Source organism: Panthera onca, chromosome B1 (assembly GCF_046562875.1).
Source record: "Panthera onca isolate mPanOnc1 chromosome B1, mPanOnc1 haplotype 2, whole genome shotgun sequence".
NCBI classification, from domain to species: Eukaryota; Metazoa; Chordata; class Mammalia; order Carnivora; family Felidae; genus Panthera; species Panthera onca.
The window spans coordinates 101,884,863-102,164,562 of NC_138342.1; the positions used below are offsets into that span (position 1 = coordinate 101,884,863).

Here is a 279,700-nt window from a genome sequence, read left to right on the forward strand (position 1 = left end):
CAAATTCTATATAATAAGATATATGTATAAGGAAACCGCCAAGCAAGGTTGTTGTGGTGTAGTATAGGACACCATTAAAATGGAAACATTCCACCCAGTAAGAGGAATTTAGCAATACTTTGTGAATTATTTCTCGTCTGTCTCTAGCTCTCCGTATTTATCTGTGTCAAAGATAATTTGTTTACAAATGTCCAGGCCAAGCTTTAAGTGTATTTTAACTTTTCCCCATTTTTATCCATCTACTCTTACTGTATTTTATTCTGATGAAATTCTGGTTCACTAACTAATAAGCAGCAGAGCTCACTACCACACAAGTGGAAGGAGAAAGATGCATGAATTTGGAGCCAGATGTATCCACTTTGTATTCACTTTGTGACCTTGAGCACATTATGTAATTCCTTTGTTCTTTGGGTTACTTGTCTGTTCAGTGAGACTACAATAGTGTCTTCATCTCAGAGTTGTTAGGATTACATAACTGTATTTCATATGCCTGGCACTCGGCATGTGCTTAAAGGTTGTTAGTTTCCCCGCTTTTCCAAAAGGAATCTTAGAGATCATCACTTCTCATTTTACAAATGAGAAAGTTCCAGTCCGCAGAAGTTAAAAAAAAAAAAAATCTGCACACCCGAAGTCCCATTTCTAATGCACTCTTTCCACTGCGGTCCTTTCCCCTAGAGCTTTGTTTAACTTCAACAGAGAAGAGAAAACTCGGTGGAATCAAAAAGTATTCTTTTCCTCTTTTTAATATAGGTAAGTCACCAAGAGATTTTAAAAGTGGGAGTGAGTTTTATGAAAGGTAATAAGTAGTCTAAGAACTGTCTTAAATCCTCAGAAACATTAAAAACAGAAGTTCTGTTCTTCCAAGATTTCCATAGCAGAGCATAAGTATTCTGTATGCTTTGGCTCCAAAAACTCCAGAACTTAGTATTTATCTGCACATTTCAACTCAGGCCTCCCGGAATGCTTGCCCGTGCAATTGGCAAAGGAGCTGGCTTTCAGAATGTGGAGCAGTCAAGTTTGCTCAGCACACAGCTGTATTTGAAGCACAGTGCTCTGCCATCAGTCCACGGAACTTGCACAAAACACAAGCAATTTAAATGTAAATGCTGTGCTCTTACCCTGCTTTCGATATCTTTGTCATCTATTCCCATACCTGAAGATCACCATGGATAACTCAGGGGAGGCCGTTATCATGTACATGATGAAAACAGGCAAAAATTCAGCAACCTGTAATTTAGATCTTGGACTCTTTGAGAAAGAATGGCAAGCTTTATTCAGCAGGAGGGAGATATTCAACACTGCCATTTAAAAATAGCCAGCCAGAGTCTGTTGTTTCTTTAAAAGCTGTTCTTAAGATGGCATTTTACCATAATAAAACTAATTGAATTTTACTTGGTTATTTATAAACAAATATATGTATACTTGTGCCTCTCACTTGTCTCCCTTGCCTCTTGTCTCAGGTAAAGTTCTTACTCCATCCAGAAAGAGCAGGACACAGTAAATGTGTCTAAGGCTAGTTGTGGCTGCTGTGATACACGGACACTCAGTCTTTGGAAATGGGCCGTATTTGTGACGACACCAGCTGCTCTTAGAAATTGCTCATGTAGCAAACTCTATCTGTTGTTGTTACTATTACATGGTTAAGCCAAAATCTAGTTACTTTGCCATATGGATCTGCAGATGAGCATGAAATGGGTCAGACAAACACAGAAGCCTATGCAATATTTCTGTGGCTCTTGAGGGTAAAGCTGCTTCTAAAAACTGCTGTTGTTCTGGTGGTGTGGAAAATTTTCCAGCCTGAATGGGAAAAGCAGCTATCACATTAATCTTATTTAATACCTCTCCGTTCATTTTATAGGAAGAGATGAGACTGAACAGCCTAACCTCTAATGCTGCTGTGTATTAATGTACTTTATTCTATTTATCATAAACAATTTTTCTCAGAAGGAAAACCCTTTCAGGGTTATGATTTAGGATGGACATTTGGGGTTTTGTCAAACATATCATAAAACAACTGCTTATATTATTCTGTGCTGCCTTACTTACACAAGTTAGAAGGATTATACCAAGAGCAAACTACAGACAAGAAATACATTTGCTTATTTCCAAATTATGGCAACATTAATATTGCCAAGTATTTATACAAGAAGAGAGAGACCCAAAACATTGTGAAATTGCTGCTTAAAACTCAGTTTCTGATGATAGTATCGGACTCAAAAACAAAGCAACACACTCATCACATCTCTTGCTGTAGGATGGCTCTTTTTTCCCAGACTGTTCTGTCTGGATCTCATCACCCACAATGAAAATTGGTCTGCTCTGACTTCTCTTTATTACACCTTTGTCTCAACTCAAATATTGTTTCAAATTCTGAAGTCTTAGGACACATCCACATCCTGGGAGGGTGCTTGATGTGTCCTTGGCTCAAAGTCTTTAAATCTACCTTTCTGACAAGTTTCAGGAAAACCTGACGCTTTGCTGAAAGTTCTCTGTAGCATAATGGGATGGTGAATTACATTCCTCCTTATTTCTGTTTCTTAATGAGTCTTTTACTAGGACTCAGTGTCCCTCCTTGTACTACTTTCCTCCCCCTCTAACACTTGTGGGGTACCTGATGTCACCATATCTTTATTAGTATCTGAATAATGACAAAATGCCAATGTAACTATGCCTAAGGCCATGCACCCCTCAATCTCAGAGCCAATTATTTTTCTGTGATGGCAATCAATAGACTTCAATTTATTTTACACTTTGAAAAAATATTTTAAAAAATCTTTGAGGGGCACTTGGGTGGCTCAGTCTGTTAAGCATCCCACTCTTGGTTTCGGCTCAGGTCATGATCTCACGGTTCATGGGTTTGAGCTCCAACTCAGACTCTGCACTGACGGCATGGAGCCTGCTTGAGATTCTTTCTCCCTCTCTCTGCCCCTACCCTGCTTGCTCTTCCTCTCTCTGCTCCTCTCTCTCTTAAAAATAAACAAATAAACTTTTAAAAAGTATCTTCGAAAGAGGTGTGAGGGTAGATATGAAAAGCCATTCTAAGCAACGTTATCTCTGAACTCTGATTACTAAATTTCTCAAAGGCTGAGAAGGAGGAATGTGAATAAACAGAAGCGAAAATCTTATCCAAATAACATGATCGACCATTCCTAGGAAGTGAGAATATCAATCAGTGGATAAAATGTTAATAGAGTGGATGGTGATCTAGATCAAATTTTCCAATACAATATTTCACATCAAACAGAATCCAAAACCTTAATAAGGTTAAGCTATAGCAGATATCTCACTGCCCTTATTCTCTCAGGCCTCTTAAGAAAGAAATTAGCTAAAACTATACTTTTCTCCACACTCCATTTTATCTCCCTGCCCTCCTCTCTCTCACTTTCCACCTTTCAAGCAACAGACAAGGCTCAAATCCCAAACCACTGCATATTTATCTGGCCAAAATTCTCTGGGGGAAAACACAACAATGAGTGTGCCCTGATGCCTCCCAGGTCCTGTGGACAACCAAGAGCAGAGGACAGCTGAAGTCTGGCAGTGGTCACTTCTCTTGGTGCTGGTGACAACCCAAAGTCATGTTCCCAGACGATTTTGTCTCCATCACACCATATCAAAGTGGGGAAGGAAATGGTTGGAGATGCTCCAAATGACCTTGTTTTTCAAGTTAGATGCTAGTTCTTGTTTTGTTTTGCTTTGAAACCAGCCAAGGAAGAGAGACAAAGAAATATACTCTGGATGAGCCGCTGCATGCTTTCTGGAGTAAAGAAATGCTTACAATGAAATCCTAGAGTGAACATTTACTGGGAGGGCAGGAATCTGGGTTCTCATCTTAGTTGGGCTTCAATTTCCTCATCTATAAAATGAGTTAGTAGAAATACATGATCTCTAAAAGGGGTTGGTAAAGTATTGGAAGAGATCCTGATTGGTTTGGGGTCCATCAAATCCACTGAGTTGTATATAAAACTGAGGGTGTATGTGTGTGTGTGTGTGTGTGTGTGTGTGTGTGTTTTCATTGAATACATCTAGACCTCTAATCTATTAAGAATCATTAAACTGATTTCAAACTGGAGAGTTCACCTAAGTGATTTTTTTTAATTGAATTCATTTCATTTGGCTTTTCAAGACACCAAAATCATGATCTTTTCAAATGTACTCTGAGTAATGAAAATAAGGAATGAATATATCCTTTCCAGCACATACCTTTTAATGCTTCACACTTAAAGATTTAAGCTAGACATTGATTACAAAATAATTTAACCAAGAAAATCATCTCCTATAATTTTTTTATAGATTCTGAATAGTTTTCGATTCAAAAAATACAGGGCTTATCATTACAATAGTTGATTAATGATCTTATAGCCTCAAGTTTGTATGTGCATGAAAACCTAAAATACTTCATGTCTCTGAAAATAACTAATTTTTTTTCTTACAAGTTTGAAGTCAGTCATAGGTTACACACATTCTTAAGAAAATCTGAAATGGCCTTTAAGAATAAGTTCCTTTGAAGTAATAAATAAGACAAAAAAATTATTTACTTTTGGAAAATGATCCACAAGTCACATTTCCCCCTCAAGAATTAGTGATTTACATTCCGGTAAATATTTTGGAATCTGGGCAATTCCACTCTCTGTTTCGACCATGAGAATTTTATTTTTATTTCTCTGGTCTTTAATTTCTTCTGCACCTGAAAAATAAAGAGAGTGACCTTGAAGTAAGTGTCCTCAAAGATTCTTCCCTCCTCATTGATACTATGGCTATCCTTGGTATTCTAAAAGCCCTGTTCTCAAAACAGCTATCCTGGAGTTTAAAGAAGATAAGGTGGTGCTTTTGTATTAGCTACTTTCTAGTTCTTTGTTAATTAAGAACAATTTTGTTTCTTGTCTCCAGCTCACCTGAGTGCTGCTAAAATTCTAACACATTCGTAAATGAGATCTTTATTTTTAATAGGTTTTACCCTTTCTTTGTGACTGATAAAAGTTTCACAATGTGTATTTAATTTCCCTACAAGTTCTAAAAGGCAAATTTCACTGGGGCCATGAAAGAATTCTCAAATTTATCCAAACTATGTAGTAACCAGCATCACAGCTGGCTGAAAAGCAAAAACTTGGTTAAATTGAGTTGGCCCTGTTCCCAGGGGTTCCCAGGCATTAAGCAATATCTGAGAGTTAAGTCCATTGCCTTCAGAAGCTGCAATAACTCTTTGATCCACTGTGGCTCCATTTAGCACTTTGGTCTGTAATAACATATTAGTGAGTAATACGAGAAAGTTGGTTCTCCCTCCAAATGCACCACGTTTATAGCTTAGGATGTTAACATCTCTGGGATATTGTCAATTTTAAAGTTCTCCTTCCAGTCTGATAGGCTACCTGGCTTCGGTACGTGTTCTTTTTTTCTTTTTAAAAATTCTTTCAGGTGTCATTACTGTTTTATCTAGATGTGATCAATTTCCTTTTAATATCATAACCTAGAGGAGTGGGAGGATAGATTTTTAGTGGAAATATTTTATCCTAAGGTGATCAGAGCACCTTTCCTATTGGCCACCACTTATCTTAGCCAAAGCAATTCTGTGCTCCATAGGAATGCTACGGATGCATGCCTGCTGTATGAAAGGTGGTGCCTGCATGTAGGGGACAGTGTAGAAGTTAAGAGATTATATCTATCCCCACTTGTATTTACAGGAGCACCTTGTAATTTAAGACTCACAGAATTCTACAAAAGACAATGTCTTATAAAGAAGGTATCTTATAATGTCTCCTTATCTGAATCTGTCACCACCTACTTTATAAATGGAAAAGGGGGGCAACGGGAGTTACTAGATTTTCTTAAGGTTATGTGGCTTTGGTGATGACAGACTTTACACTCGCTGAATCCTGAGCTAATGTTCTCATGACATCTCATGTATAGAACTGTGGAGAATGAAACCATCTAAAGCAGCTCTTTGTGCAGTCTTTGCTAAACGGTTTCTGTTATTATTTGCCTATATTTTATCTTACACCTAAATTACTTTGTAAAAATTCATGACAAATCAAAGTATCAGACTGTTAATGTTACAAAACAGTAGCTTCTGTCGTTTCCTCATTTCTAGCTCGAGTCCTAACTGGTGGTTGCTAGATTGCTTCGGGTCGAAATTAAAATAATTATTTTGCTAATATTCAAGAAGATGGAAAATACTTGCAATGTCCCAATTTTGTATTTAAAACAGATGCTTATTTTTAAAATAAATGAAATACATTTTAGGTCATTAAGAACGATGTGTTGAACACTTACCAAGCTACAGTGTTTGGCTTATCCTATTCTTTTAAAACAAATCTATTAGAGCTCCCTCAACCCTGCTGATACCTGGCTCTGGCTCCAATTCAGTGTCAAAATACAAATTGTAGCAACTCTCTCTAATGCCACAGAAACTTTAGAGAGATGCAACATGCTTTCTTAACTGTTAAAAAAGGGTCAATTCTGGTGCCAAATTCTATAAAGACGCAGTTTTGTGAGCAGAATAGAAATTGAATACACCGTGGTAGCTGCTTGGGAAAATGAACAGTATATAATCTAATATCTTTAATTTTATGTACATGAATATAATGTATGTCAACTTTGTACATGAGATACATATAGTATTTAAACATTTTACTCAACAGATAAGAATTTACAATAGCAATATAACTGACTAGAGGGCTGTCCACTTAATATACTTAGATTAGATCTGTACTTTAACAGGAAAAGAATTTAATAGTTTACAATCATAGAAACACTGACATTTAAAACGACTTTATAAAATAATTTATATATATCCTAGCATCTATAGAGAGGAATGATTTGCATTTTGTGGATGTGTGCAATGAATGGCATTATCTTAGATTTTTAGGTAATAAAATAATTTAGAAGCAGTTCATGCAGTGGTCAAAGCAAGAGATGGCAGTTCCTTCAAGATGTCCTCTATCTTTGACATCCACGGGCAGCAGACACACACTAGGTGCCATCGGGGCACACTAGAACAAGGCTCCTCAACAGTTACTCATATAAACATCCATGTACACAAGTTGATATCCTTCCTTCCCCAGTACCAGCACCAGTCACAACTTCTCTCAGCTGTGGGAGTAGTCAGTTTATACTGAAAGTGATTTCGTGTCTCTCCTGCAGTTCTATGTAATAGTATCTCTCTCTGTGAGGTAACTAACAGAACTTCCTGGTTTTCACGACTTTACTCTGATACTTCACCGAGTGCCCCCCATGTCCTATGACATAAACATCCAGCAGGTAAGATTTTCCAGGCAGAAGTCCTTTAATTGTTTCTGTGGTCACTGCTTTCTGTAGGTTTTGACTGTGGAAATATTTACAGAGGACCTTTTCCGATTTCTTCCTTGTATCTGGTCCAAGGCATTGGTTTTGCTCTCTTTTCTTCTGGTCTTCATTGTAGTTATCATCCACTTCCTTTTTGTAGATGCAGAACTTGTTCCTCTCCTGAGTGCCCAGCCAAGCCACCGTGGCCGAAGAACAGGTGCGGAGCTTGTCGAAGGCTTTGATTCTTGTGTCTTCTGGAAGAGAGGGAAATGGCTGCTTACTCGGCCTTGTGGTCGCTAGTATTTTCAACATAGATGCTCCTTTCTTGTGTCCTTTCAGGCGAATGAGATACTTGGCTTTAGGTTTTCCTCTGAGCTGAAACTGCCGAATGCCTTCCACATTCTGCGACAGAAGAAGCTTCCCATCCCTTCTCACTTGGATCTGGATAGCGTCCAGACAAGAGTGAATGAAGAAAGTGACTTTTTGGTGTGAAGAGACCGGGGCAAACCGCAAAAACTTGGCTCCCTTCCGTTTGACAAATACGTCTGTCACTTTTCCATCTTTGAGCTCGACCGTCTTCTGTTTTGCCTCTTCCTTGGTCCTGGCGAAGGTGCCCACGTAAGCCGTACTCATGTTGCTGTTGCTGTTGGCCACAAAGACGTCAAAGTAATACTGCGTGTCGGGTTTCAGGTCTGAGACGGTGAAGATGTTCTTATTTCCTATGCAGATTTTCTGAATGTCAACCTTGGGCCTCGAGTAGACATGCCGCCCCAGTTTGGGGGAAGGCTTGGTTAGGAAGCTGCGTTCTTTACCCAAATTATCTGAAGGAAATCCAAAGTGGGCAAAGTCAAAGGGGCTGAAGTCCAGCCCGGGTTTTGGAGCCATCATAAAAGCATCATCTGCACTCAGTTTTGCTTCAACAGCACAGAGACTTTTGAAATTGTGCTCTTTGTTGATGACCACACAGTACTGAATGGGTTGTTTCAGCTGAGACGCTGTAGGGCTCGGTTTCCAGGCCAAGGTGACTGTGGTGCGTCCCAGGGACGTGACATCTACTCTTGGGTCGTAAGGTAATTCGGGGTAGGGCTGATCAGACTCTGGGGTTGTGGTGGCATAGACTTTGAAATGTGTGTCTTTCTCTGTTGAAAGAAGCTCCAACTGATACAAACCAGACGGAGAACTAGAAGATATAAAATACTCCACATCATTGCCTTTGTAGGAGAATAATTCTGTGCCTTCCTCATTAATGATCTGCTGCCTCTGTTCCTCCAGAGGCTCTGGGTCACCTAGAAGACATGAGAGAAATACAAGCTACATGTCAGGGTGTGTACTGTGGCTTGCTGACCTTAAATTGTGTTTTTAGACTCTTCTTTTTTCTCTGTTATAAAACTAATAATGTTCCCAGTAGATAATTGGGAAATAGAGAAAAAGAATAAGATAAAAAAATCATTAACTTTTGATCCTGAGACAGTCCTTTATTAATATTTTTTGATCCTGAGACAGTCTTTTACTAATATTTTCATTCATTTCCATCTATGCAATTGATTTATTTCATCTTTCTCTATAACCTAATAACATTTATTCTCATCCATATATGTTCCCAGGCAAACCTTCATTTTTGAATCCAGTCTTTCTCAATGTTATTATTATATTAATATTATATCATAAAAATAATGTTGTTGGTCAATTTTTGATCATTTAAAATAGTGCTCTTATATATATGTTAAGCTTTTCTGAATTTAAATTTAGGCTTGAGGATAGACTCCAATTGGTGGAATTTTTAGGTCAAAGACTGTAAACATTTTAGAGACTAATCCCTACTGTCAATCTCCTTATCAAAAGGATTCAACCTGATTGCATTTTGATGGCCAGCCATTTCACAGATTTTGCTCTTGTATCTAGGACTGGACAATCTCTCATTAAAATATAGAATATAAAGGTCCAGTAGGAGTACCTAATTTTCAGTGTAGAGAACACATGCACAGAAATAATAGGAGGAAAATATTGAAACTAAACTAATTTTTTCTTTTCATTGTTAACCTCAGATATCACACGAATGCCAGATAAGCTGACAGGAATTGATGAAGGACTGGGTTGCCAGGGTGGGAATGAACCTTGTTCAGCTTATTACTGCAGCTTGAGTGAGGTATGTAGACTTTCATATTCCCAAACCATGAGATTAACACAATCTCATGTGGCTCTTTATTCTCTATCTCCTCTGCTGTACTTCCCATATTTTCCTAGTTACAACGTCCTCTTATCACTGTGAGTGGAGCAGCCTGCTGGCATCCTTCGCCTGGCACCAGTCACCAAGGCTTCATCTTTAAGCTGTGATGCCTTCACCCCTTAAAAGGAGATCACACCAGATTCATATATGGACTCTTCTCATTTCCGTGTGTCTCGGTATTTGCTTTCCACCAGCTGCATTTTCTTTAAATGCCTCACGCACACCTCACGCACACCATGACTGTCTTGTCATCCTGGACTTGCACTGGTGCTAAATGCCTTCTTGTTCCTCTTTTTGGTGCCATTCTTTATTCCCCAGAGATCTTGGCTGCATATTGGAATCACAGAGGGGGGAAATTTAAACAGTCCCAATATCCAGTCCACACTCCAGGACAATTAAATCAGGACCTTTAAGGGTGGGATCCAGGCATCAATAGTTTTTAAAGCCCCCGGTACTGATTCCAATGTTTGGTAAGATTGCAAACCACAGCTAGAGAGCCTAGTCCAAACCTCTCCATTTTTCCTCACGCGTTCAGTCTCCACATCTGTCTCCCTTAGCCATTTAACTAAGATCACCATCATTTGATGCCACCTTCCATTTCCCTCATCTCCACTGCAAAGTCTCCAGCTTCTTCACATATGCATTCATGCTGTTTTTTCTTTCTTCTTACTAACAGAAGGATGTATATTTCATAAGCCTTTTAGCTATCCATTCAGAGGTCTGGGGCCAGATTCATTCTGCTGCTTACCTGAGCCTTCCCCGCTTGCCTCTTCTGGCAGCTCTTGGAGACTCAGCTTCCACTCTAAAGGTGCATCGCAGGGAGTCACTGTGACTGATAGTGGAGTATTGTCTTCTTCAACCACAAAGAAATACCTATGGGGAAGTGGACCAGTTCAGACTGAGATCATTCATTCTAAGACTTACAATCAAGAGTCACTGGAAAAATCACTGGCTGCTTTAGTTTTCATTCGTTTAACAGATCTACCCTGACCCCTTATGTAAAATATCACCTTCCTTCCTGAGAAGCTTTCTTTCACACTTCTTCATTTGCCTTCAAAGCAGCTATCACTACCTGACATATTATATTTCTTTGTTTACTTCTTTATTTTTCTATCTCCCCCAACTAGAATGAAAGCTACAAGAGGGCAAGGTTCATTGATGAAGACTGAGAGACTAAAATAATTCTTAATCAGTATTTGTTGAATGAATTGATGAATAAGCTTAGACTTTAGGCTTTTGGGGAAAAGTCCTTAATTGTTTGCAGAGTCTAAAACTTCCTCAGTGGGGGTGGGTGGGGGGGTCTGCCTGCCTCATTGGCTTCTCGTCTTCTATGCTCAAACCACGTGGGATCCCCTAGTTTTCCAGGATCCACCCTATCTTAGAACTTCTGGGATGTTTCTCATATGCCTGAAATACACCCCTTTGCCCTTACACATAAGTGTCACAATATGCCTTTTCTGACTCCTCGTTCTGGATCAGGTTCTCTTATATACTCTCAGAGTGTCCTCCTGTACTTTTCAGTTGGGGCACTTATTGAAATTTGTGACTGTATATTTGTATTATTTGATTGTCAATTTCCCCACACAGGCCCATTTAAGGTTCATTTGCCATGCCATTGTATTCCCAGAATTTAGCACTGATGGCTACACGTAGTAGGTACCTGTTAAATATTTTTGAATGAATGAATTACTAAATTGATGAACAGAACCCAAGAAACCTAGCACTAACCCTATTGTTCCAGACCCAGGATACTTACACCTAGAGTCTATTCTGTCGAAAGATACAGAATCTGAATGGCATTAGAAGTACTTCGTCCCCCCTCAAATATGAATTAAAAGAAGGAAGGTGGGGGTAGGGCAGTGGGAGGACAAATAAAGTGAAGACTCTATAAAAGCAAAAACAACCTATTCACGAAATAGTAAAGCCAGATGTCATCCTGAAAAAACAACCAGATGACTGAAGTATTTACTGTGTGGAAAGTTATATGTACCATAAGCATCCTTCAAGACATATGTCAGGTGGCTGAGTTTTCAATTCAGTCTACTTTTTGGAGAGTAGAATTTTCTTCCTTTGGCCAGGTTGCATGGCATGTGTTAACACTATACACACAACTGAACTCATCTATATTACAAAGAAATAGATAAAACAAAACAATTTGGCATCACGTAAGTGAAAAAATGTTCAAAACGACTACATTTTGATTTTTGTGAGGGTAGCAGCACTAGCTGTGGAAGCAGAAATCAATGTCAGTTCATCCGCTACCTTCTGTTCTCACTTCAAACAAGAAAGTAGCTTATTTCCCAAAGAAACTGTCTTAGTAACTTAAATACGGGCCATAGGCAACCAATGACAAATAAAACAATTCTTGCATTCCACAAGGTACTCATTATACATATAAAACAGCAGGGAGTCCCTCTAACTCAACATTTTCATATGGAAGTACTTATGATTTGGGATAAAAGATAATCTGAATAAACTTTAACAATTTGAGAAACATTTGTTGGCTACCATGCGCAGAGCACTTGTGGAAGAGAACAGCAATCAGGGAAAACAGGGCATGATCTATGTGCTCCAACTATTTACTGGCTGGTGAGGGAGACAGAAATGTAATGAATAACTAAGAAAACATGGTCCCAAATTATAATGCCAAAACTGAGGGATAAACACTCCATGAACCATTTAGCCTTTGGAATTTATGTGTAAACCTAAGAATAATTAATGAAAAAAGCTATCCACTGCTGCTAAATTATATCTGGAATTTCATCTTTAGTTGTAATATCAACAATGTCTATGAATGCCTCCCATTGCATATTTGACACCTAGAAATGATGTTTCTATTGTTTCTGCACCTCTCCACTTAGTGTAAGATAACATTTCATCCAAATATCAAAGCCCCCAATCTTTATTTGTGGGGGGTGGAAGGGGAAAGACAAGAAATAATAAACAAATATATATTGGAGAGTAGAATTTTCTTCCTCTGGCCAGGCTGCATGGCATGTGTTAACAATATACACTATATATATCTATATCTATATCTATATCTATATATATATAGATATATATAGTCATTTTTAAAGTTAAAATATTTATAACCATTGTATGAACCCAATCTGTTGATGGAGTAAAGGTAAATGAACAGTGATAGTTTTTACTATAGTTTGGTTTAATATTTTAAGAATGTAATCATATTGTTCAAAGAAATATTATCCTTATAATAATATCCTTATATTTATTGAGATATAATTAAAATGCAATATATTAATTTTGGATGTACATAATAATGATTTGATACATGTATGTATTGTGAAATGACCATCACAGTAAGTCTACTTTATCCCTTTAACCATGTGAAGTTACATAACATGCAATACAATATTATTGACTGTAGTCACTATGCTGTACATTACAACCCTTTGGGTTTTTTGGCTACATACCTAGAAGTAGAATTGCTGGATGATATGATAGTTCTATTTACAGATTTTTGAGGAACCTATATACTATTTTCCATAGTGGCTGCACCAATTTATAGTCCCACCAAAAGTGCACAAGGATTCCCTTTTCTCCACATCCATGCCAGTATTTGTTATTTCTTGTCTTTTTGACAATAGTCATTCTGAGAGGTGTAAGGAGATATCTCATTATGGTTTTGACTTGCATTTCCCTGATGATGAATGATGTTGAGCATCTTTCCCTGTACCTGTTGGCCATATGTATGCCTTCTTTGGAAAATGTCTATTCATATCCTTTGCCCATATTTTAATTAGGTTGGTTGTGTTTTTGTTGTTAAGTTGTATACACTCTTTATATATTTTGGATTTTAACCCCTTATTAGATACATGATTTGCAAATATCTTCTCCCATTCAGTAGGTTGCCTTTTTATTTTGTTAATGATTTCCTTCACTGTGCAGAAGCTTTTTAGTGTGATATAGTCTCACTTGCTTATTTTTGCTTTTGTTGCCCTAGCAGATCCAGGGGGAGGGGAGGAAACATTGCTACGACTAATATCAAGGAGCTTACTCTTACTACCTATGTTTTCTTTCAGGAGTTTAGTAATCCAATTTCACTCTTTAGCATGTGGCTGTCCAGTTTTCCCAACAACATTTACTAAACAACTGTCCTTTTTCCATTGTATATTCTTTTGTATATTCTTGGAAAATTGTATATTATTGGTAAATTAATTGACCATAAGTTCATGCTTTATTTCTGGGCCATCTATTCTGTTCTATCGATCTATGTATCAGTTTTTATGCCAATACCATACCGTCTTGATTACTATACCTTGGAGTATAGTAATATAGTTTGAAATCAGGAAACATAATACCTCCAGCTTTGTTCTTCTTTCTCAAGATTGGTTTGGTTTTCAGGATCTTTTTGGTTCCATACAAATTTTAGAATTATTTGTTCTACTTTTGTTAAAAATGCCATTGGAGTTTTGATAGGGATTGCATTGAATCTATAAATTGCCTTGGGTAGCATGGACATTTTGACAATATTAATTCTTCGAATTCATGAAAACAGAGTATCTTCCTATTTATGTCTTCTTCAATTTCTTTCATCAATGTCAGTTTTCAGTGTACAGGTCTTTTACTTTCTTGGTTAAATTTTTTCCTAGGCATTTTAACCTTTTTGATGCAATTGTAAATGGGATTATTTTATTATTTTCTCTTTCTGGTAGTTCATTTTCAGTGTATAAAAACAGAACAGATTTTTGTATATTGATTTTGTATCCTGAAACCTTAATGAATTTATTTATTAGTTTCAACAGTTTTTTTGGTGGAATCTTCAGGGTTTTCTATATATAAAAAATCGTACCTGCAAACAGTGACAGTTTTATTTCTTCCTTTCCAATTTGGACACCTTTTATATTGTTTTCTTCTTAATTGCTTGGGCTAGAACTCCCAATACTGTGTTACACATAAGTGGCAAAAGTTGGCATCCTTGTCTTGTCTTTGATCTTAGAGGACAAACTTTCATCTTTTTACCATTGAGTATGATGTTAGCTATGGGCTTGTTATATGTGGCTTTTATTATGTTGAGGTACATTCCCTCTATACCTGTTTTGTGGAGAGTTTTTATCATAAATAGATGTTGAATTTTATCAAATGCTTTTTCTGCATCTATTGAGATGATTTTTATCCTTCATTTGGTTAATGTGGTGTCACACTGATTGATTCATAGATGTTGAATCATCCTTGCATCCCTGGAATAAATCCCACTTGATCATGGTGTATGATATGTTTAATGTATTGTTAAATTTTGTTTCTTAATATTTTGTTGAGGGTTTTTGCATTTGTTTATTAGGGATATTGGCCTATAATTTTCTTTTATGTGTGTGTTGTCTTTATCTGGTTTCAGTATCATAGTAGTGTTGGACTCATAAAATGAATTTGGAACTGTTCCATCCTCTTCAATTTTTGAAATATTTTGAAAAGGATAAGTATTAGATCTTCTTTGAATGTTTGGTAGAATTCACCAATGAAGCTCTCTGGTCCTGGACTTCTATTTGTTGAGATGCTTTTGACTACTGATTCAATCTCCTTGTTAGTAATTCATCTATTCAGATTTTCTATTTCCTTATGATTCAGTCTTAAAGATTGTATGTTTTGGGGGATTTATCCAATTTTCCTAGATTGTCCAAATTATTGGCATATAATTGTTCACAGTAGTCTCATAGTAGGTCCTTTGTATTTCTTTGTTATCAAGTGTAACTTACTCCTTTTCATTTCTGATTTTATTTATTTGAGTCCACTCATTTTATCTTAGTGAGTGAAACTAAATAAAGGTTTATCAATTTTGTTTATCTTTTCAAAGAATAACTCTTAGTTTCCTTGGTCTTTTCTATTGTCTCTTTAGTCTCTATTTCATTTGTTTCCACTCTGGTGTTTATTATTTTCTTCCTTCTTCTAACTTTGGGCTTCATTTGTTCCTATTTTTCTAGTTTCTTTAGGTGTAAAATTAGACTATTTGAGATTTTTCTGATTTCTTGAGGTAGGCTGTATTGCTATGAACTTCCCTCTTATAACTGCTTTTGCTGCATCCCGTAAATTTTGGTATGTTACACTTCCATTTTCATTTGTCACAAGGTATTTTTTGTTTTTTTTTCTGTTGACCTATTGGTTGTTCAGTCACATGTTTTGAAATCTCCACGTATTTGTGATTTTTTCCAGTTTTCTTTTTGTGGATTGATTTCTGGTTTCATACAATTATAGTGTAAAAATATGTTTGATATAATTTCAATCTTCTTAAATTTACTGAGACTTTTTTTGTGGCCTAACATATAATGTATCCTGTGTACTTGAGAAGAATATGTATTCTGCTGCTTATAGATGGAATGTTTTATATATACCCAGTATATCTATCTGGTCTATTGTGTCATTTATGGCCAATGTTTCCATATTGATTTTCTGTCTGGATGATGCATCCATTGATTAATATAGGGTACTAACTTTCCCTACTATAATTGTATTGTTGTCAGTTTCTCCCTTTGGTCTGTTATTTGTTTATATGTTTAGGTACTCCTATCTCTATTGATGGTATAAATATTTACAAATGCTAAATCTTTATGCTGGATTGAACCCTGTATGTAATGCCCATCTTTGTCTTTCATTACAGTTTTTTTGTTTTAAAGTTTATTTTGTCTGATATAAGCAATATCTACCCCAGCTTTCTTTTGGTTTATATTTGTATGGAATTTCTTTTTCCATGCCTTTATTTTCACTCTGTGTGTGTCCTCATATCTAAAATGAATCTCCTGTAAGGAGCATACAATATTTTAAAAAATCCATTCAGGCACTCTATTGTCTTTTGATTAGAGAACTTAGTCCATTTATGTTTAAATTTAGTCCTTGTATGTTTAAAGTAATTATAAGTAGGTGTGTATTTACTGCCACTTTGTTAATTGTTTTCTGGCTGTTTTGCTCCTTTTGTCCTTTCTCCCTCCCTTGCTTTCTTCTCTTGTGGTTTGATGACTTGCTTTAGTGTTTAGATTCAATTTTCGTTATCTTTTTTGTAATCTTGTTTTTTCTTTTGTGGTCATCATAAGATTTACAAATACCTATGTATATATATACACCAGTCTATTTTAAGTTGATAACAAGTTAAGTATGAATACATTCTGAGACTACATTTTTTACTCCCCAGTCCCCCAATTTATGCTTTTAATGTCACATTTTACATCATTTTATTGTGTGTGTACCTTAAGTAATTGCTGTAGTTTTAGCTATTTTTTACTTCTTTTGTCTTTTAGTCTTCATGTGAGGTTTCTAAGTGATTACTTCACTATATTTACCTTCACTAGGGAGACTTTTACTTTCATATGTTTTCTTAATACTAGTTAGTGCCTTTTCTTTCCATCTTAAAGAAGTCCCTTGAACATTTCTTATAAGGCTGGTTGAGTGGTAGTGAACTCCTTTAGTTTTTGCTTGTCTGGAAAACTCTTTATCTCTCTTCTTTTCTGAATGATAATCTTCCTGGTCTTGGAAGTTTTTGGCTTTCAGCACTTTGAATATATCATGCGCTCCCTTCTGGCCTGCAATGTTTCTACTAAAAAAATCTGCCATTATCTTATGGGTATTCCCCTATTTGCAACAAGTTTTTCTCTTGATTTTAACATTGTCTATTTGTCTTTGACTTTTGACATTTTAAGGTAACATATCTTGGTGTGGATCTCTTCAGGTCCATCTTATTTTGAACTCTCTGGATTTTCTGGACATGGATGTGTGTTTTTCTTCTAGGTTAGGGTAGTTTATAGCCATTATTTTTTCAAATAAGTTTTATGTTCCTTTCTCTCTTCTCTTTCTGGGACCTCTATTATGCAAATGTTGTTCTACTTAATGTCCTACAGGTTCCTTAAACTGTCTTTACTTTTTAAAATTCTTTTTTCTTTTTACTGCTCTTTTGGGTGAGTTCCACTGCCCTATCTTCTGGGTTACTGATTCTTTCTTCTGCTTTATGTAGTCTGTTACTGACCCCTCTAGTGTGTTTTTCAGTTAGGTTATTGAGTTTTTAAGATCTAGGACTTGTGTTTGGTACTTTCTTATATTTTCTATCTCTTTGTTGAAATTTTCTGTGTTCACCTATTCTATTCCCAAGATTGGTGAGTGTCTTTATGACCACTACTTTGAACCCTTTTTCAGGTAAATAACTTATCTCTGTTTCATTAAGATTCCCCCCACCCTGCAGTTTCATCTTGTTCTTTCATTTGCAACATATTCCTCTGTTCCCCCCCCCCCTCCCCATTTGCTCGACTGTGTTGGTTTCTATGCATTAGGTGAAAGAGCTGTCTCTCTCAGTTTTGAAGGATTGGTCACAGGGAGACTGGGGGTGTGTCAGTCTTAGTCTATGCAGTGCCCTGGTGGTGGTAACCTGCTAATGACAGTCTCTCTGATTGTTTCAGTCCCATGGCGCTCAGAAATGTAACCATCCTGGTCAGGAATTCAAGGGGCCATCCCCTTTGTGGCCCGTGCACACCTGCTGGCTTTAGTCAGGGTGTGGTGCAGTGCCAGGCTGGGGCATGCCTGCCTGCCAGGTTTAGCAGGATGGAGCCATGGGAGGGCACAAATGTGGGCTAAGTGGTACTAGCAAGGTAGAAGGAGAGTGCAAAAATAGTACCTGCCAGCACCTCCATGCCTGGAAAGAGTTCTAAGAGACCCCTTTCCCTCTAGAAGACTTTGAGATTAGCTAATGAATCTCCTTTGCACGTGGTCCAGGAACTTTTCAACTTACTGTGCTTTCACTGTGTCTTAGGGTGAGTAAATTTGTGCATATGCCCTTTAAGAGTGGAGTCTTAGTTTCTTATAGCCTTTTGGGTCTCCTAGAAATAAGCCCTCTTGGTTTTCAAAGCCAGGTGTTTTGGCTTGTCTCTCTGGTGCATGCAGATCCCAAGGTTGGGGTGCCTGATATGGGGCTCAAACCCCTTGCTCCTCAGGAATATGCTATATATTTGTCAGAGCCTTCCTCTTTGTGAGTTACCACACTAGGGGTGGGGTTTTTGGCAAGACCATTTCTCTGCTTCTCTTACCCATCTCTAAGCGGCCTTTTTATCCTTTGTGTGAAGGAACTCTTCAGCTAGTTTTCAGGTCTTCTTCAGAGAGAACTGTTCTACATGCAGCTATAGATTTGTTGTGTTAAAAGGAGAAAGTGAGTTCAGGGTCTTCCTATGCCCCTTTTCTGAACCTTATTTTAGATAATTTCATCATAATCCTACAGAGTCCTTCTTAAAATTTTCCTGCTATCCTAAAGATAAGAAAATAATCATTCCAAAATGTAAGAACTACAAAGATTGTCCTCTCTATCCCCAGAGAGATCACAATCAGTAAGGATCAAACAGACTCTACTTAATGATTAGAAGTTGCACTGTCATTTTCTTTTCTTAGAGAAAATAGGCAATGTTATTCAGAGGTTGATTGCAAGTTATCTAATCTAAGTCTAAAAAGTTACTTTCTTTTTTAGTATCATTTATGAGCTTATTGATAAAGAGAGTACTGCAGGGAGAATACCTTTTAGGTGTGTCTCTAAAGAGATAACTGCTAATTTCAGCTCCATCTGGAATTACTGATGAATCATGAAAAAATGCTTTGTCCCGGATCTGCATCTGAAAAAGTTCCTCATCTCGAGTGGGTAACTTCTGAGTCCTTGAGCTGAGTGGTAGTAGCAACCACAGCAGACACCAATGGAGAGGCACCATCCTGGGGCAAAAGAAATGATTGCTTACATTAGTTCTGTGGATAGACACTTGGGCACATTGCAAATGTTCTAAAGGGTTAAGAATATTTTAGTTTTGACAGACAGAGCTATATTATGCATTTCGGATATAACTTTCCTGTTGTTGTTTTTTTCCCCCATACTATTTAATAGAGTTGATAACAAATTCACTAGGATTTATAAAGATTTTGAAATAAAAGGACTCTTGATGCATTAACTTCCCTGGGTATTCAGAGAGAAAATCCCCACTTCAATATGGGCAGAAAAGCCAACGTGGTTATTGCAGAAATGTGTATACAAATGTCTCAATGACTGAACTATAACATAAATCATAGAGACTCACTGAGAGCCAGAAAATTACCATTGCACAATTATTTTTATTCTTTCTTGAAATTTGACTAAGATTATACATGTATAGTATTATTCTGATTCCCAAGATCAGATTTTCATAAATCAGAGATTTTTAGAGATGATAAAGTTTAATTTTCTCATAGGTTAAGCAATTTGTCCAAAATAAAGGTTGTTATTTGCTGATGTCTAACTATCATTCATTACTAGACTCTTCAACAAAACATTAAAAAAAAAACAAAACAAACAAACAAAAGAAACTTTTACTGTAATAGAAATGGGCTTGGATTACCACTCTCAGGTTAAATGAGACCACTGAAAAGTTGTATCGTTGGTCATTTGTCTTAACCTCCCATAGAGTTATGTATTTACTACTCCAACAGAATATTTTCATGGAGTTACATTTTGGCATTCAAACTGTCTTTTATCAAAGATCCTCTAGGTAATTATGGATCACTCTCTACTGCACATTGCTATAGGAACATTGTCAAGGACACTATCTTCTACACGTCTCAGTGTCCCTAACAGGAAGTCTAAGGTAGGCAAGTTCTTTTCATGTCAAGTGCTGGTGAAAGCTTTGCTTCTGCTGAGGATTTGGTGCCTTTCTCTCTCACAGAAAGAACTCTGTAAGGAGTTGTTCTCCTTTATCTCTTTGACAACATACATCAGGGAATTCAAGCATTAGGGAAAGACAGTGTTTTTACACATAAGTGCTTCAAATAGTGAGAAAGTCGAATGGAAATATTTGCAATAATTTGAAATGAAATGAACACCAGTTTTATTATAAAGAGTCATTCCTATAGCTACGAGATCACCTCTACTTAAACCATCCTTTGACTTTAACTTTATCTTCCTTGGAGTGCTATCAAAAATAGATTCATACAACCAAAAATTTTTTTTTGAAGGGAATAAACTTTTCTTTTCTATGAGAATGTGAGAAGAAACTTTTTCACAGTGAGCTTACCCAAAAAGCAAATTTAATAACTTCCTTTTTCTTTTTCTTTTTTTTTAATATTTATTTATTTTTGAGACAGGGAGAGACAGAGCATGAACAGGGGAGGGTCAGAGAGAGGGAGACAGAATCTGAAGCAGGCTCCAGGCTCTGAGCTGTCAGCACAGAGCCCGATGTGGGACTAGAACTCACGGACCGCGAGATCATGACCTGAGCTGAAGTCGGCCGCTTAACCGACTGAGCCACCCAGGCGCTCCTTAACTTCCTTTTTCAAAAACATTTTTTTTTTTTGCCATTTGTTCTGCAGTTTTCCATATAAGACAGCTGCAGTAATTGAGAATTACTATGTGCAAAAAAAGGCGCCAAATTCGCTAACTGCATTATTGCATTTAGCCCTCGCAATAATCTGTGAAGTAGGTACTATTCTTATATAATAATAAATCTCCTTTTACATAATCAGAGAAGGGATAGAAATCCAGGTGGAGATGACTGTAGAGCCCAAAGGTTTCTCCTCTGTAATATTTTCAACAAAGGCATAACAGTTTCTTACAAGGGCTCTTATTTTTCATCCTTATTTCTCGATTGTTTTGTAATTGAATGAAAACTTGACTGAGAGCTAAGAAATTTGACTTTTTGGTTTCAGCACTAATTAGATGTGTAATCTAAGGCAATTCACTTAAGCACTCCAGATGGACCTCAATTTTCTGAAGGGTTTGGATGATGATCTCTAAACTTTGAAAACGAATGGTGATTCTGAGACTGAATACTCAACTCCTCTTCCCAACTAGATAGCAGTTTAGAAGTAAGGCCAGGCCTTCTTAAGTTTTATTAAGTAATCTGAACCTCAGATATCCGAATGATTGTCAGGATGAGATCCAAGGGCAGTTGGGGATGTGAAGCAGGAGCTCACATTAGTTACTAATAGCAGATGAAGCTTATAACTACAAAAGATGGCTAGATATATCAAAATCAAAACTCAGTGAACCTATTTGAAACAAGCATGGACATAGTTGGCTAACCTAAATGGGACCTCTACTCACAACCTTTAATTCCTCCCCTCTGATGCCCTTCCTCCTGTGGCTAAAAGAAATGCAAAATCTGATATGCTAGAATTTGCTTTGCTGCCCCTGTTAAGAAATAATTATTATTTCAGCACAATATGTCCTGTTTACTCTGTAGCAGTGTCCCTGAAACTTTGCCCCCTGAGAGCAGAAGCAGCTAGATAATAAGATTTGTCTCTTTAGAAATGGTTAGAATTTGGCTTTCTATACTTATTAGGAACTTAGAGCCAACATGCCATGGCAGCACTTGAACATGAGATACTCAGGTGTGTTTGCTCTAGACCCACTCTAATGCACAGCTTTACCTCATTAGGCTCTATGTTTGCCCATGAAGTTGTCAATTGCACAGTACCACCATAACCGAGCAGAAGAGGCTGCCCAGTGCCCCAGGATATTTGGGATATTTAAGTCAGCTCCAGAGTCAGACAAGTCACTAATTATCACTGGTGGGAATTTTTCCAGTATCCTCAGCCATCCATTGGCAGAACTTTCTCTTTATTGAATCAGCTAATGATAAGAAATGAATTTTGAGTTAAAAATAACAATATTAACAAAGTTTGTTTTGAACATGCTGTACTCTTCTAAATGCTATATATATATATATATATATATATATATATATAATCTCATGTAATGCTACATCAACCCTATGACACAGGCACTATTATTTCTCTCATTTCAAAAATGATCTAACTGAAGCTTGGACCGGTAAGATCACATAGTGATACAATATGATGTAAAAAATACAAACTATTTACCATATGTAAGTTTAAAAATATGAAAAGTAGGATTATTGTATATTCTCCACATCAGCTACTTTTTAATTTATAAATAAACAAATAACAGTGAACAACTTAAGATGACAGGATTCTACAAAGTAAGTGGTGAGAGATGATTCTCCATGGGTCTCTGTGATTGGTTTTGCATGTCTTGGAAGCAGAAGAATTGACTGCTTTTGTGCCAGATTATCTTTTCAAGGATGTTTGTGTAATGAAAAGCCTTGGAAGATAAAGCTTCTGGAGCAGGCATGATCACTATATCAGGGAAGATCTGAGTTCCCCAAGCTCAGGGCTTCTCTCTTGTAAAAAAAAAAAAAAACCCTATTTGGGGGCTAGTGCTATCTGGCCCTCTTTTCATCCTGTGGAAATTGGAAGTCAGTGAGCCAGGGGGAGAAAATGATAATACTGTGGATTCTGCTATTGCTCTGAGTTGCTCTGAGTATTGCTTTTGTCTCCAACCCAGTAGTCTGATGCCATCTAGTATCAATGAAACTATGTATAACAGGTTAACTTGTTAACTTACAAGTAGAGTAAAATCTTAGATTCTTCATTCATATTTTTGACACTACATTTTTCTTACTGAATTATTTTAGTGGATCACTACTAGCTCAGGTAGATGTTTTTATTTGGATTACCACCAACAGAGAGTAGACTCAACTCTCTCTCTCTCTCTCTCTCTCTCTATATATATATATATATATATATATATATAAAATTATTTCCCCAGCTAAAATTCTATGAGGCCAATGTTTTGTTTCTGAAACAACTCTAACCATATTAATTGCTATATGTTATAGACAAGACAGACAATTTTTGGAAAGGTGTTTAAAATTTTTATGATCCCTGTTTTCTTTTCTTCTTTTTTTTTCATTGTATACATATAAGAAGATAGATGCTAGCTAAGCCTATGGTGGTAATCATTTTATAATATATATAGATCAAACTATTATGCTATGCATCTTATATTTTTATAGTGATGTGTGACAACTATTTGTCAATAAAACTGGAAAAAAATAGTGTGATCCAAAAGCACAGATCTTTATATTTTACAGGATTATCTTTTTCAAATGTTATCTAATAACACTCATCTACTGTTGGGAAAAAGCTTACTCTGTTATTAGGGAAAGTTAATCATTTGACCAATTTCATCAGGTTACAGGCAGAATTACTTTAAATAAACTCCACATAAAGGAAGCATTGACTATAGCTGGTCAAAAAACTATTGCGCAGACATGTTGTGTATATTTTTACAATTTCTATTCACCAATTCAACTTTAAAGCTTTACTTAGATATTGTTTAAAGGATTGTTTTAATATTATATAGATTTTTCCCCTACCAATAAAATGTTCTCTCTCAGACACTCAGCTTAAGAATTAGTCACTTTAAATAAACAACTAAAAAAATACATTCCTCTCATGAGTAAGACTTGGGTAAGCTAGTCTATAAGAACTGACTTTTCTTCTAAGATTACAAAAGTGCCCTCTAATGGCATAACTTTTCCTCTCATTTATTTTTGTTACTTCTAGGTATCCAGAGCTTATCTAGATTTAGAGTTTAAGTTAAATAACATTCCTTAGAATTTCTCTTTCAGCATTATTTCTTTTGTCATGGGCATCTGGTAGTAATCTAGGCAACCTATCTATAGCAAGAAACCATGCTATCTTTTTATAATCAAGGGTCTAGTTCCAATAGAAGTAGGAAGTTGCTAGGATGATTCCAAATATTTTTATTTTTCTAGGCACAGCAGTCAACTCGGTTCCACAATTATTCACAGCCTAGGAAAACTAGATGGTGTTATCCTATTGAGAAGAGTGACTTTGTTTCAATTAAAATTCTGATGAATTACATATATAAATGCTATACTTGATTTTAGATGCGAATTTAAAACTCTGACGCTGTTCATGTCATCAGAAGCATCTGCATATCTGGCACACACTTTCAGATCCTGCCAAGACTGAAGTGAGAAAAGAAAAATGACCTAATGGTTTGATATACCTTTAGTCTAGATTATGGATAATCTAGATTATTGGATAGTTTTATTCTTTGGAAAACCCGTGTGTCCTAGATTAAAAGAAATTGTTTTTGAAATATAATTGTCCAAAGATTAACCATGCATTCTATCCTTACAAAGATTGAGAGAGGTGTGGGTACTGTAAAGTAAATAATTTTAAATATAATTCATTTTTATGGCACGTGCGCACACACACTTAAGGTCAAACTATTTGGAAACATTATATGAGTCCAGTTAGTTCATATTAGAATAAAGGCAAACGAGCAGTGGTTCTAAAAGAAGAATCTTTTACATATAAAAATTTACTTTTATATTTGCTGCCCCCTCTCTGGAGAGTGGGTAAAAGCTACAGATCAGGAAGAGCGGAGAGCGGTTTTCTTGGGGATGTTTTAGGAATGACGACCAGGGTCACTTCTCCCATTCCTCTCCGCCATCTTCTCTGCCGGGCTCTCTGTTCTCCCATCCCATAGAGGGAAAGGGGACACTAGGAAGCACAGGGGATGAAATGGAGATCAGTTTTAAAGAAAATGCCAATGAAGAGATACGAAGCATTTGTGTTGTTTCCTAAAGGGTAGAGAGTAGAGCATATGATGGATAACTGCAAACATACAACTCATTCGAAGATTTTATTTTCGGTATTAACTTAAACATTTTATTCTGTAGAGCCTTTAGTGTAGTTAAAATAAATAGTCAAACTGACCTGGCATACGCTTTTACCACAAACCTGCAGAAATGTTTGAGGATTGTAAAACAGTCTAATGGCAAGCAAGGAAAAAGGGAAGTTTAAATAATTTACCAATGTATCAACTAAACACCCAGGCCAACCTCTATTACCACAAAAGCAGAGTATAGTAAAAGCAATAAAACTTGCCCTATGGTGTCTGTTACAACTTCACTAGTGTCATTTCGCAAAATTTATCTTTAATTACATATGACCGGCTAGTCAATTTATCATCTTGGTTAATCCACTGGCTCACTTGGTGAAAATAAAAATTTATTTTTGGAAATTGTGTAAACAATGATTATAAGTAAATAAATTTGGTTACTTTCTTACTTCTTTTAAAAAATATATTAGATGTACTTGACCACAATCCCAATTGATAATCTTGTCTTAAGAGTAGGGAAATATTCCAAGCCACTAAAAAGCTTGCCTTTAGATTTATAGACTATGGTTTAGCTATATTATCCCATTAATGTAAGGGATTTGCAAATCTGGTAAATAAAACGCTGTTTCAGGTTTTCATGAACTAAGACTCTCTGAAATAGAAGCTGTCCTGTATATTAAAGACATTGTGACCTTTATCAGTGCTGTAGTTTCCTCAGAAACAGCAGCCAACAGTTCAGTCTACCTGTGAGTGAGATGATCAAATCAAATTTCTCCATTCCTCCACAACCAGCCACCAAGGGCTTGCAAGTTCCTTACAAAAACATGTGAATGTATTTGCAAAATATATCATTCAGCTCTTACAGATATTACATGTTGTAAACTCAGTAAGATCAGATTCATCTGTATCAATAGGCCACACCAAGCAAATAATGGAAAAAAAAAATGTCATTAAGATTCACTTAAAAACTCTTCAATGAACCCAATCACATGTAGGCTAAAACCATGAAATAAATTTACAATCCCCAAAAAGAAGGACGGGCATTCTGAATTTACTTGAGGCAAATGCATCTGGAATAAATGAAATCTAATGTTTAATTACAGAGAGTGGAAAGTGCATGATTATAATTTAGTGAGGATAATTTCAAGGAACGGTCTGCCGCAGAGATTTCTGTTATTTTCTTTTCCTTTTTAAGTGCAAATATTTAGTCTCTCCACTTCTATTTTTAAACTCAAGGGCATTTGTTTTGTTTGAATCATCCATGCCACATCTGATAATAAATCTGAAGCATTTAACCTAGCTGTAAAGAAAAAAAAAAATGTAGCCTTTGTTGGGGGAACGGCCCCCGCGTCTGCCACAGCCTGCTCTGTGAGCAAAGGGGGTCTATCTGCACACTTTAATAGCAGAATGCCCAGCGTGGGCATGCACATTCCCTCAAGGCTGAAATTTAGTGGTAAAAAAAGCTGGATTCCCCAAAATCGTTCTGTTCTGTTGTCTTTTGCAAACAACGAAAATGTTAACTGAAATTAGTTGGTCGTTCTCATACATACAGAAGTATCCTCTGCTATGGCTGAAAATTTGAGGAATACAGAGCATATTGTGGTTTGGTGTGTTTCCATATTTGCAAAGGGTGAAATGAAGCAGGTGGAAGTGGAAGGCCCCGGGTTGGCCCTAAGGAGCGGTCTGTGGCACGTGCCACGTGAGCTCTCGTTCCGCAGTATCTATACAGCACAGCTGCAGTAAGCCTCCCTCAACAAGGCAGAACCAGAGTCAGGCACAGAACCCACAGGTGAAAGCTCTCCAAATGCGGGCTGTCATTACAGAGGGGAAAGATTATTAACAGTTTTAGAGTTCATTATGTCAATGATCTATGGATTAGGGACCTTCACATGCATTTCAGCTGCAGTGATTCCAACCTCCTCTACCGCTTCTCTACATGATTGCCAACTTTCATTCTGGAAGGAAATTAAATTAGCATGGAAAAGCAATGTGAAATTAAAACATGCCAAGGATCTGAATACAGTTTCCATTCTGTCATCTCCTCCCCTCTGATCCTCATGGTGTGTAGTTCATAGTGGGGCCAAGACTAGGGCACTCTAATTTTAAAAGATGGTCATGCCTACAGAATAAGCTTGAAAGAGGATCAGATTTTAAAGTAAGTTACCCTGTATTCCCACCATCACTACTGCCAATAATAAGAATACTGAACCATAGAAATGGCCAACAATGTGTACTACAGATAAGAGTAGTCTTTGATTCAGGAAGCCAGGCCCATTTTACTAAAGGAAGGAGTGGATCTCCTAAAATGCATCTGATAGGTGATTAGAAGATATGATAAATTCAAAAGCAATACAGAAGACAATGCAAAGTAAAACTGGAACAAAACAGTTAACATCTTCCTCCTATCAAAATTTCCTCTGCATGTGCAACTGAGATAGCTGGGATAATTTCCACGATCTTAGGCGCAGCTAATGATTCCTAGAATAATGAAAGCCCCTAAGGGAGAAATAATATGCTTGGTTGCTTTTCTTACTTTAGTTTGGCAACTAAGCCTTGTTTCCTGTTGGTCTGCAACAAAATGAAAATGACTTCCTGTGCAATGTTCCCCAAAGCAGTTAACAAACTGTATACCCCATCCTCTACTGAAATTTAGCTAAGATGTAATATGGCAACATGCCAGGAGCATCTAGCAACAGCACATATCAGCCTAGAAGATAAGACATGAATTGTCATGGTCAACAAATACTGAGTCCCTGTTGTGTGTAACACACCAAAAGTACACTGAAAGTACAAAGATGTTTAATGTAGATTCAGACTGTTCTGCTGCTTACAATCGAGTTGAGTGGCAATTAATTATGGGTAAAAGTAACCTGCAATGTAAGATAGCACAATGCTAAGAGGAAACGGGGGGCTCATATGATAAATGCCTTCAGAGTTGGAGCGAAAACTCACCAAGAGTTGGTGAAGACAGAACAAGACTCAGAGAGAAAGTAGGTAAGGGGAGAAGAGCCAGATGCTGGGAAGGGAGATAGAGGTGTGAAGTGCAGGGCTGAGGCACAGACGTAGAACTGCAGCAGTAAAAGTTAACAAACAAATGTTAACTGAGCTCTTCCTTTGTGCCAAACACTGAACAAGGTGCCAGGTACATAAGACATCCTTTCTTCTTGAGTTATTTATGGTCTGGAAAGAAGTGAGGAAGAAAATATTTTTATACAGAGAGATCAGTAAGGAAGTAATTGTGAAGGTTCATAAAAGCAAAATATCCCATTATAGAGAAAACTTAGGAAAGCTAAAAGATAAGTATCTCATGGTTTACAACCTATGCTTCTTATCAACTGCTGGAATTCCTGGGAAGAATTCTGAAGAGGGCCCTACAGCCCCACATCGTGTCCTAGGACCACAGGGAAAGACTACGGAGGCAAGAACAAGTACTTCCTCAGGACAGGCTACTTTTTCAAAGAGCCCTATTTGCAAAACTTCTCTTTTCCACACAGAGTTTCCCTCTCCTACACCCCCAAGGTTAGGAGGCACGGTTCAGTGGAAAAATCACAGTTTGAGTCAGGACACTTTCACCACAGGCAGGAGAACTATCCACGTTGAAGGTTTGTTGGCCCAGATGGTCTCCTCCGTGCCCTACACTTGTGAACCCCTTCCAGTCCAGGTGAGTGCATCAGACCTCACAGGAAAGATGGCAACATAAGAAAGAAACTGAGTTTTACAAAGTTTACAAAGATGCAAACTACTACTGAGATTCCACTCAGGTCATGATCTCACAGTTCATGTGTTTGAGCCCTGCATTGGGCTTTGTGCTGACAGCATGGAGCCTGCTTGAGATTCCCTCTCTCCTCCCCTCCTTTCTCTCTCTCAAAATAAACAAACTTAATAAAAAAAAAAAAAGTTCTGATAACGGGTTGTTCATGCTCAGTGAGCAGGAAACTAAGAGAGACAGAAGTTATGAAGGGAGTGCATGGGTGGCTCAGTTGGTTGGGTGTCCGGCTTGGGTCATGAAATTGCTGTTTGTTGGTTTGAGCCTCGCATAGGGCTCTGTGCTGACAGCTCAGAGCCTGGAGCCTGTTTCAGATTCTGGGTCTCCCCCTCTCTCTGCCCTTCCCCTGCTCATCTCTGTCTCTCAAAAATAAATAAACATTAAAACATTAAAAAAAGAAAAAGAAGTTATGAAGAAAATTTGACAAGAAAACCCTGCAGTCTGGCATGTGACCAGACTTCTTCATAAGCTGTGTCTAAATGGATAGGCTAAAATACAACTTACAAACCTTCCTATAAGCCCACATCTGCCAAATATCATCTAACTGATGCTCCTGGGCACTTTTCTGCAGAGTGCCACCATTCGCGGAGGAATCCTAAGGCAGCAGGCTTGATATGAGAATGAAGGCAAGGGCACAGGCATGTGCAAGGATGAGGCAGGTAGTAAGCTCAGTGACAGGCAGGGAAAAGCAGGCTAGAGAGAGCAAAGAGATCGCTGGCAGGGTCATTAGAGCAGACACCAAAGAGTGTAGAATACTCTAAAGGAGAAAGATCAGCAATCTTGTCAGATATTTTGTCATATATATAGCAAGGATTTACTAAATACCGATTGACTGGTGGACCAAACTGAGTAATCGCCATGTCTTCTGAACGGAGATCATTACTAATTTTGTTTGTTAGTGATAGCAAGGATAAAATAAAATACTGTAGAAGGAACGAAAGATTCTAAAAATAATCAGTCTCTTCACCCACCCATCAGCAACAACCTTACCTTCTTTACATATTTTCCATCTATCTCAGGTAATATATACTACCTTCTCAAAGGAACTTCAAAATTTTAAAGGCCTTTTTAGTTCGACTTACCATACTAAAAAAACCAGGTACTTAAATTATTCTGGTTCAAAGATATTCCCGTTCTTATAACAAACCTGGTTTCAAAAATTGCTTTGGTAATTCTGCCAGCTATGTCTGCTGAACACATGGGCTGAATCTTCCATAAAGTTTTGATCAAAGAAATCTTTATAACCCAGATTCTAGTGATGTAATAAAAAGCGATACTCATCAACAAGGCAGTGACAACAGGAACTTTTTCTAAAAGAGCAAGCATGATGGGATTGCAGAGTTCATTGGCTGATTCAACAAATGTTTACTGGGCACTTACTCTGTGCCGGGCCCTGGGAACACAGCAGTGAACAAGATGTGTGATGTTCTTGTGTTTGCAGGGCTTGTACTTCGGTAGGTAAAGGAGATGATGACCAAGTCAACAACTACACATAACCGTTCCAGACAGCGTATCATTGTGAAGAAAGTGAAACAGGCAAAGAGGTTGGAGGGGAGAAGAGGGAGTAGGTTGGGGGGAAGGAGCCCTCCTAGGCTGAGTGGTCATGGATGGCCTCTCTGAGGAAGTGACATTTTAGCAGGGGATTGAATGGAGAGGAGTAGTAAGCCATGGAGACTGAGGGGAAGGAACTATTTGGTCTACTGGATTTTATGTCCAGGAATCTGCCTCATCTGTGCCTTAACTGTCACCCTCAGCCACTAAGAGGGACGCGATCACAATCCACAGGGACCAGAAGACAGCACTGACTCAGTGAGGCGGCCACAGTCACATGAGGCGAGGAAGGACTGGCAGTGTTAAATCCAGGCATGCTGGGATGGGCGGTGACACCAGATGTTTTAAGGTCTGTTATCAGATGAAAGAGGGATTAGAAGCACTCTGGCTGGCCCAGCTAGTACCAGCTGCCCACATGGCACTATAGGGACGGAGATTGGGGCTCAATAAAATAAAGACTTATCTGACAAAGCTCTTAAACTGAACAGAGCGGTTTAAAGAGTAGGTGTTCTGACAGAGGAAGGATGCTTCCTGATTTTCTGGACTGAGACACTGAAAACAAAACAAAACAAAACAAAAAAAGCAAAAGAAAAAAAGAAAAAAAAAGGGCTATAAAACCTGCAGGAAGATTCTTAATAGGATTGTAGGGGCATAGTGTTTACTTAGATGGTTTGTTATCGGAGCTCTCCCTGTAAACTGTCAGTGAGTGAACTAGTGTTTATTAAGTGCCTGTTGCAAGATCCCTGGAGACATAAGAGGAGGATAAGGCAGAATTAAGGTCTTCCAGTGAAGCCAGAGACTTTGATTCTTATGGCACTTTCTTATCTTACTTGAATTATAGCTATTTTAATATTTTTTTCCTGTCCTGAAAAAAAAAAAAAAAAAAAAAAAAAAGCTCTCCATGAAGCAACATGAGTTTACTCAAGTACGTGTCCCCTGGAAACTATTACTTTTTACTCATCCTTGTATCTCCTATATAGACTTTTTCAGTTCTTATACAAAGTAGGCACTAAATAAGTATTTGCTTAATTATACTGATTTCAAGGAGTTTATTGCAAAGAGGAGGGTAATCTGAAATCTCTCCCATCAGATTCTGGACTACGCAAGGAAGTTGGGGGTGGTTGTTTGCCAAGGCCTCGAGGCTGATTCTTAGCTCCAGGCTGTTTTCCTTCTGATGCCCAGGATCTAACATTCAAAGGTGTGAAGTGGCTCAGCACTGGCCTCACCAAGCCAGACTCAGGCTGGTGACGAGTTTGAATTTGGGCTCTATTCCTTCTTCTGCCAAGCACTTCTGTACCACTGAGTCCATGGGCAGATTAAGTCCCCACAACTTCTTGATTCACCCTGGTTTCCGTGTTGACTCAAATGGAATAGTGTTCCTGACCAGGCTGCTCAAGAGTTACCTGAGATGCTGCATGAAAACAAGTACACGCTGGTGTTAATTAGCTCAGCAGCACAGTCCTGCCACGTACCAAATGAAGAACCTCAACATTATCCACTTTTTTGGATCTCCATCCGCTGTTCACCAACAAGTCCTGCCAATCTACCTGCTGCATATTCTCTCAAATTTGTTCTCTCTTCTCTATCCAAACTGCCAATGCCTCAGATTATCCACTTATTGCTTCTCACACCCATATCCCACAGCTTTCCTTGACCATTTTGCACAGTACTGACACCATTATCTTTATGAACAAGAATTGTTTCATTCTTCTGCTAACCAAAATAAGTCAGATGTTTCCCCCAAACTGGAGGATGAAGTCTGTGCACATGAGGTCCTTTACCTCACTGCTCACTCTGCCAGACTTATTCCCGACTACTGTCCGTACTTGGCTTGTCATTCCCGTGTGTTCTTCAGGACTCAGTGGCCTCCTTCACCTAGGACACCTTTGCTGCTTCTCTCGGTGGCCAACTCCTACTCATTCTTCACAACTCAAACATTTATGACCACAGGGAATTTAGTTGTGTGCTTTTCTATGTGCATACTGCTACTGCACACCGTTTTAATTTGTTTGTGCATATTCTTGACATGCCCAGGGTCTGTAGAAAGGAAATGCTATGTTTATGACAGTTATAATGGTGGTCATAGAACAACACCAAGCACATCTACATGACATTTTGTGTGTAACAAATAAATGAAATTGAAAGTAATAAAATTAACTATTATTGCTGATTTATGGGATTTGTTTCATAAGAGATATAATAAGCTAAATAGGAAACAAGTTATGGATGCTTTTGACAATTTTATGGGTATAAAATAGGTTGTTTTGTAAAACTTAAAGACTTGGGAAGTATTTCTTTAATCTTTTGAGGTGGGCCTCATGGAAACTTGTTGGCTGGCTGCCATAGAGGGGTGGTATGTGCCGGATGGTCCAGAGGCCTGGTATAGGGAAGCATTTTTTTTCTGTTGTTACCAGGACATGTAAGAATAACACAGTGCATTACTCAAGAGAACCTTTTTCCTTGAAAATAGGTGAAATATGGCTTGGTTGGGATACTTTCTGATCAGAGAATAGGAATGCTATAGACCAGTGCTTCTCAAATCTTAATGTGGATTCACATCACTCAACTTTCCTGTGAAGATGCAGATTCTAATTCAAAAAGTCTGCCTGTCACTCATCCTTTCTAACAAGCTCCCCAGAGATACGATGCTGATGGTTCATGGGCTGCACTTCGAGTAGATCTGTGTCTTTCAATTCCATGACCGATTATCTGGTTATGGTGGCACGATGATTTTCTTCTCCAGTATTTTCATTGCTTGAAATTTTTTTTTAATATTTTAAGTAATCTCTACACCCAATGTTGGGTTTGAACTTACAACCCCGAGATCAAGAGTCGCACATTCTACCAACTGACCAAGCCATGTGCCCCTCATTGTGCCCCCCTCACTTTCTGATTTCTAATTTTCACTCATTCCAAATGTTAATGTTTTAAACATATATTTACTTGGACGACATGGAGATTATACATATCCTTTCTTCCTTTTACTTTGAGAACTATTATTACATCCACACAATTTCACAGCTTTCTCTTTTCTTTACCTTCTTTAGATTAAAAAACAAGAAGACATGCAGGCTTATTCTCTCTGGGGAATACATCTGTGTTTAACTTAAAGCCCAGTAACTAGTGGAATTTTTTAGGAGATTGTGACAAGATCCTAATTTATTCATATACCTAATGAAGTTGGCAAATATACTACTAAGAAATAAGATGCTATCAAGAAGAAATAATTATTACCATAGAATAGTAAATACCATAGCTAAGAATTGGCATTTGATTCCATGGACCTAATCCCATATTCTCCCAAATACCTGATGGTCCTGAAGCTTTGTTTCTTTCCTCCCCACTGGCAGTTATTTTGATATGACAGCATTAAAGCCTGTCTGCTATCAAAGAGTTTTGGAAGTAGCCTCAAGTGCCAAAGCAAGGACAAAATCAAAGTAGTCATTAAACATACTGTAATCAAGATAATATACTTCAAATATAGAAGAGTGAGACAGATGTACCAGGAACCTTAAATAGTTCAAATGATTAAACCCTAAGTTATTATTTCCAGATTAAAAAAAAAAAAAAAGGAAAAAAAAAGCAAGGGGCACACAAGTATGTAGTTGTTGTGTTCTTGTAAAAAGAAATAAGTTCAAGTAACAGTTTTAAAATATGGATTTCTTCGGCGATCCCTCTTATAAAATCCAAGGCCAAAAACAAATGTAGAGCCCTGTCTTTGGAGAGATGAGATAATATTCTCCAAGGACACTGGTTCGTGACAATCTCACAGTTGAGAGAACCTCAAAGAGAGGATAGTTAATGCATCACCTCTCTTTTCTTTCTGTATCTCACTCTCTGGTCTCATGTCTCCAAGCCTGGGGACGGTTAAAAGGCTGCCAAAGTAAAATAGAAAATGATCGCTAGACTTTGAGTAAGAAGATCTGAGTTGAAGGAGTTCTGACCAAACCATTATTGGCTTTTGTACTTTTAGCAAATCTCTTAATACTCTTTGAGTTTCCTCATCCATAAATGGAAAACATTTATTCTCAGGGTTGTTAATGAGGTTTAAAATGGTGGGTGTGAATGCTTTTTTACAATGAAAAAAGGTCCTATTTATCTATAAATAGTATAAAACAGCTTCTCAAACTAGTTGCAAAATTTTATTCAACAACAAAAGATACATCTTTTGACTTGCTCTTCAAACAGGTATCAGAAAGAGTTTCAGCATCAGGTTATTCTATTTGAATTTACCTAATCTATCAGGTAACAGATTAGGTTCCTATTTAAAGACTGACTAGAAACACAGAGGAAAGGCCAAGATGTTGGGTTTTAAAAAATAATCACATAAACAGGAGGAAATTCTTAATATTCTTTTTGTTAGCCTTGATAGACCATATCTGAGGGCATCAATATTGTTTAATAAACAAAGATGGATTAAGCGGATTCAAAGGTGAGTGTTCTCAGGCTTTTTAGGCACTAGATCTAGCAAGGGATTTCAGATGCACGTGTCGAGATTAGAGAGCTGAGGATCAGGCTCAGTTCCTGGGATGTTCTGCATTATTATTTCTGGATTAAGAGATGATTAAAGAACAGGGCACTCAAAAGGCAGATAGTGCGGGCAGACCCCAAGGTCACTTTTAATGAAGAGTTTATAGTAAATTATGATGAAATAACACAAGCTCGTAAGTCTACAACAGAGAGATGACAAACCAAAAGACACTGACCACAATTATTTCATCCCTCCCCTCCTCCAAAAGTAAGATCTACCGTTAGGTGTGGTTTTCCTTTAAAAAAAAATTTTTTTTTAAGCATTGGGGAAAGGCTGCTGCTGGTGAGTGTCAAGGGTCAACAATGTTCATTGGTCGTTACACAAGATAGAGCCTGCCGAGAGAAAAAAAATGTTTCAAAACTGCCTCTTTGTTGTCATTGCTTTGTAAATGTGAATAAAACTTTAAATATAGAGATTGTTTTCAATTACAGATTGACCTTGCTGGCTGAAATGTTAATATGAGTGTGTGTATAAATATCTTCACTGTTTGAACTTACTTATTCCTCATTATGTTTTAAAGGGCTTTAAATGTTTAGAATATTTGGAATATCCTATCATATGTGTCTACAATAACTTTCATTCCACTGAAATGTGTAATTTCATCCAACTTGGGAGGGGGAGGAATCATTTATTTAAATAATTTTAAAAGAGACGTAACTTCAAATCTTATCTCTCAAAAGTGCCATATTATTAGTGGAATAATGGAATGACTCTAGAGGTGAATTATTATTATGAAATACCACTATTTTAAAAAGGGATTCTGCAGATTATTAATTTTTCAGTGTTGTACCTTAACACATACTGATTAAAAGTCGAAAATTGTAATCATTTTTCTGTAAAAACTTCTCTAGTAAGTTAGTTACCAAAACCAGCAAACAAACATCTCGCACATAAACTGTCTGCGATTAAGGTCTTATCAATTTAGACTAAATTAATGATCTTTTTAAATCATTAAATTGTAAATGAAAAATTTTCCAAGCAAATGCATCCTTGCAAATTAATTTGGCAATTAATCTCAATTAAAATTTTTTAGACATTTCCACCCATTCTGCTTATGAAACCAAGAGTCCCTACTTTATTTTAGAAGTGTGTGAATGAGTGTAGGGAAGTCTCTTAACTGAGTCTCAGATTTCTCAGAGGAGGAGGGTTACTATCTTCCTCACTGGGTTCCTGTGAAGATTAAGGTAAATGATGAATGTGGAAGTACCTTGTAAACAATCAATGGGTTTTACAAAGTTATAATATTGTTAATAAGTAGAATAATTTCCATTCACTGTTGTGAAATTCAAAACACAGAAGCAACTTTAACATAAGTTAGTAACTAGCAACTTTACAATAAACAATAAAATTTCAAATAAAAATTTCCAAATGTAGCACTTTACATATTTTTACTAGAGCAGATTAGACAACTTTTTTTTTTAACTCTTAGAATACTGAAAATTTTCAGAACATAATGGAATGTATTATCTATTTACTTGTAACAGAGGAATTATCAAATGCATATACATATAACTAAGAATACTTTTGAAGACAGTGGTAACTAATTTATTTGAGGGCTCTTTCAGCTTTCTGTTTAAGACCTCTGGCTCTCTAATGTGTTGTTCCCAAATCTTTTGGAATTGTAATTAAAAAATATATACCTGTATTTCATATATATAAAATAACAAGGCATTCTATGCCACAGTGAGTATCCTAGTTGATTATATTGGATGTAATCCTATACTTCATGTCATTTTTTCAGGTAGGGCTGACTTCTTGTCAGAGAATTGGAGATTGGAATGCCACTATTTTCACCTGACATTATTTTTACTTCATAGAAGATGTGACCTCTGCCATTATTTCTTTTTCATTGACCATCTGATACACTGAATAAGAGTGCTTTTGACATTAGATCTATTACATAATGTTAACAGAACTTCTTTTCCCTCTTTATACATAAAAGTCAGTATAGATAGGGTTTCTGATATTTTCTCATTTCATCATAATGAGGCATCTTGTGAGGGAAAGAGGACACCCTTTTCTAGAGACCTTTGCTTTACAAGATCAACACTAGATATCTGTTCAGTGCCTCAATTATTTAAAAGAGTATCCTGTTTCCTTCACTTTACTGAAAAGATATGTTTTTAAATACAAATACTCAGTAGACCTAACCTTGCAAAGATAATCTCAAGTGTCCTCACCGATTCCTCAACATCAAGATTCCATATCTTAAATTTACATCAAGGAAGAAAGAAGGTGAATTCCATATTTTGTGGGCCCAGTGTAAAATGGAAAGTGCAAGACCTCTTGTTCAAAAAGTAAGAATTTCAAGATGGTGACAGAAGAGCATTCGACTAAGCACAAGAGACCTTTCAAGTGTGGCCCCTGAGGCTGGCCCCGGGGATAAGTTACACTAGAGTATAAGAAACTGAGAGTCAATTACCGGTGGGAAGGGAAGGGAAGAGGAAAGGAAAAAAGCAGATACACACTAAGGGTAGGCTGTCCAAAGGAGAGGCTAAGAGATCCAAAGATAAGTGTCTCCCTTCTCTAAAATTCTTTCCAATCTGGCTTTATCTAGCTATTAACATCTCTGTAAGATGTTAGCAATGACCTTCCCCTGTTTTCCTTCCCAGGGGTATTTTCATATTTATAGGGGACACTGACAAATAAAATTACTTTAAAAAGGAAAAAAAAAAAATCATCTTTCGAAGGTAGCATTTTAGTACCATGAGAGGCCTTGGTAACATTTGGGGGCAGGACGGCTTCCCCAGTACCTCAGGGGACCTGCCCTTTTGTCCATCTACTAATATGGTTGTATTTGCTACTGTGACCGTTGGAGTATCAAATCCTTGTCTTCTATTTGAGAGGCAGTTTCATTTTCCATAAAAAAAAAAAAGTCCTATGTGTTCATAGCACACTTTAGCAAACTTCGACAGATCACCCCTCGAACTGAAATATTTGAGACTTGGGAAGGCCAAAAGATAAATGATTGCTGTCTTTTCTCAGTTTGCCAGGTGTTTTAGCTACCAGTGCTGTTTCTGATCTCTGTCACCACTGTTGGCAACAAATATCTCTTCAGCTATAGGATCCAGTTACTTCTGAAACAATCCCAACTTGAAGCTTTGGATGGTATCAGTGAATTTTAGTGAATGCTGTGACTTAATATGAATTACAACATTTATTGAGTGCTATCAACATATGAATAATATTTAGATTTAAATCATGACATATATACTAGTGTATTCTTATGGGTAACATGTATTTATTACCTGTCTTTAAATGTATTTTAAACAAGATAACTAAAAAGGATCAAGTATGTGTATTTTTATGTGAGATTATTTTGGTATGACTCTGATAATTTAATTAGAGACATATTTTATTACAGAAATAAAATGCATAATGTGACATTTGGCAATGCCCATGAGCTTAGAGTACACATGGCCTGAACAAAAGGGAGTAATCAAAGCCATTTCTTAGGTTCACATGGATTGCTGAGGTTTAACTTTTCACTACCAAGTGCTATAAATTGTAACCACCTATACTCCACGATGCACCTAAGTTGGAGAAACTAACCCTAAATAAATCAAGCCCTTTACACAAGCTTTTCTCTTGTAAACATAATATTTTCAAGTATCACAATGTCACCCCTCATTCTGTTTGTCAACTATCCAGATATGGTATTCTCTATCTTTGCAAATAAACACTTGCTCATAGTTTCTGTATTAAACAACAGTCATGGTGATTTCAAAAACAAGATATCGCCCTTCACAAATCTTTCTAATGATCAGTTCAGGTTTTACTCTTTCTTTTAGAAAATGATAAATTTCAGGGGTTCCTGGGGTGGCTCAGTCGGTTAAGCATCTGACTTCAGCTCAGGTCATGATCTCATGGTTCCTAGGTTTGAGCCCCGCCTCTGGCTCTGAGCCTGGAGCCTGCTTCAGATTCTGTGTCTCCCTCTGGCTCCCTGCCCCTTCCCCACTTGTGTGCTTGTGCACTCTCTCTCTCTCGAAAATAATAAATAAATCAACATTTTTTAAAAATGATAAATTTCAGTCTCATTTTGTCTAGATCTGTGTACACAAGGACAATTGCCTCAGAGAACAAGATGTAGTTATGATGACTTTTAGTTATGGATAAAATGCCCATATGAATAGAGTCCATATTTTTCGGCTATGTCTTTAGATTGTGGAGTACACGTCCTCTGAGCACACAGCTGGAATACGAGAGTGTTTGCCTTGCTTTCATGTTAGGGAGAAGACAGAAACTTGTACGGTCACTGTAGACTACAGTCAGGACCACTATTTGTGATACTGGCTGTAAGCATTCCAATTAGAAAACAGACATGAGTGCATGTTGCTAACTCGATTTTTGTTATTTGGTTATTAAATGTAAAATGTCCACACTGTGTCCAAGAGTTTCCTTCATTTGAGCTGATTTCTCTTCATGTGTAATCACGTTTTTATTGAGTTCTTTCCAAACTTTATATAACCTGTTGTTTCTTTCTTTTTTATTTTTTTTAATGTTTATTTACTTCTGAGAGAGAGAGAAAGACAGAGTGTGAACAGGGGCCAGGAGGGGTAGAGAGAGAGAGGGAGACACAGAACTTGCAGCAGGCTCCAGGCTCTGTGCACAAGCCTGACACGGGCCTTGAATTCACCAACTGTGAGATCAAGACCTGAGCAGAAGTCGGAGGCTTAACAGACTGAGCCACCCAGGTGCCCCTATTTCCTGTTGTTTCTAAAAAAGTTTTTTTTTTTTCTTTTCTAATAACTATATAGAAGGCAGCAAATTCTTTCAAAAGAACAATTAAAAGAGCCATTGGAAAAGTTAACTATATACATTCTGTCATATTTTTCTTTTTTAAAGATCCAGAGTTTTCACAAGTGAAACTAAAAATAAATATTTCAGAGAAATATATAAGATATTAAATGTATGTCCTTTTCAAATTTGATACAGGAAAAATTAACAAATCAAAACCCCAAACTATCCACCAACTTACTAAAATATATCAGTTTCCAAGGGATATGGATAATTGCAGAAGGAATAATGAGATATAATCTTGGATGTTTCTATATTTAAAGACTTGAGGTCTGTGGACTTTAAAGTTTAAGTCAATTTTAGCTTAGTGAGTGCTTAAAAAAAATTGACATTGTAACAGGACCCAATATCCAGCTGTTCTGTGGTCAAGTCTGTCTCTTCATCCCAAAGGGAAGATCTGCAGAAACAGATCGCTAGTTCACTTTTGTTCCATTACTGATCAACTACCTTACCCTTAATTTTTAAAATGCAAAACTAACGATACCTTTTTATTTGAGGTGAATTAATATTATATAGTTTATAATTTCCAAATATTTCAGAATACTAAAATACACAGATTAGGTGGCTTGCAGTTGTAGTAAGATACCAAAAGAAAGGGGGAAGGTGTGAATATAGCATCTTCGGGTTCAGGGAATGTGTTTCGGAAGTAAGCAGCTGAGAACACACCTGCTTTTGTCACTGGTTTGGGCACCGGTGGGCTACAGAAATCAAATGTCAGGTGTCATCTGAAGAGTGGCAAGAGATCTCCATGCACAGGTCCAAACACAGACTAATCATAACATGCTTTGTTTTTTCCCAGAAATACAACTGAATTTAGGATCAGCATACCACTATACAATGCGATAAAGTATTAGTTTTGTTTTTCTATGTCATACTATGTGATTCTTTTTTTTCTCCTTTTTAACAACAGTGGCACAGTATTTACTTTTCTTCCTAGGTGAAAAATAACATGCAGAAGCATGATTATGTGTGTCGTAGCTGTCAATGTGCACTGTAATATAACGGGAAACAAGGCAAAATTTATCCTAACTTTGGGGTTTAAGAGGGCAGGCATTTTTACATGGAATATTTAAATGTTTGAGGACTTTAATTTTGAAATCAGTTTGAAAGCAAAGATTTGGTGCTATTTACTATTTACTACTCAACTACATAACTTGTTTAATTGGTGCTTCTATGAATGACTGAGCCAACTAGAAAAGAAAAAAAATTATATTCTTCAGAATAATTGTTCCAAAATAAACATTTACAGGTTCTAGACATTCTTTCAAGGTCAAGTGAATAATCTGAATTAGTTTTGTAGATTACACTTGCCTTTGACCCAGTATAGATGACTATGGGATATGCTTTCTTCCTGGTGCCTAAGCTGATGGGAACTGACCCTGGCAAGTTCCATTTATTACTTGGATGGTACTATGGGTGCAGGGCTCCCCAAAGCAAGACCTGACAAGAAAAGAGGGAGCAAAACAGGGTGAGAACACTGCTTGGTCACTAGACTCAACTACTTTATCACTGGAATAACTAAGGAAAAAAAGACTAAAATAATTTTAATCCATGCACATTATGTGGAATTCTTACTATTTCTTGCTATTTGTTAACTCAGGCATAGTCGTCACAATTCCAATATATACTCATTCATCGCTGCAAAATGAAAAATAAGTTCTGTCCTAACAATGACAACAAAAACACAATTAGTTTTAAAATAAAAGTTCTGACCTCTTCATAGACTGACTAGAAATACTACAGAAATGAACATGGGAAGATAACAATGGACAGATACATTTTATTTCTACCTTTCCCTCCCTCCTTCCAAATAATTATAGTTTAACAACACAAAATTTCCCGTATTATACACGGAGAGTATGGTCAATAAATCCAAGTGAGAAAACTAAAATCTGAATCACCAGGTTCATGAAGCTGATTGAAACATTCGCTACATTAAGTTATCCAAAGACTGATCCACTGTGGCTACATTGAATGTAAGCATTCCCTCAGCATGGTGTTGCCAAGGTTATGACATCACTCTTTGCTTTTTTACCATTCATATGTTGCCACATGAATGCTCAATAGACCCAGGACAAATAAATGGAGGGTGAGAGCTTCCCTCATTCTTAGAAGGGTATTTTTCAATTATATATTTTGTTACATCTTAGGAGATAAAAGCTGTGTCTGCAAGTGATTAAAAGATGTTTTATATTCATGGTTTCATTTCTGCTGAAATAAATGCGTAATTTAAACCACACATAATTCCTAGCAATTTAGGCCCATTACAGAGTTCTAGCTTCTTTTTTATGATAGTTACTAATTAAAACGGAGTGTTACTGCCACGTGGAGCCTGTGACTTCCACATACAGGTTTAATGAATCAAACGCCCTGACATAAAAATGAAAACAATACAGACAAAGCTGCAAGCTGTTATGTTTCTAGTGTGTGGTAAGGATTAAGGATATTCACTGAAGTTAAGAATTATGCAGAGAAAACACTTGTAATTTCTTTCTTTAAAGGGAGAATTAAAGGGTTTTTTAGTGAAATCTGAAATAGTCACCAATTTTTCTAACTTCTGGACCCCTCATTCCCAGCGGACTCCCCCTCCTGAAGAATTCAAACTCATCAGAGTCACTTTTAAAGGATACATGATGGGATATTTTAATGTAATCCTGCATATAGGTTTAGATTGAAAATGGGAATTGGGACTATAATTAATTATGTTGCCATGTTTTTTGAACTTTAAGGAGACAGACTGAGGCAAGGAGGGCATTTCATAAGACTGCAACCTTCTAAAAGTTCATAGGTCAAGACTTTGGTAAAATGACAGTATCTTTTTGACATTTAATTAATTCCACATGCAGAATGAGTGTGAGAAATTAATACCCCTTTGGTGTACTCACTTTCTGAAACCACTGTAATAAGAGACTGACACAAAATCAAAACCAAATATAAACACGGTCTTCAGCTAGGGTATGGCCTTACGATCACTGTTACTAAACAATAATTAATAATAATAACTACTGATCGCTCTCGGTACGCGTATTTGCTCTCGCGTCCATCCATCACATCTTTCAGGATAATAAAACAGTTCAATCCCATCAAATCCTCCAAAGCGCTCCCTCTGGAGGGATGTTTTATCTCTACTTCTGTGAGCCCAGGGAGGATTCTACTTGTTTGAAGGGGGCGGAGAATGGAGCTGGGTCCTATTTATTTCCATTGACGACTCCCCGGGTTCTCACAGGCGCTCAGAGCCCGGGTGGGAGGAAAAGGGGAGGAGGTGCGGAGATTCCCTCCTTCAGAAAAGAAAAAGGGTTCAGGAAGCGAGGCGAAAGAAGGGGTGGGTGAGGGAGTGGGGGAAAGAGGGTAGTGTGGTTGGAGAGGTCAGGGACTAAATGAAGAAATAAATTCTTCTTTGATGTAGTAGGATCGAATGATGCGAAGTGGACGAATTTACCAGTCCAACTAAGTTGCTAAAAGGAACTATGTGAAAAAAAAAAAAAAGAAAAGAAAAAGAAAAAGAAAAAGAAAAAAGAAAACAACAACAACAACAACCCAAAAAACAAACCCAGAGACATTTTCTCAGGTTCATTTCTCGCTCAAGGTCTTGGTTTCACTGAGCTACTTGTACCCTGAGCAGGAGATGGACAGCGCCCCGAAGGGGGCCGGGAGCACAACCGCGACCTGCCCGAAGGTCAGCTCAGCGCCCTTTGCAGAGGTGCCCGCGGCAAACTCCGAGGGCCTCCGCGACCCACGCGGACCCGGTGCGGAGGGCCAAGGGGAATTCTCCAGCTTCGGGCGGGGGCACGGGGGGGGGGGGGAGGGGGCAGGAAGGGGGCAAAATGAAACGAAAACCACACCCTAAATTTTGCAGTTTGCTAAGTGTCCCAGGGGAACAGCGGGGACCTGGAACCACTCGTTCATTCCTGAGTGTCAGGGCCGCCCCAAGTCTCACCTCACTACTGAAGGTAGGGCGGACTAGAGCGAGCACCCACTGGTGCACACACTGGGCTAGGGCACTACGTACGCCCTATCGCTCAGTCTGGGGCGAGAAGGAGCGTCCCCTCGGTGGCTGCTCTGGTACCCCGGCAAAAGCAAGATCAGGTCCCAGGCCTCCCTGCTCAGCTCGAGGAAGTTTCTCTAACGATGCTCGCCTCCGAGGCAGAGCGCGAACGAGGTGCCAAAGCGGAGAGGTTCGGCTGGCCGAAGCGGACCGAGATCCCCGAGCCCCTGGCTGCGGCTGGGGGCCGCCCACCAGGACCCCGCGCCTGCTCTGCCCGAGCGCGAGCCGGGTGCGCAGTCCGGACTCCTCGCGTTTCGTCCCACACTCACGCGCCGGCAAGACCCCAGTCTCACAGACTTTCTGTAGCCAAGGCTACAGGAGGTGAACCGGAGGGGGAGGCAGCAACCCTCCCGGCAGGCGGGCAAAGTAAGTGTCCAGGCCAAGTCGGGGATAAAGGCTCTGCGGCTCCCGGGACTCCGCCGCACCCTGGGCACCTGGAACCCCGTGTCCCCGGCCCGTGCACGGTCTCTCTACCTCCTAACACCGCTGGGGCCGCCCAGCCACGAAGCCAGTGTGGAAAACCGAGGGAGATCTGCTCCACGCCCCTTAAGCCCTCAGCTCCTCGGGATCTGGCGCCCTCGTCCAGCGGCGACGGACAACCTCGCTGGGCCCCTCTGAGTTAGGGGACGCGCGCCTCCACCCCCAACCCCAGAGGAGCCCTCGGGTGTGAACACTCCTTGTACCAGGTCTTGGGGTGGCGGTCTAAGGCGTCGGGACGTCACGAGTTGCTTTCTTCTCGTTACTTACCTTAAAAAAAAATCGGTTTGCTTTTCCTGGGAGGGGGAGAGGAAAAATCCCTCCACGAGGTGTGGTGTGCGAAACAGTCCACGTCCCCGGCACCGGCCAAGATGCTAAGCACCAGTACTCAGGAACCGAAGGGGCTGGGAGGCGGAGGAGGAGGCCGATAAAAGAGAAAAATTAAATCGGCCGAAGTGTCCCAACTTTGCGGTGGGCGCTGCAAACTTCAAAGGCGGGCGAGGGCTGGCGGCGCGCGGCAGCCGAAGTTGCTTCGAAGTGGAGCGGGGAGCAGCGCGGGGCTGGGGGATCCCTGGGCAGAGTGGGGAAGTGGCGGGAGGTCCTTTTAAAAGGCCGCGAACGTGCGGGGGCTGGGCGCCGCGAGGATGCTGCCAGCCCCGCGGGGGCTGTCGCGGGCTCCGCGGGCGGCCGCTCGGGGCACCGGCGCCTGGCTGGAGTGCGGCGCAAGGAGAGCGGGGCGCGCGGGGCGACGGCGGCGGCGGGTGTGCGGCTCGGTTCGCTCCGCTCTCTCGCGGCTCCGAGCCGGGAGTGTGTGTTCGCTCCCGAGTGTCACTGCTGAAGCCCAGAGCCGCTCCCCCTCCCGCCCCACCGCTGCCCGCCCGCCCCCTCCCTCCTCTGCCCGCTGCCTCCCCCCTCAGTTTCTCCCTCCCTCCCGCTGCGCGCCACCGCGCGCGCGCGCGCGCACTTACACACACACACACACACACACACACACACACACACACACACACATACACACACACACATACGGAGACCCAGCGCTCCCCAAACGGGGACCTTCGCGGGCGGCATCTCAGGGGACGCACCGCCGTCCTTACCTCCCCGCCAGTCGTGGGGAAGAAGAGAGAGGCCCACCGAGACCCCCTCAAAGCCGCAAAACCTAGGGAGAAGCGTACGCTGGGCCATCGCACCGTCAGGGAGCCCCGGGTGCACAATAAGGGGGAACTCTGGGGTTGATTGGGGGCCGGGGGTGGAGAGACGAGCTAAATCCAGAAGGTTGGAGGCGGAAAGCAGAGTGCGCAAACTGTGCATTCATGTCCCACTTTTCACCCCACCGCCTGCCTACCACCGCCTTCACTCAGGGAGCGCTTCCCCCTCGGCGCACACCGAGCCTCCTCCGGTTTGAAACTCAGCAGCTGTTTTAACAATTGAAAAGCGGCCCTACAGGACCAGTGAGAGACGGAGCAGAGTGTGTGAAGCCATTAAGGCTGACTAGGTAATTATGATAAGAAGTTACCTAATTAGCAACCTGGCCAGGGCACAGAAAAAAAGGCGGGGGGCGAGGGGAGTAGTGAGTGATTTAGTGATCTCATTTTCCCAAATGCGAACCTAGTTTCCAGCAAACCTGGTTTTTAGACTCTCAAATTTTATGTTCTCAGAAAATAGTTTATTAAGATACAGTGTCAGTATTGAAAGCATGAAGGATACTTGCCCTCTTCTTGCCACAGAGAAATGAAGATAAGATGAAAATCAGCCTTACCGAGCTCATATGAACAACTATGGTCTTTTTGTTAAATACCTGGTCACAGAGGGCAGTCCAGTGAGGCTCCCAAAGTTTTGTGGCTCTTAGGTGAGAATACTGCCATAGATGGATTTATGGAACAGTTTATACTCCACAAAGTAGTTTTGCAAAAGCCATAGAATGTTTAAACGGCTAAAAGGGTTGTTGACATCACTGTGCAAGATTTTTTTTTTTTTTTTGCATATGGGACAATAAGGTGGGAAAAAGAGATCTCTTGGTGTCTGTTCAGAAGATCTGGAGAAGTGACTCCAGCACTTAACAGATATGACCCAGAACAGGTCATTGGGCATTCATTAACAAACATTTATTAAGTGCCTACTGTATACTATGTAGATATTGGTGCTGTGATTTCAAGGTAAGTCATAGTGCTTGCTGATTTTGAGGAGCTCACAGCCTGGTGGGGAGACTGAGGCATAAATGGAAATGGGATTATCACTATAATAAATATGCGTACCTGTTCCTGTAGGAACACTGGAAAGGAAACAGCTAATTCTTCTTTAGAAGGTACTCTTGATAGAGATTTTAGTGGAGAGTTCTGAAGGATGAGGAAGAGAACGCCAGGCAAATAAGGATAGAGAAGGAAGGGTATTCCACAAACCGAGAAAAGCAAGTGCAGAGGTTAGGAAATTGTCAAATTACACGGTGTGTCCTGGGAGCTGGGAGAAGTTAGGTGTGGCTGGATTGCAGGTGGAAGTAAGCATGGCCAGGCCATACCAGGATCTGTGGGCCCAAGGAGCCAAAACTCTCCTGAAGGGGGTGCATAGTTGAGAAACTAGTAAGGGCTTTAAGCAAGGACAGATTTTATGGTTTCTAACTGTCATCAGATAAAAGTTTTAAAAAGTTTTGTCTGCTGTTGTTGTGGAAGACAAATAGGAGAGAGATGGCAGTGAGGAGGTTATTTCCAGAGAAATTTAGGTCAGAACTAAGGCAATGGCAGTGCCCATTGAGAGGTTGGGACAGCTCTAGAGATATTTAGGAAAGAGAACAGACAGGACCTAGTGGTTGATTGAATTTGGAGGGTAATGGAGAATAGGAGTAGTTTAGACTGAGTTGGAGATTTCTGGGTGGGGCAAGAAGGCAAATGATGGTGCTGTTTGCCAAGAGGAACAACATATAGAGAGGGGCAGTTTGGGGAAGAATGTAATGCATTCTATTTTGTTCTATTTTAAACTTGTTGAGTTGGGGGAGATTGTGGAATATCTGAGTGCAGCACTATGTAGTCCACTGGAAGGAGTGTGTCTTCTCTCTGTTCCTAAAAGAGAAGACCCAAGCTGGAGGATCATCAGGAATCATCAGCATTCGGGTGTTTCTTGAAGCCAGGGAGAAGAAGACAACCAAGAAGAGACTTAGGATGGAACATGGCAGAACACCAATGTTCTGTTCCTGCAGGGGTTGATGGGAGAAGAGGAGCCTGCCAAAAAAAGAGATGCAGACCAGAGAGGGAGGAGAAAACTAGGCACAACTGGGTTGATGAAGCCAAGGGAGGAAGGGACCGTTGCCCAGTGCAGAATGTGGCAGAATCACGACAGCCAGCCTGAGAAGCAACTGCTACTCTTTACCAATGTCTCTGTGATCTTCACCTAAGCAATTGTAGTTTATGGTCTACAGATGTGAAGGATCCAGATAAGAGCGGGTAGAGAAGGTGGGATCATGGGGAAGAAGCTCATTTACTTAGCAGTTTGGACTTGAGGGAAAGGACAGAGAGTTATAAGAAAAGCATTTGTGTGGAGGTTGTATGTTTGTTTGCTTTTCTTATGTGAGATACTTGGTCTTAATTGCATGAAGTTGAGGGGAAAGCAGGTGGAAAGGGAAAGGCTGAGAAGTTCCATGAAGTTCTCTGAGCATTGGTTCTCTCCTCAACATGGACAGGGCACCCTCACTAGTCTATGAATCTCACAGGGTTGGTGGGGAGTTTGAATAAACCAGAGGTGGAAATAGTGCTTTAAAATTGCCACTGAGAAGAAACCGAGTCTAAAAGATGTTAAAGTGACTTATCATTAATGCAGACGATTCGTGACAGGCCAAATCCACGTGTCAAGTTCTATAAGAACTCTATGAAGAATATTTTTATGAAAGTTCCTAAAGATATTTTTGTTTTGAACAGAACATCATGATTTGCATGTATCAATATGTCTATCTTCTCAAAATGTATGTGGGGTGTGTGTGTGTGTGTGTGTGTGTGTGTGTATAGATATCTTCAGACTTGGGTGATATGACATATTAGATAGAACATGCGTTAGTCAGACAGACTTACATTTAATTCTAGACTCCGATAATTATTTGCTTGGAGTAAATAGGTTAGCCTCACTGAGCTTCAATGTTTTCATTTTTTCAAGTATAAAAAAGGAACGAATTATAGTTGACTTACAGATGTTTTGTGAGGATTAAGTAGTATACCCTATTCAAGTGTTTGGCAGAGATTTGATTATTTATATCTGAAATTACTTTTAAACTATGATTTTATGATTATTCAATTAGGGGGGGAAAGCTCAAAATGATTATAAAATTAAGAATATCATTCAAGGCTATTTAAGAGAACTCCTAGTTCAAGCCTACATCCCTTAGGGGTTCATGAGACCCTTTCAGGGAGGTCTGCAAGGCCAAAGCTATTGTTACATTAATTCTAAGATTGTATTATTGTATTATTACATCAATTGCTTGTTTTACTGTGTTGATCTTTGCACTCACAGCACAGAAGCAATGGCGGGTAAAACTGCTAGCAACTGAGGATGGCCCAGGGCAGTGCAGCCAAACCATGCTAGGAGTTGTAGTGCCCACTGCCACAAATGTCACTTTCACTCAAGAATGTCTTTGATGAAGCAGAAGGATTTTTTATTTTATTAAATTTAAACTCTTGACTCTGTCCTCTTAGTATTCTGTGTGGTAAAATGGAAAGTACACAGAAAATTCTTCTGCGGCATACCAAAGCACAGTGTTGGTCTTGAATTGAAACACTTGTGTAATTAGGTTGTGAGCTAAACTAGCTGTTTTTTATTTCTTTTTAATTTTTTTAATGTTTATTTATTTTTGAGAGAAAGACAGAGCATGAGCGGGAGAGGGGCAGAGAGAGAGGGAGACACAGAATCCGAAATAGGCTGCAGGCTCTGAGCTGTCAGCACAGAGCCCCGTGCAGGGCTGGAAACCAGGAACAAGGAGGTCATGACCTGAGCTGAAGTCGAACGTTTAACTGACTGAGCCACCCAGGCGCCCCTAAACTAGTTGCTTTTTAAAATTTTACTTATTTATTTTTTAGAGATGGAAAGAGAGAGAGAGAGAGGGAGAAAAAGAGAGAGAGGGAGAGAGGGAGATAGAGAGCGAGGATGTTAAGCAGGCTCTACATTCAGTGGGAAGCCCAGAGTGGGGTTCAATTCCAGGACTCTGGGATCATGACCTGAGCCGGCTGAACCACCCAGGTGCCCCAAGCTGTTTTTTTTTTACTTGAAAGAACAACTGACAAACTATAGGTATTCACACTTGGATATTTTGCAAACATTTTTTTTCAAAACAAGTTAAGTGAGCCTTGTCACTTCAAGGTAAACAACTGGAAGTATTTATTTTCAATGAAAAATATGAGCTTTCAAGTAAAAAATAGAGAATTTAGAAAATTTGTTTCTGCCATTATGAGCTTGGTGGCTTTCCCATATTTAAAATCTTTTGTAATTAGATTGTGATCATTTTAATTAATGTGTTTTTTGATATTGTGTAATGAAATATGTTGACATTTTGAAGATCTGCATAACTCATTGAACCAATATTTTCCAAACGGCCAATTACAAATGATGTTATAAAATCATTCACGAGTTAAATGTCCAAAGTACAAGATAGATCAAAAAATGTTAATATAATGGAGTATGAAATATTAACCAATTTGGTTTCATAGTCCACACTGCAGTTACAAAGTTTAAGAAACTTTGTAGCATCAAAGAAGAATATCCAGAATTATTAAGAATCTTATTAAAATGCTGCTGTTTTCCAACCACATATCTGTGTGAAATGGGATATTCTTCATCTATTTCAAACAAAACAACATATTGCAATACAGAGTAAATACAGAAGTGATATGAGAATTCAGCTGTCTTCTACTTCTACTAAGCCAGACATTAAAGAGACTTGCAAAAATGTAAACAATGACACTTTTCTTACTAACTTATTTTCTTTGGATAATATAGTCATTTTCAGAAAAAAATGTTATGTTAACATGTAGCAGATATACCACAGTTATTTTGAAATAAATTCATAAATATTTTTAAAAATTTATCTTTTAATATATGATATAATGAACACTGATAGCAATAACCCACATAAATCAAAGTTCCTTGTGATCCTCAATAATTTTAAGACTATGAAGTGTTCCTGAGGACCACCGTTATACGGAATAGGTTCAATCATGAAAATAGATAGAAATATTATCAATAGATGGAAAATAATTGTTTAAAAATGGAATACACTGAAGATCATCAATACTATGATAGTATTCTGCCTATAGATTGGCCACCACCTCAATTATACTTGTCCAATATATGTCTCATTTTATACATATAGTTTCTATACATGTACTTAACTCCATAGACTATTGTGGTTGGCATCACTACTCTGGGGACCCGGACAAAAGAACTGGAAGAAACCATTGTACAAATCCTGAAGCTTGTATAAACCAGTGTCATAGTTCTGGCCATACCACTGAATCAGTACTGGGCATTCTTTTGTTTGTTGACTCACTTTCAATCCCTTCCCCATCCCACCCTCTCCATGGCAAAGATGCTTACACAGTTCTTGAAGTAGTTCTCAAAAATTCTTTTGAAACTAGTGATTACCTCTGATTTGATGGCTCTTACACACTGAACTAATGTAAAGTTGAAACGTTAAGCCTGAGCCACCTTTCATTCTTCCTGAGGGCAATCATTCTCATAATAAATATTTGTTAAGCTCATACTATATGCCATGCATTATTCTAGGTGCTGGAATAAAAGAATAAGCAGAGCTCTTGTTCCCCAAAGGCTGCAGTCTAGTGGAAAATTAGGTAATTACCATGTGATATAATAAGGAGGTGGGCTTGCTGTTCAAGTCCACGAGGAGGGTGGGAGTGGGACATTGGGGAAAAATTCTTGAAAAAAGTAACACCCAGAAACCTAAAAAATGGATCAGTCATCTTGGGTCAAAGGATAGACATGTGGAGTCAATGGGGTTTGAAGGAAGTAAAAACAGATATAGGGAATGTTACCTATTAGGGACATATGTTACATTAGGGAGTAACATATTTAGGGAATGTAACAAAGAGACCATTACTATAGAAAATTGCCTTAATTAAATCGCCTTAATTATAAAGGTGTAGATAAGATCAACATATTTTCCTTGAGTTTTAGTTTGTTTAAGAAGATGAATGATATATTTAAAAATTGCTATATTACATTTAAATACAATATAACTTACATCAGAATTACCATTATCTTACAAAATATCCCTGGGTTAAAAAAATATCTAAAATTGTATTAAAAACCTCAAGCATAATTTTGCATGAATTTTCAAAGATTAAGTTAGTACATGGCAAAGAAAAATTATTCTTACTTTAAATAAATTCATGCTTTAAAATAAATTCATAAATTTGTTTCATGAAATTTGTTTATGTAGCTTTGTTCAAGGCATTGTACTCACTGCTGAAAGACATACTGAAAAATACACAGAATAGTAATTGTCCAGGACGACATTGCAAGAAGAGTTCAGACATTTTTTCTTTCCTTTCTTGAGACATTCAATAAATATTTATCTGCCAGATCCTGAGGATGTATTATTAGAAAGACAGATGTTGCCCCTGCCCTCAGAGTGCTTACAGCACAAGAGTGCCAAATTAGTTGGCTTTCAAATATCAGTCACAGCATCAGACACCAAGGGATAATTGCCAAGGGAGTAATAAAAATTATAAAATAGAATTTATTCACTTTAGGAAAGGTTTGAATTGACGGCAAAGAGGGTGAGAACATCAAAGCCACAGAAATGTTTTTGGGGAAGGTTCAGAGGAAGGAAATACCAAGATGCATTAAGAGGCAGTGAAAAGTATAGTTTGGCTAGGATCGATTTTGTTAATGGAATTAATATAGAAAAAAAAATTGGATACATAGGTTGGGCAGATTGTAGTGACCATGTTAGAGGAGGTTTGGACTTGATCCTCTTGGCAATGGGTAAAACTTAAAACATTTAAAGCAAGCACCATTTGCCATAGTCAAGAAGGACACTTCTGGTTTGCACAGTTTAAATGTTTATTTTTTTAAGATTTTAAGTAATCTCCACACCCAACTTGCAGCCCAAACTCACAACCCCAAGATCAAGAGCTGCCTGCTCTACCCAGTGAGCCAGGCAGGTGCCCTGAGGACACTCTTGATTTGTAAAAGAGAGATTCTTTTGATTGTAGTAAATGGGTTCCTCTTACAAAAAAAAAAAAAAAAAAAAAAAAAAAAAAATCCCCTATCTGTTTTACTTTAAACTATATATTTGTTCATTCATTGCATTTCAATATATCTGTGCATTTCAATATATACATTAATATAGCAATTAGTAAAAGCAGCATTTTTGATATATTACACTCTATCAGTTATGTGCTGGAAAAACTAAAATATTTTTTAATGTAAATCCAGAAAACATTTCCTCCTATGTTCTAGAGGAAGAAATCTATTGATGACCTTGAGTCTCAGCCTTTGGTATTCCGTCACTATTCTTTGGTCCAGGTTGTTGACCAAATCAGCATGGATTGCTGTTTTCACTATCCTGCACTGGATGTATTATAAAGCAATGAAGAACAATGCAAGCCTAAGCTAGCAGCAATATTGTAAGGGTGCAAAAGATACATGCACACAAAAATAGAGAGATAAGAAAAGTCTGGAGTATAAAAAGGGCCGAAAGAAACAGGGGTGAGGATGCATTCTGAGCTGTAACAGGGAGTCCAGGGGCTTGCTATTAATACGTTCCTATAATTTGGGATCATTTAAGAATTGCTGTGTTTAGGCACAGCTAAAAAGAAAACTCTTTCATGTGAGTAATTTGGCCCAAGTGCCTGACAGTTCCATGCTGGTGATATCATACTGCCTTAAGGCCACACAGACACAAAGCCTGGTTAGTTTTTAAATGTTGTGAAGCCGAATGGCATGAGATATACTGGAAAATACACAGGCTTCTGAGTCAGAGGTCTTGGGTATGATTTCCTACATTGCTCTTAACTCTGTCACTGTGTGAACTCGGAAAATTGTTTAATTCCTCTGAGGCTCTGTTTTCTTATCTGTAAAATGGGGATAATAAAATTTCCCTGATGGGGTTATTGTCAGAATTAGACTTTCAAATATGTAAATCGCCTGCTACAAAAATAGGCACTAAATAATTGGCAGTTCTTAATCCCTGAATTTAATTTGCCTTAAAATGCATAAATCATTTGCCCCTACCTAATCAGAAAACCATTTTTAAGCGAAAAAATAACGTGAATGGAACACTCAGGACTTGCTCATTAGGATGACCAAAATAAGTGATTTCATGTTTGACAAAATGTATTATATCTAGTACTTTCTCTTTATAGATTTATCTAGCTTATTACTTAAAATATCCAGTGTAAAGGACATAACTTTCCACATTTCTCAGATGAGAAAACAGATTTAGAGACACGAGTGGCCAGGCGGGGGTCTGATCCAAAGCCTCTGCAGGCTGTCCTGATATATTACTTGGAGCCTTTCTAGTAACTATTTTCACAGATTCATTTTTGTCCTTTTGGTGCTGTCATGTTAATGGGCAATTTTTAAGAGAGGATTTTACCACAGAATTTGATTTGGTGGCTCCTTGTTGGTGCTCCACAAGAGCAAATGTGACCACAGGTACCACCTTCACAAAAGTGTGCCGGTTTATCAGCTCTAGCCACAAACCTCTCAGGTCCCAAGTTGGGAAAAGTAAACCAGAGGGAGGTGGAGTAGTCCAGACTGATTTAGCTGCCTGAGTCTTTTACTAGACAACCATATTTTTTTTAATTTTTTTTAACGTTTATTTATTTTTGAGACAGAGAGAGACAGAGCATGAATGGGGGAGGGTCAGAGAGAGGGAGACACAGAATCTGAAACAGGCTCCAGGCTCTGAGCTGTCAGCACAGAGCCCGACGCGGGGCTTGAACTCACGGACCGCGAGATCATGACCTGAGCCGAAGTCGGATGCTCAACCGACTGAGCCACCCAGGCGCCCCCCCTTTTTTTTTTTTTACTAGACAACCATTTAAACTCTCTCCTAATGACACAGTATGGGTCCTTCCCTAAAGGTACTTAACAAATTAGCTTGTCTATGAAAAACGGTATGGATAGGAGGGTGCACATAATTTTTGCAGTCTTATCATGTGCAGCTCATAAAAAGTAGACATATAGAGTGTATGTACCTTTGACTCAACCAGTTTCCATTACTAGTAATTTGTTAACCCTAGAGATCAATTATTTAAAAAAAAAAAGTCATCCACATTAACCTTTTGACTGTCTAATCCTTATATTCCTTGAGTGGTTTCTATGTGCCTGCTACTGTTACTATTCAGTAGTCCCCACAAGAACCATTATCCAGAGGTATTATTATGATCCCCATTTTAGAGATGAAGCTACTAAGGCTGTCAGAATTTGTCATATTTCTTGCCAAGAAGAAATTTGAACCCAGGCAATACTTTTTTCTATGACACTCTCTTCTCCCCTTTTGGAATAGATTCAAGGTGTTCCCTCACAAATGTGGGGGAATGAACTAAATAATTAAAGAATGGGTCAACTCCAGTCATATCAACATCCATTTTTAGCTATTTCTTATAAACATTTTCCCTTTCAAAAAATAAAACTGTTCTTGAATAGAATAGCATTATGGAAAAATTCCATTCAGCTTCTTTGTGTGTGCTATCAGACTGAAATATAGTAAATTCCTTATTGGATTAGAGCAGTTAACACTGGATTTTGTCACATTTCTACTTTTAAATACCACGTCTAGGAAAGAAATGTCTTAATATTTACTTCATTGTGCCAAATCAGATCCTATTGTAAAACTAGATCAAATATGAATCACTACTCTGTAAAACTCAAAATCTGTATGTTCAAGATAATGAGAAACAGAGGTGGTTCTCATTTTCCGAGCATAACTTCTCAACTCTCATTATGCTCTATTGAAGAAAAAAATTGCATTATTTCAGGTCCTATAAAAGGAGTAAAGCCATTTTTTTTCTTGGGCAATAAATTGTAATTTAATCACTGAAATTATTTTGGGAAAACAGCTTTCATTCCAACAGAGTCTAATGTGACTCTGAAAACTCCTGGTGTTCTAAAGGAAAATTCTGATTTTTGCTAATGTAAGCTTAGATGATATAACCTAAATCATCATTCTTCAGGTTAATCCTTATATGACATTTTCTCTCTATAAAATGTAATCAATATGGAACCTTGTTTTTTTTTTTTTTTTTGTCTTCCTAGCATTTTGTCAGTAGCTCTCTTTCTAAGTACATACATTTGTATTAACATGATAAACAGTGGTGGTGTATCAGTTCCAGTCCCCAAACCAACTGCACAGTCAAAATCTGAGGGAATTTCTGGTGTGATGAAACTGCAAGCCTAGGGGTTGGACATTTTTCTGAAATTTGAGGAAAATAACATCGTGAACAAATAGGTTGGAAACTCAGAGGTCATTTGAAATACCAACCTTCGAAGAACTCATTTGTGCATCTGTCAAAACATAGGAAAATCATTCTGATTTTGAAAGAACTTTTCAATGACCTTATCTATGGAGGAAATTTCACATTGACTTATGAGGAATATGTAATTTGTGTTAAACACCAAATCTCATTCAAAAACTAAAGGTAATCTTATATCCAATCAATTCTAGACCAGAATTTTTGTAACTTGACAGAGAAAGTTCTTAAGGGAATAAGTGATACAAATCCAGGAGGATCCAAGTGCACAAAGACCTTCAAAAGTGCTAAAATGTTTGACTCTATCTTTGCATGAGCAAACACATTTACAAACCTCCTGCTCGCTCTTCCTCTATATTTTGAGGCAAGTCCAGTAAGACACATGTAGGAGAAGAAACACAATAAGACGAAGAATAAAGGCAATGGGAAATAGGGAGATAGAGGACAGGAGAGGGAAGAGAAGAAGAGATAGTGGTTAAGAGTTTAAAATAGAGAGCCAGGAGAAAGTAAAGACTGGTAGTAAACTGGTTAAGGTGAACGACAGTGGTAAAGACATGGAGGCAGAAGATTTAAGAAGTGAAGAAGGCAGGAAAATAAAGAGCAAATGCATCAGAGAGGTGGAGAAATCCAAGAAAAAAAAAGGGGTGATATATGACTTAGCACCAAATCTAGAGGTACATCATAAAGCCGATGATTATACAATGGAAAACAAAATGGAGTAGGGACAATGCCATTTACAGGTTGGGGGGGGGGGGGTAGGGCAGCATGTTTTAAGAATTTCCATCTCACTATCAGTTGGGAAAGCTTCAAAGAAGAGCTTGATTTTCATCTGAGTGAAAGGAAAAATGATAGAAAGCTGGAGCAGGGAGGATCTTGAAGATAGAGGAGTCCTCTTGGTAAAAGGAGAGAAAGTAAATTGGATTGTATATTTGCACCAAGTGGGATTTGAGCCAATATGCCTTAGAGCAGAACTTCCCAAAAGTTTTCCATATTTAAACATAGCTTCTACTATTACTTGATTTGTTTAAAAATTTTTAAACGTTTTTATTTATTTTTGAGACAGAGAGAGACAGAGCATGAGCGGGGGAGGGGCAGAGAGAGAGGGAGACACGGAATCCAAAGCAGGCTCCGGGCTCTAAGCTGTCAGCACAGAGCCTGACACAGGGCTCAAACTCATGGAGTGTGAGATCATGACCTGAGCTGAAGTCGGATGCTTAACTGACTGAGCCACCCAGGCACCCCTTACTTGATTTGTTTAAACTGTAGACCTTCTGTTTTACTAAATAGCTTATTTAAAAGGGAAATTAACAACCTAACAAGTAATATCTGTTTCATATACTGGTTATGTTCTTCTTTTCTCATACACATTAAATAAATAAAATATTTGCTATGGAACCAATCTAAAGTGATATCTCATGCCATTGCTGTTTTGCATGCAAGGGAAGTGAGATAGCCCGAGGTTGAGAAGAAGCCAGAAGGGATCTCCTCTAATCCACAGTATTGGGAAGCTCCTGAAAGATCTAAGAAGACAGGAAATACAAGAGAGCAATGGGTAGTTCACCCTAATGCTTGGAAGAAAGAGTGCAGAGATGAGGAAATGACCCCTTGACATCTGGTATTGAGGTCATTTCTGTCTCATTCTACTGATCAAAGCAATTCAGATTCAAGAGGTGAGGAAGCAGACTCCACTCCTTGATGGGATGAACTGTAAAGAATTTGTGGCACCTCAACTCATATACTCACAAGTTCAAAAACTCAACAGAGTCATCAATAATTCAAAAGAGGTGATGTTAGTTTGGAAAGTCATTTTCATGTTCTTTTGACAACATAATATGTTTGGGGCTGACTTTTACAGAACTAGGTCAGGTAGAAGAGGACTGTATCGACCGTTTTATTCTAACTCTTATTTTGGGATGCCAATTCTCGTAGATCCTATTTGACATAAGTACACACATTTTACAGACACACACACGCCTCTAGTCTATTGTAGGCTTCTTGAACTATCTTTGTTCCAGTGAACCAGAAAATCTTTTTTATTATATGAGAGGGAAGAACCAAATTAAAGGCCAACTTCATTTATGTTAACCTAAACGCAAAATATCTTCTTTCTACATGACATCTTTCTGTGGGTGAAACACCTAATTCAAGCATCTAAAGAAACAAATATTCATTTAAGAAGGAAAAGTAGTTCTACTTTAGAGTGGAGATGGAGAAAGGATTTATATTCCACTAATTCTTAACTAAAGGTAATACCGTAGTGTTTTATTGAACACTTCCAGAATATTATTGTTACCTCAAAAGTATAGAAGAGATTCATTTATACACTCTATTGACCAATGTTTAAGAGGCAGTGGAAAGTTCACAAGTCTTCCTAAAACAATGAAAGAAGTTTCATTTATTACCTCATTGCTAGGGCTTGGAAATGATGCTTTTCCTGAAGTCTAAACATATGTGAGGCTCCCTTTTGAATACAAAAATGTGCATGTTACATATCTATATATCTATATCTATATCTATATCTATATCTATATCTATATCTATATCTATATCATCTATCTATATAATTTTGTGCCTGGTGTTTAGTTCTTTTCACTCCATTTTGTACCCACCTTCCTCTCCCTCCCCTGCTTTGTGGTGTTGAGGCTGGGACCCTGAATAACCCATTTCTGATTCCCCAGCTACCCCTGGTCAGGTTCTGCTGTTGGGGGGCTGGGGGGAGAAAGGGAGGAGAGTGCAAGGCTGAAGTGAAGGGGGGGCAGAGCACATTCCTTCTGTGCTTCCTGTCTCAGCTATTTTCCTTCCTGTGCCTCCCTGCCTCACCCAGCGCCGCTTCTAGCCTTGGCAGTGGAGGTATTTTGCAGTAGCAACAGTTGGTCCCAGTTCACAGTGTTCCTGGCCTGTAGAGCAGTCTGGTACACTCCCTCAGGGACACCAGGCCACCAGTCTTCAAGTGGTTTGGGTCGTGGGCGAGGGGGGCTCTCTCCCACATCTCAGAGACAGTGGTCTGAGCCTGACTGTAACTGCCCCTCAGAGCAGGCATCTCAGCTGCATCAAACCCCTCCATGCTTCTTCTACTCCAGGTTCTTGGCTTCAATTCCCCCTCTTCTCTTTGTGCCCAAGCACTGATTTCTCACTTGCTACCTCTGTGAGACCTCAGTGTCCCTTTTACATCCTTTTGCCCAGTGTGCCCTTTCTGGTTCTTTAATACCTGTTTATATTAAATTCTGTCTTTTAAAAACATATCTGATTTGTGTTTTCTGATGGACCCTGACTGGTACACATTATTTCTTGGATGGAAAGAAATTTGAATTTTTACATTGGCTCCATTCTTTTTAAAGTTTATTTATTTTTGAGAGAAAGAGTGAGAGAGTGTGAGCTGAGGAGGGGCAGAGAGAGAGGGAGACACAGAATCCGAACCAGGCTCCAGGCTCTGAGCTGTCAGCACAGAGCCTAATGCAGGGCTCAAACTCATGAACTGGGACATCATGACCTGAGCCACCCAGGCGCTCTCATCGGCTCCATTCTTATTGAAGAAACTTTGTTAGTAAAGTGACTGAAGGGAAGCATAAATAAAATAACGACATAACGTGAATCTTGATCATTTCAGGCACGATTTCTGAAATTCAGGATGTCCCTCCTAGAAGGCTTTAAAGAAAGAACACAGTTTTCAAGAAGTTTCAAGGTTTACCACATTCACTTGGAGTGTAAGATTAGGGAGACTCCCTGATACGAAAACTACGTACTTGACATAATGCAGACCTCTCGCCTAAAGATTTGGAAGAGCTTTGTAATGTGGATACTTAAATTAATCTGCACAATAATCTCGTGCATATGGCAGGATGTAAATATCACATATGTGTCAGCCAAAGATGAAGATTGTTTCAGGGACTCCTGGGTGGCTCAGTCTGTTAAGAGGCTGATCACTCAGGTCATGATCTTGAGGTTCAGGAATTGGAGCCCCGCGAATTCCAGCCCCACATCGGGCTCTATGCTGACACCTCAGAGCCTGGAGCCTGTTTCAGATTCTGTGTCTCCCTTTCCTTCTGCTTCTCCCCTACTCATGCTCTGTCTCTCTCTCTCAAAAATAAATAAACATTAAAAATTAAAAAAAAAAAAAAAAAAACAGGAAAAAGAAGATTAAGATTGTTCCAGGTATACTTGTTTCAAGCAAATGTAAGGGAAAATTCAGATATATCATTTTGTATACATCCAAGTTAAGCAAGGGCATGCAGAAGAAAAAAAAATAAAACAATTGATTTCCAATGGATTGCAGCTGCAGTTAGAATGTGTGAGGATAGAGACCATTTAGTTGTTATGGTTCTGAGCAGAAGATGTAGCAACTTCGGGCTTCGCTGGGCCCTGTGCTCCCTGTGGGGATCGTGTGCCGGGAATGAGGGCCTTTTCAGACTTGTGACAGAATTGTTCTCAGTGACTAAGAGACTCTTAGTAGTAAATACAGTTAACAGTGTGAGTAGGCCAACTGTGGGTGTCAGCCCTGGGTGTTGCTGGTGTCAGCGGTGTTAAGTGAACCTTGGGCTGGAGGAAGGTGTGGGGGGAAGTTGAAGAGTTTATTAATAGGTACATAATAAATTTCATATAAATATAATATCTATGGAAGTATGAATTTAAAACATGATGACATCTGTTGTCCTAAATGAGAGATCTGAGTGCCTGCAAACAAGACTGGGAGAGGACTTACCTTTTACTGTGCATTTGTAGTTTTTGAATTTTATGCATAGTTTATTTATTAATTAATTTTATTTTTTTTAATGTTTATTTATTTTTGAGAGAGAGAGAGAGACAGAGTGCAAGTGGGGGAGGGGCAGAGAGAGAGAGGAAGACACAGAATCTGAGGCAGGCTCCAGGCTCTGAGCTGTCAGCACAGAGCCGGACGCGGGGCTCGAACTCATGAACTGCGAGATCATGCATGACCTGAGCCAAAGTCAGATGCTTAACTGACTGAGCCACCCAGGTGCCCGTATGCAAAGTTTATATATTGCCTAGTCAATATGAAAGAACCACCACCAAATGTTTAATTCATACTTGTATTGCTCTCTTCAGTTTCCAAATGGCTCCAACTTACATAATTCTCTCTGCTCCTTTTAAAAAGTCTGTGAGGAAAACATCACAGGATTTCTCATTTTCAGCATGTAATAACTGACAGTGCAAATGTCTGACTTCTTTCAGTATCATGCAGTCAGTTAAAGTGTAGGCTAAAAAAAGGTTTTCTTGCTCCAAATTGTTCTTTCCATTATCTTGCACTCCCTTAGGTGTGCTGAGGATTATAAAACAGATTGGGTAGAAAAAAAAAATTCTGTCTTTACAAAACAGAGTTTACAGGCCAGTGTCTGGGCCATGTATCCCTGGATGCCTGGTGGAAACACAGTTACTGAAGCCAGAGTGACCTTCAGATCAGAAAACCATGCTATGTGAATTAAACTAATAATGTATTAAGTAATCATATCCGTCCTTTACTGGTCCAAGGCTGAGGACCTTATATACATTATTTGCAGTCTTAACCAATGTATTACAAATAGCTCTTCTCCCCATTTTGCAGTTGGGGAAATTGAGATACAGAGAAGTTACATCACCAACACATTAAGGTAAAGAAAAATTGTAAGGCTAGGATTTGTCTTCAGTTTGTCTTTCCCAAAGCCCATTCTTATTTTTCAAAGTGCTGGGCTGGTTGCTCTGGTGGATTCACAGGTAAGTAACAGAACAACTGCCTTAAAGATAGAAGTGTACACTATAGAGAGGAGTGGATGACAGAGCAGAGAGAAGACAAGTACTGCAAAAACTGTATGATGAACCCGAATATAATAAAAGGAGTCTGAGCAAATGCCATAAGGGTTTAAGGGAAGAAACAATCTCAGCCTCCTTTAGATGAGCTGGACCTGGCTTCAAGAGAGAGCTAGGAGGGGCACCTGGGTGGCTGAGTCGGTTAAGCTTCTGACTTCTGCTCAGGTTATGATCTCATGGTTCATGAGTTTGAGCCCTGCATCGGGCTCTGTGCTGACAGCTCATAGCCTGGAGCCTGCTTCACATTCTGTGTCTCCCTCTCTCTCTGCCCCTCCCCTGCTCACTCTCTCTCTCTCTCAATAATAAAAAATTAAAAAAAAATTAAAAGAAAGAGCTAGGATGTGAAATAAACATTGAAGAACTACTGAGAAATTGAAATATGGAGTAGACCTGGAGTCATGAATAAGAGGAAAGTGACACATTGCAGATGAAATGTGTGGATGCTTTTATGGCTGGCCAGTGCCTGAAACATAAACTATGCTAATAAAAATAAAATTTTGTCTGTTGGCCCCCACGGTCAGGCCTCTAAGCTGTGGGAGTAAGAGCTGAGATGCTGGTGAACAAAGACCCAAATAGTACAAAAATCAATCAATAAATAATAAAAAAGATGTTGAATGAACGCATGTAAGGTGACAAAGAAGGAAGAAAGCATGAAAGCCCCTCTCCCCCAATTTTTATCATTTTGTCTTGGATGAACTCTGAGTTACATTAGTATTTTATTGTGGTAATTATTTAGTGCTTGATTATGATAAAAACAAAACAAAACAAACCTTAACACGATGAAGGCACATGAGCGTGCCAAAGTCATGCTTTGTTATGTTGGCCAGCTCTCTTCAAGCTCAAGGAGAATGGCAGAATCCAGAACTCCTGTTGCCAAAGTTCCACTTCCCTCAGGCTAGAGTAGTATTCCAGCTCTGCTCTCTAGATATATGGGACCTTTGAAAAGACTTTGGGGATTCCACAATGAAGAGTTAAATTGCCTGGAAAACTCATCCATTGATTGTATCTGTTTTTTGTTTGCATGTTTGTTTTGTTTTGTTTTGCTTACCGTGGTTCCCGATAAGATTTTATTCTTTTTTTTTTTATTTGAGACAGAGAGACAGACAGACAGAATGGGGGGGGGGGGGGAAGGGCAGAGAGAGAGGCAGACAAAGAATCAGAAGCAGGCTCCAGGTTCTGAGCTGTCAGCACAGAGCCCTTTGCGGGGCTTGAACTCACGAACCGTGAGATCATGACATGAGCTGAAGTCAGATGCTCAATCGACTGAGCCACCCAGGAACCCCAAGGTCTTATTCTTAGTAGTAGTGGTATTTCTTTACAAACCTAGCTAGACAAAATATGTCTGTCATTGAAATATATTCTCAATGTTGCAAGACTTAGAAATTCTGAGCCAGGTGGAGGGCATTCACACAAGGTGCAAATGATGGGAAATGAGGGTGGTAAACTACAACACAATGTAATGTAAAGCGTCCTGGGTAGGAAGGTATGGCAGTGGTTTCCACTATGATCCCACTAACGAGATGGGAGATTTGCTTCTATGTGGTAGGGTGACCTGAACAATGAAATCTGACCTCTTAGGACTCCTTTTTCCTCATCTGTACAATGAAAACTTGAGAAAGTTGACCCTCTTTTGTCCAGCTATTGGCAATTAGGTACTGAACACTTTCTAGGATTAAAGCATACTGCTACTAATTTATTTCTTTTATGCAGTTAGCTATTTTAGGTACTTAAAAATGTTACATTTGATGTGAAGCTATAAACTGAGTTGAAGAACTCACTTTAATTTGTGAATGACTAGAATTGTACACAACAAAGTAAAGTGATTTCTCTAGTAATTCTCTAGTAATTCTCTAGTAATTCTCTAGTAATTCTCTAGTAATTCAGTATACCTTATGATAAATTGCTTCTTCAATATAAATGTTACAATGTGTAAACACATACACAGTCTGGGTTTAAATTTATTGCATGTACAGACTGTCCCCCAGCCAGTTCATTTATTCTGATCCTCTTAAAGGTGTGTTGACTACCGTAGGCTGACCCAAATGTTATGATGTGGCAACCTGTGCAGACTTGCCTATCTGTGTATTTGTGAAAATATAGTTTGATAGAATTGCCCTACTATTCCATGATATGGCTTATGTGTATGACCATGTAATTGACTTCTTAGATGAAATCACTTCTATTGTCTTCTAGTCACATTGCAAAACAAAACAAAACAAAACAAAAAACCATGAACCAAGCACAGATGGCCTTTTTCTCCAGTGTGGTAGGTTTTATTACTTTTCAAAATTCACCATATATTACATGTATATATATATGTATACACACACACACACACACACACACACGCACATGTATATAATCTCTGCGATACATATTGTTCACTGCTATGTGCCAGGCACTGAATTTGGTACTGTGGTTATGGCTGTGCAAAAAACAGACACAGTCCCTGTATACCAATTCCTGGGCCTACTGGTGTTTGTAAATAGGCAAGAACAATTCAGTATGATCTATAAAGTGTAAGATGCCATTGGAGATACGTGGGGGGATAATCGGATCTGTATTTGTCAAGTTTACTCAACCTTCAGTGTGGAAAATGCATTGCCAGAAACCAAGACTAGAGGTGGAGTATCTAGAAGTGGAGTTAGCAGACATGGCAGAAATATAGGTGAGAAATTATGGTGGGCCTACCCAAGACAATGGGAAAGAGATTAGAAAAAAGGGGGCATATTTAAAAGCTTTGTAGTTGGTAGAATTGAATTTTGGAATGAAAGAGAAGAACAATCCAGGGAAAATACTCTGGTTTCTGGCCTGGGAAGCTTGATGACTGCTACTGCCTTTCAGTGTGATGAGGAACTGAAAAATAAGCAACAGGAGGGTGAAAATGAGTTTGTCTTGGAACATGTTGCACTTTGGGTTCTGGTGGGCCATTCAAGCAGAAAAGTCTAGTAAGCTTTATGTGGGTATAAAGCACAGAAGCAAAGTCTAGGATGGAGATCAGACAAAGATATACAAGTCCCCAATCTAGTAACATCTGCAGTTGTAGATAAGACGACCATTCAGGGAAAGTGTGTAGGCTTAGAACAGAAGGCCAATACCAGAACACTGATTGAAGTCCACATTTTAACAGACAGGTTAAGACACAAGAGGAAATCCAGAAACATAAAAATGTCACAGAATTTCAAAGTAAGAGGGCACTTGAAAGAGGAAAAAATGGCCAAGTGTCAGTTGGTATAGAGAGGCCAAATAAGGAAAGGTTTAAGAAGTAACCACTGGATTCAGCAACCAGAAAGTCATTGGTGTCTTCTGTGGGAACAGTTTCACTTGAGTGATGAGGATAGAAGCCAGATCACATAGGCTTCAGAACTATGTGAAGGCCGTAGACATAGTGACAACATGTGTAAAAAAACCCTCTCGAGAAGTTCAATTGCTAAAGAAAGAAAAGAGATAGAGTGCTAAAGTGTGTATCAGATTGAAAAGAAGGCCTTAGGAGAGACTTAAGCATCATTATATGCCCATTTGAAGAAGCCAATAAGGAAGGAGAAGAAAACAGCCAGTGGCAGGGGATCCCTAAGAGGATCGAGGGTATGAGATATTGGTAGAAGCATTAGCCTTTACCAGGAAGCAACAATCCCTCCAAGTAACAGGAGGAAGGAGTGATGAAGGTTCAGATGGTTGGGTAAACAGGAGTTAGTGTGATAAGAGCTTTCAACACACAAATATGAATATGCCAGGATTCTAGTCCTCTCTTGGTTTGGAGGAGGGAGATAGAATATATGCATATAAATCTGTTATTAAGTGGAAAGTGAGACATGACACAAATGACTTAGAAATGAAAGGCAATGCATGTCAGCCTAGAGAATGAAAAGGTTGTTTCTGAATTGGGATGGAGTGGAATCTCATAGAGGAGGTAAAATCTAAGACGTCTTGAAGTACGCAAGAAACTCAGAGGTGTAGACAATTATATAGCAAGAGGACAGTTTAAGCAAAGGGAAAATATCAATAAAATGAAGGTGGTGTTTAGAGAACAGTGAGTATATAATATTTGAGTGAAATATAAGATACACGGAATAGGTGATAAGTCTCAAAATGTAAATGGGAGTTATGTTGAAGAAACCCCCTCACGTCAGACCAAAGAGTTTGGAGTTGGACTTGTTTCAGTGACAGGTGGGAAGCTGTAGAAGAATTTTTTTTAATGTTTAGAAAGTTAAATATTTGGGAATCATATTAGAAAGGTATGACAGCATATTAAAAACAAAGACATGGAAAACATGGAATACAAAAATAGGTATATTAGGAATTTGATAAATATTGATTGATGAGTGAAGGGGTAATTGGATGGATAAAAAAATAAAGAAACACAATTATTTTAACACTGGAATCAAGGGCTTGTGCTGTTTTGCATTTACTACTAGAATCATGTGAGGGGGCTGACGTCTGTTCTACATCTACCATATACACCAAACACCAACAGTGTGCGGTCATTTCTGTAGCCAACTGTAACAACTGGCCCACAATCCCCTCGTAGGCTAATTTAGTTGTCTACCCTTAGGAAAATAAGCTTCTAGATGTTTCAAAGTAAAATTTACAAAGTATGAACTGCTTTTGTATTTGTACATATAATATAGTAAGTCAAAAACTAATATTTCAAACTTCATTTTGACAAATGATTTAAATGAAGAGTATAAAAATACTATGTTAGTTTTTGAAGACCTTAATATATTTGCTAAATTTTACTGTTAGGTAAATTATGCAAGGAAGAATATTTACTCTTAAAATTTTTTAAATATTTTTTCAGTGGTGAAGGTTTTGAAAAACACTTTAAGAAAGCATTATAACTATTTCAACTTAATTAAAAAAATTTTTGCTCAGCTTCTATAAAGAAAAAAAAAACCCACAGTATGTTTAATGACATCATGGTGACTCAGATTGCTTTATGAAATACCTACTCTTTGATATTTCCTATTATAAAGAGTTTGCCAAGGGGCTGATTGATTTCTCTTTATCAATGATCAAAACTATTACACTTGTGGGATGACATGTAGAGGAAGCTTGTCATTAAGTTGGAGGTTTGAGGGCGCCTGGGTAGCTCAGTCGGTTAAGTGTCCGACTCTTGGTTTCGGCTCAGGTCATGATCTTGCGGTTTTGTGAGTTCCAGCCCTGCATCAGACTCTGCATTGACAGTGTGGAACCTGCATGGTATTCTCTCTCTTTCCCTCTCTCTGCCCCTCCCCTATTTACGCTTTCTGTGTATAAAATAAACTTAAAAAAAAAAGTTGGAGTTTTGAAGCCTTCAAGTAAAATGCTTTTATACTGCATCATAACTTGGTTTCCTCAGAATTGTACTTCTTAAAGATAAGTTAGTAATTAATTCTAAAGCTATGTTTAATTATAAAACATAAGATATTAAGTATATGCTTGAAAAATATTAGTCATAAGTATTATAGTATGAAAACAAAAAAAATGCTTTAGAAGCTGCCTTAAGTTTACTAAACTAAGGGCAAACCACGACAAATTTCAGTTAATAAAGAGAATTTTTATATTCATGTCAGCCACTGCAAACAGGAGCAGAATGTGATTTGCAACTCCACTGTGCCATTTGCATTAGCCAGTAGTCAAATAGGCCCTTTAAATACAGTTGTGCTGGGGCACCTGGGTGGCTCAGTGGGTTAAGGATCTGATTTCGGCTTAGGTCAGGATCTCATGGTTTGTGGGTTTGAGCCCCACATTGGGCTCTGTGCTGACAGCCTGGAGCCTGCTTCAGATTCTGTGTCTCCCTCTCTCTTTACCCCCCACCTCCACCCCAGCTCACATTCTGTCTCTCTCTCTCAAAAGAAAATAAACATTAAAAACATTTTTTAAATAAAAACACAAAAATAAATAAATACAGTTGAGTTCACTGAATAAGAATATGTGAGTGGACAACAATACTGTGTTTTTGAGGATTTAACAGATATACCTAATAGACACTCATATTTAGTCTCTATGTGTGTGTTTCCACACTTGAGAGTTTTTATTTTTTATTTTATTTTGTTTTTGTTTTTGTTTTTGCTAAGCCTTTCAGCTTTAAGATTTTTGTTTAAGCTCTATGAATTATTTTTGACTCATTAAACAAATTCCTAGGATTCTTATTTTAAAGCAGATTTTATAGGTAAGATATTTTCCTTTGTTTTCATTAAGCCTGTGAAGTATACAGGAAAAAAAAAATTAAAATAGAACTCAGCATGGAGGCATCTTAGCTAAAAAAGTCAGAGATGCAAAAGTTTTCAGAAGGTAAGCTGTCAAATGGCATTCGTTTTTAAGTGTTAATGTCATTTTTATAAAAAAGTTAGTTAAAAAAAGAAAAGAAAAGGTATTATCTATCAGTTTTTATGGTGTAACTTCCAGTGGGAAAGTTTTAGAAATGAGCTCTTTCCAAGGCATCACTCTCATTCTTTTGAGACAATAGTTCCATCTAGTGGACATTTTACTTAGAAACAAACCTTTGATTTCAAATTTTTCTTTTTCTTTTAACTAAGTCAACATTAGAAGAAACTAACTGGAATAATAGCAGAGATAATTTGTTGAACAAGAAACTAAATGATTAAGTTGGTAAACAAACAAAAATACCTACTTTTACATAAAACCCTTTCCTAAAAAAATTGGCTAATTTAATCAATGTAGAGACCCAATCTAGATAGTGCTGGGGTGACTGAGGTGAGAAATAATTACAACTTCATTAAAAAAAAAAAAAAAAAGTCTGGTACAAGTGTTAACAAAAATACAAAGCAATAGAGATCTTTTATTTATTTATTCATTCAGCAAATAGCATTTTATTGGATGCCCACTTCAACTACATGCTCGTCACTTTCTAGCAAGTGGGATACTGACAGACAGTTGCTTTAGTCATATGGCAGGGGAGGGGCCACCTACTAATATCCCTGGCAGTCCAAAGTGAACCACTGGGCATTTCAAAACTTCACCTCTCATTAATGGCTTAATTTGCAACACAATAGCAAAATAGCCAACCTATTTAGATGGTTCATTCAAATATTAATCATCTGGACATATTCTAAAATATTACCATGGTTGGATTTTTAAAATTGATTTGGCAAAGTGTTGCTTCTAATTACATTATCTTTAAAAGCAGATTGAAGGCCTACAAAGTAAATGTCTGAACATTCGGAATAAAAAGTAAGCCTGAAGTCATAGCTCTTGTTATGGTTATCATCATGAACTTAGATGATTCTTTCTATGAATGGCTCTCTGTTAAGCAGATCTATCACTAGTTTCATTTCAAAAGACCCAAATGGTTGACTGAATCTTTATTTACTTTTAATTTGGTTTAAAATTAAAATGATTAAAGTTTGAATAAATCTTTCAAAATACACAGATAGTGTTTTGGGTGCAAGGGTGTTTGGATCTTAAGGCAGGGCATTTCTGGCTTTCTTTTATCCCTTTTATAACTTGACTATGACTGGCAAAACCCAGAGCAGGCAAACTAACTACCAGGGGTAGTCTTAGGATAAGTAGCATTTCTGTACCTCTTTTGCATACATTGGGACCAATTCTAGAGCCTCCCCATGCTGATCTTCCATTTAGATATATCTGATATCCCTCCTGGGATTCTCATATATTTGTATGGTGACAAAAATGCCACTTTGCAATTGCAAGACAGTGGCTCAGTGATAACGGGCCTTAGAAGTCTTCTATCTAGGTGCCAAAAGTTAACTATCCTCACCCTTTCACCAGGACAGGAGGAGTCTTACCAACTGTCTTTGATGCCATTTAAGTACTGGAAAGTACATTACGATGTCAAAGTAATTCAGACAGATGTGGATAGGATAGTCTTGAATCTCTAAAAATGTCTTCTCTAGTGATCTTTCTCTGTAGTAGAAGTTATAGCCTAGACCTGAAGGTAAACTTGCTGAATAGAGCTTTTAATAAAGTGTCAAACAGGTTAGAAACTTAAGCAGTGTTATTGTGATCTATGCAAGCGATTAAAATCAAACTCTTATGAGCCACAAGAGGAAACAGTGAGAACAAAGCCCAGACCTGTGACAATGGGGGTGAAGGAGGCAGCGTGGTTGAATTAAAAGTGTAGGGGCTGGAGTATGTGGCCATTTGAAGATAATACTAATGGCTGTCAGTCACTAGCATCTTACTTGGCCCCAAAGATTTGACTAGGTGCTTTCGGATGTTGTCTTATTCGTTCTCACAAAATTTTGTGCAACAGATATTATTACATTGATCCATTTAACAGATAAAAAACTTGAGGGCTATAGAAATTAAATTACTTGCACAAGTTCACACAGAAAATAGGAGGCAAAAATGACATTTGCTGTCTGACTCCAAATCCTTAGTTTGTTCTGCTCTACCAGTGAAACTATTATTTTCAACCTCAAATTAATATATATATATATATATATATATATATATATATATATATAATGGAACTTTATGGAAAGTAGTTGAAACCACTGCAGTATTCTATGCAGAAAAAGCTTTACTACTCACAACAGCATTATTCACAACAGCCAAAAGATGGAAACAATCCAAGTGTCCATAGGTGAATAGGTGAATGGATACACAAATGTGGTACGTACATACAATGGAATCTGGTTCAGCCTTTAAAAGGAATGAGGCTTTTGTTGTTGTTGTTAAGGTGTGAAGTTCTGGCACATGCTACAACAGGGATGAACCTTGAAAACATGATGTGAAATAAGCCAGACACAATAGGATAAATACTTTGTGATTCTACTTACATGAGAATAGGCAAGTTGACAAATACTGAAAATAGAATAGAGGTCAGCAGAGGCTGGGAGATGGGGAGAGATAGGAAGCTATTGTTTAATGAGTACAGCATGGGATGATAAAAATAATTCTGGAAATGGATAGTGATGATGATTATGGAACATTGTGAATGTACTTAATGATACTGAACTGAACACTTAAAAATGGTTAAAATGGTAATTTTATGTTGTATGTATTTTACCACAATTAAAAACAAAAAGAAAAAAGAACGCTTTGTTGAGGATGAAAGAGATTTGAGGAATGTTGAAAGATAAAATCAGGAGCAGTGGAGGGGAGTAAACTGCACTTGTACATCCAGAAAAGTCAGAGGATAGAACTTGGAAGTTTCTGGTACGGAGTTGGGATCCACAAATTCAGCCAAGTCTGAGTACAGATAATCAAAGGGAAAAGGATAGACAAACAGGCATCAACCTACCTAAGAAAGTGCATTGACTGGCCTATTAAGATGCAAATTAATAGCTGAACCTGCTCCCAACTCAGTCCAGGAAGAGGAGACACGTTACTTTGTTTTGCCTACGTTATGGCCTCAGTTATGTCTCCCCTCCCATTCACATGGGGGGCCCTGACCTCCAGTACCTCAGAATATGACTGTATTTGGAGATCCTTTTTTAAAATTTAAAAAGAATGTTTACTTATTTGTTTTGAGAGAGAGAGAGAGAGAGGGAGTGCATGAGCGGTGAGGAGGAGAGAGAGGGAGGGAAAGAGAGAAAGAGATAGAATCCCAAGCAGGCTCTGCACTTTCAGCACAGAGCTTGACACAGGGGTCAAACTCAATCTGTGAGATCATGACCTGAGCCGAAATCAAGAGTCAGATGCTTTACTAACTAAACCATCCAGGCACCCTGAAGATAAGATCTTTAAAGACGTGGTTAATTTAAAATGAGGCCCTTGTAATGGGCCCTAATCCAATCTGGTATCATTATAAGAAGAGAAAATTTGGAACAAAAGAGACACCAGGGATGCTCACATGCCACAGGAAAGACCATGTGAGGCCACAGGGAGAAGGTGGATTTCTGCAAGTCAAGAAGAAACCAAACCTACTGACACATTGATCTTGGACTTCCAGCCTCCAGAACTATGAGAAAATAGAATTTCTAATGTTTAAGTCAACCAGTCTGTGGTGTTTTGCTGTGATAGCCCAGCATATTAAAACACTAAAGCAAGTATAAAACCTGTTTCTTGAGGTATTCTTGGTCTATGGTAGAGTAGTTTCATTGATGTAGGAGCTAATCCTTCATAATGCTATGCTGAAGAGAGACATCAGAAAGGAAAGGAAAGGTATAACTCTAATAAAAATGGCCTTTGGGTAACTTAAAAAGCAGTTGTCTAGACAGGAAGGTGCTGGGACCATTTTCTACAGTTGACACACATTCTCTCCCCTGGAGTTTGACCCATATAAGGTGAACTTCCCGGCATCCTTAGACTCTTGCGGCTGACTGGATCAGCATCTCAAGGATCCAGGCATGTTCATTCCCTTACCCCGTTCCTATGTAGACCTAGAAGTGGAAACAAATGCCACCCTTGACAAATCACAAGTGGCTTGAATATTTTAATCAACAAATATTTAAACAAATTTGTTTAATAAACAAATAGTTATTATTTAAGTAGGAATAAGCAAAACAGTTGAATGAGAGAAAATGGCACATTACTTCAAGCACAATAAGAAAATATGTTTTTGAACATGAGTTTTTGAACTGATTAGAATTTTATACAAAGAAAACTGCTAGCCCAGGACCCTTTGGGGAAGGACCAATTCCTGCCTGGTGACTACCTTATTCTTTGCCTGGTTACTTGCTTGTGTCTTCCTTTGCTTCCTTCCATGAGAACTGAGTTCCTATTGTGGACTAAACACTGTGCTGAGGAGTACAGAAATGAAGTCTAGAAGCACAGTTCCTATCCTCAAGGAGTGCCAGTTGAAGTCATGGGAAGAGCCAAGTAAGCCAGTGATTTCTTGCAGGGCATTGCATCCCATCACACAGTGATACAGAGTCTTGTGAGAACACAGAGGGGGCACAGCCAGATAAGATGGACACTGGGGGAGGCTATTCTTAAGGCAGGGAGGGGGGATGCTTGAGCTTAATTTTCATGGAGAAATTCATTTAGTCATCCAACCCACAAACATTTACCAAATACCTATCATATACCAGGCATCTTCTAGTGTTTCCGAACTTGGGAGAGCATCAGAATCATCTGGAAGGGTTGCTTGGGAAGGAAGTAACACAGATTGCTGCTTGCTGAGGCAGAAGATCTGCAGCCAGGTTTGATAATTTGCATTCCTAACACATTTCTAGGTGATAGTGCCACTGGTACAAATATTAGACTTTGGGAACCACTGCTTTAGACAGAGCAGTAAGTAATGGGGGAAAAGAAAAGCAGCACCATGGGTAGGGTTGTGAAGTTTCAAGCAAGAAACAAAGCTTCAGGATGGGCTTTGGTGGCAATGAGCCTTGAAAGCCCCTAATGCACTTGTTAAGTACTAAAAGCTACCTCAACCTGAGGGAAGAAACACTTGTTCATTTAGTCCATTCAGCAGGGGCCCTTTGCAAAATATCTATCCTGTATGTGAGTTTTAATCGTTGGTCTGCTAAAGGGACCACTTCTTTTGTAACTGGCACAAAGGCTTGGGGTATGCCAAGGCTGGAAACGATGTGCAAAGCAGGGCACGGGCGATGGAATTAGAGATCCGAGATCCTTCAGAATGTTCAGAGCACATAAACAATGGTGAAGCTAGGGCTCCACACTGGCCAATCTGACTTCCATCTGTTGTCTATTACACTTAGCAACCTGGATCCCCTTCCACACACAGATGTTGTGTTAAAATGTTTCACACACACATGGGAACTGCCTCATCTCATCCTGCTTGGATCCATCCTGTCACTGTGGACAGTTCTTCAGCTTACCTATTTACAGGCCATGTGATGCTGCTAGATATTAAATAGATGTTAGAAAAAGGCAAAGGTATGGGACCCAAAGGACCAATTGAAGGACACTAATAAAATAATGGCTTAGGTGGAAGATAGTCAATAAACAACGAAGACCACACAGGACCAAAATGCCTGAAGAGGACCGCAAGGACATGTGGGCTCAAGGTCTGAACTTGGGAATTTGTGTGAAAAGATTAAGGGGAATGACTGGCACGTCAAATCAATAAACAACAACAGAACAGGTGATTAGAGTGGCTGTATTTAGAGTTGACCTGAGAGGATTAAAGAAACTTTGCTTGAGAAGAAAGCCTATTAGGAGAAGACTGGAGTCCTTGGGCAAAAACCATTCTGAATAAGAGATTTAGCTTCAGTAACGAAGAGAGAAAAAATCCTGCACATGGAGATTTGTAGGTTTAAAATATTTAAAAGAGGCACACAGCCTGCGGGTCATTTTGTGGGAACCATACTTGCTGTTCATCTCTCTGGTGTTGCCACTGCCTACAATTGTTCACCCCCATATTTTCAACAGGACTTGCAATGTCAAAGAATATGATTGTTAAAATGGATTTGGGTGAAAACAAGAAAATATTGAAATTTCAACATTTCTGTAGTGAAGGCAAAAGGCTTAAAAAAGATCATTTAACGTCTTCTCATTTAAGTCTTTATTAAGACTTCCAGCAACGCAAGACTGTTTGTGTTAATGTGCAGGTAAAATCTGCTGTCTGCTAAGTATATCACACGTGAGAGCTCAGCCTGCATCAGCTCCCTGGGGGATTGTTCAAACAGATCAGTAGACTCCCACTCCTGGAATTTCTGATTCAACTTCTGGGGTGTGACCTGAGAATTTGTGTTTCTAACAAACAAGCTCCCAGCAGATGCTGATGCAGCTGGCCTGGGGACGACACTTTGAGAACCATTGTTTGTAAACACTAATAATGTCATTTCTTACAATGAGAAAATCAGTGTTTAAATGGCAAAAGTCACAGCTTGTGGACAGTTTGTGAAGCATTGAGGTAAAGCCACTGAGTTCAGACAATGTTTGAGCAAATGTGAGCACCTCTCACCCTGCAGGGAAGAGATCTTGCCAATTTTGCCCAGCCTGCTTACCAAAGATTTCATGCACAAGACGACAGGTGCAATATGGAAGCGTTTCATAAATTGTACCTCAGTGGAAGAGAGTTGATTACAATCTTAGGCAAGGCTGATTGGGTCATGCCAAGTAAATGGAAGACGTGAAAAATATAAGCATTTGTTGTGAATTTTCTATTAAATGGTAAAAAAGATTCCTTACAGGTAAATTTGAGAGCATATATTTGCTCCAATCACCAATCAGAGCAAACTTTGTACTACATATATCTTTGAACATGCAACTCTTTGAAGAACGCTGTCAGTTGGAAACAAGCACAAAGAGACTAGCACAGAATAGACTTCCTGGTGATGTCCACAAGCAGGTCTGGGAACCCATACAGATCTTAAATCAAAAGAGCCACCACTGAGATTCAGCAAGCTAGGCCTCACCCGTGCATTACTTAAGCATTCCTAGATTAAGTGGCTTATTTGGCCCTAAAGAAATCACTGAAATAATTGGAAACTGAAATAGCTGTTACACACTGTCCTTCTGTCTCTGACTGCTGAACGCATCTCCTCGGTATCAGGTTTAACCCGATGAAATGGTAAGTAGATCAGAACTACTATGGAATAAGCTCAAACTGGTGAACGGGTTTCTAATATTCATCTGTGAGTGAGTGACCAACCTTTCCTTAGTACATATCAGTTAGATAAACTGGTCTATTAATAGGTCACTTTCAATCTACAAGCTCATTTGGGAAAGCAGTAGGTAATGGAGGCCTCATTCAAATGGGAGAAGCGTAACATAACACTTACTCTGAAAAATAGCACTGTTGGTTCTGAAAAAGAAAATGTGTAGGCACTGAATAAGTATCATAGGAAACATGACACAGTCTTATTAGGAATGCCGTTGGAAGTAGCTGTGGTGGAGGGTGGGGCTCAGTCCCTTTAAGAGGAAGGTTGGGACTATTGAGTTCCAGCGGCTCCTCTCATTAAAAGGGACTTAAGTGAGGACTCCTGACTGCGAAGGGGAGGACAGCCAGGCTGGGTGAAGGAGGAGGCTTCTGCTAACAAGCCTGGTATGGGGCCTTACACAGAAAAACCACACAATTGACTTCCTTTGTTGTTTCTACATGGACTGATGTATGGGAGAGAAGGCCCTGATGGGTTAGTTAGGGATATCCCTTTTGAGGAGCCCTAGAAAAGGAGCCAGATGGTAAAATAAAGCCTAGCCGAGATCAATGTGACACAGCTTCCCCAGCACCCTTTAGTTGTGGCTCTTTCGTTCTGGAAAAAAACGTGTTTGTTCCCCTTCGAGCCACATACTCTGCGTGTGTGGTGTGAGTGTCTTGAATGTGCCCATATAAATGCAAAATGCTAAGACCAATGTAGAGCGCTATTTAACTGTACACACAAAGGCACCTCGATTAGCCCTCTTCCCATGACGTATTTTCAAGGTTGCCATTCCTCACTCTGCATATGGGCTAGAGCCAGGTAGCCACAAATCTCAGATGGACTGATCAGGAAAGACTCACTCCGAGCCCGCTTCAGTCAAGCAGCTTGTGTTCTGTTAAGCTTACGGTGTGCTCAGCACCCGTATGTTGTCAGCTCGTGTGCGTATTTGGGCTTCTCCACCATGGAGGATGATCTGGTCCTTACAGTTTAGTCCCTTCTGCTTTGCTTTCAGAAGATGTGCTCATCCTAAGTGAGTCCAAGGAAAAGAACAGATTCAAAACTGGATAGTCATTATTGCAGTATTATTTTCATCAGGAAAGTCTGAAGATGTCATGCATAAATTTGTTTGTCTCTTTTAGACCGAATAATGTTTTGGAAGGTGTGTGAAATCAATGGGTATAACCTGAAGAAAAAGCGGCCAGATGAGGGTCCTGGAGGCTGGAAATAACACGATGATGGTGATTGTCATTTTTATGGCTTCATTTTTTTTTTTTTTCAACGTTTTTTTTTTTTATTTATTTGTGGGACAGAGAGAGACAGAGCATGAACGGGGGAGGGACAGAGAGAGAGGGAGACACAGAATCGGAAACAGGCTCCAGGCTCTGAGCCATCGGCCCAGAGCCTGACGCGGGGCTCGAACTCACGGACCGTGAGATCGTGACCTGGCTGAAGTCGGACGCTTAACCGACTGCGCCACCCAGGCGCCCCTATGGCTTCATTTTTGTTGCTTCGAAGGGATTCCCTAAAGAAGTTTGCTTATTTTATCAAAGCAAGACAGCTGACTTTGTTTCAGAGTATCTATTGCCGACACTAACACTAGCTCTCCAATTTGCCAAATAAGAATTCTTGCCATATGTTTGGCATCTTTAAAGTAGCTTTTCTCCTTATCTTCAATCAGTGCCAGAAGTTAAGGGATCTGATACAATTTGCTACAAGGCTCTAGCTGTGGTGGTCTTGATCTTGCTGGATAGTATTGTGTCGGGCCATTCAACATGTTTCCCCTCTGCTTTCACTTCAACTATATTTCAATTAAAAAAAAAAACAAACTTGTTGATGTTGCTTTTTTAAATTGTTAAAAAAATCCTTAACTTTTGGGGGTCAGTCAGAAATTTTATGTATGATTCCATTTTGTGAAGAATCACATGTAATCATGGTAGTTATGACATTGTTTATTGCCAGGTAGACTGCTTCTCAAGACTTAGGCATCATTAATTTTGTTCATGACAAACCTAACGTGAGCATCCACAAAGGAAAACCACCATTATTACCACTACCAACAGCAAAATACTAGCTAGGGGATGGGGAGGTTACCACATAATAAGCTAAAAATAAACAAAGTATTCCAATAGGAAGATTCTGGAATGACTGAAAACAAAATATTGGGGGGCGGGGGGGAGGCAAACTTGTTCTACGAGACCTTCTGTGACCAAAAGCCCTGCACAGGCATGTATATGACTTTGTTTTCATACTTGAAAATCTCACTTTAAGCGTGGAGATCTTAACTATTTGTTAAAGCATTTCTAAGGACATCTGAAAAGACTTTTGGAATGAGCTTTAGAAATGGAGCTCACAAAATTCAATATGTCAGGATTGCATTGTCCTCAAAATATTTTTTTCAACATGGTTTTGGTCAACTGTCCAATAAGGGTTGGACTAGCCAGTGCCTGAGCTATCACCCTAAGAGTACACTCTGCCCCCAACCTTTGTTCATCACTATCTGATTGACCTTTTCCACTGGCAGGACTTTTGCTGAGGGAAAGTCAATCCCAGGTGGAGGCCTGCTTCAAAACTCTGTTTTCTGTGGAGTTCACTAGGTGTCTCAGTAACATTCCATAGATCGGGTGCCTCATAAACAAGAGAAATTTATTTTTCACAGTTTGGAGCCTGAAATCCAAGATCAGGGTGCCAGCATGGTTGTATTCTGGCAAGACCCTTATTCTGGATTATGGAACTTCTGCCTGCTTCTCTCTGTGTCCTCAAATGGTGGAAGGGCGAGCTAGCTCTCCAGAGCCTCTGTTGTGAGGGCACTAATCCCATTTATGAGGACTCTTCTCTCGTCACCTAATTACCTCCCAAAGGCCCTGATACCATCACCTTGGGTATTAGGTTTTCAACATAGGAATTTGGTGGTGGGCAAGGGACACAAACATTCAGACCATAGCACCAGGGTATCTTTAAGATGGAAAGGGACACTGTTATGTGTTGAATTGTATCTCTTCAAATTTTGTATATAAAAATCCTAACCCTAGCACCTCACAATATAATTTTATTCAAAAATAGGGTCATTACAGATATGCTTAGTTAAAGTTGGAATGAACACATACTGGAGTTGGATGAGCCACTGATCTAATGTGACTAATGTCCTTAAAAAAAGAGGAATTTGTGGGGCACCTGGGTGGCTCAGTGGGTTAAGTGTCCAAGTCTTGATTTGGGCTCAGGTCATGATCTCACAATTCGTGTGCTGACAGTGTGGAGCCTGCTTGGGATTTCTCTCTCTCTCTCTCTCTCTCTCTCTCTCTCTCTCTCTCAAAATAAATAAACTTGAAAAACAAAAAATAGAAATTTGAGCACAGACATGCCCACAGACAGCACCATTTGCAAATGAAGATAGAGACAGAGTGATGTTTCTAAAAGCCAAAGAATACCAAGAAAATGGCCAATTAACCACCATAAACTAGGGAAGAGGCACAGAACAGATCCTTGCTCATATCCCTCAGAACTAACAACCCTGCTGGCACCTTGATTTCAGATTCCTGGCCTTCAGAACTGTGAGACAATACATTTCTGTTGTTAAAGCCACCCATTCTGTGGTACTTTCTTATGGCACCCCTGACAACGTAACACAGATGCCATTGTCTTCATTCCTGCTGATGCTATGCACTTCGGATGATCAGCCGCTTGTCAGGATTTCTCTGCAGATGGTAGTGGTGCCATATAGCATATTGGGAAAGATCCTTCATAGCAGTGGGCTGAGTTCTTCCTATTCGTCTTGCTCAGGTCTAAGCCTGCTAAGAGTTTCTGAGATAGTTTTACCTCAGAACTCACCTCACATGTCACCTCTGAAGGCCTTTTTGCTTTCTGGTTTCTCTACGCCTGAACAAAATTCTGTGAGGAACTCTAGGCTGAAGTTGTTTACCAAGTCGGGGGGTGGGGGTAGAGAAGGGGATATTCTTTTTGTTCCTCTGAGCTCTGACCCCCAGTGATGCCAAAAGGCCTATCTTGGAGGATCCTGGAAGCAGCAGCAGAAGTACACGCAGAGGGCTGTGGGAACCCATTGCTTTAAATAGTTTTGCTTCAGACATTCGGAATTAGTCGTTTTTCTTACCTCAAGTTTTGTCACCAGATTAGTTAATCTAAGTACATTTTCAGTTTCCAATGAAAGAACAGTTAAATGGAATTTGATTTGATATGGAAATATATTTACCACTTAAATGTTAGATACATAGTGCACTAGAACATATTAAAATTAATATTACAGGTGTTAATAATACTGTTCAACCCCACCATATTTATGCCGTGGTGATAATGTAGTTTCTGAGGCTTTGCTGAAACATGACTACTGCTAATAACTACTGCCTTTTGAATGACTACTATGTGTCAGGTGATTTATATGCATTATTAATCTTCCAAAAACTCTGTCAGAGGTGGAAGCTTTGCAATTAAGATATACAAATTCTATGGTTTTAAAAAAAAGTCAAGTAAATTGTTTAAGATTGTTGAAGTCGTAAGTGGAAGAGCTGGGATCAAATGTAAGTCTGTCTGACTCCAAATCCCATGTGTTTTCCACCACGACACTTTGCTGTTATTATTTCTTTACTTCTTTAAGAAGAGAGAATGATTTTCATATATTTGGAAACAATCAGATCTTTTCATTAAAAAAAAAGTTCAAGGTTGAATATGGTATAATCTATCATAATAGAAAGTTTGGTATCCCAAACTCCAGGCAAATAATGGATGCTTTCCAAAAATGCATTCATTATCCTTCATTGATTTCATTAAATTTCACAAAGCCTTTTTTACAGCATTTATCCAGACAACTTAACTTCTAGATTCCTTATGGAAAATGCCCTTATTTTAAATAAAGCTACTTTATGCATCTTCACATTTATGATGCTTTTTTAAAAATGTACTAATTAACTTATGGACATTGAACTAAAGAATTGTCACATTCTAGTAAATTCTGTTAAGTGGTGGCACCTATTGACGATCTATGATATTGCAGTCTGACATCATTAGACACAAATTCTTAAGATTTTAGAAGAGAAAGAAACTATTTTTTCAAGTTTTAAAACTACAGAATGTATATTTCTTGAGAAATATGGTATATCTGGAGTAGAAGTAGAGTGTGGTCACAGAATATGTATGGCACATCTTTCTGACATCTCAATTTTATTCAATATTTATATATGAAAACAAATTATATCATGACTTAGATGGCAACATTGGCCTGAATGTTCTATCTATGATGGAAACCTTTCACAAAGTGTCTATATTGCAAAGGTATTCATTGTTGCTTTGCCATTTGAGGTTCTTCAGTGGGAAACTTTTAGAAACATTGGGTCCAGTTCATTTTACTTGTGTGAAAGGTGAGAAAATGATGTTCAGTGCTGGGTGTAGGCTCAGACACAAGTGCGAGGAAGACAGAGTTCCAAAATCTTATTCAACATTCTTTCCTATTGAATTTACCACCGGATCCTCATTTATATAGTATAAACCCAATTAAAAGTAGAAGAAGTGTTAAATTTAGAAAATCACAAACGTGTGGTCAAAAAATTTTGGGAAAATGTGAGAAGTTCCATAACTTCAGAGTTACTGAAAATTGGTAGCAATGCTAGAATAAAATATCCCATCTGAGAAATCTTTACAAGTTCTCAAATGACTGTGAAGGATATTAACAAGCACGTTTTTGAACCTGACAGTTTCTTTTTGCTGGAAATTTTAAAATTCAGTTCTCCTTGGAGGAGTTTTTCGTTGGGAATATGCCTTTAATTTTATCATGCCAAACAACAAATAAATCACCAGCATTAGTTTCATAACACAGTCATCATTCTGAAACACATCTATTCCATATGATGAAGAATATTCTGGGGCACCTGGGTGGCCCAGTCGGTTAAGCGCCTGACTTTGGCTCAGGTCATGATCTTGCGGTTCATGAGTTTGAGCCCCGGGTCCAGCTCTGTGCTGACAGCTCAGCGCCTGGAGCCTGAATCAGATTCTGTGTTTCCTTCTCTCTCTGCCCCTCCCTCATTCACGCTCTCTCTGTCTCTCTCAAAAAATAAACATTAAAAAGTTAAAAAAGAGAATACTCAAATTTAGGCCAAATTTTAAGTTCAAAGAATAGCTTTGAAATAAGACTGTGGGTGAGTCTATTATTTGATTTGTAGCTAGTTAGATCTCCAGGGTTTTTTTTTTTCTCATATATGCCTTTTGTATTCTACTTTTTTTTTTTTTTTTCAAAAAGCAAAGGGACTTAGGTAATAGACCACTTCAAAAATTCCAAGTGATTGCTCAAAATGAAATCAGACTGAGGTTGGCAAAGATAAGAACTGAAAACTTACAAGGATGCATTATTATTGCAAATAGCCAACGTGTCTCAAAAAAATTGCAAATTAGCTTGCTACCATATTGCTGAAGAGGCATGCCTTTAGCTTTTACTCAAAGTGGCTAGGTTAACATGGAAACTTCATTGTTGCACTTTACTAGTGTTTCAGATGTAGAGAGACTCCAGGGTTTGTTAATTCAGCAATTTAAGAATGCCATTAAATAAATACTCAGAGTCTTTCCTTTTGTTCTACCAACCTTGGTATCTCTGATAGGCCTCTAATGTTTGCAAAATGATTCTATCTGCAAACCATACATCCTCACAGATCAATGTCCAGGGGCAAAACAAGCACAAGAGCTCTCTCTCTCTCAGGTCCCTTTTTAAGAGCATAGAATCTTTCCCTACAAGGTACTCCAGCAGATTTCCATTCTTGTCTTATTACTTAGAATTGGGTCAGGTACCTCCTTCTGACTCAATTTCAAAACGGCAAGGGAAATAGAACTACTGTATTATGGTTGGTTGAAGGTAGTCAAGATTTGCCCTCTGGGGCTGAGACTGGACAGGACTAATCTTCCCTGAGACTGAATACCGGTGCCAAAGATGGGTTTTACAATAAGTAAAAGGGCTCAGTAAAAAAAGCAAGTGTCTGCTACACAGCACAGCATAGAGCAACAGAAGTCAATCTCCCCCAATGGGGAGAAACTTTTAGTATGGCAGGTACCGTGCTAAAATAGAATGTATAAGTGAAAGATACACTTAGAGGAACAAAAGAAAAGGAAAAAAAAATCAATGTTTTCCTCTATCTCTTCTGCTATTTGGGAATTTAATCTCTGACTTTATTTTTTTTTAATGTATTTATTTTTGAGAAAGAGAGAGAGAGACAGAGAGAGAGAAAGGGAACAAGAGGGTGAGGGGCAGAGAGAGAGGAGACAGAGAATCCCAAGCAGAGCCTGATGCGGGGCTCAAAACCCACAAACCACGACCTGAGCCAAAGTTCAAAGATCCTGAGATCACGACCTGAGCCAAAGTCAAGAGTCGGATGCTTAAGCAACTGAGCCACCCAGGTGCCCCTTAATCTCTGACTTCAGGTTGTCAAAAGCAAAAGCAGCCTAAGATCTTATGTCCACTTTCACAGCTAGTGCATACAAAAGTATCAGAAGGATTATGACTTGCCCTGAGGAATGCTGGGAGAGCAATCGTGTTTGGCTTAGCTGCCTCTTTCCGCTGCACAACTCCATGTGTTATTTGGGTTTACACATACACAAATTCATGACGGCTACATTTAGCGTTACTGTGTGCCTGATCCTAGGATTGAGGTACCCTGTGGGAGAAAAGGCACAGGTAGATGAGAAGGAAGCCATTTGTTCTCAGGAAGAATCATGAGCTCTTTAGGTTCTATGAATTCAATTTAAAAGTACTGTCAAATGAAGTAGATTATGAAGGTAACACAGTGGAAACTAATGTAGATAATTTTGCTCATATTGCATATTCTTATTATGCTCTACATTGCCCTTGAAAACTAGATGATAGGATTTTTTTTTCTCAGACAAGATTAAAAGGGTCAAAGGGATATTATTTTAATAAATCACCAAGCCAGAATCACATGATAGTATCACTAGAAGAGTTCTTAATCTTCTCTTTGGAAACTTGAAAAACATTAAAGAAAAGGAAACTTCAAGAAAATTTTCTACTAGAAACTGGTTATAAACATTTCTTAGCATAAAATAAATAATGTACTTGGATAGCCTATCTAATAGTGAGTAATGTCCTAAAACCATGTTCAGCTAAGCCATATTTATACTAAAGAGAGCTCAGGCTTCCTTCAGATAATATGATTCTGATAATTATGCAATTCTATGAATTACTGAATGTGTGTTGTTCTCTTTGTTATTGAGTATATCAGAATTATATATATTTGTTAATTCAGCAAATATGCACTGAGTGCCTAATATGTTCCAGGCACTGTTCTGGGTACTTGAGATACGTTTGTGAACAAAATCAACAAAAGATCCAAGCCCCGACGAGTTAACATTCTAGCAGGGATGATAAACATAATAAATTAATAAATGTACTATGATAGAAGGTGGTAAGTGCAATGGGGGAGAGAAAAGACGTGAGAGAAAATGTAAATTTGTGATAACTCATACACTAAATTGGTTAAATATTTTATCTCTGTGTTTTCCATGAAGAGCTTCTAATGTAAAATAACTGCAAAATAATATTTTTGTAATGTTTTTGCTTTTTCTTGGTTCTAATATCTTGCTTATTTCAGAACATTCAAAACATTAAAGAGAAAGAAAATAAAACCATCCATAATCCTACTGCTTATAGAAAACTAATATTTTAGAAAAATTCCTTGCTTTCCTATGCCTGTACTCTTCCCTTTTCCCTTCCTCCCTCCCTTCTTTCCTTCCATCTCTCCATCTAGATAGAATTAAAAATAAATATACAGATGAATAAGTTTTTTTCAATGTTTATTTATTTTTGAGAGACAGAGTGTGAGTAGGGAAGGGGCAGAGAGAGAGGGAGACACAAAGCTCAAAGCAGGCTCCAGGCTCTGAGCTGTCAGCACAGAGCCTGACGCGGGGCTCGAACCCACAAACCGTGATATCATGACCTGGGCCAAAGTTGGACGCCCAACCAACTGAGTCACCCAGGCACCCCAGATATATGTGTGTGTATGTGTATATATATATATATATATATATATATATATATATATATATATATTAAGGCTGTAGCATAGGTCTTCTATCCCTTACCTGAATTTTTGGAGCCAAAGTATGCTTAGGAATTGAGAATTGATTGGCTATAAAAAGATAATGAGGTATAAACTGTGTATTACATAATAGCCCTAGTGTGGTCTGGGGAAGGACCCTGCAATCAAATACGTTAATACTGAAATTTTTATTTTTACAATAAATAAGATGAATAAAGGCTATAAATAGCCTCATATAAATTCAGGTCATATTTTGCTATTAAATGCCTTACAAAATAGTTTTTGTTATTTGGAAATTCTTAGATTTCAGAATTGAAGATGAATTGTGAACCTAAGTAGGTTTTTTTAAGTGGTGATTTTTCTTTACTTACATAGTTAAGTTAAATTAACATTCTACTATGTTAAATTTTTGTAGATGATTTTAATAATGACAAAATGGCTCGTGATGTGTTTCTTAACTTATTTAACAATTCTCATACAGGTCTTTGATCATATCACTAACTCTTTAGATTCTTAGAAGAGGACTTGACTGGATCAAAGAGTAAGAGCATTATTAAAACACATGGTACATGGCATCAACTGCTTTCCAGAAAAGGTAAACTAATTTACATTCTCACTAGTAGTATACTAGTAATATATGAAGGTTCCAGGCTTATTTTAGATGGAATAGAATATAAGTGCTTAATCAATATTTGTTAAATAAATGTGCTTTTAAAAATTTATTTTTTATTTATTACAAACATTTTTTTTATGTTTTTATTTATTTTTGAGACAGAGAGAGACAGAGCATGAACAGCGGAGGGGCACAGAGAGAAGGAGACACAGAATCTGAAGCAGGCTCCAGGCTCTGAGGTGTCAGCACAGAGCCCGACGCGGGGCTCAAACTCACCAGCCGTGAGATCACGACCTCACTGAGCCGACGTCGGACGCCCAACCGACTGAGCCACCCAGGCGCCCCTAAAAATTTATTAAAACTATTTATACATTACGATGTTAGCCAACTGTCCATCATATGAGATGCACATATATATTTCTGGTTTATGTTTACATATTTATGTTGTTTATATGATATTCACCTATATGTTACATGTAAATACCACATATGGTATTTATGGTGTTTGCCTACACGTTTTCCTAGTTTATAGTTACATATTTATGCTAGCTTTTATAAATCAAATATATTGGTTTCAGTTGTTTCTTCCATTATGCTAAATATTGCTTATAGGGTATATATATACACACATATACACATATATATATACTTTTTTTACTGTTTAATCCTTCTAGAATGTGTTCTTTAGCTACAATGTATGTTTAAAATATTTTTATTTAGACATTCACATGGGTGATGTGTTTTCTGAGCTCCTGTATATGGGAGCTCGTGGTACAAGATTTTGTCAAGTACATCGGGTCACAATATTTTCTTTTCGCTATTTTATGAGGATCATCTCTCACTTTTGAGGGCTGGTGTCAGCCATGTAGAAGGTGAGGGAATATAGTCCTGACCCTCTAAGGGAAGGACCACATGGTTTAGCATTGCTGGCGTTGGGTCAATATGAGGAGGTCCTCAATCAAGTACCATCTTCAAAAAACCAAAGACAGTAATTGTGAGTAGATGAAAAAGTGAAGGGGGGAAAAAGCAGCTTTTTTCTTAAGAAAGTTTGTGGAGAATAAAAGAAGAAAATCCAGTGATTTTGGTAAATGCCAGTATAGCAGAGCAAAGACAGCCACTTTCTGTTGTGGGCCCTCAGAGCTGACCTGATGTTAGCAAAGAACAGAGAAACTTCTTAGGCTGTGAACTGTGTGTTCAGGTTCAAAAACTCCAGAAAAGAACATGATGACTTTTGTTTCATAAAGAGCCATACAGATGGCATTTCACAGAAAAGTTTCCTGGTGGCTGGCCCTGTTGATGGTCACAATGTAGCTTGTAGTGGATGCTAATTTACCAGAGGACCTCAGTGCTTCAAAGACATTGGCACTTAAGTTGACTTCAGGCTGTAACGTTCCCAGGGTTTGCAATTAAGTGAAGCTGTTTTGTTTTGCTCATAGATGCATCAGATGATGGGTGTTCTTTGATGTTACCTTTCCTCCACCTCATCAATCAACCCTTCATCTCTTTGTCTGCCAACTCCTTACCCCTTACTTTACAAGCCTAGTAAAATCAGAAGGTTGTAAAGGGGGCAGATTAGATGAAAATGGGAGAAGAATTTCCTTTAAGCTTACTACACTCTGAGTTCTGCTTCTGATTCTAGCAATCTTCTGTCCACAAACATGCAAATGCCCCACCAGCGTGACTGTTTCTAACTTTTACAAGCTGCATACAACATCCTTAGGAATCAGTTTGGATATCTCTTATAAAGATTCTTAAAGGGGCGCTTGGGTGGCTCAGCCGGCTGAGCATCTGACTCTTGGCTCAGGTCATGATCTCATGGTTCATGAGATTGAGCCCTGCGTGGGGGCTCTGTGCTGACAGCATAAAGTCTGCTTGGGATTCTTTCTCTCCCTCTCTCTGTTCATCCCCCTCACAAAAAAAAATAGACTTTTTCAAAATAAGTTCCTTCTCTCAAAATAAATAAATAAACTTTTTTCAAAAATCTGAAATGAAATGCACCAGGTAGCATGTTTATTGGTACAAAAGAACTTCCAGAAAAGTTATCAGAAGAAAAAAAATATTTTTATCAGAAGCTCTTTTTCTCTGAAAATAAATAAACTTTTTTCAAAAATCTGAAATGAAATGCACCAGGTGGCATGTTTACTGGTACAAAAGAACTTTTGGAAAGCTATCAAAAGAAAGAAAAATATTTTTATCAGAAGCTTAGTTCTTCTTTCATTATTACATTTCTGTTAGAATATTTTAATTGTCTATTTTGTGTTACACTTAAGAAATATATGCATTGGGGCGCCTGGGTGGCTCAGTCGGTTAAGCGGCCGACTTCGGCTCAGGTCATGATCTCTCGGTCCGTGAGTTCGGGCCCCACATCGGGCTCTGTGCTGACAGCTCGGAGCCTGGAGCCTGTTTTCAGATTCTGTGTCTCCCTCTCTCTGACCCTCCCCTGTTCATGCTCTGTTTCTCACTGTCTCAAAAATAAATAAAACGTTAAAAAAATTCTTAAAAAAAAAAAAAAAGAAATATATGCATTATTTAATATCTATAAATTGTATATAAGTTGTTTTGACAGATTAATTATAAAGGAAAGATATTTGGATGTTATGCTTTTTACCACTGATTTCCTCTTACTTAAACAAATAGCTTCAGGTGTATCTTTGGAGTACTTATGCTTCTAATTTTTGAAATAACCTCATTAAGAACTTGGATACATATTGTGTTGAAACTAATCAACGATCTAATTGTCTTTTGGAATTGGAGGTGTCTTGCAGACATTACTATCACGAATGTGCCCGAAGCTGCTTTACTCTGGAATATTGTCAGATCTCCAAAATTCCTCTATGTAAGGTGGCATATGTAAGTTTGGCTTCATTGAGGGTGCCTACAAACTAGAAAATTACATAAAAAGCTGTAGTTCTGCTAGATTGGTAACTCTATATCCACATCTGTGATTTAGTTTCTCCTTCCATGAGATGATTTGTTTTTCTAAGGGATATAAACACGAAAACCTGAAATCTGAGTTTTACTTGAATTTCTTCTGAACTGCAAGATAGAATAAAAAATTATAAAAAGGATTTTGTGCAATGGCCAAAATGTAAAATGCTGTTAGGTTTCAAAAATAAAACATTTCTTAATCAAGTAATCTTTGGCTTGAACTTTGACCTATATATTATAACAGTAATAAAACCTTCAGATTTTCAAAACTGGAACATAAACTCTCAGGGAGGCAGGCTCCTTGCATTGTATCATTGTTACACTCTAACCCTAGATATGATAAAACTTACATGTATTTTTAAAAGTACAAATATATATTACTAAGAAATAAGGTATTTATAATTGCCTTATAATGTTATTAGGAATTACAGAGTAATTTATATAAAATTTAATATAATTTCAGTGTATTATTTATATACATTCAGTATGTTATTTACATTGATACCTGAAAGGTGAGTGAAAAAGTAAATGAAAAATAAAAGTATAATGTAAAGAAAAAATGGCAAGTGCTACTCCATTAATGTTTTCCTGTATGTCGTGTTGTCCAGGATTGGTTGGTATCCCTCCATTGTTCCTTTGTAAACCAATTGATTTTTTTAGCTTGAAAACTTGTATCAGAATTATTTTTAAATTCATGATTATTATATTATCTTTGTAATCCAGTTTTTTTTTTTTTTTTTTTTTTTTTCCAGAATGTGTCCAGATATTCTGCTTCATTCTTTCTGGATCAGGATGAGCCCTTTTGATTTGCATGCTTTGATCTATTTTCAGTCACATTCAGCTTGAACAAAATTCAAAATTGTTACTCCTTGTTGGAATACATATTCCCTTGTCTCTGTCTCCTTCTATTTGGCATATGACACCCATTCACCCATATATAATATAACAACCCTTCCTGTGTGTGGTCTTATCTTTTAATAAACATAAAATATCTAAATTTAGTAAAGAATTTAGAATTTTATGCCTCTTTCTTGCAGAGATCAATCTTGACTGGCATCTGATTTTTGTGTGAATTCTATGTATGTTCTCCTTACCAACACAACTTAAAATCTTTACATGTTGGGAGAAATTCACAGTGTAAGTTTTGCAATTTGCAATTTCACGTGAAGAGATATGAGAGGTGTCCTACAGTAAAGGCTGAGTTGGATGAAACACATCTTACACTCACGGGGATGGAATCCTTTCCTGTACAGCTCCTATTTCCCTTCCAACAAGCGCATTTTAGGAATGTTATTCGAGAGAGATCTCTTTAACCATCACAATAAGCAGAAGGAAGTTAATGTATACTGAATACCACCCAGGGCCAAACATTATATATTTGATATGAATTAATTTTTATAAAAATCTTCTGAGATTGTTTTCTTACTGTCTTTTTTCAGTTACAGAAACTGAGGTTCACTGACTTACACACACTTGTTCGTGTTCACACCTGGTGCAACCAGGAGCAGAATCTGTACCTGACTCCAAATCCATGCTCTTTCTACAAAATTTTGCTATACCCATTCATTATACTCTCTTTGCTAAAAGTGGATCTCCTGAAGGATTTAGAATAAAATCTCTTAAACTACCTTGGCTACTTCTATCGGCAAAAAACAAAAAAAACAAATGAAAAACAAATCACAAAAACTTATTTTTACCTGATTATTTTTTTCATCTTACTGGAAATCAACTTAACACACGCTGTCTCCCCAGTTGGTAGAGGAGTGAAGGAGATAGATCCTAAATTATTTGGTGATGAAGCAAGAAAGAATGTCCAAAGGAAAATTAAAAGTTTGCCAAATAGTATTAGTAATAATTTTCTTTAGGGAAACATGATAAAACTGGAAAAAAAATTAAATTAATTTATGCCAGAACATTGGCTCTCCACTTCATTGAATCTAAAAAAAAAAATCCATTTTAATTTATAAATTTTCTTAATAATTAATCTACATTCTGAGATTAACTTTTAATGTCTTATGAGAAAGGTGGATTTCTGTCATACCGCTAGAGCCATATCGAACTAATAATACTATAAAAATAAATCAAAGGCTAGTTGTCCTTTTGGAGAAAATTATTCTAGATTTTGCCAATTATTAAAATAATACATTTTTGTAAGAAAATTTTAAAAATTTGCTAGAGCACTTGAATATTATAATATTTTGCTTAATATAAATTGCTAAATTCTGACTATCTTTCTTCTGTGCTTTCTATAAAAGGATGATACTTCCAAAGATGTTGAAAGGCTGAAATATATGTTGAAAATTAAAAGGAGCTTCACTCTCCCTGGCTTCAGTCCATCCTCCCTACAACTGCTAGAATAATTTTCCTTAGACAATAGAAAGAATAGAAAGTATCTCTATTTCTTTTACATCACCCATCACTGCACACACATTTTTATGCAAACAAAACATGTTTCTAGTGAGTGACATTGACAAATAATAACATTCAAAATAGATATTTGATCAAGATGAGACTTAGGATATGTGTAGAATTGAATGTACTAACTCAGATGATTTTGAAGCCATCAGCAATTTTACCTTAACTTCTCATTGAGGAGCTACCCTGTATCTCAATTAACATTCTGTTACAGAACAATCTGAAGTTTATAATGTTAGAGTTTAACTTTGCTGGGGGAAAACAAAACAAAACATCATCCCACTGAGATGTTAAAGCAGAATTCATTTGATATAGTTCCTACACAAAGGAATTCTATTTCCTATCATTTATTTTATTTTATTTTTTTAATTTTTTTTTTCAACGTTTTTAATTTATTTTTGGGACAGAGAGAGACAGAGCATGAATGGGGGAGGGGCAGAGAGAGAGGGAGACACAGAATCGGAAACAGGCTCCAGGCTCCGAGCCATCAGCCCAGAGCCTGACGCGGGGCTCGAACTCACGGACCGCGAGATCGTGACCTGGCTGAAGTCGGACGCTTAACCGACTGCGCCACCCAGGCGCCCCTATCATTTATTTATTAATACCTATGAAAATGTAAATTAACAGTTATATGCAAGTTAGCACTTCAAAAAAAGAAATAGGAAAGTTAGACATGGGCTTTGGTGGTTTTACTTCATTGGAACTTCTCCCAAGTTTGCCTCATTAAAATATCTTCTTGAAGGGCTTTTCGGATTTAGGAGAAAATTCAAATGAAGAAGTATGTTTTATTATTCACTGTGGTATTTCCACTTTAAAAGATATTAAAATGTATTGCACCATGATCCAAGATAATATTTTGTAAGACTGGCAAGCATGACATTTAAGTTAACCCATCTGATTATATTATTATAAGGTTGACTTTCCATTTTTAAAGATATAAAAAATGTGTGTGCATAACGTATATTTATTTCTCACAATATACTTGACGGTTACTTTCTGACCTTCAACTCTCACACTTGCAATTAATTAAGATTCTTTTCTTTCAAACTCAAGAAACTCTGACTTAACAAATTGATTGGAGAGACACTGGGTTACTCACATCAAAGTGAGTAGAACATGATCTACAATGTGTTGTAAAACATGACCAATTCTAAGGTGCCAGGTAATGACCACAGCCTCCCCAGGACTACGCTGGCTTAAAGTTCAAATTCCAGCAATGGAGTGTCCACATAGCCTGGTTTGGATCACATGGTTGCCTCTTACCTAGGAGAGGGCAGGGCACTTTATGTCAAACCGGTTCCGGTGGGGGAAAGATAACTCTCCTAAAGGATACTGAGGTGCTATTCCAACAAACAAACAAACAAACAAACAAACAAAGATGGAGTGGGCATTTGGAAACCAAGAAACAAACAAGTCTCCCAAGTTCATTTTTCTTTTACTTCAGCATTGCGAGATCTGCCTGCAAAGTAGTCTCTGAATAGAGGGGGTCTCATTCTTATTCTTGCCCTCTGTGTGTGTGTCTGTGGTTGACTAATGTGGGTCATCATCCTTTGGCTGTAGATATGAGAGAGGGAAGCCGTGAGGTTCCCCCATGGATGTGCAAATGAAATCACCAGTCCATCTAAGCACACCCCTGCCAGTCAAGAGCAGACTCAGGAAAATCAGTTAATAAGATGGATTCTCCCAGCAAATTAATGCTCAGTAATAAGCACATGAGGAAGCCCTAAGGGTTGGGTTTAGTTTACCAAACAGTATTTCCTGAGTCTCATAAATTGCGCTCTTCCTTCTGACGTTGGAATGGAATAAAGTCAAAGGAGAGTAGAGAGAAATTATTTTAACTTTCCGTGCAGTACACAAATTAGTGAGACTCACATGCTCCCATGAATATTAAAAGTCCCGTCGTATTACTCAGCAGTTACTGGCAAATTATTTGGTTCTAGATTTCAACATTATCACTTCCTGCAGGAGTTTAGGATAGAGTTTGTCAGTATTCTTGGCAATATATTATGCACACAGGGATTTGAGGCAAAATGGAAAAAAAAATTAGCTTTATTATGCAAAATTTCCCATTGAATAAATCTACTCAGACATAAATGGAGAAACTAGAGGCCTAAACTGTTGCCTGTAAGGTAGAGAGGTAGAGGCAGGGTGTGTGTGTGTGTGTGTGTGTGTGTGTGTGTGTGTGTTATATGTGGGTGTGTGCATAGTGTGTGCTGGTAGAAGTTTCCTTTTCTATAGAATCACAAATGCTTGGAGTCCCCCAGAACACCTTTCTTCCTTGGACCAAAGACTGATGAGCACGAAGAGGTAGATAGGTAAAATGGTGATGAAGCAAGAAAAAATATTTCTAAAATTATTAAAAGTAGGGATTATAGAAAATATTTTCCTTTCTTTCAAGCTGTGTAATTGGAGATTAAGCAATTTTGAGGCAGGGAAGGAAGATCATAGTGTAGCTGCAACAGCAACGCAAATGATTCTGTATCACCTTCGGATCTAATATTATTGGGGTCCCTGGGAAGATGGGTAGAAAAATGGCAAAAAGGAAAAGGGGGCAAAGGGGCTCTCAAATTGAGGAGAATAAAAGCTGCTAAATGACTCTGCCTCTCCCCACCCCCAAATATGTATTCAACCAAAAATAGTGCACAGAGGCAAAAGCAGTGTGAGATGTTTTGTGCTGCCTAGACATTTTTGAAAATAAGCCTGTATTCATATAATAATTGTTGTGCTCACTTAGGCAGTATATATACTAAGATTAGAATGATACAGAGAAGGACAGCCTGGGTGGCTCAGTCAACTGAGCATCTGATTTCAGATCAGGTCATGATTTTGCAGTTCCTGGGTTCCAGCCCTACATAGGGCTCTGTGCTAACAGCTCAGAGCCTGCAGCCTGCTTCAGATTCTGTGTCTCCCTCTCCCTCCCCTTCCCCACTTGCTGTCTCTTTCTGTCTCTCAAAAAAAGGAATAAACATTGAAAAAATTAATTAAAAATACTGTTAAATTGAATTATTGAGTTGGGAGGTCATAGGTCTTTTAGATTTGATTTCACTAGTGACTGAGCTATGTTATGGGGCATATGGATAACTCAGTTGGTTAAGCATCTGACTTTTGATTTCAGCTCAGGTCATAATCTCACAGTTTGTGAGATTGAGCCCTGGGTTGGGCTCTGCACTGACAATGTGGAACCTGCCTGGGATTCTCTTTCTCCCTCTTTTGCTGCCCTTCCCTGCTCTCAAAATAAACAAACATTAAAAAATGTATTGATACATGAAAGAAACCATTCAGGCCCATACTTGTACCACGTAATGCACTTTATTTTATTTTAATGTTTATTTATTTTTGACAGAGAGAGACTGGGAGAGACAGAGTGTGATCAGAGGAGGGGTACACAGAGAAAGAGGGAGACACAGAATTTGAAGCAGGTTCCAGACTCTGAGCTGTCAGCACAGAGTCCAGCATGGGGCTCAAACCCATGAACTGTGAGATCGTGACCTGAGCCGAAGTCAGATACTTACCTTATTGAGCCACCCAGGTGCCCCTCATGTCACTTTAACATTAAGTGTATATTTTTCTTTTCCCATTTAGTTGCCTAAACGAGATACTTCTCTTATTTATTTATTTATTTATTTATTTATTTATTTATTTATTTATTTATTTTTGAGAGAGAGAGAGAGGAAGCAGGAGAGGGGCAGAGACAGAGGGAGACAGAATCCCAAGCAGGCTCCACACTGTCAGCACCATAGCCCGAAAGGGGCTTGAACCCACGAACCGTGAGATCATGACCTGAGCCAAAACCAAGAGTTGGATGCTCAACCAACTGAGCCACCCAGGCACCACAAAATGAGATATTTCTCTTAACTCGAGGGGTTACTTACTAAATTCTATACAATATACAGTATTTTCCTTATTAAAATACTTTCTCCTAACAAGTATGTTCTTGTAGTGCAATTTTGTGAAAACCCGAAAGAACTGTAAAAACAAGGAGAACTTGCTGGGGTAACCTAGAAAACAGAATTACAGCATGCACAGAACTGGGTGGCCCTGGCCCACAATTTTGAATCCTGGCTCTGCCATTTCCTTGCCTTGAGACTTTGCAGAAATGACTGAATCTCTCTGTGCCCTAGATTAATTATCTGTAACAAGGCAGTAATTATACCTCTCTTGCTGGGTGATGGAGCTCAGTAAATAAACTAAAGAAAATCATGTGGAACTCTGTCCATAATTAATAATATTAGCAAGTTAGTCTGAAATGTCCTTTTCGTTGAAAAGAAAACGAGGTAAAACTCTATGCTAGTAGCAACAGAGGCTGGCCTAACTCCCAGACCTAAGCAGACCCCAAGAAAGGTTTTCTTTTGACTTCACATCACAATCAGGACAAAGTGAAGGTGATACCTTCAAGATCAAATTCTCCACGATCATCAAAAACTTAAAATGTGCCCTAGTTGTACATTGACTAGATAAAAGAGACTGTGTGGTAGGACTTCTTCCCCTCAGCTATTCCTCACCCAATTTCCACAAATTGTGTTGTGATAATGAAGCAAGTGCCACAGCTGAGGATGACCTTTATTATGGGCTGAGACAGAAGTCCCCAAACAAACGGTTTGGGGAGAAGGACCCAGGAGGGACTGGCTGGCTCTCGGGCCACGGCCAAGGCTGTAGACATCTGTCTTCTTGGAAGCGCAGGTGTATTCAGAGCAAGGGGTCCCCTTCTCACATTTGCAGTCACCCACTGGGAATTCAAATTAAATTAGGTCTCACTTAAATTGGAGTGTTTCCCATTACATTAGCATTGGTGCCATCTTGCCAATGTTTGCCAATTTGCTAATTAATAATAGGAAGACTTCAGTAATAGTAATGGGATGGTTAAGTCTTGTTTTATTGCTGTTGGATTGACCTAGAATGAGTCCATCAAAGGGTACTTCTTGTATGTGTGTTCCATTCTTATTCTGACAGGCACATCTCAGTTGGTAAACTTAATCCACCACTAACAGTTGTTACTGCAATGACTTTTCCACTAATCCGAGGAAACAGAAATTTAAAAAAAAAAATGTGTTTCCATGAAACTGACTTGTAAACTCCATTGTTTTCCTGATTCACTTATGCTGAAGTATTGCTCAAGAATGGTTTGTCTCTTTAATAAGGAGCAGCGAAAACAAAAACAAAGCTTCAGAGAATTAACGTAAGAGAAGGATAGTTCTTTCTCAGGAATTGTGGTTTGAGTAGCTGGACTCAGGCTGAAAGTAGTTAACTTTCTAAAGCTCTTTCACTTCTCCATTACACAAAGTTTCAAGTATATTCAGAAACTGAAAAAGAAAAGCATCTGAGCTGGAATTAAGTAGTATAACTTCGGGAAGTCGGAGCTAGATAGTTTCGGCAGTATCTTGGATTGTTTTATGTGACTTCAGGTTCAGCAGATGCTCCCGGTTTTCTTTAGGTACGTCTAGGATCACAGATATCTGTGGATCTCACGCTCCTGTTATACATCTCACAAAGAGGATCTCCGGTTGGTCGTAGCAAAACCCTTATTAAATGGATGAACGGAATACTTTTAAATCTGCTTAGTCTTTAGACATCTGTCATGCCACTGTACAATTTAATTGCCACACAATTCGGATACATTCATTTTCCATTTTAATAGGTTTGAGAAGTCAGACATGTTTTTCATCAATAATTACTCAAATCCACAGGAACTAAAAACAGATTTAACTACAAATCCACGTATCTCCGAACTACTACTGGATGTGCATATGAACACAGCCAATATCATCATCATCACAGTAGGGTTTTCTTTCATAATCTAGTCCACCTAGAAATGAAGTAGGCTCACAATTTCCCATCATCTTAAAGGAATGATCTGTTTAAAGAACAGTTTCAAGTTTATATGTTATTCAGATTGAACCATTTACTGAGTTTCAGGAAGTATATACACCTCTTCAGTCCTATTGACAAGTTCACTGAGGCCAACAAGGATGAACACAGTATCTAATCAAACAGGCTAAAGAACCAAGCCCCTATACAACTAATGGGAGCAATGTTACAAACTTACCCCTGCAGATGCTTTTCCCCCAGGGAATACATATTTCAATCAACATATAACACCACTGCACCAAAAGTGGAGTCGCTGAAATTGGGAAATCACCTCTGCAAAATATGACAGCGATATGCTGAAGAGAGTTTCAAAGAAGGGCGCATAATCTGTCTGCTCAATCTCATGCCGAGGAAACTGGAAGTTGTGTTTGGTTGTGTCACACTGGCTTCTCAGACGTGGTCAGGATCTTAGCTGTCACAAGTCTTTTCCTCTATCCATGCCACAGGGAGACACTGCCGGGCACAAATAATGGAGTAGATGGTACGCAGTTGTGCAGACGCAAGCCACGGGAAAAAGAGAAATGAGGGCCCTCCGCCAAGCTCTCCCTCTGCCCGTACGCTCTGCACGTGTGTGTGCTTCTACTGATTGACTTTCTTTTCTGAGGAGAAGCCTATGAAAGACAGCAGGAAAATGTTTCAGATTAAAAACTGAAAATTCATTTCTTTTCTTCTGGCTTAAGGCTAACATAAACATTGAAGCTGGCAGGAAAAAAAAAAAAAAAGAGAGAGAGATTTTATTCATGAGTTCCCATCAGTTTACACGGAGAAATCAAGGGGCGGGAAATGGAGGGCTATTATTTTAAGCATTGACATATGCTTACCACTTTGTGAAATCAGCTGTGGCCTAGTTCTACTCACGCCTGAAGAGGAATAGTCGGTACTACTTCGTATCCTTGCTGGCATTTTGGTGGCTCAGGCATTTGCTTGTGAAAGTAAGTCATATATGATACTATGGGGTTCAGTACGTAGCCCACAGAATGACAGCTGTCACCTAAACTACTTTAAGTGTGGTAAAGGGTATGTTATTGTCAAAGCAATAGAAAAGATCACAGTTCTTAAGATGTGTTAATGGCCCATGACGACCAATATGAAAAACACGGTATATTTTAGTAGGACTACAGGAAAGCACTATAGGGAAGACAAAATCAAAGATCTCCTCATGGCAACAGAAAAAATATATGTAACTTTTAAAATATAAAAAAATAAAGTATATACAATTATATAAATTTCAAGAAATAAAGTGTTTTCCTATTCATGATAACAATTTTGAATATATTGAATGTTTTATTTTTGCTGGCCTGCATTTGGTATTTCAAATAAACAAACGTTTAAATGGACTCACTAACAGTTTCCTTTCCAGGTTTAAAAAATATTCTTCTAAGCATGGCGGCCATTACATTAAAAAGGTATCCAATATGTTAAGAACATAAATTTGGACCCAGAAGCATAGTCCACAGATCTAAAACAATCTAAAGTTTAGATTTAATACATTAATGATATCTTAAAACATTAAGAAAAATTAATTCTTCTGTAGTTTTTACAGCACTCTTGTGAAATAGGTACAGAGGCAAGGGTCATTATCTCCATGTTTTAGATGGAGACAGGTTGTGACCCACGAGATAATCCATGGCAGAATGGAAATCTGAACAAAAGCAAAAACAGGTCTTCAGTTCCTTGAAGAGAAGGCAGAGTGTCCCCATATAGTGAATGTGGAAGAGACTTCTGTCATCAGACTTGGCTCCACAGTTCTGATGGCAGGGCAAGAGAAATGGCACAAGGGAATCATGGGTTCTCACAGTGCTAGACAGTCTGCTTTGCCTTATTCGTTGGTAAAGAATTCTACTCACTAATGTGTGGCTTATTATCTATTAATGGTATGTGTTACACTCCATGCTTTTATGTTCACAAGAGTGCATGTTAAATAGCATGATGCTGAAGTGATCTGAGTAGAACCCAGAGATCTTGGTGGCAGAGGCCATGTCTGACTCTACATCAAGGATTAGCTGAATCTGAAGTCCCCTGAGAGGAGAGGGTGCACCAGTGCAGCAGAAAGGTTAAAAGGATTGAGGGGACTTTGCTTTCTCTTTCTCTCTTTCTCTCTCTTTTGAAGACACAAAACTTAATTTCATAGAAATTTTGTAACTCTTACATTCTCAGTGCGAACTGAGCTGTAACCCACTGCCCCATGCAGAAGTGGGCCAGTCTTGGGAGCAGGGAGGAAGGGAGATGGTGGGTAGTGGTCAGAGCTCAGGCCCTAGGAGCCCTGTTCTTCCTCACTGCTGAGGGTTAGGGATGCCACCCTCTTCCCCTGTGCCCCTCTGGGATCCAGGAAGGAGAGCAGATGGAATCTTGGGCCTGGGACCTCTCCCCCACACTCCTGTCCCTTCAGGTTGGAGGGGAACTAAGGAATCTGGGGAGAGAAGGGGACAGAGAAGGCAAAGATATCAATCAAGAAAGAGGAGGATCATGCCCACTCACCTCTTAGAATGTGGGTGCTTATGCATCAACAATAAGGAAACCTAGGGAAGTAAACATTCTTCCCAGTTGAGACGCAATATGGAATATAAACCTCGCTTCCCTACAGAATTTTATCTTCCATTTAAGAGGTATATTGCAATACCTAGTGGAATTGTGACTAGTCTAGCCTTATTGTATGCATTTTTCTCATCTAGGTTCTATCTACCTACCTATATCTATATATAATGTTAACTAGAATGTTTAGTCTTTGCTTATAAATCAGTGTCTGCATAGGAATATATTTACCACCTGCATTTTCATATGTTCCTGTACATATAAATATACATTTACACTTTATTTAATATTCCCTTAGCAAAATCAGTTAGTTTACCAATAAGCTGAACTTTATAGCATTATAAAGTGAGGACACCTTATAATTTCTCCTGCAATTCTTCTCTGAAACTCCAGAAATGAAATAGGCATAAAACTATCTGTCTCTAATTGATTAATATTCTTTATTAACTCCTGGTAAGATAATTATGAAAGTAATATATTTAAAATTTTTTTTCACATTTATTCATTTTTGAGAGAGAGAGAGAGAGAGAGAGAGAGAGCGAGCATGGGTGGGGGAGGGGCAGAGAGAGAGGGAGACACAGAATCTGAAACAGGCTCCAGGCTCTGAGCTGTCAGCACAGAGCCCGACGTGGGGCTCGAACTCACCAGCCATGAGATCACGACCTGAGCTGAAGTCAGACACTTAACTGACTGAGCCACCCAGGTGCCCCAAGTAAGTAATGTATTTTATAAAAGAAAAATATTATTTTACCCATCTGTAGTGAAAACCACCCAATGTAGCCTCTAAGTTTCTTCTGTTTCTTACATCTCTTAAGTAGCTTTTACTGTTTACACTGGTTCCTGTATCTCCTCATATCACCAGGTACTAAAAAAAAATCCAACTAATCCAGCCGTCTTACCAATGTAAAATTACCAGTAATGGTTAGATACAAAGACAGTTATAAAAAGACACAAAATGAGAAAGATTCTGGCTTTCAGGACAGGGCCTTAGAATTTTTTTAAGTAGGGGTGCCTGGGTAGCTCAGTCAGTTAAGCTTAGGTCTTGATCTCAGGTTCATGAGTTCAAGTGCTGTGCTGGGCTCCCTGATGATAGCACGAAGCCTGCTTGGGATTCTCTCTCTCTCCCTCTTTCTCTGACTCTACTCTGCTTGCCTGTGCATGCGTGTCTGCTCTATTTCTCAATAAATAAATAAATATTTAAAAAATGAATTTATTTAAATAAAATATATGAAAACGACAACACTACTATATTTTAATGTATAGCCAGGGGTTGTCCATATTGCTCAGTGGTTACAATGTGGGCTTGGGAGCTAGACTGCTCGGGCTTGTCTATGTTGTAGGCAATAACCAGCTATGTGGATTTGGACAAGTGACATTACGTCTCTGGTCCTCAGTTTCCACAATTATAAAACAGGAGCAACAGTGGTACTCATTTCATAGGGTCGCTACAAGGTTTTGAGCAATCTTGTGCCAGACACAGGATTAGTGATATGGGTTGAATTGTGTCCCCCCAAGAGATATGTGTAAGTCTTAACCCCTGGTACCTGTGAATGTGACCTTTTTTGGAAACAGGATTTTTCATACAGAATCAGGTTAATATGAGATTATACTGGATTAGCCTAATCCAACATGACTGGAGTCCTTACAAGAAGATGAAAATTTGGACACAGACACAGATAAGAGGGAAGACAGCCATGTGAAGAGCAAGGCAGAGATTGGTGTTCTGCTACCACGAGCCAAGTACATTCTGGGGTTACTAGAAGCAGGAAAAGGCAAGAAAAGAGCCTGCCCTAGAGGATCTGGAGGGGGCATGACCCCAACACCGGGATTTCAGACTTCTAGCCTCCAGAGTGTGAGAGTATAAATTTCTGCCATTTTTAAGCCACCTAGTTTTTGCTCCTTGGTTATGGTAGCCCTAGGAAACGAATTCAGTAAGTGTTCAGTTAACGAGTTATTATTAGACTTTAGTAAAGGCCAATTATAATAGTTGGACTTTGATCTTCTGTATTGTAAAGAAATAATTATGTTTTCTCACAACACAATCTCACATGCCTACATTTCATGTCTTTCCAAATATGTAAGAATTGAGCTCTAGCTCATTAGACAAAGTTCAACTCTGCACCATATGAAAAATTTGGAAGGTACAGAAGTGACTGGCAGGCAAAATAGTTAGAAAACATAGCCTTTTTGACATTTCACAAGGAAGAAACAAAACATGTTTTCAAAGTTATACTAACTCAACTATGTCATAATTGTTCTAGAAACATGGAAGTCATTTTGCATCCCATTCTGATAACAGATGAAATGAAATTAAAATGTTCTCTGTAAAATCACATTTCTTTTTTTTTTTTAATTTTTTTTTAACATTTATTTATTTTTGAGAGACAGAGAGAGATAGAGCATAAGCAGGGGAGGAGCAGAGAGAGAAGGAGACACAGAATATGAAGCAGGCTCCAGGCTCCAAGCTGTTGGCACAGAGCCTGATGAGGGGCTTGAACTCACAAACTGCGAGATCATGACCTGAGCCAAAGTCGGACGCTTAACCGACTGAGCCACCCAGGCACCCCTGTAAAATCGTGTTTCTAAACAGAAACTGTAGCCCCTTAACATCTGTGTACTTCAATATATTAAAATCTAGTGCTATGAAGAGAGAAAGCCAAGCAAGTCTTAAATGTCTTGAAAACCTTTATTTAAATCTTTAGTTTTTGAAAAAAGAATTTTCTTTTTCTGTGTGTGCATTCTTTTTTTTTTTTTTTTTTTTTTTTTAGAGAGAGAGAATGTGCATGTGCAAGTTGGAGAGAGGGGCAGAAGGAGGGAGAGAGAATCTTAAGCAGGCTCCACACTCAGCACAGAGCCTGATGCAGGGCTCAATCCTATGACCCTGGAATCGTGACCCAAAATCAAGAGTCGGGTGTTCAACTGACTGAGCCACCCAGGCACCCCAGAAGACTTAATTTTCAATGCGTCCCAAAGCATTCTAAAATAACCAGAGACAGTAACTGAGAGCAACGATGGAAATTAGTTTACTCAAAGACTGTTCAATAGACTAATCCTTGGCCAGGAAGTCCTTCATTAGGTCTACACTTATAGAGGGACCTGCTGTGGTCCTCCTCTAGCCATCTCTCTCCCCGGCCTGAGTCTGCTTTCTTCTAGAACAAGCTGTTGGTACCCACATGCAGATCCCCAAATTTCCTGCCCAACCGACCCTATTTCTGCTTCTAGGCCTCATGTGGTCCTCTTTCCCAAGCCTGAAGTCAAGGGGTGCTGTTGTAGCATAATGAGGGGTATATGGATGAAGCTGGGATGTGCAAACGGGCTGTACTCAAATTCACACTCAAGACCCCTCCCACTGGAAAGGTGGGAAGAGAAGGGGATGGGCCATGGCTCAGGTGTTCCTGTGCCACTGTTTCCTGGAACAGAACTGGTTGGAATATGAGCATTTTAAATTTCACTCTGCCATTCCAGGTATATTTATCAGTAGGAGGATAGACTATAATAGCTTCTACGCTTGATTCATGACACTTAAATATTTAACATGAAGTATGCAGCTCTCCATGTATTCTTGCCTCAGGCCCTGGGAATGTTAAAGGAGGATCTAGTGGTGTCAGAGCAATTTAATCACTCATTACCCACTGTACCTTTGAAAAATCACAAGGCTACTGCTCTACAAACACTTCATGCATAGACATCAGAGCCGCTATTTCAGGTTAGATGATCTTAAGAGGAATAATTATAAGGAGCAAAATATAATGTGCTATATATATTGCGGTAAAAAAGTAAATTTGTCAGGAGTCACAGGAAATTAATAAAAAACTGAGAACTAGGGCAATGTACAAAGCACACATACAAATTAGTATTAATTTAAATACCATATTTCTGAAAGGATCATTTTCATTTAAATACAAGTAAATTACTTACATAGTTATTATATGAATAGAATTTATATGAGTTTTAAAAATACTTTCTGGGGTGCCTGGGTGGCTCAGTCGGGTTGAGTGTCCGACTTCGGCTCAGGTCATGATCTCACAGTTTGTGAGTTTGAGCCCCGCATCAGGCTCTGTGCTGACAGCTTGGAGCCTGGAGCCTGCAGCCTGTTTCTGATTCTGTGTCTGCCTCTCTCTCTGCCCCTCCCCCGCTCATGCTCTGTCTGTCTGTCTCTCTCTCAAAAATAAATAAACATTAAAAAAATACTTTCTGTTTGTAATTTATCAGGAACAGAACCTGATTTTCCACTCATTTCTCCTTCCATTGTTTGATGGTTGGTATTTATAGCCCAAAGAATAGGGTATATTGGCTAGCAGTATATTCCTGAATAGTGAAAGATAAACATATTAGCCATATAGTAAGACAATGAGTACTATTATTTTAAAAATCTGTATAATAAAATGATTTCTAAACTCATATTTAATAATACCACAAAGCTACTTTTAAGAATTTTGAGCAACTGGGAGCACCTGGGTGGCTCAGCTGGTTGAGTGTCTGACTTTTGATTTCGGCTCAGGCCACAATCTCATGGTTCGTGGGATCAAGCCCCTGATTGGGCTCTGCGCCGAAAACTTGGGATTCTCTCTCTCCCTCTCTTTCTGCTGCCCCTCCCCAACTTGTGTGCACATGCTCTCTCTTTCTCTCTCTCTCTCTCAAAATAAATACACAAACATTTGAAAAAAGGAATCCTAGGGGCACCCTGGTGTCTTAATTGGTTAAGCATACAACTCTTGGTTTTGGCTCAGGTCATGCTCTCATGGTTTGTGAGTCTGAGTCCTTGCATCAGGCTCTGCAATGACAGTGCAGATCCTGCTTGGGATTTTCTCTCTCCCTCTCTCTCTCTCTCTCTCTCTCTCTCTGTCCCTCCCCTCCTTGTGCTCTCTCTCTCTCTCAAAATAAATAAATAATATTTAAAAAAAAAAAAGGAATTCTGAGAAATTGGGTTGGACTTACAAATCAAAAGGAGCTTTCCAATTAAATGAAATAAAAAATAAGAAGAATCACCACTGAAATTAAATAATGGCACACGAGATGTTTTTGTTCTTGTTTTTGTTTTTTGACAAGAGTGATTCCAGAGCTTTTGCCAATTTTTATGACCTGGCTTGAACTTTAAAATAGCATCAGCTTTGGAAGCTAGAAGAGGAGCAACAGAAATCAAAAACAGGTAGATTTCTGAGTAGGGAATTTCTTTCTATGGCCCGGCCCGTGATCAGCCCTCTTCTCTGCTACAGAGAAGCCACAGTTAGCTGCAGAGCTGTGTTGGTATGGAGAAAGAAAGGTTTCAAATGGCAACACATCCCATCAGTTTCTATCAGGGCTGCCCAAGCATTAACTCGTTGATAGCATTTATTATGTATTTCACCTTGCATTGTACTGTGTCTTTTATCTATGATATGCAAAATACCAAATGAGTAGCACAAATAACATATGTTACAAGTGCATAGGAAGAAAAGACTATTCATGGTTAGATTCTAGTCATATAATTATCCAAGTTAAAGCCCCCATTCTCACTTTAAATCAATCATTTTAGAAAATTTTAATATAGTGAGAGGGGGGTTTTCAAGAGAACGATAGGATGTGATTCAAAGATAGGTTTTAAAGTTCTGTACATTTGGAATCTCATCTCAGGGCTGATTTTTACCAACTGCGTGATTTAGGCATGCTACTTAAATTCTCTAAGCCTCAGTTTCCTAATCTGTAAAATGGCATAATAACAAAACCTATTTTATGGCATATTGTGAAGATTTAAACAATGTTTTAAAAATACTCAGGTTGCAACATAACAGAGGTTTTTTTTTTCTTATTATAGTTTTATTTTTAATTTTTATTTTTAATTTTTTTTAACGTTTATTTATTTTTGAGACAGAGAGAGACAGAGCATGAATGGGGGAGGGTCAGAGAGAGGGAGACACAGAATCTGAAACAGGCTCCAGGCTCTAAGCTGTCAGCACAGAGCCCGACGCGGGGCTTGAACTCACGGACCGCGAGATCATGACCTGAGCCAAAGTCAGCGGCTTAACCGACTGAGCCACCCAGGCGCCCCTCTTATTATAGTTTTAAATCTATAGACTGTCACACAACATATTATACACCACAAATTTCATTATGTTTCTTCCCAAGTAGACAAAAATCTGTGGGTCTTGCACACTATAATATTCTATTTTTGCATAATTTTATTTAGTTTCTGAAGGTCATGACAATTCATTTCTATTTTACATAATTATTAAGTTCTATTATATTAGTCCAAGAAGAATCTAGTAGTGATATATGAATGGCTTTATGATGTTACTGAATTCTCTATGCATAATTGTATTTTCTAGTGATTAAACTCCACCTCAGAGAGAAGATATCTTTAATATTCACTCTGGACCAATATAATATGAAGTGGAAAATTGTAATTGGGTGGCAGTTCAGCTATTATACAACAATGGGTTTCCAAAACACAGACATTATACAACAATCATTATGGTTAATAGTATGCCATTCTAATAAAAGCTCTCTGTTATGGCTGGAACCCAAGGACTTCATTAAAGCCAAGGGCTATATTCATAGTAAAAAGAAAAGAAAAACAAAGACCCACAGTTTTCTGATAAATAACTAGACATTTTATTATACAGCTCTCACTTTTTACCTTCTTTTTTTCTATAAGCCTTCTGTAAGCTATGGCATTTGCCATTCCTAGTGCTGCTGGGTACAGATGTCCAGGTTGTATAAAGCACAACTCTTTGTTGTAGGGGGCTACATTTGCAAAGACTGCCATGAAGAAGTCTTTGGACTGTGAAGTATACAACCTGGAAGACTGCATGTTATCCCTAGCTTTCTATTTCCACTCCATAATGGGCTCCTTATACTAAAAACCAGAGTTCTATGATCTCAGATCTGAACTAAATGAGATCAAGTTTCAAGTATGACCTGAAATTGGAATATGGCTCGTCTTCAGCTTTTGTGGATAGATTAAAATCTCTGGAAATTAACAACATAGAGTCACAAGTGTGTGTCACAGGAGATTTTTAAGCATGTAGCAGGCATGGCTGACTTTTGATGATATGTGATGAAAATAGAGGTAAGATTATGGTTATAGCACAGTTTATATAGCCCATTCCTAGATGGCCTCCTGAGACCATAGAGATAAGTAGTAGAAAGTATGGCAGATTCTGGAAAGAAGAGGAGAATGGTAAACCAAAGAAAAGTAAGATAAAAGAGTAGTTAGTTGTGAGTACTTTCTAGGTGCCTTTTTAGGTTTTTTCCAGTGTACTTAGAGGTGGGTGTTGTGGGCTACCTTGGCCTAAACTTGAAGTCTGACATTTAGTCACTAGGGAACACAGTTCTGAGTCTTTGTTTCCTCTGTCTGTCTGCCAGTGACATTTAAAACATCTGTCTAGCAAACTCAACCTGGAAGAGTGGATGTGCATCTGCCCTTTGTAGTGGAATCACAGAGCTTTGTTGTTGTTGTTACAGTATAGCTCTACTTGAAGTTTTCATTTCTAACCCCAGATGGGATACTGACTCTGAGACTGGAATGGGAACAGAAGCCAGGACTGAGATTCATGCATTTCTGCATTTGAACATTTTCTTTTTCTGAAGGAGTTCAATTTAACCCCAGGTGCATCAAATTAGAGTTGTGTATGCAACACAACTTTAGAGAAGGCCCTCCCTGAGTACGAATGAATGTATGTTGAGTAAACATCCCGAAAAGACCCCATTAAAATGTAAACATGAAAGAATGCTCAATACAGCTGTGGTCTTACCATTTGCCTTGTGCTGCACATCTGGCGGAAACTGGTCAGGAGCATACCACTGATAGTCTGGCTGTGTGGAACAATACAACATTATTATAGCAATATGGACTTCAAACAAAACATAGAGGCGCATTAAAAATATAATTATACTATGTGGCTTTTATTATGCAGGCAACACAAAAGTAATTTTTGTCCAAACCTGTTGCCAATCACGCTCATCTCTCTTACCTCCGTCATCACTATTACCATCTCCCAACCCCCCCCTAAATCCACACTGTGCACTGTGCTGGCCAGAATTTCTCGTACTTTGGGGTTGTGTCATGGTGTCTTTTGTTTTTTTTTTTTGTTTTGTTTTTGTTTTTTGGTTTTTTTTTTTTGAAGCAGATGTGTTTTGGATATCTGCAGAAGTATAAACACTTCTGTAAAACTTACTACAGCCCATAAACAAAACAAAGCAGTTTACCATCAATAAATACTATGTTTAAATCCCTCACACAGGAGGCAAAAGAAAGACCAAGAAAACAATCACAAGCTCAACGTTTTCTGGTACAAGGAAGAAATCTAAGCCGTTAACTGCGGACATGGCTTGTAGAGGCTCAGGATGGTGAAGCAGGGCAGATCTTTCTCTTTGTAGTGTTCCTCCGCGGAAACTCTTCTCTAAATCACTCAGGTGGTTTAGACTAGAGAGGCAGTGAGAGAAAAGGGCAGACTTGGATTTGCCTTGTGGGATTTTCTTCTAGGTTTCACCAGTTAAGAACATCTAGATATTGAATATCAAGGAACATGTCAAACAAACTGCATTGAATAAATCATGAGCTATAGACCTGAATTTCAAGATTCCGTTCTAAGATGAGAGTCTCTGTATTGAACCACTTGGAACACAGCAATCTGAGGTTCACCTGCCCCTGAGGATGGTCTGTCTTCCTGCTGCCAATGCTCACCCCTGCCCCCCTCCTCCCCCAAGACACGGAGAATACAGACCTTTTGTTCTATTATTCAATTACCTCCAGAAAATAACTCCGGGAAATTTTCTCTAACAATGAGCCAACAGGGAGCATTTACAGGGCTGCCAGACCACTGAAAGTAGCCTTAAAGTTCAATTATCTGACAAGACACTAAGAAATGCTGCATTTAGTACAGTCTGACCCCACTTTACCCCCACTCAGACACCTAGACTCTTGGCTCCTTTTGGTCCACGAAAAAGCTAAAAGAGGAAATGAGATCACCTCTGTTTTTTATCTCCTCGTTTATTTTTAGATGTCTCAAATAACACGTAGGATAAGTGACGTGAGCCTCAGTTTTATATTCCAGGAGAGTTGCCAAAAGAAGGCAAATATACTGTAATTTTACAAACACTATCGCTTGTGTTTTAATTCAGGCTTAGAAATAAGCATAGAACACTAAATATTCTTTTTAAATGAACCCTGGGAGTTAAATTCTATTGTTATAGCAAGATCGTGTTTAACTGAATACTGTTTAACTGAATACAAGCCATTACATACATGACTCAGAATCTTTTTTCAAATACAGACCTTTATTTGGTGATAATTTTACAAGGTCTGGACCACTCCTCTTATAACTGATCAGGAAAGTTTGATGAGCTTTTAGACTAGGTGAATTTCTGCCTTCTTTCCATAAATGAATATTTGAAGACAATAGTCATTTTTACTTCTAGATGAGCTTGCCTGACTCATTGGCTTTATAAGTTAACCTTTCACAAGAATAATTCTACAATTTCCCAACCTGTAGGAGATAACTCCAAAGTACATTTCTGTCTCTTTCTGTTTCCCCCAATATTAATTTACTTCTACATTCTGAAAGCAAATTTAGGGAATTATACCTATGTTTGGGAATTCCAAGGAATGTTTCTGGTGAAGATTGAAAAGTAAGCAAGCAGGTAAAGAAAAAAGGAAATGGGGGTGGGTCACAGAAGTGACATGGGGCAACAACACAAAATGAAGCAAATTCTCAGCAGTGTGCTGTGTCACACCGGGGTCAACTAAAGGATGCTCATTAAATTCTGACATCCTTCTGCCACCCGAAGAGTCATTACCTCCTCCCTTGGGAAAAGGGCTTTGAGTTACACTCAAATACAAAACTATGGCAATCAAAAGAATCATGCTCTCCATACATGTTCTGCCAGGAAAATCCCAGGTAAAGGGATTCTCAAGATTCTTTGCATAATTAAAAACACAGCTAATAAAAACTAAGGAGGAGGGGAGCTGTCTGAACATTTCCAAAATGCAAAAAAATGTATAATGTTTTTTCCGGTATAAAGATTCTGTCTATGTAGCCAAAACACATATTAGAGACGCATCCAGACCATGGGGGAGGGTGGGTGGAATACCGCTATGGAGAAAGGAAAGAAGGGTGCTTTGGTTCTGACTTATTCAGGTTGACTGTCCAAATCAATTCCACTCACAAATAATTGCTCCACTATTCGTTTCATTTTGCCTGGGTAGACACAGTCACAGAGAGCAACTTAAGTGGGTCACTTTTTCTTGGATGCTTTAGGAATGTCCTTTTAATTGGAAAATGTCAAACCTCTGTGGCACAAATGTAGCAATGTCCACAGTAGTTCAACATAAGTTTATAACTGAAAAAGGCATCTCTCAGACTTGCTATATTCACTTTGCTTTTCTTTATAGACAAAAATGTCCTCTTGGAAGAGTCAGGCATTTCATTTAAAAGGACCCGTATAAAATGTTATATGTTCTTTCAAAGAATTACAGCTTAACTTGATACATTTCAGTTAATTCATTCATATCTATGTGTGGTCTGTGGGTCCAGCGTCCCCAAAAGATGATTATAGTGTAATTGACCACTGTAACTGTAACATAGAGGCTGGGATTAAAAGAGGCTCTTTCTGTGGAGAATATTACATGCTCAGATTACAGAGACAGACATGATTTCTTTTTTTTTTTAATGTTTATTTATTTTTGAGAGAGACAGGGCATGAGCGGGGGAGGGCAGAGAGAGAGAGAGGGAGACACAGAATCCAAAACAGGCTCCAGGCTCTGAGCTGTCAGCACAGAGCCTGACGTGGGGCTCAAACTCACAAACCGTGAAATCATGACCTGAGCTGAAGTCGGACGCTCAGCCGACTGAGCCACCCAGGTGCCCCTGAAACAGACATAATTTTTACCAAAAAAAAAAAAAAAAAAAAAAAATACCAGCACTTATTAGATAATATAAGCACTTGTATGTTGAAATGCAAGCTGTTACTTACTGGGTGCTTATGTAGATCTTGTGCAGTCCCAGGGTCTGCCAGTGTGCATGGATCTCGCAGATGGAAATTCAAGCCACAGTTACAGATTGGGAAATACATCTGAGGAGGATAATATTGTCCGTTCACTGGAAGTGGGTAGAACTGGGGAGCCACATTGACACTTCACTGATACTTGCTTCGTACAACCACAGGTTTGGCTTAAATCTTAAGGTTTAGTCTAACTCTTGCATAATCCTAACTTGACATAGTAGATGTATCAATGTAGACTCTGGACTGATATAGATAAGGCTCGTGGGTCAAATTTCACTTAGGGTGAAACTCTAATTAGCTTTTCATTTTGAAGAAGTTGGAAACACTTGAAAAGAATAGAGTTAACATGATGTTTTTGAGTTATCTTCAGAGAGGATCCTTGCTTAAGAAGAATCAGCGAGGAAGCCATAAAACAAGTGTTCTTAAATTGTAGCCAGAGATTCCTACAGCATAACTAAAGTCCAGAGAGGAAATCAAGAATTAAGAGAAGAAATATTCGTTCCTGAAGGCTACTAGAGAACCAATGGGACAGAATTCTTCAGTGCCCAAGAAGATACTGTATTTTCTCAAAAAAAGGCACAAATAATTGATTTAATTTTTGAAATGTAAATTGTGTAAGCAATTGCAAAAAATACCAAGGAAATATATTTCCCAGGTGTTCGTGGGTCTGTGAAGAGATCTCCATTTGTATGAACACACACTAAGGCTTGTGCTACTGCTAACATGTTCCAAAAAGCATGTGTTTTTCATGCACATTAGGGTTGAGAAACTTTGGATGTGCCTAAGCATTATGTGTCCACTGACATTTTAGTTGATAAGGAAAAGCATGGGTGTTCTGGGCCATCTTTAGCAGAGCTTGAATATGTCTTTAATTGGAACCACAAAGAACTGCTGTGCTTGGAAATACATGTGGGGGTGGAACATAAGGTTACCATTTCAACTATGACAAGAAGATTGTTGAATTCAGGTCAGGAGCAACATACCTGTTTTAACTGCTTTTCGAGTTTTTCTTTCTCCATCTGACAAGCTTTTATCTATGGACAAAACAAAGACATCTGTTTGTGAAAGAGTTCACATGGTTTGTTCTAAAGTTACTCTTTACCATCTTTTTAAATGTTTACTTATTTATTTTGAAAGAGAGAGAGAAAGCGCATGCAAGAGAGAGGCAGTGAGAGAGAGAGAGAGGCGGGGGGGGGGGGGCGGGGGGGCAGGTAGAGAAAATTCCAAGCATACTCCACACTCAGCATGAAACCCGATGCGGGGCTTGATCCCATGCACCGTGAGATCATGACCTGAGATGAAATCAAGAGTCAGACACTTAACAGACTGAGCCACCAAGGTGCCCCCTAAAGTTACTCTTGCCTGACCCAGTCGTCAATGACCTGCTCAGATGTCAAGGGGTGAAGCACTGATAGCAGCAATGCCAATGGTGAAAACAGTCAAGTTTTGGATTTTCTAGAAGTGTACTGGTTCTATCTTGAAATTCCCAAATGAAGTTTCGGAAAGTTGAATACAGTTTTAAACTCTTCTCCCTATTTGTTGAAAGTATTGTAAGTCTAAGTTTTAGGTTGATATACTGAGATATAAATATCTAGAGACATAGGAATAGATATAGATACAGAAACAGCTTCCACTGCCAATTGAATGTACTGGAACTGGTCAGCTGTACACTCAAAAGCTTCCATCATAAATGTTAGAAGTTGTACACGTACTTAATCCATGCCAGGCACTGATCTAAGTGCTTTCCATATAGTAACTCACCATATCTTCCCAGTGCCTCTGTGTGATATTTAAATATTATTATCACTACTTTGCAGATGAGGACGCTGAGACATGAGATGTTGAGTAACTTGTTCAGAGTCACACTACTGTACTTTCTGGCTTCTCACTGTTTAAGACCCAACCTCTTCAGTCAGAGTCACCTACTCTGGATTCCTTCAACCTCTGACACAATGAGAGAAAGCTGTTTTTTCTTGGACTCATTAGTCATGCTATCATCATCCCTCCACAGCACGGTCCACAACCCTGTGAGGCATATATCCCCACTGAATGATACCATTCCAAGTCTCACCTATCAGGATTATTCTCTACTTCCTTCGTCCTCCCATTTAACATTATACATTTTCTGTGTGACTTTTTATAGTCCGATGTGTATTGTGCACAGTCAACTTTCATTATCTGCGGTAGTTATGTTCTAATAAAGTCACCATGAACACTAAAGTGGCTAACTGAACCAGTGTTCCTAGAGAAATGCAGGGTTAGGTTCCTATGAGCCTCTGATCATACCATTTTTGTTAACCGATCAATATATAATTTTGTTTTATGCATGATTCTGTTAAAGACATCTCACATACACCGTTGATGCATTAACATTGAACTCTTGGCCTACAGCACTATGTTAATCCCTAACCAAAGCTTATCTAGCATGTGTCTTTTCTCTGTAAGGCACAGCGCAGCCTTCCTGTGCCAAGGAACACTAGGTAGTACTTCAGCACTACGTTCGAGGGCCATGTTAAGCAATGAAAGAACCAACAAAAAGAACAAGAATGAGAAAATGTGACACAAAATAAACCATAAAAAGGACATTTTTTATAGTCTGAGAGCCAAATCGAGGAGGCAAGGATTTATTGGACCTCAACTGGGAACAAGCATATAAGGTGACTCAAGTTTTTCACTGCATGTTCACAAATGACTTTAGGTGGCACTAGTATTGATTTTGGTGTGACAAATACACCTTCATGAGTAGGCAAATTCGCAAACATGGAGTCCACAAATGATAAATATAGACTATATATGTCCCCCTCATTGTACTGTGAGTCTTTAATAGTAGCAAGGATCATTTTTTTATTTCCTCATAGTATATAACAAAGTGCCTTGCAGAAAGAAAGTGAGCATCAAAATTAAATTACAAGGAACTAAAGGTGGCATGTTAATTGTACAACTAAACTCTATTTAAAAACTTCCCCTTCCAATAGACAAAAATCATTTGTGAAATACCTGTGATCCATGACCGAAGCTAGATGTTTTTGTATAGATTGTTTTCATTTAGCCCTGAAAACAACGTTGTGATGTCTATGAGGTAGGAACCATCATCCATATTTTACAGGTGAGTATAATGAGAATTAGTAACTCACCTTTAGAGACAGAGCTTTTAGAATTATAAGAAATATTTTAGAGATCATCTGGTTCAACTTTGTCATTTTACAGATGAAGGAAGAAAAAGGAAGCACAGAAAAGTTGGAGAAGTTGCTCAATGTCATTCCTGATTGTCAAAGCGGGCACAAACACAAAGCTTTTACCCCTAAATTTCTCCTACTCCTAAGTATCTCTAAGTATCTTGCCCTTCACCACACTTTTATTTTATCAGTCATTGACTTAAAATATCCTTAGTGATAGAATGAATAACCTCTGGTATGTAAGCAACTAGTGCCAGAATGATTTGACCTAAAAATTCCTTTTTGGTCAAATGGCCCATTTGGACCACCGATAATATGCTATTCAAATAACATCATGCCAGTTCTATTATATCATGGCATTTAATCTGCTGTTAATACATTTAACATAGATTGTTAAGCCATCTACCAGTTCCCTTTGTGAACTCTACCATCCTTTTACCAGAGTGAGTGAGACTTTTGAAAAATAAATGTTTGGACTATCATTATTTAAAGAAAAATGTTGGTAGTTTTAAGATATCATTAAGATTATCCCTTAGTTCATTAACACAGTTATCCCATACTGTATGTAGACAATGCATTATTTTGTTAATATCAACAGAAAGTTAGTTTGCAGATGATACAGAAATGAAAATTACTTGTGGATTATAGTCTATAGTATAATTAGATGGTTATGTGTTCCTGGATGCACTAGACCTTCTACAATGACAAGGACATTGCCAATTTCAGACATAAATTTATCATCAGTCTGAACTTAATACAGTAGAATGAATCAAGTTAAAATATGGCTGGAGGTAAGATAACTTGTGCAGTGACAACTTAGAACAAATTAAGGGAGCTCTGCATATAAGGGATACAAATTCAGAGTGATTTCCTCACCGAGAGTAATCAGAACTGAACTATTTTCACTATTTTCATTTTATTATATTTTTACCACGATTTTATTCCTTTCCATTTCTTAGAAAATAGTTCTGCCAAATGATTTTTGCATGTAAAATTAGGAATTTCAAGTGAATCCTTGAAAAACATCGGAAAAGAAATTAAATTTAATTCACAGTATACTTTCTGTCAGGAAGAAGGGGATGACAAATAGTTAAAAATTTCTTTGGAGACTAAGAATCTTGCAGCTCCGGAGCTGTCACACCATGTCCCGCAACAATTTCCTATTTACTTAGAAGTATTGGATGATTTTGCAAATCAAAAATTCTGTGGTTCATTTTCTTTTCTTAAGCCAAAATTGTGTTAGCTACATCTTCCTCATTAACATCAATATTTACCCATTGTGGCAACTTGCTGAGTCTACTCTTAATATATCCTATTCCATTTAATTGTAATGTGCTTATATTTAATATATTTTATTTCAATAAACTGGCAAATGCTATGTGGCTTCCTTGAGAGTGTGCCAGTCACATTTAGCTGGGGAACCCAGCGAACAAAATTCTCAGTATTTTATATATATAAATGACATTCAGAGATATGTATGTTTTTGGAAGACAGGAACATTCCACCATAGACCTTCAAAGAAAATGACAAGAGTTTAGAAACAACTTCAATGTGCTGGCACATTGTGGATTTGAATTTTGAGTACTAGGTAGTTCAACTCCCATTCCACCAAGATAAATATTATGAGAAAAAGATCAGAAGAACTGGATTTTATACACAACTTTGGAATCCAAATTCTTAGGTTACTCCTTAATATACTTAAGTTAAAAGAAATCTCCAGTCATTTTCATCTCTTTATGAGATTGTTTAAGAATGATTTCATCCCAGGTGCTTACCTCTCAGAGAAAATCAATGTCAATTAACAGAAGCCCAAAGTCTTGAAATTTTTAATGAAAAAATTAAAAACAATATGCATGAGCTGGTAAAGATTATTTTTGTTTTGACTGATACCTGAGAATTCAGCCTATTCAACTCGGATTGAGAAGTTTGAATAATTTGCTGTAGAGTCTCTTTCTCTTGATTAAGTCTTTCTCGGTCTGATCGTTCCTTTTTGAAGTCTTCTTCATATATTTGCACCTAGGAAATATCGATTTACTGTTACCGTGAGCATCCTTTTCTCCTAAGTCATTGTAAATGGATTTCAGAAGAGGTACTATCTGGGTTTGTCCAATCTGAATAATCCCTATCCTCTTCATGAATATTTTTTCATGGTGAGACTCTATTCTAATGGATATGGCCAAAATTTCATCTCTTGCTTTGTTTAGAATGGTAGTTCTCAACTTTTTCCTCCTTGAGTATGTGTCAGGAATTCAGAACTAAGGTAACAGCACGGATATTTTAGAAAAACAATTCCCCTCACCCATTATCCTCACCCATTGTCCTCACCCATTATTCTGCTGCACATTTCCTTATTGTGATGAGCCCCGCCCCCCAGGGTTAAGTGTCACTATCCTGGAGCAAGTCACCCATCCCTAACACAAGGCTTTGATGTACCAAGGGTGCTTGAAGTTCTAAAAGACAGTTTACTGACAATAGCTGTTAAGTGAAGCCAGTAAATATTGGCATGCTAGGTTCCAAATATAACAATAAGTTGAACACAAGATAGAAATGAAAGGCTCATGGATGTGGAAAAACAAAATGATTGTTAAAAGGTATTCACAATTTGCCCCAGTAATTTTGGGGGTATATCATTAAAAACAAACAAACATAGTAATATTTTAGTGGAGTGCCTCTCATGAAATACTCCAAATATTCCAGAAAAGCAATCAAACCAAAAGAAAAACAGATTTAATCATTATTGTTTTTAATTGGCATAGTGTCGACTGATGGCTTGGAGGCTAGTATATGGAACTATGAAAATAAATGAAGCTTAGGGAATAAGTTCCTTTAAGACAAGGATTTAAAGTACAACTTACATGGGAACTTAGTAGCTAGATTTCTGTCTATTAGTATTAATGCACACTGCACCTTCACCCCCAATAATGCAGCACATTTTAACTAGAGGCTGATTAAAGTCAATAATAATAGGACAGAATATAATAGGCAAGAGAGGATGAAATCAAACATTGTATATATATCTAGATGAAGATATGCACATTTAATTTTGAAGGTTTTATTCACCAGAAGCATTGCAAGGGAACTACACCCAGCTAAGCTGACATTTGGTTGTGGTTTTGGTTTTAGTTAAGGGCTGAGGCTCAATTCCAGACAGAGTCAAACCAATGCTCTGTAAACAATTACCAGAGGCATTTGAAATGGGAGAAGCTCATCTGATCAAAACTGAACACTCTTTATCAAATACAATATGATAGCGTTGTCATCACGTCAGTCAGGTGGCCAAGATTCCAACTCAGTTTCTTTGTGAATTTAACTCCTTTAGTGTATCATGTGACATTCAGTGAAACAGTGATTGTGGCTGAGCATTTAGAAATATGCACAGTTAAAATGTGTATGCATAAAGTTAGCAAAAGAGCCACAGAAAAACTAAGAAGATGGATTCTGGACCTCTTGAGGATAGTGAAAAAAAGGATACCTGCCACTGTCTGCATCCAACATGAGCTAAACCCTTGCTGTAAACTCCATGCATGTGTAAGAGTGACTCACTTCCATGTGGGATACATTATATGAGAGCATCCAAGATGATTCAAGTGTCCGAACATAAGAAGTAGTTTTTTTTTTTTCAGAGGAATCCTGGCTAGTGCCAATGGTACTTTAGGAGTTGAGGATTTGGCAGAGTTTTAATACTCTTACTCTCTTCATAGGCTTATTTTAAACTATGTATTTGAAGCTAAATGTAATGAGGCAGATTATTCAAATGGGGTTGACAGAAGAAAAAATTCAACTTTAACATCAGCTTCTCTGAATTTTTTACATTTACAGATAGGTTACTTCCTATGAAGTAATAACAATACACAGCAACAACAATAATACAATTGCTTAATTCTTTGGTGTATTGCATCAAAAGTCCTTGTAAATGGCCTTGCTCACAGCAAAACAGTCAACAAATCAGTTCCAGGGACATACTTCCCAGCCCTTTGTTCCATAACATCCTCTCCCCCATTGCTAATATATTACTGACAATGCGTGCTTCAGAGATTAAAATTTCTGCATGTATCCTATATTTATTGACATCGCCATGAACTGTCCCAGCTCTTTACCTTCATTAGTTTATTTAACCTTCTACAGGAAAAGAGATGTGTTATGCATGGGTGGCCCCCTCGGCTAAGCTAGCTCCAGCTGGCTGAACTAAATTTAGACCCAGATAGGTTAGGCAGTGCCCACAGCCCTATGTTTCTGATACATATAGAAGCTTAGAGAAAGCCTCCTTTACTCTTCTGTCCACTTGGTGACATGGAGTGAGGTTGGGTGAGAGGGGAAGAGGAAGGAGAAGTGCATCAATAAATTGCTAGGTGGTGCCATCCATATGTGGCGGTAGATGAGCAGATCTGGCTCTTCAGAGATTATGATCACTGCACAGTACTTCCCTTTAAAACTGCCCTCATTGTTCAAAGGCCTGGAAACCAGCGGCTATGGAGTAACAGCGTGGCTGCTACCATTTGCTGAAAAGGTCCAGGGTTTGGGTTAATAGTGTTTTCAAAATAAATCATGTCTACATGAAGTTCTCTGGACCAGTGCTAATTAAATCTCACCAAAAAGGTTAATTAGTAAGTCCTTCTTTTAACCGTATGATCTTGGACAAGCCATTCAACCCATTTGAAATTTAATTCCCTCTTTCATAAAGTGGAAGTTGGGCTAGCCGATGTATATTCTCTTATCAAGCCTTAAAATTACATAATTCTAATGAAAATAAATGCAATAATTTTGGACACATTTTGAATAGGAAGACTTCCAAAACCATCCAAAGGAGCATGAACAATGGGCCCTGTGTTCTCCACATGATCATGTCACTTTCCACTTCTCACCTGCTGTTTGAGAACTTCCATTTCTGTTCTCATCTCCTTATGTCTGCACTCCAGTTCAGATTTTCCCAAACAATCCTCCGGAAATGAAGAACACTCGATTTTCAAGGCATCTTGAAGAGCCTAGGTTATAAGATAAGCACACCGTTGAACTGAGAGTTACCACATCTTATGAATTCTTCTATGATTATTAGAATTATCTCAAATGCCCCCCCACAAGAAAGAACTCCATTTTGATGCCCCTTTTATGACTGAATTACTTGTCTTCCTTCTCATTTTCTAGCATATGATTTTTTTTTTTCAGAATCTGTCTTTTCTCCATGATGATGCTTATGTTATTCAACTGTCATTGTTATTAAGGAGGGCTTCCGATACTGATGTCAGGGATGTCCTGCTCCACCAAGCCAACTATGAAAAGAAAACATATCAATAGCCCTTTTTCAGATTTCCTGCTTCAATCAAAAGCAGACTCTATCAATAATGTTCAAACATTAGAGTATCAGAATCAGCTGGAGAGGTAGCAAATCCTTGGGCACCTTCCCCAGAGATCCTGAAACAGTTGATCTAAGGAGATGGTCTAAGAATCTGCAATCCTCAAAAGCTGACGCTGCTGGTTCCAGATGACATTTTGAGTGATACTGTGTTCTACAGCCCTGCTCCCAATAGGAGAGAAGAAAACCCACAGAAATGTGAACCTGTGCAGATCACTATTCCTTAGATCTGTTGTACTGTCCTCCTCAGTATACCATGCCCTGGCTTAGCCACAGTCATATTTATTCTCCAATAAAACATGCATGAACTCACTACAGGGTGCAGAGAAGCTCTGCTTTCTTGACATTCAGTACAACTTATTGGCTTTACTGTGGGGTGAGGAGATGAAGGAAACAAGAGTCTCTTAGACAACCATCATTATTCACTAGACCATAATACCTTACATATCCTATACTTTGTCAGATCATATAGAATACATTCTCTCTATCCTGAAGACCTTGGTTCATGATCGAGTTCAATAAAACGGCCGCCAAAATTAAGACACAACACACCTCATCCTGGTGTGGTCTCAGAGCCCACATACGATATGAATACTTGCTCATTATCAAATGATCCCTTTATACAAACAGAAACGTTTCGCTTTCAGAACTCCAAGACTTCACTTCCTCTGAATTTCTTTAGTAGCTTCAATGATGTTCGTTCGGTGGTACTATTTGTAACTTACTTTCCTGCATTACTGTACAATATGATCATAAAAGTAGGAAAAACAAAACAAAGTTATGGTCTTAAATATTGTAGGCAGGCTAGGAATTTCCTAATAGAATGTGTTTATAGTCTATGGATACTGTCTAGCCTAATGTAAATATCATTTTTCATGAAGTTGCAAGAGAAACAAGAACTTTTTTCTTCCTCCAAGAAGAATTTAAAGTAACAATAAAAGTTGTTTCATAATTTATGTTTTGTTAGAACTTGTTGTTAAGCTACATGGTTTTAAGAAGTAGTATATTAGTTACAATTTTTAAAAGTGGAGAAAATCTAGGATGGGGTGAGCCAAATGAGTTAAAGACAATCAACTATGCCGATTTCATATTCTACACCTATGAACAGACTATTTTTGTGGGTGTTGTTATATTTGAATATCCTGGTCTACCTTTCATGCTATTCAGGCTTCTAGAAAATTTTCAAATGAGTCATAACTGAAAGGTGAGTTGAATAGACATTTATTCCATCTTGGGGTTTTTTTAACTTCCTTGAACAAATACCTATAACCTATTCCAGAATAGTAATTTACTATCAGCACAGGCATACTAAACAGATCTACCCATCTCACAATGGTGAGATGTTGGACAAATCAATTTTGCCCATGGGTGGCATTGGCTGAGGAGCCTCAGGTAATTTCTCTCACTTTGGTTAAACATCTGGCTTCTCTTTAAGAACTCAATGAAAACAATGCCCTTGGGTATTTCCTTCAAAGCAAATAAGCCGAATTGAGTACACAGAGTTGTGTGAACTTCTGAAAACCATATGTTAATTACTAAGCTGATATGCTACAAATTTCTGCTGTGGTGAATGGGTCAGCAGGGGGTCTGCTAGTGCAAGCAGGGTGGGCCCTGAATTCCAGCTGTGATGGAGGGTGTGCAAAATCAACTACCCAAATGAACGTTTTAAGTAACTTTTATTTATTCCTGTGCTAAGAGAAGAAACAATCCACAGTGTATGTATGAATAGTAATTGCTTACGTTTCCTTAGATACTAATACATTCACTAAATGAGAAAAAAACCTTTCATAGCTCATCACTTTCTATCTATGCTTTTTAAATGATATTTTAAGGTATAGATATAGTGGAAGTACATCTGGCTTAAAGTATCCTTTTATTACTTTTTTTTCACTACTCATAAGTAGTGTGTTATGCCTGCTAAAGCATGAATCTTGGGGGGCGCCTGGGTGGCTCAGTCGGTTAAGCATCTGACTTCAGCTGAGGTCATGATCTCACAGCTCGGCTCGTGAGTTCGAGCCCCGTGTCGGGCTCTGTGCTGACAGCTCAGAGCCTGGAGCCTGTTTCAGATTCTGTGTCTCCCTCTCTCTCTCTGACCCTCCCCAGTTCATGCTCTGTCTCTCTCTGTCTCAAAAATAAATAAACGTTAAAAAAAAAAAAAAATTAAAAAAAAAAAAAAAGCATGAATCTTGGGGCCAGAATTGGCTACTGAACATATTATGTACCAGCTAAATTATTTAATTAATTTATCCATTCAATAAATATTTAAGAACATACTGTGAGCAATGCCCTATTGTTGGCATCCAGAACACAGGATGAAAAGATTAGAAAAACTTAGGCTACATTATGTTGTATTTGTGAGTCCATTCCTCCAAATAAATGCATATTAAAATTATGTTTCCTACCTGCATTCTTACAAAGATGAATATATTTCATATTAATATGAAAATGTTTTTTTGACTTAAAGGTCCATTTTTTTTCAGATTTTGAGAGAAATTAAACATATTAACAGGCCACTAAAAGTATCATGAGCCCTCAATACTGTGCCTACTATGCCAAATAGAGAAGTCGATTGCACAGTCCTACCCTCATGGAGCTTACAATCAAGATTGGGAGACAGGAAACAAATAGGGTAATTAATATGAGACATTAAATATATATTAGATAGCAATAAATTCCAATGAAACATTAAAATAGGAATATCAGAGACAGAATATGTAATTTTAATTAGGGTAGCCAGAAAAATCCTCTGAGAAGGTGACATTTGCATAAAGGCCTGAATTTTACTCAAATTAATTTCTCTCATTTTCTCAATTTTATTATAATCACAAGAGTTAAAAATTTTTTACTAACTTTGAAAATATTAGACTATAAATACAGAGACACAAAAATTAAGGGTACACATAGGAGCAAAAAACAGTTCATGGCTGTTCTAATTACTATAGGGTGTATATTCTTGTGTCAACATTTACAGAAATGAATTAGAGAGCAGAAGAAAACTTATCAAATAACAAATCACAGATGGGAAAGATTTCAAGCATAATCCCAACATTAGTTCCTCTAATTCATCTGTGGAGGATTTCCGACAGAGGATAAAAGGGAAAATTTATTTGCTCTAAATTTGTATCTCTGAACACTGTTTCCTCTCATAGAGGATAGAGAAGTGCATTGTTTATGATGTTAGTCTCTACTTTCCCATTTTCTCCTGACCAGTAACTTGCCCCACAAACAGATCAAATGCAGCATCACATTTGTAAAGCATTCTGTCAACCATACAGGCACATACTCAACCCTTTGGGGATCTTTAAATGATCCTCTGAACACTAAAAAGATACACAGTCCAGACTAAAATATACACAGTCCGAAAAGCACAGGCACTGACCACTTTTTCAAGGCCAATCACCCACTCTTGTTTTGGAAGGCAATTTCTATTACTTAGGTCAAGAGATATCTAACTTGAGAGATGAATATCTTGACTCAAACATGTACTACAAGTGCTCCTATGGTCCACATCTGATGTGGCCCTTTGAAAAATCAACAGCAAAGGATTTAATTACTAACTTGAATAAGTGAGCAATCCCTTCCCCAGGGAAATTAAGCTATCCGTCCATAAAACTCTCTCTCTCTCTCTCTCTCTCTCTCTCTCTCACACACACACACACACACACACACACACAAATGCACAAATTCTCTAGAGTCATCCTTTGGCAGCACTCCACAAGTAGCCCCTTCGAATAGTTAAGTTGAAGCCAAGGCACTTAACCACTTGTGTTTTTCTAACACACCTACCTCCATTCCTCCCCCCATCCCCCAGACCCCACACCCTAATTAAAAATGAATTTTAGCCTTCTTCTCTGGAAGGCCACCATATCAGCCTTGGGGCTGGTCTTTAGCATGATTCCATACAGTCTGCATCATACTCAGCTCCATAGTGATGATTTTAAAGAGCAGCCTGTTTCCTCAGGAAACTTTTGTGGTTGACCAAGAGATATGCTATTGTTCCCAAACACCCACTTGCTTTACGTGGTTCTTTGAACTAAAAAAAAAAAAAAGTTCTTACTATCTTCTGAAGTTACTCCTCATTTCTCTTTTTCATGATGATTTTTTGCAGGGACATGTATTCCTTAAAGCCTTGGCTGAAAGATGCAGCTACGAGTGACTTATAAAATTACAGAGAAGCTCCTGTGCAGGCTCCCAAGACCAGGAGCTGTACTGCTGCACAGATTGTGTTGTGACTCTCAGTTAGGAATGTGCTCTTTCTACAGGGACCTTTCCTTCCAGCTCCCCAGATTGACCTGGACTGGTACCTTATTGAGGCGCTTTATTTCACATTCATACTGTTCCTTCTTCTTGCTCGCAAGAGTGTTTTTTTCCTTCAAAAGCTTATTTTCTTTCTTCAATTCATGTAATTCTTCACTTAGGCTCTCCTTTTCCTTCTGAAATAAACAGCAAGAAAACATAACTGAAATCAATAAAATTCAGATGAGATAATGTTGTAGGAATACTTCTGAAATACAATAAAAACAGAACCTGCTAGATTTTCACTTAACCTTCCTTTAAATTTTTTTTTTTTTATATTTATTTACTTTTGAGCGAGAGAGAGAGAGAGAGAGAGAGAGACAGAGCATAAGAAGGGGACGGACAGAGAGAGAGGGAGACACAGAATCTGAAGCAGGCTCCAGGCTCTGAGCTGTCAGCACAGAGCTCAAGGAGGGGCTCGAACTCATGAACCGAACTGTGAGATCATAACCTGAGCAGAAGTTGGATGTTTAACCAATTGAGCCACCCAGGCACCCCTTGACATTCCATTTAAGCAATATTCTTTGGTTGGAGGACAGGGTTCAGATAGAAAAAAAATCTTTCTTTCCTCCTTAGTGCTACTAAGTAAGTTTCATGACCCCAGAAAAAGCTCAAAATCCTCAGTCCTCACTTTCAAGGGTCAAATGGGTTCAGAGAATAAGCAAGTTCCCATGTACTGTTACAGAGTGATGGGTAAGCGATTGAGTAAAAGTAAGTAAAGTTCTACAAAGAAAAAAAAAAGTACGATTGCAATAAAAAATATGAAATATCTCAAAGACCAATCCTGCCTGCATCATTCTGAACTGAAGAGAGGGAGAAGAGGATAAAACTTCAGGCAAATAAGACCCTTCACTACAGATAATTACTCAGAGCACTGTATTGTTGTGTCATTGCTTTGAAAAGGGAGAGATCAACAAGTCCAAGTGCCATCACTCCTCCATGTTTCCAATTACCTTCAAAAAGTCCTCTGTTTTACATAACTGAAGCAAGGTTAGTTGACAATATCTATCTTCTAATTCTTAATTTTATATTTTAGATAGTAAATTTTTTGTGGAGTGAATTGCATTTTTTTTAAAGTTTTATTTATTTTTAAAGAAGGAGGGGCGCCTGGGTGGCTCAGTCAGTTAAGCGTCCGACTTCGGCTCAGGTCATGATCTCATGGTCTGTGAGTTCGAGCCCCGCGTCGGGCTCTGTGCTGACAGCTCAGAGCCTGGAGCCTGTTTCAGATTCTGTGTCTCCCTCTCTCTCTGCTCCTCCCCTGTTCATGCTCTGTCTCTCTCTGTCTCAAAAATAAATAAACGTTAAAAAAAAATTAAAAAAAAAAAAAAAAGGAGAGCAAGCTCACGTGAGCGTGGTGGGGAGGGGCAGAGAGAGGGAGAGAGAGAGAGAGAGAGAGAGAGAGAGAGAGAGAGAGAGAATCCCGAGCAGAAACCACGCTGTCAACGCAGAGCCCAATGTGGGGTCAATCCCACCAAACTTGAGATCATCACCTGAGCTGAAATCAAGAGTCAGACACTTAATGACTGAACCACCCAGGCACTCCTGGAATGAACTGAATTCTTAATGGCACTGAAACTTTAACCTAATAAAACAAACATCCCGGAATTTAAGTAAATCAAGATGAGAAAATAGCTAACACACGTTAGAATATGTTGTTTTAGTAATTAATATTTCCCAAAACAATAATTAGATCTAAGATATCTATGTGGGGTGCCTGAGTGGTTTAGTCTGTTAAGCATCCAACTTCAGCTCAGGTCACGATCTCATCATTTCTGAGTTCAAGCCCCCTGTCGGGTTCTGTGTTGACAGTTCAGAGCCTGGAGCCTGCTTCAGATTCTGTCTCCTTCTCTCTCTGCCCTTCCCCACGTTCACCATCTCAATCTCTCTCTCTAAAAAATAAATAAATGTTAAAAAGTTTTTTAAAAAAAGATACCTACGTGAGGTGATTTTTTTTTTTAAGTGAAAACATTCCTATTTGCTTTCACTTAAATAGAGTGGGCTTATATACACTTAGAAAATGAGCCAATCATTTTCTAATTTGACATAATCTAAAAGTGACTTCAAATTGTAAATGGTTCCAACTTCATGAGGGAACAATTGTCATGATTCCTGGTCAGGAAAAGGAAGGGACTGCAACAGGGTCAGAAGGGAGTTGCTAAACCTTGTTTGTTTTCCTCTGACTCACTGGGACAGGGAGAACCTTACCGAGGTAAGAAAATCTACACCAACGGCTGTCTGCATTGATTTCAGCTATTGCCTTAAGATTGGTGCACGTGTTAATATACAGCCAATGCTTCATGATATCTGTCACAAGGCTACACCTGAGACTATTTACACTTATTTTTTCTTAACATACATAAAAAAAAGTGCATCCATTAGAGCTTAAGATTTTCCTCCCATTCTCTATAATATCCATTAAGCCCCACAACTAAGAGTAAAACTGAGAGTATTTTAGAAGAAGACTGTCACCTTAATGGCCACCATCTTGCTCTCAGTGGGGATTAATGGAGATTTCAAATTTGGAGGCTGGGTTCAAATCCCATTTTCCCAGGTACTAGGTTGGCAAGCTTGGCAAGTCCTGTAACCTCTTCACATCTCAGCTTTAAAATGGCAAAAATAGGGGGCACCTGGGTGGCTCAGAAGGTTTAGGGTGGGGCTCCTGATCTCAGCTCGGGTCATGAGCTCCTGATTGCTGGGATTGAGCCCCACATCAGGTTTTGCATTGACAGTGCGGAGCCTGCTTGGGATTCTCTTTCTCTCTCCCTCTCTCTCTCTCTCCCTCCCCCCCCCCCCCAACTCCACTCTGCCCCCACTCACACTGTCTCTGTCTCTCTCAAAATAAATAAGCTAAAAAAAAAAAAATTGCAGAAATACCACTTCCCTCACAGATGGGCTGAGAATGTTAAATGAGATGGTGAAGGTGAGGCAGTTTTTTAAATGTTTTATTTTTTATGATTACAAACGCAATACCTATTTGTAAAACTATGTAAGCTCAAAAGCAGCTGTACAAACACAAGGCAGTGTCCCATTATTATTAACACTCGAAATAAAAACTGTATCTGAGTAAAAGCAAAAGGGTAAATTTAATCTCCTAGGCTGAAATGCTCTAGAAAGATGGCACCAAATCTATGGATCAGCACTCTCTGCGGGTAGAGCCTGGCACGCAAAGGCCTGCTCATTTGGACAACAAAGGAGGACGCAACCTGTGCATCACCTTCCTCCAGTTTGCAGAGAACCGGGGACTTGCGGAACCCATCCGCTCCTACGCACACCAGTCTCCGCCCACCAGTCTCCGCCCACCACTCTCCGCCGAGCGTGCTCAGGCCCCGGGGCCAGGAAGGTCTTCTCCCTGAGCCCCGCCCACCTCCTCGAGCTGCAGCCGCTGGCGGGTCTGGTCGTGCAGCCGGTCGCTCTCTCTCTGACTTTGAAGCCGCTCCTTCTCCTGCGAGCTGAGGAATCTTTCTGCGGCGTCCAGTTTCATTTTCAGCTCTGCGACCTGAGGAAGTCGTATACACAGTGTGGCAGACACCACTTCTGAAATTCACACCCCCTCCCACCCCCGGATTTATTCTCCCACCCCGTGCACGCAGGGACGGACACGCCCCCACTCCTGGGCGGCCCCTAAGAGAGGTTCTATTTCCCACCAGCCTTAGCAAAAGTCAGGACCTGTGCACTTAAGAAGAGCTTCCCCTACCGGAAAAGGTAAACACCGAAACAGCCTTAAGCCCCTTCCCTCCTTTCTCCAAACCACACCACTTCCGAGAGAATAAAGATTTAGATCTTAGATGGGGACGCTTCTGAGCCTGTCATTCTATTCCTAACTCTCAAAATGTGCCTTGCCTGACCTGAAAAGGGCAGCATGGGGTTAGGGGGTGAGTGAATTTGCCTGGGCCAGAGAAAAACAGACATGGCTTTTAACTCCTCAGTAATCTGCAATGCTTGACGCCCTACGAAATGCCAAGCTAGTTCTCAGAGCGATGATGGTCCAGTAAGAGAGGCCTTAGAAAAGGGTGTTTTATCAAAGATGGGAATTATGCCCACTGTTAACCAAGGGTCTTCACACACCTGCAGGCCATTCTTCCTGAGCAGCTTACACATTTTCTCTGGGACCATGTTCTTTAAAATTTGGAGACCCCAAAGCTGCCCCAGACTGAATATAACAGGCCTGCTGTAGTGGGAGCATTATCCTGCACTTACTAAATTTAATGCTTCAGTGTATCAAAATGGGGAAGAAGAGAGCAATACTGCTCTGTTACTCACTTGTGGTCAGGTTTCTTAATTCTGAATTATTTAGGGGAATTTACTTTCTCCTTTTCTCTATTTTTGAACGTGGAATAATTTAAATTACAAATTGACTTTGACCTATTAAAAGATATTCTCTCCAAAAAGTTCTTTCTCATCAAAGCAAAAGATTCTTGACAGACAATATGCTGTAGGGGGAAGAGGGAATGCCCCCACTTCCCCTCACACTGTCACTGCTACCATTGTTCATTTCTTTATCTGTGTAAATAGCTTATGCCAACTAATTAAAGAATTAGAGAAATGGCCTCGTATAAAACAGTATTAACTTTAAGCCATATCCTACCTCACATATAACTTTGTGTATTTATGGCTGCTAGTAACAAATCCAAAACAGGTTATTCCATGAGCTATGATGAATGTGCATAAGAACTCTAGAGACATCGCCAGAGGCTAAAGGCTATTTTTAGTACCTTTTTTTTTTTTTTTTTTTTTTTGCCATGCTCAAGATAATTCACTGATATCCTTCACTAATCTTCAGTACCAAGAGACCAATAATGCACTCAGCACCTTCTCCCTACCCCCCCACCCATCATTTTTTCAACAGTTGGCTAGCCACATGTCTCCTTCAGCTGCAACCAGTGAGAATCTTCACAGACTTGGTCCCCCAGCTTACTGATCTAAAGCAAATACTAAACAGAGAGGTGTTTACCTTTCGTTCATATAACTCTTTCATACTTCTAAATTGCTGATCCCATTGCTGGTTAACTTCCAGGAGCTGAAATTATTAAAATTTGGTGAATCAATATGGATTTCTGCCCATTTGGAAATTTGGCCAAAATGAAATCACTTTTGGGGGGCTAGTAAGACTTGCAAGCCACGGTTGAACACAGTATTCCTTCCACCAAGTTCTTGTAGGGCTGGGACGATTGAATTGAGCACACTCCCTCTTTGTATAACTGGCTAACATATGAAAAACCATTTAGCCTTACGTATATCTTGACTAGTCAGCTGAACTGTTATTAGAACTTTCAACTTTGCTTGTTATTTGAAATTTTCATCTTTGTTTAATACAATCAAAATCCAGTAAAACTTTGGGAGTATTGATGGTTTTCTGTAAGATTTATTAATATATGAGGGTCTTTTTTCAAACCTTTCCATATTTTTCTGTGTGCTTACACTGATTATTATAATTAAATATTTCTTCTAGCTTTTCTAAAGCAGAATTTATATTAATGAATTCCAAATCCTGATAACTTACCATCACGTGCTTGCAATATTGTGCTTTTTAAAATCAACACATGACTTGTAATGTATATGTAATGAATGGATAATATCACCGTTTTGAATTTATAGATTTTCAAGGAATAATAGTTTTGTCATAAGAATATTTAGAAATAATTTAGGCTGCAATTTAGAAGCTTTAAAATCATGTGCTAAAGGAAGAAAAAAAACTATGTCCTGTGTTTTAGTTTTCTTGTAAGGGAAGCCTGTAACTTCCTACATCAAGAGAAATTCCAACACTTTCAATATGGGACAGAGATTGAGAAGATAGTTACAAGGACTAAAAGGAAGCAACATAGTCTCCTAATTATAAAACAAAATATCTAATCCAGACACCCAGTCCCTAGGTAAATCTTATGCTGGAAATAGCTATGGGTATTTAGTATAGACTATATTATATTATTATATAAAGATATCTTATCTGTTGGCATTTTAAGGATTAACATTTCTATGCCATGGTAACATTACCCTGCTATAGTTCAATAATTTTCCAGAAGGATACAATATTTTATGTAATATCAAAGAGGAGTAGAAGGCACCATACAGAAGAACATGAAGGATAAAACATATACAATGGTTTAGGAAACTAATTTAAAATTTGACAACATACACAGTGTTAAAATTGTTACACTTTTCACTTCTTCATCTTCAAGAAGAATAAAGAGGTTCTAACATTCATTAAACTCAGAAAAACAGAACTCATAATAATATCCATCACATTCCTAATGGCATTTTATAAACAACAAAAAAATTTTTTTTCAATAATGCTCCTTAACCCCTATGTGGCTGGATACCCAGCTCATGAAATCATAGTGCCTAAGTCAATTACACCTAAAGCCTTTGACAGTTTGAGTTTCAAGGTATGTCAAGTTGCAAGGCATAAGGCACAGGTGATAAGCTCACATAGTCCATGTGGAGGAAACATCTAAGTTTTGAGAAAAATTAAGATAATTATTAGATTTATGACTGTCATTTTTCACTCATTTACACAAACACTGAAAGACTGGGTAAGAGAAATGCAGGTGAATAAGAAAAAAGTACTTCCTCTCAAAATAATGCAGTCCAAAATCCTAGAGATAAATACTGTGACCCAATAACAAAAATAAAAGACTCTAGACTCTATTTTATTCTCAGCATTAACTCATGATACATGTTGCTTCAGCTAATATTTGTAAATTACCTCTTTTCTCTGTTTTTCCAAGCACCTTATCTTTTGTTCAAGAGAACTTGTCAAGTTCTTTCTGCTTGATGATTGATCATGCTTAAAACAAACAAACAAAAACAAAAACAAAAAAAAAAAAAAGAGAGAAATTGTGAAACAAAATCTTCTATAAAATAAGCAGGAGAAATGTTGTCCTTCACAAACTCTATGCATTTGGCTAACTCTCCTATTGTGATTTATAAAAATATCTTATTCTAGGGGTAACAATCCTTACACCATTATTCCTTCATAGAGACCTGTTGATGAAGAAGCATTATATTATATTTCAAATTCCTTTATATGAATTAACAAAATAATTCTCTAATAAATTATAAATGTATACATTAGTCAAACAAGAAATTAGGATTTTATGAGTTTGGATTTCAATCCTTTTCCCAAAAAATGGAAATTCAGAGTATAATGCTTATGGAAATCAGGTAAGTTTCATGGATACATTTTGGGTATTTACAGAGTAATAAACATTTCTAAAATGTCATTTCTGTAGACATGTCCATATCTGAAGAGTGGCCCTGACAAAAATCAGAGGAATGACAGAATCATCATGAAAAACAGACAAAGACATAAAACTAAAAGGCAGCAAATCCATTCTAAGACTGTAATGAACTAGCTACCTCAGTGTCCTTCATACAATTATGTTATAGAGAGATTGACATAGATTATCTGGTATTGTGCAATTTTAACCAGCCCTTTGAATAAAGCCAGTAGGTTATAAGTTTAAATAATAAATCACTGGCACAACGAAAAAGTTAATCACCTTTCTTTTCAGTTTTTTTTTTTTTCCCTCTCAGTGTTGGGGGTATTTATTTAAAGAAAGCACAAATGCTCTGGAAACTGTGGGCCATCTGTCTAAATGGACCACCAACAAAGCTCACTTAAGTGCTGTTTTCTCTATAGTAACTCAATAGTCTTGTTACCATCTCATCTCTGAGTCATATAAACAGTACAACAAATCTGGTGATGAGGGTTGTCCTAAATCTGCTACTTAGTTTCAAGCTCAATAGTTATGGAAATTAATTAAAGATATCCATGAACAATTAAATATTTTCAAAACATGTTGGCTTTTGCCAAAGCACTTACAGGGAGTGTTCTTTTACAATCATCATGGGGTTTCAAGGACTTTTTTCATTAGAAATGATTTATAAAACTATTTTTCTATCTTTTCTCGCTTACCTATGTCTCACTCAATATTTTAGGGCTGGATCATATGTTACATCTTTATAGAAGCTGCCCTTAGTTTTCTTAGCTTCTTCCTAGACCCATGTACAGTTAAGACCTTATTTTATTTTTAATTTTTTTTAATGTTTACTTATTTTTGAGACAGAGAGACAGAGCGTGAGCAGGGGAGGGGCAGAAAGACAGGGAGACAGAATCTGAAGCAGGCTCCAAGCTCTGAGCTGTTGGCACAGAGCCTGATGTGGGATTTGAACTCAGGAGCTGTGAGATCATGACCTGAGCTGAAGTCGGACACTCAACTGATTGAGCCACCCAGGTGCCCCTAAGACCTCATTTTAAAAGATATTCTTCCATGTGTCTATAAATTCAGAATTATTCTATTTGCTTCTGACCTCAAGAAGCTGGTTTGGCTGAGTTCCAGAAGTAACATCAAAATCCAGGTGACAAATATGTTGGGTCTTAAAATTGGGCTGTCCCTTTTTTAGGAAGTCTAGACTCATTCTGGATTAGAACAGATTGACTATTAGGTACCTTTGATCTGGAAAATGCTGTGAGCCAACTGTATGTTGTGTAACCTGAGCTCAGCAAAGCAGAGATACAGTGAGACCAGATTCCAGATCAGTGGTTCTTACTATAAGAACACATAGAAGTCACTATGGAAGCATGCTAAATGTAGGGCACCACGAACACTGAAAAAGAATTTCTGAAAAGGGAATTGTAGCGCCTCCATTTTTTTTTAATAGACTTTATTTTTTTAGAGCAGTTTTAGGTTCACAAGAAAATCTAGCGGAAGGTGACAGAGTTTTCCCATATGCCTTCTACCCCCACACCTACACCTTTATCAACATCTCCCACCAGAGTGTTACATTTGTTACAATTGATGAATAGTTACTGACACATCACACAAATCCATAGTTTACTTTAGGGTTCATTCTTAGTGTTGTACATTCTATGAGTTTGAACAAATGTTTAATGACATTATAGTATCATATAGGATAGTTTCACTGCCCTAAAAATCCTCTGTGCTCAGCGTATTTATCCCTTCTCTACTTTAAATAAATTTCAGAGGTTATAGTGATTCACACTAAAGTTCAAGGTTCTCCTATTTCAGACCTTTCTTGGGAACACAGATTTGGGGTCCTTAAAAAGTTCCCTTGCTATTTGTGATAGAGACAAAAAAATCTGTGTCTAGCAAACATTTGTATGATTTAACCTTCGGGGAATCCACATTAAGATTAATTATATACTGTGCATGGTTTTTTTTTTTTTTTTTTTTGCCATATATAACTTTCTCTGGAAAGAAATACTAAAACTTTTGGACTTTGATTTTTTATTTATAAATAAAAGTTACTGAAAAGCTAGATACTAAACCTGCAAGTGAGAGAGAGAAAGCACAGTAATAAGAATTGTTTAAAAGCCATAAATGTATCACCAGGAGTTTCTCTGGAGATTAATCAACATTTATTTTACTATGGTTCATGTGTCTCAGGTATGTATTAAAATGGAACAAAGTCAATCAAACACAAAATTTGGGGAAATTTTTCATTTGTATTTGCTTTGCTTTCCAGTTGCTAATGAAGGTGTCTGATGTTTCAATAAACACAAAGATTTTTAGTCATTAGTTATACTAAGGGCCCCACTTACAGAACAATTATTCCTTATATGGTGCAATGTGTGTTTAAAGTGTCTGGGCATTTCTTTCTCATTTACCATAACACCTGGACCAACTTCTAAGATATTCAAATCCTGACACGCTAAATTAAGTATCTAAAGAACAAAAGAGTTCCCTTAATTTGCTATTATATCTTGGCTTATCTCTAAATAGAACTTTAAGAAAGAACATTCATTCATTCATTCATTCAGTTGGGTAAGTGTTGCAGTAACCAGTAACCAAACAAAAACTATGGTATTCATTGTACATCATAAATATTTTACTAGGGATACTTTATTGCTATATTGTATTCTATTTCCAACTGTACAAATATTCTTTTTGAAATTTATATTGAACCAAATTTCTTTAAATCAAGAGCAAAATATGGAGCCCACAGAACTGGGGAGCTCAGAGGGATCAAAGAAAATGCAACAGTCACCCAGATACTTTTTCCTCCTTAAATAACATTGATTAAATACAAAGCAAAGGGGTGCCTGGATGGCTCAGTCCGTTGAGCATCCGATTTCAGCTTAGGTCATGATCCCCCTGTTAGTGAGCTTGAGCCCCAGGTCGGGCTCTGTGCCGACAGCTCTGAGCCTGGAGCCTGCTTCAGATTTTATTTCTCTCGTTCTCTCTCTCTCTCTCTCTCTCTCTCTCCCCCTCCCAGGCTTGTGTTCTCTCTCTCTCTCAAAAATAGATAAATAAACATTTAAAAAAGTTTAAAAAAATACAGAGCAGCTATTATCTAAAGAAAGCAAAGTAGCCATTTCTACTCTTATCCATCATTGCATAATTAACCATTAAAAATGCAATTGATGCTATAATATATATGGTCAATTCATCCCCTAAAGATGTATTCTTACCTCTCCATGCTCCGAAGAACTTTCTGCTGCACTCATTCTAGTTGTGCCCTGTACACAACATGCCATGGAAGCTGTTTTTCCTGGAGTCTTGGAAGACAGAAAGAAAAAGAGAAAGAAAATGTCTCTTGTGGTATCTTTTAAAGTGAAACCAAATATACAAAATTTTTAAAAGACCGCACTGTTAACTCATGGTGGAAAATAACAGCAATTGTTTTTCATTACAAATGAACAGAAGTGACTCTGTATATGAATTACACAGAATAAGGTTATAAGCACAGCATCTGTGATTTTAACTTTTCTTCTCTTCCAAATAGGGATTTCCCAGGATGTCTCAAGTAGGCAGGCTGTGACTAAGGGAGAGGCTGATTAGCCTCACTATGGTATGTAAATTGTCATTCTTCCTTTACTGGCAGTTTCTCCCACTGGAGGAGGAAGTTACCACAGAAAGCCTGGGCAAACCAAGTCTTTCCTCAGTAGCCAGACTGCCATAACTTCATTGTATTTCCCAGAGAGTTAGGTAACTATTGACTTTTTGACAACTCAGTTACTTGCTCACTTGAAGGCAAGATTTTCTGGCAATGCCTTCTAGCTGTGAGCTTAGCTGTGTGGAACTTAATGAGTCATACGTAATTCTGTACGTGCTACTAATTCCTATGGAACTAAAAGAGAAAATTCATTACAGCAAAAATGGGCATTGTTTGGAAAGCTAATGTTTTATATTGGCAGAAAGTTTAAACTTGGTTCTCAAGTTTAAGACTGTCTTGATGGTAGTTTGTTAAGTCCAGATTTCTCCATGATCCATTTGCGGTTCAATCTTTTGTTTTTTTGGCACTAATATTTTAGTGTTCATGAGTTGACTCATACGGTATTGAGGTAATGAAATACTGGGTAATGCAGATAAAAGCGTGCAAAGATGATGCTTGGAGCTACACAAATGAGTCATGGTAGAACAGAAGACCTCATTCCAGACTTGGAGGAGAGGGACCACAGTAGAGCCAGGAATGCAGAAAGAAAAGAATGTGTTGCTGAAGGAAGAAAATAAAGAATTTACAGTCAATTACTTAATTTACATTTTTGTTTACACCTTCCTATGAGATAGCCACTTGTATGCAAGATAAATCCTACAATTCCTGAAATTCAAATTCTTTAAAAGAGAATGATGAGTATCTAAGATGTGGCTGTTGTCTTTTTTTTTTTTTTTTCCTACTTCATATCTAGCACCACTTTTTAACTCTGCCTGTGATCCAGCCATCCTGAACCCCCTTCATTTCCTGAAACAAGCCATGTACCTACCACCTACTGCTTTCTCTGGCTGGAACATTCCCCTGTCTGGGCCCCCTCCAACCAGTTGACCTGGGAAATGCTTAATTGACCTGGCTAATGCTTCTCTTACCCCATAACCTTATTTGATCTCCTTTTACCAACCAGACAGAGCCTTTACTTAGAATTTACATAGTGTATTTACACGTTTGTAAGTTCACCTCCGTATCTACAGTACTGTGACACACAGCACATATTCAACACATTCTGCTGAGTGAATAAATTGATGAATATCTACATGCCACATTTACAGACTTTTTGCTATGTGTGTGTATGTATACATGGTTTTGTTTTTTGCTAGTTTCTTGGTCTGGTTTGGGGGTACACTTGTGAAATGGAGTGATATTTCCTTAAGGCAATATCCAAAAATGCAGGTGGGAATCAAATTGTTCTGATTTCTAAAAGTAAGAGTTATGACTCACATATGATCTGATTTTAGGGGACATAAGCAGAGATTTCCTGGAGACTGGCACTTCATTAACACTAAAACCTGCTCATCCAAAAAGAAAAAGAAAACTCTAACATGAAAATAGTTTCTTCCAGGGGTGCCTGGGTGGCTCAGTTGGTTAGGCGGCTGACTTTGGGTCAGGTCATGATTTCTCAGTCTGTGGGTTCGAGCCCCATGTTGGGCTCTGTGCTGACAGCTCGAAGCCTGGAGCCTGCTTCAGATTCTGTGTCTCCCTCTCTCTCTTTGCCCCTCCCCGCTCCCACTTGGTCTCTCTCTCTCCCTCAAAAATAAATAAATATTAAAAAAAAATAAAATATTTTCTTCCAAACGCTATCCCCCACAACATAGTTATATATAGATAGAGATAGAAATAGAGATAGAGACAGAGACAGAGATAGAGCTACAGAGATAGAGATAGAGATAGATAGAGATAGAGATATATAGATGTAGTTCAGGGTTCCTTTCAGCCTTATCTGTGTATTTGGTAGTAATAACCCAGTGGATATGGTAACATTGACCTAGAAAAGTAGTTGGAAAGATCATTTCTTGACAGAAAGTACAGTACTTGGCCTTGGTGTCTTTTGGGTCTCCTCTGTACAGTATCCTGATGCATACTCAACTGTTTCAGCACAGCGTGGTGTGATGGCTTCCATTGAATGGAAATCCTATACCATTACATTTTTCATTACAATTCCTTTGTGTCTTCTGCTATGCAGTTTAACAGCAAACAGATTTTCTATTAGCTTCAGAGAGACATGTGGTAATTTATGAATTAACAATAACTCTTCTGGAGAGCCCCATGTTTGGATTGAGAAAATAGGAGCTTGCACTAGGCCAGTCTTAGAAATAAACTGGACATTTTCTGTTACATATACCCTTCTTACCTCACCTCCAGCCCGCTTACATGTACTATGTACTTAAGAGTATGATTCTTAGGGGTATCTGGGTGGCTCAGTTGGTTGAGCATCCAACTCTTGATTTTGGCTCAGGTCATGATCCCATGGTCAGAGGATCAAGCCTTGTGTTGGGCTCCACCCTGAGTGTAGGGTCTGCTTGAGATTCGCTCTCTCTCTCTTTCTCTCCCACTCCCCCATTCATGCTCTCTCTTTCTAAAAAAAAAAAAAAAAAAGAGTCTGGCTTTCAGTCAAGCTTTGTTTTGTGAGAAGTCTTACTAGCTGCAATAACTCTCAGAGAAAAAGATGTGTTTCCAAGGGGATTCTGAAGAGCCTTCATTTTTCAAGTCACTAAAATATTACACAGAGAAAAATAATTAACAAAGAGAGATATGGTGAAGAAAAAGGACCAAGGAACTACCAGCCACTAGTTAGTTTGTAACTCTCATCTGAGTTGATGATAATTCTCTCAGAACTAGTCTAAGACAGATCATCACAGTTCTACAAATGCTAGGAGGCATTCTTTATCAGGTAAAATAAACATACCCCCCCTTTTTTTATTATCCTTTTAGAATGAAGGTTGAAAACCTCTTTTGCTTCCTGAATCTATTTGCATGAATTTTTAGGTGAGTGTGTTATCCAGGCAGGACTGAGAGCCTTGGCTGGTGACAAAAAGGTCTGACTCTTGACTCAGGTCATCTAGATTCGTATGTTGGCTCTCCCATTCACTACCCGTGACATTGGGCATGATGCTTAAGGCCTCTAAGGTGCAACTTCCACATTTGTAAAATGAGAATAGTAATAGTGTCCTTCTCCTAGGGGCCTAATAGTGTCATCTTGCTACTTGTGAGAACACATATAAAAACTTAGATACTACTGGTAATAATATGATCTTAAAGATAGGGGGACATTGATCAAATTATTTGTGCAATAAATAATATGAAAAAAGGAAAGGACCATTGATCATTTATGTTTCACTTGGCACTGAATGGATGCCAAAGGAAAATAAGCAAAGGTCCCTGCTTCCAATTAAATTAATATGTATACACATAATATATATCCGCTTGCCTGCAAGAATTCAGAGAGAGAGCTCACTCCCAGCCTTAATCCTTATGGAAGGAGCTGTACTTTCTGCTGGGCCTTGAAGGGTGGATTGGATTTTGATAGATGGTAAAAGCTGAGGTATATTGCTATAATGTGAACAACATAAACGGAATGGAAGTGGACAAACCTAAGTATGAAGAATTGTAATGAGCCCACTGTAACTAGAGTAGAGCTCATCTAAAGTTGATTAGGATCAAATTGTGAAAGACTTTAAATTTCACATTAAGAAATTTTGAGATTATTGCATAGGCCAGGGGGAGCCACTGAAGATCCCTGAGAAAAAGAATTTTACATGATCTGGGTAGCGTTTTTATAAAAATAGACCTCGATATATGCATTATGTAACAAATGAGTGAGATTGAGAACTGCAATACCACTTCGTAGATATTATCAAAAACAATATTTGAAATATTTAACAGCGTGTGGTAATCCAGATATTTAACAATCAGTTCATCTAGGGCACTCAGAATGAATCAGTAAGATTCCTATATTAATTGTCTTCTTGTCATTTCTATCTGGATTTACGTCTTTCTCTGCTTGCGTAAACCTATTTCCTGATCTTCCCCATAAAACTTGTCTTCCCCATTACAGTCAATGGTGACTTTCATGCTCTATATTACAAATCTTGGAGTTTATATATTTGATTCCTCTTTCTCACACAACCTGCATCCAATTTATCTGAACATTTTGCAGGCACTTCAAAAGTATACCAGAAAGGAGAGCAACACATTGGCGCAAGACCCAATTTAATGAGAGAGTGGCGAGGTGAAATAAACATGCCTTTTAATAACTTTTTCAAAATGAGAACTTTAGCGTTTGTGTCCTGATTTTTTTTTTTTAATTTTTTTTTTTCAACGTTTTTTTATTTATTTTTGGGACAGAGAGAGACAGAGCATGAACGAGGGAGGGGCAGAGAGAGAGGGAGACACAGAATCGGAAACAGGCTCCAGGCTCCGAGCCATCAGCCCAGAGCCTGACGCGGGGCTCGAACTCACAGACCGCGAGATCGTGACCTGGCTGAAGTCGGACGCTTAACCGACTGCGCCACCCAGGCGCCCCTTGTGTCCTGATTTTATTCACATGAAAATTTTTAGAGAGCATCCAATAGGGGCTGAAATCTGACTTCGTGTCACATCCTACCTCTATGTTTACTAGTTATGTGACCTTGGGAAGACGCTTAGCATCTTTGGACTGATCAAGCCACCTGCATCCCTTACATGGATTATTGCAATAACCTAATAGCCTCTGTGCTTCCACTCTTGCTCCCTTCCTCCATCTATTATCAATATAGTAGCTATTGTGAGTCTTTAAGAACATGCCATTTCATGTCACTTCTCTGCACAAAACTTTTCAGTGACTTCTCATCGCACTCAGAGATGAAAGCAGAACTCTGTAGAGTGGCCCACAAGACCAAATACACTGTAGCCTGTGCTTCTCTGGCCTCTTTCTCAGTGTTCTTCCCTTTGCTCACTCTGCTCTGTGTCCTGTCCACACTGCTGCCCCATGAGCCTGTTATGCACACTCCTTGTTCTCTCTGCTTAGAACTTCTTTTTCCTAAATATCCACATGGCTCATCCCTTCACCTTCAATAGGTGATTGCTTAAATGTCACCTGTTTCTTGAGTTCTTACCTGACCTCCCAATATAAAATTGCTCTCCAACCCAGCATTTTCTATCTACCTTTCCTGCTGTATTTTTCCATAGTACTATATATAAGATACTATATATTTTTCTTCTTTGTTCCTCTCCACCATTAGAATGTAAACTTCATTGGCAATAATTTTTGTCTCTTGTGTTCATTCCATATTTCTCAAATCTGAAATAATGCCAATTATTTTAGTACCTACTCACATGCACATAATGTTCAGACACATATAATGGCCCCTCCCTACCCAAAAACTAAATCAAGAATATTCCTGAATCAGCTACCTTCTTAAGAGACTATGAAAGATATAAAGATCAGAATTTCAGCTTCTTAGCCTCAAAACTAGTAAATCACCTCTCTTTCAGACCCCAAGCCTGGGCTTGGACTAAGAGAATTGGGTGAGAGAGGAGTCCCAAATCCTATAACTTCATGGGGGCTAAATGCTTATGTCTCTCCAGCTTGTAACTCTGAAGCAATTTTTTCATGCAATTTACAAGTGTTGCTTGAAGTCTGTTTCCACTATACGCTTTTAGTTTTTAGTGCATCTCAGATACATCTTAGGGCAAATTGACTTTTGCCAACTAGTCTGTAGTCTTTACAAAATTGCAGACTTTATGCAACTTCCATGTCTGAAGATTTCTCAGCACTGCACAAAGTATTAAAGGATCTGAGCCAGTTTGACCATCAGTCCCCCTCTGGAGTCTCCCTTGGCTCTCCAAAGTAGTGTTAAGTTACTTCCTCCTTTGTGATCCCAGGGTGCTCTGTGAAGTATCACTTCCAGTATTTACAGTAAAACAGTCATGAATTTTATGTACCTTTCTTTTCTGTGAGGCTGTAAGCTTCTTGAAGGTAGTAGACTCAATTTTTATCACTTGAACATTGGGAACTAACATAGTACCTTCAGAGTTCAGAGTAGTGATACTGTTCATTTTTATTGAATGAATCAGTTTATGCATGAATTTTCAGTAGGAAATCATAGCACACCTCTGCTTCTCGTAATACAGTTCAGAGGATAACGACCACAGTGATATACAGAGTTATACACTTTGCCTCAAAATCAAAAAAGATCAAGTAGGAATACCAATGTATTTTTTTTTAAACTGTTCTATTTCATTCACTTTTTATTCACTTTATTCTCTTTATGTATAAATATTTTACCCTTTCCTATTTTGGTTATATGATCTATCTCTCTATCTATCATTTATCTCTATCTTTCTACCTATCCATATCTATGTATCTATATCTATATCTATATCTATATCTATATCTATATCTATATCTATGTCTATATCTGTATCATCTATATCTATCTCCATAAAATCCCCCTTTAATTTTCTCTTACTCTTGATTACTATTTAATAAATAATCAATATAAATAATTGTACAAGCTATGGGGGAACTTTTGTTATTTTTTTAATGTTTATTTATTTATTTTGAGAGAGAAAGAGTGTAAGTGGCAGAGGGGCAGAGAGAGAGGGGAAGAGAGAATCCCAAGCAGGCTCCAAGCTCAGCATGGAGCCAGACCTGGGGCTTGATCTCACTACCATGAGATCACAACCTGAGCCAATATCAAGAGTCAGATACTAAGTGACCGAACCAGCTAGGTGTCCTACTATGTGGGAATTCTTAAAAGGCATAAATGTGATCTTCAGTAATATTTCCTAAATGTGCACAGTGCTTTTTACATCTTAGGAGACAAGTTAATATCTTGAAGTATTAACTGATGATCCCTCCAAATGAACACTGCTCTTTGTTTTATGTAACCACTCCTTTGTTTACTTGGTTAATGGTATCTTTTGTCTCCAGCACTGATTAAATTTGCTGTAAATGCAAAGGGAGAAACAGCCCTGTTCAACCTGTCATTTTCAAAATAGACTCTCCAAACTCTGGAGACCAAAACCAACTTTGAAAACCAAAGCTTTGAATTGCAAAAGCTAGCATTTTTTTTCCTGAAAATTATGTTAAAAAAATTTAAAGACTAATTCCTTTCGTGCAGTTTATTTTGAAATACCTCAGAAAATAATGTGGATTTTATTTGATTGATCCAAAATCAAATGTGGATTGATTGATGGAAAGAGGGGTGACTAAGTGGATAGATGTGTGGTAAACAAGTAGAGAAAAACATTGGTGGCAACACTGAGGTTGTGGACGTATAGGTGTATGTCATAAAATCCTTTCAAGTGGCTATCCTTTCAAGTGGTTTCATGGCCTGAGGGAAACGAGGAAGATCAGAGTAAAAGAGTATCTGGATGGTTTTGAGGGCTCATGAAGAAATGGAGCCCCATTCCCCTACTTCTAGGGACTCATCCATCATGTATCCAATTGCCCATATTGAACAGCAAAGAGCAGAGACAGCTTTAGCCTCACCCTTGGGTGAAGCCTGGGCAAAGGGCAAGTCTTGAAGAGAATTTCTCCATCCCATCATGGTACCTTGCTGAGATTTTGTGGCATGTCTAGGTAGAGAGGTCCTAAGACAGGTCAACCCTAATGTGCTGTGGAAGCAGAACCAGAAATTTGCTACCTTCTTGAGAAGAATGTAAAGGTGGTCAATTGAGGAAGATGGAATATTTACCATATGGCCCTGAGGATAGGAGATGAATTGAATTGTATGGAAGCTTGAGTGACTGCAGTGAGGATATAGGTCAATGAAAAGACCATAAAGAGTACTTTAGATTAGCCCCAATGGCATCGTGAGATGGCGGGTTATTGAAGCCTAAATGTTTTCACCCTAAAGTTGTCAAAAAAATACGGGACTTCCAGATAAATTTGGATTCCAGATATAGTTTTTGTTTATGTGTAACTATGCCCCATCCAATATTTTGTTGTTTGTATGAAATTCAAAGTTAACTGGGTATCCTGTACTTTTATTTCTACATCTGACAATGCTACTCCACTTGGATTATGTCACAAAATCTGCTTCACAGACCCTAAGTTCCATTATGGGGAGAAGGAGGGAGAGGAGAGAAGTTTTGCAATATAAAATTGCCTGAGAAAACAATAAAATGACTGACATTTCCTGTAGCCAACCAGATTAAATTATCTTCTATGAGATAGGATGGGGGTCCTAGACCAAAGGTAAATTCAGTTTAGGAAAAAAAAAAAAAAAAAAAAAAAAAAAAAAATATATATATATATAAAATTTCACACACATGAGCTCTGTGGTTTGGAACATTTTATTTGCTTTAATTTGAACTTCATAACAGCCCTATAAGCTTGTCAGGAAAGGTATCTTTGATGGTAACAAAGATTAAGTTGAAATTTAGAGATGTTAACTGAATTGAATTTAATCTTTTCTCTTCTCTTCTCCCTTACCACTCCATATGAATGCAGATTGCTTTATTTTTATCCTACTTAGCTCATGCATTGACCTCAGTTTCATTCATGTATATATTCTTATAACAAATATTTATTGATTATGAACTATGGATTTGGGACTATGCTAAGTCCTAAGATATAAAGATGCACAAAACAGACATGTCTTTCGCATATTTTCTGTTTTTTGACTATAAATCTGAAGATCAGAGGGACCACTGCATTGATGATGACATTGTTTCTGTGTCATTTCATAATTACCAAGTAATTAGCTTGGACATTTTACATAGAAGAGACTACTTTCTTCTTGAGACAATACATTCCAACATCATATACATAGATTTACATACAATTCTTAAATAAAAATATAACTAAGTATAATTAAGAAAAAGCATGTGTATATAAAGATGATGCTGGAATCGGAGGAGCCTGTGGTGATAACTCAGTGGAAACACAGGTGATGCAAAGAGTGTGTATCAGGAAGGTTTTGTCTGAAAATGAGCCTGACTCAAAAGAAAATATGCTAGTCTGAAAAATTGCAAATATTTTCTAATTGCTCTTTAGTGATTAAAAAAAAAAAAGTATTTTAAAAAGTAAAGCTTCCTCACTGAAAGGGAAAAAAAAAAAAAAAAGAATTGATCTCAGTTTTTGCTACTTACCCCAGAATACTGTAGGAAAAGACATCTATAAACTTTATGGGTCGAGCCTTATTTTCCCCACAAGTACAATATAAAGTAAAAAAAGTCTTAATACATTTCATCTAGAAGGTAGCCATTATAATGATATGAGCATTCTTCAGTGAGAGCTGACAGTGCCCACTTGGCTAGTACTTTTCCCACACTTGTGAGAAGAAGTTGTTATCAACCAAACTAGAAGTGGGAAGTCTTGCTTGAGAAACAAGGCTTTTGAGACATTGGATCCCAAAATCCAGCCAGGCAGGGTTTAGAAGTCCTTATGAGTGATCTACAAACTGTCACAAAACTAAACAGATCACGAACATAAAGAACACATTTGCTTAACAACTCTTACGAACACATGACTCACAATACCTCCGAAGCCAAATATTTCACTTCTTTAATACTATCACAAGTTTTCAAATTTCTTAACCCAGAGGCTTATGTTATTCTTCTTGCATAATAAAGAAGACATATCTAAATTTTTTTTTTCAAATTTGCTTGTTGAAATCATACAAGTGTGGGAGAAGACAATCAAAGGCAGAGTAATAATTCTAAAAGGAAGGATAACACCTTTGACCTGTTCAGTAGAAACCCTGAGATTCTGAACTCTCTTTCTTCTCTTTGCAGACTCCTGGATACCTTATATTCTTTTAATCAGTTGGAATTATAAAATCAATTATAATTTCCACCCAGTTGTCACTCTTCACTCCAAGTCTTGGTGGCTTCCTCTAGCAGCCACCCCGCCTCCACCCCAACTCTTACCCCATGTTGTCATGCTGTTCTTCCAGACCCAAGTGATCAAAACTGGAGCTGCCAGAATTATTATTTTCACTGAGGCAGAAAGAATACTCTTCCACCTATTGCTTCCACCTTTCCAAGGACAACCTGCATCTTCCAGTTTTCTGTAACTCCCTTTCTTGTGGAACTTGGGGCAAATCCTCCCAGCAATGGAATGAGCAACATTTGAGTAAGGAAAAAAGTGTCCTTCTCAAAAGCGTTTCAGTTTATTGCTTCACTTCTCTTACCCCAAACGGATGCCTCTCAAATGTTAGGGAGAGCTTTTGCCTTCCTTCTTTTGTAAGAGTTAATTCTTGCATCTTAGAGTGCAGTTTTAGCTTACAGACCCGTGTCTCTATTTTCTGTTGTGCCAGGTGATATACTTTACTATAAAATAGAGTTCAAGATGGGCATACACAGCAAGATCTCTGTATCTGGACATGTACCTGATAATCATACATTGTGGAAGGCTTTAAAAATCCTTGTTATTAATGGAAGAAGGAATAAGTCTTAGACTAGCCATGGAATCAATTTAACTCGAAATATTTTTGGGAAACACAACTTGGCTTCTTTACCCACTAACCTGTTTAGTTTTGAAGTTTGATTATACTTTGAGAATTAGAAGACTCAAAACTAATAGCTGCACTTACAAATGGAGAAAGATACATGGCTCATGTAAGTGACTTCACCCAGGTTGCCAACACTGAGCTTCAAGCACAAGGTGTGGCAGCTGACCTAAGATAGGCCTTCTTGGGGCCTGGGAACATGCAGGCAGAGCTTAGCTAGCCAACTGTGCAGGCATTTCCTAATGAAGAGTTAACAAATACTCATGTAACAACATATTTTTCTGTTAGGAAGAAAAAAAAGGATTAAAACATTCCAAAGCCATCACTACTGAAATTAGATAATGGGATTCAAAGAAGCTACTCATTATATGAGAAAAATGGAAAATAAATAGAGGGGGTTCAAGGTCACCCTACTACCATAAAAATAATGGTGATGGTGATGGCAATAATGCTATGCTTGTTTAGTTTAGCTCTTTATACTTATGAAATGCTTTTACTTTTTCACTCACTTTGTATTCTTATCAGAATCCAATTTACAAATGAGAAAACGAGATTTAGATCATCCAAATTGTATTTTGATAAAGAATACTAGCTTAGCTTTCAAAAAAAGGGAAATAAGGAAGAGGAAATTAGCTTTTTTTTTTTTTTTTTAACAATGTGGTTACAGAAAACGTGTGTCAGCTTACTGTATTTTGCAGGAAGTTTTTCCTTTATTGTCTTTCCAAGTGTCATAAGTTTATATTACTCTCTGAATCATCAAAAGAATTTTCCCAGGGCTTTTTACATTGGGAAGAATGTCTGGATCTAGAATTTGTCCTCAGTTACTGGGAAATCCTCCCTCAACTTGTGCAAAGTTACTAAAAGCCAATTTGGGGTACTGCCTCTCAGTTAAAACAAAATAGAATCCAGAGACAAAACAAGTTCTTAAGCAAATTCAATTCTAGTGAATCTTATTAAAATTTGGACAGTTTTCTTTCTCACTCCCAAGTTGCATCCTTGTTTCTAAGAATTACTGGAAATAGGGGTGCCTGGGTGGTTCAATCAGTTAAGCATCTGACTCTTGATTATAGCTCAGTCATGATCTCACGTTTCATGAGATACAGCCCCGTGTCAGGCTCCATGCTGATAGTGCAAAGCCTGCTTGGGGGTCTGTCTCTCCCTCTCTGTCTGCCCCTTCCCTCTCTCTCACTCTCTCAAAATAAATAAACTTAAAAAAAAAAAAGAATTACTGGAAATATATTTGTCCAAAAAATACACTTTAATTCTTCTCTCATTTTCTTTTGTATTTAAAGACCTACAATTATAGGGTCCCAAATTAATATTCATATATTAATTTTCTCATAGCATTAGGACCGTGTCTTGGCTTAGTGTAACTCGTACTCAACATGCATTTTGTAATTTGAATATTTTTCTTACTTAGGCAATTATTTTTCTTTTTGATGCCCTTTGTTTGCCAACCGTCCACTTCAACTGTCCCAGCATGCTCTCATACTGATGGAGTTTCTCATGGTCATCAACAATGTTTCTCTGTTTCCTCAAAGTACAGTCCCCTTTCCTCAAAGTACAGTCAGTCTGTTCATTTTATCTTCTAGTAATCCTCCCTCTTATTCTTGGCAAAGGTAGTTGGGCAAAAAGGGAACTTGACATATGTCTCAGGTTCTTTCATTAAAACATGTCTCCTTCATTCAGCAACACTTTTCCCATCTCATAAACTTATAAAGAAATTCATTTTCTGCTGCTGGAAAGGAAGTATACTGTACTATTGTTCTTATTGTTATTTCATCCAGTGGAAAACAAGAGACACCCCCAACTGTCACTCTGTCATTGGCTCACTCTTGTCTTACACCAAAAAGAAATTTTCTTATACTTTTTCCAGTTCTATCAATATCTCAGTGAGAATGTAAAAGTTTTCATTTTGTTTTGAATGTAGAAGTCCCCCTGTAGAGTGCTTTTGGGTAAATAGTAACTCAGCCAAGATTCCAGCTGGAAATTAAACTATGTTTACTCAAGGAGTCAAATATTGGAAGATACTTTCAGACGACAATTGAGAAAGATATGCCTGAAATCTATTGGGATGAAAAAGGACTCCCAGGGGTTGTTTTTGGCAAACTTTACTCATAGAGAGAGTAAAAGCACAAGTTTGTTTGTTTGCTTGCTTTTGTCTTTGTGGAACATTTTATCAGGGGAGGGTCACACATTCTGACTCTGTCTTAGGCCAGAGGATGACAAGAAGGTGCCAGAAGCACTGGGACCCTGATGGAAGCCTCAGATGGAAGCTGTAAGAACCATATCCAAAGGGCTGCTCCTCAGTGCCTCAGTTTCCCCTTCATGATATGGGAGGGTTATGTTCCCTTCTGGGTTTGAAACACTGTTTGATAAGATAAAAGTAGGTCAAAAGCTACAAAGAGTTTCTCCACTCCCAGGACCTGCTCTGAAGCTCCTACCTCATACTATGGAGCCAGAAAAAGGGAATTTTCCCAAGAAACCGTGTTGCTCACTGGTCCCTGCTGCAGGGGTAGGGCGAGTGCAGCTGTCTCTGAATACCTGGATGCTGGGGCAAGGACAAAGGGAGATTCTTGTCTGGACAACATCTTGGTTTTCCAGGAGGGAAAACTGACCTTCCTGAGCCCTCAGGGCAGAGGCAGGGAACCCCAGCCTTGTTCATTCATCACAGTGGCTTGATCCAAGGATATGCTTCAAGTCCAGAGAGGAGAGGTTGCTCTGACAACAACATCACTCCTGATAATAGCTTGAGGTATGGCCCAGTTGCCAAATGATTTATGTGAGGGAGAGGGAATTAAGAGCAGGAAGTTCAATTCAGGATATACAGAATTGAGTTTAGGTCCAGAGTCCAATTTCCATTAGACCGTAGGAAAATGATTTAGCCTCATTATTCCCATCTATAGATGGGTAAGGATTGTATATAAATGCTTTTCAAAGTGCTGGCCCAAAGTAATCACTCAGTAGGTGGTAGCTAAAACACCCAAAATAGAAAACCATACACATATCTCTGTGAAACACTGGATCTGTAAGGGAGCATTGGGAGCCTCCTGTGTAGCTAAAATTGGGAAAGAAAAAGCCTTCCCACTGAGGTGGAGACAGGAATAGTGTTTAGCTGTATTTGGCACCCTGGAGGCCATATCCCATGCTGGGCATACTTAGTACAGTGAGTGGGGCCATAGCAGTCTCAAGGGTGGTACAGCTGACATCTAGAAGTAGCAGTGATAGGTAAGCACCTGACAACCATTGACAATAATTTAGGAGACCAGAATGGGCAAGAACAAATGGTACTTTCCACACAAAGGATAAGACTCTGGATCTATGAGTATACCTTTGAGATTCCCCCACAAACTTTGAGAATTACTTGTGGATGGACTCTAGAGGCTGAGTGAAAAGCTAGCTTTATCAAGGTTCATGAAATCAAACGTGTTGTTTCATACTGATACCTCCTAGAAAAACCTACTTCATGTGACATTTTATACCTCATTCTCAAGAAGTCTGACTGGTGGGGATGATATATCTATACATAAAGGATTAAACACCCAACATGACAAAGTCTATGAATGACCTATTAGGAAGGTAAATTGTTCAGGACAGAGTAGGAGGGGCTCGAGCCACTCTGTGGGACTAGAGAGAGAGGTTAACGGTACAATGAAAAGTTTGAATTGGCATAACAGACAGTTCATCAAATAGGTGGGGAGGCAAGGGTTTCCATAAAGAATAAACAGCACATGAAAAGGCATAGTATATGAAGCTGCATAGTCTCCTAAGGGATTATGGGGTGGCTAGAGCATAAATTGCATTTTGGAGAGTGGCAGAATATGTAGAAGACAGCATGACACTGTAAGAAAAATATGCACAGGCTTGGCTTCCTATCTTGAGACTAGAACTTTGCAGCTTCATGAATTTAGGTAACATTTTAAAATTTCTATGAACCTTAGTTTTTTTTTTTTTATCTGGAAAATGAGGATAGAGATAGCCATATTTAAGTGTTGTTATAGTTATCAAACATAATATAAAACACCTCCATATCTGTTATGGTCATTGACCCACAAATATTAGATTCTATTCCCACTGTTTTATTCTAAATGTAGGCCAGGACTAGACCCTGGAGGATTTTATATATTAAGTCAAGGCATTTGGACTTTATGATGCAGGTAAGGAAGTCTGTTTTTAAGTTCTAAGCACTTGAACAGTAGCAACATCTATATTGGTCAATATGAGTTAGTGTGGAGCAACGCTTAAGAAGGGCAACCAGTTAGGCATCTTCTGGGGATAGTCTAGCAAGAAATAATGAATATCTGAACCATGATATGGTAGTAAGAATGAAGGAAAAGAAACAAAGTCCAAAGATTTTATGAAGGTAGAAGAGGCAAGAGCTTGAGGGTCCAGGGTGAAGGCTGGCCATTATTCTAGGAATGCCTCCTGGAGTTGGGCAGCATGGTAGCCCTGGAGGAATACAGGATTATACTCAAATTTGGATCACTGGGTGAATAATGATCCATTAACTAATGTAGGAAATGTAAGGGGAAGGAACAAGGAGTTTTAGCAGAAAGGATATTGAATTCACTTTGGAAAATACTGCATGAAATAGATGTGCATGGAGAAAAGAACTCCATGTTTAGGAAGTTATGTGTGTGTGGAGTCATCAGCACATATTTTGCAGTTTAATGACCCAAGGACTACATACAGATCCCTGGGTAACACTGATATAACATAAGCAGGTTATGGAAGTGAAAAAGTGAAGGTGAATGAGAAGGAAAGATCGGAGGAAATAAAAGTGTGTGTATAAGGGAGGGGAGATGATGAGAGATTAATTTTATAGTTGTTGATGGAGTAAGACATTTTTAAAAGATTCAATTAGTAAATAGCATCAAATGCATATGAGAAGACAAGTGAAAAATCAGATGCAAAATTACCATTGGATTTATCAAGATAGAGCTTATTGGTGGTGTGACAAGGGGTGGAACATCCCTGGACACCCTGATCAATAAGCCTGGCTATAATGCCCAAGAATGAGACAGAACATTCCCCATAAAATAATATGGGATCTCACATATGTTTAAAAGTGGAGAAGGTAGAAGAGGCAAGAACATATTTTAAGCTGGTGAGAGGTGATGGAGATATGGAAGATATAGGAACTCAAATACCATGCAGTGACCGGACTTATCAAAAAGTGGTGGCCGTGAAGCTTAACTCCATCCTCACTGCTATTCAGCAACTCATTGCAGTTTTATGCCTCTTTTCTGTCTCCCACTGCCTACTTCTTACCATCCCCAATTTCCATATACACTGGATCTCACCTCTCATTTTCTCACTTACTCTAAATGTTTTTATCTCACACTTTACAAGGAAAAGGAAACAAAAACAAAAACAAAAACATCAGCTAAAAATCTTCAATCCTTTGCCTGGATGTGTGGTATGTAGGAAAACAAGCACATTTCATCAGGGAAGTGATGAGAGAAGCTGTATCTTAAAGAGAGGTACAAGTTTTAGTTAACTCTCCAAAATAGAGGAAACTAATTACCAAGAGGATGGCAATGAGGATGTAGAAGAGGCCTTTACCATATAAGGAGGAATCCAGAAGACAAAATGAACAGAGTTGAGAGGGAAGTCAGTCATGAGCAAATAAATCTTGGGGCTGATAATCAGAGCATATGAGGATTAGGGTACTGGAGGGGATTCAAAGTCTCACCATAAAATCTTATTTTCAGGAGTAGACAAGAAGGCCACTTGAGAAAAGCATACATTTCTGTGAAGAAAGAAAGTCCTAAGTGGGAGTTAGATGTGTATGTGTGAGGGTTGGGAGGATGGGGTAAGATGAGAAGAAAGAAGTGGAGAACTAAGCCTTCCTTGGCTCCTAACCATCAGCAGATACTCATTTCTAACTTTAAAAATAGACACTACTGGGGTGCCTGGGTGGCTCAGTTAAGCATCCAACTTCAGCTCAGGTCATAATCTCGTGGTCTGTGAGTTCAAGCCCTGTTTCGGGCTCTGTGCTGACATCTCAGAGCCTGGAGCCTGCTTTGGATTCTGTGTCTCCCTCTCTCTCTGCCCCTTCCCCACCCATGATCTTTTTCTCTCTCTGTGTGTCAAAAATAAATAAACATTAAAAGAAAAATTTAAAAAAAATAGATACTACCTTTTCAGGAAGAAGTGGATTTCTAAACAGGAGTACATAGATACCGAACAAACACACAATACATGTATAAATGCATATTTACACATTTGCATTTATTAAATGCATGCAAAAGAGTTACGGGAGTGACCATAACATATTTTTAAAGTGAAAAAAGGTAAGTTCAACAAACCTCTGTGTGCCTCTGTGTGCGTGTGTGTGTCTGTGTGTGTGTTTGCCAAAAAGAGAGACACAGAGAGAACCCAAATGCTAAGACATGCTCTCTGGGAGTGGTGGGCCAAAAGGGGATTTCAGAGACAGATTAAGTGTAGTGAGGCCAGAAGTTTATACTATATACAATTCTAGGGCCTCCTTTAAAAGAAAAAGACACAAATGTATGAATGTAAATTAAGTGCCTAAGTAAATATTTGGCTATGGGGATCCAAGCTTCACTAGGTCCACCAGAAATCTGTTTCCACATGATTTTTATTGTTTTCTCTCTCTATGCTTAGGATAACTTTTTCACAATGAACATGAGTTACTTTAGAAATAAGGACTAAAGAAGTTATGTAAGTTGTTTTTGTTTATTTTTTAAATATTTATTTATTTATTTATTTATTTATTTTATGTTTATTCATTTTTGAGAGAGAGAGATAGAGTGTGAGCAGGGGAGGGGCAGAGAGAGAGAAGGATACACAGATCTGAAACAGGCTCCAGGCTCTGAGCTGTCAGCACAGAGCCTGATGCCGGGCGCACACCCATGAACCATGATATCACGACCTGAGCAAAAGTCGGATGCTTAACCGACTGAGCCACGCAGGCACCCTTGGTTTTTTGTTTTTTTTTCTTTTTTTTTTTGTCTTTTTTTTGTCAGCCATGCTTTCAAACTTATTTCTATTGGATTTTTTTAAAAGGTCATTAGAGATGGTTTCTAATCAGAACGGCTATGGGTTCATATTGTCATTTATGATGCATTTCTAGGAAGTTATCCACAAAGTTCCTAGCTTGAGCTTACCCTGGAATTTTATTTGCTTCCATGAAGCACTGTAAACAAATATCCTGAAACGAGGAAACTCAAAGTCGGACCACTCCTTTTATCCAGAAAGCCTGTTTTTTCTTTAAAAAATGGACAACGGATTATGCTGATTTTAGTAACCCAAGTTTAGAGAGTTTACACAAATTGGGTTACTTCCTCTCCCCAAAAGAGATGTTGCTGTATTAAACATTATTTTTCATAGCACAAGTTTGTTCCTGCTTCCCTGTTGTCACAGTTGCCTGCCTGGTATCAAGCTTTAAATGGGAAAGTGTTTGTGCTGAAGGGTTTCCTTAGTAACAGGAAGTGACTGTGTAAGAGGGTTTTAGAGTGGGTTGGCTTTATAACCTCTCAGTCATCAAGGAAGCACATTACTGTAAATGATCTGGGGACTGTCCCAAACTCTTCTGAGTGAACACACTGTTGAAAGGTGTTTTGAGAAAAAGTAGAAAAAAGGTGGTTTCTTACCTTTAGAGAACATGAATTTCTGTGACCTCTTGTGGCTCCTGGGGTGGCCCCTTTAAGATCAGGAGAATCATTCCTCTCGATCAGATCTCTGATTTTATTGTCCAACTCCATGCTTTCACATCTGCTTGGGGACATGGGAAAGTCACATTTTACAAAGTTAACTACAAATTATTCAGAGGTACGATGAGTTTGTCAATGGCACGGAGGTCTTATGTGTCTACAGTACCTCTCTAGAATCTCAGGTCTCTAATCTCATTTTTGTTCATCAGTCCATGCCATTGGAACACTTTAAGGATTATTGGAGTTTAGTTTTCACTTACTTGCACATTTATACAAAGTGATAGAGTAAGATGCAGACAAGCTTAGGCATTTTCACAGCCTGATAACAATGACCAGAATTGAGTGCTCACGGTGAACCCGGTGACCTACACTTTCTTATTCCGTGGCACAACAATGCATTGAGGTCACCCATACCTTCATTTTGTAGAGAAGCAAACTTGGTTTTAGGAAATTAATTAATTTGTTAATTTATGCAAAGTCAAACACTGGCAGGGCCAAAAGCAAACTCAAATCTATAGGATTCTATAGCCTGTGTATATGTTTTAGTTTTTTTCCTCCGGTTTTATTGAGAAATAAATGACACACATCACTGTATAAGTTTAAGGCATACAGCATGATGGTTTGATTTACATATATTGTGAAATGATTACCACAGTAGGTTCAGCTAATGTCCATCTTCTCATACAGATACAATAAAAAGAAAAGAAAGAAACACTTCTCCTTGTGATGAGAACTCTTAGGATCTACACTCTTCACAACTTTCCCGTATATTCTACAGTGGTGTTAGCTCTAGTCATCACATGGTACATCACATCTTTAGTACTTATTTATCTCATAACTGCAGGTTTGTACCTTTTAATCTCCTTCCTCCAATTTGCTCCCCCCACACCCCCTCTGGTAACCACAAACCTGATCTCTTTTCTAAGAGTTCTGTGGGGGTTTTCTCATTTCGTTTTGTTTTGCTTTGTTGTTACATTCCACATATAAGTGAGATCATATAGTACCTACAGTATTTGTCTTTCTCTGTCTGACTTATTTCACTTAGCATAATGCTTTTAAGGTCCATCCACGTTGCCACAAGTAGTTGAATTTCCTTGTTTTTGTATGGCTGAAAATACTCCAGTGTGTGTGTGTGTGTGTGTGTGTGTGTGTGTGTACACACTTCTTCATATATTCATTACTGACAGTTAGGTAGTTTCCCTGTCTTAGTTATTGTAAACTATTCCCTATCTTAACCATTTTGCTGTATGTTTGCAATTAATCTGAGAACAAATTTATAAGCAATTATTTGCTACCAAATGGAAATATTATATTAGAGTCAAAGAATATTTGCCTTAAGGAGAATCTCGTCCAATTGTATCATTTATCTGAAAACCAGAATGAATTGCTTACATTCCCATGACCATTAATTAATAGTGCCAAGATTTAAACCAGATTTTCTGACTTAAATTTTCCATTTTCTTTCATATTATGCCATCTTGCCATGATGGAGAAATTTTTGCACTAAAACCACAATTCACAAGAAAAATGCATACATTATGTGATTTTTCTTCACATACATTTTTTTTTGCCTGCCTTATCATTTCTCAGCCCCTAAAAATAACACCTAGGATTGGGGTAGGAGATCTTTTAGGAGGACTTTTCAAAGTTGTCTGCACATAAAATGAATGTGTAGGTGGATGACCTAATTGTATACCTATGTGGCTGAAGTTACTTGATTTGTCTGCCCAACCCACTACTTTCTTTGAGAGTAACTCCCAGGAGCTTGTTGCCAGGCTTGTTGACACTTCTTGACCTCACGTCTTTGGTTATAATTGATTGGACCAAAAGAAAACAACTGATCCCAGCCAAAGAGATTTTCTTCTGTGTGCGGAGGGAGCTAAGAATGAAGCATACGAGTAGGAAAATGCAGGGCTGTGAGATGGAGAGAGTCCTGACAATTTTCTAGTTCTGAAAAAGCCCTTTCTAAGGCATAACTGCCTTCCCACCCTTGTATTCTGGGAACCACTCCATGTCCTTATAATGAATTGTCTCCATTTTTTAAAACTATCTAGTTTTGCTTGATTTCTGTTATTTGTGATGTGAAATCCCTAAATAATATACCTTGACCTTCATATTTATACTCTTTCTTTCAGGCTGTGAAATGTCTGTACCTCAAGCCCTACATATGATGTCACTGTATGTTATAAGTCACTGAGTCTACAGTAAAATCCTTCACAGCCCACATCATTGCATATTCATGGCATTGGGGCTTCAAAGTTTCCCACAACCCTCTGAGAAGTGTCACAAAATTCCTTTGCCTCAAATCCTGCAGATTATCTACATTCCCAAATAGCACTGGAATTGGACTAGACTGAATAAATTCCTGAGGTGACTTTCAGACCTATTCTAAACCAGACTTGCCCACCATAAGCTCACAATACTTTCTGGTACTATATTCCTCTGTGGCAAACTTGTTAATGAGCCATTTCAAACCCCAGACAGGATCACCACTTTTATATGACCATTATGACCTACCCCCAAGTCCCATGATGCTCTGGCTCCCTTGCTATGTTTCTGAGCTCATCTTCTATTCTTCCTCCTGCTTTTTCCTTCCAGGAACACTTGCCCCATCACAGTGTACAGAACATGCTATGCAAGACTTCCACTTTAGGACCTTGATATTTGCTATTCCCTCCACATGACTTGCTCCCCCATTCAGGTCCTGTCTCAAGTGTCACTTCATCAAGAAAGCCTCTGCTGACTAAAGCATCTGAAATAGTTTTTCACACCCATCACTACTCCCCCTTAATTCTGTTTTATGTTCTTCTTAGAATTTTCTATTTTCTATTATTTTCATTTCCTATCTGTTTACTGTTCTTCTCTCTGACACCCATCTAGGCCCTATACATGTCCCCTAAAAGAAGGGTCTTCATTTTTATTTACTGCTCTGTTTCCTTGGCGCATAGTATAAACTCAGTAAGTACTTGTTATTAAATCAGTGTGATTCTACGATGAAATTTAACTCAAAATACCTGTCATTAACTCAAATCCAATCATTAGATTCAATGCTTATTTAAAATGTATGCAAATAACTTCAAACTCATAAGACGGATAAAGTTGAGACATAAATCATTCAGCAAGGAAACACTAACAGCAGCTTTAGAATGCACACCCTAAGTCAGTTATTACTGTATTCATGGCTGCCTTGTTCATTTATACTTCAATTATGTGAATTCTTCAATGTTCAACAATAATTCATTGAGTGTTCACTATTGCAGGGTTCACGTTTTGCAGAAATAATTATATGCGGTGATGATTCTCCAATTGTCATAATTTTAATAGGGAACATGCTTACAGGCTTACAGCCACCCTTTCCTTTTTCATTCGGACAAGTGAGTAAAGGTTTTGCTCCGAAAGAGGACCCTGTTCCCTCTTTTGAGGGTGGGGTTCAGCATATGTTCCTCGGAACAATGGCCAAAGAGGGATGGTCTTATAGGGGTGATGGGCCCTGGACTTGGTACAGTGTGAGCCTCAGTGGGCAACTTTGACCACTACAGGAAGAGGAGAAGTGACAGCAAAGAGGAAGAGAATCGTGTGTTGGTGACCAGAGGTGAGGAGCTTCTGGTAAGATCTATGGAGATGGTGGGTCTCAGTATTGACTGCTGTGGCAGGGACAGGGTTTGGGCACTCAGGAATCCAGCTGGGAGCCGAAAGAACACAGGACGGGTGGGACTCCAGACAGTGTACCTCAGTTAGGATTTGAGTTTATTTCTCATTGCCATGGTTGTAGCCACTGCTGTCGCTGTAATGAGTGTGCCTCAGAACTTACATCCGAAGCCTCTGAAAGAAGCATTATGATGTAGTAGAAAGTAGAAAATAAGCTTTTAGAGTTGAACCTAGTGGTGGGACCTAGGGTAAGTCCCTTAACATCTATGAACCTTATTGGTGTGGTTTATAAAAAGAGAAATAATGTTACATTGGGAGACCATCAATAGGCTTAGTCATAACATATGTGCAAGGGCTAGCACAGTGCCAGACATGTGGTAGGTGCTCAATAATTGAGAGCATGGTTAGTATTCTGAGGGCCTGGCCCAGTTACCAAGCATTCTAACAAATGAGTTTGGAGAGTAGGAACCATACATTTTGTATATTGCTGAAGAGAAAAATAATTTAAAAAACACAGAAAAATTTCAATTTGGTTCAAAAGATAATCAAAAAGTTTAGTCACACCTTGGATAAAAAAAAGGTAACCATATTCCCTATTTGGGTTTTATGACATTCATAGCAAATCTTTTTACAGTATTCTTTTAATATAAGAATTTGCTGGATAAAAATATTTTTTGTTGTTTTTAACTAGTGAAATGTATTATATATAGTTCATGAATTTCAATTGGCCTTAGATTTATTCTACAAAAGAAAACATATTTACTAAGGTTTATTTCTTGCTTATAAAGCTCAACGTTCTGACAAGTGAGAGGCAGAATGAATTACAGCTGATAAACTCTGCTTTTCCCTTTAGATCGCTAAATGCATGAAACATAGTTATAATCTTAATATAACATTTTGACTTAAGATTTAGAGTAGAAAAAGAAAAACATTCTACCAAACTTTTACATACAAATAGAACAAATCCTACATGACCCTGCATTACTGGGTATGTATATCCTCAACTTTGGATCTGTTTCCTGATTCTACCCAGCAGATTAAACAAGGGTTATGGTTCCCATGAGTTGTGCTCTGGATTCTGCTCCTTAATCATTCAGATGAGTAACTTGAGCCTTAAGAAAGGAGTACATTCCATTTTAGGTTTATTTATTTATTTTTGAAAGAGAGAGAGAGAGAGAGAGAGAGCATGAGCATGAGAGCGGAGGAGGGACAGAAAAAGAGGTGGAGACAGACAATGCCAAGCAGGCTCCAGGCTGTCAGCACAGAGCCCGACATGGGGCTTGATCTCATGAACCATGGGATCATTATCTGACCCAAAATCAAGAGTTGGATGCTTAACTGACTGAGCCACCCATATGCCCAAAAGAAGTGTCTTTCTTAAAGTCATTTCACTTATAAAGGGCAGGACAAGGGTGCACTCTGAGGCCCATGACATTTCACTCTACAATTTGGTTGTTCACGATTTTAGGAATTGTCAATACAGCAGGACCGTAAGAGGGCTATGTTATCCCCAAATAATTGGGTTTAGGTTTTCCATTCGTTGGCTGTTGTCTGCTTCAGCTTCAAAGAAAACCTACTAGTGTCTACAACTGAAATGTAGCTGATTTATAAAGTCAGATGTTAGGACAGGCTTGGGAGGCAAGCTATGAGAATCAGTGTCTCACCTGCCACATATCTTTTATGCAGCTCCTTATTATGCAGCTTATATATGCAGCTTAGGAAAGTAAGCTGTGAGTTCTTGACCAAGGTGCATGAATGGGATGAATCATCCCAGATAAAATGAAACATGAAATAATGTATGTCTTATATGCTCATTGTCTCTTTCTGAAGGAAGGGCTTATAGTTTTTATCAAGTTCTTGACTTCCCCTAAAAAGCTGAAAATCACTGATCCAACAAGTTATTGTCTTGAGTGACCACTTTAAAATCAAATTTTACTGTGGCTTTCTCTAAGAGGACACTTCATTTATTTGTTTATTTATTTATTTACCATGAAGGAGCCACAGAAATTCATAAATGACTCTTTGACTCAAACACTATTACTAAAATCTTTATTTGAGGTGGCCTCCCTACTCAGTTGCAAGTGGACAGAGAATTACATAGACTATTGTTAAACCAACAGTTCTCTGAGGGGAGTGTGACAGAATTCAATGAAGTCTAGTAAATCCCTGTTAGACCTTGGCTTATTCATTGTTTATTTAGAATTAAGTGAATATAAACCTTCCGCATTATTACCCCTCATTCTTACCTTTCACTTACAAAAATAAACCAACATAGAAAGCAAACAGAAAAGGTATGTTTTTTAGAAATGGTATTAATATGAATTAGATTTTACCAGTAGGATAGTAGGTTAATCCAATATGACAATGAAGCTTTAAAAAAAAAGAAGCTTTTTAAAATGATGTAAATTGTGTAAATTATGTCTAAATTATCTAAATTATGTAAATTATGTGAGCGGATTTCCCCTAGACTACCATCAGAAAATTATGATTCACTAGTGGCCCAACCAGAGAAAATAGGGAAAGAGATGAATGGATTTCAGGTGTATTTGGAGCCTTTGGACATCAATTACATATTCAAGAGTCTCCAGTACAGAAGCCTTCAAAAAATTATTGTTAAGGAAAGGATATAGCATGTCTTTGAATGCCATGGTTTAATAGGCTTATCCAAGGATTATTTAATGATTTAAATTTTACTATTTGATTAGAACCTAGACATTGTCATTTGTAGAATCCTTTCTGGTACAAAAGATAATATCAAAGGTTATGGTTTCCTGCCTTGTAGGGCATTAACTGTATCTAATCTAACCATCTTATTCTAACATTCCTTTATTAAATTGCCTGTACCTACCCAGCTCCTCGAATACTCTTTGAATGTGCCTTTTTATCTTTTTGGATATTATTAATTAATTAGTTGAATTAAAACCACAAACAGAGGTGCCTGGGTGGCTCAGTCGGTTAAGTGTCCAACTTTGGCTCAGGTCATGATCTCGGGGTTTTTGGGTTCGAGCCTGAGTCAGGCTCTGTGCTGAGAGCTTAGAGCCTGGAACCTGCTTCGGATTCTGTATCTCCCTCTCCCTCTGCCCCTTCCTCACATATGCTCTGTCTCTCAAAACTAAATAAACATTAAAAATATTAAAAAACACAAACAGGTTCATTTTATACTGTATCATGGTCACGTTTTTAACATTTTGGGCATTGATGTTAACATCACTGGATATCTATACTTTAAAACCTCAAATTTCTAGTTTCTGATACTGAGTCATGGTGAGCATGCAACCCAAATTCACCAGACTTGGTTTTTATGGTTACATGCTATGGTTGCATCATTGGTACTGGCAAGTAGTGTAAATTCCTGAAGAACAAACAAATAACTACAATCTTAGAAATAACCTGAAATTGGGGCGCCTGGGTGGCTCAGTCAGTTAAGTGTCCGACTTCAGCTCAGGTCATGATCTCGCGGTCTGTGAGTTCGAGCCCCGCGTCGGGCTCTGTGCTGACAGCTCAGAGCCTGGAGCCTGTTTCAGATTCTGTGTCTCCCTCTCTCTCTGACCCTCCCCCGTTCATGCTCTCTCTCTGTCTCAAAAATAAATAAAAACGTTAAAAAAAATTAAAAAAAAAAAAAAGAAATAACCTGAAATTCATTTAATTCAAGTCCTGCATTTAAGACAGAAAAAGGAAGCTCAGGGGAGTCAAATGACAGCAAAGCCAGGGCAAGAATGAAGGACACTAGTGTTCTTCCTTCCTCCACACACTCGCCCACCTCTTATGTCCACATTTCCTCCCGGCCTGCTGCCAAGGTCACATTTTACGCTTTGATCTTACACCGTAAACCAAGACTTTTTAGGAAAGATTCCGGAGAACAAAGCATATTTGCAAATATAAGACAAGGAAAAAATCGATAGTGGGTTCCTCTATAACGGAAATGCTTCCAGATGTCCAAAGCCCAGGAACTGTAATCTTTGGTGATTCTGAATGAGAAGTGTTGTCTAAAAGACTATAGTGAAGGAGTAATTTTTAGGTTTTACTTTTTGTTATTATGATTAGTACTCTGAGCATATTCTTGACCAATTTGGAGAGAAATAAATTACTCAATAAAGATTACTTTGTGAGGGCGCCTGGGTGGCTCAGTCGGTTAAGTGTCTGACTTGGGCTCAGGTCATGATCTTGTGGTTCATGAGTTCAAGCCCCATGTACGGCTCTGTGCTGACAGTTCAGAGCCTGGAACCTGCTTCAGATTCTGTCTCCTCTCTCTGCCCCTCCCCCGCTCATGCTCTGTCTCTCTCTCTTTCTTAAAAAATGAATAAACATAAAAAAAAAAGCTTACTTTGTGTATATGTGTTTTCGATGAATAAAGTCATGATGTCTTAATTACTTTAGTAATTAGGAACTTTAACACTTGTGGCTTAAGAAGGTAGTAGAAGAGAAAGGTTTGCTTGGAGAATTAAAAAAAAATTTTTTTTAACATTTATTTATTATTGAGAGACAGAGAGACACAGAGCATGAGCAGAGGGAGGGGCCGAGAGATGGAGAGACACAGAAACTGAAGCAGGCTCCAGGCACTGAGTAGTCAGCACAGAGCCCGACACAGGGCTCGAACCCACAACCTGCGAGATCATGACCTGAGCCGAAGTCGGATGCTCAACCGACTGAGCCACCCAGACGCCCCTCGGAGAAATTTTAAAGTTGCATTGGCCTCAGGCAAAAATGGATATTTCTAAAGTTTTACCTAAGCTATGTGCTTTAATAATTTAAATAGTGTCTAAAAATGGTCTTTGCATGTCTAATACTCAAGCCCAGAGGATAGGGGTATTTCTTATAAACATGGCCTCTGTTGTAGCACTCAATTTGCATTCTTGTCTGTATCCTTATTCATTTCCTCTCAGCTTCTGTAATGTGCTAGGTTGCTGAACTGATGTGCCACGTGCCCAAGTAAGTCAAACCTCTTGTGGCTGCAGCCAGGACAAACATGCGGGGAGAGAAGCCAGGTTGGAGCAGAGATGTAGTGAACTGCAGGTGCTGCTCAGGCCATGAAAGGGCACCAGTGAGCAAAGTTACATAGAAACCACATCCTCCCACAGTTATCCTACTGAGTTGGCCTCTTCATTGGAACTGTTCCGCACAGGTGAAACACTCTCATTCACAAGGGCAGAGTGACAGATTGAGAGTAGCATATAGTTTCCGTGAATAAACACAGTTTTGTCAGAAGATACTCTAATAAGTGCATACATTGGCCTTTTTGCCTGGCTTAATGTTAGCCATCCTACGATTCTCACCTTAAATATGGGAGGGAAACTGAATCCTAGATTGCATGAGACAGTCTGACTATGTACTTCCATAGCAACCTCTATTTCTCCCGTTACAAAGCTTATTACACTTTATTGTAATTGTGTGTTTACTTGCATGTATTCTCCATTAGATTATACACCTCTGGAAGCAGGACAGGTTTAGCTTGCTTATCCTTGCAGTTCAGATCCTTGCTGGGATTATTAAATATTGGATAAGAGGACAAAGAGTCAAGAACAACTAGATCTGAAGTCAATAAAGATAAAAGGTAGTACTGAAGAAGGAGAAGCTTATATTAAAAAGTCATGTGTAGGCTTTTCCTCTGTCTTTTTTAGATGCATTTTTCTCCATGGTATTTATATTATTTCTTCCCTCCTCATTTCAATACATCTGCCTCTGAGCAAAAGAGCCAACAAAGGCTTAAAGGCTATGAGTATTGTGACAGGGACACATCTTTCTGCTACAAAGTATAGTTTCGGGGATCAGTAAGCAGGGTTCAGGAGGTATTTCTGATTTGGGAAATCCTTTCCAATTCCCTGGAATCAAACTCACAGATCAATACTTGAGAAGAAATATAAACAGGGGTAAAAGCTTATCCAAAGGCAAATATTAAGCATGATTCTCACCTAACAGTACTTCTGAGATTTTATTAAGAGGAAAATGACACCATACTAGATCTCATGAACAGGCTGAGCCCGGAAGAGCACAGAATGTTAAGATGTGAGTTTCTCTACTTTGGGAAGCAGGGATGGTAGGAGAGGAAAAGGAGAAACATGAAGAGGTCATGCAAACATCATTACTCTGCTTACCATTTATTACAAAGTTAAAAATAACACAAAATGCACCCACTGACAGGGATACAGGAAGAGCATAGCTTGATAGCTTTATGGATCAATAGGGGGGTGGATTCTTTGGTATTTTTGTTATTTTTGTTTTAATATGGGATACTATCATCAAGGTTGGTTTTTATTTATTTAAAATTCCATTCTCTTGAAGAAGCAGACTATAAAAAGCGAATAATTTTAAAGATTGAAGCAATAGAAAACACAGTTCCTAACCAGCGTTATGAACAAGTTAAGCTTTCATTTTTAAGTCAGGAAAACCTTGGCACTTACTCTAACATTTGCATCATCTAGTCAATGCTTTTGAACCTTTGATCTATAGTGTAAATATATTCATATTGGCTTATTGATGAACACCTGGAAGATAACAAAATTAAACTAGCTATACATGCACAGAAAAGTTATATATTTTATCATTAATTTTGAAGGGTGGTCGACTATCCACTTCAAAATATGCCACTTCAGCATCAGGATTATTTTGAGGTTAAAGTCACTTGAAAAACAGTGGATGTAAGAAAAGCATTCTGCTCTCCCCTTTTCTTCCTGAAAACAGGATAAGACACCCCCCCCCCCCTTTGAAAGATGTCCTCCCTGAACCAGCAAGAAAGGAACATTCTCACTATCAAGGACAGGAAGACTGAAAGAATTCTGCATAAACAGACCTTGTTAAATAATTCTTATCTTTCTTTAACCTTACTTTAACATATTTTCTGTTTCCACAAAAGCTTCTCTTTGTTCATCCTAGTAGAAGAGCATTTAGGTTTTGTCATTTCTTTGGGTCTTCATTTCCATACAAGGGCTCCCATATCACATGAACATGTGTATGTTTTTCTCTCTTAAGCTGTCTTTTGTTACAAAGCCCAGCTAAGACCTAAAATGGGCAGAGGAAAGAATTTTCCTCCCCTGTAATGTTCTTAGAAATAAGAATTTCAACAGAAACATTAAATGATATATTTTACAGTTGAGTCTATGTCAAAAAAGCAAAGAAGATAAGTTAGGTCTGGTATAGTCATCTGATGTAACTACATTCTTTTTTTTTTTTTTTTTTTTTTAGTATTTATTTTATTTTTGAGAGAGAGAGAAAGGAAGATAGACAGCAAGGGAGGGGCAGAGAGAGAGAGAGAGAGAATCCCAAACAGGATCTGCACTGTCAGTGCAGAGCTCAACTTGAGGCTTGATCTCACAAATCCTAACATCATGACCTGAGTCGAAATCAAGAGTCAGAAACTAAATGGACTGAGCCACCCAGGAGCCTATGTAACCACATTCTTATGTTGACTATAGTTTTCCTTTCATTTCATAAAATGTATCTGCCAAGTCTCTATACAATACCAAGGTGTGACTAGGAAGACTAGAAGATTAAATTTTGAATCATGTCTAATTATATTTTCTCTTGGATCATTGACCATGTATTTAGGTAACAGTTACCATTAACAGGAAAACAATATCATTTTAAAACTTTTCTCTTAAATCAGTATTGTTAAAGTTGAATTTCACTGGGACAAATATTTGAAAGGTCTTTTTTTTTTTTTTTAACACAACAGCTACTGGTAAAAGGATTTTATTCAAATTCCTCTAAATTATAGCAAAGGCGGGGAGAAAGAGATGCTTTTAATAACTATATCTGAGACATTAAGTAATTTAGAGACTATATACTTTTTTCTTTTATTTAAAAAAAAATTTTTTTACATTTATTTATTTTTGAGAGACAGAGTGAGACAAAGTGAGAGCGGGGGAGGGAGAGAGGCAGACACAGGATCGGAAGCAGGCTCCAGGCTCTGAGCTGTCAGCACAGAGCCCGACGCGGGGCTCGAACCCATAGACTGTTAGATCATGACCTGAGCAGAAGTCGGATGCTCAACCGACTGAGCCACCCAGGCACCCTAGAGACTGTATACTTGAGAGCAGTATAAAAATTTTATAGCAGAAATTGTTTACCTTTCTACTTAATTATTCATTAAATAATACTTATTTAAACTATATCAGCTTAAATGTGATATTTTTCACATCTGTTTTGAAGTTTCATTTCAAGACCTGGTTGCCATTCTTGGTTTTAATTTATGACTGGTCTCTGGGTCTGCTGCGGCATATAGTGAACCAATGAAGACTGGGGAGTGAGGCAGCTTGCCCATCAGAATCTACACCAGTTTGGCTATGGATATAGAGGAAATAGTGGAATCAGTTATGAAGATATTCCTTCTGTGATAAATTTTCGGAAGATTTCATAACAGCTTTACCAAAGTTACAAACTGACAATTTAATGTCTTCTATCTCCTGATGGCATGTTTTCAATTCTTTTGTGTAGTTGATTGGGTACAAGCCTACTTTTCGTCAGATCCCTTACATTCGTTACAGGCAGTCCCTCCTATGCTGAATCAACTCATGGTCACTTATTGTGTGTGGAGTAATCCTATGCATGTAATAAGAACTGTGTCTGAAACGTATAGAAATTTAAGTAGGTTCATCCGCTGTTGGAAATACTGCATTGATTGAATGAAGCCTCTAGAGGGCACTCTGCATTCAGTTCAGGTGAAAACCAGTTTCTGATGTTGCTCACATCTTCATTTTGAATTTTGAGGGAGAGAGAGAGAGAGAGAGAGAGAGAGAGATGTGTGGTGTACACATGTGTAATAACTGATGCCCATTTCTGTTTATTTTCTTTTTTTAAACTTAGAAAAATTGTATTTCTTTATAGGAATTTTTTTTTTAAGTTGCAGTCACTGTTTAACATTTATGCCCTAGACTTGTACCAAATAGATTTCCTCCTATAGTTGTAAACTGGTTTATGAAAAATTTCAATAGTCCATATTCCCTTTTTTTGTAACATTCATATGAATCTAAAATGGATGAACCTAGAATTTCTTTTTGTGCCAGAAATTAAGAAGTATTCAGAAGGCTGGTTAAAAAATGGGACAATTTTAGCATCAAAATAAATAATAAGAAGAATACATCATAACTCATTAATTATAATAGGAACTCATTAATTAATTTATACTTATAAGGATTTTAAAGCAAACCTAAATAGGAACAGAAGTCTTTTCTTTACACTGGAGTGCCTACTAATAAAGGTAGAAGAAATTATGGAATAGAAAATCAATATTTGGCAGACATCACAGTAATAATTCAAATAAGAAATATCAATGGATGCTAAAACTAGTGGCTAAAATTTTGATGAGGAATGGAATTTTTACATAATTCATAGGATCTCCCTCCTGTCAATACTTAGTTAATACTGAAGGAAATACTAAAGAATAACTTTACATTGGAGAGTCTTGGCAAGCACCACCTTAGTCAAAGGATCAAGGTTAAAATCACCTGTAATGAAAAAAATCCAAACTCTGACCGTCTGATAAGATGCATTAAGAAAAAAATAGCTTCACATCTGTGGTATTTTTGCCCCAAATGCATAATCTGAATCTAATTATGAGGAAACATTAGACAAAAGCCAATTGAGAGACGCTCCACTGAATATCAGGCCGTAATCTAAAGTGTCAGGTCATGAAAGTCAAGGAAAGATTGGGGAACTATCTCAGACTGAAAGAGACCTAAAATCATAAAATATAAATGCAGTCTATGATCGTGAGTTGCATCCTTTTTTTCTATGAAGGGTATGAACAAAGTATTTGGCAAAAAATTGAATGGGTTTGAGGATTAGAGGGTAGTATTGTACCAATGTTCATTTTCTGAATTTATATCACTTTGACATAGGACTATTTTAAGCTGAAGACAATTAAGAGTAGACAAATACAGGAAGAATTCTCTGCCCTTCCCTGATCTCTCTAAAAGCAGAGCATAAACTTCCCTTTGTGAAGGTGGCATAAATTTCACTCCTCTTGTGTACCAGGATAAAAAGAGAAACTTTTATCCACAGAGATGGAGAGCCAGCACCGAAATGAATCTGCATAAATAAACCTTACTAAAATGGCCCTTATCATCCACTGGTTCCCCCATATACTTCCTACTCACTTCCCTATGATTTATCTTCCTTTGAAGCTCACACACTCTTTCCTTTGTTAAGAAGTGTATATACATTCCTGAATCTGCTTCTTTAAGCTTCACTTCTTTTTCTGTGAACTCCTGTACAAATAAAAATACTAATAAATGTATATTACTTTTCTCCTGTTAAGCAGCCTTAGTCAGTTAAATTAGCAGGCCCCTGATACTGAACTACCCTACAAGAGGGTAGAGGAAAAGTTTCTCCTCCCAGATAGGTGATTATCTTGTGGTTACACAGAAGAATTGTCCCTGGTGGTAGGAAATGCACACTAAATCATCCAGTGATAATTTATTTCAGAATGGCTCAGGAGTAAAAAGATCTTTGTACATTTAGAAATTTTTGATAATTTTGAAATTATTTTAAAATTAAAAAAACACTTAAAATATTAAACCTACAAAATAAAATCTGGTTTGATGCTTTATCTCACACTCAATGTAGGAATCATTTTATGAAAATGAAATTAGCATTTCATTATGTAACAGACGCTAAGACACAGGCCAATAAATCTTTTTTGAGATTTGTGAGATTAATGCAGACCAAAACAAAGATGATTAAGTGTTTTGTTTTACTTTTCTGAAAGAATGTGGAGGAAGAGCATTTGTATGAATCAAATTACTTTGATGATCTGTTCTAGCCATTCCAGAAAAACAAATGAGCTATTTTCACCATAATATTTAAAGCCCAAGCAGGAAAAAGCACAAAATAAAAAAACAAAACCCCCACATTTTGAATGTCTTCACCTTTGCTCTGTAATGGCTGGCATTTCACCTTCCTGTGGACTTAGAATAAACACGTCAGCTCTTTTGAATTCTCATATTATAGAAGCCTACTTTTGGAAATGTGGGTTAGTGTTAAAATCCATGCTCATTAGAAAAACAAAAGTCTCATAGAGACTTTTTTCTTTTAATTCAATAAATATTTCTTTAAAACCTCTTTGTGTGAGACCTCTTAACCTTAGAAATTAACCAAGACTGTCCTCATCTTTTTGGATGAGTTGTGAAAAGAAAGAAAGGTGCATAAAAGGGGATTTTTTTTTTCCTTTCATTAGTTATCTTTTTTTTTTTTTTTCCACACAAGGTTATGACCTTTGACACACAGGGGTTGAAATCAGTGTTTATCACTGTATTATTTTTAGTTGCAAAAGTTATAAAATAAAATTATATGGACCTTGTCTATTCATTTCTGAGTACAGAGAATGGGTTATTTATTTGTAGGTGAAATGGAAGAAACACTGGCTTCTTTATGTTTTTACAAAATATCAAACCATTGAATTCAGATGGGAATTATCAAGGGCCATGAATTATGTAAGAAACCAGCAAAGAAAAATAATTTTATTATTTGGTATAAAATTTGTTTTTGTTTTTCATATATCTTTACAGGCTTTATATTAAAGCAACCTGTAGTATTTGTATAAATGCAACTATACAAAGACTAGAAAAGGAATTACTGAAATTGGGTAGGTCAGAATACATGGCAGTGGGAGTGAATCTCACATATAACTGGTATTTCAGAGATCCAGTGGAAAAAGGAAAATCTTCAAAGGCAAAGTGGCATTCTGTAATAAAAATAGGGACCAAGAGGTGGATGAGGTGATAGTTTTTATGAGTAATAACAGGATGGATAGCAAACAGTAGCATTCTGCTAGAGACATGACATTCACCCTCACTCAGGGATGTTTGTTGAAATATGACAAACATAAAGTCATCCTGGCCAGGCTAGTCATAGAGATGGCAGCATTTATTGAGCATTTATTGAGCCCAGCATCGCACCGAACATTGTATATGCCTTATCTCATTCAATCCATAGACGTCTCTCCTGAGGTTGGAACTGAATCCCTTGTTTTACAGTTGAAAAAACTGAAGTTCACGGAGGATGAAACAATTTGCCCAAGCTGAGCTCTTAACCAATGCATTCCATTGGTCAGGGATTATGTGTAGACTGCCAAAGGTAAAACCTTAGAATAGATCATAGTGACACTGGTAGAGGCAGATCTTTTTTAAAAGCAGTGTTTGTTTGTTTGCTTGTTTTCCTTCAACAAATTTAAAAAAAGAAAAAAAAAAGACAGTAAAAAGGAAAGAGCCAAATGTAAGATTTGGTCCTGAAGAACTAAAAAAATTAGGAACTGGTACAGGAAATAATTGTGTGTGGTTGACCACATAATGGAGATCATAGCACAATTAGATTCAGAATTCCAATGAGATTTGGAAAGCCAAGAAATTGGCCAGATTATTTTTAGAAAAATGAAATTATAAATGTCCAGGGAAAAGAGTTTAGTTTTATAGATGAAAAAAATTTAATTGCTTAAAAATACACGTTCATACCAAATATAAGCATGAATATTTGGCACAGTCAAATCTCAACAATGCTGAATAAATAGGAAAAACAAGTATTTTAATACTTTGTAATAAATATTTTCATAATAACTGTTATAAGAATACAACTTTAATGTAGAAAATTTAGAATAAAATGATGGTAGACTTACTCTATTTTATTTATAAAGCCATATGCATTTTTTTTGCAAATTGGGATTAAGGGTATATAAATTTTTATATTTTACTTTTTCTGATTAATATATCATCAGAGTATTAAAGGCCTTTCCTTTAGTAAAGAAATCTGTGAGTAGAAAAGGAATTCAATTCAAAGCATTCAAGAATAAACATGAACCATCTTGGCTCAAAGTAAAAGACTTAATAAACATCAATAAAATACGATGTATTTAAGTACACCAAGACAGGCAAAAACCAGTCAGAAGGCAGTGTGACTATCGGTACAATGTAAAAGCTGATTTATGGAATTGTTGAATCACTATATTGTACACCAGAAACTAACTATATGTGGACTAACTGGAATTAAAGTAAAAACTTATGAAAAAAAAATGAAAACAAGCAGATGGATGTTCGGAGTTAAGAAACTTGATTTTCAACTTTCCTGTTAAAGATTTTGTGTGTTCCTCAACACCTAAGTCCAAGCTCAAGCACACGTAGGATCTATTCTAAGTCTAGCTATAAAGCTACACATAAACAAAAAATTGGGATTCACCCAAAGATTCTGAAGGAATTTGAGGGAAAATTTAGGAATCCTTCTCAAAAAATGGTAGCCGTCAGGAAAGAGAAATGAGGATTGCTAATATTATTTTAATTAATACGAAGAACCATATAAGAAAGGCAAAGACTTTACCTGTCAGCAATGTAATTTCATGATATAGATCTAATATGAAAGTAATTTAAGCTATAGAAAGAAATCTTTCTGTAAGGACAAATCTTGCTTCACTGAATAAACCCACGTGAGAACTTCACTAAGATTGTAGGTAGGCAAAAGCAATGTTAAAAATGGAGTTGCAATAAAAATGTTTTGTCGTGTTTAAAAACAACAGATTCTAGAAAAGAACTAAAGGGTGTAGAAAATAGATATATTTTTGGGTCAGTATAAATATTTGGTTTCTCTCAGGAAGCTGGGTTAGGAAAGATTTTGTTTTGTTTTGTTTTGTATGTAAATTACAAGAAAGAAAAGTAAACAATGGCAATAACATTTTTAAAGGCTTTTCAAACCAAAATGCTAAAGCAAAAGCAATAAACTACAGGAAAGTTACACAGCTTATGGAAATAGACCGAGAAGTAGTACACGACTTTCGTTATAAGGAATTACATTTAGAGAAAAAAACAACCCAAAACATATTATTTACTTATGAAATCATTCTCACAGCTCTATAGAGATTAAAAAAAAAAAAAAGACTGGATTTTTATCATTCAGCTATTCAGCAGATAATTATTGAACACCTACTACGTGCCAGATGTTCTTCTTGATGGCTGGCACATTATATCAATGAACAAAAAAGAAAAAGAAAATCCCTGCTCTTGTGGAGCTCACATCCTTAAAAACAACAATAATTATCTGGCCTCCAAACACACTTATTAGTGAATTTGCTGTCAGGTTCATTAATAAACATGACTCAGAAGATGATCCAGTGAGGGCCAAGTACTGATCAAGAAGATTAATTGCTTTAAAGTAATTAAAATTTTAGTACATCTGTTTGGAAAATATGAATAGTTTCAAAGAGAATGTTAACAAAATCACGGAATGCGTTCTGAGAACAACCTGTCTCTTCAAAAGTGACTATGATCTGCATTATGGCCCTAGAGTTTGTGTCATAAAACACATAGCTCTGAAGTATTTAAATCTTTTTAAATAAAAAGGAAGAATTAGGGAGGTTCCTCAGAAAGATACTATCTTTAACATGTAAAACTTCTAAAGAGCTCTTTTGAAAAGGGTACAGATCCTATGATGGCTGGAAATACAAAGTTGTAAAAAGCTTAGGGGGTGATTTGGTGAAACTCAAACAAAATAAAAAACCCTGCCTGGGCATGGAGAGGGTCGTAATCACAGGGACCCAGCAAGGGCAAGAGCTAGGAGAAGTTTAATAAAATGTAACAGTTACTGACAGCAGTTTTTATTTAAAAGTAAAAGAATTCGGGCATGAAGCCTGTAAGAAAAGAACGTTGCTCCTCTTGTAGTTTGGCGATGCCCCTGCCTGGCAGAGGTAAATGGGCTGGTGAAACACAGACCCCACATGTCCTGGACGTGAGTCAGGGGTCAATGAATTAGGGAAGTGGCAACTAGCAACCATTGATTAAAAATTTCAGCCCGTGACAAGTTACGAGGTATGAGATTAAACTTATAACTGAACTGATTATTATCTCCCCAATTCTCCCACACTCAGCTGGAACTGATTGTGTGTGCCAAGCTGCAACGCCTAGAGAAGAATGTTCTAGAGAAGAGAAAACAGAGCACGTAAACCCAAATTCACAGTGCTCAGAGGTGAAGCATCCCTTTAATACTCTCAATAAGAAAGGAAGCTAAGGGGGCTTGATCTTTTTGGGGTGACTTTGGAGCAGATAACTTGTCAGGGGAACTGACAGGGTGCAGTTGTTCTGGGTGCTGCTGTGCTGTGTGACACAGGAGGCAGGGGAGGCTGGAATGTCACCATTCCCCACTTGCCACGCCAACAGCTCTGGGGAGGTCTGCATACACCCAGAAGAAGTGGGCCCCTGTTTCTCAATCACACGACACACTCTATGGGCTAGTGGTGCCCTGGCAACTGTGTCCCCTCTCAAAAACTACAGTCAGAGGCAGAGCCCCTCCCTGGCACCACTGGGGTGGAAATTTGGCAGCTCTTCTGTTTGTATGTCGAGACACTGAGACCACTTTGAATCAGTTCCTTTACTGCCCCCACAGGGATACAGACATGCTAAAGGAACTTCCTCTGGCCGATTCTCACCCAAACAGGGGACACCATCCCCACCTGAGAGTACTAAGCAATGGCAGCGAGTTCCTAGGACCCCTGCAGAAGAATTTTTACAAAGAAGACATTTTACAAAAATGACAGATTCCCTTTGCATACTCTTTAAGAATAGGACTCTTAACAGTCCAAGATTTCTCAAAAACGATGTAGTAGGGCCCTCAGCAGTCTTTATTTAGACCCAATTTCTCAAAACCGTACCTAGTTAGAACTTGTCAGGCTGAGGGGATTTTCCACGCTTCTAAGCAACGTTTTTCATCTTTACACAGAGTTTTGGCCGTTGGCAGCTGCAGGGCCACTGGCAGTCTCTGGATGCATAAAGAGATCCCTGAGCGCACAAGCCCTGACCAGCAGGCTTCCAGTTCCTGTAGTGCTTTTGGTAACCACCAACGAACTGCTGATCAGAAAACATCCTTTTCCTATGACAGAACAATCTAATTCAAAAAGAACTCTGGCTGACACTTACTGCATGATTGATTTATTGACCAGGGAATTACTGCGGGCAAACAGGCACGCTGGCTATCCTTTCTTAAGCAGATTTTTGGTGTGTTTGTTTGGTTTGTTTTTATTCCGTCAGAGAGCTTTTTGTTTCTTTTCATCCATCAGATTTCTGGAACTCCAGCCTAGCCTGGTTGGCCATTCCAAGTCCTCTGCTCAGACTCTATTAAGAGAAAAACCAGAACTGTACTGGAAAATAATGTATCTGAGGTAGAATTAACCGGGAGGAGATTATCACAAAGTGAAACTGTTCTTTGGATCTGCTAGGTGAGAGTGAAAGTAAAGGTCACTTTTTGGTAAGAGACTCTGAATATTAGTAAAAATGGAACTGTGTGTTGGGGAAGAGAGTGGGAGTTGAAGGTCAAGGGGGAAATTTGGTGGCTGCAGTAACTATAGTTAATTTATGAATGGACTCTAAGCTACGTCAGTGGATGCTTCTGATGAGCCTGAATGAGTAGAGGGCAAGTAGAGGAAGTTTTGGGGTGTGAGGAAAGTCCAGAAAAGGTGCTAATCAAATGTTCCACAAAAGGGAACAACTGGGTAGCCATGTTGATGCTTTATTTAGTGCTTGGAAAGGACCACAGGAGGACTCACGATAGAAACCATGCAAGACGGCATGTGGTCACTGGCCTGCTTCTGACAGAGCAGCAGGCTCCAGAATACAGCATCTGGTTATTAGGTATTCTATTGGTATTGTGTCTCATATGTTTAAAATTAATTTCTAAACATTATTTTGCATGCTTCAAGAAACAAAACACAAAAGCAAAAGAACCCAAAACAAACAAAAAATAAGCCTTCTAAGAGGAAAACGTAACTAATGGTTCTTCACTATGATTTTTGCTGTAGACAAATTTAGAGCTGGAATACTTGTAAGTTTTCTAGATAAGCCTATCACTGTTTCAGGCAACACGAACAACTTTCTCCCTGTTGGTCTTCCAAGCCTATGTGGTCATGGAAAGAGCCCTGGACCTGGAATTGGAAGATCTGGATTCTAGACGTGTCTTTGCCACTACCTACCTGTGACTTGGGCAAGTACTTAGCTCATTTTTTGCCTAAAAATTAATGCAGTTATTCATTCAGTCAATGGTCATAAACCAAGAAACTGCTAAATGCATGTGGCTCTCATTTTCCTCATATGTAAGTTAAAGGAACAACCTTAGGTCAACCCAATATTGAAATCATATAATTGATTTAAAAATGTCACTTTTTTCTTTTTGAGAATGGAGATAAAAATCTAGGTTCTCTGGGGATGCCTGGATGGCTCAGTTTGTTGAGCATCCAGCTTCAGCTCAGGTCACGATCTCATGGTTTGTGAGATCAAGCCCCACATGAGGCTCACTGCTGTCAGCACAGAGCCTGGAGCCTGCTTCAGATCCTCTGTCCCCACCTCTCTCTCTGCCCCTCCCCTGCTGTGCTTTCTTTCTCCAAAATAAATTTTAAAAATCTTAAAAAAAATCTAGGTCCTCTGGTATGATACATAAACATTGCATATTTATCAAAATATTAGGCTATGTATTTTAAAAATTTTTTTAAATGTTTTTATTTATTTTTGAGACAGAGACAGACAGAGCATGAGCAGGGGAGGGGCAGAGCGAGGGGGAGACACAGAATCCAAAGCAGGCTCCAGGCTCCAAGCTGTCAGCACAGAGCCTGACGTGGGGCTTGAACTCACGGACTGTGAGATCATGACCTGAGCCGAAGTCGGATGCTCAACCAATTGAGCCACCCAGGCACCCCAAGGCTATGTATTTTTAATTAATAAACTTTAAAAAATTTTTTTACACTATAAAAGTACATCTATTTTAATAAGTATGCATTAGAGAAGATAAAAAGAAAACAGTAATATTTGTATTCTTCCTTGAGTTCTACCTTACTGTGATAATTAGTATTAACATAAGTATTCCATATTTTTCCCTATGCTCATAACAAATATAGATATATATGTATATATATATGTGTATATATATATATATACATACATATATATATATATATACAATATTTCCTTTCTTTCTGTTTTAAAATAAAAATATATAAAAATAAATAAGTAAAAATATAGTCATATTATACATTACTCTGCTAATTATTTGGTTATTCTGTATTACTCTGAACATTTTTTTCAGGTTCATACATATAGCTCTAACCAGTTATTTTTAATGGCCAAATATTATTTGAAAATTATGAATGGACCAAATTCATCTAATCATTTCCCTATAATGGAATATCAAGCTGTTTCTAATTATTTTTTCCTTTTTAATCTCACTACAATCAATATGTAATAGAAATATTTACCTAAATATATTCTTACACAATGATACTTTATTTATATAGAATAGATTTACCAAAGCCAGATTGTTGGGTTAAAGGGTTTGAATGTTCAAACTTTTAATTATGCTTCCAGGTTACTTTCCAAATTGGTTATAACAATTTTCTTTTCTATCATTTATGTGTAGGACTTTTTTTGCTACGAGTTAGCTCTAGATATATTAATATCTTTGCCAAAATGGGTATTCCATTGTTGTTTTAATTCGTGTTTTCCTAATTACCAATGATGTTGATCATATTTCAATATGGTTATTATTTATTTGCTTGTTCTATTCTATAATTGCTAGTCCTGGTTCTTCACTGACCTTCCCTATGGGCTCCTTTTTCTTTCCCATCTGCAGTAGTTCTTTGTCTAGCATTTTCACAGGTATAGGGGTCATAGAAAAAATAAAAAGCAAGTTAAATGGGATCGGGATCATGGGTGTTGGTTCGGGGAGGTAGGAGTTGTAATTTTATATAGGTGATCAAAGGCAGGGCTCATTGAGAAGGTGACATTTGAGCAAGACTTACAGTGAGTATAGGAGTGACCCATGTAGTGTACTGGGGAAGCAGCATTTCCGGTCAAGGTAGCCAGGGCCAAGACTCTAAGGCTTGAGCTTGCTTGGTATGTCCAACAAACAGCAAGGAAGAAGGTATGACTAGAGTAGAGAGAGCTAGAAGGGGGGCTGTAGCTGATAATACTAGAAGTAAAAGGGAGTCAACCCAAGGAGGGCTTATGGGTATTAAAAAAGATCTTGGTGTGTGTGTGTATGTGTGTGTGTGTGTGTGTGTGGTGAGCATAACATAATGTATAGAGTTGTTGAATCACTATGTTGTATACCTGAATGTAACATTGTGTATCAACTATACTTTAATTAAAGAAAAAAATCTTGGCTTTTATTCTGAGGAGATGAGGGTTTTGAGCAGAGAAGTGGTATGATGTGACATATTTTGGAAAGATCACTCTGATTGTGTGTAAAGGGAGGTAAAGGAAAAAGGTATAGGCCTATTTGGAAAATAATTGCAATAATCCAGGCAGGGACACTAATGGTATGGATAGAGTGGTAGTGGGGATGTGGATAGAAAAGGATTGGATTTTGGGTGTAATTTAACCAGAAAGAGGAGGAAAGGAGGTGGGGGAGAGAGAGAAAGAGAGAGAGAGAGAGAGACAGGGAGGTAGAAAGAGAGAGAGAGAGAGGGAAGAGAGTTAGATAGTTAAAGGATGCCTCTAAAGTTCTTTTAGACTAAGCACCTGAAAAAAAAAAAAATGGAGTTGTCCTTTATTGAGACAGAGAAGAATGAGGGAGGAGGAAATTTGAGATACTTAGAGAAATAGAGGTTTTTTTTTTTGAACCTCTTATTTTGGATGTCTTTAAGAAATCCCCATGAAGACATACTTTTAGTTATGTTGATATATGATATGTATCATATATTCAAATGATATGAATATAAGACTTGATCAAATTTAATCCTCACCTTAAAATAATAAAGAAGCCACAGTTATTTCTTGATTTGCAGTTAAGTTAAATATAATGATGATGAACTTCTTCCTTAAAGATAATCTACAAATTATTCGTTATTGTCAGAGGCATTTTATCACAGACACATTACTTAGTGTTTTGATTTTTTAAATACAAATGTATTTAAAGGTGTTGAAATGTTAGACTTGGATCTATTCTGGGTTTTTCTTGTACTAAGCCCCTGAGGGTACAGAACTATGTAATTTTGTATTTATGGGGTTGCCTCTTGACATTTTGACTCAAAATAGGAATAAACTTAAGTATTAACTCCAAAGGGCAAAGAGCTAAGAACAAAATGAGGTGGTCAGGTAAAGGAAAATCTTCTCATTGGAAAAGAACAGTCATGGAGGGTCACATTAGTGAGAATATCTTGTGTATGTGGTCTGGGTTTGTGTTTTTTGTTTTTTGTTTCTTGTGTTTTGTTTTGGTGTTTGTTTGTTTTCCCTGTTTTTTAGCATTATTAGCTACTGGCAATTGAAAAGATGACCCTGAATGTTCAGAGATTTGTTCAAAAGTACAATGAAAACAAGCACAGGATGAGTAAAAAACAATGGTCAATGATCTATTTTAACCTAAAACATAAAGAAGACATTAAATTCTGATAATTATAGAAGGAACTTCTAAATCACAGCGAAAAATTAACAAGTTTCAGAAAAATCAGAGAAATTTTAATTAAGGTTAAGCCTATTCAAGCCTGGTAGAAACCAGGACAGACCAATACATGATTTATAATAGTTAAATGTCATTGACTTACTCTGTTATTGACTCATTCTATGTAGGTGCTATGTTTCTTTAGATCTTACTCTCCACATTACTTCATAATGATTTTTAAGTGTTTTATTTAACTGCTTCAGCACTGAGTTAAGATGTTAGTGAATGAAAACAAGGATAACAAACATGCAGATTTGAGGCATAGTTGACCAGACAGAGGAGCAGAACAATTTACACAAGAAGGCCAAAAACTGGGTGTGGTATAATAAAAGTATACTTGGTCTTTGGCCTTTGTTCTTAGCAGACCTCCTCAAACCCTTGGAGTTTCCTGAGTGATAAGAGTGTCTTATTCACAGAGGGCTCCTTTTGATCACACCTACATTTATCCTAGTGAGGTGACCCAAGGAGGGACTCCTAGAGATCTTTGGGCTGGCTTACTGAGAGGGCAAGGAAGCCCAGTCCCGGCTTCCCCCCACCCCATACCTTACTTATGCATCTCTTCCTTTTGGCCTTTCCTGAGCTGTATGCTTTATAATAAACTAGTAAATGTAAAAATGTTTTCTTGTGTTCCGTGAGCCATTCTAATGAGTTACTGAACCTGAAGAGAGGTCTGTGGAACCTTCAAATGTATAGTTGGTCAGTCAGAAGTATAGGTGGCTGTTGGGGTTTGTGACTGGAGTTCAAAGTGGGGTCAGTCTTAGAGGACTCAACACTTAAACTGTGGCACCTGTGCTAACTCCAGGGAGTTAGTGTCAGAATTGAATTGAATGAACTGAATTGAACACCCAGCTGGTGTTGGGAGAATTTGGTGTGCAAAAAATCACTCATTTGCTGTCAGAAAGAAAGATGTCACAAAGGGTATAAGTGCTGTTTATATTAACCCAAATATCATCATATATAGAAGGAATAGTGAACCCAGAGGAAATAACAAGCCTCCGTATTAGCCTTATACATTCAGATCAGTAAAATTATGGCAAATCTCACACATATTTATTTGTACTTCTGAAGTTCCATAAAATAACTGTAGAAGAATCAAGATCCTCTATTCTTTGATCCCAAATGGGGTGAGATAAATATCAGTTACATCATTTTGTTATATGATCTTTTATTTACTCACTCAACAAATATTTATTAAAGTTTACTATAGGCCAAGAATTGTCTTAGATGTTCCTTATATTTGTTATTGTAAGAAACAAATCCGTGACACATTTTTGGGTATTACGTATAATTTACACCTAATCTCACATGACTGCTTCTAAGCGAAAATTACTGAAAGTTGAAAATACTTTTAAGGCAACTGTTTTCTATACCATAACCTAATTTGGTTGCTAATTGGTTGTTTTAAATAGATCTGCATGTTGATTGAATGCTTACTATGTGTCAGAAGCTCTAAACGTATTATCTTATTTAATACTCACAACTATGATTATCCCCGTTGGGAAGATGAGACAATGAAGATTTTAGAGAGATTAAGTAACTTACATAAAAAGTGTGATTTAAACTCAGGCAGTCTGACTCAAGAAACCACACTCTTAACCACAATACTGATTTTAAGTGGTGTCATTGAAATATTAGATGCCCTTTTCTAAGGTCAATAAATAAGACCTTCTGCTACCAGCTTTGCTCAGAAGGGTAGGTGTGCTGCCCTGAGCCATTGATGAGAAAGGGTTTCACCATCCTCTAATAAATTATGCCATATAATACTTTTTAAAAAAGATCCCCACTGTATAGAGATGAGGTAACTCCTTGTACACTCTAGAGCATTTCCAATAGTCTTCAATCGAACTAAGGTTGATAATAACAGCACTTGTGCTTCTCTAAGGAATACTTGCCAATACATTGCCTGGGCTTCTAGATGCCTATTAGATATTAGCAGCTGCCTCATCCAAATTCCTCCACACATTTTCCCAAATCCTTACAGATCAACAAGGAGAGCAAATAAAATCAATAACAGGAAACTGCAGCATAAATAAGTATCTTAGGCTGCTCAGACTTCCATGACAAAATACTACAGATTGGGTTGCTTCAACAAGAGAAATGTATTTCTCAAAGTTCTGGAAGCTGGAAGCCCAAGATCTCTTAACAGTGGCAGCCCTGGGAAGGCACCACTGAACAGAGGGCATGAGATTTGGAAGAAAGAAGTGTCCTGTGGAATTTGGTGGTGAAAGGATATAAGCAAACAAGCGGTGGAACTGAACCCTAGGGAAATAAAAATCAGAATATACATCAACCTCAAATACATCAACTACCAAAGAAAAAGCAGTTATCTTTATCAACAGAAGAGGGTTCTCTTAGACTAAGAAACCTAGTAAGACACACTCACCATATCTACACAGAAACACCTGCTATACCCAGTCCAGAAAAATGATTACAGAATGACAGGCAACATCCATTAAAAACTGAAAGAAGAAAATAGAAAATGACAATCAAAAGGTTTTAGCTGATGAAAATATTCTCCAAAACAACAAACACAGGGCACCTGGACGGCTTAGTCAGTTAAGTGATTGACTTTTGATTTTGGCTCAGGTCCATGATCCCATGATTTGTGGGTTGGAGCCCCACGTTGGGCTCTGTGCTGACAGTGTGGAGCCTGCTTCAGAGTCTCTCTCCCTCTCTCTGCCCCTTCCCTGCTCTGCCCTCTCCTTCTCAACAATAAGTAAACATTACAAAGTGTTTTTTAATTAAAAATAAAACAATAAACACAAAACAGAGGAAAAGTGCAATAAAACACCTCCCCTCCAACATTTCTAAATAAGTATTATTAGATATAAAAGAGGACTTTAAATCATAAATTCAAAAAACTCAGAACAGAAGTGGACCCAAAAAAAAATTTTTTTTAATTTAAAATGAGATATGACCAAATTCAGGAAAGAAATTGAAGACAATGATGAAAATCATCTCATAGGTGAAGCCCAAATTACAAAGTATCCAAGGGAGAATAGATCTGATGGCAAGTCTAATAAGATGTTTTGAGTAGAGGAAACAAAAATAAAATGAAAGGCTCAGAAAGAAAGTACTAAATATAGAACAGCAAAAAAGATCCTATATACAATGGATTTTCCTCAATTAAGAAAAATAAAATAATGGAGTAGAACTATTGTTAAAACTGTAATCAAAGGAAAAGTAAAACCTTAAAGTTGTTGTTGAAAGTGCCCATCATATACCTTGGAAATTACAAGTCAGAGTCTAGCAAAACTGTTTACTTTTAAAGAATCAGAAAAAAATATGTTCATCTGGGAAAAACAAATACCAAGAAACTTACAAAGTTTCTTGACTGAAACATACAAAAACAAGACAAAAATGACACAGATTTTTTTTTTTAACTTAGGAAAGTATGAGTAAAGAATTTTGCATCCAGTGAAGCTGTTTTATATGTATCACAACTAAAGGAAATTTTGGCAAAAGGACTGTTGATGAGTATTAAAATAGTAGACCTAAGAATACATCCAGAACTAAAACAAAGGCGAGGACGAATATGAAAAAGTGTTACGTAAATTTTATGTGCTCTTACAAAGTGAAAGTAACTTAGAAAAAGAAAAAAAATTGGAGAAGGGAAAAAATAGATATTAGAATAAGTTCATTGATTGCTGCATAAGTTATAGATAGAAGTCAACAAATGTCATTTAAATCTAACAAATAGTAGAAGACTAATTAAGGAAAAAAAGATCAAGGGAATTTTAAGAGTTATTAGCACAGAGTTAGTCAACTACTAAAACAAAAATACAAGCTTTCCTAAGTGCAAAAATAAGTACCAAATCTAAGCAAATAAGACAGATTAAGAGAAACAAAGTAAATCTGATATTAATGTTAACATCAAATAGTAACAGAATCGAGAACAGATACACTCGTCTTATCAACAAATGGAAATGGGATTAACTCGGCTACAGGATTTTCAATGTGGTTTACAAAGCAAAACAAATCTATGCTGAAGAAAAGACACTCCAAAACCAAGGGATTCAGAGAGGCTAAAAGTAAAGACTGGGCTAAGGCTGAGCAGACAAATGAAAGCACCAAGAATGTTGGGGTTGTGATCAGTAAGGTAAAATTCAGAGGCAAAGCATTAAATGAGACAAGTTAACACTCTGAAATTAATTGGAAGTAAATACACTTGATAATTCACCTATCTCTGGCCATTAATTTGAAAATGTCAGATAACATTAAACACCAAGTCTCACTTATGAAATAATTCTTACAATTGATCTTGACATACTTTGTTTCAGTAATGAGCAGATAAACATTATATCAATAAGGTATATAGCACATATGAATTTAACTCTTCTTTTCTTGAAACCCTTTTAGAATCCCAAGAAATGAATTCTTGAAACTATCATTAGCCCACAAGGACAAAGAGAACTGGAAAAGGAGACACCAGTAGATGAGATTTTCTTAATCACTTTCTAGAAGAAGAAAAGAAGTTTCAATTGAATTATGGGGGCACAGGAAGTTAAAACCAGTCTCTTTAAAGAAAGATGCCAGCAAGAAGTGAGGACAATTTTCTCCAAAGAATTTCTGAGAGGCTAAGCACTTGAAAGGGCTGAAGAAAAAATGGGAAACGAGGGAAGTGATTCAGTGTCTGATTTTGGAGCACTTGAATCCCTCAGGTCTCTTCCCACAGGAACCCGTGCAGCCTGGCAACCATCTTTAACACTATATGCGTAGCCAGAGACTGATTCTTTTGGGAAGATAAAACCAAAAGCCTCTGGGCTCAGGGACAGAGGCTCAGAGGAGGACAGAGAGGGGTGAGGGTGAGGGGTTGCATGAAAATCTACATAGAAAACTGTAGTAGAAGATCTCTTCCCACGTTTTTGCTCACAATACCCATAACCAGCCATATGTCTCAAGACTACACATTTGGAAAAGTCCTCGCTAGAAAAACTGAACAGCCAGAAAAGACCCAATGATCAGAAGTTCTGAGGTGGTACAGAAAATTCTAGGAAGTAAAAGTGCACTATAGGCCAAAGAGTAACAGTCCAGATTGGAGAGCTGAACAAGGAGTTCAAGAAGGGAGGGTGTTAGAAAAAACAGCATCTGAAGGGATTGACTGTAGAGAAAATATCAGAGGTAGGGTGTCTCATTTACTGAGGAGGACTTCTCAAAAGTCAACCAACTAAAGCAGCAGAGCAACTTTTAACTCAAGTGAGGGAGAACATTCTTAGGAGAGAACTTTTGACCAGACTGAAGTAGTACTTGGTTCAACACTAAATAATATGTGGAGCAATACTAATAATGCAGAAAAATTACTCTCTGTATCCCTGCAGGGAAGGTAAACTGGCATTATTCTGCTTGAGAGCATTGTGAGTACATATAAAAAGTCTTGAGGTTTTCCAAACTTTTATTCAACACTCCCCGTTTAGGGATTTATCCAAAGAAAACAAAAGTGAATGTGCACAAAAGTTTAAATACAAGTGGGCTCGTTGTAGCATCGTTTGTAATAGACAAAGATTGAATTCAACTCAAACATGCAACCAGTTAAATAAACGCTGAAATAGTTATATAACTGGATACTACTGAGAAATATTTACCTGGGAAAATATTTATAATATAACATTAAAAAAAATAAATAAATAAAGGAGGGGGGGCGCCTGGGTGGCTCAGTTGGTTAAGCATCCAACTGCGGCTCAGGTCATGATCTCGCAGTTTGTGGGTTCGAGCCCCACATCGGGCTCTTTGCTGACAGCTCAGAGCCTGGAGCCTGCTTCAGATTCTGTGTCTCCCCCTCTCTCTGCCCCTCCCATGCTAATGCTCTGTCTTTCTCTGCCTCTCAATAATAAATAAATATTAAAAAAAAAAAGTTTCAAAGACAATCTTTTGCTATGGTCTTATTTAAAAAAAAATTGTTTTTAATATTTATTTATTTTTTTGAGGGGGAGTGGGGCAGAGAGAGAGGGAGACACAGAATCTAGAGCAGGCTCCAGGCCCTGAGCTGTCAGCACAGAGCCTGACGCGGGCCGGAACTCAAGAACTCTGAGATCATGACCTGAGCCAAAGTCGAATGCTTAACTGACTGAGCCACTCAGTTTCCCCAACAATGGACCTATTTTTAAAGAAAAAAAAAAAAATGGAAAGGTTGAGAGAGATCTGAAATATTCAGTAGTTATTTTGGAGAGTAGGTTTAAACCTGAGTTTTCTTTTCTTTCTTTTTTGTCTGTATTTTAAACAGGTAAAGCCTTTTGCATAAATAAAGCAACTCTTAAGAGTGACCACACATGGAAAGAACTGACTTATAGCTCATGTTTTAATATTATAATTAGAAAATAAAAACTACTTTCAAATAGAAAGAAAAAGACAAGGAGGATAAGAAGATGGCATGGTGGCAGGTTATTTTGTAATGACCAGAAAATGGTTCCCCTTGGCATAAAAATAGAGCCACCTTACAGGCTAAATTAATCTCCAGGTGTCCCCTTACTCAACAAACATTTTCAGGGCACTTACCATGCACGCCACTCACTGTGATCAGCTCTTTTCCTATTAGAAGCAACTAACTATTCAGCAGATAAGACTTGGAAGCAGTTGGAAATAAACAAGAATCATATACTTTTCCGTGTAGATTGTAACCTACTCTAAATTTAGACATGAATGTGTAAAGATGTTCTGAGCTTTGTACAATAGTAAACAAGTGTGAGTACAATTATGAATAAAATCACCCCAACAATGTCACATTCAAGTATTAATAATGACAGCATAGGGTGTGAAACTTAAGTTTTGCTGCTAATATTTATATTTCTTTTCTTGCTTGTGTTCTAAAATAAAGTGTGGTAAGGTATAGAGCAAAATGAAAACAATTTTTAAAAGGCAAGTAAGCCAAACGGTTTCAATCTTAAAAAAAGTTTTATTTTGTTTTTTAATGTGCTGGTATCTTCCACAATGATTGAAAACACCACTCGGGTAATATAAAGAGAATGAGGGGTCTTACATGGTTAAAACAATGAAAGCAGTTGTGCTCAGAAAGCAGATGTCCCTGGCTTAAGAATATTTTCTAGACATGAAACGGAAAAATAAATCTCTAGTCCAGTTGCCTTGGAAAGTGAGGTGATGTGTGATGTAAGTAATTACAATCCTAACAGAGCAGTATATTCAGAATACAAAGTGGTAGGTAGAGTATTATATCAAAATACAAATTAGCAAATGATATAAATGTCTAAGAGTGGGGAGTAAAAATTTATAGCAAACAAATTCTGAACATAACATATCTACTCTCTAAAGTAAACCCATGTTTGAACAGACGTAGCTAGTTTTCGAAGCAGAAGCCTACCAGAGATGAAAAGAACCCAGTTTACTGAGGATATTAAATTTAAATTTTCAATTTATATTAAGGAATAAAAGAGAAAGATCTAAGCCGAAACCAAGCCGAACTTTCTAAACTCGAGTCCCTTCATTTTTTTTTTCTTCATTATTGTATCACTTAGTGTATTCACACAACTTCCTGTCTGAACAGCACGAAAGGAATTGTGAATTTATTATTTCCAACTGCGCTGAAAATCAGAATTTTGCTAATGCAGTACCTTCCATCCTGTTATTTGGCTTTGAACTGTGTCAAGTTTGAGCCATGAAAACTGACTATACTGGCTTAGAAGATCTGTGTATTTAATTATCACGTTGGAGGAGATGCCTTTAGCTTAAATTCTGAAGCCTTCAGCACAAAACGGCAACTCTGAGAGCTGCCAAACAGAAAGAGTTGCCAAACGGAAAAACTTATACATAACTCATTCAGCTGGCTGTGTGTTGTCTGTGACCTGCCCAGGATCTGGTATAGACCTCTAAGCAAGCTCTGTCTCTCCACAGTTAATATCAAAGACATTTCTATTAAGATAAAAGCTGGCAGATCCAGTTTCCAGATACACAGATTTCATGCTGAGAGGCAGAACTAGTCCTTCCCAGAGAACTGATAAGTAGATTCTTTGGAGGATTCTAATTTGGTATTCCTTCCAACAACATCTCCCCAGCACGTCCTAGCACATAGTAGGAATTTTACAAATGATTGTTGCATGGAATCAAACAAAGAATTTATGGAGGTATGAGGTATTAAAAACAGGCAGAACAGAAGATATGCTACAGACATCTTCTTAGGCATTCTATATAAGCTAGGCCTCAGAAAATGAAGTCTATGTTTATCCCATGGGTGTTGTTTACATGAAGAGCCTCTTCCAAAACGTGCTTTATAGAGTCTCGCTGAAAACACAAGTTTTCCAAAAGTCCCTTGCTTAAATCTCTGTGAATTTATCCATCCAATAAACATTAATTTTACTTAATGTGTTACACATAAACACATAGTTGAGATAGCACTTTCTTTTCTCAGAAAGAGAAAAGACTTAGACTATTGTCCAGAAACCCAGTATGACTTTGGTTTTTATTAGTTTGAATATCTATAATTCATGAAAAACTGACAAATTTGTTTTGTGAACTTTAATACTGAAACTGCTTAAAGCATGACTAAGAATTAGTAAAATTTATGAGAAAAAATGATGATGTGTGATGTTCTGTGAGTCATTAAAAATACTTACTCAGCACTTCAAGATCAATTTCTCTTCTACCCCATGAAACAATATGAATGGACAGAGAATAATCTCTGTTTGTCTGAGAAAGTAGATGGTCCCATTGACTTGTCTGTAATGTGGACAGCAACTGTATAAATGGCCCTTTATTCTACCTTTCCAAAATACTTTAATTTAAGGTCAAGTAAGAAGGCAGTTAAAAACAAAGAGGCCAAAGGAATTGTAAAAATGCTGATGATATCATAAAAGAGATCACTTTAGCTTTTGCTCACCACATACATAGTCTTGCTCCAACAAAAACATCTGCCTGTCACCCCATAAAATCCCTACACTTCTCTTCCCTTTATGAGCAAAAAATGGAGCTTTAAGGAACACTTAATAGCCAGCAGCTGTTTGACTGCCAAATACTGCATCTGGAGGGGAGTGTAGTATTCATATGGAAAAAAACCAAACCAAAACAAAACAAAAAACAAAAATCCCAGCAACTATCGCTTCTTTTTCTGTCCCTTTCCCTCCTTCCTTCCTTCCTTCCTTCCTTCCTTCCTTCCTTCCTTCCTTCCTTTGAGAAGGATGGGGGGAAGGGCAGAGAGAGAGGGAGAGAGAGAATCCTAAGCAGGCTCCACACCCAGCAAGGGAGCCCGACACAGGGCTTAAGCTCACGACTGTGAGATCACGACTTAAGCCGAAATCAAGAGTCAGAGCTCAACCAACTGAGCCAGCCAGGCATCCCTATTGGTTAATTTTCTTAAAGTACACCAGTGCTTTGAATAAAGAAATTTGAGCACTTTGAATATGTGGAAAGACACAGGAGCTCCTTAAGTGCATCTGAAACCAGTACATTGTTCCCAGAAAGCAACGAATAACTGAGATTGTATTCAATCGTGTTTAGTACATAGGTTGAATGAGTGCTAACATGAATAAGTTTAAGGCCAGGTAAAAGACACTTCATGAGAATTTACCATTCACTTTACTTTTCTGAGATTACCTCTATTTGAGGCTATAATGAATCACAGTAGTTTTCCTTGCTAGGCTATAATTTTCTGAACACATAATTCATTTAAAAATATAATTCATAAAATAAAATGTGAAGACAAGGAAACATCTACCTTAGAAAAATTAAGATGAGGGCCCCTGGGTAGCTCAGTCGGTTAAGCATCCAACTTCAGCTCAGGTCATGATTTTGTGGTTTGTGGATTCAAGCCCCATGTCAGTCTCTGAGTGACAGCACAGAGCCTGGAGCCTGCTTCGAGTTCTGTGTTTCTCTCTTTCTTTCCCTCCTCCACTCAGACTGTCTTTCTCTGTCTCTCAAAAATAAATAAAAGTTAAAAAAATTAAAAAAAAAGAAAGAACAATTAAGATGAGGAGCTAGCAAGGGGTGCCTGGGCGTCCGACTTCGGCTCAGGTCATGATCTCCCAGTTCGTGAGTTCAAGCCCTGCTGCAGGCTCTGTGCTGACAGCTCAGAGCCTGAAGCCTGCTTCGGATTCTGTGTCTCCCTCTCTCTCTGTCCCTCCCCGACTCGTGCTCTGTCTTTGTCTCTCTCTCAAAAGTAAATAAAAACATTAAAAAAATTAAAAACAATAAAGATGAGGAGTTGGCAGTATAAAAGTACTTTAAAACAAAGACCAATCCAGGATCATAATATGTTGAGTGGGATTGCTTTTAAAACAATAGGCTTTGAGATCCTGTTAAAGGGTAATGTAAAAACTATAAAATATTGTATTTACTTTGATAATCCCCCACTGGGATCAGAGTTGTTTCCTCCACTCTTTACTTTCACTTTGAAAAAGAAGCTTGGTATGACATCCATAATATGAATATGTAGTACTTCAAAAGATGGAAAGTTATATCCCTGCAGAATTTATAATGGTTCAATTAGAAAGGAGTCCATGCAGAAAAGCAAGAAGAAAAGATGACTCAGCACTCACTATTCTGTTGTTGCCCTGTTGCCTCTCATCTCCTTTTTTACCTTTCTTTTTCAACTTGCCTGAGACAAAAACAGACTACAATGTCCGCCTCATCCAGTCACCCTTCTTCTGGACCCTGAGTCATAGCCACCTTAAAAGGTTAACTTGAAAACTATCTCTTGAGCATTTAAAATTACTTACTCTCTCTCTTTCTCTCAGAAATACAATTTTTTTTCTTACCGTAGAAAAAAATATGTTAACTTCTAAATTCTGTGTAATTGTCATCATCGGTAAATAGAATCTCAGTATTAATGTGCACTGCAGGAGGAAGCAACAGAATAAGACTGAAGAGGCTACTGAGTTCATACAATTCTCTGCCTGAAGAAAAGATTAGTCCCTACCTCTTTATAGAGTGGATATATTGAAGACAAAGCTAAAGATATACATATCTTCAAAACACAGAAACAATGTTTCTGTCTTCTTTCCTTCCTCTACTTCCTCCTTCCCTCTTTCCTTCTGTCCTTTCTGCGCTTTTCTTCGTTCTCTTAAACTGTAAAAGTTGGCAAATATGGGCCTTTCTACCAACGGAGAATGGGTATCATCTTTCCTAGAAATCATTCAGCATCATAGATTGTATTCTATGCTTCTATAATATCTGTAGTATCTTAGAGGTTGTCGATATAATCAGGAAATCCCCAGAGTACTCCTGTGATATAAATATAAATTTATACAACATTTACATGTTGTAAAACTGTATGAAATGGATCAATGCTTGTCTGTAGACCTACTGTTAAAGCAGGTTATGTTGTTGTATGACACGTTCTTTGTCTTGAAGTGGATAAAATGTTACAAGGACACGAGACTTACACGCCCAGCACCGTTGTAGAATAATAAAGAGTAGTACAAAATAAAATGCTAAATTTATACAATTATAGGATAAAATGCTTGTTATAGATACTGGTTGAGAGGGATAAGAGAAATCACCATTTCTATATTTGTTCAAGCTCCTACTCTTCCCCCTTGCCAGTTTTAAACACTGTAGCCAGATTCGCCTGTTGTCAGTCCCCTGTTCAAAATTTGTAGTGGCTGCCCTTGTGTGTGGTCATGATTCTCATATTGGAAGTACATATGAACCCCTTTTCATGAATAGGTTTTCACAGATCCGGAACCCTGGACATATGCCTCAGACCGAGGGGCTTATGAGAACCCCAGTTTGAGAAACACTGACTTATTTCTTCAAATAGACTTTTACTTGAAAGAAGTTTTGTCTTTCTAGACAGAGAAACCTCAGCCTACAGAATAAGTTCTTGGCTATTTGGTGTCTCACTCAGGATGTGTTTTGTATTACATGCCAGATGTGGAAGCCGCAATTAACTGCTCCCTTGGTCCCTTCAAAAGTCCTCAACTTTCCTATGAGGACATTTACGCCTTCATCCTGGAACACCATTTCTTTCTCTTTCTTATCTTTTCTCCCATCTTATTTTTGCCAGAAGTTAGGCCAAACAACTCCTTCTTCACGCTTCTCTTTACGTCTGCAAAGAGGATTCTCACCTTCCTCTGATTGTTTAGAGCAACATATCTGTGCCTCACTTATGAGGCAAACACCGAATATATATTATCCTGAGGTATGCGCCTGGGTTTTTACCTGCGAATAGCAAACAGCTAGAGGATAGAGTCTGTACCTGATTCATCTTTTGCATGTAGCTAGCAAATATCTTGCACACAAAAGGTGCCAAATAAAAAGTCGAAGAAATAACTATACAGGTCAACGAATAGGATGAGGCTTGAGACAAGCCATAAGGGGTTGATTGAATGTGGAAAGTGACTGACAACGGGATTTTTTTGGTAAAGGATTTAGTAAATTTCTCACCCTATCCATGAGCTAAGGATTTGATAACTGAGGAGTGAAGATACAGCTACCTCTTCACCTTATGAATAAAATAGAGTTGTTTTCAAGGAGAACATTTCTGCTATTCAAGAGAAATTATCTTAAGGTCCAAACTTGCCAAGGGAAATTTACCAAATACTTAAAAAAAAAACAAAAGAAGAAGAAGAAGAAGAAGAAGAAGAAGAAGAAGAAGAAGCAAAACCTCCATAAACTACCATAATTCTTGCCCATGAGATAGCAATGAAAGAAAATGTGTTCAAAACGTCCACACTGTTCTCCATCCTCTTTTTCTTATCTACTCTATATGGTTTGATTCAGATAGGTTCTCGTCTACTAATAATAGACTCATCATCTCTGACAGCAGAAGTGCTGTCCAGTAGAACATTACTAGGAGAGGCACACACCCTCTAAATAAAATGTCATGGTTACCTTTCAGAATCCTCTTGCTGATTGGTGAACATTACCAGTCTCTCTTCGTGTTTCTCGTTTTTGTTTATGCGTTGTCCACATGGAATCTAAAAGGAAAAAAAAAATATGAAGGACATGAGGCTTGGATGTGTCTCAAGGGAAGATAACCATGTCAGTGACTGGAGGAGAAAAACCACCCGTTAAATGCATTTTTCATCAAAAATGTTTTTATTCTCATGTCTTGTTTTCAGCACTGCCAATTATGAGAAAACAGACCACAAACTTGCCTTCTGCCTAGTTTCAAGCAAAGGTAAAACGCTGGGTATAAACATTAAAGACTCAGTCTTTCAGTTAAAGAAGAGTCTTGTGACAGGGAGAGATTGTCCAGGAGCAGGTAAAAGAAGGCTGGACATTTCAACACAGGTGCCATAAACTGTTAACATTATTAGACTGACATGTTTGTAGTTCAATTAGCCACAGCCCAGGAATGAGTTTTCCAGGAGTGACTCGTGACCCATGGACACCAAGAACTTTCTTCTCCCAACACCATTCATTCCAGCTTTTTCTCCAAGGAGAGCTGATGGTTATTTCTGATTTTCAGATAACAAGGGAACTGGTAATGTGGCCATTAAAAGAGAAGAAGGAGGTAAAAAGAAAACTGTATGTAAGACACAGAATCCCCTCCCCTTTTTTTTCCTTATTAATTGCAACTTAAGCACCAAACTCCGGTCTAACATTACATAGACGTCATAGTACCTCATGGGGCTTATAGTAGATTCTTGAGAGTGAAGCATTTGAAGACTGTGTATGCTTTAAAAGCCAATCCCTGTAGGCACTTGACACATTTTAAATGCATCTGGAAACCACTAATTGCTGTGATCCCATTAGAAAATTCAGGCGGTTCAGGTCTGTGGGAAACACGAAGCCAGCTTGTCTGAGTTTTATGAGTGTCTATTTAATTATAACAATAACCAAAAAAAAAAAAAAAAGTTTGTTTGTTAAAACGATCTTAGAAGGATTTGTTTTAGCTATTGGCAAGCTGTCTGTTCATAGTGTGGGAGGGTGGCTTTTTTATTTTGTTTTGTTTTCAGCTTGTGACAGCTGTTTAAAAGTCATCTGTTACCACCATGGTAGCCAGTTACTAGATGAAAGCAAATGCCTTTCAGGACTGTTGTAGGAATTGGACCACCAACTAGTCCAGCTATCTCTTAACTATGCAATATTGCAAGAGTGCCCAGTTGTTTTATATGGCACTCTGGAAATATTACACAATTCTGCAAATGCATCGAACAGGCAGACAGAGGAGGTGCTACTTGACAAAGAGTGACTTGCAGAAAGTGCCTGTACTGTAATGTCTGGAATTTTTTTTTAAATTAAATTAATTAATTAAAATAAGTTTGCAAAAAAAAGTTGTTTAAAGTGTCTTCGATGCTTTCGTTATTTTTAAAATTACTTTTTAAAAAGTACTAATGTCACAGAAGACTGGAAATGATACAGGAAGTCTTGGAGTATCAGAGAGTCCTAGAATTTGAGACCTTAGAGAATACTCTGAGAATTATGGTGCCATCACTTTACAAACCTGAAGAGGACAAATGATTTGGTTAATTAATGGCTAATCTAGGATTAGATGTCAAGCCGTTTGAACTCACAGTCTATGATTTTCTACTGTGGTTATAAATGAACATTATACAGATTAAATTTCAAGTTTGAAATAAAGAGAGATCTCATTTTAATACTAAAATATTTTGAAAGTAACATACAAAAATTTCACATTATGAATGAAACCCAATAAAAATATATTTCTCAGGCAAGGATACTGTATTAACTGAACTAACTCTGGTGGTAAACAACCCCCAAAACAGCATATGGAGGGGTAAATTTCCAGATTTAGATTTTTTTTAGTTTAAGATTCACAGATAATACCTCTGAGGCAGTGCAAACACACAAGACTGGTATTATCGCAAAGGTATTAGTTTACCGAACATTGTATTTCCTTTCTAAAGAAACTTTTCATCTGCTGAGATTTTACACTTGTAATTATTCTGTTTAGGAAGTCAAAATATCAAGTAGTGATAATCAAAAAAGCTAATAGCCCAACCATATTATAACTTCCAATAGTTGATCTGTTTCCACAGACAGAGATACTTTTCCAATGGAACAGACAGAGAAGACAATCAGAAAAAGATAGCAATTAAAGGACTTCTCTTTCAAGTGGAAGCAAATAAAATCAAGCCAACCCCAAGGACACGGTGCCTTTCTTAACTCCAGCACCTCATTTGTTTTAATCATAGAGAAAATGAACCATTTCTGAAGTCTCATAAGACTTAGCAAATAGTTGTGTGCCTCTGAACTTCATCTCCACTAATTGCAAGTCAAGGTGACATGAAACTGTAAGATAAGGAATTCTACTGAAGTTCTCTCTTCTATGGTTTTTCACTGAGCAGAAGCACAGAACTGATCTAAAAGGGAGGGAATGGATTTCCTGAATTTTTATTGGCCAGTGTGGAGACATGGAAAGGGGCCAGAGCAAAGCCAATACAACAAACCAGAAGACACGGCAGTCATAAGTGCCAAGTCCGGCAGCACACTGCAGTTACCTTTGATTGTTGTTCATTGATTTCTTATAAAATGTGTAATTTAGGGGCACCTGGGTGGCTCAGCTGGTTAAGCGTCTGACTTGGGCTCACGTCATGATCTCATATTTCCTGAGTTAGAGTCTTGCATCGTGATCTCTGCTGTCAGCATGAAGCCTGCTTTGGATCCTCTGTCCCCCTCTTTCTCTGTCCTTCCTTCACTCACACTCTCTCTCTCTCAAAAATAAACATTAAAAAGAATTTTTACAAATTAAAAAAAATAAATAAAATGTGTAATTCAAATATTTTTACTATTTATGCATATATTTCCTATTTTTATGTATTTTTTACTATTTTACTACTTGCTAAACATTTTAAGTATTTGAAACACATTCTAAATGGGACAACCAAGTTAGACATAGAACATGGTGGACTTTCATCACACCAAATTGTATCTGAAAACCAAACAGTAGAAAGATAAAGGAAAGATAGGGTACCTCAACCCTCTTAACCTTAAGATTTAGGGTTTAAATCTTAACCAAAAGATTTGCAGTTAAAGACCATAGAAAATAACTGACTGACAGCATCCTCTAAGCTAACGGCAAATACATTTCTTTGTTTCCCTCATTTGTTTACTTTCCTCTGCCTCTTCCTTTCCCCCTCTCTTACTCCTCTTTATAAGGAGTTTTTTTTTTTTTTGTTTTGTTTTTTTTCTCACCTGCTCAAAAAGCATCTGTTGCTCTCTGTTTAACATAACCAAAAGGTGTCCCGGATTTTTGGATGGATTTCAGTAAATCAGTGAAGATCATAAGTTGTTTGATTGTTTAAGCAGAAGTTTACACAATCCACAGTTCCAAAATAACCCAACTTTAGAGGATAAACTTACTTTTGGAAGTAAACCAAGTTTTATGAGATTTTCGCCATTTGTGGTGACAGCTTTTAATACGCTTGGATTTCTAAAGTCAAATTCAAGGACTAGAATGTGACTAATACCAGTAATAGTCAACTCTGCAAAAATAGGTTTCACAGACCTTGAAAATGTCACCTTAAAAATTGCCAAAGAATTCTTCTACCATTGTAGAAGTTTTTGTACTGGTCAAGCCTGTGCTATAGCATTGGAATGTATGAAAATACATGTGTAATCAAAGGCATGAAAGCTTTACTTAAGACAGAAAAAAGATTTAAGCTGACAAGGAATTTTTATCTATATAATGTGCTCTTTCCTCTGGGGTATAGAATTTAGAACTCATGATTCTTAACTAGAAACTCTGTTTCATTCCAGTATCCACCTATACTAAATTCAAAATCAAGTGTTAACCAGAGTCAATACGTTTAGGATGAAGTGCTCCAGGCAAGTACTAAACCATCATGAAAATTACTATTCTTATACCTACATATATGATAAATAATAAATATTTTATATGAAAATATACTTCCATACATACTTATACTTACATATAAAAGAAATAATATTGATTTTTTTTAGAAATGAAATTTTGGTGTCTAATACATAAAAAAGCTTTCTTATCAATCACATAAGAGATCTACAGGTAGTCAGTTGACCAAAAAACTAGTTAAAGCTGGGACTCATGAAGATTAATGTATTGACACCATATTAATTTAGTGTAACTTAAAATACCCAGGTGCACTTCAATTGCCAACCTCTCATTTCCAGGTAGGAGTCTACTGATAGTATTCCACATTGACTTTCTGGCCCACGACAAATCTGTGAATTCTAGTTTTAGTTTCTTTACAAGGGAATTAGATTTTCAAGACGTTTACAAAGCTATGTGAAAACAATGCTTTTAGATTTTTATGATATATGTCTAAACTTTTATGTTTCTCTCACCCACATCCAATTTAAATTTGGCAACTCACCTTTACTGGATGTTTCAGTTAGCTTGCTTAGGAACAGCGTTTATTGTATCTTTTTTTTGTACTCTTGTGTCATTGGCTTATATTAATTTTACTTATAGTATGTAGTTGGAAGAAAGTAAGACTGTCATAAATACTTAGGGGGACAAAGAAGGCTGGCTCTTGGTATAACGTACCACTCAACTTTCAAGGCAGAAATAAGTGAATAGCTTTCAGCAGCCTTGAGTTCCAGGCTGTAGGTTTTACACAGAGAATGGACAGCGTGGTTAAGCCATGCTGAGCTGGTTAAGTGGAGGTAAGAAAAAGAGCAATACTTTTAGTCAGGAGTGGGAAAATCGTGCAGAGTCAGGAAGCTAACATAAATTGGTGACACTTGGTGGTAGGACCTGTGAAGAATAAGTAAATGAATGTCCTTTAAAATTTAAAATTCTTTTAAAATTTTTTTAAATTTTTTAAAATTTTTTAAAATTTATTTTTTTAAAGAAAAAGTAAAATAAACAAAACACAATTCTCTTTAAAAATGTTCCATTTTCTTTCATCAATTATTGAGTGTTTTTTCATTACCTTTTGTAACTTCTAAAGTATGAGCTTATTGGATGCCAATATGCAGATAGTAATGTGTAACACTTTCAAGTTCCTTGTTATTATTAGTAAGAAAGAAATATGGGGCGGGGGGAAGCACCAAATGAGATTTTTTTTTTTTACTTTTTTTTTTTCTCGTCCCGATTCCTAAATTACCTAGATGTGAAATCTTAAGCATAATAATTTTCTCTAGGTCTCAGTTGTCTTCTGTAGAATCAAGGCCTGATTGGGTTAGATCTAATATTCCCTGAATTCTAAAATTCTATGACCATGACTATCACTGCCAAATATCTACTGTCAGCATGGGATGGTGACCAGGATCACTACTAGATTAATGCTAAAGGGAGGAGTGCTATTGCCTCTGTGTTTGGCTCTCCTTAAAGTAGAATTAAGTGACTTATACAAAGCTCGAGAATAAATTTTGGAGCTAAAGGGCCAAAGGAAGTTTTCCTTATGCTTAATGTTTTATTATATTGGCTGATAAGAAATAACTTCAAGAATTTTATAGGTTTTTTTTCCAATGCTGCAAACCACTGGTAAAAGCATTCCTTCTTACCTGGACCACTAGAGTATCATTTTAACTGGTCTGCCTCTTCCCTCAGCTCCCCTCTATCTGCTCTCCACATTGTAGGCATAGTTTTTTGTTTTGTTTTCTTTTCTTTTGTTTGTTTTTCAACATATGCATCTGACCTTATCATCTCTCCTTTCTCCACCCCCACAATAAACACACCATCATGGTTTTCCATTACACTGACCAAAGTCCTTGTCATAGCTAAAGGGCTCTGCATGTCTTAAATGGGTTACATACTGGATACAGAAAGTGATGGTTCTTTGTTGTGTGGGAACAGTTCTGGTCTTGCAAAATGCTTAACATCACTGACCCCCCAATCATTATGATAACCATTCTCTTCCTCCCCAGCATCACCTTCCAGCATCTTCTCTATCACCCATAAGATAATTTTGTCAGTTTCTTGAAGGTGCCAAGCTCCCATCTGCTATAATCTTTGAAGCAACTGTTCCTTCTTAGATTGTTCTTCTCCTTAAAGTAAATATTTCTTGACTTCCCATATTATACAAATTCCTTTAACATATACGCTTACAGCTCTATGCACCTTCCTTTCGCAGCATTTATCATAATTGTAATTTCCCTAGTTTGGTGTGTGAGCAATTATTTGCTTAAGGCCATTCTTCTCCACTAGACTGTAAATTTTGTGATTTTACACCTTTCTTGTTCAAAACTGAATCTGTAGTACCTAATCCAGTGCCTGTAATATGGTAAATGTTCCACCAACATTCAGTGAATGAATTGAAGAATATTAATTATGTCAGCAGTTAGTTGTACATGGAAGTTTAACATTTTTCATACAGAATCTTGAATATGGTTTCCTAATAATACCTTAGCTTTGTCTAAGTTACTCATTATACCAGTTTCTATGTTCAAGAAGCTTTAGCCTCACAGCTCCCTATCAAAGAAATTGTATCTCCAAATTTTTAAAAAATTAAAAAAAGAAAATGGAATCCACTTAGCTGGGAAACAGGAACTATGAAACATATCAGGTGATTATAAAACCAACCTAAATTTATAAGCACAAACCTAATGTTCTATTAAAATATTTCAGAAAATTTCTATCCCAAATTAGACAAATGCTCAAGGTTTTTAAGAATATGATAATGTCATAAAAATTTAAGCATATGTTCTAGATCTTCCTTCGTTTATATCCTCTAACAGGCAAGATTCCTATATCTCACAGATACTTAAGACTGATTGCAGCGTAGAAGAAATTGGAAGAGAGGAAAATTACACACCACTCTCATTTACAGTAATGGCTCAAGGGAAATTAAGAATAAGAAAGATTTTTGGCTACACATCGTTTGGCTAAACCAAAAGAAAGAAATACCCAAAAGAACTGCTGTTTTTTTTTTTTTTTTTTTTTTTTTTTCCATTTCATGTTTCTGAGAAAGGTGTCAAATCAGGGGACTTTTATCATCTATTTCCTTCTAAGAAGTCTTTTTTGTTTTATAGCATTAAAGTAAAATTCTTTGCCATCACAGATTCTCTATTGCTCAGTCATATCAGGCCACCTGCGCTACTTCTATGTGAAAAACTTAACATCTGGACACTGAAACTGGAAAAGTTCCTGAACCAGTTGGTTCCAGAATCAGGAGACCAAGATTCTGTCACCAGGGTTGTCACTAAACATGCTTGTTCCTGGATAAGGTGTTTATCACCATTTCTGAAATGAGAAGAGATTATGACTAGAGTGGCTAAGAGCCCTTCTAGTACTTAGGTGTTCTGGAACTGGTCATCCTAGGATTATATACATTGCAATATCACTCATGAAGCACGTGTCTTAATGATTCACCAAAATATAACCAATACCCAATTATTACCCTATAGAGAGGATTTTTTTATCCATATAATAGTTCCTCATTCTGCAGCAAGATAAGTATATGCTTACTCTGGGTCTTTTTCCTGCTTAGTTTTAGGAACTATTCTTGGACTGTAGATTTCTACTGAAGAACTTCACTGAGGTCCCCTAAGTGATAAATTCACCTTTTTAAACACGTGTGTTGTAAAGAGGATCGGATTAAAAGTCAAAAGATGTGTGTTCCAATCTATCTCTTACAGTTAATAAGACTTGTGACTTGCGGCAAATTATTTAAACTCTCTGAGCCCTAATATCCTCATTTGTGAAGGATAATACTTCCTGTCTTCAAAGGGAAGAACATAAATATTAAACAAGTGATTGGATTTGAAAGTCTTTCCAATTCACCTGTACTACCAGGACATCTGCCTTGAGTCACCTGTTCAGTACTATTAGAGTGCCTATTTAGTACTAGAGTAACTATCAGAGTGACTATTCAGTAAGTTCCAAATAAATATGGTGGAATTTAATTCTTGTTTAATATCTACAACTCACTGGAAAGCCTATAGAGAAAGTAATGTTTATGGAACATGAATGTTATTACATATGTTATTGTTTGTGAAAATTGATGCTTTTGCTGATAACCATAAAATGGGAGATTACGGATGTGTTATTTGTTTTATGGGAATTGGCTTCAGGTGAATGTGTTCTGACCTGCACCAAATTTTTAGCAATATAAGCCATATCAGAGACTATACTTGCAAAATATTATTATTATTGTTGTTATTGTTATTATTATTAAAAGCAAGCAATTGTGAGATAAAGGGAATTAAGAGTGCACTGATAGCGGAGATCACGGAGCAATGTATAGAAATGTTGAATCATTATTATATAGTTGAATCTAGTATAAGACATTAATTATACTTCAATTAAAAAAATAAAATATAGGGGCACCTGGGTGGCTTGGTCTATTAAGCATTCAACTCTTGATTTTGGCTCAGATCACGATCTCACGGTTTCATGAGTTTGAGCCCCTCCTCGGGCTCCATGTACTGACCTCACTGAGCCTGCTTGGGATTCTCCCTCTCTCCCTCTCTCTCTGCCCCTTCTCCCCTCTCTCTCTCAAAAGAATAAATAAACACTGAATGGTAAGCTTTGGAGGCCTGTTTGAGTTATAAACTATATATGTATATGATTTCAATAAAAATAAATTCAAAAATATATTTAAAAATCAAGCAATTGCCATAACTCTAAATACCCCTGACTACATAAAAGATCACCTTGGAATTTTAGCAGGTGATTATCTCCAGTTTAGTAAATGTTATGTAAAGAACTATGCTATCTCAGTATGACTAAAATAGAAATAAACGAAAGACTTTAATTATAATAAAAATTAATTAATGATGACTGAGCTCAGCCCTGGAATTATGATAAATGCTTTCTGTTAGTAATGAAACGTTGAGATGAGGCTTGACTCCTGAACCCTGGATTCTAGCTACAGAATCCAAGCTTTGGTTTTTACATGTGACACTTAAGATCCTCTCAGACGAATTACCTTAGTCTTAATGTTAATGTTTACAGTTATATTTTTTGATATTTTCTTCTTGTTTTTAAACAAGCAACAGAACAATCTCTAATTAGAAAATCATCTTATTTTTTGACACATATCTAAGTAGGATAAAATCTGTCTACATTAACACTTTAAAGTTGAAAATCTTTCTACTCATTTTTTTTCAATTATAACTCAAACTTGATTCTTTTGATGCTATCCCAACATTTTATGTTCGTCTCTTCAAGGAAAATTCAAAAGGAAAGCACATTTTCCTTTGGGTTAGGCTGGATAATTTTTTTTTTTTTTTGCTTAATTTAGTATCCTTGGCTGTTTTTCCTTTTGTAATTCAAAAAATGTAAGTTATCTTCCCAGAAGACTTTTGAACACCTTCTCCTGGTAAAGAGTTTGTGAAAAATGATAATGTATTCTCTAAAGTTGAAAGAGAAAAAGTGAATATGGCCATCTATTAAAGAATATGCTGATGTAACTTGTAAGTGTACAATCTGTTTCAGAGTCACCAGAACATAACTTATTCTCTATCAATATTTATTCACACCAAAAGGAAACATTTCACCATATTTGTAAAGTACGCTGTAATTTAAGACTGTTAAAGGGATAATTTACCTTTAAATGTATTTTATGAATTATGCTGCTTAATATATTTCCTCTTGCAGAATTTATACAAAAGCATAGACTAATTAACTTTGATTACTTACCATAATAATCTATTAACTGTGTACTAACTGCCCCACTGTGACTATTTCTCTGCCATCCAAGGTTTTTTACGTTCTTAGATCAATCAAAGGATCCATTTGTTGAAACTGCTTTGCGGCCGCTAGAATAATTTTCACCCATATGTGGTTTTAATTTTAAAACGGTGGGGATATTTAATCTTGGCAGTGTTTTCAAATAAAATTAATTTTTTACTCATGCTCTGTGCAATTTAAGTAGAAATACATTTTTAATTTTTGCCTCTTTCTTAAAGACTTGAGGACATATGTGTGTAAATTATGTTTCTTTTATTCTAAGTCCTTCATCCTTCATGAAAACAATATTTGAAAGGTTCAAACTGTCACCACTCCAACCAGATGGGAGAAAAACTGTGACTAACGGGTTTTCCTCTGAAGGATCCTCATTATCTAATCTTAATGAGGATGCAAAGTTTAGAAAATGATAGTTAAAGCGATAAAAAAATAAAGCATTGAAGAGCACTTTTTAAATTGAAGTTTTATCCTCAGCAGGAAGTATTCAGCTGACGAAGAACTTAGTAAGCATCTTGGCTCTCCTCCCCGCCCTGACCCCCACTGGCTGGATAAAGAGGCCTAACCTCTCCCCACCCAGGAGTCCCCACGGTCAAGAGCCAGGGACCTCAACTGACTAGGCATGTAGAATGCCTGACTGTCCTATGTTATTCCATAGGTCCCTTTGGCACCTATGTGCTTCAGATTCTTTTGGCAGGAGGAATTGAATTTAACATTCAATTTCCCATGGTATTTATTATGTCTTCCTCCTTCATGTGTCATTTACCTCATTAAAATTGGGAAATGGTCCAGGGGCCACAAATTTCACTGGAAAAGTTGTCCTGGAAGCCAACAATATAGTAATGGAAATGTAGACTTAGTGGAGAGACAATAGAAACAAGCTGAGAGGGAGACAGAGACAGAAGTGAAAAGGAAAGGAGAAAATGAGAAGATACGTTTCCTCTTCTTTTCTGGACTTTAAAAATATATTACAATTCCTATTTTTAAAGAAATTTCCTCAAAAAATTGAGGAGAGCATATCTGAAAATAGTGAGCTAACACTGACCTGTTCTACAAATACTTGTTTGTCACGCATAATGTTAAGGTCCTATGTAAGCCTTATGCTAACAGGGACAGGTTTGTGGATGCTGTCATTTAAAAGAAGGCTTTTGGAGTTTTCACAACAGAGCATGACCTAAGAAGAGATTCCTAAGAATGATGTCCCTCTGCATTTCACAGCAAGAAATTTTGTGGCCAAGACAGAAATCTAGTGTTGCTAGATTAATGAAACATTGTCCCTAGACTCTCAGGCATTTAGTCTCCCTTTGTCCACCTCTGGCGTTTAACAGGAACTTTCCTTGGATGTCAGTTTGCTTGCTTGCACTTAAATTATGCCCAAGGAAGTTTATGCTTCAATTTCCTTTGAAAAATTTGACTATTTGAATAAAGCAGTCCAGTGACTTTATATTTAGAAATATACTTTTTAAGATCTTTTTTATGTTTCCCATCAACATGATTAGGTGACACCGTGAAGAACAGGATGAAAGACACCTGCTACAGTGGTACACGCTGTGGGAATCCTCGCACTGATTATTGCTTAGTCAGGATTAATACCCATAATACACCAAAGGGGCAAAGCATAGTAAAATTATTCACATGAGTACTTAAATTTTGTTGCTACTTACAAAATTGTTAGAAAGAATAAAGTAACTCGGATGACATCCATATAGTTAAGTGTGTCATTTCAAAGCTTGTTTATCTGTTGTGGACAAAGGGGCTAACTGGTAAGAGCTGCATAATTTTAAAGGAGAACATCACACATTACTACATTTTATAAGTTCCATTTCCCACCTGGAATACATGAAGCCATATCTTAACTGCTAATATTACCAAGCTTATAATCACTCACACAAGGCATTTTAATATGAAAGCTTTAGGCATTTAAAAAAGAAATTAACTTACAGCAAACTCTGATAAGCAAGCGAAATGAAAGTAAAGGCACACAGCATTATGTTACTCACCATGTTCAATACTGAAAGTCCCGCTCAGTCCTAGGTAAACGTACTACAAGGTCTAACAGAGACGTGAAGAGGCTGTCTTTCTGACTCTTTGAATCAAACAGTAACTAAGTGGTTTAAGTAGAAACATATATTTTGAAAGGTTAATCCACCCATACAGAGGGAAACCCCTTTTTTAAGAGTCACTCTGCTGCCAAGAGGCTATTAATATTCACCTCTCAGATACAAATACAGCCACCAGATAAAAGATTCACAACCTATGTGAAAATACCACAGAGGATTCCCTCTTAGTCTCTATGTTGTAATGGAAACACAAGAAAACAATGTACCTCTTCAAGCAACTGGGGGGACTACAGGAAATCAACCTGCCCACTTAATGGAAAAATTATATCAGCTTAATAGGATCACAACACATAAACATAAATGTAGAATTAGTATAATTTACTGTAAGGACCACATAGGTCACACACTCATTTCTAGGAATGTTCCTCTGTTTCATCTTCCTATTTCTTTCCCTCAGAGAGCTAGCACCCAGGTTAACATTTAAATACTCATCCTTCAAAGTAATTTAGAAATAAGCCCACTACCTTTAAAAAAAAAGTTGCTGAATGTTTTCCTACTTAGAAGGGAAATTGTATTTATAGTCTATATAGTCTATATGGCTTCACTGGCACAATACAATAGGAATTGTGTGTATTTTTCTCATCATATGAGAAAATAGCCTATATTACTATCAGCAGTGGCAAATCTCTCCAAACAATAAAGACATTTCTATCAGTTCAGGAATGAAATCATTGCTGATGAGGTCCCCAATAGTAATCACCAGTGGTTATTATACCATTTGTTTATGTTGAAGTATTCATTCTTCAGGTAGTCACAGTAAGGTTAAGTAAACAGACAGGGTGTATCAGAGTTTGTCTGTTTGACTGGCTCCAGGTCTCATCACAAGGCACTGCACCTCAGGAAAACAGATTTGACAATGTAAGTTAATGAGGACCCCACTTCTATAATTCCACTTCTACAAAAATACTTTGCAAAATCAATGAATCACAAAGGAAACTTCAACATTATACTTTTTACGACAGAATGTTATAAATATCAATAATGGGTGGTGAAGTCATGAATGTTCATTGTATTTTTCTTTAGTTCCTTCTGCACTTTCAAAAATTTTTCAAAAGAAAAAATAGTCCATAATGCAAGGTAGCTTGCATGTACACTCAACCTAAAAAAATTTTTTTTGAACTTAAAACTAGGAAGTAAACAATCTGTCCTTAATATGAGTTATTAAACATTTGGTATAAAAATACCATTGTTGCAATGTCTCCTAAAGTCTTTTGAACCTGTTTTTTAAAAAAATATTATTAAATAACACAAAATGACATTTACCTTGTCAGTTTCTTTCCATGTGAAAAAAAATAATTACTTAATGTTTCACAAGAATATGTCATTTTAGTGTGATACCCAAAGAGCAAGGAGACATTTATCAGCAAACAGCAATAGGGTGATTAGGTCATTCTTACAGACTGGAATCTTTAGAATCTAATTAATATCTTCCTTTTCTGAAATTTTCTTTAAAATAACAGTTCTATATAAATGCACAATGTAATTTCTGTTATTATAACTCTAAAGGGTTCTCAAAGCGTGTCCAATCTTGTTTCAAACCATGCACCTTTTCATTTGACAACCACATAAATTAAAGGGTGTGAAGAAAGCATAGAAGTGTGTTTCAGAGCCTACTGAAGGTTTTGGAGGAAGGTTATTCTATTGAAAATTATGGGATGCACAGTGGGGATGATGATGCTAGTCAATGGAAAATGAAATAAGACACCATTTTCATTTATCTCATGAAATCCTGGAGAAGAGAGAGTCCATAAAACACAAAGACAGATCTTGTTATCTCCACCTCTCACCACTGGAACTGTAAAACTGAAGCTGGACTGTATAGAACACCACCATGAAATAAAGGCATTATTGGTCATAAAGCACTGCATTGCGTCTAGCGTGCCTCTAAGCCACTTAACATCAACTGGAAGAAAAATTTGCTATTTGCCGACCAAATAATTTTTACTGTTCACAAAAGAGTGTTTTGCTTAGTGATTTACCTTTAGGGAAAAACAAGGAAATGAATTGAAAAACATTTTAATAAAACTTGAAGACTGGTGTCTAAAGTGATTGATCCAAAATTAATTTCACATGGCTTAAGGGTACAGGTGTCTGGGGGGAAAAGGGGAAAGAAGGAAAACATGAGACTGGTGAAGTAAGACAAGACCATTGAGAGTTGAGTTTGGAAAAAGAAAGTCACACTCAGTGATTCTTCCTTTATCTGGAAGTAATATCAAGATTACTTGGAATCTTGAATCTAGATTACTTTCTAAGGAAAGGAGGTTTTGAGGGTTTAGGCTTGGGAAAGGCAAATCCAACCTGCCTCTAAGGATGAGCTGAATGTATCACCCAGTAAGAAGGCTCCCCGGACCTCAGTTGTACCTCCTGGGTCAACCGCAGGTGTCCCTGGGAAGACCAGCCAAGTGTTTCCAAGTGCTTGGTTTCTGGCACCATTCCAAGCCAGCCGCTCTTCCTCTCTGCCACCAACTCAGCTTCCCAACATCCTAGATTCCAGATCATGGGTAAGAATGGAGTTTGAATGAAGACAATAATGTGGATACCACAGCTGAGGAATGTAAGTTCCTCAAATACTTTCAAAGGTTTCACCACCTTAAGGTTTTCTAAGAAATATGGTAAAGTCAATCTGGCAATGTTTGTCCCATTATAGTTTCTTTGGGAGTTGTTCAAACTAAATTCTGCCTGTTTGGTGAGAATTTCTGCGGATTAGGGACATTTGATGGCCCTCTAGAGCCCTTCAACAGGGAGGCCGTGGTCCCTTGCCAAACTTTGGTCCTTATTGTTTCCATGAGAGCGTCAAAGCAGAAGAGTGTATTTTTATTATAACTTAAGAACATCACCTGTAATATTACTTAAAGGACAGAGATGGTTGTGCCAGGAGCCTCAGCTGGGTGGATATCAAACTAGAAGGGCAATATGGCTTGTGCTCTACTGTCTCCTATCCTACTTTATTGGTAATAAAACTTAGTGCTTAATTTGAGCTTTCTACTTCATAAAAAAGATGGTAATTTTTTTCTCTCGGATTCAAAATCTCATAAGACCCAGGAGTATAACTGACTTTGCTATTTGATGAAATCTCATCTGGATGAAAATTGACATAGAGAACAGACAATTTGTCGCCATTTTGCAAAACTGAATACCCATTCATAAAACTCTAGGAACAGTTATACTTATGATATAATGATTAAATTTTACTTTTTTCTCCACCTTTTTTTACCCAATAGAACTATTTTTTTTAAGTGTTTATTTATTTATTTTGAGAGACAGAGTGCAAGCAGGAGTGGGGCAGAGAGAGAGAGAGAGAGAGAGAGAAACCCAAGCAAGCTCTGTGATGGCAGCACAGTGAGGAGCTTGAACCCACAAACTGTGAGATCATGACCTGAGCTGAAATCAAGAATTGGACACTTCAACAACTGAGCCACCCAGACACCCCCAATAAAACTATTGTTTTAAGGAATTAATTCTATACATTTTTGCTGAGTTCTCCCTCATTATCATGTGTGTGTGCATGTGTGTGTGTGTGGGTGGGTGTATGTGCATGAATGCTTTTTTTAAAACTCTAGTTATGGATAAAGAAGGGCTAAACAACATATGATTTAAACCATTAAATGATCATCATTCTGCTTTTTCCTAAGGAGCAGAACCAAGTTTATTCTGAAGAATTCTGCCAAAAAGAGGATATATCAAGCAGACGATTGGGAGGGAAGAGAGGCATAAATCTCCTTTCTAAAGAGGATGAAAGGCTGGATGAGAATCACGGATGTAGATAAATCAGAAATGCAGCTGCTTGGGACCAAAGTCCAGTTATCGCTGTACACCAGACCCAAAGATGTGGTGATCTTTACAAGACAACCCCAGGTGTTGACAAGTAGAGCTGCCCCAGGAGAACGCTGACACTCAACCCCTTTGACCTGTACCCTCACCACAACTGTATTCCTTCCTGTTTTCAATACACATGAATATATGTTTTCATCCAAATCCAGGAACCATACCTGTTTTCAATATTAAATTTGCTTTTGATCATTTCTATCTTAAGGAATTACCACCCAAAGAGCATTAACTTAGAAGTCAGGCATTCTGGACTAAATTCTATAAGATCAACATTGAATAATTGACACATTCCCCATCTGTGGGAAAACTGAGTTTGGGTATTGGAAACCCTATACATCTTATTTCAAGGGACATTTTTCATATAGAAGTTTCTTGTTTTCAATTGAAAATCTAAAATGAAGAAATAACTTTTGATCTTAAGCTGTGATTTCCACCTCCTGTGACCCTTCTTACAGCCAATTGTATTCATGTGATCTTCAGATCTTAACTCTACATCTACGGCATGGTGGAGTTTGTGCATTTGGGAATAGACAGGAACTTTAAAACTGTAAAAACAGTTACTAAAATGATTTGCTTTATGGTTATTTTAAGGAAAAGTCATTTACTGTGCTGAACTTTGGGAGGGGTCCTCATTGTTTTATCCCAAAGGACTCAGGAGATTACATAACAAATGTAAAACTTTACCTCCAGCACATTGAAACTCACAAAAGAATTTTAAAGCTTGTATTGGAGGTCCTTTTATACATCAATGAAAAAAATGCTGAGATCTGTCCATTGAAATTTAATTACAAAATTTTGTTAATGTTTATTTATTTTTGAGAGAGAGAGAGAGAAACAGAGTATGAGAGGCAGAGGGGCAGAGAGGGAGGGGAGACACAATCCGAAGTAGGCTCCAAGCTCTGAGTTGTCAGCACAGAGCCCAGTGTGGGACTCAAACCCACTAACTGTGAAATCATGACCTGAGCTGAAGTCAGAGGCTTAAATGACTGAGCCACATAGGCGCCCCCATAGAAATTTAACTTAAACCAATTCATTATTCTCCAGTGGCATTCATTCTAACAACCTTACTACAAATCAGATTCATTTAACCCCTGGAGGCTTCTATTCCTTTACCTAAAAATGAGATTTAGATACATGATGCCTAAAATCCCATCCCAATTTGAAGATTCTATAATTTGGTATCACCCCAAATAGAAAATAGCACATTACCATTTTGATTGGTTTTATGGTTTTTAAGGTCCCCTGCATAGTTGAGAAAAAGATATCAAAAATACAACCTCCATATTGTCTATTGTGTGTCTATTTTGAGTCAATTCTACTCATGGAATCATATGAACTCATTCAGCTCTTAAACCAAAACATCGAAGACCTAAAAGAGTTGGACTCTCAGCACAACTAAACACTTATATATTTCAATGCCTAATTTACTGCCAAGAAGTAAGTAGGCCTTAGGAAAAAACTGATGTCATCATGTTCTTCACTGTTCTGTAGAAATGTTTGACAGTAAGGGGAAGTACTTCACTCTTAAGAAAATTTCCTGTATATTACAAAATGTTAGGATTTCAGAAAGTCCACCATATCCAAGGACTAAAAGAAATAATTAATTTCCTTTAACTGTTTAAATTATAAATGTCAAACATGAGAATTATGCAAAGTTTAAAAGTATGAAATTATACCACATGGAAAGAGAAAACATGGAGAAATAATTCCTGATAGTAGGCTGTGATTTCCTAAGATAACACCATTTTCAGGTAATGTGCTGCATATTCCTCCTTTTTCTTTTTTTCTATACACATAATAATTGGTATCATTATTAGGTATAATATTTTCTTCCTGATTGAAACTAACAAGTATTGCTATTGGCAATAATATTTCTGATTTGGTGAAGCTAAGAACACTTCTTATAGTTAAGTAAATTATAGTCTCTCCATTATCTACTAAAATGGAGGGAAAAATAAAAAATAATGTCATAAATTCAAGAGGTTTTCATGGTCGTTCTCTCTGGTTTTTAAAATTGTGAATAAAAAAAAAATCCATGTAATATAAAGAACAAACATATATGGACAGAGCCCATTGTTGAAATTAAGCCAAATTCATGATAAAAATTAGTTTGGATAAAATTTAATAACTTACATCATCATTGTTGTGGTGCATGATAATTAACTATAAATGGAAGCAATTCACATATATGAATTTTATGATGGTGACTGGGAATAATGACCAGAAATAATTTCTGATCATCTATTATATATCAGATGCCTTACAAACATTATCTCCTGGCTACTTAAAGAGAAGTCTTTGGATCAGCAGGAAACTTGTTAGAAAAGAAGAATCTCAGACCCCACCCCAGGCTTACTGAACCAAAATCTGCATTTTAATAAGATCTCCAGGGATGAGAGGGAATCTCATTAATGAACATTAAAGTTTGAGAAGCATTGAGTTATCTCATTTATTCTTTATAGTAACTAGCAAACAAGGTATCACTAGCTCCTTATTATCCATGAGGAAAGTGAAACTCAGAGATGCAGAAGTGATATTCAAAATATTTGATAACTGGTTCAACACAGGCGTCAGCCAATGACAGGGGACACCTGAACTACAATAGGTATAAGTATCCAACATCAGCTTTGTCAAGCAAGAACTGAAGTACCATCTAAACAATCTTATCTCAGCCAGCAATTAGCATGGCTAGGATTCAGACCCGTGTGTGTGTGTGTCTCAGAAACACATACTTTTCTTCCTATCCTACACAGAGATTATTGTATTTCACAAATCAACCAAGAATTTCTAAGGCCCACTGGGGCACAAGGTAGATCCAAAACTAAAGATAAAAGATTTCACCATTTCCAATTTCCCTCTGCCTATTCATTTCTTCATTTCAACCCCTTCTGCCCTACCCCTCTACTTGAATATTCCAAGTGAGCCAAAATGGTGTCGTGTCTCAGTCAAGGAAACAAAGCCCAATTCCCTTGAGGATGGAAAGAACCTGACATTTCCCTCTGTGACGTTGTTATTTATGGTAAGAAATATGTGTCTGGACTTTGTCTTCCTTTCCGGCACAGAACTCCTGAAACCCTTGGAATTTCCTAAGTGATGAGAGTGATAAAGCTACTTTCGTTATTTTAACAAAGTGACTTTTGGACCAACCTAAGGTTGCCTGGAGAACCAACCATGTGATTAGAGGGTTGGAATTTTCCTTTCTCTCCTTGACCTCCAGGGAGGGGAGTGGGGCTGGAGGTTGAATCAATCGATGATTTAATCAATTGTGCTTCTATAATGAAGCCTCCATTAAAAACCCAAAGGATGGGGTTTGGAGAGCTTCTGTGTTGGTAAATGTGTGGCGATTTGGGGAAAGTGGCATGTCATGTGAGGACATGGAAGCTCCATGCCCTTTCCACCCTTTCCCCATATCTTGCTGTATGCATGTCTTCCATCTGTCTGTTCCTGAGTTAGAGCCTTTTTATAATAAACCATCAATCTAGTAAAATGTTTCTCTGAGTTCTGTGAACTACTCTCTAGCAAATTAACCAAGGTTGAGGTGGTGGGAATTTCCCATCTATAGTGTGTCAATCAGAAAGACAGGTAAAAACCTGGACTTGTGACTGGTGTCTGACATCCAAGTTGGGGGTTGTTGGAACTCCCCAGTCTATAGCCAGTCTGTCAGAAGCACATGCGACTATCTAGATTTGCAACTGGCCTCTGAATTTGGAGGTAGGCAGTCTTGCGGGACTAAGCCCTTAACGTGTGGGATCTGACTCTATCTTGGATAGACAGAGTCAGATATGAGTTGAAATGTAGGACACAGCTGGTGTAGCAAAGAATTACTTGTTGTGGGGGGAAATCTCCACATATTTGGTGACCAGAAGTGTCTGAAGTGTCCTGTGTGAGTGTGATAGTAATTAAAGGAGACACAACAAAGACTCGCAGGTGGACAACTGGGGTGTTTTCTAATACACCCTCCAAAAGTGTCATGATTTTGTCTCTGTGACTGCTCTTCTCACAATAAATGACTATGGAATATTTCTGGTGACACCCTAGTAAAATCTATGTCACCTTCCATAATGTGGAAGTGTCTTTCTATTCACAGTCTTTCTATTCACAGTCTAGCAAGAAACCTTATCTCCTTCTTCCCTGCTCAATGTCACTGCACTCTGGGGCCTCTGCCAGGCTCAGCTAGGAGTGTCTGTGTGATTCCTTCTTTCATTCCAAAGGTTGAGACCTTAGGTACCGTGAAAAGGAAAATTTGTTTCTCTGGAAGATATTGCGTGGTTACAATCTGTGACTGCATGTTTCTTCTTAACACAGCCAAAGCAAAGTCCAAGCCTCAATGTTGGAAGAATTTAGAAGGTAGTTTTGTTTGTTTTTTTAAATTTTAAATTGTTAAGTGATGTATAATATGTAGAAATAATGTGTGTATCATAAATATATAGCTTGATGAATTTTCAAAAACTGAAATATACCTGTATAAACAACAACCATTTTAAGAAACTGAACATTACCAAGGAGGTAAACTTTTAACTGCCTATCCATGGAGGGGTTTGTGAATGGCCAGGGTTAAGTATCTCTCTTGTTTGTGACTCATCTCATCCTGATGAAGTCAAATTAGTGAATGTAGTCTGTATACCAAGGCAAGCAAGTATGGAGTTAGAGAGTAAGTTGTTGGTGGGATGCTTGCTGATTATAATTGGGGAACCTGATTATTTCCACCACCAGGTTCTTATTTGCTGGGTCTGACTTCATAAGCTATGGCAGTATGTCTAGTACTCAGGCCACTGTATTTTCTAGAATTGGATCTCCCTCCTTTGGGAGGCACTGTAGTGCCTCTGCAGGCTAATTTTTCCCTACTTCATCTCAGTGTGGGAATATCAAAATGGTTCAGACATCCTTGGCTATAAATATATTCCACTTGAACCTGACCTGTTTCTCCTTTGTCAAGCATCTTCCTATCACTTTTTCCATTGGATCTGTTGTGGTTGCCTTCCAATGAGGATAGGAAGCCATAGGAATCCTGGTTACTCTCTATTCTGGATCATTTGTTCTTGGGCGGTGAGGTCATTCTACATGGTTTGTATGTCTCTGAGGTCATGACACACCCCCCCACCCACCCCCACGCCTCCCCTGGCCAGAAATCTCTCCTTTGGCTCTTGATTTTTGTCCTGTCTCATATTACTGTTAACAAGACTCAAAGTCTTTTCCTTAGGATCTTAGAGGAGTGCTCTCTGTGAATTTCTCCAGTTTATGGTAGAAATCCCTTATGCCCATAGTTCAAAGTCTGCTTGATTACAAGTCACACAGTAATAGCCACCTTCATAAGGAATCTGGGCTCTATTAGTAAAGCAGAGCAAAAAAGCCTGCAATAGTCAAATCAAGAAGGATATCAACCTAAATACTTGTCATTTCTCGGGAAATGTAGTGCTTCATGGATGTTGGGTGAAAAGTGAGATACTGAGTTTTCTTAAGTTATTGAACAACACGATATCGTGCAAGTTTGATTCTGTACCTGATATAGCCTGTTTCGAACCATGTATTCCCCTCCAGATTGAAATTCACATTTCAGTGATATTTCATTAATGTTTCATAGGTAACTGATAGAGTTCTGAAAAAGGACAGCAGAAACAAACATGCCTCTTGAGGCCTAGGCTCAGAAATGACTTTGCTTCCAGTATATTATAGTGGTCAAAGTTAGCTAGAAGGCCAGTCCAGATTCAGGGAGTAGAGAAATAGACTTTATTCTCTTGATGGGAGAAGCAATGTGACTTTTCAGTTTTTCTCATCAAGAGGAGAGTCTTGTGTCCCAGGTACCCCCTTTCCTCCACCTAGTTTAAAGGCCAGCCAAGCCCCCAAAGCATGATTGCCTAGCCTGGCCAGCTGCTGACTAAAACATATACATGAGTTCCACTGAGACCAAAACTGCCTCTCTGAGCCCAGCCCAAACTGACAATCCATGGAATTGTGAGCTAAATAATTGTTTGTTTATAAAATAACTAAGTTTTAGAGTGAGTTGTTACACAGAAAAAATGGCTAGACTGCCCTATCAGATACTTAAAAATGTACAGTAACTACTAAACTTTGTGATGCAATACTAGTTTTATTTTTGTCTTCTGAAAAAACATTAAAGAGTATCCAGTGTACAGCCCACAGCTTCACTTCTGAGAAAAATAAACAAAACAATACAAACAATCCCTCTCCGGTGCTCTGTAATCTCTCAAGCGGGCCTGGAGCACTTCTGGCCTCGCTCTGGAGTCACTCTTTCTAATTCTAACAAACGTCCTGCCCAGCCAGGTTCTTCACTTCCCATGTCTCAAAAAGCCACATTTCACTGCCATTCCCCACCCCGAGGGAATGATTCCAGGGGTCTGTCCTTTCCTCTCCCTGGGAGCCAGAACATCCAGCACCTGTCTGTTCCTTTGACCTCACTTGCTCATGGGACACCTGTGGTCTGTGCTTCTTGGAAAGCTGGGCTATTCACTCATAATTCTTTTCTTACAAGGAAATCTCTGAAAAATCTTCCAAAGAAAAGCATCTCCACCTTGTTACCTAGACAAATCCTTTTGGGGGATGATATGTGGAAATAAAGGAGCTTCAGAGTATGAAATTCATTCACACCTTCACATGGGTGCTGCCTACACACTCTTCTGGACGTATTGCCAACATCAATCTCTGAAAAATGGATCTGGACTAAGAGTTTAAATGGGGAAAAACAGAGCAAGGTGAGGTTTTGTGGAAATAAAGTTTACAATTAGAAGATAACTTTTTAAGAATATACATAACTTCCTCAAGTTGGCAAGAAGTTCCCAAACAAGTGGAAATAAGAAAGCAAGTGTTATAGTAGTTGCTAGAAATTTAATGGGAAACATCTCCACATAGGTTCAGTGTCAGCTGGTGGTACTAATAGAGAAATGTATGGGTGAACTGTGGGCATCAGGATGTTTTCTGTGGGAGGACAGGAGGTCTGACTTGCCAATTGGTACAGAAAACTCAGCCAAAACAATGAGTCAGGATATTAGGTTACTGGAGAAAGTCAGGAATGGGAACCAAGAAGTAAACAGGCCAACGCATTCACATAGTTTGTTGGATCAGAATCAGTTAGAATCAGCCATTAGGGCCAGGAGTTTAAAAACAAAAACAAAAACAAAAACAAACTATTCTCAGTTCTCAGGGCTTTTCTTGTCCTTATAACTTGGAATAAACGTGTTGGAGATCAGAGGTCAGTGGTCTTGGCTTGCACTAAAAATTCTTTCTGAATCTTTACTATGATGGTTATAGGTAGACAAAAAAACCCAAGTTGTCCAAAAAGAAGAGGAATCAAGGTAAACGTGACTATGGTAGTTACAATAAAATAGATTTGAAAATATTTAGAAGGGATGGATGAAATCATTGTGTGCTTATTGGAAACTACCTTAAAAAGGGGGGGAGGTATGAGGAATGGATTAAGAATCACAATCTCTGGGGCGCCTGGGTGGCTCAGTTGGTTGGGCGGCCGACTTCGGCTCAGGTCATGATCTCGCGGTCCGTGGGTTCGAGCCCCGCGTCGGGCTCTGTGCTGACAGCTCAGAGCCTGGAGCCTGTTTCAGATTCTGTGTCTCCCTCTCTCTCTGACCCTCCCCCGTTCATGCTCTGTCTCTCTCTGTCTCAAAAATAAATAAACGTTAAAAAAAAAAAAAAAAAAAAAAGAATCACAATCTCTGACCTGGAAAAATTCTCTCAGTGAATACAATTTTGTCCATTTGCCATTTGTTAATAATCTTGACAAATGAAAGGATGACTCAAGATCATGTACGAAGCGCCGTGCCGTTGAACAAAAGCACTAAATTGTATCGGATCACAATCTGGAAATTCAGTAAGCCTTAACTTCCTGGGAGAGGTTGTTTCAGGTCCAGCAGATTCTAGTATTACCATATGGACAACTGTTCTTGAGACAGGAAGGTTATTCGACTGGTGATGGTTCTACAAGTCTGGAAGTTCTGTGTTGAAATAGCTCCCTAGCTATTAGTCTGAGAATTTGGGATTATGAAGTCAAATTTAGTTATGCCTAGAGGGTGGAGCTAAGATACATTGTTTAGATAATTTGTACATCTTTAAGAATTATGTTTACACCCTGACTGGGGAGAAGTGTGCTATCTTAGGCCTGTATTCATCACCTTAAAAATAGTATCATGTTGTTAGGATAGAGATTTCTGCAGTAAAAATCTTATAAAGCATTCCATTTTCCCAGCTTAGACTTTAATTTGAGGATATACTTTATACATTCTACAGGAATTGTCACTATAATTGCTGCTAAAGCTTGCTGAATTTTGAAGGTAAAAGTGTTTTGACTTGAAGAGGAAGCTATTGCATCAAATAATTTGAGATAGCAGATAAAATGAAGTAACACACCATTAAAATTATTTTTTTACAGTAGTTGTAAAATCTACATGAAAATGCAAAGAACTATACCATCTTCCATGAGTTCAATTATGTCAAGCAAGTACAACTACAAATTGCCATCCGCATTTTTAAAGAGTAGAACGTGCATTCTTGTTTGTTTCGGTGACAAGTAATTTGTCTTGACTTTATTGTTTGACTCTTAACTGCCCACCAGGTACAGATGCACTATTTTTTCTTCACCTCTGGCCTCTGTTCTCTCCAGTGGCACACATCCTCTTACAGAGCTTACCATATTGCCAGCCTTGGCCTGTGGGTCCTCAGGTTTTGACTTTGGGCTCTATAGTGTTCACATCATTCTCCATATATCTTTTTAACTTAATTTTTTAAATCTTTATTTATTTTTGACAGAGAGAGAGAGAGAGAAAGAGAGAGAGAGAAAGAGAGCCAGGGAAGAACGGAGAGAGAAGGAGACACAGAATCTGAAGCAGACTCCAGGTTCCAAGGTATCAGCACAGAGCCTGACATAGGGCTTGAACTCACAAACTGCGACATTATGACCTGAGTTGAAGCCAGATGCTTAACTGACTGAGCCACCCAGGTGTCCTTCCATATATCTTTAAAATACCACTGTCACTAATTATATATATATAATAAACAGGTATAATATTATTATTATATATAACATATATAAATAATAATAAATAGATAATAAATAATAATAAATAGATAATAATAATAGATACTATATATATATATATATATATATATATATATATATATATACAGTTGAACTTTGGGCAATGTGAGAGTTAAGGGCACCAAGCCCCCATGCAGTTGGAAATCCACACATAAATTTTTACTTTAATGTTTACTTATTTTTGAGAGAGAGAGAGAGATTATAGTGACAGAGTGTGAGCACTAGTGAGAGAGCAGCAGAGAGAGAGGAGGTCAGAGGATCAAAAGTGGGCTCCTCATTGACAACAGAGACCCCATGTGGGTCTCAAACTCATGAGCCATGAGATTATGACCTGAGCCAAAGTCAGACACTTAACCCACTGAGCCACCCAAGGGCCCCCCACATATAACTTTGACTCCCCCAAAACTTAACTACTACTAGCCTACTGTTGACCAGAAGCCTTACCAATAACATAAACAGTCAGTTAACACATATTTTGTATGTTATATGTCTTATGTACTGTATTCTTACAATAAAGTAAGCTAGAAAAAAAGAAAATGTGAAGAAAATCATAAAGAAGAGAAAACACATTTACAGTGCTGTACCATATTTATCAACTTATAAGTAGACCTGCACAGTTCAGGCCCATGCTGTTTAAGGGTCAACTGTATATATATGCACATATATATATATATATATATATATATATAGTCACCTTCATAGTTCAAGCCAAAAAGCCATCAGATGAATCATAGCTTAGAATAGGAAGGAAGCTTTCTAAAGAACAGTAGAGATAATATCAGGTCTCTCTCTCTCTTCCTCCCTGCTGCACAGGATACTGGGGATACAGTATTAGGACTGCTAGGATTTCTACTCAGGGTGAGGGAAGTATGGCAGTTCCCTCTGGGCTCAGAGTGCATAAACTTTGATGCCATCATAGCTTGGAAGTCTGCAGTAGGAGGTGCTATTTCAGAGTAAGCGGTGCCCCCCCCCCCCCCCCCCCCCCGCAGCACTCAGAATTTGGTTGCTGCTTTCCCTCACCTGACTCCTTCCCCAGGGCAAAGTGCTCTCTCATCTTCACTCAAGAATCTGTTAGAATTTCATTAAATCCTGTGTGAAGTTAGCGCTCTGACCGTTAGCAGAGTTTTAGTTGCCTCTAGATTCCTGGAATCAGACACTTTTGTGTTTTCAAATCCTGGCTTTGTGATCTTGAACCTTTAGCTTCTTGGGGCCTTATTTTTCTCATCTGTAAAAAGGATTATTATGGTGGTGGTGGTTATTATCATTATAATAGGGTTGTTGTGAGGAGTGAAGTCCCTAGATCTTCTCAGGCATGCTGTTAACCAGCCTGGGCAGAAAAGAACATTTCCCCTCAATGAGCCCTGAGGTGTGGATAGCTGAAGCTTCCTGGGTCAGGGGTTACACTGTCCCTTACTGCAGGTCACCCAGAGTTATAAACGGCCATGTTTGGGTCTCTAGTAGCACTTGTAACGTACTTTCTGAGTTGTGTATCTGTTATGTTCAACTCCTGAGGAAATTCTTGATAAAAGTTACATCCTGGTCTTAGTTGCGATGTGGGAATTGGGTGGAGTAGCGATACAACTCAAGGCCATCCAGGGAGCACCAGCAGAGTTACACTGGAGGACTGGCGTTCTCAGAGAAGACCACAAACTTGTGAGGGTGAGCTCTGCCACAGCAGCTGGAATCTAAAAACCTGAGAGGACTTTGTCCTAGAGTATATGTGATACGGTTCCCTTGGGGTCTCGGAAATAATTGGGGTGATAATTGAAGGGGAGCTAATTTCTGGAAATTAGGCCAAAAAAGCTTGTACTGAAATTGTGGATAAAGAGGAAGTACCTCCTCAGATTATAGTGACAGGCAGTTAAGACTGGGGAAGTAAGCCTTGTACTCAGTTTCATTGCCCTGTATTAATGAGGAGTTAAAGGGCTCCTAAAGTGGCGAGGGGAATGGCTTCATCATCATTTCAAACTCTTCACGGGAACTATGGATCTGCCAAGTTTTCAGATTAGCATTACCTACCAGACACCTTTTCAGAGGTTGGTGGGATTACAAAACTTACAAAAAGGTTTTGAAAATATGCTGCTATGACTTCTGCTTTATTTTTTCATTTCATGTACCTCTCTGTATGAGTGTATGTGTGTGTTTATACACATAGACACAAGTATACAGAAGGATATAGATACACATATAAGTTTACACAAAACATATACTGTAGACATTTTAGATTGCTTGGTCTTTGATAAAAAGAAAGCTAATTAAAACAATTTTATGAAGTTTTCGGTTTTAAGAGAAAAATAAATTCAGAATATCAATTTCTGTTTGGTAAGGGGAATGTATTCTCTATGGAGATAATTTTGACCCACAGTCTTAGATTGAGCAATGCAAAGATAGAAATTATTTCTTTGGTGAAAACTAGGGACAGTATGACCCAAGGCCTTGGAGAATTCCCAATGAAATGCTGAATTAGTATATTGAAGGGTGCAGCATCTTTATTTTTAAGAGAAGTAACTCAATAAGATATTTACAGAAACACATGGCTTGGATGATAGAATGTATGTGAATAAAATCTTAATAATTTAGTCCATTTGCTGATGCAAGTTGACACAAACTCAAGGATTGTTTTAATAAAAGCTATATGCTGGTTTTCAAACAAATGTGTTGGATTTGACAATGGGGTGGGGGAGGGAGAGAGAGAACAGGTCAACTAAACAACTGAAAAGCGGTTGGTAACTGCTCAAGCTAGAGGAATAGAAGCCCCATCTTGGACTAGAAGCTTCCCTGACAACCTACGCAACTTCCCACGCAGATCGTAACCTCCTCCCTCTCTGCCCCCACCACTGCCTTATGTAGGAGTTTATCTTTTCTAGCTATCACTCTGGGTAGGGTAAAAACTACTTTTATAAAAATTACCTTCATGGTTACTGAAAGCTGAGGAGGAATACTTCATTAATCACGGGTCATGACTCATAGTTTAAAGACTTAACTAGTAAGCATTTGTACAATTTCTGTGGGGCTAGATTTTTTCTCGTTGCATAAAGATTGCTTTCATTACACTTCTTTTCATTTCATCCACATCATAGCATCACTTTCTGGATGAAATACTTCACGAACTCCCTGAATTAAACCCTTTGCAGAGACGTAGAGAATTTTGATGACTATTTTATTTATGTTTCCTCTAGAAAGGCACTTAAAAAGAAAAGGTTTTTCAAAATTGGCCACCTTGCAGAACACTCAAAAGAGTTTACAAAGATTTTCGAAGTAACAGAAGACATTCAGATTACAGAAATGAATCTGCAATGATTTGAATTACACAAAAACCACTTCAGCTGTACATAAACTAGTGTATGTACCAAGGCCAGTTCTAGAAATTTGGAGACTTGGACAGAGCTGCCAAATTCCTATTCTGATGCATGAAAAAATTAAGACTAGATGATGATTCTGTGGGAGACTTTTTATTATGACTGCCTTTATTACCCTTGGACAATTAAAATGCAGGCAATTTTATAAAAACTTGACATGATAAATGAGCCTGATGGCTAGATACGAGAATATGTCTATATTCCCTTTGAAGTATGAAGATGTTGTTTAAGGTATAGTTTTCATTGCATGGTGCCAATGACATGGGAAATGGTGTTCAACTTGTGATGAGCTTAGAAGCCACCTTGAATATTGCCTCAGAAAAACTAACACCTTCTCATGTAAACTTCCCTCCTGTGATTCCCCCTTTCACAAACTATATGCTTAAAATCTCCTAATATATTTACAAGTAGATTGAGTAAAACGTCAATTTGTACAATTTCCAGGAGACAGGAAAACATTTAGAGGAAATGAAGAAAAAATCTCATTAACAAAATTAATAAGATAAAGGAAACTTAAACCCACTAGAAAAAAATTTCAACAAATAATATCCTCAAGTAGACTATAGTATATCACTTATTTTTATGTCCTAGCATATAATAACATTTCTTCAATGATTTGGAGTTCATAATTGTACATAATTAAAATCCTGCATTTATCTAACTATCGTCTCTATCATTTATTTCTCAATTGAGAAATATATGGGTTTTTTTTTTTCAGGTTTGTTAAGGTATAGTTGACAAGTAAAATTGTAACATGTGTTGATTTTGTATTTCATTGTTCAGCTTCTGCCAATGTTGGTATTAGGGTCTATAAATCAGTTTACTGGTACTGATGTTTATAGAAGCACCATATATATAGCATAAAATGTATACATGTAAGCATAATGTAGGATGTGTGTGTGTGTGTGTGTGTGTGTGTGTGTGTGTGTATGTGTGTGTGTGTATGTGTGTGTGTGTGTGAAGGGTTGGGTATGCATAAAATGCTTGTGTTTATTAAAATATGAGTGCTTCTGGAAGAATATGATTCTAGTGAGATGGGAAAGAGAAGGTAATGGGAGAGTTGAGTGAAGTTTAAACAAAGTAAGGAAACAGAGGGGAGCGGGGTTCTGCCTCACATATTGCCAAGGTATTTTGAATTCTTGGGAGCCTTTGAGGTGGGTAGACAGAAATAACATGAGACAGATTTGGCAGTAAAAAGGAAGCAGGATATTTGTGGATGCTACTCTATGGTTTATCTGACACCTTCCCCTCATTATTAACAAAACTAAACCTACACTCAACCATTTCAGCCTCTGGGATTCTCAGTATCAACTTCAAATTATTGAAAACTATCACTTTGTGAATGATCTTAAATCCTCCGTTTGTGAAAGAAAAAAAATCTCTAGGATATATTTTACAAAATCATATTTCAAAATCTCAAATTGATTTAATTCATTTCTAGGTAAATTGTTGACAAAACACATTCCCTAAACGAATTTGCATATGGCAAAGTAAAGTTTCATGTATCCATTGGTCAAAATGATACCCTAATGAAATTTCCCATTTAATACTGAACTTTCCCCTTGCTCAATGCCTTGGCTTATATATCATTAATGTATCAGAAAAATGGTTTCTCAGACATATCCCCAAACTTTGATAAAGTCAGTTAGAGGATGCTGCATGTCACTGTGATTGTCTCAAAACTTTTCCAGTTGGCATTATGTGGATGAAATAAAGCAGTTCTTGGCTAAAGAAAAGCTCCCCTTGGCCCTGAATTATTATATTATGTATAATCTAAAGATTTCATAGCAGATAAATAACAGGAGTGAAAATTCGCCATCTAACTTCAATTTTTAAAAACATGTTTATGTCTACTGTTTAAAATTGTTCAGTGTTTGTTTTGACTAATATATTCCCCAAATGTGATTTTCCACAAGATCTTTTATAATAATTACACATTTTTAAGTTGTCTGCTTACATTTAATGTTTTGGAAACCTTAGCTCTTATCAGTGTTATTTTTTTTTTCATCAGCTTTGTTGTTTTTATTTTATTTTATATTTTAATGTTTATTTATTTATTTTGAGAGACACACACACACACAGAGAAGGAGAGGGGCAGAGAGAGAGGAGAAAGAGAATTCCAAGCAGGCTCTGTGCTCTTAGGGCAGAGCCCTCTGTGGAGCCTGAACTCACAAACCATGACATGGTGACCAGAGCCGAAACCAAGAGTCAGTTGCTAACCAGCTGAGCCACCCAGGCATCCCTGTTTATTTTTAAAACTTAAATGTCTTAAAACATGTAGGATAAAACCAAAATGCATACAAATGAGTGGGGGAAAACCTGTGTCTTTGCAACTGCCTACAGAGAGAGAATAGCACTATTAACAAAATTTCTCTCTTTGAGGGTATGGGGAAGGTAATATAATAGAAATATGGATTTATTTTTCGTCATTCATTCATTCATTCATTCACTTAGTCAATATCTATTGAACACCTAATCTTATGCCCTGGTGGAACATAAAATTAACATTAACAGGCAAGTAAGACATAGATTATGTCAGATAGTAAAAAATGATATGCAGAAACATAAAACCTAGAATTGATAAAGATGTGGGGTTTGGTACAGTAATTCCTGCTTGTCCATGGTTTCACTTTCTGGTGTTTCATTTAGCACCTCTAACCTCTGATCAACCGCGGTCCAGAAGCAGAGTTTCCTCCTTCTGACATATGGTCAGAAGGTCAATAGTAGCCTAAAGCCATGTCACAATGCCTATGTCATTCACTTCATTTCATCTCCTCATGTAGGCATTTTATCATCTCACATCATTACTAGAAGAAAGATGAATGCATACAATAAGATATTTTGAGACAGACCACATTCACATAACTTTTATTACAGTTATAGTGTTATAGTTGTGATATTTTATTGTTAGTTATTATTGTTAATCTCTTACTGTGTCTATTTTATAAATTAAACTTTATCATAAGGACACATGTATAGAAAAAAAACATATACAAGCATTGGTACTATCTGCAGCTTCAGACATCCACTGGGGCTCTTCAGACATATCTTCTGTGAATAAAAGGGGTTACTGTAATCGGAGATGGCTCCACTGACAAAATGATATTCAAACCAAAATATAAGGAGGTGAGGGAGTGAACATGTGGATATATGGGGGATAGTATGCCAGACAGAGGGAAGGCAAGAGCAAAGGCCCTGCGGAAGGAGTGTGTTGAGAAAAGATACAAGTAAAGAAAGGATGGAAGGGTAAAAAGGGACAGATTATATAGGGCTTCTTGGCCTTTCAGAGGCCATTGGCTTTTACTCTGGGAAACACTGAAAGACACTAGATAGTTTTGAGCAGGGGAATAACATAATCTGACTTTGTTTTCAAAAGAATCTTGGTGCTATGTTGAAAATAAACCCTAGGAGAGCAAAGTGGAAACAGGGGACCATTGAGGATGCTATTTAGAACAAAAGATTCTGATGTCTTAAAGCAGTGTAGTGTTGGTGGGGTATAATCTGAAGTCAGACACAATAGGATTTGCAGATGAAATGGATATTAGATATTAGACAAAAAGGATTCAAGGATGACCTCAGGCTTTCTGGTCTAAGCAACTGGATGGATTGGTGTTGCCATTTACTAAGATGAGGAAACCTATGTGGGGAGGAGGTTTACACAGAAAGATCTAGAATTCAGTTTGTGATATGTTACAGTTATGCATATCCATGTCAAGCCAGCAAGTGGGTGGTTGTATATATTAGCTGGGAAGATATAAGGAAGGAAGTCCAGGTCATATATATTTATTTGGGAAGCATTTATGTATAGATACACTTAAAGCCATGAGACTAGATGAGATATCACCAATACAGTGAGTGTAGAAGAGAAAAGATCCAGTGACTGAGTTTTGGGGTGCTCCATTGTTAAAAGAATGGAGCAGAGGAGGAATTAGAAAAAAAAAGGCTGAGAAGCATCTACTTAGTCTTAGGAATAATCAGAGAATGTGATGTCCTGGAAGCCAAGTGAAGAAAAGGAGGAGAGAGAATGTAGAATATAAATGCTCCTGACAAGTCAAGTTAGCTGCTTGAAAATTTCCCACTGGGTTTTAAAAAAGTTGTTTATTTGCCAATCTTGGCACGACTTGTTTTATTAGAGGTGAAGACCAAATTGGAAGGAGTTACAGAAAAAATAGAATAGTTTGAGGGTTGAAACAAGTTTAATACTAACCTGGTATTCTGCTGTTCAGTTGACTTCCTCTTGAAGGAGGACTTATAGATGGGCCAGATAGAAGAGTAGAAAGAAACTAGCATGGTGGCTCATTTTGAACTACTGGAGAAACATGACTAGAACTCTTCCATTAATTTTGGGAGAGAGAATAAATTACAACAAAGATTTTTTTAAATGTTGAAAAAGTAAAAATCAATATTATTAATAATTTTTAATTCTGTTTTCCCACTCTCTTCCAAGCTGTGTCTCTTTCTGCCCTTATAGTTACCCCTGGACTGGAGCGTTCAGTTATTGCTACCCATAAGTCTCCACATATGACTTTTACAGTTTAGCAAATGGAATCAAAAGTTCCAAACAGCCAAAGTTGGTGCCCTAATATCATTTGGAAGACAAAATACTGTATAAGAATGAAGCAGATGTCAGGAATCTAGATGTGCAACCACAAACACTGCTAGAGAGAGAGGCATGGTTAGCCCAATGGGGGACAGATTCAGGCAGTAACAAGGGAGATATGAGGAAGAAGGATTGAGCTAATAGGGTCAAGGATGGACAAGGTGGCTTACTCCAGGGTCATAAATAGAAAGCATGTGCAGCTAATTGGGAAAAATTTGCTGAAGCATGGCCAAGGAGAAGTCAATACTAATTCAGGAGTAAGGGCCAGATCTTTATAAGTGACCTTTATAGTTTATTGTGCACCTTTATACAGAATATTTGTTTCTTTCCTCCTCATCCAAGTTTGACCCAGCTACAAAGAACTTTCTCTTCTACTCATCCTCCACATCCACGTTAATATCTGGCTATCTCCTTAATACACAAGGTACAGCTAAAGTTTAATAGAATGTTTCTCTCATTGAGAAATGCTTAGATTTCTTTCTCTGAGGTCAAGTCTAGTGTTGAAACTAGAGCTTGGATATTGATCACTCTGAGGCAGATAGAATGGCAAATTACCTTAGCTACCAGATTTTTTAACTGTACCTATTCTCCATCTATAATCCCTAGGACCCTCTGTCCTGACTGACCTTCTGATGATAAGCAGGAGCGTTTGCATCACAGGCAGGAGATTTTATATTGCAAACCAACCTAAATGAAAATCACTGGTTCATGTAACTTAGAATTCCAGGGGTTTAAGTCACTCCAGCCACCATGCTTATATATTCTTGTCTTTAAGCCCTTGTTCCTTGACAAATCTAGGGGTGGTACACACAAATATGACCATTCTTTTTAAAATACTATAAAGATTTCTTCTTAGCAAATATAAGATTCTGCTCTATCTATGCAAGTTATGAGAGATGTGGGGTCATAGATAAGGAAGTGATTCTCTAGCCTGAAAATCATATCATTGAAATCTTTTCTCATTTCTTATGTAATCTCTACAGTGGGCACCTGCTTTCACCTCATACGAGCCTTGAAGCTGGATTCAGTACTTCTTCAGTTTCTACCTTTAGGAATTCTTCTCTATAAAGCATGAGTGAGCAATTTAAATTCACTAATGATTTTGTGGAGAAGACTATGGGAGAACTTGCATTATACAACATATGATATTTTACTCAGAGTTACATTAAATTATTCTCAATCTCTCTTCTCCATTACTTCTCCCTGAGCCAATCCCATGAAGTATCAAATCTCTTCCTCTAAATAGAACAGTAGAGCTTTCTGCCATCTCTCTCAATCCATCTGTGGTGCTGGCCAAACTACAGCACTGGAATCTCCAAATAGGCTTGTCAAAGTGTTAACTTCAAAACTGAATCTCTCCCAAGGGGAAACTTTTGGAATATAGCTAAGAAAATAATGTTTTCTTTATTATTTACATTTAAATTGATATTCTCAAGTCAATTCCCAAATATTATTTTTTTTTATTTTCCTAGATAAAACCAGGGTATAAAAACTTTAATTACTCTCCATGTCTGAAAAAGAACTTTCAGTTAAGGCTGGTATGTACAGTTAGTGAATTACCACATCACTGAAGATATAAGAATCTTTGGGAAGCTTTTCTGAAGAGAAACTCTAAATCATGAACAATGTAGGGAACTCACCTAAGCAATTTCTTTCTAGTTTTACTTCCATAACAAAAAAAACTTGAAGTAGTGAGAAGGAACTTTATGGTTATATTTTATGGTGATTATGAAAATAATTAATGAGTCAGACTAGAATACATAGGTTTGGCATTAAAATTCAGTGTTTCTCCCAGCCAAAAGAATGAGAGGGGACAGCAAAAGAGGAAGATTCCCTCTCTCTATGGTTCAAGAATTTTCACTGCAGGGGCACTGGGTGGCTCAGGCAGTTAAGCATCTGAGTTCAGCTCAGGTCATGATCTCATGGTTCACTGAGTTTGAGCCCCACATCAGGGTCTGTGCTGACAGATCAAAGCCTGGAGCCTGCTTCAGATTCTGTGTCTTCCTCTATCTCTGCTCCTCCCTTGCTTATGTTTGTCTCTCTCTCCCTCTCTCAAAAAACATTAAAAATAATTTTTCAAATAAAAAAAATAAAAAAAAAGACTTTTCACTGCAGAAGGAAAAATTTAGAAAACTTGCTATAACAATTTGCATATTATATTAATATTTACATCTCAGTCATATTTGATTAAAAGGAGTTAGGAATAAATGAGCAAAAGGAATTGAGGTTGTATAGACTTTATAGTTTCCCATCTTTCTGTTGCTGGCAAGGATATTTTTAGCCATACTTAACCTTATTCATGCTATCCACTGTGTTCTATGCTTTGTTAAATCTACCCACTATATATTCAAGCTTGCCATAAGAAGACAAAAATAAAAATTCAAGCAATTTATATCACTCTAAATGGACATAGCTTCTTTCAGAAGGCTATTTGGAGGAACATGGTAGACTCATGACTTTTTTTCCCAGTTTTATTTAGATATAGTTGACATATAACACCGTGTAAGTTTAAGGGATACATATATATATACACACACATATATATACATACATATATATGTGTATATATATATATATATATACACACACACATATATACATATATATGTGTGTGTATATATATATACATATATATATATATATACGATGTGTCTATACATACACATACACACACTTAGAAATGATTGTCACAATATATTTAATTAACATCCACATTTCACAGTTACAATTTCTTTCTTGTGATACAACTTTTAAGATCTACTTTCTTAGCAACTTACAAATATATAATATAGTACTATTAACTATAGTCATCATACTGTGTATTATATCTCTAGGACTTACTTATCACTTATCTCATAACAGGAAGTTTATACCTTTTGACCACCTTCATCCAATTCTCTACACCTCCACCCAACAAGATTTTTTTTTTTAAGGTTTATTCATTTTTCAGAAACAGAGCGTGAGCGGGAGAGGGACAGAGAGAGAGAGATGGAGACACAGAATCCAAAGCAGGCTCCAGGCTCTGAGCTGTCAGCACAGAGCCCGACTCAGGGGCCCAAAGTCACAGACGGGAAGATCATGACCTGAGCTGAAGTCAGACACTTAACCCACTGAGCCACCCAAGTGCTCCCCAACAAGATTTTTTTAAGGGGACAAAACTTATAGGGGAAGTTAAGCAGTTTATGAAAAAAAAATCCTTCAACTTTTTTTTTCTTTATGTATTTACATCAGACTTTGAATTGTACCACATTAATGAGATTTACACCAGAGGAGTGGAAAGTGATGCCACTTAGCATTTCAGACGTTAGCTGGCTCAATACTGATTACAATAATGAACCTTGCTAGTGTCCATATGTATCAGAATGGGAATAGCACTGTGGTCATGGCCCAGAGCACCCAAAAGACACAATGGCTTAGCCACAGATGTCCCTCATTGACAACATGGAAAACTTGGCAAAGACACTTGGATTTACAATTAAAATTGTACGAAATTAACTTGCTTCCTGAGAAATGTGCCTATCATCAGGAAAAAAAAAATGTTTCTAAAATTCGCTTTTTTCATCTTTAGGGAAAAAAAGATTGTAGGCCTTTTGGTCTATCTCCTCCATTACTTATAATGTTAGTCAAATGAAGTAGATGATTCAAATTCTTTAATATATTAATATAAATTCGTATCTGGTTTTAATAGAAGTTACAACTATTAAGATATCTGGGCTACAAAAGATGTCTTTTGCTTATGATAGTAAAATCTTGCTTTACAACTAGAGAGGTGAGGGTTTAAAAAGATTAAAATGTGAAGTCACATTATGTTAAGATTTATGAATTGCCTGTTGGAGCTATGTGTCTTGTTGGCAAGAGAGATATAGAAGCTTAATCCAAATCCATCCCGGTCTTAACTATAGTTGAGCATCACCTGGGGCAGCTACCACAACAGTTTCACCAGGAGAGACCTACTGATTCCAGAAATCTTCTGGTTATTTGGCCCCTGTTTCATCTGCTCTAACTGGAGAAGTTTGGGCTAGGAAGATACTTAGGATGCACTCTTTAGTTTATCACTTGTTTTGCCCGCCAATGTTGCCTATTGTTTCCAAGGTAAATTTTTAGCTGTTCTTTGAGGAAATAATAGAAACAAGTTCTCAACTGCTTTATATAGGATTCTCATTATCTTGGCACCATGTTGTTAATGGATTTGACCTTAGTTTGAAACATATGAAAAGTAACAGAAGACACGAGCAAAATTCTGGGTCATGGTTCCAGATAATTCTTCCATGTATTCTCAGTTTTAATATAATGTTAAGATAATGGACAGCCAACAAAATGACAAGAAATGTGTCCTTGGACATGGATTTCTCATAGAAGTGGAATGCCTCTCAACTTTTCTTTTGGTATGAAATAATTGGGTTAACACTATAGCTCACTGCCTAAAAAGACTGAACACAGTACTGTTTGAAGTACTGTTTTAATTCAGCTTTCCTTTAAACATTTTTCATAGTTCCTCACAGGAAAGATTTTCTCTGTTACAGTTATTGTTTTTAAAAGTACAAGTATACTTTTAATACATAAACTTATAGAGAAATTAAAAATTAACCGTAATTTCATCACCCCAAAAATTCAAATTATTTTTTAAGAAATACATAAGTGTGTTTCAAAAATTCAAATAATGCTAAGAATAATAAAATTGAAATTAATAAGCCTTTATTTCCTTACCTTTTCTGCCACTATTAACTATTATTAAGTTTTTACAAATATTCTTCTAGTTATATACATATACTGGAAGAGTTCTACATTATTCTTTTTGCACTTAATAATGTTTTAGAAATATTTTTGTATGCATATACAGATATACTCATTAAAAAAAAATTATATAGAGAAAATCATTCATTGTCTTAGCATAGCTTCTGCCCAAAAGCAGAACCTGAAATAAATGCTTTTACAAGTAGTTTACTGGAAGTGATTCCAGGGATCATAAATGAAGGATAGAAATATGGTAGCCAATCACCATGAGAGCCCATTGTCCCCACCTCTTGGTATTCATACTCTTGTGTAGTCTCCTCCCACATTGCACCAGTTACTCTAGGTCACTGAGAGCACACAGCAGAAGTGGTGGTATGACCCTTCCAAAACTAGGTCATAAGACATAAGACATTTCTGCTTGCACTCTCCCTTGGCTTCTCTCTGGGATCACTCACTCTGGGGAAAGCCCTCTGTCATGAGGTGAGCACCAGTCCACATGGTAAAAAACTGAGTGCTCCTGCTCACAGCCACAGGAGTAAATTCAGAGGTGGATCCTCCAGCCCCAGTCAAGCCTTCTGATGAATATGACCCTAGCTGAGATTTGAACTACATGCTCATGAGAGACTTTGAGCTAGAACCACTCCATTGAAACTGCTTCTGATTTGTTGACCATGGAAACTGTGAGAATAAATACTTGTTGTTTTAAGTCACTAAGATTTGAGGCAATCTGTTACACAAAAATAGATAACTAACACAGGAAATCAACTGCGGGGAGGAGGGTAGGCAATATAAAGACCTGTTGGTGCTATGGTGAATTGATGCTCCACTCAGTAGGACCTTCCTAGAGTCTTATGAACTGTGTGTCAAGGGAAACGCATTTCTATCAGCCCCATTCTTCACTGGTCAAGCAAGCCCCATGGGAGTTAACTTTCCAGCCCTCCAGAATACATGTATGAATGCCAAGCAGATTCCCACAACTTTTTATGCCACACTGTGAGGCACATGACATGGCTTAAAGCAAGGTTGGCAGGTTTTGCCTGCGCAAACATTGTTGAAACCTGCCCTAAACCACAGCCTTCACAGCTGGAGTAGACAAAGAGTATTTGATATAACCACACACATCACAAGGCATTTCTTATGTTCTTCCTTTCTATAAAAAAACTATGCTACGTGTGTCATTTTTAATGTGACAATTCTTTTTTGGTGTTTTTTAAAATATTGAAACTGAATGCATTCACCACAACTACCTTTTTATTTCATGTGACAAGTCAAAGTTTAATAGCTAATGTGCCTATCTATTATTTAATCCCATGTGAATTTAAAAATTAAATTAAATTAATGATAATTTGATTATTTTTAATTAAGAAAATTAGCTTTTCTTTCAATTTTCAATCCATTAGCTTAATAAAGGGTCATATAGTCTAATTGATAGAACTAAAAGAAATCAAAAAGATTTTGAGTCTCCACATTATTAATCCACATTTCTCAGGTCCCTTTGGAGGCTGACTGAGTAAAGTAAGAGAAATTTAGCACTTTGGAGGCCCATTATGAACTGAGATGAATCACCACTTCCTTCTGCACATCAGAAATTGCAGTTGAATTCAACTGTGAGAGATGTTGAAATGTTGGCATTTTTCTTTTAGTTTGAATATTGTGATAACTTTTTTGATTTATATAACATCTCAGAATTACTTTTCTACTTTTCCGAGGTCAACCTTAAATGTCTAATGGCATTATACCTGCTCCAAGGAAAACAAGACACTGATCAAAGTATTAAAGGGCAATCACACTTTGTGAATCTTTATTTTCTGAAATTGGATGGAGAAATCTGTTGGCAGAAACAGCCTTTAAAATAAAGGCAGTGACTCAACTTCTGAAGGAGAGCCAGGTTCTCAGGCTGCAGGGTGGTGGGGTGGGCAGAAAGAGAACTCATTTCAGGAGAGTACAGGAAGTTACTTAATGCTGCTTATGAGTCAGAAGAGAGTAGAATCAGTTATGATTGAACTCTCTTATCTAGTTACACCTATATGCAGATACTTTAATATATGTGTATAAAACATGTATATGTGTATTTTTATTCATCTGTGTTCTATGGTTTGCTTTGATAGGAACCCCCCACCCCCATCCTTCCTTCATTTTTGAATGCTGTAGTAATGAGTCACTGCCTCCTATTGCTTTGAAAGTAAGAACTTTCTAGGTCAGAGATTTTAAAAAGTATATATCACCCACCATTCCCCTTTATTCACTACCCTTAATGGGATCTTATATAAGTATATGTAGTTAAGAGAATGCTCAATTGGAAAGAGAAAAATAAAATATACATTCACAATATCTGCTATTGCACTTTAGACACTATTTTATTTAATCCACAAACAGGTATTATGCTTCACTCTGTAAAATGTGAAAATGGTTAACAGGGGCTTAGTCATCTTAAGAGACTTCTCCAATATAATCTTGGAAATGGCAAACTGGAATTGGAGCCAAGCTTTGCCCAATCACATGACCCATGGTCTTCCCACCACATCATACTTCCTCTAAGGCTTTGCAATCTCTCTATGCCGGAGTCTGACAGACTGGGCTGTCTGACTGAGGCATTGGACAGGTTACTACCTCCCTGTTTTATTTTTAATTTTGACACTAAAAAACTCTGAAAGCCAGCTTAGCTCCAACATCTTTTAATTTCATTTTATTTTACATCAAGAGCTCTCAGAGTCTAGCCACTGATAATAAAAACACTGAATAATATTCATAAACCATGTTTGGGACTACTAGATGTACCCCTATTCAGACATTAATTACTGCCCCATTTTTCAGAGACTTTTCCGTTTGTTTGGATTATATAGAAATATTTTCTTTAAGTACACAGGTCTCAGAGAGTCTGCACTTCAGGCTCTCCTTTGTCATCAGGCTAGAATGTCTTGGGAAAATTAGGGAATTCTCCTAGATAAAACTATTCCTCTCATGGGAACAGAGAAAGATTTGGGGCCTATATCTCCCTCTTTCCACTCTTGGGAGAAAAGAGAAATTGGCAAACAGCTGGAGAAGGCAGAATAGCATCCTAACAATCTTACAGTCACCCCTGCACTTACAAATTTTACCATCTTAATTCTAAAAGGTGTTTCTGCGTGTAAAAGTTAGGTGATATTTCTGGCAGTTTCAAGATAAGTTATTTTGTTGGAGGTGGTCTTTGACATAGCAGTAGCAGAAAATATTTCCAGATACCATTACTATTTTAATAGGACTTTAAGATTTCTGCTTTCTTTCCTGGAAGAGAAAGAACCCAATTTATATGAGACACGAGGGTGACAAAAACCTTCTTGAAATTGTTGGTATGAAGAGATGTCTTAAAAAAATAATAATTCTGATCAACTCTATCTCTTTTGGTCCACTTCTTAATCCACATTAAAAAAAAAGATCCATTTTTGAAAATCAAAGAAATAGAAAATGTGATCCACTGCCAATTTCTATTTGATAAGCCAGTGGACAAAGTTAAAAGGGCAAATGACAGTGAAGTAAAAATTAGTATAGGATAACTGAATGCAAAGTTTATTTCTTAAGCCTTGGTATTCCTAGCCTTGTTTGGACTGAAAAAAAAAATTAAGTAAGTATTAGATGTTGCATAAATTTTTGCTTTCAATTACTTTTCTCTCTTTGAAATTAGAAGCCAAAATTCAGGTTTCAGATTGTGAGGGAAATATGTTTTAAAACATGTTAGAATCAGGGGTGTCTGGGTAGCTCAGTCAGTTAAGCAGTCTGACTTCAGCTAAGGTCATGATCTTGCAGATCGTGGGTTCAAGCCCCATGTCAGGCTCTGTGCTGATAGTGAGGAGTCTGCTTGGGATTCTCTCCCTCTCTCTCTCCCCTCCCTGACTTGAGCTTTCTCTCTCTCTGTCTCAAAATAAATAAATAAACTTAAAAAGTTTTAAGACATACTGGAATCAAAGATAACTTTTTACTAAATAGATTTCGATAGATTCTAACAGTAAAAATCTCTTCTTTCCAAGTGAAATTGACACACCTGCTGAGATGACGGTAATTAAACTTCTAATTTGATAAATGGATTCTTAAGAACTAAATTTGGTGTAACTACAGGAGGAATTAAATTGGCTTTCATGTTAAATTTGCCACTAAATAATTCTGTGGCATAAAGCAAAGGAATAACCAGAGAACCACAAAATAAAAAATAAATACGACCACTACTACAAATGCTACTAGTAACTACTACTATTAGTAATGATAATAACAGTTGATTATGCCCAACCATGTGTCAGACACTGGGGTAATGAAATATTGTTTCTTGGCAGTGTGGAGTCCATTTTCTTTCTACTTTTTGTGTTTTAATTTGTGCTTCTGCAGATATTTACAAGTTAGTCTGATGTTCTCAATAGTGGCATATGACTGGTGAGTAACATTTTGCAATACTAATTCAACACTAATATTTTACGCTGGCCAGTAGCAGAATATTGAACTCTAAAATTTTTTTTAATATACAAAAATTTTATTGTATTTTCAAATAACCAAATAAAAAGTGAATCCTGATATAAACAATTTTGACATAAGTATTTGATAGTCATTAATTTTATTTTGCATTTTAATTTTCATGGTTATGAATATTTAAAAGAAAATAAAAACATTAATGAAAAATAATTTTAATGTTTAAATTTTTTACATTTACTATAATTTATATTTGTATAAAATATATTAAAATTTTGTATACTTTGAATATAATTATATTAATTTTTTAATCATTTAGATCAGTAGAATACAAATTATGGAGGAATTTTGATAACAATAACATTATTAGTAGCTTAATGAACGAGGCCAAAAAGTTTGGAATTAATATAAAATAACTTATAAGTTATGTATATATACACATTTTATTACACATCCAAATATTATCAAAGTAACACTCATATATGAGTAATCATGATATCAATATCTTTGATATTTTGCCAAAACTATAGCTTTATGTATACTTTTCAGTTTGTTGTTATAAAGACATATTTGTTAGGGTAGGAATATAGAACTCACTTTATTTGGTTGTTACCATTATTTTTAACTTCTGAATATTTAGACTTATAGTAAATTGATCTCCATGTGTACTCTTGCCCTGGGTCCTGCAAATATTAAGTGTAGGTCTGGGGAGATGCACTTCCACGTCAGTAACATTCTACAAATTCCTGACCCTAGTGATGGACTGATTCAGAGATCTAGCCTTGACTCCTTTATTTTACAGATGGAATAACCAACCATGATGATTGGCTACAAGCCTATGCCAAACCATAACACTGTCTGCAGAGGACCAGGAAATGGACCCTTCTCTCTCCAAAAGCAGGCAGAGTGGCACGTTCCTTGTGCAAGCTGGAGGACTCCCAAGTCCTCTGTTACAAAAAGCTCATTCATCTGAAACTTAAAGTGTGGGCCCCAATAGCCAATTGTATGAGGTTAACTTATTCATGAGGCTGGCAGGCAGTTCATGTCAGCAGCGAGTCCCTGAACAAGAGCCCTCTCCAGTTGTCAGCTATCTGTCTAATCTATGTATCTTTTAACAAAGCATTGTGTTTTTATGTGTATCAGTAAAGGCTAATTCTAGAAAGGTCAGTTATAAGGAGGCTTAAACCCACCTCAGGAATAGTGCAATATCCTGGGGCTAGAAGCAGCAAAATTGGTCCCAGTGAGAGATGGTGACCAGGACCCAGAGAGAGACTAAAGTGGAGATGGCTTCCTGAGAGGAGCAGTGGCCTTTGGTGGAGGGACTAGGCCACAATGGCCTCACGAGGAAAAATGTAGGAGAATGATTTCCTAACCACATTTGTCTATTTTCCTCTCATCTCTGACAGGGGCTCCCCATTGTTCAAACCTAGCTGGAAGTCAGGGGATACAGAAAACCTGAACATGTACTCCTTTCCAGTCAGCCTCTGGGGCAAAGAGCAGGTAAAAAGGGGGTGGAAATGGATTTGTATGGGTAAATGGATGATACTCAGCACAGCAAGTGAGAGTTTTTATCATATATTTTGGATCTTTTTATTGTCTTGACAACGAAGAAGCAGTGAATGGAGGGACGAGTACATTCATGCCTGGGCAAGAAAGGCCCCTGCTCAGGTCTTGCACTTCAGGAGGCCCTAGGCTTTGGAATATCTTCCTCAATTTCTAAGACCCTTCTGGTGCCTGAGACCAGCTGAAGCCAGCAGAGCCACCTGGGCAGGGTGCTCTGAATGTATACTGAGACTTGTGTGACCCTGGTTTTTGTTTCTTCAAACAAGAGCACTCCCTGGTGCTCTATCCCCCAAACAAGGGGCTCTGGGACTTGTGCCATGGTATTGTCCCCTATATTCCTGACCAGGCCCTAGTTCCAGGAGGGTGGCCAGACAAATGTTTTGTCCTATGGACTAGTGTATTTCTTTTATGGGATACTATGAAATTGGCCATCAGCATGAGAGTGACACAGTGACTTGATGTGACTCTCAGGTCAGACACATGATCAGTTCAAGACTCTGATCGACTGCTGACCCTTGGTCTCAAGCTTCAGGTGTGGGCTGAGCATGGCTCTCACCTGTCCACCTTTCAGCCAGGGTGTCATCTCTCTTCTATAAAACTCGAAGGTGGCAGTTCATGGCAGAAAATGTACTTTAGCCTGTGTACCCCCTCTGGTGTCCAGGCCCATCTCCTCTGCAGGCTCCCTGCCATATATTGGTCAGTGTCCCAGAGCAGGCCACACCTATCTGTCTCAATGTGTTCAAGGCCAATGTGCTGTGATACCAGAAGGCCCTTCATTCCATGTTCTCTCTTGCCTCTGATTAATATTATGATGTTGTACTCTCAGATCTTTCTCAGACCATGCCAGATAAGGGTGGACAGTCCTTGCACAATGGGACTATTCTTCTTATTTTATTCACTGGTCTCTTGCCTGTCCTTCTCACTGGCACCAATGTGTGGAAGACAAGGGTGCAAGTGACCTTGAAGGAGAGGACATTCTAAGAATACAACGATTATGGCCTAACGAGTTCAAGAGAAGATTTACTTGGAAGATATGTAGTTCTATAGTTAAGGCACAAAGTTGTAGCTGGTAAATTTAATGTCACTATAAAACTAAAAATTAACTATTTTTCTCATTTTCCTGCATAGATGGAGGAAAACTTTTATTTGTGGACTCCTTTGATAAAATACAGACAAACTTTCTGAGGGTCATTGGAAGCCAGCACTCATGGGCAGCATGATAGATCACACAGTGTCAAAAGTAATGATGTAACCAGCTTTAAATAAATGTTATTGGACAATTGCAGGGGCAAGAAGAGCTGTATTTTTTTTCCAGATGAGCAGGTTTCAAAGATCCATAGCATTTTGAGTTATAACAGCATTGCTACCATTTGCTTGTGGTGAGATGTCAAATTACCCAGAAGCCACATGTTTGTCAGTAAAGAACATGAAAAGGTGATTCCTGAATATGAACAGGAAGAGATGGTGCTTGGACACCACAAATAATCTTCCCTAACCTGATTACACAATAAACAAATACGTAAGTACCTCTTCTCTATCCATTATTCTAAATCCTCCTCAATAAAACACTATACTCCCCATGGGGCCATAAATCTGATCATGGATTTTAAAAAAAATTATGTTTATTTAATTTTGAGAGAGAGAGAGAGAGAGAGAGCAGGGGAGGGGCAGAAAGAGAGAGGGAGACACAGAATCTGAAGCAGACTCCAGGCTCTCAGCTGTCAACACAGAGTCCTACTTGGGGCACAAACTCACAAACTGTGAGATCGTGACCTGGGCCAAAGTCAGACCTGAGCCACCCAGGCGCCCCAATCTGATAACACATTTTTAATCGAAATGTTAATATAAACAGGGGATCCACAAAAATTGTTTGCCTGAGGCTTACACACCTAAAAGGCGCTCTGGAAGATGCAGTAAATAGCTTCCTCCCTTCGTGTCCAGGAACAGGACAAGGCTAATGCTGACTGCAGAAGGAGTCTGACGGTGATGTTAATGAGAAGATCGCTGGTGCAGAAGTTAGAAACTTGAGTTCAAGTGTGGATTTACTCCTTACTAGCTGTGTGGGTTTTTTTTTAAGTGAACTTGGCATCACAACTCCTCAGCTTCCTCATATATAAACTGTAACTAACATATGAGCCATACTTATCAAATAGGTTTATTGTACTGATAAAAGAAATTTGTGTTTTTGAACAAACTTTTAACTTTAAAGTGATTTTAATAGATATTTTGCAATAGCAAGTTTTGTATAAAAACAATAAAATATATTTTTTTAAATTTTATTTTAGGGGCGCCTGGGTGGCTCAGTCAGCTAAGCGTCTGACTTCAGCTCAGGTCACCATCTCGCAGTTCGTGGGTTCGAGCCCCCCGTCGGGCTTTGTGCTGGCAGCTCAGAGCCTGAAGCCTGTTTCAGATTCTGTGTCTCCCTCTCTCTCTGACCCTCCCCCGTTCATGCTCTATCTCTCTGTCTCAAAAATAAATAAACGTTAAAAAAAATTTTTAAAAAATAAATTTTATTTATTTATTTATTTATTTACTTATTTATGTTTATTTATTTCTGAGACAGAGAGAGTCAGAGCATGAGCGGGGGAGGGTCAGAGAGAGAGGGAGACACAGAATCAGAAGCAGGCTCCAGGCTCTGAGCTGTCAGCACAGAGCCCAACATGGGGCTCGAACTCCCGAACCCTGAGATCATGACCTGAGCCGAAGTTGGTCGCTCAACCGACTGAGCCACCCAGGCTCCCCAATAAAAATATTTTTTACCTTAAAAGAGGCTCAATAACAATCACATTTGGTTTGTTTTATTCTTATTAGACAGTGCAAAGAGTCTCTTCAAGGTTACCTTTTCCTTTTAGTGGTTCAAAGCAGCATTAATTAGGTCTCTGTATGTAATGGAATCAGTCAAATTGCATTAAAAATATTAAAAAGCCATTTTCCCTCAAAGGCTATTTGATTTGGGCTTTCCAAATTACTGACAATTTCACTGCTCTGTGTTTTCAGCAAAGCTCTACACTTAAGGCTGAGATATGCACTGAAATTCCCCACCCCCCCCACCCCTCAGGATACCAAGAACTCCATGAGGTTCCTTTGGTGTTATTTGTGTTATGATTTTAATTATTTCTTGACATTTCAGAAATGAAAGCTTTGGCCTCCACACCCTTTGACTTCAAAAGATGGAATTCATTAGGCCAATAAGTGAGCCAAGGGACCGAGGGTCCCTTATACTCCTGCCGGTATTCAATTCCCTTTTAGCCTGGGGTCTCTTACCAAGGAGAAGATGCAGTACTGTGGTCTAAATAAAAAGTCAAGTGGAGAAAAGACTGGGATCCATTTACAGCTCTTCATTGTAAAGTATTTCAAAAGATTGAAGTCCACAGTCCATTGGCCATTGTAGAGCGAGAATGCCTTACCTTCTTTGAACAAGTTTATCTGGTGTAGATGTCATGTTAAAAATCATAAACATACAACCATGAACTCTGGAAGGGAAGTCATGGTGGTATTGGTTTTGAAGGTCTAAACAACTTACCCCTACATTGCTATGTATTGTGAAATTGGCATTGATGCAAGAGGGGCCGTGTACCACCACAGTATTATAGGTGTAAACAAACACACTACTCTGGTTAACCAGTAGAAATGAAGTTCTCTCTGTTTCTGACCTTAGCCAGAACATTATTAGAAGGTTGTGCAATAGACTCATTTGGAGATATGATAACCGAAAAGAAGAAACCCAAGAATTCATAAGTCAAAAGTAACTATAAGGTTAGAAAGACCCTTTGATGAATGTCTGAAGTTCTACTTTGGGTTAATGGAGAAGTGTGAAGGATTTAATAATAACTTTCAAATAATAGAAAATTTTAAATAGGAGGCAATGAATTTCTTTCTTATCTTCTTGATAGGCCTTCATGACTTTGCTTGAATTTTTCTTTTCATCCTCTCCCCCACTCTCTATTCTTTGCAACCTCAAAAACAGTTCCTTCTTAACTCTAAACTTGGATTTAAAATTTATAACAGATTTAACTCACCACCAAGGAGCACTTAGGGCCTTACTACTGCATCACCAAAATCTGTAATCTCTTTATTCACTCAACCCACCCTTTAATCCCTGCTTCCTCTAGTTCACCTTCCTTCTTAATATGACTCCCACGCCAGTTATCTTCCCACTGGACTTCCAGGCCCAGCTGGCTTTCCAGTCTCTGTATCTCTCCTCTCCTCATAGTTGATGTTTAATCCCTGCCTGCAGACAGTCCTAGCTGAACCTCAGATCTTCCACACCAATTTATCCAGTGAGTAACAACTTAGTCAAAGCTTTCTTCCAAAAACCTCTTCTTCTTTCCTAACTATCACTAACTGTAGTTCAGGTTATGTCAAACCTTTTCTTGCAGCAAGAATCAGCATACAAGGGTGGTTAAAATCTTTGTGCTCTGAATTTAGACAGTGTGGGTCTGAATTTTAGTTGGCCTCTTGCTACATTGTGGCCTGGAACAAATTACTTAATCTCTTTAAATCTCTCTGAACTATGCTTGGGCTTCTTCAGTTGTTTGGGCTCCCTTCAAAGCTCTAGGAGGAGGAACTTTAGAAATATGTTTACTTAGTCATATCTTTTTGAAGTTTTGCAAATATAAGGTATTTTTGCTGTCTTCCTCTTTTGTAATTCCCCTCATTTTATGGCATTTGGAGTGGCCACAGACATTTTTGGGATCCAGCTACAGGGAAGTTCGGTTGTTGATACATTTGAGTATAGAAAGATATATGTATGTGTTTCATAATCATTTTGTCATATGTGATTAAATTTTGCTTGCTTTCCCCAATAGAAATGGCTGCCAGGAATATTCCTACTGCCCCACATGGCAACTCATCAGGTATTAGGAAATGCAGAACAGGGCCAGTGGTGATGGCAAAATCCAAATACATCCTATAGAGAGTGACATCAGAAGTACATGTATGCAGGAGGAAAATCAAGATCTTAAATGTACAAAACTAGAAGATAGTTTACATAAAACTCTTCCAATCAGATGTGTAAAATTGTAATTAGAGGCTTCAGATCCCATAGAGAGCTATTCAAAATGGAAGGTATTCCCTGTCAGGAACATTTTAAGTAATGCAGTAAATACAAATATCAATGTACCATATGCTTTTTGCCTGATTTTGATAAAAATCATGCAAGATAGATCTTTCCAGAATTCCTATGTTTGTAGGACACAAACCAATAAATAGTAGCAGTATTAATACGAGCAACAATTATATCTGTGATAAATATAAAAGAAATTTGATAAAGCCGTCCCCAAACTTGACAATGATCTTAAAAAGTTGTATAACCAAGATCAGTTGTCAATTTAACAAATAATGACACTATCAATAATAAGTAATGAGGTTTAAAAAGACTTTTCTAAACAAGCAGTTGTAAAAGAAACAACAAATTTTGACCAATCACGCCAGAGGAAATTTTCTATTTTCTCTGTATCAGTTATTTATTGCCTTAAAATGTTGTGTACGAACTGCAAAATCTCAGTAGCATTCCACAATAAGCATAATTGTACATGAGACTGGAAGAAGATGGGGGTTGACCGGATGGTTCTCTTGAGTTTGGCTTGGTTTCCTCATATGCAGCTGGCTGCATACTGATCTAGACTGGCTTCAGCTGTGACAACCACAGTGACTAGGCTTCACTCCACATGTCTTTCATCCTCCAGCAGGGGAGTCTAAGTGTGTTCTCATTACAAAGGCAAAGGTGCAAGACAGAGAAGGCCGAATTGTGCAAGTGCTTTTTAAGTCTTTATTTGCTTCCAATTTGCTAACAACTCACTGACCAAATCAAGTTATATGGTTAAGCCCAAAGTAAAAATGGTAGGGCACTGCAAAATTATGCAACAAATGCGAGGATATAGGCAGGGGTGAAGACTCAGGCAATTTCTGAAATTTAATGCATTATTTAGATAACAACAATATAAATCTGCTTCAAATTTTGGTAACAGGCTGGTTACATAGAGTCACAGGAGAAAATGAATATATGCAAGATATTTTAAAATTAGGGTTTAGAAATAATATACATTCACTTTTAAACATCAAACATTACACAAATTGCCCCCTTCTTGCCCCTTATTTACCATCAAAATGTCTATCCTGTTTTATTTATTGTATTATTTACAGTCTTACCTTTAAACTGAAGAGGCAGTGTATGTGTAGAGGAGTTTGAGGGTTATCCAGATATTACCGTAGTATTATTATCTAAACTTTATTTCATAATTAGTTGTTAGCATCATGGTGGCAATTATTTTTCATTCCTTACCATAATAATACCATCATAGCAGAAAGCAGAATTAAATAAAAGGCAGAAGGTGGAAATGAACGGTTGCATTGGTTTGTTAGGGCTGGGGATGTTTGGAAAAGTGCGGGGCTCCACAAGCACCCAGAATGTGGCATGATGTCACTGGACACAGACAAAGGGTAACTGGGAGGGCACTGAGCACTAAAGCCACTGCCATCCTCACTCCAGGACCTGAGGTTTGAGGCACCCACCAGCACCGAGGAAATCACCAGAGGCAGCTCTCTTTCTTATCAGCATGTAACCAATTAACTCCAATAACTCTCCATTTGAATCCAGCCTTTTCTAAGCTGGTCTCCATGCTGCAACCAGAGTGGTGTTGTTTTTGTTTTTTTAAAGCACAAGTATGATTATATTACTTCCTGATTTAGCTTCCAAATGGAAACTCTTGTGTACCCCATGATCAAACAGTCGTCCTCATATCTACTCTCATCTCTTAGCACGCCTCATTCTATTTTAAAAACCAAAGATGACCAACCAAACGAGGAATAAAAAGAGCTTTTCATTCCCTGATGGTACTGCAATGTCTCTTGCTTTTGATCGTATAGACACTGTATATCCTCTATATAAGAAAGCTCCCTTCCGGCCCTTTCTATTCTTCCTTCAGGGCTGGATTCAGATTGCACTTTTTCCAGAAAGTCCTTGTAAAAGCCAGCCATCCTCAAAACTGGCTTAGTGTCTGTTCTCTGGGAGGACAGTCGAATACCTCTGTATTCAACTCCATTATAGCTTTTATCACTCTGCGCCAAAATTGTCTATATATGTGTCTTTCTCTTCTAGATACAGGATTACTGTGGCCAGAGATTGTGCCCTGTTTAGGGTGGTAGCCCAAGTGCCTAGCACAGTGCCTGACACAGAAGGACCAATACTTGTGTTTAATCTGTGGACCATCACAGAAAAATAGGGATAGTTGAATAGTTATATTACTGTTACCAGAGACTTTCTGAATGTATTCAGAAGAATCAGCACTACCTTCAACTCTTCTTGCTTAGTTATCCGTTCTTTCAGTGTAGCAAAGTGGGGACAAAATGCCTCCAATGTTCTAAAGATAAAGGAACAGACATTGTGCCTTTCTCATGCCCGAAGACACAGTGAGTCATAACAGGATGCTAATGTTTGCTGGAAACATCATCTTTCTCTTCTGTTAGGTCCACCATCATTCACAATCAGCTGTGTCATCTCCAGATGTGTTCTTTTGCTATAAATCATCAATATATAGCTTGAGCTGGGAAGCACATTCATACTGTTGGACCACCTGTTACCAGAACAGATCACGTTCAGGCAGTTCTTTGTGGCAGATCTCAGTGTTTGTTTAGATCCAGACTTTAAGTAATTAAGATATTAGAACCTGTGTGTATGTGTGTGTGTGTGTGTGTGTGTGTGAGAGAGAGAGAGAGAGAGAGAGAGAGAGAGAGAGAGAACATGCAAAGAGGGAAAAATAACCGAAAATAATATGCTTTCTATTATAACAATACAAAAACATCTGTTGCCTTGAATCTATTTTTTTAAATGTTTAATTATTTTTGAGAGAGAGAGAGACAGAGTGCGAGTGAGGAAGGGGCAGAGAGAGACACACACACACAGAATCTGAAGCAGGCTCCAGGCTTTGAGCTGTCAGCACAGAGCCTGACACGGGGCTCAAACTCATGAACTGTGAGATCATGACCTGAGCTGAAGTCGGACGCTCAACTGACTAAGTCACCCAGGTGTCCCATGTTGCCTTGAATTTAGACTTAGGTAATATCTTGTATCTTCCCCTCCCCCCCTTTTTTTTTCTCTGTAGCAAACCACCCGAAGACACGATGGCTTAAAACAGCAGCAACATGTATTTGCTCACTTGTATTTGGACAAGGCTCAGGGGGCACAACTTGTATCTGATTTACTCTCTCCTGCATTTTGAAGCTGGAGTGACTTCAAGGCTGAGGGGTCAAGTCATATGAAGATTTGCTGACCCAAACATCTGGCAGTTATGGGGTGGGTACACCAACATGTGGCCCCTGTATGTGGCAGCTTGGCGTCCTCACAGAATGATGGATGTTTTCCAAGGGCAAGCATCCAGACAGAGGGATAGAGATCCAGAGCAAAAGCCAGAGAGAGGCCAAAGCTATAACTCTTTTCTGAAAAAGGTTACCTTGGAAGTCTCACAGTGTCACTTCAAAATAATTTTTTTAATATGTAATATACAAATATCAATCTAATGACTTTGCTAATAATCATTTTTTTCCTTAAATTTTATGCTTCTATGTAGCTTGATATGTTTCTATATAAAATAAAATTTCCTATTATTAATATTTTTAGGTCACAAGGAAATATATCTCAATTTGTTCCTTATTTTATATATATAAATGCATATGTACATACATACTTACATTTTATATATTTGTAAAAGGACATCACTACTTCCTTTTATATGTATAAATACTATATATACTTACATTTATATATGTATATATATATATAAGGATATCACATATAAAAGGACATATATAAAAAAGGACATCAAATCCTATATTTACTTACATTTATATATATTTATATATATATTTTATATATATATATGTATATATATATACACACACACATATATATTTAAAAGGACATCAAGTCCATTACCAAGATGATTACTTATGACCTTACTTGAAGATTATTTTGCCAGGGACATGAGGCAGGAATTACTTCATCATTCAATAATATTTAGCATATCTACTAAAATTTTGGATTCCTCCCCTTTTAGACCAAAGCATGTTTTAATTCATCTCAGAGTCCAAGAGACAAAGACAAGCCTAAAGTGTTTTACAGCCCTTTTATTTCCTCTAAAATATCATTCTAAGTAATATTTACATAATGCCAGTATTTGTTCCATTCCTCTTCCTATAAGTAAAATTACTCTGGCAAGAGGCACACAGATCTTGTACTTTGCTTAAAAACAATGAATGTAAAGTCTTTTTGCCACATCTGCCTCCCATGAGGAGAAACCAGTGTAAATATATATATATGTATATGTGTGTATATACACATATATATACATATAGACACATACACACACATATAAATGTGTGTGTGTGTGTGTGTGTGTGTGTGTGTATACAGAAAAATCTCCTATTTCTTCTATTTCTTTGGAGAATCTCGACTAATTGAAATGGAAACTTATCTTTTTGTACCTAACACTCATGATGATGAGTGATGTTGATCATCTCATATGTCTCTTAGTCATCTGGATGTCTTCTTTGGAAAAGTGTCTATTCATGTCTTTTGTCCATTTCTTTGCTGGATTATTTGTTTTTGGGGTGTTGAGTTTGATAAGTTCTTTGTAGATTTTGTATACTAACCATTTATCTGATATGTCATTTACAAATATCTTCTCCCATCCTGTCGGTTGCCTTTTAGCTTTGTTGATTGTTTCCTTTGCTGTGAAGAAGCTTTTTATCTTGATGAGGTCCCGATAGTTTATTTTTGCTTTTGTTTCCCTTGTTTCCAGAGGCAAGTAGTAAGAAGTCTAGTAAGATGCTGCTGTGGTCAATGTCAAAGAGGTTGTTGCCTGTTTTCTCCTCTATTATTTTGATGGCTTCCTGTCTTACATTTAGGTCTTTCATCAATTTTGAATTTATTTTTATGTAAGGTGTAAGAAAGTGGTTCAGATTCATTCTTCTTCATGTTGCTGTCCACTTTTCCCAAAGACATTTTCTGAAGAGACTTTTTCTTTTTTCCATTGGATGTTCTTTCCTGCTTTGTCAAAGATTAGATGGCCGTACATTTGTGGGCCCACTTCTGGGTTCTCTATTCTGTTCCATTGACTGTGTATCTGTTTTTGTGCCGGTACCATACTATCTTGATGATTACATTTTTTAAATTCAGCTTGAAGTCCAAAATTATGATGCCTCCAGCTTTTTTTTTTTTTTTTCAACATTACTTTGGCCATTCAGAGTCCTTCGATTCCATATAAATTCTAGAATTGTTTGTTCTAGCTCTGTGAAGAATTCTGGTGTTATTTTGATGGGGATTACATTGAATGTGTAGAAATGCCATGTATTTTTTTGAAAAAGTTTATCTTTAAATCGGTTATAAACAAAAACACACCTATTACAAAAGATAAGAGAAATAAAGATAGAAAAATGACATATATTACAGTGTATGTCCTTCTGGTCTTTTTTTAAACTCATAGTTATATGTGTACTTCTAATCCTATTGTATTCAAAAGTATATACCTTATTTTTAAAATTTAAGTTGTAACGCAGGTATTGCTATGTTAGCTCAAATTATTTGAAACGTGATTTAAAGAGCTGCATAAAACTTTACTTACTGTCAATATTCTTGTTTCCTAAGCCATTGTCCTTTTTTTCCAATATTTAGATTGTTTTAAACATTTGACTACTTTTGGGGCACCTGGGTGGCTCAGTTGGTTAAGCATCGAACTCTTGGTTTTGGCTTAGGCCACGATCTCTTGGCTTCATGGGTTCAAGCCCCACATTGGCTCTGTGCTGGCAGCGCTGAGCCTGCTTGGGATTTGCTCTCTCTCCCTCTCTCTCTCTGCTCCTCTCCCACTCATGCCGTCTCTGTCTCTCTCGAAATAAATAAATAAACTTAAAAAATAATTTAAAAATTTTACTACTCTTATTAATGTACAAGTTAGTGTCAATGAACATCTTCGTGCACAGTACTCCTTTCCCCTTATGGTATATTTCCTTCCTGAAATCCTTAAAAGTTAAATACCAGGTCAAACATTTTGAAGGATTTTGATATTCTTCTTATTATTAACTTTATGTTTATTTGTTTGGGGAAGGAGCGCACACAAGCATGTGAGTGGGGTAGGGGCAGGAGTGAGCAGATCCCAGGCAGGCTCTGTGCTGTCAGTGCAGAGCCCAACATGGGGCTCAATCTCAGGAACAGTAACATGATGACCTAAGCTGAAATCAAGGATTGGAAACTTAACTGACAAAGCCACCCAGGTGCCCAGTAGACTTCTTATATTTTTAATTTGTCCCTACCCTCCAAAAAAGTGTTGAACATTCACATCTATTTTACCTTGAATAATTTACCCACCTTGAGCATTATTTTTCCAAAGAAAAATTAGTATTGTCTTAGCTTGAATTTTTTTTTATTGCAAATGAGATCAAACATCTTTCTGTTGTTATTCTAACCAGTTATATTTCCTATCCTACAGCAGTGCTCAACTTTTTAGTTTCAGGATCCTTTACCTCTTAAAAATATTGAGGACCTTAAAATTTTTGCTTATGTGGGTCATATCTTTTGATAAGTCACTATATCAGAAATTGAAACTGAGAAGTTTTAAAACATGTACTTATTAATTCACTGAAAAAATAAATCTATTACATATTATCACATATAACATTTTAATGAAAGATAATAATTTCCAAAACAAAAAAACATTTTGATAAGAGTGGCATTATTTTACATTTTTACAAATATTTCTAATGTCAGACTGATTAGAAGACAACTGAATTCTCAAACTTGCTTTGTTAATTAATCAGTCACAATATATTGCTTTGGTTGAATTATATGAAGAAAATTCAGTCTCCCACTGATATGTTCAGTTGACCTTTGAAATTTATGGGCTTGAACTGTGTGGGTCTGTTTATACACAAATTTTTTACACTCCAGTACTCTAAGTATAATTTCTTTTCTTTATGACTTACTTAATATTATTTTCTTTTCCCTAGTTTCCTTATTGTAAAAACACAATATATAATGAATATAACTTACAAAATATCTGTTAATCGACTATGTTACCAGTAAATCTGTCGGTCAATTAGTAGGCTATTAGTAGTTTCATTTGAGGGGAGTCAAAAATTATGTATGGATTTAGGACTTCAGTGGGGATCAGGGTCCCTAACCTTCACATTGTTTATGGGTCTACTCTACTTGGTAAAGGAGGGATATTTCTCTTTTCTGAGAAAATGGAGGCATTCTTTTTTGATAATACACCAGACCTTGACAAGTGGCTATTTCTTGAGGATTACTTGCAAAACATAATCTGAAACCATATCAGTGAAGCTTTAGTGTTCTTTTCATTAAAATCCATTGATGTTTCTAGTCTTTGGATAGATTTTTTTTTACTAATATTTAAAAATATTAGTTCACTGAGTACTGCAAATCTTCCAAATGTTCTCATATTTTATTATAAAATGTCAAAAACTCGTTAATATTGCCACCAATATCGTCAGAAAAGTCTTGAAGAAATGGAAAGATACCAAGTTCACAATGGTAGTTATATATTTTCCAGTATTCTAATTTTCACCTGAAATCTCAGATTTCATCATTGGCACATGACAGGCTCACTTCCTTCGGTTTCAAAAAAAATAAATAAATAAAAGTCTGCCAAATACCTAAGTATGGGTAGCTATAATTTGCCTGTCATTTCTTTCAAGTAAAAATCTTTCATGAAAAAAAAATGGCTGGTATAGCTTGCAGTTTCTACAATGACAAAGTGCTTCCCTGAGACACTATTTTACTTTGGTACTCACCAGAAGTGCTTTGTTCTACTTGCCATTTTGTCTGACAGAAAATTAACAATATGTGTCCTCAGGGATTAAGATTTAATAAGACTCATAACATCACTTTTACTGCTTCATCAAGGACATTTTTCAGTAAAATTGGCCTTTTTGTTTTGTTTTATTTTGTTTCATTCCGTTTACTCTGAGTGCATAGCAGTGAAAAATGCAATGATTACTACTTTGGTGCCATTGTCTTGCTTCATGCTAAGGCATTGTTTACCCACCATTACTTTGTACACTGTCAACATAGAGTGTCTTGGGGACTTCTGCAGGTCTGAAGACAACACAGTAGACAACACTACTACTAAAGCGAACTTTTTATTCACATCCTTTTCTCATTTGCCCCTCAGAGGCTTCTTGGGTATGGATGGCTTCATTGAACCTTTTGCTATAACATTTGCCATCAAAATTGTTTGTTTTCATATTAGAATTTTGGCCATGTTCTTATTTTGTATGCACAGATTTTTAAGCATTTATAAACTCCTGTACACTGATATTTTTTGTGTGTAATGTTATTTATTGTTTTCTTTTTTTATTTGAATTTTTATTGATATAATTGTAGATTCACATGCAGCTGTAAGAAGTAATACACAGAGATCCAGGTGCCTTTTACCAAGTTTTCTCCCAATGGTACCATTGAGCAAAACAAAACAAAAAAAATTACAAAAAAATTGTACAATATTTCAACCATGATACCGATATTGATATAATGCATTGGTTTTATTCAGATTTCCCAGTTTTATTTGTATTCATTTGTGTGTATGAAATGTATGCATTTCCTTCTTCTACATGATTTTTTCACAATCTTTTGCCCTTTGCCTCCCTTCTTTCCCTATCCCTAACCTCTGAAAACCACTAATCTGTTTTATATTTCTGAAATTTTCTCAAAATTGTTACATAAATGGAACCATAAAGCATATAACTTTTTGGAATTGGCTTTCTTTCACTCAAAATATTTCTTTAAAGATCCTTCCAAGTGATTCTGTGTACCAGTATTCAATTCTTTTTTATTGCTGAGTAGTGGTCCATGGTAAGTACATGCCACATTAAGGGGTATCTAAACTGTTAGCCAGTCACCCATTAAGGGGTATCTGGACTGTTTACAGGTTTTGGCTATTACAAATAAAGTGGTGGTGAACATTTGTATACGGTATTTTATTTACATACACGTTCTTATTTCTTTCAGATAAATACCCAAGAGTGTAGTTATTGGGTCCTATGGTAGTTGCATGTTTAATTTAGTTTGTGTGTCTGTGTGTGGTAAAAGATATATAGCATGAAATTTGCACTTTAAACCATTTTACATTAAGTATGTTCACATTATTGTGTAACAATTGACAACCTCCAGAACATTTTCCTCATCCAAAACTGAAACTCTTTATTCATTAAACAATAATGCTCCATTACTCCCCATCCCCAGGCCACTGTATAACCACTATTCTACTTTCTGTCTATAAATTGACCATTCTGGAAACCTCATATGAGTGAAATCATAAAATATTTGTTCTTTTGTGTCAGACTCATTTAACTCAGCATGTTTTCAAGGTTTACACATGTTGTAGCATCTGTCAGAATCTCTTTCCTTTTAAGGCTGAATAATATTTCATTGTATGTACATACCACATTTTATCTATTTATCCCTAGATGGACACTTGGGTTGCCTCTACATTTTGGCTATTGTGAATAATGTTGCTCTAACGTGGGTGTACAAATATCTCTTTAAGTTCTTGATTTCAGTTCTTTTGGATATATACCCAGAAATGAAATTTCTGGATCCTATGATAATTCAGTGTTTCATTTTTTGAGGAAGCACCATACTGTTTGCCACAGTGGCTATACAATTTTATATTCCCACAGGGTTCCAACTTCTCCATATCCTCACCAACTCTTATTTTCTGCTTTTTTTTTCCTTTAATAATAGCCATCTTGGGGCTATATGGGGGTGCATATTTAGTTCTATTTGAAACTTCCAAACTGTTTTCCAGAGTGACTGTACCATTTTACATTCCTACCAGCAGTGTATGACTGATTCAGGTTCTCTGCACTGTCTTCAACATTTGGTATTGTCATTATTTTTTAATTACAGGAATTGTGATAGATGCATAATGGTAACTCATTGTGGTTTTAATTTGCATTTCTTGAATGGTTAATTATGTTGAACATCTTTTCATTTGCAATCTGTATATTCTCTTTGATGACATGTCTCTTCATGTCTTTTGTCTATTTTCTCTTTTTTTATTTTCAAAGGCCTATTTTATTTTATTTTATTTTATTTTATTTATTTTTAATTTAAATCCAAGTTAGTTAACATATAGTGTAATAATAATTTCAGGAATAGCATTTAGTGATTCATCACTTTCATATAACACCCAGTGCTCATCTCAACAAGTGTCCTCCTTAATACCCCTTGCTCATTTAGCCCATCCCCCCGACCCAACACCTCTCCAGCAACCCTCAGTTTGTTCTTTGTATATAAGAGTCTTTTATGGTGTGTTTCCCTCTCTGTTTTTATATTATTTTTGTTTCCCTTCCCTTATGTTGATCTGTTTTGTATCTTAAATTCCACATATGAGTGAAATCATATTATATTTGTCTTTCTCTGACTGACTTATTTCACTTAGCATAACACACTCTAGTTCCACCCATGTTGTTACTAAAGGCAATATTTCATTCTTTTTGATGGCCGAGGAATACAATATTCCATTGTATATATGTACCACATCTTATTTATCCATTCATCAGTCAATGGATATTTGGGATCTTTCCATACTTTGGCTATTGTCAATAGTGATACCATAAACATTGGGGTGCATGTGCCCTACGAATAGGCACTCCTGTATCCTTTGGATAAATACCTAGTAGTACAATTGCTGGGCCATAGGGCAGTTCTATTTTTAATTTTTTGAGGAACCTCCATACTGTTTTCTAGAGTTGCTGCACAAGTTTGCATTCCCACCAACAGTGTAAGAGGGTTCCTCTTTCTCTACATTCTTACCAACATCTGTTGTTCCCTGAGTTGTTAATTTTAGCCACTCTGACTGGTGTGAGGTGGTATCTCATTGTGGTTTTGATTTGTATTTCCATGATAATGAGTGATGTTGAACACTTTTTCATGTGTCTGTTAGCCATCTGGATGTCTTCTTTGGAAAAGTGTCTATTCATGTCTTTTGCCCATTTCTTCACTGGATTATTTGGGTTTCTTTAGGTGTTGAGTTTGATAAGTTCTTTATAGATTTTGGATACTAAACCTTTATCTAATATGTAATTTTCAAATATCTTCTTCCATTCCATCCATTGCCTTTTAGTTTTGCTGATTGTTTTCTTTGTTGTGCAGAAGATTTTTATCTTGATGAGTAGTTCATTTTTGCTTTTGTTTCCCTTGCCTCTGGAGACATGTCAAGTAAGAAGTTGCTCCAGCTAAGGTCAAAGAGGTCGTTGCTTGTTTTCTCCTCTAGGATTTTGGTGTCTTCCTGTCTTATGTTTAGGTCTTTCATCCATTTTGAGTTTATTTTTGGGTATGGTGTAAGAAAGTGGTCCAGGTTCATTCTTCTGCATGTCACTGTCGAGTTTTCCCAGCACCATTTGCTGAAGAGACTGTCTTTTTTCCATTGGATACTCATTCTTCCTTTGTCAAAGATTAGTTGGCCAGTATTTGTGGGTCCATTTCTGGGTTCTCTATTCTGTTCCATTGATCTATGTGTCTGTTCTCATGTCAGTATCATACTCGATTATGTGTCTTGATGATTACAGCTTTGTAATACAGCTTGAAGCCCAGAATTGTGATGCCACCAGCTTTGGCTTTCTTTCTTTCGTAGCCATTACTTTGGCTATTTGGGGTCTTTTCTGGTTCCATCCAAATTTTAGGATTGTTTGTTCTAGCTCTGTGAAGAATTCTGGTGTTATTTTGATAGGGATTGCATTGAATATGTAGATTGCTTTGAGTAGTATCAACATTTTAACAATATTTGTTCTTCCAAACCATGAGCATGGAAGGTTGTTGTTGTTTTTTGTTTGTTTTAGGTTGTTGTTGTTTTTTGTTTGTTTGTTTGTTTGTTTGTTTTTGGTGTCTTCTTCAATTTCTTTCATAAGCTTTCTATAGTTTTCAGTGTATAGATTTTTCACCTCTTTGGTTAGGTTTATTCCTGGGTATTTTATGGCTTTTGGTACAATTGTAAATTGGATTGATTCTTTGATTTCTCTTTCTGCTGCTTTATTATTGGTGTATGCAACAAATTTGTCTATTTTCTAAATGCATTTTTTCATATTTATTTATTTTTGGGAGAGGGCAGGTGGAGAGGGACAGAGAGAGGGAGACAGAGCATCCGAAGGGGGCTCCATGTTGACAGGCTGACAGTGCAGAGCTCAATGTGGGGCTTGAATCTACAAATCATGTGATCATGACCTGAGTCAAAGTTGGATGCTGAAACAACTGAGCCACCCAGGGGTCCCATCTAATTGAATTTTTTCATGCTGAATTTTGAGAGTTCTTTATATTTGTAAATACTAATCCTTTATCAGATAAGTGTTTTACAAATACTTTCTCCCAGTCTGTAGCTTTATTTTTACATCCTCTTTACTTGGTATTTCCAAAGAATAAATTTTTAATGTTGATGAAGTTCAATTTATCAATATTCCTCTTATGCATTGTGCTTTGATGTCAGTCCTAAGAACTCTTTGCCTATCCCTAGATCCTTAAAAAAATTCTCATTGTTTTTTAATACAATTTTTAAATAAATTTTGTAAAACATAATACACATTATAAACATTTTATGATTTTATATTTATATTTAAGTTGACAAGTCATTCTGGGTTAATTTTTGTATAAGGTGGTGAGAGGCTAAGAGAAAAGTTACCAGGTGTACTCACAACTGCAAAGAAAAAAAATCTTTCCCTTCCCCCGCCGTTCCTGAAACCAGCCAAGGTGCGCCTGGTCATAGTCTGACATAAAGGCGGGAACCAATCAAGTTCTGCTGAATGGTTTGAAATAAAGGCGGGAACCAATCAAGTTCTGCTGAGCATTCAAATTTAAATGTCAGCCTATAACAACTCTGTAACCTCAAAAAAATCCCTAACTTGTTTGTGCCTGTCTATAAAAGAAGCTGTAAGATCCTTGCTCGGGGCCTCTTGCGTCACCGGCGACGAGTGCACGGAGGACCAGGTTCGAACCTGCAATAAACGACCCTTGCCGCTTGGCTTTGGCTCTGGACTCTGGTGGTTTGTTTTCGGGGGGTCTCTCGAATCGGGGCATATCAGTGGGAGGTTTTGGATAAGGTTTTTTATTTATTTACTTTGAGAGAGAGAGAAGGGGAGAGAGAAAGACAGCATGAGCAGGGGAGGGGCAGAGAAAGAGAGAGAGAGTCCCCAACACAGGGCTTGAAACCACAAACCATAAGATCATGACCTGAGCCAAAATCAAGAATGGACACTCAACCTACTGAGCCACTTCACCAGTCATTTGTAATTTTCATCAGATGGATCCTAAAATGTTATTTTATGTACACCTAGGAATTTCATTTTTTAAAATAATTTTAAATGGCATTGAATTTCTAATTTTGGTTTTAACATGTTTAATTGTTAGCACACAGAAGTATGATTCACTTTTGTGTGTTGATTTTGTAACCTATGACCTTGCTGAATTCACTCATTAGTTCTAGATTTTTTGGTAGATCCATGGGATTGTGTTTGTAGACAATAATGTCATCTGTAAATCAGAAAAGCTTTCTTTTTTTCCCCTTTCCACGTTGTATGGTTTTATTTCTTTTTCTGACCTAATTGCAATTTGCTAGAACTTCCAGGACTACGTTGAATAAGAGTGAAAATTTACATACTTCTACTGCTTTTAAACTCAGACAACTTTGTTCTCTTTAGAGATTTGATAATGATTTCTATGTTCACCTAGTTTTGTTTCTCTTTTATTTTTTACACTACTTATGTGACCTTTAGAATGATTTAAAGTCTTTCAACTTCAACACTTTCTTCTATAAAATGGAGCTATTAACATTGGTCACTAAAGTTAGTAAAAATAAATGAGTAAAATAATATGAGTAGCTCAAACATAATTTGTTTCAGCAAACAGTTGTTGGAGTTTGACAGGTGTAATAAAGCAGTGCTTTATCCAGCCCAAGTTCAGTAGCAATTAGAAGACAGTTGTAGAAGTCAGGCATATGAAATAAAAATAAAACCTTTACTACCTATAAAGCTTTATTGGTGAATATGGCTTGGGATGGAAGACAAATGACACTATTGTTTTCTCTACAAGGCTCACCTTGGAATCTATCCTTCCTACCACTTCTGAAAGATATAGGAGCCTCCAGAATAGAAGCACTTATCCAGGGTTGTAGCCTTGTGTTGTTCTGTAGGAAAAAGGAAGAAAGAAACAAAGCACAGGACTTTTGATAGGTTACCACCACCTACCTGAGGGACATGGACTGAAGGCTGTTAACAATCAACCAGGTAAGGGGCGCCTGGGTGGCTCAGTTGGTTAAGCGTCCGACTTCAGCTCAGGGTATGATCTCACATTCTGTGAGTTCGAGCCCTGTGTTGGGCTCTGTGCTGACAGGTCAGAGCCTGGAGCCTGCTTCAGATTCTGTGTCTCCCTCTGTCTCTGCCCCTCCCCTGCTCATGCTCTGTCTCTCTCTGTCTCAAAAATAAATGAAAACATTAAAAAAAACAACAACAACCAGGTAACTCAGAGGTTTGAGGGCTGTTTCCTGAATAGTAATGATTATTGCCTCTGTTATTAATAATAGTAGTAAAAAGCTAAATAAGGTTAGAATTTATATTGGTACATTGCAGAAGAAGGGGATGTAATAACTTTTTCTTATTTACCAATTGTTCTTTTTTTCCAGACAGATATATCTTAGCTCCCCTCAAAACAACAACAACAACAACAAACAACAATCTGTTTTAGGGCTTAGCTATCAATCTTGTAACCCTATCTCCTATTGTGTTGCTAATACTATATTCTCTGTCTTTATGTATTTTAGTAGCTTGTAAAACTAGCTTCTTCCACCCACTCTCATACTAATTTCATGATTTATTAAGAAATTTCTTTGCTACTATTTCCTGATTATTCTTTCAGATGATCTGTTTCTATAAGGAATATAACTTTCTATCAGTTAGAAAAGTTATTTTCTCTTTTCTAATAGTAGCTTTAATCTCTTGAACCATCAAATCTATTTGGTACCTGAAAGAGGACATTGGTTTTGTTAAGAGGAGCTGAAGGGCAATTCCATTTGTCTCACTATTAAAGGCTGCTTTTGAAACCTTTAATATATGTGTACAGTTTTCCATTTACAATGTGAACTCATTTATCACTCTCTTGTGCTTTAAAGAACCCTCAATTTTCTCTCTTGCTGTCAGTGTTTAAGGTCATTCTGGCACACAGAAATTCAAAGCTACTGTGATAATTCAGATACAACCACATTTGCAAGTACTATATGGTTGTCACTGTAATAAAAGTTAGACATACAAACATCTGCAACAACTGTGTTAGGTTAAGAATGTTACTGAAGAGGAAACTGATCCTCAGAAAGATACTTATAAGTATATTATACTAAGTATACTATAACTTAATATAATGTATTAAGTATACTATAACTTACATTTATTATCAGTCCAATGGAGTGATAATAAAATGGACCCTTCATTGTGTACTTCAATTAAGCTAGAATTCTTGCTATCAATTTAGCTTGCCAGAATGTCACTGTGATAGGCAGAACTCTAATATTATCCTCAATAAGCCTTGTCCTAGTACATTTCCCTTCCCCTTGAGTATGGGTGGCCCCAGTGGATGTGACATCACTCCTGTGATTATTATGCATTTTTCCTCCAGAAACCCCACCAAGTCTTCACAATAAAGACTCAGGAAAGATCCCCTTATGGCTCTGGCAGGGGGAAAGGAAAAATACTTCAAAATATGCTCACAGCATTCTCCATAAGAAAGAGCTATTATCCTGGTGAAAATGCTTTACCAAAGCCTTATCCTACTTAGAGGGATGAACATTAACCAACTTCAGCCCCCTCAAGTCATCCTGTCTCACCTAAAAAGGAAAAAATAAAATAAAATAAAATAAAATCTAAGAAACACTTGTGGAGGTCACAGCCTGGGACACTAGCCCACTGGCAGATTGAGATTTAATCATAAGAGTATAGAATGCTTTCTCTTTCAATATTTTATGTCACAGCAATAAGACTGCAGAATAATAACAGTGGACTACAACTAAAAGAGTTTCATGGCTCAGACTTAAAGAATTTCTAGGAAAGCCCAAAGACAATAGGGGGAGAAGATCAACAACACTAGAGAAGTTTAAAGCTTCTCGTATCTACAGCTACAAAAAAACATTACACATAGTTTGATTTCTAGCCATATTAACATAAAACCACACAATAAAAGGCTTTAGATCAGTTATTATCCTACACATCATATCTGGCTTTCAACAAAAAGCAAGGTATGTTAAATGGTAAAAAGAAACACAACTTCAAGAGATAAAGCAATCATCAGAGCCAGACACAAATATGACACAAGGGATTTAAAATAATTATTAATATTGTTAAGACCTCTAATGGAAAACATAGATAACATGCAAGAACATAAGGTTAATGTAAGCGGAGAGACAGAAACTCTAAGAAAGAATCAAAGAAGTGCTAGGAAAAACAAACAAACAAACAAACAAACAAACAAAAAAACTGTAGCAGAAATAAATAATGCATTTGATGGGCTCACCAGCAGACTGGCACTCAGCAAAAGGAAGAATTCATGAGCTTCAAAATAGGTCAATTGAATCTCCAAACTAAAATACAGAGAAGAAAGAAAGAACAAAAAACAAAAAACAGGACTTTCAAGAAATGTGGAACAATTTCAAAAGGTGTAACATATGTATAAATGGGATACAAAAACAGAAAGAAGAGATATTTAAAGCAAAAATGGCCAAGAATTTCCAAAACTAATGACAGACACTAAACCACAGATCCAGGAAGTTCAGAGAATATCAAGCAGGATAAATACCATACAAAAACAAATTACACACATAGGCATACCATGTTCAAATTACAGAAAACCAAAGACAAAGAGAAAGCCACACAAAGATACCACAAAACTACAGACCAGTATCTCTGATGAAGATAGATGCAGAAGTTCTCAACAAATATTAGCAAACCAAATTGAACAAGATATTAAAAGGATTCATTTACCATAACCAAGTGGGATTTATTTCAGAGATGCAAGGATAATTCAACACCCACAATGTGGAGAAAAGGAAACCCTTATGCATTATTGGTGGAAATACAAATTGGTACATCCATTAAGGAAAAGAGTATAGATGTTCCTTCAAAAAAATTAGAAATAGAATTACCATATGATGCAGCAATTCTACTACTGGGTATTTATTTGAAGAAAATAAAAATGCTAACTTGAAAAGATATATGGACCTGCACATTCATTGAAGCATTATTTACAAGAGCCAAGAAGTAGAAACAACCTGTGCCTATCAATGGATGAATGTGGATAAAGATAATATATATAATAGTAATATAATACATAATATAATAGATATTATACACACACAATGGAATATTATTCAGTCATTAAAAATGAAATCTTGCCATTTCTGACAACATGGATGAAACCTGAGGGCATTATGCTGAGTGAAGTAAGACAGAGTAAGACAAATACTGTATGATCTCACTTGTATGAGGAATCTAAAAACAAAACAAAATAAAACAAAACAAAAAACAAGCTTATAGAAGAGAGAACAGATCGTTGGTTGCCAGAGACAGGAATTGTGTGGGGGCAAAATGCACGAAGGAGTCCAAAGGTACAAACTTCCAGTTAAAAAATAATAAGTTATGGGGCGCCTGGGTGGCTCAGTCGGTTGAGCGGCCGACTTCGGCTCAGGTCATGATCTCATGGTCCGTGAGTTTGAGCCCCGCGTCGGGCTCTGTGCTGACAGCTCAGAGACTGGAACCTGTTTCAGATTCTGTGTCTCCATCTCTCTGACCCTCCCCCGTTCATGCTCTGTCTCTCTCTGTCTCAAAAATAAATAAACGTTAAAAAAAAATAAAATAAAAATAAAAAATAATAAGTTATGATAATATAATGTAGTTAATACATTAGTGTGTAGTTAATGTGTGTAGTGTGTAGTTAATACTTTGCATATTTGAAAGTTGCTGAGAGAATAAATCTTAGAAATTCTCATTACAAGAAAAATAAATTCTATAAATATGTATGGTGACTGGTATTAACTAGACTTATTGTGGTGATCATTTTGTAAAATATACAAATATTGAATCATGTTGTATGTTTGAAAAAAATAATGTTGTGTGCCACCTGGGTGGCTCAGTCAGTTAAGTGTCCAACTCTTGGTTTAGGCTCAGGTCATGATCTGGTGGCTTCATGGGTTTGGAGCCATGTTGGGCTCTGCGTTGGCAGTGTGGAGTCTATTTGTGATTCTCTCTCTTTCCCTCTCTCTCTGCCCCTCCCCCACTGGTGCTGTCTCTATCTCTCTCAAAATAAATAAATAAACTTAAAAAGAAGAAACTGATAATGTTGCATGTCAATTATATTTCAATTAAAAAAAAAGACCATGTGTTTATATTTAAATAAAACTATTAAATATATATTTAATATATATCTTTATATGTTAAAGCAAAGTACTGGGTTAGCCACCATTTAACTGGTGCTGATTTGTACAGGCTGAATTTCAGAATGTCCTCCAATGGTGGATCAAATAATGTCCTCCAGTGATGCAGATAATCAAATACCGGCAATTTCCTAGGCATATATATGGGCTCCATGGAAACCTCTGAACTGCAATTTCTTGACGAGAGCAATATACTTCCTAACTGACCTCCACGACCCCTACTGGGCTCCCATCTCTAGTCGTTTACAACCCCTGGAGTAATCTTGCCCTTGCACGGGATCACCACTGAGTGGAGTGGTTTCAAGAAGCTTGAGTGTAGGAGCACCTGGGTGGTTCATTTGGTTAAGTGTCCAACTCTTGATGTCATCTCAGGTCATGATCTCACAGTTCATGGGTTTGAACGACGGGCTCTGCACTGACAGTGTGGAGTCTGCTTGGAATTCTCTCTCCCTCTCTCTCTCCTTACCCCATTTGTGCTCTTTCTCTCTCTCAAAATAAATAAATAAACATAAAAAAATAAAAAATAAACAAGCTTGAGTTTAGCTACCTTTGGGGGTACCTACCTGGACAATGAAAAACTCCTCCATATTATTACCATAAAATTTTCTCTGAATGGGGCTGCTCTCACTACTGCCCTGTCTCCTTGCCTTGCCATTGTACACTATTCCCACCAGCTTCCTGACTTCAGAGTTCTTCAGATAGAAGGGACCAGTTCTATGCTCACATTTCCTAACCCCAGGTAATACCCATCACATTCTCTTATTTATGTATTTTGAGAGAGACAGAGAAAGGGAGGGAGCAGGGGAGGGGCAGAGAGAGAGAATACCAAGCAGGCTTCGTGCCATCAGCACAGAGCCCAACACAAGGCTCAAACTCATGAACCATGAGATCATGACCTAAGCTAAAATCAAGAGTTGGACACTTAACCAACTGAGCCACCCAGGTGCCCCACCCATCACATTCTCTTAAGAGCTCTTCCACTGTACTCACTCTTTGCCTGGTGACTTCTTAGAGATGGTCCTCAAATTTCTAGAATTTAGGTAATTCTTTGAGAAGTCCCTATAGGCTTAAGGTAGGAATAGGAAGAAACATCTAAACGTTCTCCACTCCTCTGTAATCTCTTCACTGAATCCTCCCAAAGAACTAGACATCAGGGTGAAAAAGCAAAGTACTGGGTTAGACACCTCTGAGCAGGTCTATAGAAATATGTCTTGTAGTTTTTTTAGAAAGCAGGATTGCTTGGGGGCACCCGGGTGCCTCAGTCAGTTAAGTGTGCAACTGTTTATTTTTTTAAATTTATTTTTATTTATTTTTTATTTTTTTCCCAATATATGAAATTTATTGTCAAATTGGTTTCCATACAACACTCAGTGCTCATCCCAAAAGGTGTTCTCCTCAATACCCATCACCCACCCCCCCCTCCCTCCCATCCCCCTAAGTGTGTAACTCTTGATTTCAGCTCAGATCATGATCTCACAGTTCATGAGTTCAAGCCCCATGTCAGGCTCTGCAGGGACAGCATGGAGCCTGCTTGGGATTCTCTCTCCCCTCTCTCTATGCCCCTCCCTTCTCCCTGTCTCTTTCTCAAAATAAGTAAATAAAAAAAAAAATAAATAAATAAAGTGAGGGTGCTTGAAATCCTTTTCCATAGTGTTAGAGCTGTACAAATATTCCAGGACAATAGAATAAATTCCCTTTCCCATGGGCTTTCTCTCCCTGAGCAATGCCTGCAACTGATAAGTAGTTCTAGAATATATATTGCTGGCAGCATTCTAAGAGGTTTCATGTATGAATGCCTGATGCCTTCTTTTTCCAGACTATAAGGATTTAGATAAACTTATAAAGAGGAATACAAAGCAGAAAGATAACATAAATTGGAACTGATGTAAGGAGATAAGAAGGTAGAAATGAGATAAGAAATGAGATAAGAAAATGAGATAAGAAGGCAGAAATGAGGCTATTCTGCAAATGCACTCCATAAAGTTCTAAATACTTACAAAATGGAGAACTCAATTTTGGCTTTAATTTTTGTTGTGGGGATAAAAAAAAGACAACAGAAAGGGAAGCATGATCAGCCCCATTTGTTATCTAAAAAATCAATGTTCAAGAGCACATCTAGTACCAACAGAAAGGCCAACAGAAAGAAGTTTGTCCTCAGGGTTCTCATTAAAAATAGACTTTAAAATGCAGTAAGTTTCTCCACAGCAAGTAAACACTTAGCTCCATGACTGGTATAGATGATTAATTAACATTATTACATTTCTTCCTGTTTTGTTCTATCATACTTCCCAGGCTCAGATTCAGAAAGGAAAGATACGGCATTGAAGCCTTAAGAAAAGTCAGGGAGAGTGCCATTGGGCACTGATTAAAATCAACACAGATCCCACACTTGGGAATTTTTAAATCTAAAAAGAGCTTTCTTAGGAATTAGTTCTTCAGGAAATGACAATTAAAATTGTCAATAATCTAACAGCTCGTACAATTTTAATATGTAAACACAACTTTTGCTTCTTAAACTTAGAAAAAACTTTAAGAATTAAAATTTCCTAAAAATACTTTCACTATAAGTTGTAAAAGAACAAAAAACTTGCTACTTAATAATCATGCAAAAATGTAGCATTCTCTAAGTAGCAGAAAATGAGATTCTTTTATCTCTTGTTTATAAGTATTTTTAAACCCAGCTCCATAGATGAAATGTCAAATTACCAACCTAAATTATTAATAATCATAATTAAATAATGATAGAAACAAATTTCCCTAGGGGAGAAAATGTTTGAAGTTCTCCCAGGATATAAAACAAAGCTATTAGAATGGGCTGCTCTGGGGCTAGTTGGTTGTTGTGATCTAGAGAAAGGATTTCTCTAGGTCTTAACTTTCAAATCTTTGTCCAGCTGCCTACAAATACACCAGCTTCCTGAAAAGTACATGGTTAGGGCACATAGTAAACAACCTTGTTTGATTACCGGCTGGTGTGGAACCTGAATCACTATTTTCATGCCAGTCCTAGTGATGTGGGCTCCATGAAATGTATGGAGCATGGAGACAGCACCAGGCTACTTATTTCATGGCTCCATTTCCCTGATCCCTTTTCAGTCTCTTCTTGATCTTCCAAGGACCAACCCAGCAATATAGTGTAGCTATCTAAAGGAGCAGAAGTTTTTGGGAAAGAAAGGGATTTCTAAAGGAATAGTATTTGCCCTAGTCCAGTTTTATTCAAACATCCTAAGTTCTATCTCCATATTGGTTGTCTAAGTGACAGCTCCTAAAAGTTCAATTTTTCTTTGACTTGATTTTAGAGAGCTTCCCCTGTATGGTGTGGAAACAAGGCTAGAAGGAAAAGACTCACATGCCCCCTACCTGAAGGCTAGAGTGTGCCTCACACAATGTTGTGAGGAGAGTCTCACTTCCAGTATCTGCCAGCTCACCTATTTAGAGCATGACCATAATAGGGGCAGGTGATAATAGTGTTTAGATCCCTTCTGCAGCTGGTGAATTGAACGGGGATATCTCAGAGGGAGAACAGACAGGGATTGACTGCATTTTTCTTTCATCACAGCTCTTACACATCTTCACTGTCAGATATCACCCTTGAGACAGGCCCCATAGTTTGTTCTTATGCCTTTTTCCAGTACTTACAACTTGTTTTCAGGCTTTAAAACTTCCCAGTCCAATCCAATGCAGAAGTGTGATTTTATACTCTTGTAATCAATACAATCATCTCATAGTGTCCATTTTGTCCCGTGGCTTGGAGACTTCAGTGGGGAAGAGAGATGATTTGTTCTTCCTACTGCCTTTCCAACTCTGCTACTTGCATCTTGCTTCCTTCTCTTGTGTGTTGTGGCCAAAAGGTATGGGTAGGGGAAAGGCACAGAGCTCCAGAGGTTCCTATAATTGATGTGATAGTAGTTCCTTTCAGGGCAGGTGGAGCCAGATGCCCTTTGAGCACATTTGTGATTTTCTTTGGGAGGGTCCTTATGGAACTTTCCAAAATGGTGAACAACTCTTGGTTAATTTCCCTACTGTTTACTCAGTAGTTCCATCGCTGAAATATCAGACTTTGTTAAAATGGTCCCAAAAGTTCCAAGTGTCTACATGTGCAATTCTGGGTTCAGAGAATTATAAAGAGGGTTTCCATCAATGGGACAATTGAAGGTTGTGGGGGAAGTGGGGCAATTCTCTGCTGAGTGGGACTGTCCTATGCATTGCAGGATGTCAAGCATCCCCACCTCCTCCCACTAAATGTCAGAGACAGCACTCCAACCCCCTTTGACAGCCAAAATTACCCCCTCAAGTTTCCAGAAATTCCCCATTGAGGAGTTGTACTGCCCTCATTGAGACCTCCAGCAGTTAAGTTTTGAACATGGGGACAATTACTGCCTCATGTCCTTAACTCTGACCCTTTAGCTAAATCTCAAAGGTAATAGTCCTGACTAAGAAAACCACCACTAGAGGCTTCAGATTAATCTATACTTAGGGTACTATGTGCTAAAAATATACATTCTCACAAAATTATCTTAGGTTAAACTTTTATAAGTGACTAAACTGAGAAAATTAGATAATTTATCTGAGGTCTTTTAGGTAATAAATGGTAGCATAAGAATTTGAATCATACTCTTCTGATTCCAAAACATGAAAATAACTAGTCTTATGTAAGAAAAAGCAGAACAAGAAAAAACAAAGATCATGTTATAAAATGGAGTCAGGGATAAAGTTTATATTAATAAAATGTATGCCATAAATTTCAATATACTGCCTAAGGATGGTCCACAAATTTTGCTCTGAAATAAAAAACGGAAACATTCACACCTGTCAGAACAACTAAAATAAACAATACCGGATACAACAGGTGTTGGCAAGGATGCAGAGAAAGGAGAACCCTCTTGCATTGCTAGTGGGAATGCAAACTGGTGCAGCCACTCTAGAGAACAGTATGGAGGTTCCTCAAAAAACTAAAAATAGAACTACCCTATGATCCAGCTTTTGCACTTAGTATTTACCCAAAGGATACAAAAATATTGATTGAGACGGATACATGCACCCTGATGTTTATAGCAGTGCTATCAACAATAGCCAAACTGTGGAAAGAGCCCAAATGCTCATCAACCCATAAATGGATAAAGAAGATGTGTATATATATATATATATATATACACACACACACACATAGACAGACACAATGGAATACTACTCAGCCATAAAAAAGAATGAAATGTTGCCATTTGCAACAACGTGGGTGGAACTACAATGTGTTATGCTAAGTGAAATAGTCAAGCAGAAAAAGACAATATCATACTATTTCACTAATATGTGGAATTTAAGAAACAAAACAGATGAACATAGGGGAAGAGGGGGGTGGGGAAGAGAAGTAAAGTAAACCACAAGAGATTCTTAACAACAGAGAATAAACTGAGGGCTGATAGAGGGAGGTGGGTGGGTGATGGGCCAGATAGGTGACGGGTATTAAGGATGGCACTGTGATAAGCACTGGGTGTTGTAGGTAAGTGATGAATCACTGAATTCTACTTCTGAAACCAATATTGCAGTGAATGTCAACTAAAATATAAATAATAGGGGCGCCTGGGTGGCTCAGGTGGTTGAGCATCCAACTTCAGCTCAGGTCATGATCTCACAGTTCATGGGTTCCAGCCCCATGTCGGGTTCTATGCTGACAGCTCAGAGCCTGGAGCCTGCTTCTGATTCTGTGTCTCCTTCTTTCTCTGTTCCTCCCCTGCTCATGCTCTCTCTCTCTCTCTCAAGAATAAATAAACACTAAAAAAACAAATTAATAATAAAATAAAATATAAATAATAACCAAAAAGCTCAAAAAAGAGGGAACCATTTTCACCTACATGATTCACAAAATCATGAGAAATTAAAGAGAACCACCATCGTTAACTTTAATGCTGCCTTTCTTTCTGAATTCTGTGGCCCTAATTATCTATTGCCCTCATGTAGCATTCAGTATCTATTAGTTTTTACAGTTGTTTATCTTGATACATGCTTTCTCTCCTCACCTGAACTGTAGGCTACTTGGAGCAGAGACCCTTCCATATTGTTTTGTATTTTCTAGTGTGTACATAATCGAAGGTCTATAATTCAGTAAATCCTTTTTTTTTTAATTTATTTTGTTTTATTATAAGAAACTCTAATATGTAACAACTAATGGAGCCACCCTAACTGAAGCAGTTAAGTAGAGGTAGAGGACTGAAGCAGAGGTAGAGGACCAAGCCCTTTCTCTCACCTACCTGTGTCCACACAAACACGCACACATGCACGCATGCGCGCACACACACCGGGGACCTCTTCCCCACTACGCTCCGGTTTGCAAACTCCATGGAGCACACTTTCAAGAGGGCGCATGGGCGGTGCAGTTTCAGCAGGATGGTCAGAAGCTGCATCCCTCTCCAGCAGCCCTCTTCCCAAAGGCAGGGCCTACCCCTGCAGGCCCAAGTGGAAAAGCATTTTTGCTACTGCTTGTCTCTTAATGCTTCGTCAGACCTCGCTGACTTTCATTCCTCTCTAAATCGTCCCTTCATTAAAGTCTTTCCAGTTCTATCCCAGGAATGTGCTATTTGCTCCCTGGGGGGTTCCAACTGATGAATAGCAATTCACCACAAATCAATGAAAGTCAGTTGCCAAAAGCTAATTTGCTGAATTATTAAGGATTGTTGTGGTTTCCCCATTCCTCTTGCCCCCTCTCCCTGCTCCTCCAACTTTGCTGCGCCCTTTCCCCACACTAATTCCTGTGTCTGCCCCTGCATGTGGCCTTGCCTCTCCCTTTTCTGTATGTTCACAGGGTCCTGTACTCATTTTATACTATTGGTTAAGGAGAAATGGTGGTTTAGGGAGAAATGAATTATTTGGCCAATTGGCTTTAAATGAATGTGCCTTTGGCTAATTGATTTTCAAGAAGCTTATTATTCAGAGCAGTGCTTTGTCTGATTATTGGCAGTCAATAAATTTGACTTTTTGAGAACTTCCCCTGAGCTCCCTTAGAAAAGTATTGTAGAAGGTTGATTTTGTGAACAATGATGATGCTGTTGACGATGATCTTAATCCCACAACCTCTCTAGAGCCTGCATTCTCCTCTGTCCTCAGTATTGCTCACTGGTATCCTGAAACTCCTTGGTTTTGGCCCGGCTCCAAACTGGCCCCACACTGCTGTTAAATTCTTTCCAAAATGTGGATCTAACTATACCTCTTACTTGCTTAAACTATTCCAGTGGTTTCTTTTTCCCTTTTTTTAACTTTTTTAATGTTTATTTATTTTTGAGAGACAGAGAGAGAGCATGAGCAGGGGAGAGGCAGAGAGAGAGGAAGACACAGAATCCAAAGCAGGCTGCAGGCTCTGAGTGGTCAGAACAGAGCCCGACGTGGGGCTCAAATTCACGAACCGTGAGATCATGACCTGAGCTGAAGTCGGACACTTAACTGACTGAGCCACCCGGGCGCCCCTCCAGTGGTTTTTTAACACCTATAGGATAAAGGCTAAACCCTCATAGCCTGGCAACAAACTCTTCTATGACAGTCTGTTCCTATTATTGCAGTCTAATTCTATGCCCCACTCATGTCCTATATTACCATCTATTGAATAACTTCAGTGCACAGCAAGACTTTTGTGGACCTGGAGGAACTTGCTCATGCTATTCCTCCTGCTTGGAATGCCATTCATACACCATCCACCTGACACATACATCTTCCTTGCTTTGATGAAGGATCATTGTATTACTGAAGTTTCAATAGCTTTTCATCTAGCTATATGCTAGGTGATAAATAATCCCCAAATTTTTGGTGGATTACAACCATAGTCATTTATTTCATGCTGATGGGTTTTCAGATGAGCTGGGGAAGCTCAGTTTCAGGCTGTGGGTTAGGTTTACATCTATTCCTCATGTCCCTCATTGAGGGACATGTGGCTACCTAGGGCCCATTTTTCTCCTTGGTGAATGGCAGGTCCAGAAAAGCACTCAATCACTAACATAAATTTAAAGATTTTTAACACTCCATTACTCGATACAAGGTGCGTGCCCAAGGACAGAATTAATGGAGCAGAAAAGTACGCTTTCCTTATTCAACATTCAGAGTCACAGTACAGTTGAGCCTTAAACAACATGAGTTTGAACTCTGAGGGTCCACTTACACATGAAGTTTTTACAATCAGCACTGTAAATGTATTTTCTCTTCCTCATGATTTTCTCCTTTCTTTCTTTTTAGAGAGAGTGCAGACAAGTGGAGGAGAGGGGCATTGGGGGGGGGGGGGGCAGAGAGAGAAAGAGAGAGAGACTCTCAGGCAGGCTCCAAGCTCAGCATGCAGAGCCCAACACAAGACTTAACCCCATGACCCTGGGATCATGACCTGAGCCAAAATCAAGAGTCAGCCACTTAACCAACTGAGCCACCCAGGCGTCCCTTCCTTATGATCTACTTAATAACATTTTCTTTTCTCTAGCTTATTTCATTGTAAGAATACAGTATAAAATACATGTAACATACAACATATGTGTTAATTCTCTATGTTGTTGGTAAGGCTTCTGGTCAACAGTAGGCTAGTAGTAGTTAAGTTTCTGGGGAGTCAAAAGTTCTATGTGTTCAGAGGTCAGCTGTAATGTCTCATAGAAAATGGTGTGGAGGCATAATTTTGTTACAGAGAGGCACTGAAGATCTGGGCATTATAATTCAATTGGTCCTAACCATCTTCTTTATGAAGCTTTCCCCAACTCCTTCCAGACCCTCCACAGAAAGACTGCTCCTTTCCTTGTGGATCCACTTTACCAAAGACATAATTTTATGACAGCATCTTTAACATATTTAAAAAATTTAATAAATTTAAGTTTAAACACCTGCCTTCTTCTATTAGATCATAAAACAATGTTTTATTCATCTTTGTGTTCTTAAGGTTTATCACAGACCTTGGCATACATTATAGTTATTGAATTAATTATTTAATTTTGTCCCTGCCTACTTTGAGCAAAGGAACATAAAGGAGTATAAAGATGAGTATAAATGGATTGTGTAAACCCCTGACTACAAAAAGAAAAACACGTTGTAGATCATTAAATCAAGTCCATAAAGAAAGGAAGGTCTTTTATTACACATCTGTTTTTGAAAGTATAAAATAAAGATATCTGAGGCAAAGACTGCTGGGACAGTGTGCTTCTGTGGAGTAAATACTCAAGACTGGTTTAATCCAGACATGGGTGGACTCACTGAGGGAGGGAAGGAAGCTCTCTTACAGGAAAAATGTGGTGAGGGCCGTTAGGAGGATGAATCCTCAAATGAAAAATGGTCTTCAGACCATATTTCTGAGAATATTTTGTGTAGCTTTTTAAATGAGGAAGTAGCTACTTTTTAAATAAAAATCAGCCTGCTGGGGGAAAAAAAGGGACATTGATTACATGTCTTTGTACATAATGCAACAAAAATTATTCTGAAAAATTGTATGGTGTTTATTTGTAAGATGGGATTAAATAAATTTGTAAAACTTCATTTTAATTAAAATTATATTTTATATTTTTAATAGTCCATAATGTATTATTCATGGATGTAATTACCAATGTTTGCTCAACCCTTTCTTGTGAATATTAATTATGATTTCTGCTTTATACCAAGGCATCACTTGTTATATTTCATTAAACTAAAGTGGATTGTGCAAGATGGGGGAAAGATTTTTGAATCAACAAGAAACTAAAGATTAAAACATCAAATTCCTCTAAATTATTTTTTTCTTCACAAGACTTATTTTCACTCTATCTCAGGTCCAAGAAGGAAAGGATAAGAGTAGGAGAGAATTAACTTACTGTAATCCTCTCAGTAAAGGTTTAAGTATTTTTTTTTTTACTACCATTTTTAAGTCTGAAAAGTTTTCCCCACAGAATTAGTTTCCCTAGAAGTCAAGAAAGAACTCAGAGTAAGGGTTCAGATTGCTTAACAAAGTCCCATTTTTCTTTGGGGTTAAGTTTTTAATCTTTCCTATTGAAGAAAAAAAAACCTAGCTTAGTATCCCCTAAATTTCCAAATTTCTAGCAAGAGTTTGCTTGCTTTTAGTGTTTACTTCCTCACCAATCATTCATATCTCAATCCTCCTGGATCCGATTTCCACTTTAATTTCACTGAATCTGATTTCATTGGAATCATCCCCAGTCTCAGCAGCCTCCAAACCTTGTCTATGCTGCTACTAGGGTTGTTCTCTTTAATATAGATCAAATTTTGTTATATCCCTGCTTTAAGCCTTTCCACAATTCCCCCTTGTCCTCACAATACAATCAGTAAGACCCTCATGATACAACTCAAAGGTGTCTCTTGTCTCGTTAGATACCACGACTGCCAAGCCATTTCCCACATAAAGTTAATTTTTCCAAACATACTAAATAACTTTAATTCCTAAAATGCTTTCTCTTGCCAGGACTTTAAATGTGCTGCTTCCTTTGTCCTCCACACACTACCCTTTCTCCCATAAGCTCAAATGACCCCTTCTTATGCACCCCTTCCTGACTTGCACCAGGAGTTAGCCATTCCCCACCTTGGATGCCCACAGCTCTCTATATTTGCCCCTGTAGCACAGCACTTTTCACACTATTTTGATCATTTTACTTGATTATTTATCATCCCTGTTTACCTGTAAGTTCCTTGAAAGAAGGGAATATATCGTATTCATTGTTGAATATCCAGTGCTTATTAAATATTTGCTGAATGAATACAAACATGAAGATACAAAGATAAGAAGCTAGATGTATGAAAATGAAATTAAGCTCCTGTGGTAATCCTCTGAGAAGGTGAACATAGTGTTCAACATCTTGATGGCTTCTTTAAAAGTTCTTTATCTTATCGCTGTAGTTTAAAGAAATCAATCTAACTTTGCTTAAACACACGTGCTCTTAATACATCTCTTTACTTTGCTGCTCTGTAAAATGTAACTTTTGCTTTTATTCTCCATGTTAAATTAGTCTTGTGCATTTATCTACACTACCTAAGTTTTGCTATTGTTTACTCTGAGCTCCCGCGACCTCATGCATGGTGGCTATGTGGCATAGTTACTTAGGAGCACAGACTCTGAAACCGGACTATGGATTTCCAGTCTTGGCTTCTCCGCATACTGCTGTGTGACCTTTGGCAAATTACTGAAATTCTTTGTGTTTACTGTCTTCACCTGTGAAATGGAAATAATGGGATTAGCGTCAAGTTTAAACACGTGAAGCATCAAGAGCAGCAACTGGTAACTAGTAAATGTTGTATATGTGTCATTATTTATTCACAATTAATGCTTTCAATGCACTCTCTTATTCTCTGACACAACTACCTCTCTAACATTCAGCAGTAACTCCTTGCAGATAGGTGCCATGCTGTAAACTACTTTCTATGCCTAAGCACCTAAATGTGGGGCAGGAACATAGCAGTTCACTAAATCTTGATTATGGCTTGATTTGTAACCTAAGTGTACTCATTCCCCAGGTCAGAATACAAACGTGTTCATACCTCTTAGGTATGTACAGGTCATCAAGTTTCCTTTCATTTGCTCCCAGGGACTTACACCATCGAGAAAGAGCTTCTCTTTCAAACACCAGGCGGTTGCTGCTGCATGGCTACTTGGATCCTGCATGTTCTGGTGGCTGTGATTGCATTAGTGCAGGATGTCCATGCTGGCCCAGGTCCCTGTCCAAGCCTCGATGGTGCTCTGCCAGGCTCCAAGATCAGGCCTACAAGCTCGGTCATTGTTCTCAAGCACTGTACTCTAGCAGAGGGCCTTCCTATATGGAGCAAGACTTGTGCAAGAATCAGCCCCAGGTCATAACTTTTGGGTCACCAGCTTACATCATTACTCTTTCCCTGAAGGATGAAAAGATGTTCTTTTGTGCTTTCAGGTTCTAGGAAGGGCCACATCATTCCACCATGCCCTATTTCCCTAACTTCTAATTGTTAGGAGCAGATGGCTCTTTTCTTTCCAAGAAGATTTTGGGCTCCGGATGCAAATTTATCCAGCCCTTTTCTAAGCTCTGCACACCAAAGGGCAGGTCCACATTTAGAAAACAAAACTAGGGGCACTTGTTTGGCTCAGTCAGTAGAGCATGTGACTCTTGATCTCAGTTGGGATTGTGAGTTCAAACCCCATGTTGAATGTGGAGGTTACTTAAAAAAAAAAAAAAAAAAAAAAAAAAAAAAAAAAAAAAAGATTGCCTGTAAAAAAACAAAAACAAAACAAAACAAAATTACTCAAAAGTCAAAACAGTCTGACTCTGAATCATACCCTCCAAGGGCAAGGAGTATTGGCCATTTAGAATATTCTCACCTCTTCCTCCTCTCCACCCTCTATTAGAGAAGTTCTGGTCAAAATGACTTGGTACATCCTGGTCAGGGAGCTAATAGGTAGCTGCTAGATCTTCTCTAAAGGTTATTTTTAACAGCCATCTTTAACAAAATGTTTACTTTATTTATTTTGAGAGATAGCATGAGAGCATAAGTGGAGGAGGAGCAAAAAGAGAAAGAGAGAGAGAGAGAGAGAGAGAGAGAGAGAGAGAATCCCAAGCAGGCTCCACACTGTCAGCGCAGAGCCCGATGCATGGCTGGATCTCACAGTGAGAGCATGACCCGAGCCAAAATCAAGTATGGGATGGTTAACCGACTGAGCCACACAGGTGCCCCTTAAGAGCCACCTTTGCTCTTAAAGGTACATTTAAGAGTACCTTTGCTCTTAAAGGTACATTAAAGAGTACATTTGCTGAAAAATTCAGCTTTATACGCCAATCGGTTGTACACTAATCAGATGCAAGGAGCATTGTATGGCAACAGAAGAGCTGAGGGATCCTCAGTGACCTCTGCAGGGATCCCCAAGACCCCCCTCTTCTCTGTCACTGTGAGGCTATGCAAACTCTCCACTCCCCACCACACACTGCTGGGGAGTCTCTCTGTCTCTCCGTTGGAGTCTACCTGTCTAGAGACCTGGGGTGAGGAAGGAGGCAATTCCTGAAACACTGAGCGTTACTCAAGAGAATATTTATATTATTAGATCAAACTTGGTTTTCCAAGTTGTACTAAATACTTTTTTCCTCCTACTCAGAGGAGCAGGATCTCTTGAGGAAGATCAAGTGAGTTCTGACAAGGAGGAAATTATATTTTTCTTAAACACCTGAGTTAACCTGCATCTCTGGTACACTGCTCTGAAAATACCCAAAGAGCCGTTTCTATGCTCTCTTAAAGGGATTGGCTCTTCCCAGGTAACTGAATCTGCCTCCAAAAATGTCCTAGTTGCTTAATTGATGTGCCCATTTTCCCCCCAGTGAAGGTTATGGGGGCGGGGAGGCATGAGGCCTCATGATTGGCCACTGTTTACTTCATATGCTTCTAAATTTCCTTCCCTCTCCGATGCATCCTATTTGCAAAGGGGCTAGCTGTACTAGGAAGAAAAGGATATCTACCAGTTCCACTGTTCATCAGTCAAAACAGTGCATTCAGAAGCCTTTTAAAAATAGTCTTCAGCTGCTTTTCTGATGGAAACTGACATTACAGTTCTCATTTGTGGGACTGATACTGCAGACAGGGAGGAAGCCTGGTGAGGTTGACAGAGCCTGGCTAGGGCAGTCTGTGCTGGCTCCAGGCCACCTGCAGCTCTGTTAGTAGGGGAACCTTAGGGCTGTGGCTGATTGCTCCTTAGTGACATGGGCTCCCTGCTGCTGTGACTTTTACCTTCAGCAGTGTGAAAAACAGAAACCCCGATCTACTAGCTACATTGTCAGAGTGTGCTTTTCTTTTAGATTTTTATCTAAAATTTTGTTTCACTAAAATTTAGCTCCTTCAGGCAGTTTTCATTGACTTTGGTTGATTGATGAGTGAAACAAGGTCAATGGAATAGATTAAATACAGATGTATATGGCCTTCATTTCAGTATTTGGTTATTACAAAGTGTAAAAGAGTTGAGTCATGAAAAAAGCTCACAGGTTTGGAAAATTATTTGGGGGGTGGACATGCTCCAGTAATTGCCTGGTTATCACATTTTATCAGGGCTTCTTGTATGTAATAAGTAACAAGTTCTCTTTGATTGAGTTGCGCCAGGCAATTCAACCTCACTAGGTCATGTCATTACTGACAGCTATTCACTCATCTATCCTTCATGGACTTAAAAAATATCTACTGAGCACCACCTACGTTCCAGGCATGTGGTAGGCAAGGGACCTGCAGAGGTTGACAAAATCTAATCCTAGCCTTCAAAGAGTGTTTGAAGTGTAAGGAGATGCGTATTCCAGGAATGATAGGGAACATCATGGATATCTCATTACAGCCAAATGGTGAGACACGTAAGCAATATACCAGCTTACATCTGGGTCCATGAACCAGATATTTTGATTCTGGAAAATTTGTACATAAAGTTTGGAGTCCAGATCAGAATCTTGCCATGGTCCCACCCCCTCAGTTTATGGATACCATGACAAACCATTTTGACTAATCTACAAAATATTTATAGAGTACACAAAAGAAAATGCCATTGGTGTTGGGAAACAGAGTGTCAGGGAAGTTCCTCTAAAATATCATTGTCAAAGAAATAATCCGGGTGACGATGATGCATAGCAACAATGACCCTAATTGGTGGCAGGTGACATGTGTTTGTTGCCTTTAGAAATTTTCCTTTGAAATCATTGTTGCACTATATGCTAACTAACTTGAATGTAAATTTTAAAAAATAAAAAGGAAAATAAAAAAAGAAATTTTCCTTAATATTGGCTTCCTTATTCTCATTATTACCTGCTCCTTCCAGCCAATGAACGACCCTTACTTTCTGATTACATGCTTACTTCCATTTCTATGCTTTTTTCTAACTCCATGTTCCAAATCTGAAAATCCATTTTTTAAGTTTACCTCACTGCCTCCCATGTTTTAGATTTCAAATTCTTTTCCCCCCTAAACAGTTCCTTCTTACCCTCCCTCCACTGCCTTGAACAGGGAGTCAGGAGCACTGAGATTCAACACTAGTTCTGCCACTGTCTGGCTGAGTGACAACTCCAGACAACTTACTAACAAAGTGGGGTCTCATTAGCTTCATCTATCAAGTGAGGGGATCTGGATCACTGGTCTGTAGGCTCCTTTCTGGTTCTCCGATCTCATGGTTCTATGAATTTTCCTGGAAGAGTAAAGTCCCAGAAGCTTTGTTAATGTTTTTACAGTCATTCTCTGACGTTCCTAAACCCATCTTCCTCTCATTCTCTGAGTAAGACTTACAAACACACAGCTATCAGGACCTCTGTGGCCCTTAATCTTTTGGGGCTATTTGCTCCCTAGAGCTGAGAAAGAGAAATGAGGGGTTTCTTAGATATTTTCAGACACATGGAAATATTCAATGTTGAAACCCACGCTTTTTCACTGTCTACTTGTTGCTATTCTCCCTTGTATTTTTATCTGTACAGAAATATAGGCCCTAACATACCAGGAACCATTTACAGATGCAGTCACACTCTCTCACTGCCTCTTTGAATGAAAGACTTAAAACTCAGACTGTCTGAGTTCCTTTCACCCCAGCTGAGATGTTTAACTTCCTATCTCTCCTTCATCCTACCTTTCGGTCTCGTTAAACAAAAGCACCACCTAGGTCTGGGCTCCTCTGAGGCTCAAGCTAATCCCTTGGATGTATAAAATAATCTGAGACTGAAGCTTTCCTTCAGTTTGAAAACTTTTTCTGTATCCCTGGATGTTGATTTTGTAAACCCAGGGTTTCTTGAGGTTCTTTCTGCTGACTGATTTTTATTCTACAACTTCTGTGTGTACTTCTATTTCACATTCAGGCCATGATTCTTCAGGCCTTCATTTTTCTCCAAGGCCCTGACAGACCGAGTTCCACTTTCAGTCTTGATGGGTGCATAGATGGGCCTGAAACTGAGGCCAGGACCCCAGAATACCTAGGAAATGTGAACTGGACCCCAATATGGAAATACTTGGCAGACTCAGTCCTGGGCAGGCTCAGACATTCTGACATAGTTCCTGCAGTAGATGCTCAGGCATCATTCCCTTGTCCCCAGTCTGCTGGTAAATTTGTTCACCTCCTGTGTAAGGTTTACTATCTGTATGTCCCTAATCTGCTGGTAAATTTGTTCACCTCCTCTGTAAGGTTTATTATCTTTATTATCTATATGTACTTATCCACTAATATCAAAGGTCATCACCTAACTGTTAGAGCTACAGTTTGGCCAGGCATGATACAGACCTGTGGGAGAGTTTACAAGAAAACAAAACTCATGTTTTCCAGTATTTTTCCAAGCTCCTAGGAGGGTTACAGTTAGAGTGGCCATACATCCTATTTAACTGGGGACAGTCTCTGTTCATACCTATTCTCATTATGAACAGAGCATCTTTTCATTCTCTAAAGTCACCTGATTTAGATAATAAATTATACAACCTACATAGTTTTGCATTGTGTAGGTGTGCTGCAGATGTGTGGCTAAAATCCTATTTCCTTATCTTTGCATGTTGCTTAAAGTGGCCCACTTAATTACACGTTGAACTTAACAAATGACATAGTCGCTCATATTTCGAAAGCACATTTGGCTTCTGATAGAAAGAAAATGAGTAAAATGAGCCTTGCTAAATTTCTTCAATACTGTAAGGCATTACAAGCTGAAACTTGGAACAGTAGAGAATTGGTTAAACACAACAAACCATTCAGTTGAATCTGTTCATGAGAAGATTAGAAAGGAATTTTCCTGCTATAATACAAACATGTATTGCAACCTTGAAATCTTATACATCCCCACACACACACCTGAGCAGGTTGTCTATGGAGGTTTATACAGGTTGATAGATAGGTCATGGGGAATTCATGTTTAATCCAGGAGTTACACGTTTATCCATGTAATTCACTCTTAATGTATTTCCACGTGATGATGAACTTAAGAGCCAGTTCCACCTTTGTCACAAAAATAAGGCATTCACTTGAAAAGACAAATTTAAAGCTTTCGTTGCAACAAGGGTAAACCAAGTTTTCAAGAGAGTACAGACTTGGCTTAACTATGATATGACTGAATGATTGTGTGCAACTTAGCCACCTTTTGGAGAAAAGATGACTTTCTGATAATGGCCCATGTTTTATTTACAAGCATTCTGGGACACACCAATGTCAAGAGAGAAATGGCTATGTGCTGAGCTGGCAAAAGCACTACTGTCTAATATTAATAGTAATAGTAATAATAACTAAAATTGCTGGAGTTTCCTGAATGTAGGACCTCACACTAAACACTTTATATGCAGTACCTCATTCAATCCACAGCACCTCTGCATCAGGTGTGCTCGAGAGACATTGTGGGATCATATTTGTAGGAGGCTCAATCTACCTATCAATGATAAGTACTAACAATGTCTTCATGGATTTTTCAATGAAATATCCTAATGATTCTCTGCTCCCGTGCTGGGAAGTATTTTCATGAGTGTGGATTACTGTGTGTGGAAATTAAAATTATTTTTGGTAGTCAGAAAGTAGATAAATGGAGTAATAATAGGCAGGGTATATTAAATGTTTTCTCTATAAACACCATTGGATGATAGCAGAGAGGTTGCTAGTTAAAAATTTTGTGAATCTGAATCTGATGACTGAAATACCAATCAGAGGAAAATTGTGTGTATTGAGGCTTATATGTCAAGTCAGAGAACCAGAGTTTAAGAAGGTGGGTGGGTATTACTGGAAACCCTCAGAAAAATCCCCTACATGGGTCTGAGGCTGTCTTGACACTGCTGTCTCTGATTTTTCCTTCTACAAGAACAAATCGGGTTCAACAAGCTATGTCTTTTGTCTATTGTTCAACAAGGTGTGCCATATTTTTTCAATAGCAAAGCAAAACAAAACAAAATCCGTCTTCCTTTATAACCTGAGGGAGATGAATAAATAATTTCTGCAGATTTATTTAAAATTTGCTTATAAATCTTGCTTGCCTGGAATACACACACACACACAGACACACACACACACACACACACACACATATGTAAAATCTAATGGAATCATAATCTTAATAAACTTTTATTATTATATGTGCTGTAAAAGGGTTATTAAGGACAAATAAATCTGGGGACATTTCTTCCAGAAGTTCAAAATAATGCTTTTAGGTCATGGTGACCCTAATAGAAGAAAGAATGTTTGTTTAGTGAAAATGTATTCTTTTATTCATTATTCCTGATAATAAAGGCTTTATAAAATATGTTAGAAAACAAATAAAATGAGTCTACTTTAAAATGTATGATGTTATTTAAAAATGGGCTCAGGGATTAAATGCCCTAAATTAATTTCCCTTCATTCACTACAATTAAGTGGGTCTCCAATGTTTGATTGATGCTCTTCAAGTACAAAACACATGTAGTATGTTTGATTTTTAGGAGGAAAATAAATTTATAGCTAAATAAACCATTCTGGCATTAGTCTATGCATAAATAATATTTGTGTAGCTCACATGGCTATGAAGTAGTTAAATAAAATAACAATATTTGGAACACGAGAAGTGGAATTGATGATTTGGGAAGGAAAATGGATTATATGTGAGCTATAATTTTCAAAGGAAAAAGAGAACCCTTTTCATACTGGAATGAATCTAGAAACTTTTCTTTCCCCTTTTGAAAGTAAAAATTAAAATAAATACTCTTCTTGCCACTAATAACAATGTCACAGAGAGAAATATAGTCAGGAAAAATGAAGCTACTCTGGACTAAAAAGCTGCAGATAGCATTTTGTAGAATATATTAAGCAAGAACAGTCCTTAGATTCCGGCATTTCATGCTTCTGTACAGTGACCAGAACACAGAAATTTTCTCAAACCACTATTCTCAAGGTGTGACTTTTCAACAATTTACAAATAGAAAGAATTTTGAATTTTCTGCCGTTGAAAGTTATCTTGCAACACAGGCCGCATAAGAAATAAATGGTATAAAAAACAGGATAGAATAAGAAGTACTATTAAAAATCCCAAATGAGGGGAGCCTGGGTGGCTCAGTAGGTTAAGTGGCCGACTTCAGCTCAGGTCATGATCTCACGGTCTGTGAGTTCCAGCCCCGTGTCAGGCTCTGTGCTAACAGCTCAGAGCCTAGAACCTGTTTCGGATTCCGTGTCTCCCTCTCTCCGACCCTCCTTCATTCATGCTCTGTCTCTCTCTGTCTCAAAAATAAATAAACGTTAAAAAAAAAATCCCAAATGAACTGGTTGATGCACAGACCTCAGAAGAAATAAATGATATCAGAAACAAAAGAGAATCTGAAATACTATAAAAACACAAAATAAAGTGGTGGATCCAAAGAGGACATGAGATAAAGTCACCAGATGGTGTAAGCTGAGAGAGAATCCAGAAGTTGTGGTTAACAGGACTTTAAGTAACCATGATTAACAAGTTAAAGAAAGTTGAGGTAAATATAGACAAAATGGATGAAAAACCAGAGGATTGCAATACAGAATTAGAGTCTGCAAAAAAGAATCAAGCATTCTAGAAATGTAAAAAGCAGAATTTGAAATTAAGAAATCTTTTGATAAGTTTAAGAGCAGGTTGAATACACAAGACAAGGTTTGTAGACTCAAAATGGCTCAATAGACAGTATTCAGGAGGCACAGTCACCAAAAGAGAATGGAAGAAACCAAATGCAACATATAAGAGAGATGAGATATGATTAAAATGTCTAACATACACATAACTGGAGTCTCAAAAGGAGAAGAGAGACATTGACACAAGAGAACTATTTGAAGAAGTAATGGCCCAAACTTTTCAAATCCGATGATAAATACCCCACAGATTCAAGAAATTCAATGGATTCTAAGCAAGGTAAATACAAAGAAAAGTTCAACTCTTATTATTTTAAAACTAATAATAAGAAAAACCCTTAAAACAGAGAAAAAGCCCACATTACCTTCATAGAAATACTAGTCAAAAACTATATGCTAAAAGATACTGTTAAAAAACTGAATGAGAAAAACAAAACAAAACCTTCTAACCCAGGACTCTAGGCAGAGTGAAAATATCCTTTGAAAAATGAAGACGAAATAAAAACTTTCATATAACCAATGTTGAAAGAATTGTTGCTAGTAGATCTATAATAGCAGTAATACTAAAAGTTGTTTTCCATCTCAAAAGATAATGGCCCCAGAAGAAAACACAGAAGTCCAGGAACAGGAGCTCAAGAGTTTATAACTTATTCAGAAGAAAAAAAAAATATGACAATAGCAAAAAAATAATGGTAAGGGAATAAGTGGAGTTAAACTATTATATTCTCCTTATAGTATTTAGGACATAGTAAAAGCAGACTGTAGTCATGGTTATGTTTTGTATTTCTAAGGTAATATCTAAACTAGTGATGCAAAAATGTATAGCATAAAGCTACTAATAAAACTAATAATAAAATGTGGTTTATTAAAGGGTGCCTGGGTGGCTCAGTCAGTTAAGTCCTAGACTCTTGATTTCTGCTCAGGTCATGACCTCTCTATCATGAGATCTAGCCCTGTGTTGGGGCTCAGCATGGAGCCTGCTTAGGATTCTCTCTCTCCTTCTGCCCTCCCCCTCATTCACATGCTATCTCTCTCTCAAAAAAAAAATTATTAATGCAAAAAGAAGTACTATCCTTAGTCAGTAAAGAATAAAAGGATGACATGACTTTGACTTTTTAAAAAAATTTTTTTAAAGTTTTTTAAATGTTTATTATTTTTGAGAGAGTGTGAAAGAGCACAAGTCAGGGAGGCACAGAGAGAGAGGGAGACACAAAAACTGAAGCAGTTTCAGGCTCTGAGCTGTCAGCATAGAGCTTGATGTGGGGCACGAACCCATGAACTGGGGGATCATGACCTGAGCCAAAGTTGGATGCTTAAGTGTCTCAGCCACCCAGGTGCCCCTAACTTCTATTTTTATTTATTTAAAAAAAAATTTAATGTTTATTTATTTTTGAGAGAGAGATAAATTCAGAGAGTGAGCAGGCTCCAGGCTCTGAGCTGACAGCACAAAACCCCATGTGGGGCTTGAGCTCACAAACCGGGAGATGATAACCTGAGCCAAAGTCGGATGCTTAACGGACTGAACTACCCAAGCACCCCTTAACTTTTGTTTTTAAATACAAGGTTGAACTATTTGAACTAAGAGCTTCTACATTGGGTTTTTCATGTTATTTTAATATGCTTTAGAAACAACATGTACCTTACTACAGTCTCCATTTTCTTTCCCACTCCATATCCGTATACTCACAACTTGGGACTATGGTTCTCTATTAGTCAATTTAAATTACATACGGGTGTGTATTAGATTACACTACCTTCTCCATTCGCTTGACGCTTTATGTAATAGAAAATTTATAACACCAAGACACGTAAGGGTGCAGCATGCCCAATGGCCAAAGACCAGCGTCTAAAGAATTGGGCCATCACAAAGATTATAATATATATATATATATATATATATATATATATATATATATATATATATTTTTTTTTTTTTTACCAAAAATAAGTTCTATTCCACTATTAGATACCATCAGACAGTGAGTATGATTCTACTCTTAATGTATTAAAGTGAATTTGAGAGTAAAAGTAATTTTGATCAAGGTGTCATCAGAAGGCAGTAAAGGGATTTAGATTTCAGGGTTTCAAAATCCAAATTTTCACTTCTCACCTTCAGCCCATCTTTTTATTAATTTCCAGTTTTATAAATGTACTGATATTCAAATTGTAGCACAAGTCCTGGGAGTATAGCCATATTTTTTCTGGTTTCCAACATCAATTTTCTTATTCCTTCTTTACAAGCCAGGCTTCCAAGACTTGCCAAATTCTTGGAGTGATTTATAAAGCATTTAGAAATATAGATTCTCAAGTTTTGCCTCAGACCTAATGCATTGTAATCTGTTTGGGTGGAGCTCAGGAAATATTTGTTCTAAGATATGGAAATCACTCTTCCAGGCTATGCTTTTCTTTTTTTTTTAAGTACGAACAAACAAAAATCTCTACCTACTAAAAATGTATGTATGCTGTACAAACTATATTCTGTGAAACCCATAGCAGATTATAGTGCTAAGAATACAAGGGACTTCCCTCAAAAGAGCTCACCCACAGAGTCATGGTTAGGTGAATCTTTACCAAGCATGTCTGTTTGATAGTGTTATTAATGCAACTGTATTCTTTTCACAAATAAGTGGCTCGAATAGAATTCTAAGTAACTGGAGTTTTCTAGGAATTATTATTCTTCCACCCATTTTCAAATTTGCTAGAAGATTTTAAAAGTTGAAAGGAATCACAGTAGCTAAGGTTCCTCTTCAGTTACATTGTTTGGCTTTTGAATAGGTTAATGAGCCTCAGCATTTATCTTTATTTGGGCTTTATCGCTCACATTCATATTCTACTTTTTGTTCCAAAAATAAAGTTTTGAAGGAATGATTTATTTCATAAAGCAAAAATCAGAAAGAGACAGAATCAATGTTTTCTCATTAAAGCAAGAAAGAGCGTCAGGGCAAGAGGAGGACAAAGCATGAATTTGAAAATGAAACAGTGTCATGGCTTCCTCTCCCAGGCAACTTCTAGCCCACCTTCCCACAGACTAAGATGACCTCTTGAGCAGGATGGCATATTTTTATACCAGCCCAGATGAGCTCTGAAAGAAGAAAAACAATACACAAACTGGGCTGTCAAAAGCATCCTACTAAAGGTTAAGGCACTGCACCTTGTCTCTTGCTGACAAACCCACTTGTGGATTAGGACTGCCAAACCCGTTTTTACCTTTACTTTCCAGACAGTAGAGGCAAATCGCCAACATTTAACCACAGACCAAACCTGAAAATACTTAGCTCTGACCCAACCATGTGCTGGAGTTCCAGACGATCTTTAAAATTAACCTGTTCTGAGCCTTCTTGAAGGCCAATTCTTATGCAACTGACCTGACACTGTGCAGCAATGGCGCCACCTGCAGAACAATGTGAAAAAAATAACAAATGCCTCAAAGATGGAGGTCAGATTTGGTGGAGAGAGCGGAATAACATTTTTTTTTAAACTATAGTATTTTACAGTGTATTTTCTGTATGCACTTGGTCAGTTTAGGTTATATTTACATTAAATACAGCTCTGCATTTTTCATTATCAACAAATTGTTTTATTTAAAAATGTGAAAAGGGAAGAGATATAAAATAAATAGAGAAAATAATAAATTTGGAATGAACAAATCATGATCCATGTAGTGAGTGAATCATGATAAACGAGATGGATTCTTGAAGCCAACAAGTGTGGTGGTAGTCCTTGATTCCTTATCTTCCAGACTGTAGCAGAGAAAGTGGCTTCTTGTCAGGCCAGTTACACTTTATGAGAGTAATTCCTGCAAACTCAGTCTAGAGCTTGCTCCTCCAGCCGTTCCAAAAGTATTGGGAGTCACCACAAAACTGCTGTTTAACCTCTTTGACATAAATTGACTAAAGGGTGTTCTGTTGCCTTCAACCAACCCCTAACTCTACATGATGACATGGGACTGAAAACGATTAGTGACAGAAGTTGAGTCAAGGCAACGCCTCTGCTGCTTCCACAGAAAACCAGTCGCTCCCATGGCTGTATTTCTCTGCAGAGGCGGCAAAAACAGCAGAAGTGGGGCCTCTATGTAAGTTCCATCTATGCCCTCAAATAATGATAAGGGACAGTTATGACGATAAATACATAGATGCAGTAGGGTGTGCCTCCTAGATCCCAGGCTGATGCTAGATCCCAGGGAAGCCTGACCTCTAAAGGCATCTAGGAAATGTAGTTTTTTCTCTTCCCAGACTGTAGTGTGCCATAAGGTCCATTTCATGCAGGTGGGAATGGAGGTAGTGATCCAGTCTTCAGTACCAGCCTCATAGGATTGCAGCCTCAAAGTTTTTTCTGTGATTCACTAAACTCCTCTTTGAGAGCTTATCACCTTGTTATAACTATTATATTTTTTTTCTAGGGCATATAAAATAAACACAGGACATTAAGTTTCAAAATGTTCAACTGAATGCCACCAAAAATTCATCTTACGTGCCACTGTTGGGCACCCTGGCACATGAAGAGTGCAGACTTTAGATTTAGGTCTGGTCCTGCTCTACCTCTAGTAACCTCACTAAGCTTTGACCTCCACTTTCCCAGGAGGATTCAGTCGTAACACATGTAGCACAACACGTGTATGTGGTTGTCAGATCAACCACCCCGTGCTCTGAAAATGATAAACTATTAGATATTTTCTAATTTTTCAAAGGTTCTAATATAGTAACTTATCTCTCTGGAAATCTAAGGTATTTAAATATATGCTATTTGAACAACTATTTCCAATGGAATAAGCTGGGATTTCACTCAGTAAGGAAATGTGGAGCACAATATATAGTAAAGCCAGCATTGGTGTCAGTAGAGGAAAAATGCTAAAATTGCTTCCATTTTTTGAGCTCTATGTTTATGGTTTGTGTACTTTTCTCTCTATATATATTATACTCCAATAAAAAAGTTTATAATAGAGAGAAGTGCCAAGAGATTTCATTCAAACAGATTTGGGCATAGGTTGATGAAATTAGAAAACAAGACACTTTCTATGGAACGAATGTGCAATGCAGCTTAGGTATTCTGGTAGAATGAAGACAGCAAGAAAAAGATGTTTACAATGTTTTCTTAGAATCACAATAGAGGATTGTTTTTCAAATCCAAGAGTCTCCTATTTTATACCATAATACAAATGGATTTAAATCAAAAGGGAAAAGTTGTTGAAAATTACTCTTCATTCATCGTTCTCACTTGGCTATTTTTCCTACTGATTTGAGTAAAGATTATGTTATTTTTTTAAAATTATGGCTTCCTCTCATGCCATATAATTTGTTTCTTCTCCTTATGGCTTCAAGTAAATGTTTGTTGCTATAGCACTATATCATTATAGTTCCAGACATTTTAAATGTAGGTGTTCTTCTTTCAAATACTTGGAAAATGTAAGTACTTTTTATCTCAGAAATGTGTAATGGTGGTGTAGACAGGGAATTAATAAACTTTAACTCAGAGAACAAAAATGCCAATACTAGCAGTTATGCAAACATGAATTATGTGAAGAAGAGTACAATAGAAAGGTTCTAAAAATAGGGGCACCTGGGTGGCTCAGTCTGTTAAGCTTTAACTTGGGCTGAGGTCATGATCTCACAGTTCCTGAGTTCCAG

The 279,700-nt window shown here is 37.7% G+C and overlaps 2 protein-coding genes and 1 long non-coding RNA gene across 7 annotated transcripts; 1 reads left to right on the forward strand and 2 right to left on the reverse strand.

Annotated features, from left to right (window-relative positions):
- Positions 1-2,580: 2,580 nt before the first annotated feature.
- On the reverse strand, positions 2,581-44,958 carry NDNF (neuron derived neurotrophic factor). The gene is made up of 4 exons (XM_060654270.3): positions 44,403-44,958; positions 19,004-19,192; positions 10,254-10,378; positions 2,581-8,564 (listed from the first exon to the last, which is right to left on the reverse strand). Exons 2-4 carry the CDS (start codon positions 19,189-19,191, stop codon positions 7,171-7,173), a joined length of 1,707 nt encoding a protein of 568 aa, XP_060510253.1. The 5' UTR covers position 19,192; positions 44,403-44,958; the 3' UTR covers positions 2,581-7,170.
- A 50,456-nt stretch (positions 44,959-95,414) lies between these two features.
- On the reverse strand, positions 95,415-187,814 carry TNIP3 (TNFAIP3 interacting protein 3). 3 transcript variants are annotated; one of them, XM_060654266.3, is made up of 13 exons: positions 187,727-187,797; positions 150,854-150,974; positions 132,494-132,580; positions 128,765-128,845; positions 127,013-127,078; positions 125,426-125,557; positions 122,070-122,198; positions 117,278-117,397; positions 114,306-114,431; positions 110,223-110,273; positions 109,210-109,308; positions 105,990-106,050; positions 95,415-96,335 (listed from the first exon to the last, which is right to left on the reverse strand). In XM_060654266.3, exons 1-13 carry the CDS (start codon positions 187,756-187,758, stop codon positions 96,304-96,306), a joined length of 1,137 nt encoding a protein of 378 aa, XP_060510249.2. In that variant the 5' UTR covers positions 187,759-187,797; the 3' UTR covers positions 95,415-96,303. The 3 variants fall into 3 exon arrangements, with proteins under 3 accessions (XP_060510249.2, XP_081651693.1, XP_060510250.2); XM_081795567.1 differs by lacking the exons at positions 150,854-150,974; positions 187,727-187,797 and adding an exon at positions 142,654-142,937; XM_060654267.3 differs by lacking the exons at positions 95,415-96,335; positions 105,990-106,050 and adding an exon at positions 106,057-106,660 and having other exon boundaries at positions 187,727-187,814.
- Positions 125,538-171,374, forward strand: LOC132692140 (uncharacterized). Of its 3 annotated transcripts, XR_009616200.3 has the most exons (4): positions 125,538-125,763; positions 132,808-132,873; positions 169,401-169,498; positions 170,249-171,374. It is a non-coding gene; the product is annotated as an uncharacterized LOC132692140 (long non-coding RNA). The 3 variants fall into 3 exon arrangements; XR_014137619.1 differs by having other exon boundaries at positions 169,401-171,374; XR_013555162.2 differs by lacking the exons at positions 169,401-169,498; positions 170,249-171,374 and having other exon boundaries at positions 132,808-135,811.
- Positions 187,815-279,700: the final 91,886 nt, after the last annotated feature.

Bases quoted from the DNA above. Each gene is read 5' to 3' on its own strand.
- TNIP3 (XM_060654266.3), bottom strand. From the start codon at position 187,758: ATGTTCACCAATCAGCAAGAGGATTCTGAAAG. The intron at 127,079-128,764 runs GTAATTTACAAA...TAATAATTTCAG, and splicing joins TGGAAAAACAGAGAAAAGAG to CTCCTGGAAGTTAACCAGCA. The intron at 125,558-127,012 runs GTAAACACCTCT...CGACTTCCTCAG, and splicing joins AAGAGTTATATGAACGAAAG to GTCGCAGAGCTGAAAATGAA.
- NDNF (XM_060654270.3), bottom strand. From the start codon at position 19,191: ATGGTGCCTCTCCATTGGTGTCTGCTGTGGTTGCTACTACCACTCAGC. The intron at 10,379-19,003 runs GTATTCTCCCTG...ACTTCCCCATAG, and splicing joins TTTAGAGACACACCTAAAAG to GTATTTCTTTGTGGTTGAAG. The intron at 8,565-10,253 runs GTAAGCAGCAGA...CATGTCTTCTAG, and splicing joins GGCAAGCGGGGAAGGCTCAG to GTGACCCAGAGCCTCTGGAG.